The sequence below is a fragment of the Melanerpes formicivorus genome, unplaced genomic scaffold (assembly GCF_026170545.1).
Source record: "Melanerpes formicivorus ecotype bairdi unplaced genomic scaffold, bMelFor1.0.p_v2 SCAF_53, whole genome shotgun sequence".
NCBI classification, from domain to species: Eukaryota; Metazoa; Chordata; class Aves; order Piciformes; family Picidae; genus Melanerpes; species Melanerpes formicivorus.
The window spans coordinates 2,696,625-2,984,982 of NW_027142405.1; the positions used below are offsets into that span (position 1 = coordinate 2,696,625).

General features: G+C 42.8%; 5 protein-coding genes across 10 annotated transcripts; 2 read left to right on the forward strand and 3 right to left on the reverse strand.

Moving 5' to 3' along the window:
- Window positions 1–4,427: 4,427 nt before the first annotated feature.
- NHLRC1 (NHL repeat containing E3 ubiquitin protein ligase 1) lies at window positions 4,428–7,588 on the reverse strand. The gene has a single exon (XM_068160781.1). The coding sequence runs from the start codon at window positions 7,544–7,546 to the stop codon at window positions 6,386–6,388; it is 1,161 nt and encodes a 386-aa protein (XP_068016882.1). The 5' UTR covers window positions 7,547–7,588; the 3' UTR covers window positions 4,428–6,385.
- A 2,547-nt stretch (window positions 7,589–10,135) lies between these two features.
- TPMT (thiopurine S-methyltransferase) lies at window positions 10,136–22,263 on the reverse strand. 2 transcript variants are annotated; one of them, XM_068160847.1, is made up of 9 exons: window positions 22,189–22,263; window positions 21,549–21,710; window positions 18,732–18,824; window positions 17,514–17,646; window positions 17,032–17,084; window positions 12,958–13,032; window positions 12,161–12,246; window positions 11,113–11,157; window positions 10,136–10,274 (listed from the first exon to the last, which is right to left on the reverse strand). In XM_068160847.1, the coding sequence occupies exons 2-9, from the start codon at window positions 21,689–21,691 to the stop codon at window positions 10,159–10,161; spliced, it is 744 nt and encodes a 247-aa protein (XP_068016948.1). In that variant the 5' UTR covers window positions 21,692–21,710; window positions 22,189–22,263; the 3' UTR covers window positions 10,136–10,158. The 2 variants fall into 2 exon arrangements, with proteins under 2 accessions (XP_068016948.1, XP_068016947.1); XM_068160846.1 differs by having other exon boundaries at window positions 22,146–22,225.
- A 15-nt stretch (window positions 22,264–22,278) lies between these two features.
- On the forward strand, window positions 22,279–51,975 carry KDM1B (lysine demethylase 1B). The gene is made up of 22 exons (XM_068160839.1): window positions 22,279–22,340; window positions 22,530–22,596; window positions 25,045–25,147; window positions 26,250–26,374; window positions 27,960–28,049; window positions 28,866–28,977; window positions 29,719–29,835; window positions 30,824–30,862; window positions 32,548–32,752; window positions 33,013–33,197; window positions 34,084–34,260; window positions 35,871–35,945; window positions 36,917–37,054; window positions 38,676–38,847; window positions 40,537–40,664; window positions 42,482–42,613; window positions 43,035–43,109; window positions 43,880–43,996; window positions 44,757–44,882; window positions 46,318–46,440; window positions 48,007–48,159; window positions 49,162–51,975. The coding sequence occupies exons 3-22, from the start codon at window positions 25,058–25,060 to the stop codon at window positions 49,243–49,245; spliced, it is 2,463 nt and encodes an 820-aa protein (XP_068016940.1). The 5' UTR covers window positions 22,279–22,340; window positions 22,530–22,596; window positions 25,045–25,057; the 3' UTR covers window positions 49,246–51,975.
- Window positions 51,976–56,834: 4,859 nt separating this feature from the next.
- Window positions 56,835–76,544, reverse strand: DEK (DEK proto-oncogene). The gene is made up of 11 exons (XM_068160840.1): window positions 76,267–76,544; window positions 74,302–74,460; window positions 72,513–72,614; window positions 71,924–72,033; window positions 68,826–68,920; window positions 66,304–66,424; window positions 64,498–64,680; window positions 62,440–62,572; window positions 60,296–60,444; window positions 59,131–59,199; window positions 56,835–58,464 (listed from the first exon to the last, which is right to left on the reverse strand). Exons 2-11 carry the CDS (start codon window positions 74,447–74,449, stop codon window positions 58,453–58,455), a joined length of 1,122 nt encoding a protein of 373 aa, XP_068016941.1. The 5' UTR covers window positions 74,450–74,460; window positions 76,267–76,544; the 3' UTR covers window positions 56,835–58,452.
- On the forward strand, window positions 76,405–179,798 carry RNF144B (ring finger protein 144B). Of its 5 annotated transcripts, XM_068160842.1 has the most exons (11): window positions 76,405–76,503; window positions 76,972–77,298; window positions 78,694–78,806; window positions 120,946–121,079; window positions 146,397–146,585; window positions 160,528–160,632; window positions 169,637–169,697; window positions 173,770–173,974; window positions 175,007–175,151; window positions 176,862–176,951; window positions 177,146–179,798. In XM_068160842.1, exons 5-11 carry the CDS (start codon window positions 146,421–146,423, stop codon window positions 177,284–177,286), a joined length of 912 nt encoding a protein of 303 aa, XP_068016943.1. In that variant the 5' UTR covers window positions 76,405–76,503; window positions 76,972–77,298; window positions 78,694–78,806; window positions 120,946–121,079; window positions 146,397–146,420; the 3' UTR covers window positions 177,287–179,798. The 5 variants fall into 5 exon arrangements, with proteins under 5 accessions (XP_068016943.1, XP_068016944.1, XP_068016945.1 ...); XM_068160843.1 differs by lacking the exon at window positions 120,946–121,079; XM_068160844.1 differs by lacking the exons at window positions 76,405–76,503; window positions 76,972–77,298; window positions 78,694–78,806; window positions 120,946–121,079 and adding an exon at window positions 81,157–81,241.
- The last annotated feature ends 108,560 nt before the right edge of the window (window positions 179,799–288,358 follow it).

The following is a 288,358-nucleotide window of genomic DNA, read 5'->3' on the forward strand; positions in this document are numbered from 1 at the left end:
CAATCTGGAGCCAAACCAGCTGACCTAATCTTGTCAAAGGGGTATTCCATGCCACATGACATCAGCTCAGATACAGGAACAAAATGAAAGAAGGAAGTGTGAGGATATTTGTCCATGGCGCCCGTCCTCCAAAGGAACTGCTACGTGTAGAACCTGGAAGTCACTGACCACTGTGTGCTGATGGGAAGTAGACAACAACATCTCTCTTTGCTTTTGCTTTCATGTGTGGTCCATTGCTTGTGCTTACCATTATTATTAAATTTCTTCTATCTTATACAGGCTTTTATTGTATTTTCCCCTGTCCATCTAAGAAGGGGAGTGATAGAGTGGCTTTGGTGAGCACTTGGCCCTCAGCCAGGGCCAAACCACCAGTTTGCCTCAAAGAGGCTAGGGCACCAGGTTAAAAAATATCTGTGTATCTCTTGGAAGGCAATGGTGAGAAAAATCATCTGCTCATCAAGAACCTCTCCAGTGTTAGACAGCTTTGAAGCTATCCAGGAGAATCAGATAGGTTATACTAAGGAAGCACTCTAGAGACAGTCTGTATGCTTATGCTGTGGTATCGAACAGAAGCATGTTATTAGTAGCACATTTAATTGTGATAATGGAAAGTGGAAACTGTGATGTGGAACAGAGGCATGGTCAATGCTGACTTTGATGGAGAAACACAGAACTGGCACTTGCCCCCAGACCAGTGTATCACCCATGGCAGTACATGGGGAAAAGAGAAGTGCTTCATTTGGGCCTTTGGTTTGATACATTTCAAGTTTCAAGATTACATGTTCTGTACATTTGGAATTGTAATGTGTAGGCAATTATAATAATTCCTCGTCACTTTCTGGAACACAAAGGGTTTGCTGAAGAGGAATCAAGCAGACACTACATGTTCTCAGTTCATCTCCAGCAGGGCTGAGCCAACCTTCTGCCCAGTGATGGCTGGGCACTGCATGCCTTATTTCAGGTCTGCCTGGCCTTTGCAGTCTGTGACCACAGGTGTGACATGCCAAATGTTGAATTAATTCAGCAGTTTCTAAGTCTGTACAAACCCATTTCAGACAGTAATCTCTGCTTTGTTTCCAGAGCTGCCTTTGTGCCTTCATGCTGTCTCCACAGCCCTCACATTAAGTTAAAGCAAGGTCAGGAGAAAGCTCCTTTGTTGCTGGGGGCTCTACGCTCCACCTGGAAGATCCTCTGTTCAGATGGATGCACTTTTGGACACAGATGGCCATACCAAGAGAGCCTGCTGCATCAGATGAGCTGGCAACTCAGGCAGTAATTGCTGGGGCTGGAAAGAGCCAATCAAGAAGTTGCATGACAGGCCTTACAAGAAGGTTACAAAAGGCAACCTCTTGTGAGTCATTTCCCACTAGACATTTTTAGAGTAGGACAGTGGATCCTGTACTGAAGCTTTGGGTGTACCTACAGGGGAACTGAGGGCAACGAGGGGAGAAAAGCTTGTTATCAGTAAATTTAAACTGTCTACACAAGGGCTACAGCAGGCACTTGCTGCTTTTTTAATGACCTGTTGCTTTTCCTGACATGCCTCAATGAAGGCTGAGGTTAGAACTCATTTGCAAAATCTGTGTATTTTTGCTTTAGTTCTGTTATCCTCCCGTGGAAGCAAGCTGCGACTCGCAGGTGACTTGTAAACCACAAGGATAGGCTTCTGAGCAGAGTCAGAAAGAAGACCCCAAACACTAAAATCAACGTAGGCAAATTCCTCTTGTTGCACCCCGTGCCCTGTTGCAACAGGCCCTGCTAAAATGGTTGGCCCCATCTTTATTATAGGCAGCCTTTAAGCACTGGAAGGCAGCAGTAAGGTCTACCCTGAGCCTGCACTGCCTGCTTTATTCCTTAACACTGTAAACATAGCCTGGGACATTTATATACAGCGACAGCAACCCGAGATCGATGTTTAAAAATAAACCAACAGGACTTGCAGTGTGTGTGCACAACAGACATACCAATCTCTAGCAGGGGCTGCATAGAGGACACTAGGGGAATACTGTCTGTTGTATTTGTTTGGTTTTAATCCAAATTGTTAGAGCATGAGGTGCAGAGGGTTGTTCAAAGTTTAGCTTAGGTTCTTTAAAACAAAACAAAACAGAAAGAAATGCAAGAGTAACTATCACTGAAGTCTGGAGAAGGCTCCAGGGAGATGCTATTGCAGCTCCTCAGTACTTAAATGGGACCTATAAGAAAGATGGGAACAGACTTTTTTTAGCAGGTTCTGTTGAAACAGGACAGGGGGTGATGGTTTTAAACTAAAAGGGCAAAGATTTAGACTAGATCTAAGGAAGAACATTTTTGCAATGAGGATGGTGAAACACTGGCACAAGTTGCCCAGAGAGGTGGTAGATGCCTCATCACTGGAAAAATTCCAGGTCAGGTTAGACGAGGCTCTGAGCAACCTGATCTAGTTGAAGATGTGTCTGCTGACTGCAGGAGGGGTGGACTAGATGACCTTTAAAGCTCCCTTCCAACCCAAGCCAATCTATGAAGCAATTAGACACAATCCCATGTTACTTTCTGTATGAAATGGCTCTTTTCCAAAGGTAAGCACACATATCGCCGTCACCATTTTGAGCACATCCGGTCACATGCCAACACCATCACCCACCTCTTCAGGTGTGGGCCCCTCACCCTTTGCCATCCCTGTCTCAAAACACAAGTTTTTGTTCTTCTGAAATCTGAGACTAAATTCCAACAGAGCAGCATGCGTTCTCTGAGCCTTTGGAAAGCAGATGGCATAAAGATATTGTCCTGAAGGTAACAGATACCTGCACTAGCTATGGGGAAAATGTGCATATATGTGTAAGAGACAAGAGTGAGCAAAAATGCCAAAGGCTTTTTAGTTTGTTACCTACATGTTGGTGGATCTGTCTCACATCCTCTCTTAAATTTCAGGTTTACTGCTGCATTTTCCACGTTCTCAGTTCCTTAACATGTTTCTCAATTTAGGCCTTGTAATGGATCAAGTTGAAGCAGTGTTCCCATCTGCCACTGAGTCCAGACTGGGACCTCCCCAGTGCCTACCCCCACAGCATTAGTGGTGACAGAGAAGTAATTACCATCACAGTATCACAGTATCACAGTATAACTTAGGTTGGAAAAGACCTCGAGGACCATCTAGTCCAACCTATCAACACAGACCCCATGACTAGACCATGGCACCAAGTGCCACGTCCAATCTCCTCTTGAACACCTCCAGGGACGATGACTCAACCACCTCCCTGGGCAACCCGTTCCAATGACGAATGACTCGCTCGGTGAAGAACTTCCTCCTCACCTCGAGTCTAAACCTCCCCTGGCGCAGCTTGAGACTGTGTCCCCTTGTTCTGGTGCTGGTTGCCTGGGAGAAGAGGCCAACCCCTTCCTGGCTACAACCACCTTTCAGAGGGGTTGGGTTCAATGTTGGATTTGTACATATTTGTATCTACTTCATTCTGTGGTTATTGTTTCATTAATGATATTTTCTTTTCCAATCCCTTATTCCCTTTCTTTTGCCTTCTGGAAGGGAAAGAAATTAACAGAGAGCATCTGTCTCTCATTTAGTGGCCAGCCAGGCCCTATCCTTTGACAGATATGAGTAGAATCAGCAACAATATGAGTTTTTGTAGATTCAAAAAAAGCACGAGTCAAATAGTTAAATTCAGCATTTCAGCTACTGGGAAGTAGCCCACGTGGCAGTAGGTGCTAGGAAACTTGCCCAACTGTGAGCTCAGTAGCAAACCCAAGCTCAGGGAGCTTGATTTGAGAAGATAAAAGCTCACAGCCTACAGTTCCGAGGAAGCACTACCATGATAAACTATTAATGAGTACAGAACCGGTGGTATTGCATGCTTTGTGAAACAGAGCAGCTCCCCAAAGGCACTGTTATCTGATTGGTTTTATATTCCTCAAAGATAAACGTTTCCTTGGAACCTAGAGATGAATATGTAATCCAGGGGAACTGTTTCACTAGTAAATTTCCTTCCTAACCCTTCAAGAGTGCTCCTGCTCAGGGCTGTACACCTATTGCATAATAGCCAAGGATTACTTCTGGTCCCACCAAAGGCTTTGCAGTGTAACCTGCCAGTAGAGAAGGCTAGAAAAGACCAAATATTTTCAATAGCAACAAATGACCCTACAAACACTTTATAGCAGGAACACTTTATAGCAGGATATCTCCAGTTAAAAAAAAAAAACACACCAACCAACAAAAAAAACCCAAACAAAATCACAGTATAACAGTATAACTAAGGTTGGAAGAGACCTCGAGGATCATGGAGTCCAACCTATCAACACAGACCCCATGACTAGACCATGGCACCAAGTGCCACGTCCAATCTCCTCTTGAACGCCTCCAGGGATGGTGACTCCACCACCTCCCTGGGCAGCACATTCCAATGACCAATGACTCTCTCAGTGAAGAACTTTCTCCTCACCTCGAGTCTAAACCTCCCCTGGCGCAGCTTGAGACTGTGTCCCCTTGTTCTGGTGCTGGTTGGCTGGGAGAAGAGACCAACCCCTTCCCAGCTACAACCACTTTTCAGGTAGTTGTAGAGGGCAATGAGGTCACCCCTGAGCCTCCTCTTCTCCAGGCTAAACAATCCCAGCTCCCTCAGCCTCTCCTCACAGGGCTTGTGCTCAAGGCCTCTCCCCAGCCTTGTTGCCCTTCTCTGGACACGTTCAAGTGTTTCGATGTCCTTCTTAAACTGAGGGGCCCAGAACTGGACACAGTATCCAAACCATCTGCAAGGCAACTGCAATGGAGAAACTGGCTTGTAACATCAAAACCCATGATACAAAGATTTGAGGAGCTGTCAGCAAATTATTCAACATAGGTGTAAGCAAATCACACTTTATTGGCAGGGCATTGTTGAATTAACCTTTACAAACACCTGCATTTAATAGATTTGGGGGGTTTATATAAATTTTTGCATAGGCTAGATTAATAAACTGTCTGAATTAGAGGGCTAAACTGCTCCAGTTTAAACTATATGCCCTACAGTCAGCCCAAAAGTGTGATGAAAGATTTACTGTTAGAAAGATTGCCTGAGAATTTAAAATTATGTTAATTCATGTTAATGGTTTCAGTGACTAAATAAATTACCTCAAAAGTCTGATGCCATTTTTACCTATTTGTATCTACTTCAAAGAGCATTTACATCTAACTTCCTCCTAATGCTGAACTGCTTAAGTAATCATTTTAGCAGCAGGTAAGTGCCTAAAAATGCAGCAGTGACTTCTAGTGGGGCTGTTAAAACCTTCTCCAAGTAAGTCAGATATACCTTAATTTCCACAATGCAATAAGGCCACAGAACTTCTGTCCACAGTGAAACTGTTTTCAGGGAAATAGAAACCAATCTAAATCTCCTGTGTGTTCACAATCGAAAGAAATCTCATTTGGAAGCTAGAAAAAGAAAATGAGGCTTACATCTCCCTTTCTCTATTGCTTCGCACCAACATTTCAGTTTTCAGTTGAATCTTGGGCTTCACTGTGAAACAGTACCATATTAACGACAAGATAGAGGCAGGCAGTATCAGAAACTCCCAAACACAGCTGTGTTAGCACCAAGGCCAACTCCATTTTATATATCCAGAAGTATTTGTGGTCTAAACACTATTTCAAGGGGCTTTTAGGGAAAGCTGCCCATGCTGGTGACCACACACCAAATTTATCTCTAGATAAAGGCACAGACTTGTGTATTCTACAGGAAGATCAAGTGCTACAGTACAACCCTAATAAAGCTGGAAATAAACTAGTAGAGAGAAGAGTGCTCCCAGAATTGTGTTTCCTTGGTATAGAGAAAATAGGCTTTGAGCATCAATCCACTTCACGCAACTCATCAGTGGCAGCTCCTCCATTGCAATGATCTTAGCTGGATTCAGGTGGTGTTGAACTGAAGTTTCCATTTCTGCTATCATTTTGTCAACCCAGTCTCCTTCCTCATGCAGGAATCCCAGAAACAGAAACCCTGTCCCTCTCATGAGTGTACCTGTGCTTAACAATAATGAAAACTACCTGCTGGAAACATAAACAAATGATGCATCACTTGCTCTCCCAGGCTCTGATCTTTGATTGTTCCGTTCCAATTGTCACTGTTACTACTTGTCAAAAAGTACCAAAACCATTTGGTTGTCAAGGTATGGAATACTGTTTAAATGCCAGATAATTAGTTTGATTGATTCACTGTTGACTACAGCCTGCAATGGCCAAGTTTTCTCCCCCAGAAAGGCAAGGGATTCCAACATAAGTTCTGCAGGAAGCATGCGTTGGTCAGAGATGACACTTCCACTTCAAGACCAGAAAATGCCTCCTCCCTACACACTTACTAACTTCAGAACTTTGCTTTATGGTCAAAAGCAGCGTGAACATGTAGCAGCATGCATCTAAACCCATTCAGGTGGAGCTATATATTTTTAGTGAATGATCCCCACTGTCTAAAACGATGAGGGAATTGTTTGCCATGTAAGTCAGTCCCATGGGATAAGAAAGCCCATGGCTAATTAGAGGGTTAAAGATGGGAAACTCCTCAGGTTTCCCTAAGCATATTATGGCCTGGCTACAGACATCTGTTACTATAATACGATCCTCCTTGTCAAATGCCACCGCTGTAGCATATATTCTGGAGGGGAAAACAAGGCTCAGACCAAAGTTATCCATTTGGCCAATGAGATCCATCTCTGCATTGAGTATCTTCACTCGGGTGCTGTTGTTGTCCAGTCCTTGAGCTTTCAGGTGCTCTATTACCACCACAACACCTGAGGTGTGGGAGACAGCAACCCCTCTTGGACTGATCAGCTGAGACCGGATCATCTGACACTTCTTTAATTTCCCCTTCTTGAAGTCAGCCGTCAAGCGGTAGAGAGCACCTGCCTCCGAGTCGGTCAGGATTACTTCACTCTCAGGGGTGGCATCCAAACCCCAGGGCAACGAGAAACCTTCCCGAACAGCCAGGACCCCCCTTCCCTCAAAATCAAAGGCCTTCACTGAGTGGTCTCCGCCATCGGTGACCACCACGTGCCCGTCCGACGTGATCGTCACACCGAGCGGGTACTTGATGTCATTGTCCGCACACCCCCGCTCCCCAAACCGCTGCAGACAGGATCCGCTGGTGCTCAAGACGTGGATCCTCTTCTTGCCGTCGTGCGCCACTGCCAGGCGCCCCGATCTCCGGCAGGCCGCCACCCCCGTGGGGTTGACCAGCGACCCCCAGCCCCCCAGGGTCTGCCGCAGCCCGAGGCCCGCGGGAGCCGGCCCGGCCGCCCTTCCGGCGCTCCTCCCCAAGGCGAAGGAGATGCTGCTGCACTCGGGGCCCAGGACCTCCAACAGCTGCAGCAGCGGCAGGCAGTCGCTGGTCTCGGAGGAGCCGCAGGCCCGCCGGCAGAAGGGGCACTCCAACCGCCGGCTCTCGGCGCCTCCCAGAGCCCACACGCAGCCCTGGCACAGGACGTGCCCGCAGGGCAGGTTCCGCGGCCTCCGCTGCCCGCCGGGGCCGTACCGCTCGAAGCACACCCGACATTCCAGCAGGCTCAGCTCCGCCTCGTCCTCCGATGCCATCCCCGCCGTGCTGAGGCGGCTGAGGCGAGGCGGCAGCGTAAGGATGAGCTGCGGCGAGGCGAAGTGAGGCGAGCTGAGGCGGACAGGGCGCCCTCTGTGGGCGAGCTGAGGCGGACTGACGCGGCCCGCGGGGCGGAGCGATGCTGCCGGTGGGCGGCTGCTGGTGGCTGATGCTGCAGCCACCGGCAGCATCGCTCCGCCCCGCGGGCCGCGCCAGTCCGCCCTTCTGAATCGCCCTGCCCCGTCGGCGGGCAACAAACCTTTAAAGTTCATCTAGTCCAACGCCCCCTGTGAAGTCAGCAGATGCACCTTCAACTAGATCAGGCTGCTAGGAGAGCGAAACCACCTGACCTGAAATGTTTCCCAGGGACGGGGCTTCTACAGTCTCTATGGGCAATGAATTGTTAGGGTTGGAAGAGATCTCAAGGATCATCTAGTTCCAACCCCTCCCGGCCATGGGCAGGGGACACCTCACATTAGATCAGGTTGCCCAGAGCCACATCCAGGCTGGCCTTAAAAACTTCCAGGGATGAGGCTTCCATCACCTCCCTCAGCAACCTGTTCCAATGTCTTACCACACTCATTGTAATAAAATTTCTTTCTTATATCTAGTCTGAATCCACCCTCTTTTAGTTTAAAATCATCAGCTGTTGTCCTGTCACTAAATTCCCTGATAAAGAGTCCCTCCTTACCTTTCTTGAAGGCCCCCTTTAAAGCCACAATAAGGTCTCCCCAGAGCCTTCTCTTCTCTGGGCTGAACAACCCCAACTCTCTCAGCCTGTCCTCATAGAGGAGATGCTTCAGCCCCTGGATGATCTTTGTGTCAGAGACACCTTACACATCCTAAAATGGCTCATCTGAGAAGTGCTGTCATTCTTCACAGGTTGTCACATACCTGGGAATCCTGTGCTGGACATCACTGAGCATGCAGCAGCCCCATGACTGGCACCTGGCCTTTTGCAGCTATTGCGTATCTGCAAGCCTCAGATAAACTTCAGCAGCTCTCACACTACAATTGGAAAAAAATTCTGGGTCAAGAGGAGAGAGATTTTTTAACCTGGTATAGCTACAGTATTGTCCAGAAATTAAAAGTATCATAAATTAGCAGCTCCCAGCTTGCACTGGTCCATGGGCCAGTTCTTTTGTCTACCCTGCTTTGAAGTACCAGTAGCTACAGGCAGTATTGAGAGTGCTGTAGCCTGGGGACTGCTGTGCCAAAACCATCAGACTCACTTGCAGCTTCAGGACTACAACATTCTAAAGGCTTTTATTTGCTTTTTTTGTTGTAATTGTACCTTTCCAGCATTTTCAAAAGAAGCTGCCGAGAGGAGTAGGTCAGGGTGAGAAAGGGTTTTGAGAGCCCCAGATTTTATAATACTTAAAAACTGCAGTAGTATCCATATGGGAGTGACAGAAGACCTGCAGTGGAAGATTTGGGTTCAGATAAACATGCAGCAGCTCTGTGGATTTTCTTTGAACACTCTAAGACTAAAAAAACCCTTTGCTGATGTGCCTCATCAAAGTTGCTCCTCGAGTGAGGGAGGGAACAGCACACTCACCACCAACTGCAGGGACATTTTCTCCCTACACTTTCTCCTTTATTACTATTCAATTCACTTCCCTCTTCTCTTTCCTGCTCTATCATAGTTCTCCCTTGGCGGTTGCTGCCAACTGTTTTTTGCCTGCTCACTGGCAGCTCATCTCTTGACTTGTAATCACAACTAATGGGGATAGAGAGAAGCAACTTGCGCCAGCTTCCCGCCTCTCTTGCCCAGCTGCCCAGCCTGGCACAAAACCAGCATGGCAAGAAACAGCATTTTCAGCTGCCATGGCTCCTGGGGCTGCCAGCCAACAAGGCTAGGCTGACCTATGGAACACCAATCAGACATTATCAACTGGCAAGAGCCAAAAAGAAACAGAAACATTGCTTTTTACCAGCTCTGGCAATTTGAATAGATATGGAAGAAAAAGATACACTTTTAAATTGCTTGTTTGTGCAAGGAGCTTAAGAAAATGCACATACATCCCAAGACAGTGAAGGCAGTTATGTAGGAGGGCTGATTTGCTAAGCAAAATAGACAAATGAGGACAGACTGAAAGAGTTGGGGCTGTTCAGTCTGGAGAAGAGAAGGCTCTGAGGTGACCTAATTGTGGCCTTCAAGTATCTGAAGGGGGCCTACAGGAAGGCTGAGGAGGGACTTCTCAGGATCTCAGGTAGTGATAGGACTAGGGGGAATGGAATGAAGCTGGAGGTGGGGAGATTCAGGCTGGATGTGAGGAGGAAGTTCTTCACCATGAGAGTGGTGAAACCCTGGAATGGGTTGTCCAGGGAGGTGGTTGAGGCCCCGTCCCTGGAGGTGTTTAAGCCCAGGCTGGATGAGGCTCTGTCCAGCCTGATCTAGTGTGGGGTGTCCCTGCCCATGGCAGGGGGGTTGGAACTAGATGATCCTTGTGGTCCCTTCCAACCCTGACTGATACTATGATACAAACATTCCACAGGCATTTTTCTGTATGATGAAGCCTGCTTCAGAAGTGCCCTAAAATGTTTCATTGTAGAAGGTGAGCTATAAATAAAAGCAAGATGGAAGGTAAGTTATTTTAATTAATTTTAATCAAGCTGCAAACTTTAGTATATATATCACCTCCAGAAAATAATCTAGTCCCCACTCTCTGTGTTTGTCTGAGAAGTCATCAACTTTTTGAAGACACTTTATTTCACAGTGGTTGCCTGAAAAGGAAGAAAGAATAACAAATGATTATTCACTGAAAAATGCCAACTGTCAGGGGAAAAAACAACCCCAAATCTTATTCACAGCTTTCCTCACAGTGACACAAACGCACTGGAGAAAACTTATCCAGGTCTTTCGCTTTGGGATGCAGCTATCCGTGCCAATAACTCACTGCATGGGTTTCTGGAAGTTGTAAGTTCGAAAGAAGTGGAACATCAGGAGGAAGCCATCAAGAGGAACTTTCAAAATTAAGTTCCTGCCATAATTCTGACTTTCATTATTTTAATGGATTTGAGTTGTACTTTAAGTGTTTTCTTTGCGTGGCATGTTACATGAAGAAATGGTGGTAGTATGCAAAGACCCTGTATTAAAAGCAGGGTAGCTGGTGATAGAGTGCAAAGAAAGATAAAATGGTCAAACAGGACTAAGACAGCAGCTACAAGATCACTGTGTGCAGTATGAATCCTGGGAGAATGAAAAGATGGCCAGGGGGAGAAAGAGACAGCATCTGTCTCTTGGGTTTTCTTCATATCTTTTGAAGAGGTGAATTTTCCTTGACAACAAAATCCCTGTGGCTAAAATGGTATTTATTTTTCCCATTATTTTTCCATGCCTCCACCCCTTAGATAAGAAGCAAATAACTCTCTATCACATGTCACAGGATGGGGTAGAGACATATAAACATGTTGATCTGTTCTGGAAAAAATTCCTAGGGGTTAGTCAAAACCTGATCTAGCTGAGGATGCCCCTGCTTACTGCAGAGGGGGTTGGACTAGATGACCTTCAGAGGTTCCTTCCTACTCAGACCATTTTATGATTCTATGAAATATTACTTACCAAACAAGCTTTTAATTTCAGATTCAGGAACGTAAAATGGTGGGCCTGAAAGAAAATGCATGAAGGTGAAGCTAATCAGAAAGATGACTCAAACACAGTGCAGCAGGAAAGCCAGCTCCATCACTCACAGCACCTGGCCTGCCGTGGGGCTCCACTATGTAGCACCATGTGCAGGAACCAGCAAACATCACATTCAAGAACTCATGGCACTTTGGTGGGCCAACAGACAGCTTCAGGTATCGCTGCTGCTGCATCATCTCCAGAAGCCACGTCAGAAGCCATGAACACACTGTGGATACAGCCACTCAGGGCACAGTGTGAATCCAGCACACAGTATCTTTATGCTCCAATGACATAATTAAAAGCCAAATGCTGAATAATGTCAGAGGGAGAACAATTAATTAAACTATGGTTGCTTATGATAACAAGACCTTTTTTTTCCCCAGGGATAATCATGCTGAAGAACCCAAAAGCAGCAAGAAATTTATTTCTCTTGAGAGTTATAATTAACAACCAAAAAAATTATTCTTTTGAAATACCTCAGACCTCAGTATGTAACAAAAGTTACAAAAGGGAAAAATACATTTTACATTTTTACAGCACTTCTCCTCTTCCAAGCATATTCAGACCACGGTAGAGACTAGGAGGGAGGCACAAGATGGGGAACATGTTGGGTTGCAAGTACTGGGTAAACAGAGCTAAGGCAATACTCTTGGGAGTGACTGAAGCTCCCTGGGTCAGACAGGATGTTACTCTGAACATTCATTCTTCCAGCCTCACTATCATAGCCACACCTCCAGTTTTATTTCCCTGTTAATACAGCATGTCTGTCCTCCACAGACATGTTTGAATGCTAGAGTGAAGGCAAATGTAGTCTCAAGCTTGGAAAACCTCTGAAGTTTTTGACACACAGTTTTGGTGTGATCAGCTGGCAAAAGCTACACTGGTTAAAAAATCCTGGGGAAGATATTAATGCACCTACCACTTCCACATACAATCTGTATTAAAACACACAAAACACTTTGAACAAACAGTGCAATGTTCTCACCTTTGTGTTTGCTTGGATCATAGGAAACTGTAACGAGGAGGTAAGAAGATTTTTTCTCCATTAAGGTAATCATCGAACTGACATAGCTAAAAGGAGAAGGTTATGCTTTGTTATTTTGGCACTGCACAAACATTCACACATAGCGTTCAAAATATTCATCAAAAGTAGTGACGTGCACTTCCACGCAGAGACAACCTGAACTGCACAGAAACTAAGCAAAGCTTAGTTTGAATTTCCTGAGCATGGAATTTAGGTTTCACAGGAAACATCTCAAATAAAGGTTAGTGTTTACTCCTCATAAACAAGCATATTCTTTGCGTATTTTTTGCATATTCCTCTCAAAACTATCAGACAAAGCACAGTGCTCATCTGCCAGTCTCAAATACAGTACACAATACAGTACTGATCTTTCCACAGTAATGTCAGTTCAGGTTTATGTATCTAAAAATCCCTGGGGGTGGGGTCAAACCACATTTGTGTTGGCTATAGGCAAGAAGGAAGAATTGGAATAAAGGGACATGAAGCATAAAGAACAAGGAGAGGAGAAGCAGATAGGGTGAAAAGGAAATAATAAAATTCAGATGAGACTTCCAGCTCTGCTTCTGCTGGGTTGGAACAAACCACGCATTCCCCCACCAAGAGGCAGGGCGGCTTCCTGAAGAAAGCTCACAAATGTAGAATACAGCCCTCTGTAATGCTTGTGGTCACGAAGAACTTGTGTGGGTTAGTCCTTTAAATGAAAGAGGACACATTGACAAGCAGCACATTAAAGACAACAACAAAATACATTTACTAACCGTTGTCTGTCGCACGGATTCACAGCGACCAGAGCTCCTCTGTCCCAAACCCCATCAAACTTGCCAACTATTGAGCTACAGGAAAATGAGGAGAAGGCTTAAAAATAGTAAAAAGGCATCTTCATTCACATACTACTGTGAAGTCATAAAGATTCCCTAGCTAGCTGTGCAGATTCCCCACTATCTTTTTATTAAAGTCCAGCATTTTCATGATCCAAAACAATATAACCTGGAACCCAAGAAAGCCCCCTGCATCATGGCCCTGCCACAACAGCAAAGAGGTGCTGGAATTGCTCAGCATTTCCCCATCATTAAGGAGTGCTGAGACAAGGCAGGGAGGAAGGAAAGTAGCTTAAACACATCTGGGTTACAAGTCTGAGGTTTTGGCAATCATACTGTGCAATGACCCTTGAGGTAGCAGCACTAATATGCATTCAGCACGTCAATATTTCTTGGTCACTTTCTAAAACCCGTGCATGATTTCAAATGCAGTTGCCTCAGTGCTTTGTTGTTACTGAGCTCAGCACACCCATTAATGTTAGACACCTCAGTTCCCAGCTACATGCCCAGGGCTGTTAGCTCCAGCATGTGATTGATTTAGTCTCAGAAAAGCCAAGTTACACTGCTGCTTCTGGATATGCTGGCAGATGGCTTCAGTGACCACACCAAATCTGCAAATAGCCAAGACTATTGGGAAGTGCCTTTATGGATGAATGGTAAGAGCAGTCATGGTGACCCTAGAAATGAAGGTATCTGTGGGGGAAGGAAGAGTTTATTTCTGCTAATTATTGAAACAGAAATTTAGATAATAAGGTAGTAATAATTAAATTGCATGATTTAAAGTAAAATCTGAATTAGGTTTACTTGATGAGAAAAAATATGGTATGGAATTGTACAATACCCTTTTACCTACTGGGAGGGCATCAGAGTTCAATTGCAACACTTCACTGGTTTTGGCTGGGGTAGAGTTACATTTCTTTGCAGTATCGAGTATAGGGCTCTGGTTTGGATTTGTGCTGGAAACAGTGTGGTCAAGGCCTTTTCTTCTCTTCGCTGCACCAACAGGTATGCTGAGGGTGCAGAAGAAGCTGGGAGGACACATAGCTGGGACAACCGACCCCAGCTGACCAAAGGCGTATTCCAGACCATTATGACACCGTGCTCAGCATAAAAAGCTGGGTAGGGAGGGTTTTGTCTTACTAAAAAAGATTTATGTACGTTTAAAAAAATTATTTCACTGTTTTTATCTCAAATCACAAGTTTCTCCCTCACTTTTACCTTTCTGATTGTCCTTGCCATCCCACCGCAAGAGGGAGTGGGCAAGCTGGGGTTAAACCATGACAATTCCTTCTCCCTGTCTGCTGCTCATTTCATTGCAACAGCCCTGTTAAGTCTCTGGCACCTAACCCAGAGGCTGATCCTGTATTTCCCACTCTACTGTGATGAGAGATGGTATCTCTTTGAAGCTGTGACTTCTTTTAAAGTTTGCCAAGACTAAGTATCTAGTTTCAATAACAGCCCCTTAAACAAAAGGAAATTTTCAGAGACAGTTAAACATGCAATGGGCATGAGGGGGACCAAAGCAAAGTCTAATGGATTGACAAACTTGGTCCTCTGAGGCTTGAAGGCTGTTCTCCCTGCACAGCTGAGTCTGCTGCATTTCCCTAGGCAAGCTCCTGAATTTTTTTGCACTTGTTTTTGCTTACCAGTTTCAACCTGGTCTAACTTGAATGGCAGCAGTGGCTCCATATAGGGATTTAATGTAATTTATTCCCCACTAATTTTGTCAGGGCCTACAGACATCACAAGCTGCAGGTAGTGTCATGCTGTGGCCATCCCCCAATCCTGGTCTCCTGGTTACCCAGATCTCAGGGCCCTGTTGAGCATCTAGGTGCTCTCTACCTGTCTGCACATCCAATTTCTTTTTGAGGAGAAACAAGTCATGAGGAAAAAGTCAAAAAAGGCAGACAGCTTTTTCTCATCCCGATTCCAAAGGTGTTAGGAAATGCTCCTCTTGGGTGTCCCTTTCACTGCACCACTAGCCAATCTTTTACGTGATGTGTAGCATCAGAGATCACAGTCTAGTTACAACTAAGAAAAATTAATATGAAGCAGAAATCCAGGTATCTGCAGAAATACCACTGGATTTAAGCAGTTAAAGTTGTGGTTTCTATTTCTGCATACATTTAACAGCTTCAGTTAAAGTGGGTTTTAAATTATTTTCAAACCCCCCCACATATTAGGAAGTACAATGGTTGTGTAATGGAACTGTTTTACATATGTCCCAGATTTCCACAAAGAGTGGTAATTCCTGTTACTCTTTAACTAGTAAGAGTCTTTGAAATGTCTCATCCTGACAAAGGTCAGGAGCACATCTAAGTTCTCGAATAAATGCCAGGCTGATGGAGATCAACATGATTTATTAGCAGACCAGCCTCAGCAAGAGTGAAATAAATTTGATGTTCATAATTACTGGGTAGTTAATCAAATTGCCTGTCCATAGAAACTAGAAGAGTGTGTACATTCTTCTGGTCACAGGTATCTGCTGCCTACTGTAAGGAATGCAGTTCATACTTTCAGCCAGTACAGAACCATGCATACAGAACGTGCATGATTTATTTAGTGGATGACAAATTATGTAATGGACCCAGTAACATGAACCAAAAATATAATTAATTGTCTAATTGTTATTTATTTCATAGTATTATAATACCATGCTACTTGATACAAAACTTAGAACCATATTTTTCAAAAATTACTAACAAGAAATATTAGCAATCCCTGGGCAACTTTTCAGCTCACAACAAGAAGGATGTACAGCAAGTAGCTACACTGCAGGGACAAGACAGGGAAGAAACAAGGCAGTATCTTCAATCACATTCATACACAGTCCATCTGTTCAAAGGTCCTCACTTTACAGGATTAGTTATATATACACTATTCAAACCAGTGGGAGTCAGCAGCACCAGCAGAAGTATTAGTAACAGTCTGCTGTCTAAAAGACTTTGGACTCAAGTAATACAGTATTATTTTCTCCCCCCCCCCCCAAGGTTTACAGAATCATAGAATTGTTTTGGTTGGAAAAGATCTCTAAGACCATCAAGTCCAACTGTTGACCTGACACCACCATGGACATTAAACCATACCCTGAAGTGCCATGTCTACACGTTTTTTGAACCCCTCCAGGGACGGTGACTCCACCATCTCCCTGGGTAGCCTGTTTCAATGCCTGACCACTATTTCAGAAAAGAAATTTTTCCCAATATCCAATCTAAACCACCCCTAGCACAACTTGAGGCCATTTCCTCTTGTTCTCTTGCTTGATAGCAGGGAGCAGAGACCAGCCCCCACCTCACTAAAACCTCCCTTTAGGTAGTTGTGGAACGTGATGAGATCTCTCCTCAGCCTTCTCTCCTCCAGGCTAAACAACCCCAGCTCCTCAACCACTCCTCACAAGACTTGTTCTCCAGCCCCTTAACCAGTTTTGTCGTTCTCTGGGCACACTTCAGCACCTCTTCAGGGAGGTTTTGCCCTGAAGATTGTAAAGAGTGACAATGATGTAAGGTACTTGAAGCCTATTGAGAAAAGTATGTTAAGTAAAGCAAGGGACACATATGATCAACGGGTGCATCTTACATACGCCTATGTTAATCAAGGGTTTGGGGAAAAATATATTTAGTACTTAAAGAAACTGCTTCTAAAAGATACCTCTGTCTATATCCTCTAAGCTACTCTGGGCAAGGCACTGTGTTAGGGTTTTGCTTCCTAGAACCCATCAATAATGTTACAGATAATTTGCTTTTACTGTAAAAGCAAATATGTTTTACTGTAACTTTCACAGGATGGCTCAGAACAAGGAGCCCATTTAAAGACATTTATTTGGCATCTTAATCTAATGGTCAACAAAAGAGGTTTTCTTTGTTGGAGACTGGCATTCACCTTTCTTATACAAGTTAACCAGAGTTTTCTTGTGAAGGCCTGTTCCAAATCTTTATAGCTGATTCAAATAAAATAATATGATGATTAATACATATCTAATTACAGAGAATTGTAAAACTCACTGTGTAGTCTTACCTGGACAAATCATAAATACTGCAGCAGTACAAAGAAATGTTCCCAGAGGTACTCTACAATAAAAAGCAAAGGAAATAATCATTTAGCACCAATATATTTTAAATATGCATTTATAAGTGTGTGTTTGTATCTCAAATACATGCTTAGGGGAACATAAATAGAGAAATATTTTATGTTTAATTTACTGAGGTACCTCCCCTGATTCCTACCAGAAGTTCTGATCTCTTAAGGCACTTAACTATCCAGGTTTAAACTACATTTACTTTACATTCAGGTGCTTTAATGTCGTAAGAAAAAAAGGCCAAAGCAGTAAGTTCAAAAGAACAACTTCTCAGTCCAAAATTACAATTCAGAACTTCCTTTCAGACCTCTTTAGGAGAAGTGAGTGATTACCAGGAAGACAATGGCATAAAAGCAGAATAACTTGTTTGCTCAGTTATGCTTGCACTGCATGATTAACCACACCAGTGTAGGATATGTACCTGCAACACTTTTGCTCCTGAAATTTCTGGAACTGGCTCCTCAAAATAAGGCAGATTGTGTTCTGTAAAAAAATCCTTCAGAGCTTGCTCGCTGACTTCCACACCAACAACACTGTGTCCCATGTCCGCCAGCCTGCAGACAGAAGAAAGAAGTCTCACATTTATGTGATGCCTGCAGGTTAGGCCATTACCAAATGCTCCTCTCCCATGCAGTATTTGCTAGGGATATCCTGGCTTTAGGATGCACTGATATCTTTAACCATGACTTTCTGAAGTGTTCACGTTTTACTGAACATCTGCATTCCACCATCTAAGCTTAAATTGGAACCACTTGACATGCACCTGACAAGGACTTACAGGCTTCATTTAAATTCCATGGATTATTAATTTATTTCTATGAACTCAATAAAACAAAGGTGATTACGCAGAAAAATTGCTCATTTCAGTTTACAGCAGTATGTTCTGAACTGCAGCAGGGTGGGGTAACCTCTACACTGCTGCAGCTCTGTGCAAAATCAACACAAGGCAGAGCTACAGTCAGCCTAGTGATTGGCTACCATGATAAAACCTGGTAACTGGGACTAACTGGGTTCCTTGAGCATGCAGTTCAGTCTTGCAGTTTGCTTTGTGTCCTTTCCCTCCAACAAAAAAATGCTGGTTTGTACTGCCCCTCATTACAAGTACAACCCAACCAAACAACTAAAGTAAAATAATATTAATATTAATATTAGTAGTAATAATAATAATAATAAAAACAACCAACAACAACTAAGTAAAATAATAAATGTTAAAAAAGAAGAAGTTCTATTTAGCCCAAATCACTCACATTCTCAGTGTGACGTGCCACATGGTCCCTTGGCAATACGCTCTGGCACAAGTGGCCTCATTGTGGGCAATTTAAGTTGGCATTGCTACCATGAGAAGCAGCAGTAAGGCCTGACTTCAATTGCTCTATCACAAATTCATCATTCCCTAAGCTGAACTCAGGATAATCAGGAGGACTTTCAGATTAGTGCTTACCCCCATCCCAGTTAGGCTACTACACAAAACACCAGCAAATTAAACCAAACATCCTCTTCCCTTCAGCTTCCAGTGACACCGCTTTCCTACCAGTCGAGATGTGTGACATTTCTGCTGGCCAATACAAGGTTGGGAACTCACCCTCTCCCTCTTTCCCCACACCAAATAAGATTTTTGCTCTTATAATCTGTGCTTTACCATTTCATCTCTACTGCTTTACCACAAAGTGGGAAAAATATCTTCAGTCCACTCCTGCCATTTAAGAGAACATCCAGATACTTCTGGAGGAGCCTGCAGAAGAACAGACACATCTTACTTGACACAGCATTTGTGCTAGCACATTAAAAGCCAAGTGCTACACCCTATGCCACTTGCAGACTTGCCACACAGGTTCTTAGTTCCATTTATTTCACATAATTGGAAAGAAAAACATTTTAAAGAAACAACATTCACCTTCCATTTACTTAGAAATTAATTTTTCACTAGAAACAAACACATTTCTCATTGTTTTCTATTTGTCTTTTCAAGCAAACCAAACAGCTCACTTTTAAGAGGACCATAATAACAACTTAAACAGAATGACTGTTAAACATCTGTCTCAATTAAATCACATCCCCAGGTTTTAAATGTAAGTTGAAAAGTAAGTTGAATAACTCTATAATCAGGTTTGCCCCCTTAGGTCCTTGTCTTCCAGTGCACAACAACTACTCTGATTGTTACAGGGTGCTCCAAACCCCGCTTCCCCCACCTCCATCAGTGGAGGCTTGAATGAGGGAAGACAAAGCTGCGAAATTGCCTTCTCCTCCCCACTGGGGACTTGGAGGACAGGTAAAAAGGCTCCATTCTTCCCACTGGGAGTTGAATCCCCTCACATGTATTCACCTGTGGGGGGGAAGCCCGTGCTGGGATTTGGAACTGTGACTGGCTGGGTTCCTCGCGCCCAGTATATATTGGCACTGGACACATTGTCTAGAAAATCATACCCAGAGTGGCCAGAAAGCGGACTGGGCTCTCATTTTTGGTGCTCATTTTGGACTCTCTCTGCTCTCACTCTGGATTCGTGGCAGAATTGGAGAGATCAGCACTCAGACCTGGCTTCTTCCCAGACCTGCCTACTCTGGGGTCCTGCTCCCTGCCTGCTGCTGAAGTGACCCTGCCTGCCATAACACTGCGGCTGTTGGCTGGGACTGGCTGGCAGTGCAGCTTCCCTCGCACTGCTCAGGCAGTGCTGCTGCATGAGTCTTGCCTCGTGTCAGCTGTGTCTAAGGACACTTTGATTTTGGTGGGTCCCTTTCCCTTTGGATTTGTGCCACATTATACACACATTGGATTATAAACTTGCAGTTCTGGAGCCTGCCACCAAAGAGAGTCCTAAGGACTGTCTCCCAAATCCTGCTCCATCCTGGTGAGTACAAACAGCATTCTCTTTGGCTTTCCCTAAGGTCCTGGCTTGCCTCTGATTTTATAAGTGGGGCAAAGCTATTTTGTGGCTTGGCCTTTTCCATTTTCTCAATTCTCTAAATTGTACATAAACATCCTGGTAGAATTTGTGACTGAACAGAGCCTGTAACTAAATTTAATCAGTTCTGTACCTCATTTTGGGGTGGGGTTTTTGGGGAAATAAATATATTTTTATAATTCCCACCTTGTTAGTTTAATCCCAATCAAAACACTGATGCTCTCTGGTTTAAGCCTCAATTTCATAACTCATGAACAGCAGTGCAGAGCTTATGCATCAGCAAATTTAGTTGATTAGTTGATTAGGTGGTGTTGGATGATAGGTTGGACACGATGATCTTGAAGGCCTCTTCCAACCTGGTCTGGTCTGGTCTGGTCTGGTCTATTCTATTCTATTCTATTCATTCTATTTAACTGTCTTTATATGTGAAATGTAAAACCCACAACCCAATAATTGAACCTGTGAAAGCATTTTGTGAGTAAGTTACGATGGTGTTTGAAGATACTACCACCCAAGATATTGAGTAGTAAAATATATAAAAATATACATTTTTATTACAGGTTACAAAAATAGATTTTAGTTTCAAGCTGTACCTGTGTAAAATCATAGAATAGAATTAGAATAGAATAGAATAGAATAGAATAGAATAGAATAGAATAGACTAGAATAGACTAGACTAGACTAGAATAGACTAGAATAGACTAGAATAGAATAGAATAGAATAGAATAGACCAGGTTGGAAGAGACCTTCAAGATCACCGCGTCCAACCTATCAACCAATCCAACACCACCTAATCAACTAACCCATGGCACTAAGCACCCTATCAAGTTTCCTCCTGAACACCTCCAATGACGGTGACTCCACCACCTCCCCAGGCAGCCCATTCTAATGGGCAATCACTCTCTCTGTACAGAACTTCTTCCTAACATCCAGTCTAAACCTCCCCTGGTGCAGCCTGAGACTGTGTCCTCTTGTTCTGGTGCTGGTTGCCTGGGAGAAGAGACCAACCTCCGCCTGTCTACAACCTCCCTTAAGGTAGTTGCAGAGAACAATAAGGTCACCCCTGAGTCTCCTCTTCTCCAGGCTAAGCAACCCCAGCTCCCTCAGCCTCTCCTCATAGGGCTTGTGTTCCAAACCCCTCACCAACTTCGTACAGGTACAGCTTGAAACTGATTTTCCTTTTGCCAGTGCTCCATTTTCTATTAAGAATTTTTTTTAAACGAATCAGGTTCACAGGAGAAGAGGAAACAGCCTCAAATTGTGCCAGGAGGGGTTTAGGTTGGCTATTATGAAAAAAAAAAAATAACCTTCAGAATGGCTGTGAAGGCCTGGAACAGCCTGCCCTGAGACGTCTTTGAATCACCATCCCTGGAAACATTTAAAAGTCACGTAGGCACGGTGCTGAGGGACATGGTTTAGTGGTGACTTGGCAGTGCTGAGTTAATGGCTGGACTTGATCTTAAAGATCTTCTCCAACCAAAACTATTCTGTAATTCTATGTCACTCATCCCAGCATTTCTTTAAAAACCTTAGGCAGGAGAGTAAAGATACATACGGATGCCCATGCTCCTTGTGAAACCCAATGTTACCCGTTTCCCATTTTTGCAGCCATTCCTCCTCAGTCACCACTCTGTCTTTCTGTGACCCAGTATCAGAGCATTCCAGGACGCTGGACATATCTGCTGAGCCATCCATCATACCCAGGGAGGGCAAGTGGCTGTGAGAGAGAGAAAAAATACCCCCACCCCATGAACAGTTTGCAACCAGCACTTATCTTCCAGAATCAAATACAAATTTAGTACAGTTTAAGAGATTTATAAATTGGAGACTCTTCACATGCAGCTGCATTGGATTCAATGTGCTCGCTACCCATGGCTTCGGCCGGACTTTTTTCCCCAGGGTGAAGACTCTAAAACGCATCCTGTTTAAGGATGACGGGAGCAGAGGTGACCTCCCGTTTTGTACACATCTGGAAGTCACCCGGCGGCTGTACGGCCCCATTGCCCCGGGGGGACGGTAGGTAACAGGGGGCCTAAGCCCGCGACCCTTAATTAAATCGGTAGATTCCGATACTTCTCTCTCCACGTCAAACCCGTGGGCAGACCAAGGGGGCGGGAAGCGGGGCGAAGGGGACCCAGCGGGGCTCACTCACCACCCCCACGGCGACCCCCGGCCCGGGTGGCAGCTGCAGGTACCTGCACAGTGGCGGCGGCGAGGAACGACGGGGATGGGGCGGTGCCTCCCCGCCCTTCCCCTCGCTACGCACCGCAGAGAGCGGAAGCGGTGGCAGTAGGAGGCGGGCTGAGGGTGCACGGCACCGGGGAGGAGGAGGATGGCGGCAGCGGTGGTGAGTGACTCTCTTCCTACGGCTGCAGCGCCCGCCGGGGGCTCGTCATTCGCCCTCCTCGGGCGGCGGGGCAGGTGCGGGCGCTGCCCCTGTCCTCACCTTCCCGCTTCTCCCTTCCTTCCTTTCCCCTTCTCTCTCTCCCTCCCTCCCTTCCTTCCCCCTTCTCCTCCCATCTCTCGCCCGCCGCAGCTCTAGCAGGAGGCGACGCGGACACGCGTGAATGTGGTCTCCGGTCCTCGAGTGACCCTGCCCCGAGGTGAGTACCAGGTGCTTCCCCCTTTCCCCCCCGGGACACTCCTGCGGTGACATCCCCTCCGGGACACCCTGGGAACTCCCCCTCGGGAGCTGCCAGCTGTCACAGTCGCCGACGGGCCGGGGCGGGGCGGCGCGGGGCGGGGGGAGCCGGCTGTCAGCCCCCGGAGGTTTGCCTGGGGCTGAGTTCTAACGTGGTGCCACCTTCCCTGGTTGATCAGATTGCTCTCGGTTCCTTGCTCTCGGTGTCAGTGTGTGAGTGTGGTGTTCTTGGTTGCTTTTTTCTCCTCTCCCATAGACAAACTTGCTACCAGCTGTGTAGGTCAGCCCCACCACGCTTTCCATATAGGCGATGAATTATAGACGGGTGAGATGTTACAGAATGTGACAGCATATTATGCATCCCTCTTACTCCCTTTTGAAAGGGCTGATTTTCACAGCCAATAAGAGAATGTTTGTAGGATGCAGAGTCATGTAAAGCTTAGTAAAGTAAGCGGTGTTTGCTCGTTCTTCAGAAATCTGTGTTTTGGGGAGGAGGGGTAGTGGGGACAAAGTGTCATACAGCTGCAAGCCATGGCCTTGCTTACAGTTACATCCATAAATTGATATTCTTTCTCCCCACCTTCTTCTTCCCCTTCTTGTAGTGTTTACAGCAAAAACATGTTTGTGATCTGTTTGACTGGCCTCTGCCTTTCAAAATGGGAGGCCTCTTCATCTTAAATATTGTTACCCATCTTCTTAGTGAATCCTAACTGCTGCCTTTCCTTTTTTCTAACCCCACATACACAATGAAGTAGCTGCGTGTCCTTTTACCTTCTTGGATGAAGGGCCTCATGTCATCAGCGGACTGTGATCGCCTGGTAGTCACCAAAATGAGTCATCTGGTGCTTTGCTCAGTACCGAGGTAGTTGGTAGCCTCTGACTGTAAAGGTAGCAGTAGGAAGGACTATTCAGAACCTCAGGTAATACAGACAGATACTGTTGTAGTGCTGATCCTGAAGGAAAGCTGCTGAGGCAGAAAGCCACCATTTCCTGGGGCATTACATAGTAGTTTAAGGAAATCTCATGTAAATGAAACTGGTTGGTTTTCCTTTCTCTACTCTGATGTCATCCACCCCCATACAGTGGTAAGTTATGGTGATGTTTTTGGTCTTTTTTAGGTAATAAAGCTTGACTTAATTATTTTTTTTCTCTCTCTAATTAGCTATAATTTCGAGGGGAGGGGAAGCACACAAAAACGAAAGTAATTTTTGTGTTGGGTTGTCTGAACTAATTTTTTTGTTACGTGGTTACCATCATGTGATTTCTCTTCCTCCCCCAAATCAATTTCTTCTATCTTGACAGGCAAATGAAGCAGTAATTTACTTGATTTGCATCAACTTAATATGAGCATTTGCAAAACTGCCCAATCTCTCCTCTTGTTACCTTTACTTTTAGCAGAATTCCTGAACAAAGCTATTGCTACCATGGCCATCACTGTTAGCTTGAACGAGGAGTATGCAGCCTGGAACAGAGAGAATTGAGAAGTCTCAGATACATTTAACTAAAATAAATCACACACTGATCCCTCCTGCAGCTAGATAACACTCATGTTGTGGTGCTGTAGTATTACAGGTTTATTTCCATTTCCTTCATCGTGGAACTGATTTAGACTTAATTCTTCTTCTAGGATGTCTTTATGTGTGTTTTACTCCCTGTGAAAAGAATGCCTTTGAGAACACCATTTTAAATATGCTTTCATATTTCTGTGGCATGCTTTCTCACACTCCATGCTTTCCAGCATGGTAAACTGGGCTTCTCTGTGTTTCCACTGAGGTAGTCAGCTCTAGAGCTGTCTTGTGGCTTAGACCTTTTCCTCCTACAGTGTGCTTAATGTACTGTGTTCTGATCGCTATAGTTGCAATGCAGCTGCAGTTTAGACTTTAAATTTTGATGCACTTTCATAGGAGTGTGTGCAAGTCTTGGAACAGGTCATTGATCTCAAACATCCCTTCAGTACTCTGTTTGGAAAAGTGCTTTACTGTGCAAATCTCTTGCTACCAATAAATCAGTAGTTAGCAGGATGTGTGTTACTCAGAGTGGTATTTCAGTGCTTGCATTATGAGCCAATGTCTGTTCACTTGGCCAACCAAATTCCAGTCCACGTCTCCACATAATGCAAATCAGATTATTGAAATCCAGGGTTTGCTGATCTGGAACAGCCTGTCAAGATGTACTCAAGGATCTAATCTTAACTCCAAATTCAGTTTAAAATAGTAGTATTGTTCCTTTCCCATAATACTTTATTTTCTTTTTCCTCCTGAGTTAATAGTCGAGCAAAAGATATTCTTGCATAGGTAACTCTGACAGAAGTAGTATTATGAGTGGCTGTCCTGCCCAGGTGATTAGACAGCTCTGCAGAGTCAAGCAATGTAAATTTTTTCCTTAACTGCTGCCCACTCTTTTTTTGCAGATCTAATAATACCATGTCAACTGGAAGGCTACGAACCAAAAAAAAGGCATGTTCTTCAGACCAGTCTCCAGACAACCTTCCCCTGAGGAGCTCTGGAAGACAGGTATTTATAATAACTTAAATACATATTAATTTGGCATTTTCTATTTTCTGTTGACATCTGTAAAGAAAGTGGACTTCATTGTGGATAAATTAGGGATTTGGGTTCTCATCCAGAGAGAAGGAGAATTAATTAATTCTGTGAATAAGTAGACAAACTGTCTCATTTGTGACCAATATTCAGAAAAGAAATGCTCAACATAACCTGTAAATACTTGAGGTGTTAAAAACACAACCCTAGGTTTCATAGAATCATAGGGTGGTTTGGGTTGGAAGGGACCTTCAGAGATCATCTTGTCCAACCTCCTCTGCAATTAGCAGGGGCATCCTCCACTAGGTCAGGTTGCCCAGAGCCTTGTTGAGCGTCACCTTAAATATCTGCAGGGATGGAACCTCAACTACCTCCCTGGGCAACCTGTTCCAGTGTTCCACCACCCTCATGGGAAAGAACTTCCTAACATCCAATCTAAATCTGCTCTTCTCTAGCCTGAAACCATTGTCCCTCGTCCTATCACTACAGGCAAAGCTGTCTGCCCATCCAGACTGAGGTCTAAACCAAGAGGATACACTGTACCTTTGAGGCCCAGAACAGACATTTGATATACAGCTTTGTGTCTGGTGTCCAAAAAAAGCCCTCAGCCTACCATAATATTTTATTTGAGGCACAGATAAGATTGCCCCTAATTAATAAGTATGTGAAGAAGAAATTGTCTTCTTCTGAAGGAGAAGCAGAATGAGGCTTGACTCATTAGCATGTGATGAAGCTTAAAATACAATTTAAACTGGAAGCTTTGCTTATAATTTCTTCAATGGCATCATTAGGCTAAAGCAGGACATTTTTAGCTTTAAATGATATTTCCAGCTTCTACTGGGTGTTTTGGGGTTTTTCTGTTGGTGTTTTGGTTTCTTTTTTTTTTTTTTTAGAGAAACTGACCTACTTTGACAGCTGTTTTGTGCTGCACCTATTTCACAATGGGGAGAGAAATGGTCATTAGTACCGTTTTAACCACTTTATACTACCCACATGCTGCAAAACTGTCAGAGTGCCATTTTGTAGGAGATGCTTTTGTGCCACTGCTGGTCAGATTTGGGCTATTTTTTATTAGGTGAAGAAGAAAGCAGCTGAAGCAGCAGATGATGATGATGAAGCATCAGAGAAGAAATACAGAAAGTGTGAAAAAGCTGGATGCACTGCAACATGTCCTGTTTGCTTTGCCAGTGCAGCTGAAAGGTTTGTTTCTTTTCATCTGCATTTTCCATGGGCTTTTGTAAACTTTCAGCTGAAGTTTAGGATCCTAACTCTATTATGAAAAATCAATTCGTAAAAGTAGAGGGAGAATCGGGAGGTACTAATATGAAGCCCAAGATGCCAGGTAAGCGTCACAAGTTACTCCTGTTGTGGTTAACTATCTACTGTGCAATCTGCTAATTCAGAGAGAGAATATCTTTAGAACATGCTTGCTTATATTATTAATGGTGTCTGCTGGAACACGCCTTGCTTCTGTGAATCTGAGAGTGTATTAGTGTAATCTGAGGAAGCTGAACTTGCTTTCAAGATGGAAAATGAAACCATTTACTGCCGAAAGTCTGTATCACTCTCAAGCTGGAAGGCTTTGCAGTCCCAAGGGGAGATTCTGATCCTGAAATTTTAAGTCTTGGGAGACAGTTGTACTTAGGTGAACTCTTTGTTCTTGAGTTGTTTGTGACTTTCTGTGCACTTGCAAGAGTCCTGACCATGGCAGTACTGAATGAGTGGATACTGGCAAGGTGTATCTATAATAAGCAACATGTTAGACCTTATTATGCAGTAATTATGTAGCATTGCTCCTTCTCTGGTTAAGTGAGAAAAACTTTCCTTGTTTTATTTATTTCCCAGTGATATGAAATAACTCAGTGCTCCATTTAGTACTGGGCATTGCTCTTGGGTGGCAGGAAGTCAGTGTACTCTGCAGTTTGTCATAGGAAAGTCAAGCGTTTTCATAGTTGCAGAAGAGACTTGTAGGGGAAATAAGCACCTGAGAGATCAGCATTAGTGAGATTACATTTTTTGTTTAGGAAACAATAGGTACTGCTTAGTCATCTTTTTGAATTGTTATTTTAATGCTTTGATTTCCACTCCTTCCACCCTCCCAAGTACATACTTTCAATATTATTTGAGATGAGACCACTTAATGGCTAGCAATTTCAATAAGTAGCTTAGGTCGTTGCTTTTTACCTCATGCATTTCTCTTGAACCATTTAATTGAGTTTAATGAGAGTTTTGTAAGTGAAGAGTGATTGCTTTGTCTGATGAATATAATCTTTGCTAATGGATGTTTTCCCACCCCTGCACTAATATCAGAGCAAAATGGAACCAAGTAAAGGAACTCTTAAGTTCCTATGGAGAGAGACTGTGGCTTCTTGCACATTTGCAAAAGGCTTAGTGTGTCACAAAATATGCTGTAAGAGCAAATGTATTAGATGTTCAGGAAATGCCTGGTTAAAATGAACTAAAGATAGGCCATTGTTGACCATTGTTAGTGGGACGTTGCTGGAGGCCAGACCTAGTACAAAACTGCACATTGTGTACATTTTGCCTCTTTTGCATCTGGTGTTGCTTAGTTGGGAAACTGGAAATAAAGTTTGACACAATTGAAATGATCTTATTGTTATTTGTATGACTGTAGTGCCTTGTGCAAGTCAGCCTTCATGAATGTAACATAAAGGCCTGGCTTGTCCTGAGTATTTTTTCCACATTCTAGAATGTCCTACTGTCAAGAGAAAGATTTCTTTCCTAAATGTATCATAAAGCTATTTCTATGTCTCCTGCATTACAGATGTGCTAAAAATGGGTATACATCTCGATGGTATCATCTTTCCTGTGGAGAACACTTCTGCAATGAATGTTTCGACCACTATTACCGAAGGTAGATTTGCCAATTACAGTTGTGCCTTTTCAGCACTTACTAAAATTTGGCAGTTACTGTAACTGTTGAAACATTGTGTACTTGAACATATTACAAAGTCTTGTCCTCTGTGCTTGCTTTATTCAAAGTGAAGCTTAGATATTGGTGCTAAAACTGCAGGTGTTGCATGGACTAATCATCAACTTAAATATAGCAGTGACAATAAAACTGGTAACTTCAGGCAGGCTGGTTTGTGTGCACAGTGATTCTGAAGCTTTAGTCTTTGTTAAGGCATCAAAAAATTGTAAGCGATAAGAACATTTTTAGGTAAAACTAATTTCATTTATAAAGCAAATTCACTTTGCAGTGTAAGTTCAGGACACCTTGACTCCCTGTAACATCTGATCAGCGAGCAGATTTAACTCTTATAGTTTGATGACACTGAAGACTCTGGTCAGGCTCACAGAGTGCTTTCAGCTCCAAGTTCCTTCCCATTTGAGTGGAGTTGAATCCAGCCAGCTCTGCTAAGACTTTTGGGCACTTATGTGCTCAGCAGTATTTCTGACTCAGTCCAGGCCTGAGACTGATTCCAGAAAGCACATGATCGAAAGGCCATAGTGGTCAGGATGCAATTTTTTGCTATCATAACAACCATGACTTTCTCCTTTTTTTTTTTCTTTCTTATTTTTGTTTTTTAATAGAAAAAATATAGGCCTCTCTACAGCCTTATTTCTCTGTCCTGATATAAAATACCTGATTTTTAGTTACTGCTGTTGTTTGATTTATACTAGATATTCAATTTTCTGTCTCCTTGCTGTTTTCTTTTCTCCTTCTTAGCCATAAAGATGGTTATGACAAATACACTGCCTGGAAAAGGATTTGGACAAGTAATGGCAAAAGTGAGCCCAGTCCAAAAGCCTTCATGGCTGATCAACAGCTTCCTTACTGGGTAAGTTGGAAGGTGATTTAATGGGGTGTATTTCAGTATGATGTTCTGATGTGGATTTCTGATGTTGTATACTCAAACAACAGGTCAGCTAAGATTTTGTGGGTGTTTTCTAGTATTAGAGGACTGTGAAAAGCATAAAAAATAACAACTCTGATCAGATTCTCCATTGCTGCAGACCTTCTCTACACTCTGCCAAGAACCACCTTCTGTTGCTTTTTAGTGTAGCAGCGGCCAAGATGTGTGATTGTTCAGGTAGAATAAGATGTCAGTGGGGAAAAGGGAGCATGCCAGCTACAGTATGAGCGTGAAAAAGACTTCCCAAACAGATTCTATATTTCCCTGGTAAGGAGAGCAGGAAAGACTGGAATGGATGAAGGTGTGTTGCTGGTGATGGTGGTGGTGTCTTTTTTTGTGGTTGTTATTTTTGAAGTGGTGAACAGTGTGGTTTTGCAGCAATGCTTGCAAAACCCTCTGAAGACCATAGCAACTGGCTGGTGAATTAATTCTGAAGTTAGGTTCTGTGGAGAAATTCATTCTTACAGGAGGTGGATACAAGGTTTCTTTATACCAAATGTCTTTCTTACGACCTGAGGATTACATGAGAACAACTTTAACAACTATATTTGTCAACTTCCTCGCATCTCACTGCTTTCTAACTGCTTAGTTACGCTTCATTAGTTTTATCCGGAGTTGAACAGCAACAACAACAAGTAAAAACATGTTTTGTTTTTTCACTGGTAGGTGCAGTGCACAAAGCCAGACTGTGGTAAATGGCGTCAGCTGACGAAGGAAATCCAGCTGACACCACAAATAGCCAAGATCTACAGATGTGGTATGAAACTGAACAATTGCACCAAGGTAACAGAAGAGTTTTGTTCATAGCGAAACTAACAAGGTTATACTTCTGTTTGCAGACATTAATTTCTTATTCCCTGCTCAGTGCTTCAAAATCATTCCTTTTTTTTCCAAATGGTTCTCTGATGGCCTGCACTGTGAGAGGCCTACCTGCTCTTTGGACTTTTTGTTTCCAGAGTGGAAATGTAAAGAAAGAAGTATCTGGAATATCTTTGTCTGCACAGTCAATTGTAAAATCCTCCCTTCTGAAGCTCTGGAAACACTCTCAGCATGCACAACATAGACACCAAAATGATTATTTTGCTTGTGTTTGGCCATCCTTCATTATTAAGGAAAGCCTTTGGAAAGCTCAATGAGCTTTTGTTAATTCCTAGCAAGTCTGCCATGGGGCTTTACATGAAAACTTGCAGCTTTGGCATGAAGCTTGAAGCTTTGGCATGATCTCAGGTAGTGATAGGACTAGGGGGAATGGAATGAAGCTGGAGGTGGGGAGATTCAGGCTGGATGTGAGGAGGAGGTTCTTCACCATGAGAGTGGTGAAACCCTGGAATGGGTTGTCCAGGGAGGTGGTCGAGGCCCCGTCCCTGGGGGTGTTTAAGAGCAGGCTGGATGAGGCTCTGTCCAGCCTGATCTAGTGTGGGGTGTCCCTGCCCATGGCAGGGGGGTTGGAACTAGATGATCCTTGTGGTCCCTTCCAACCCTGAATGAAACTATGAAACTATGAAACTATAAGATACCTCCTGAAATTTGAAACAGTCCTTGCAGTGTCATAGAATCTATACAGTTTTAAAGACAGAACATGAAAATACTGATCATATGAAAATCAGAAGGATGGGCATTTAATCTTGAAGCTTCATGATAAACATGCTTTTAAACTAAAAGAGAAACTTTGTATATAAGGACTACACCCATAGGTAAACTGTTTCATTTTATATTTACTTTTTGTAGTACAGCTTAAGAATAGCCCTGATACTATTCCCTTTTCTTTCAGAGTGAGGGCTCAGACCAGTGTTCCATGCCTGAGGACTTGGTGAGTAGTGGCTGTTCCTCCTCATTTGTCCTAGAATATGAAAGCAGTTTTAAAGTACAGTGTATTTCTTTCCTTTTCTTGGTCCTTTGGCACTTAAGTCAATATTTATGCATTTTGCTCAGGAAACTGTCAGATACTATTTGCAACAGTATCATAGTATCATTCAGGGTTGGAAGGGACCACAACGATCACCCAGTTCCAACCCCCCCCTGCCATGGGCAGGGACACCCCACACTAGATCAGGCTGGCCAGAGCCTCATCCAGCCTGGGCTTAAACACCTCCAGGGACAGGGCCTCAACCACCTCCCTGGACAACCCATTCCAGGGTTTCACCACTCTCATGGTGAAGAACCTCCTCTTCACATCTAGCCTGAATCTCCCCACCTCCAGCTTCATTCCATTCCCCCTAGTCCTGTCACTACCTGAGATCCTGAGAAGTCCTTCCCCAGCCTTCCTGTAGGCCCTCTTCAGATACTGGAAGGCCACAATTAGGTCACCTCGGAGCCTTCTCTTCTTCAGACTGAACAGCCCCAACTCCTTCAGTCTGTCCTCATAGGAGAGGTGCTCCAGCCCTCTGATCATCCTCGTGGCCCTTCTCTGGACACGTTCCAGCACCTCCACATCCCTCTTGTAATAGTGGCTCCAGAACTGGACACAGTACTCCAGGTGGGATCTCACCAGGGCTGAGTAGAGGGGGAGGATCATCCCCTCGACCTGCTGGCCACACTTCTCCTGATGCAGCCTAAGACAGAGCCTAACAGAGCCTAAGGTCTTTCTCATCTTTTACCGCTTTTCCCTTACTGTACCATAGTTTGCAGGTGGTTTGCAGTCTCTGAGCTGTGGCCTGTGATTCAAGGTTTAATCCTAATTTCTGATCAGGCAAAACTTTCACTCACTAACTTTCAAATAAAATTCCCCATCCTAAGATTTCCCTGTCTTTTAGGTGGTTTCTCTCTTAAGTCAAGCTAGTCTCCTCTTTTTGAAGACTGAGAGAATATCAAAATGTGCTCTCTCTCTCTCCTTCATAACACAAAACTAGATTTGATGTATGTAGGTGTTTCAATGGGTTTATGGTCTTGTAACCCTGCATTTCAGACTTAGTATGATCCGTGTTCAAGAAGCCAATGTTGACAAGTGTACCTGAGGCACCTCTACCCCAGGAAGCATGTTCCAGTTTATTGTTGACTCTTGCAGAAGCTTTGTGGTTTTGTTTCCTTATTGCATATTTGATTTGTAAATTACGGATGAATCATTGGCATTTGTTAGGGTTTTAGAAGGTCTTTGATGGGGATAGCAGACTCTGAATTAATTTTATCAGTTAGACTGTTCCAAGTGCAGATTTCTGGAAGCATAAACAACTGTAAAGACTTTATAAAAGGGCCTGATAAGGCATAGATGTGTTGTCATGGCATGTCTCATCTGTTTGTTTTCCACATGGGTGTGGAGTTTGTGAAGTCCCAGCTCCATTTCTGAGGAAGATAGGAAAGCTACAGGTTTTCTGTGTCAGGCTGAGGAAGGGGAAAGAGGGAGAGAAAATGTCTTTATGACTTGCAATTCTGAGATTGCTACTTCTAGTGCTTTTTGGTCTCAGTTTTGGAGGGAGGGGGGAATTGGTTCATTTTCCATTTTCAAAGTACTGACGTGTTCTCTTCTCCCCTCTTTCCTTCACTTCTCCGCTTGGCCAGAGAGTGGCTGAAGTTTCAGACCATTGGTGGTACTCCATGCTCATACTCCCTCCTTTGCTGAAAGACAGTGTGGCAGCTCCCTTTCTAGCTGCATATTATCCAGACTGCGTGGGCATGAGTCCATCCTGTACCAGCACTAATCGGTTACCTGGGGAATCCAACCTTGTGAAGTTAGAGCACTTAAAGAGCGTGCCTAATTTGACTGGTAAGGGCCATCTGCAGGGCTCTCTTGCTTAAATAGGCGTGACAGATTTTGTCTTATAACTGAGGTTATAAGGCACTTAATACTCCTGATTCAGAAATAGTTGTTTAGTTCTCAGCACTAATACATTCTGAAGATGGCTGTAGGCTGGAGAGCTTCATTATATGTTTATCTCTGTGAGGTCAGTGGGATTGTTTTAGGGGGAAAAGGACATGATGAAGATATGATGGAATATGACTGGTTCTTGGTGTGTCTTTGTTCAGTTGCAGGCATGAACAAGTATTTCCAGCCTTTTTACCAGCCCAATGAATGTGGGAAAGCACTTTGTGTGAGGCCAGATGTCATGGAACTGGATGAGCTCTATGAGTTCCCAGAATATTCACGAGACCCTACCATGTACTTGGCTTTGAGAAACCTGATTTTGGCTCTGTGGTACACGAACTGCAAGGTAAAAGATGCTAATAGTTAGTTTGCTTGTTTACAAATAATAGGTACTTTTTTGGGATGTGGATTCTCTTCTTAGGGATTGGACTCTCTTCTTAGACATCTCTCTGTGGTCCAGAGAAATTTACTTGCATCATTTTGAAATCCAGTTCAAGACTGGCTGTTAGTTTGGGGGTTTTTGGGGGTTTGATTTTGTGTGTTTGTTTGTTTTGTTGCTGAGTTTTTTGACATTTGTTTGTTTCTTAATCCCTGGGAGCTTTTTATGCAGTAAAATACAAAAGCTCTAAAAACCTTAAATCTCTACTGAGTCTTCCCAGCTATTAACTTTTAAAGAGATGCTTGAACATTTCCAAACAGTTTTTGTGGGTGCTTTAGGATTAATATTTTCTTTTTATATGACTGTTGGACAGGGAAGTGATTGTCTTTTTACTTAGGCTAAGTCTACGACACCACCTTTAATGGAATTGCTGGAATTTCACATACTGAAGCTTTTAGATACTGATGCCTATTTACAAGAAGGTTTTAGATATGAATCTTATTTGAAATGCCATTTTGAAATGGATTTTACTGGAATGTCATTGTGAGCACTGCCAACAGGCAGATTTTGCAGTCAGGGATGTGTTTCAATACTATTCCTGTCCTAATGGAGCACACCACAGAGTTTGCAAGAGAATCTTCTAGACTCAGTTGCTTTTGTTCCATGTTAATCTACCATGTTCCTTACTGTGTAAAGCTGGCTAGCAAGAAACTTCCACAAAACTTGTTACTAAAATACTCTAAGAAGCCTGATTCATGATTAATTTTTACTGCCTGGATTATAGTTTAAATCTAATGTAAACCCTTGAGTATTAGAAAGTCAACACTATGTATTCTTTGTTTCTGGTTTGCAGGAGGCTCTTACCCCTCAAAAATGTGTCCATCACATCATTGTTCGGGGGCTTGTGCGTATTCGCTGTGTGCAGGAAATGGAGAGGATACTTTATTTTATGACAAGGAAAGGGCTAATTAATACAGGGATTTTATCAGTCAGTCCTGACCAGTATCTTCTTCCTAAAGAATACCACAATGTAAGTTGGTGTAATAATTCCTGTGTTATTAGTGCTATAAAAATAAATGGCACGTTTATTTGTTTGTTTGTTCTGTATTTTTTGCTCTTTACCTATATTTCCAACCATTCATGTAACAAGTACATGTAAAAGCAAACATATTATGTTTTTCACCTGGTTCTGGAACCCCTATTATCAGTTCTGGAAACCCTATTACAAGAAAGATACAGACAGAATCACAGAATCACCAAGGTTGGAAGAGACCTCAAAGATCATCAAGTCCAACCCGTCACCACAGACCTCATGACTAAACCATGGCACCAAGTGCCACGTCCAATCCCCTCTTCAACACCTCCAGGGACGGTGACTCCACCACTACCCTAGGCAGCCCATTCCAATGGCGAACAACTCTCTTCAGTGAAGAACTTTCTGCTGGAACATGTCCAGAGAAGGGCAACAAGGAGGATCAGAGGGCTGAGTTGGGATTGTTCAGTTTGGATAAGAGGAGGCTCTGAGAAGACCTTGTTTGTGGCCTTCCAATATCTGAAGGAGGCCTACAAGAAAGCTGGTGAGGGACTTTTTAGGGTGTTGGGTAGTGACAGGAATAGGGGAAATGTATCCAAGCTAGAGGAGCGGAGATTTAGATTAAATGTTAGGAAGAAGTTCTTTGCCATAAGGGTGGTGAGACGCTGGAACAGGTTGCCCAAGGAGGTGGTGGAAGCCCCATCCCTAGTTGTTTTTAAGGCTAGGCTGGATGTGGCTCTGGGCAACCTGATCTAGTGCAGGGTGTCCTTGCCCCGACATTGCCCATGGCGGGGGGGTTGGAGCTAGATGATCCTTTGGGTCCCTTCCAACCCTAACAGTTCTGTGGTTCTCCTCTGCCTCCAATGGTTATGTGAACTACAGACACGGGACTCTTCCCACCAAGGTTTTTATAGGAATCTATAAATTCAGTTTTAAGGATTTGCATTTCCTGTGAGCTTTTCAGATGGATGGGAACTGTGTGAAAAATACACAATACACTTAGGTTCTTGTCATGGCTTAACTGTGTATTACAGCTCTTCTTCCATAGGTAAGGCAACTCCTATTTTGGTTTGTAAGAACTATGATTAAAGGGTCCATATTTATGACTAGTAATTTGCTCAACAGCATACAGAATTGCTGTTCTGTATCAAACTACAGTACTCTGTAATGGAATACCTCTCAGATATTGTAAGTTAATTTATGTTTGCAAAGTGTATTTATATATATATGTTTAATATATAAAATAGTTTTTCCTGGTCAATCCAATCTGTGACTGAAATCAGTACAAGGTAAGTGTGTTTCTTGCCAGGTAACTTCAATTAGATTTTGTTACTTGACTGATAACTTCATTTGTTTCTGTTAAAAGATATTGAGACAGTTGTTTTTAAAGCCCTTAAACATTGTAACTATTTTCACAGCCACAACTGATCTTTTCTCTGTATTAAATGCCCTATCATCATTAAGTTATCACTGGTTACTTTAGAGGACAAGAGAGCCTAGAATTCTTTGGGTATCCTCAATATTAGCAAGAACAATAAGTGTGCAGTGATAATTCCTGGATTAGTTCTAACTATTTATATGTATTGCAATGTTTTATTGTTTTTTAGAAATCTGTCATTATTGTTGGGGCAGGTGCAGCAGGATTAGCAGCAGCTCGACAACTGCACAACTTTGGAGTTAAGGTAAGAGGCTTTACAGTACACTAGTTAAAAAAAAAAAACAACCCAGGCTTCCCCTGCTTTGAAATTGTTTTTCATCAGAACAACAGAAAAAACCAAGTTACATTCTTGGTACAAACATTTCTGTATCCAAACTTATTTGCAATATCTGGGGATTTACTGACTAAATCTGCTGCTTAAAACCAGCATTTGCTTCCCATCTAAAATCCAACAAAGTGTGCAGTGGGTATTTTATGTAGACTTGGGTTGGGAGGATAGGAGAGGCATGGATATGCATGGGACTGTTGATGATGATGATGGCTGTTTAAATGGGATTAGATTTTCTTCTGTCTGTGCCCTCAACTGTACTTGTTGCTAATTAAAACCAAGCAAATCACATGTGTTTCCCTTTTCCCTCATGTTTATCATGGACAGTGTGATCTCATAGTATTTATAAGTTGACATAATTTTACATATCTGAATATTCTTAAGAAAATCACTGACTCACACCTGAAGTGTTTGCAGGGCTGATGTTTAAGGAAATGAATGGGCATCTGACTTTCCAGATTGAAATATCTATATGCTTATATATGCAGATATTTATATGGCCCATTACCTCATTCTTTGGTTGCCAAATAGCAAATGTCAGTGCAGCCTTCCCATGCCTCAAGTCTCATGGAAAAGCTATCCTGCAGTAAAACACATAAACACCAACTGGCATGGCATATAAAAATATATATGTTAAAAAAAACCCCAACATAGACATAACACTGTTGCTTTCTACTATTCTGGAGAGATGGAGTTTCTCTAAAAGCAAAAGATAAAATAAGTAATTAAGGGTTAGCATACTCAGACACCCATCTAGTCTAGTATTTTTCTGCCTGTGACAAGTCGTGGATCCTGCAGGAGGGATGTATGAATGGTGGAAATACATGAGAATGGGGTTTCCTTGGAATGTCCCAGAAACCAATTTACCAAGCTGCATTGCATCATAGGTCATTGTCTTAGAAGCTAAAGACAGAATCGGTGGCCGAGTGTGGGATGATAAGACATTCAGTGGAGTCACGGTTGGAAGAGGCGCACAAATTGTCAACGGATGTGTCAACAACCCAGTGGCACTAATGTGTGAGCAAGTGGGTTCCCTGCAGTGGTCATGTATTATCACTAGTGAAAAACTGTTGTTAAAGCCAGGTTTGGGTGGCTGGATAAGGGTGGGAGATCTTTTTCATGACATAACACTGTTCTGCATTGCAAGTAAATTCCGCGTTGCTTTTATATCTGATAATTGTTGGGGACAGAGAAGAGCTGTAGAATGGTTTGGGACACCTTATGTGAATAAAAGCAAAGTGACCTTGGCTTCAGAACAAGAAGAAACTTCTTTTTCCCTCCCTCCTTTTCTGGAGATAGTAATGTAAAAAGTCCCTAGCAGACTTCCTAAGAGCCCAGAAAAGCTTTACTGTGGGAGGAGATGGCTATGTCGTCGTAACACATACTTCTGTGATGGATTTGTCTTTGCTCAGCCTCTGTATTTCTAGTTCAGTTCTGCACAGGTTAAGATGAATGTGTCTAACAACAACTGATGCAAACACACTGCAGTTTGGTTTATTAATTCATTTGTTGGTTTGGTTTGGGTTTTTTTAGGCAGGAAGCTGAATTTCTCCAAGTGGAACGTCAGTCTGGATTTTGTTCAGAGGCATGCAAATCCAGCCCATGCTGCATTAACTGTTTAGTGCTCTATAGTGCCATGAAGACTTTTAATTTTTATTTGTTTTTTTTTTTAGTAATATTTTAGTTATGAGGTGAGGAGCAATGATTTCTGAATACACCTTGGGTGCCCATCCCTTTGTGGTCATTTGATGTCATCTCTCATTCAAAGTGCAGCTGTCTCATGGGAAGAAATCTGCAGTGGTGGCCTAGTGAGATGTGAGGATATGTGAAAAGGCGCTGGAGTGTACCCTGAGTAACAAGGCCCTAGGAAGAAGTCAGCACTGCATTTGTGCTGTTTTCTCTAGAATGACTCTACAGAACTTAAATCTGATTTAGCTTTGTTGTGTGTTCAATACAAGTTGCACAAGCAGAGCAAGATCCTAGGTTTAATTACCAATTATTTATTTGCTTGTTTGGTCATAGAATCAGCAGTAACAGGCAAGCAACATCCTGTCAACTCCTGAATGTAGGGAACTGTTTGGGTATCAGGCACCAGGAAATTGTAGAAAAGAAGTGATGTTAATTCTGATTTAGAGAAAAAAGTGAGGTAGAAATGAAGGAGACTGGTTCAGGAGGAGACTTGGTGGGGTGCTTGGTGCCATGGTTTAGTTGTTTAGGTGGGTTGGATTGGTTGATGGGTTGGACGCGATGATCTTGAAGGTCTCTTCCAACCTGGTCTGGTCTGGTCTGGTGTATTCTCTATTCTATTTCTATTTCTATTTCTATCATGTTCGATTACCAGACCAAACATCTTTGTACTAGCCTCTGGCTTGATAGGAAAGTTGGAGAAGAGGTTTCTGGGAATTCCTGATAAAGGACAGAATAGTGGGAGAAAAATATTAGACAATTAATGAACAATTAATGGTATTCCAGTTTTAGGAGAATGAGAGTCTTAGTTAAGCTAATTGTTTAAAGTCATGGATGTTTTTAAAGTGGCATCACTTAAATCCGAGATTAAGGGCTTCACCTTACTTGAAATAACATTAAGCAGGCTAGGCACTGTAGTTTTACCATACTTAAAAAGCAATAAAATGTTTTTTTCTTAAGCTTGGCATTAAAATGCACAAACTAGGGGAGAAATGTGACTTGATCCAGGAAGGTGGAAGGATAACAGATCCCACTATTGATAAACGTATGGACTTTCATTTCAATGCCATCCTAGATGTCGTCTCTGAGTGGAGAAAAGATAAAACCCAGCATCAGGATGTTCCTCTTGGTGGTAAGTGGGAGATACATAGCCAAGTGAAGATGTTGGCTCTGTTCATATTCTATTAAACTGGCTTTTACATGGGACATTTTTAGAAGTGTATGACTGTAGGCCTGACCTTAAATCTAACAGTGATAGCCTGGTTCCAAGGACAAAAAAAGGGAGATTGACTGGTGTATGCACAGAGGCCAAAATGTCTCTTGTAACTTTTAAGAAAGCCCTGTTTGAAAGCTTTTACAATACTGTGTGCCTTCTTATGTGGTATCTCGTGTTCATGAGGTAGCTTTTCAGTGTAACTAGTGTCACTCACTAGCAATTCAAATGACTTGCATCTTGATAAAGGCAGCCATAGCTAGTCATAACTCTCACACTTTTTGACTAATCTGCCTTAAAAAGAGCCTGATCAAAGCCTTGTGGTGGCAAGAATAGTCCCATCTCCATTGGTAACACCTCCCACCACATTTACAGCATGCAAGCACATTCAAGAACAACAACAAAAAATCTGCTTAGAATGGCTGCTTCCCAGAGCCTTTCAGGGTGGATTCTGAACACAAAATTAGCAACTCCTAAGTTCTGCATTGAATTCTGGATAAAAATCCTCAGCTCTTTTTGTTCTGTAAAGATTAAGCAGGACTTATTTGCAAAGATTCTCCATTATCTTGAAGTGTTTTTCCCTTGAGGTATTTTCAGCTGTATGTTGAGAGCAGCCCTGTGGTGAAGGACTTGGGGGTGCTGGTGAGTGGAAAAAACCCGAACATGAGCCAGCAACGTGAGCTTGCAGCCCAGAATTCCAGTTGCCCTGTGTGACCAGCAGGTCCAGGGAAATGATTTTCCCCACTGTACTCTGCTCTTGTGAGACTCCATCTGTAGACTCTGTCCAGCTCTGGGGCCCCCAGCATAAGACAGATGTAGATCTGCTAGAGCAGGTCCAGAGGAAGGTCACCAAGATTATCAGGGGGCTGGAGCACCTTCCCCATGAGAGAGTTGAGGTTGTTCATCTGGGAGAAAAGAAGGCTGTGGGGAGACCTTACAGACTTACAGTACTTAAAGGGGGCCTGCAGGGAAGATGAGGAGGGATGTCCGGGAGTGCAATGATAGGACAAGGGACAATGGTTTTAAACTGAAAGAGGATAAACTTAGATTGGATATTAGGAAGAAATTCTTCACAGTGAGGGTGGTGAGACACTGGAACAGGTTGCACAGGTAAGTTGTGGATGCCCCTTCCCTGGAAGTGTTCAAAGCCAGGTTGGATGGGTCTTTGAACTAGTGGAAGGTGACTCTGCCCATTGCAGGGTGGGGTTGGATCTTTAAAGTCCCTTCCAACCCAAACAGTTCTATGCTAGCCAAACAATTAATTTCTCTGATGTCTTAGCCAAGCTGTGCTGTTGTACAGTGTGTTTTAATGTTTGTGGGAGGGTTTTTTTGTAGTTTTGTTTTTAATATAAAGATGTGTAGGATTAATTTTTGCAGAAGACTTTATTAGGGAATCCTGTGAGTTGTATTTTATCACTGGAAAGATCTTGCAGGTTTTTTGTTTGGTTGGTTTTGTGGTGTTTTTTTTTTCCTATGAGAAGAAAAATACCGTAGTGCAAATGAACAATATGCTTAAACATCTTGTGACCCAGAGAACAGCATGCTGAAATGCAGAAGGGCTTCGGACGAATTGTGATATATTCTCATTTTAAACATATTCTTTCACAGAAAAAATACAAGAGATCTATAAAGCCTTTATTCAGGAGTCTGGTATCCAGTTCAGTGAACTGGAAGAAAAAGTCCTACAGTTCCATCTGAGTAATTTGGAGTATGCCTGTGGCACCAATCTCTCTCAGGTGAGTTTTGACAGCTGTGTTCTGGAGTGGTTGAGCTTCACAGAACATAGGTTTAGAAGTAACACTGAGAAGCCATCTGATCCAACCCGTGGCCCCAGAGGAAGAATCAGCTGTCCCTAAACTGCTCCTACCTCCCTAAACCACTCTTGAAAGGCAGAGACAGAGTCTGCAGGTGCTGCCTAAGGGAACCTGATGGGAGTTCATGACATGGTTCCAGTGAGATCCTCTTTAAGACGGACAACATTGAGAGTAGATGGTAGAGTAGGGCATTTTGCTGATGTGCTGGGTGGTAGGATTCACAGGAAAGTTACACTTCCTCTGAAGTTGTGTGTGACTTCCTCTTCTCAATTCTGTGTTTAAAACTGGAGATACTTCTGTGTCTTGCTAAGTATCTTGAGAATAATTACATTTAACTTCTGAAGTGTTCCAACAGCCTGTCAAAGGGCCCCAGTTCACCACTCCTAGGTATTCTGTTGACTGTGTGATACTTGGATTTCTTTGTAACTTCAGTTTCTAACCAAGCAGGTTCGGAAAATATCAATTGTGATATTGTTTGCAGTGCACTGTTTACTCAGTCCTGTTGCTTGGGTTAAAGATATTTAGGGTTAATTGTACTACAGTAGTGGGACAGATGGGTTGATGTGTGCAGATGCACAAATCCCACCTGAATTGAGAAGCACACAAGAACATGAAAAAATCTGCATGATGATGCTATACCAGGGTGGTCAATGGAAAGTGTTTTGATATGTCAAGTTTCACACTTCATGGGCACCCAGGAAAAATCAGAAAGATGTTAAAATCTATCTTACCTTCCATTTAAAAATCAAAACATGAAGCAAATGCAACTTCAGTGATAGAAGTTGGCATCTGAAAAGCAGTGTGAGACTGGATTCAGGTTTTTCACTGCTAAGAAGGATTCTTTAGTGCAAAACCACTATTGTACTAAGTACGAGTTTGCAGGGGTGGGTGGAGGTCAGTGAAAGATACCATGAAAGAACCTTCAAAGCAACAGAAAAATTCCTCTCAGATTTTTTTTGTGTCTTCTTTTCCCCTTCATGCAGGGAAATAAAATACTTCCATTTTTATTTGAAGTCTGTAAAATCTGATCTCTTTGCTAGAGTCAGAAAACTAAATAAATACACTGCAGTCCACCTGAATTTTGTGCTGCTTTCCTTCTTTTCTTTACCAAGCAGAACTATACATCGCCTGCTACTGACCAACCTATGTTAGGACATTTCTTAATCCAGCCATTCTTGTGTTGGGGCTGCTCAGCCTGATGAAAAGAAGGCTCTGGGGAGACATTATAGCAGCCTTCTAGTACATGAAAGGGGCCCTAGAAGAAAGCTGGGAAGGGACTTTTTTCAAGGGCTTGCTGTGGTATGACAGGAGGGAATGGATTAAGCTTGAGGAGGACAGATTTAGATTGGATATTAGGAAGGCATTTTTTACAGTAAGGGTGGTGAGAGACAGGTACAGGTTTCCCAGGGAGGTCATGGATGCCTCCTCCCTGGAGGTGTACAAGACCAGGCTGGACAGTGCCTTGAGCAACCAGGTCTAATGGGAGATGTGCCTGCCCATGGCAGGGGGTTTGATCTTTAAGATCCCTTCCAATCCAAACCATTCTATGATTTTATATTACCTAGTGGCCTGGGGTAAATAAGCCATTTACTTTTGTCAGCCCTGCCATATATTCTGGTGATACCCTTTCTTTTTGCAGCTGTGATGAGAATTAGGGTGGCTGCTTCTAAACTGTGGAACTTCAGCTAATACTCGTGTCACCTCACCCGCAGAGACAGCCGATTATGTTCTGTTCACAGGTATCTGCACGCTCATGGGACCACAACGAATTTTTTGCTCAGTTTGCTGGAGATCACACTCTTCTAACTGTGGGATATTCTACTTTGATTGATAAACTGGCAGAAGGGCTGGACATCCGGCTGAATTTCCCAGTGAGTCTGGAAAATGTTGATGCAGGCATCTTAGATTGCTTGGAAGCACCCAATCATATCTTTGTATTCTTTTGGACCAGGCAGATTTGTGCCTGTGATTATTTCCACTTGTCTTAAGAACTTAGAGAAGACAACTTCAGCATTTCTGGAAATCTTTTTTTAGGCCTATCAGTACTTAAATATTATTATGAGCCTATAGTTTAGAATCTTGATGATTTTTCTTTACTAGCTTCCATGTTGTTTTTCTTTCAGTATTTCCCTGGAAATATGTGTTGTTCAATTTCTAGTTTTCAGACTGGTGCTCTGCATATTAGATATTCTTGTCTGAATTTGCATTGCAGTATAGTATATATATAGTATATGTGTAGTGTATATATATATAGTTTATGTGTAGTATAATCTTCAGTTTGTCTTTCAATAGGTACAGAGTATTGACTACTCTGGTGAAGAAGTACAGGTCACGACTACAGATGGAACAGCGTGGACAACACAAAAGGTACAACTACTCTCCAAGGTTAAGGATTTCAGGGAACACACAAACAATGACCACAGTACATTTCCTTTTTGTAGTTTTCATTTTTTTCCCTTCCTTAGAAGACTGTTTAGTCCAGTTTCTCCCCAATCAAAGATGAAAGATTGTCTTGTGACCTGTGTTTGGATGTCCTAGAGCCTACTTTTTGTTGACCATGCTTGAGTTTTGAGTACTAGTTGATTTGAAGAACTAAGCACCATAAATATAGTACAAACATTGTGGAGCAAATAGGCTTTTATCTGGCCTTTGAACTAACAGTTATGCTTTCTGGTTTCATTTCCTGCTTAACTTTACCCCAGTTAGCATGTGAATCTGCCCAGAATTGTTCCCTTTAGTATGCAGGACTCCATAGAATCACAGAATGTTATGGGTTGGAATATCATCTATTTTGAACCCCCCTGGTAGAGCAGGATCACCTAGAGTGAAACATCCAGGTGGGTTCTGAATGCCTCTAGAGGTGGAGGGTCCACAATCTTTTTACAGGAGGTACTACAATTAGTAGCATGGTTAACCATTCTGATACAAGCAATAAACAGACTACAACTTAAAACCAGTGAATGGCAGGATCTGTTCTCGCCTGACTGTAAGGCATGTTTCCCCTTACTTGGAAGTAAACCCAGACACTATTCTAGAGATGTCTGGTGAATATGATGCTGCATAGTGAGAGGATGCTGTGAGGGTTAAGTGCAGTATTCAGCTTTTGCTGCTGTTGTGACTGTAATCATTTCTTTCAGGTTTTAGTGACAGTACCACTGGCTCTTCTTCAGAGAAACACCATTCAGTTCAATCCTCCACTGCCAGAAAAAAAAATCAAAGCCATTAACAGTTTGGGAGCAGGAGTCATTGAGAAGGTAAGTGAATTCAGATTATATTTCATTTTCTCTTCTTAGAAACATTGGCTCCTTGGTTCCTTGCTATGTATTTCTCAGGATTTATTATGTATTACTTGTATACAGCAGCCCAGAAGAGCAAAATGTGATTGAGTATGACATGGACTTATGTCAGCTTCATTGAGGGCCCATCTTAAACACCTCTGTGCAAACCCACAAAGCATGGGGAATAAACAGGAGGAGTTAAGAGATGTGTGAATGCCTGCAGGACGCAAGAGCCACGTCAGGAAGATGTGGTGGGATGGCTCTCATGGCTGGTGCATTGCAGTGGAAGGATATAAGCTCTTTAAGAAGGACAGATGGGAGATGAGGAGAAGGTATTGCCCTCTGTGTCAATGACCAGCTGGAGTGCATGGAGCACCACTTGCAGTCAACTGAGAGCTTATGGGTCAGGGATAAAAGGAGGACTGGGACAGGTGACACTACAGATGGGAGCAGCTTCATGTTCTCAAGACCTGGTACTCATGGGGTACCTGAACTACCCTGATGGAGGGTGGCTGGAGGGACACCACAGCAAGGCATAAACAATCCAGGAGGTTCCTAGAATGTGTTTATGATCAATTCCTTCTCAAAGTGATAGAGCAACCAACGAGGAGAGGTAACATGCTGGACCTTGTTCTCACCAACAAGGAGGGGATGGTGGTTCCCCAGCATGTATCCAATTAAGAGTTTTGTGGTAATGAAGTGCTTTAATTGCATATCTCTCCCTCTCTCTCTCCAGATTGCCTTGCAGTTTCCTTACAGATTTTGGGACAGTAAAATTCAGGGAGCTGATTTTTTTGGTCATGTTCCACTCAACTCCAGCCAACGTGGCCTCTTCAGTGTTTTCTATGACATGGATCCAGAGGTAGTGTATGCTAGCTGTATTCTCTGTTGGCCCTTCAGAAATTCAGTTTGGAATCTAGGTGCAGTAATCAGTGAATAACAAAAGCTTCTTTTTTTCCTCTCCACTTCCACAACTATTAGAAGTGGAAGCAGTGTTAGTTACCAAGAAAAATCTGACTAATAGTCAACTGTGTTAAATGGGAACATTTTCTTACATTTGGATACAAAATAATATCAAAGTCAATGCTTGTTTCCCCTCTCAAACTATCTTGAAAAGAAGCCTGTAATACCTGACTACAGATGTACTAATATGGGAGAAACTCTACCAGTCACGTCCAGTTTAGGACTTCTGTTTAAATCAGCCAAAAATCCCGTTAAAAAGATCATGCTGGTTTATTAACTCTTCATGGCTTGCACTAGCCTGAATAACTGCATGGAATGGCAGAAGAGAAGGTAAAGACTAGGTTTTATATGAAACTAAGGTCTGTAGGGTCAGTCCCAAACTCCTGAATTTTAAAACAAGTTCAAGCCAGTGCACTGACATCATGTTTCTCTCGCTGCCAGTTCCAAGCAGACACTTCACTTATTTTTACCTTACCTTTTCATGCTTTTACAACAACTGCTGTTTATAACTCAGCAATAATTAGGACATTCTGTAGCTTTATGGCTCACTCCAAAAGGAAACCATCCTGGGAAGACTCTGCCTTGTCACTACACTATCTGTATACAACTTTCCTTTAAAAAACATTTCAAGACTTCTACATGAGGGTCACTGTGTGGTGGTGCTTTGCAGAGACACTCAATCTAATTTTTAATTTGCTTGATAGCTATTATCTACTAGCTACCAGAAAAATTGCCTGATATAAACAATACAGGGAGAGTTCTTTAAAGGAATTGAGAACTTGTATGCTATTCTGTAGCCACCACTTCATTGTTTTAACTTCTGCATGGGAGCAGATTTCTTGAAGTGGAAGGAAACATCAGGAGAACTGAGCTTTAATCTTGTGTGCCAAAATCTGCTGGTAAGAACTAGTATTGGCCTAATCCAAAACATAAGTATTTAAACAGATTCTCTTTGCTACCAGCTTTTGAAATTGGAGTACAGTTCAGGAGGAATTTTGGCATGGAATGGGAGCTTAAGAGGTCTGTCACAAAGAATCATCAAATCATTTGGTGCAGCCTTTAAATAAGTAGATAGTAAGTGTTCAGTTAAGTCAGGAAGTTGTAAGAAGAGCTAACAGATCTGTGAGCAAGGCATCAGAGGACATTAGTAATTTAAGCATACTGTAGAATACACATCCTTTATTCTAAGGGATCAAACCTGCTTTCCTCTAGAACAAAAGTTGTTTTGCAGCTGAAATTCTCATTGTCAGTAGCATTTAAAAAGGACTCTTCAGGAAATACTTAACCACCTAGTAATTTCTAAATGATCTCATCTGTTCATGTCTTGGTTTTAGAACAAACAAAGCGTTTTAATGTCAGTGGTCACTGGAGATGCTGTGACAACTATTAAGAATTTAGATGATAAACAAGTACTGCAACAGTGTATGACTGTACTTCGAGAGCTGTTTAAGGAGCAGGTAAGAGAAGCCGCTTTTTACAGAGATGAATTAATCTGTCAACAGAGGTAAAAGCTTTTTTGATTGCATTACTTCATGATTTACAGGAAAACCTTTAGACACTCTCTTTCTTGTGAGTTTGAGGGAATGTGCTTCCTTTGAGATACACAATGTTTGGTCTCATGAAAACTGTAATTGACGTATCTCTAGGTCTGTCTGAAAGAAAATGGTAATGAACTGAATACAGAAATAAACTATCATCCTTTAAAGTGCTTTTAGAAAGGAAAATTAATTTAAACCAGTACTTAAGAAGTGTTTTGGTGTTACCTGCCTATTCCTTCCACTAAAAACTCATAGGAGAAGTCAGAGAATGCTGGGGCAAGCCGAAGATTATGACTTAACAACGTTGTTTGCATTCCACTCTATAGTTGATGCCTTAGTTACTTGGAGCAGGTAGACCCCAAGGAAGGCTCATTGTTCATGGGTGATCCCTCTCCAGTTTCACTGATGGTTCAGATCTTAGGATTAATGATCTTGGGAAAACCTTGGCATCTGAAAGATTGACTTTTCCCAGAAAACATGCTTTTGGGAATGACTTTGCAGGTACCAGAATCATGTGCAATGTAAGTCCACATACCTGTTAGCTTGATCTCATGAAAATGTAGAAGCAAACAACAGGTCTTTTGTTTCCACCCTAGTCCAGAAAAGTGATTTTCATGTCTGTCTTTGTGGTTTAGAGCAGTTGTAAATTTCAGTCACCTGACAACAATGCAGCAGGGTTTTCAAAGGTAAGATAGCTTTCAGCAGTGCACCAGAACTTCTGAGATGTCCATGACACTTGTCATACTTGGCTAGCCATTGTCTTGATTGCTTGAGATTTAGTCTCTCAAAGGCTACCTGAATGGAGTAGGCTCCTTGTAGATAGTAGATGCTGTGTAAGAGGCAATCAGGGGTGCTTCTCTTTACCCCTCATAAGCTCCTCAAGAGTAAGAGAGCTGACTGGGCTTTCATGTAATTGTTATCCTGGCTCTTTTTGGCAAGGTTGTGCCAGGTACTCCAGAAAGTCTTCTCCTATCTGATATATTAGGCTGGGGCTTGGCTTGGATGGTTGGCCTTCAGCTTTATCTGACATTGCAGTCAAGCCTTGTGCTCTCTGCAGCTCACCTGTTTTATACAGCCAGCTAATTTTTGTCAGAATTGTCACCAGCCAAAGGCTAGAACCATGGGCTTAAACATGCCCAAAACATGCCCAGACTGGACCCTGCATGGGGTCTGTGCCTGGCAGGACATGTGGCTTGGGGGAAGGGCCCACGTGAAATCCACAGGCCTGGGAAGGATCTCTTCTCTGGTTCCCTTTATCTCAGCCTCTCTGTTTCCCCCCATCTCATCTTTGCAGGGGTGGGGAAGAGTTTTGGGTGCACTGCCACAGTATAATGAAGAAAATCAGAACTGAATTCTGGAATGTGATGTAATTTGTATCATAGTAATGCTACATACTCTAAAGATTGCAAGAAACTCTTTATGAGACAACGCTATGCAACTATGAGCTTTTCTTTGCAGTGCATAACTTCTACTTTGATTTTGCAGGAGGTTCCTGACCCAGTGAAGTTTTTTGTGACTCGATGGAGCCAAGACCCTTGGCTCCAGATGGCATATAGTTTTGTGAAAACAGGGGGCAGTGGTGAAGCTTATGACATTATAGCTGAAGACATACAAGGAAAAATTTTTTTTGCTGGTGAGGTAAGTATCTTTGTTACTGCTGATGAAGTATGTCGAGGAGCTACTTCTTATGAAAGATTGTCTTTTGCCAACCAGCACCATGCCATGCCCTGGTTTAGTAGTCATGAGGTCTTGGGTGACAGGTTGGACTTGATGATCTTTGAGGTCTTTTCCAACCTTCTTGATTCTATGATTCTATGACATAGAGACCTCTTTATTTGTATTATTATTTGGAATGAAAAGGCTGCCAGAACATAGAATTGTTTTGGCTGGGAAAGACCTTTAAGGTCATTGATTTCAACCATTAACTAACTCTATCAAAACTGGTGCTAAACCATGCATGTCCCTTATCACCACATCTATGCATCTTTTAAACTCTTCCAAGGACACCCCCACTCTTTTAAATGAGCCTCCCTGGCAGTGAGTTCCAGCATTTTCTCAGAACCTTTTTAGTGAAGGAGTATTTTGTAATATCCAACCTAAACCTCCCCTGGTCCAAGTTGAGGCCCTTTTCTCTTATCCTATCATTTGCTACTATGAAAAAGAGACCAATATCCACCTCATTACAACCTCCTTTCAGGTGGTTGTAGAGACTGAGAAGGTCTCCTCTCAGGTATTTCAGGCCAGAAGTGAGTGGCATAACCAAGAAGTGCAGAACATGACAAGGCTATATAATCCACTTCAATTTTTAGTCAAATTATCTTTCTGTTACTCTGTTTGGGGGTAACAACAGCAAATGCACACTGCTGATGCTATAGGGAGGTTCTACACTGGAAGAAAACTCAACTGCCCCACTAATGTGCAGGTGGCAAAACAGAGTCCTCATTTTGTTACTTGTCTTGCTTGCAAATTCCAAAGTTGCTAAAAGTCTCAGATGTTTCCTTCTAAATACTAAGTTTTCCGTGGCTTTTAAAAACACATACCAAACATATGCTTAAGGGAAACACACATGATTTTATGAACTGAAATTCTGTCTAATAGGTTCAGAAACAACCTTTTGTTTTTGTTTTGTTTTAAATACAGGCCACCAATAGGCACTTTCCTCAAACGGTCACAGGAGCTTACCTGAGTGGGGTGCGAGAAGCAAGCAAAATAGCATCCTTTTAAGTACCAAACTTTTGTGTTTATAGATCTGTTTTTACTTGTTTTCTGTGGGTAAAACTATCTTCTAGTTTCCTATTGCTGCCTTTCTCCTAAGTGGTACGTACACAGTATATGGTACCTGAAGATAAAATCTTCATTTTCCTTTTCCTCTTCCTCCCCCACCCCTCTTTTTTGAGCCCTGATGATACATATTGTTGGGAATTTTTTTTTTCAACTAAAGTAATACTAGCAAGAGTGACCTTGGAGTCCCTGGCTGTAGCTTGACTGACTGAACTTTTGAGAGTCCTCTTCTGTATGGCTCAAGTCATGCTATTGTAAACCTTCATTTCAGAAGGTCAGATTAAAACAAGACTAAGTGAACATACAGCATTAAAAATGCTGGCAGTTAGTAATGATGACGATGGGAATTTTCCACTAACTGTGCTTCTCAGGTTGATTATGTTCATAGGAGTTCAAACTTTCTCCCAAAAGCCTGAATAGCCTAGAGAAACTCTAGGATTACTGTAGGAAGGAATTCAAGGATCATTCTTTCCACATGCAATCAATAGCCTTTTCTATAGTCTTTTTCATATTCTTAGTCTCCACCTGATACTGGAGTATCAGGTTTGTTTAAATCAGAGGGCTGGAACAGTTTACAGTGCAATCATAGAAACATTATTGTAGCTAACAAAAACTTGAAATTTTTTTACATTAATTTAAAAACCTTTGAAATATTTTCTCTGCTACCTATTCAGAGAAATTTTTGTTACCGTAATGGGCTAAGTTGAGATTTGCTTAGTGTTTCTGATAATATAGAAACAGAACACCTTAAAAATACTCTATTTCTAAGATTGTTTTGGAAACAAACTTCCAAATTCATTTGGGCTGCATAGAGGAAGTATCTTGCTGGTAGGAGTGCACAGCACTGGGTGAAGGACTCGAGGTTCTTCACGGCTCATTCAGCTTTCATGTTTAAAAAAGTGAAGATGAATGAGGTAAAACACTTGTATGAAGGGCTGAAACAAGGCAGCTTGCACTTTGACTTCAAGTTTCCCTGTTTTCTTTCTTTTGTTATTAAAGTATTATTAAAAAACAACTCGAGGGAATAGTTCAGTAAGGGCTAAGCATCTATCTAATAACTTTTCCATGGAACAGGAAAGAAGAAAAAAACCATTTTTCAGTAGAACTAAGACAGGCACAACCAGGATATGTTGCAGTACTGTTCCACTTAAAATGGCATTAAGAAAGGAAAAAAGAAACCTAACTTTTAGATCTCTCCCCCCACACATTCCCTATAATTTTACTGCAGAATTAATGATTTACTGGAAGGAAAGTAAACATGTAATCTCCTCCCCCCTATTCTCATGGATAGGCTTTTTAAAAGCAAAAATCTCTTCATTTAAGAATGTCACAACAGTTTTTTGTTAGTTACTGTGCTAGCTTCCACACAGCTGTATCCTTGGGGAAAACAAACCAACCAACCAAACCAAACCAAACCAAAAAGCAACCTTAAGAATAATCCTACTGAATAAATGCAGTTCTTCTTTTTAAACACCTAATATTTCGGTTCTCAAGTAGCTATGATATTGTTAAATACCTTTATTTAATCACTAATTCACAAGGGGAAGATGTTTATATAACTAGATTTTTTTCAGATATATATTCTGTTCTGCTTCTTAAAGCTAAATTATATAAATGAATAGGAAAAGTGTAACTGTTCCTAAGTTTCCTCTACATAAATGCTAGTATGTACAGTTTCAAGGTATTTCCAAGCATTGTAATTTAAAGGCTGCAAGAATCAAGACAAAAACCTCTGATAAAAGATGATCAGGCATCAGATTTTGCTTTTGGTAATCTTTTGCACTTTGCTAATTTCATGTGTTATAGGCTAACTTAGATCATAACTAGGAAAGATTGAGAGCTGTGTGTGTTTAAATTCCACATTTCCTTGCCAGTTTATCATATCTGACAAGATTACTAAGAGAGGAGCTTCTGAAGGTGAGAAAAGAGCTTATTGCCACAAGGCTAAAACATTATATTCAATGGCTGTTTCAGCTGACCTTGGTCAAAACTTCAGTCAGCTTAATAACAACAAAGAAACACCTGTGATTTTGGGTAAGAACGGTCTGGGAAGTTGAGCTCAGCATTCATTTCTGAAGTCCAATTTCAGGCATGTGCTTCCATCCTGTTAATTTGTACTTAGGGTTTTAAATCCACCTACAACTTTGCAGGGAGATAAATGCTATATTCTAGAGGATAGAGAGCAAATACAGTCACATTTGGCTTTAGCTTCTGCACACTTCTTATAGCATTAAAAATAAAAAGGATAACCAATGATAAATTTACTAGTGGCCTAGTCTATTATTTGTATATTGTTTTGGTGCCAGGGCACTTTAAAACTGTGTTGTGCTGCACTTAAGTTTGAGGAGTAATTAAAAGAATTACGTTCCATTTTAATTTACATTCATTTGAAATGTGTAAGAACATCAGGCTGGTTCTGAGACTTCACTCTTTAATTGTTCCCCAGAAATATATTTAATACCTATGTTAAAGTTAATTTCAAGCATGTATGTATTTTTTTTTGCTTCTGTGTTTAATTTATTCCCTGCAAACAAAAGAAAGGGGGAATGTTTTGAGTAGATTTGTTTAAATGTTACCAAAAATATTTGAATGCAGAGCATGATCTGTTACACTTCAACTCTTCTGTGTGACTATGTTACGGCAGCAGAATAAACCTGGAAAGTATCCACAGGATGCTCATGTTTTGGATTTTGTGGTAGTGGGGTCTTTTTTTGAGTGTCTGTCACCCACCTGCCCCCCTTTCTCCTTCAAATTTTACTTGTGGCTAAGCCTGCTTTTTTGTCAATTTCATAGTAATATTTTATTTCAGTATATTCCTACAATTAGACAATTCCTCAGAAGGGCTGCTCTATAGCCTTCTCTGAGCTCTAAATACTAACTATGCTCACAAGAGTGACTGCCCACTGGAATGGGCTGCCCGGAGAGGTGGTGGAGTCACCATCATTGGAGGTATAGTATCATAGTATCAGTCAGGGTTGGAAGGGACCACAAGGATCATCTAGTTCCAACCCCCCTGCCATGGGCAGGGACACCCCACACTCGATCAGGCTGGCCACAGCCTCATCCAGCCTGGGCTTAAACACCTCCAGGGACGGGGCCTCGACCACCTCCCTGGACAACCCATTCCAGGGTTTCACCACTCTCATGGTGAAGAACCTCCCCCTCACATCTAGCCTGAATCTCCCCACCTCCAGCTTCATTCCATTCCCCCTAGTCCTATCACTACCTGAGATCCTGAGAAGTCCTTCCCCAGCCCTCCTGTAGGCCCCCTTCAGATACTGGAAGGCCACAATTAGGTCACCTCGGAGCCTTCTCTTCTCCAGACTGTACAGCCCCAACTCCTTCAGTCTGTCCTCATAGGAGAGGTGCTCCAGCCCTCTGATCATCCTTGTGGCCCTTCTCTGGACACCTTCCAGCACGTCCATACCCCTCTTGTAATAGGGGCTCCAGAACTGAATGCAGTACTCCAGATGGGGTCTCACCAGGGCTGAGTAGAGGGGGAGGATCACCTCCCTTGACCTGCTGGCCACACTTCTCCTGATGCAGCCCAGGATGTGATTGGCTTTGCGGGCTGCAAGTGCATACTGAGAGCTCATGTTGAGCTTCTTGTCCACCAGCACCCCCAAGTCTCTCTCCTCAGGGCTGCTTTCCAGCCAGTCACTGCCCAGCCTGTATTTGTGCCGGGGATTGCCTCAACCCAGACGCAGGAGGTGTTCAGGAGGAGACTTGACAGGGTGCTTGGTTGCACAGTTTAGTTGATTAGGTGGTGTTGGATGATAGGTTGGACGTGATGATCTTGAAGGTCTCTTCCAACCTGGTTTATTCTATTCTAATACCATAATAGTATTTTGCCTAAAAGGTTTAAAAAGCAATTCATTAGCTTGTATCAGATTATTTTCTTCAGCCAGAGGAAATTTAAGCTAAAATACTTGTTTAGAAGCACTGCCCATACAGTCAAAACAGCTGTAAAAAGTGCCAGAGAACCACTTGTTCACTTTGTAGGACCCTAGTCCTGAAAGGTTTCTCATAGCACAGATGTATCTATATACAGATCAATGTAAGCATGGGAAAGCCTGACTATAATACCTGAAACTGAAAATACAAAACTGACAAATTCTGATAACCATTTTCTATGTTGTTCTTGAAGGGGAGGTTTGAATTTCATTTAGTGTCAGCCTGACTGCAGGCAATTAAAAAAAAAAAAATGAATACACCATTTGAAAGTAGAAATCAGATGATTTCATCACACTCCCCTAAAGAATTACAGTCCTTCAAGAAAATAGTGGTTTTTCCTTCCTTTTAGCTCAGCTGTTCAAAAGTGAGGTCAGAAATAAAAGCAGCAGTGAATCTGCAACAGAACGTAGTCCATTGAACAAGGTCAGGTGAAAAGGCATGGAAAGTTATGTAACACCACAGTCCTCTTATCCCTGGGACCTCTGGAGATCATCTAGTTTTAAGTTGCTACTTGGAATAGAGCCAGCATGGAGCTGGTTGCTCAGAGCCCTGCCAGGCTGAGTTCTGAACACCTCTAACAACAGGAATTCCACAACTGCTTCAGGTCCAGTTCTATCTGACCACCCTCCTCACAGTGAAGCATTCCCCCCCCTAACAAACAATAGCAATTTCCCTGGTGGCAAATGGTGCCTGCTGCCTCCATCCTCTCTCCGTGTACCTCCAAACACAGCCTAGTTTAGCCTTCCTCATACCCTCCCCTGTAGCAGGTGCAGAATGCAAGATGATCCACCTCTGTCTTTTCCGAAGGCTCAACAAGCCCAGCCCTCTGCCTCCTCTCCGGCATTGTGTGCTCCAGCCCCCTGACCATCTTGGTGGCCCTGCACTGCACTCACTCCAGTATCTCCTCACCTGTTTTGTACTAGAGAACCCAAAACTGGACACAGCACTCCCAAGGCAGGCTCACAAGTGCTAACAGAAGTAATTATCATTTCCCTCAACCTGCTGGCTACACACTTGCTGAAGCAGCCCAGAGTGCTGCCAGTGCTCCTCATATCACAAGGGCACACTGCTGAACCAGGTTTAACTTGTTTGCAAGAACTGCCTACCTCTACCCAGGTCCTTTTCTGCAAAGCTGCTTAAAAAGAAACCAGTGTCTTTACATGCAGCGTTGGAGAGGGTTATTCCATCGCAGAAGCAGGATGCTGCATCTTTTTTTGTTGACTTTTATGATGTTGTCAGCCCACTTTTCCTGCAAGTCAAGGTCCACCTGAATAAACTTTTAGATCTGCAACTTCCAGCTACTTGTATTAATAAACTTTTCCCAACTCAAAGACGTGAGATTTCTCTACAGAATGAAATGATCACACTTCTCAGCATTCAGAATGTTTGTTAACATTTTTCAGCAAATAAGTAGTTCAGTAACAGCAATGGTTTTTTCCCCAAGTTTTCAGACAGGATTCTGGTGCCTCAGTTTTTTGCCTCTGTTCTCCTTAAATAGTAAGAATTATAGTAACAATGATGATCACCAGAAGTCATTTCAAGAATGCTTTCATCTAGCTCAGTCAAAACTACTAGACTGTAGTCAACTTTCTCATTTGGAAAGAGGAATCTACTAAATTGGTTATGAGTCACCCTCTGTGAAACAGCAATAAACCTAACTGAAATCACCACACTGGCTGTCAGGGACATTATTTGTCCACATTAAGCACTGGCTTCCAAGAGTTATTTTTAAATCCATTTTAGTGGTGGCTAATCTAAACTCAGCAGGCATAGGTCTTGCTTTGTCATATGCCTTGCAACAGGAAAATGCATAAAGAACACAGATGCTGTAAGCAGCCTGCTCAGGTCCAAGAAGGCCATTAGTCTAAAGCTTCTGGAATAAAGTGGGATGGCACTTAAACTTGTGCCTTCCTAATTTTGTCTTGGTTAGATGTGCTTGAGCATTATAACATGGGTTACCACATAACTCCAACTCACCTGCTGTCCTAAAGACAGGTAACTTCACCCAAAATTTCCACTCATCTCTTTCCCCACTTAGGCCTTTTCATCTCCCTTCTCTTACAGGATCCATACTTAGTTGCCTCAACTGCCAAGCTTACTCACAAGAGCAGCTGTTTATGTAAGTCATTCAGATTAATCTGAATGGTTTTGCAGGCTATTGACCAATAATCTGAACACTGAAAACTAAACAGAACCAAAACACTGGAGTATAGGAATTATGCTGTATGCAATCCAATCAAGATCTGGAAAGCATATGCCTGAACACTTCATTCACTTATCTTTTACCCAGTCAGCCAGTCTCTGGTTTTTATGAACATCACTCTACAGACTGAGAGCCCCGATCAGCTGTGGTTTTTAATCCTTCAGCATCAGGACAAACAAACATTTTATTTACCTTTCAGTAGTCTTGCAGGCTTTCTGTCAGATGTACAAAGAATTGGAATCTTGTATCAGCTGCAGCCAGGTATGGATAAATAGGGAAACAGCTCAGACATTTCTTCTCTGTTGAGGACTGCACTGTGTTGCAGTTAAGAGATTTAAACAAAGTATTTGAAGGATGCAGAGTTAATTTCCATTCCATCTCTGCAGTTTCAAAGTGGCAAGTAATGTTTATATAAAAGTACACTATCCCTTTATATATGGAAAAATATATTTATACTTGGGAGTCACTCATCTTAAAAATGCTTCCTGATCCACACAATGAAAACAGACTGTTGTATTTACAGAAATACCAGAAGACAGTTCAAGTATTTGTAGTACATCCATCCAAAACCCCAGCAAAACCTGAAGTAACTTTATGCTTTTAAGCATGACATTGAAATTAAAAGCATCAAAAGTGTCCAATTAAAAAGCGTTCTTTATCTTGAGATAGTTGAGGAAATAAAGAGCACACAAAAAAACTACAAACAAAACCCCAAAACCAATCTCACAGAAGATACAAAATCATACAATTGTAACATGGTTTGTGTTGGAAGGCACCTTAAAAATTATCTAGTTCCAGCTCCCCCCTGCCCTGGACAGAGACACCTTTTAGTAGACCAGGTTACTCAAAGCCCATCCAGCCTGGCCTCAAACACTTCAAGAGAGGAGGCCATCCACAACTTCTTAGGCAACCTGTTCCAGCACCTCACCACCCTCACTATGAAAACTTTCTTCCCAATATCTGGTCTAGATCTACCCTCAGTTTAAAACCATCACCCCTCATCCTAGCACAACACTCCCTGATGAAGAGTCCCTCCCCATCTTTTCTGTAGACCCCCTTTAAGAATTGGAAGGCTACAATAAGGTTTGCCTAGAGCCACTTCCTCTTCCAGGCTGAACAGCCCCAACTCTCTCAGCCTGTCCTCACAGAAGTGCTCAGTTCCCTGATCATCTTCATGGCTCTCCTCTGAACCCACTTGAACAAGTGTTCTGTATCTTTATCCTGATACAAGGACATGCCTTTCAGCAACAGTATCATTTAAAGTAAAGAAAGCTGCTAAATCTGGCTTGAATAGACTGATAACCAGATGAGATAAAGACAACCACCTTGTTTCCATATAGATTTTTTTTTTTTAAACTATACATGTAAGCAAGTATTAGATCAAAATTTATTTACATTTTTGTGAAAGACATTTATTGAATAATAATAAAAAAAGAATCCATTACATTCAGCCATATTATAAATGATTACAGGCAAAGAAATTCCCAAAGTGTGTGAAGATTAAGAGTCTACCTGGCTGAACATTTACAGAATTTAGATCATTTATGAATTCTTATTTCTCAACTGTACAATAATAAAATTCAAAAAAATAGGCTTTGTCTTTCCAGCAATACTACAATCAGGGATTCTGTGCTCATGGCATTAATGGCAGCCCATACTTTGGCAACTGCTAGTTTTATGATTTTTAGGGTAGGAACTTCCCCTATTACCAAGAAGGTGTACGCAGAACAGAAACCTAAACAGCAGAAAATTTTGCAAAGAGTTTGATCTGAAAATGTCTGGGCTAAAATTCAAGACTGCAGGCTTCAAAGTACCATTGTTCATCTTGATGCACCGAGGCTCAGGTTCAGAACTCTCTCATACAAAAGAGAGCTTAACCACACGTCAGTGCTCCCCCCATTTGGAAGCCTGACTGTGGACTTCCAAAACTACCCAGCCTCCTGGCCGTACATCTTGGATACCCACTTCTGAGATGCTAGGCCAGCTAGTCAGGACACTGAAGTAAAAGATATTTTGAAAAGCAAACTTCAGAAATTTTCCTGAAGTTTTTGGAGACTTCATTTACTGTATCAAGCCAGTAAAACAAATGCATCTGTAGCCTTTTTTTAGTTTTTCTTTTTTACAAAGTTAAATGCTGAAAAGCTTAAGTATAAAACTACAGTTTCTGTACAGGGTAAGATGGGACAAACACTGTAAATCCTCAGCTCATTTGTGGTTTCGTCAAACTTCTGCATACCACTTTTCATCACAGCCTCACTGCTGAACACTGACATTTCATGTCATAAATTCAAACATAACAAGATTTAAAAAAAATGATTTGCACAAAAGAAATCTGAAGTAACTTTATATACACAACAGAAAGCCTTTCAAAAGTACAAAAATAACATCTATATGCCAATTAGTTACCATGCTTTGACAGTTCTCTCAATGCCTACACATGCAAGACAGTAATCTGGATTTAGAATAATTCTGCAGATGTAAAAGGTATCAGAATATAAAAGACATTAACATATTACTAACTCTTGTTGTTTTCAGAATAGATATGTATTCTAAATACCTTTGTAACCAATACTGCAATATTCCAGTCTCTGCATGTATATGTGCAGATAAGCAGCTTTCATCTTAACTTCATTTTTAAATCTGGAAAATAGCAATCCACACTAAAAAGCTGTGATGGTTCTAAGAAATCTAGTTATACAAAGCAATTCAAAATGTACAAAACCTATAAAAAAAAAAAAAGGAACATTTATTGCCATGCACAAAACCTAAGTATGTTCAACTACAAACTGCATCAAATGCAGTTTTGAAGGAAAAAAAACAAAACAAACCAACCAAAACAATTTACATCAACAATCTTAACATTAGATCAGCAGAATCAGCTCTGACTAAATACCACAAAAGTAAGACACATTCCTTTTGCTGGTGCCTATCAGATCTTCAAATCCATGGGAACACAAAACCCAGGAATCTTCATTTCCCACAGTCAAACCAGATCATGAAATCAACTGAAAAGAGACGTGTATTAGTTTTCTCCTTTCTCTCAATCCCATTACATACAGCCTCTCCTTCTGCAGAGTATCAAGAAAATACACTGCTTCTGCTATGACAAAAGCCTAATAACATCCCTACAACAGACAAATTGCTCCCTCAAGCCATTGCTGATAAGTGACACATATGTACACACACAGATGTAACTATTTCTAGGTAGCCATACACCAACTTCTGCACATGAAACCACAAGAGAAAGAAGTTATTCTACTAACTCCACTAAGTGATCCTTACTTCTATAGTTCCATTTTCAGTATAGGGGCAAGCAAAAATAATTAAAATGGAATTTTTCAAAAACAAATGACAAGCCACAGACTGGACAATAAACCCTTTGTCATGAGCACATTAGTGCAGACCTAACCTTGAGTGCAGCAAACTCAAAGGTAAAACTCAAACTGTCGTTACTGTGCTACCAGGAGTCTGAAGTAGTTATTTTTGAAAGCGAGATACCACATAAAAATAAATTAGAGCCAGAGTTAAGGTTTATATGAGCACTAAGCTTACAATACTACTCTAATTTTTATAGCCTTCTGTGTAACAGGATGCCATGCCACTCTAATAGGCTGAAGGAAAAAAAACCACCCCAATTACCCCAAATGTTTTCTAAATGATAAAGTCTTTACCTCTTTGACTGCTTCTTTAATGAAGTCTTTCCTGTCAGACAAATCATAACTAGGATAGTTTTCATACACCTGAAAAATAAAAACCAAACCAAACCTCAAATTACTTTTTATTCATATAACACATTGAAATAAAGGAGTTTGTATGAATTTCAGACAAAAAGTGGTGTGGTACTTACAGTATTACAACTGCCAAAATGCCCCCATTAATTATGGGAAAAGGCAAGCTTATTCTCCTATCCTTATTTTGTCCACAGAATATTTAAATACATGTATTCATTTCATGGGTTTTCTTTCCCCCCACATCAATAAACTGGAAGTGTCAAACAGAACCTCTCTAATGTTTGTCTTGAGTGCTCTTTAAGTAGTCAGATGCCCCTGAATTTGAGTAGCAAGCCAAACAAGTATCAAATCCTAAGGCTTTTTTTTTGGTAGTTAAGTAAAATTGTGATAGTTTCAACTGACTAATAGATGAGTCAACATGTTTGAGCGGTATTCTATACTCTTTGGTTAACTGAGAGAAGACGAAACAAGAAACATATGCAAACACTGACAACTGATGCAGAGTATTTTATTTCAGTATACTACTAGAATGACTATAAACATGATGAAAAGGCTTGTACAGAATATAAACAGTTTTCTCATAACTTTTAGTTTAATTTTCTCAAGATAACTTCTTGGAAGTACCAGGTGAACAAAAATGAGAATTAACAGACTGGCAAAACCACCAAGGTAACTACTGTCTGTGTTTTGGTCACCTTTCCCCTCCCTTTCCTTTTCTGACCACATGGTCCATTCCTGGCACTTGTCAATTAATGGGACAGTGAGCAGGCAAAATGTACAGAAGGGAGGACACAGCCCTCCCCTTTGACAGGAGCAAGCTGCTGCACTGTCTCGACATCTGTTGTTTTGCGGTAATATTGCTGCTTTCCATGCAGATAATTGTTCTTTGGAGATTTCCCTTCTAGTGTTGGATATCAGTGTTGCATATCTAAGGATTAAAGCTATCCTTGTTATAACTGTTAGCAAGTGAATAGACCAATGCAAAACTATTTTGTTTCTGGAACCACTGTGCAGAATGCAAGCCTCCATTTCCGAAATGATGGCAAAAGTCAGTTCACAGACAACCCACTGCACAAAAAGAGATTGCAAACCCCTATTTGCTTACCTTCTTGCAAATCTGTTTCATTGTGACCTCCTCCAAGTTTGCATTGGCCAACAAGTTCTTGACAGTTTCCTTAATTTCTTCATCTGTAGGTGGTTTCTTCAGCTTTTTAATTAAAGGCTCATCATCTGAACTATCATCAGATTCACTTTCTAAATATAAAGAATAAAAGACTTTCAATGTTTGCTTACAAATCAATATGTACTTCAGAAAGTACAGGACAGATAATGTATTTTTTGCTTGATAGATTAATTACCAAAATCCTAAATGGAAACATTATAGCTCTTAAAAATGCATTTACTTGCTTTAAAAAGGCATTTGAACTCCCCCACCCTGGCAGTGTAGGGCGCTAGGATTTTGTGTTTTTACAGTGCTGTATTACTGAGCACACAATCAAAAACATCATGACAACAAATGAAGATAATCACAAAGGAAGTGAAGAGGCACAGGACACAATCTAAAGAATTAGACTGAACAACTCCAACATCTACTCATTTCCTCTACTGCCAACAAGATAAAATTCAGAGCAGATGCCAAACAATCTAGCTAAGGAGATTACAGAAAGACCTACTTAACATTTTTATTTTTGTACAGTAAATACTCAAAAGAGAAACGCAGAGGGAGAAATTACAAATGCATTACATAACATATGCAAAACACATACTGAACTTTGAAAAAATAAATATACTTCTCTATGTATTAATGACAAAAAACATACACAGAGTCAGCTATGTGAGTACTGCCAGCAGCCAATCTGAAAATACACCGAGTTGAGCAGAGGACTGTTTGCTCTGCTGAGAAATAAACCTGTGAATGAGGTTTAACAAAATTCAGTGCCTAACCATCTTAACTATTCTTTTTCTTAATACCCTGACAAGAAAAGTAATTAATCTGATGTCTGTGTTATATCATACATCCACTAATGCTAACATTAACTAATGTATGCTTGCAGTAGGGATACATGATGCATTAATAAGTCATACTACAACTGTGACAGAGAAATAGCTGTTTTCTCAGAGTGCCAGAGAATTTAAGGTGTGAAAGGATCTCTGGGGATCAGCTGGTGTAAGTTGCTACTTGGACAGGGCCAGCATGGAGCTGTTACTCAGGGCCCTGCCAGGCTGAGTTCTGAACACCTCTAACAACAGGAATTCCACAACTGCTCCAGGCCCTGACCACCCTCCTCACAGTGAAGCTTTCCTTCCCCTAACTAACAATTGCAATTTCCCTGGTGGCAAATGGTGCCTGCTGCCTCCATCCTCTCTCCGTGTACCTCCAAACACAGCCTAGTTTGGCCTTCCTCATACCCTCCCCTGTAGCAGTTGCAGAATGCAAGATGATCCACCTCTGTCTTTTCTGAAGGCTCAACAAGCCCAGCCCTCTGCCTCCTCTCCGGCATTGTGTGCTCCAGCCCCCTGGCCATCTTGGTGGCCCTGCACTGCACTCACTCCAGTATCTCCTCACCTGTTTTGTACTAGAGAACCCAAAACTGGACACAGCACTCCCAAGGCAGGCTCACAAGTGCTAACAGAAGTAATTATCACTTCCCTCAACCTGCTGGCTACACACTTGCTGAAGCAGCCCAGAGTGCTGCCAGTGCTCCTCATATCACAAGGGCACACTGCTGAACCAGGTTCAACTTGTTTGCAAGAACTGCCTACCTCTACCCAGGTCCTTTTCTGCAAAGCTGCTTAAAAAGAAACCAGTCTGTCCTGACCTACACTGCCACTGTCTTTACAGAGGCATCAAGAAATGCATATCCTATGCATATCATGAGATAAAAGGAAACCAATAGCAACAGGATGTATGTAGAAGCTATGTCTATGTCAACAACAACCACATCAAGATGCTGAACGAAAGACAGTGTGCTTCTTCAACTGTAAGACTCTAAGTCACCGACAGAACTTTGTTAACATTGTTCCAGCATACGGAAGAACTAGACTGATACTTACAGTTTATAAGCAAATAAAATATATGCACATGAAGTATACCAAATTTATTCCAAATATTGCAAATAAACATCAAGTAGCAGGCATCAATTGCCCAAATTCTGTTTTCTTTCACAACTAGGTGCCCAAGCCTGCTTTCTAGTAAGCATGCCAGGTAAAGTACAGGCCAATGTATGATGAAAGATTTAAAGCATTTACCTTTTCTAGAACTGTTCTGATTTTTTTTAGTAGTGCTGCTATCTGCCTTCTTCACGTTTGCACCCTTCACAGCCTTCTTGGTTTTGGAAGTCACCTTTTTAGGTTTTTCTCTTTTAGAAGCTTTTCTAGGAGGCTATAAAGAAGAGAAACAGAAGATTAAAATGATGGTTTCTAGCTGAACAATCCACACCTCTGTTCCACAATGGAAATTATTCTGTCAATACCAACTAAATCAAAATTTAATTACTGTATTTTATCAGCATTTTCTACTGCCACACTATAGAGACAGTATGTCCACAAAGACATCGGTTGAAATAGATTCTTAAGCTCAAATGGCTGGAACTTTTTGATGATACCAGTAGTTTGGTTGTTCTACAACTTTCCACTCATAATTACTTATAATTACCTTAGAAAATCACTTCAAAGATGTTACTTTTAAAAAGGACATGCTTTGTATTACTCTCCAAGACTACAAGCAGCTAATTCTTAAGGAGAATTACACTACCTAATCCATAATTTGGCCAATTACTGCAACTAGCAAACTCAAAAAGTACTGCATTAAGTCAACATCAACAGAAGATATTTGGAACATTAATACATCTAGTATACACATATCAGTTCACTGGAGTTTTGATACAAATAAAATGTGTGCTTAACACATCAGCTTTCCTCACCGAAACAAACAGAACATTGGCCAGGAATAAGCCATACTTCAAAGAAAGGAAATGAAACAAACAAATTTACAGTACTTACTAAGTTCACAATTTCAATTTATATTTAAAATGGCAGTGTAGCCAACTGAGCAAACTATTAGGTCTAAGCAATTTGGATTAGTCCATGTAACTTTTAATTGCTTCTACCATTACTACTTGGTGCCACTAATGAAACCAGCATTTAACAAACAAGATTGTATTTATTTGTATCATCTTAGCTCAGTTACAGTTGCACTTACTCCGCAGTGTTACACAAAGGATAAAGACGGAGTGTTGAAATTCAGAAAACACACTCAAGGATCAACTCATGTCCAGATAAATGTTTGCAGCTTGTAAATTTTCAGCTGTCAAATTTCTGCTAAAGCTCCATCACCAGCCACAAAATAGGAAGTTAAACCTGGCACCCACGTTTCAGTTTATAAAATCATGCTCCTGCAGCACACAAATATTTCAGGTATCTTCTGCTTCCAGGTAACTGTAAGATCTTCTGTGGTATTTATTGTTTAAATAGAGTTGAAATCAAGGCAGAAACACCTCTGAGGACTCCAGCCACTCCAAGCCTAAGGCTCCAATGGAGTTGGGGCAGCAAAGCAGATATACTGTCTAGGTGTCCTTCACTTTGCCCTGGGTTAACACAGCCTGTTCACACAAGCTCCTCTTCTACCCACACAGATGGGAGGGAAAGTAACACCAAAAAAAACCCACTGGGTTGAGACAAAGTGTTTTACTGGAAATTATACTATGTGCAATTTCCTTAGCCTATCTACAGAAAAGCACAGCACAACACAGAAGCAGAAGTCAGTGAGAAACAGCTCCCCCACCCAAGCACTCAGAAGCCAGTTCAGTAGAAAAGACCAACACCCAAACCCAGAAACCAGTATCAGCAACCGTAACAGGAAGCCTATCGTGTTACAATCTGAACTTCAAGCCCCATGATACTTTGGTCCAGCCAACACACACTCATTTTGAAGCTGGTTCAACAGCAGTATGGAATTGAGCATCATCAGCAGATTCAACTCAACCCATGACATACCTGTACTATGTAAAAGGGCGTCAGAAACTTTCTTCATAAATGCTGTCTTATCTCCAAGACCTTTGCCTTTTATGTTACTGATTGTGTAACTATAATGCACTAAAAAATTATGAAAATCTCCTGTAAATTGCAGGTATGTAGCCTTTTCCTTCAAAACATTCCTTCAGTTAAACATCACTTACCACTCAACTTGCTGTATTCCAAGAACTACCAATCAATAACAACCACATAAAGACAAAAATTTATTTTTTCTGCAGTGTAGGGCTAAAAAAAGAACAACAACAAAACCAACAAACCGAAACACCTCATTACCTCATCCTCACTTTCTTTCTCTTCTGAAGAGTCATCCTTTTCCTTCTTTTCATCTTCTTCACTACTGGATTCATCTGACAAGATCTCTGGGCACTTGGTGCGTTTTGCTTTTCTTGTTGTTCCAGTGCTACTGCGTTCTTTTTTGCCCCCTTTGCTTGGTGTTTTCCTGGACTTCGGCAAAGGCTGCGAGACAGGCATGTATGTCACCCGAGCAGAAAACCAGAAGTGAATTTTAAAAATGCCTATTCATTCAAATCACGTGAAAAAGTAGTAAACAAATATATAGGTCTCTAAGTCTTGATAACAAAATCCAGGAGTACAGTATGCATTATTACACTAACACCATCACATTCTGCAGTAAGCAGAAAGTCACTACAGAGATGGAGCTGAATAAAATGAAATTTCAGTTCTAAGCTAAGTACCCCTTCTAATCCCCTAATAAAACAAATCTTCCAAGTTTAGGGGTTAGGGAAAGGAAGCAAGAAAGAACAATCTAGAAGAAATCTATTATCTACCTATGCTCCTCCAACCCATAAAAGAAAGGTTTTTCTTCTGGCAGCATATAGGCTGACAATCCTTCTGAAGACTTAAAACCAGGAATTCAGCTGTGTCTTATGCAAAACTGCATTTTGTTGTCACTAAGTAACAGGGGCCCTAACACAGTGGGCAAACTCCTTATTCACAACAGTTACCAATGTTTGCTGGGAATAATTATTTTCCAAACAATAGTCTAACGATTTAAATACTGATTTTTGATTAAAACCTCAACGCCAAGATTAATAGTAGAATTCAGCACTCTTGGTGAATCTCAAGCACTAGCACATACTAATTAAAGGAAGTTTTCCTAGACTTGCAATAAACTCAATTTTGCAGTAACCAAATGTGATTAAATATTTGCCAACTTGTAGCATATACAGGCAACATCTAACAGCTTATCTTCCTGTATTTTCATGTTTTATTTCCTTGCTCTAACACCTTCCTCCCCCCTTTTTTTCTTTTCTGCTCACATATTATGTCTGATTCATTCCTTTCACCCACAAAACAGAAGCTACTTATGGTATCTGAGCATGGATATCTTGAATTAGAATAATACAATAGAATAATAAACCAGGTGGGAAGAGACTTTTAAGATCATCGTGTCCAACCCATCAGCCAATCCAACCCACCTAAACAAGTAAACCATGGCACCGAGCACCCCATCAAGTCTCCTCCTGAACACCTTCAATGACGGCAACTCCACCACCTCCCCGGGCAGCCCATTCCAACAGGCAATCACTCTCTCTGTATAGAACTTCTTCCTAACATCCAACCTAAACCACCCCTGGTGCAGCCTGAGACTGTGTCCTCTTGTTCTGGTGCTGGCTGCCTGGGAGAAGAGACCAACATCCGCCTGTCTACAACTTCCCTTCAGGTAGTTGTAGAGAGTGATAAGGTCACCCCAGAGTCTCCTCCTCTCCACGCTAAGCAACCCCAGCTCCCTCAGTCTCTCCTCAGAGGGCTTGTGTTCCCAACTCCTCACCAGCTTCGTTGCCCTTTTCTGCATCATGTGTTGACCACATACACTTTTGTGTGCTAACAGTCTATAACTGGTACACTTACATAGAAAATATATGCTTAGATAGAAGTCCTCAACCTGCTATGGATGCCTGCAGGAGTAGAGCTCTCTTCAAAAGGCCATTACTACTTCAGTAAGTTAGAACAGTAATTGTGTTGTCACTGTTAGCAAGGAAATACTAAGCAACAGACACAGCTGCATTTTTCAGCAGAACAGTGCTATAAAAGCAAGTATAACAATCTGCATCTCACCTTGCCTGAAGATTTTGGGTGCATCAAGAAGTTTAAGATTCTGGTTACCAGCTCACTATTAACTCCTGATCTTTCCAAGTCAAGAACTTCACAGATACTTTTCAACATTGCATTTCTAAATCTGCATTAAAAAAAAAAAAAAAAAAAAAAGGAGAGAGAAAAAGAAGAAAAAAATATTCAGTATTACATCCTACGTAAATAGTCAACATTTGACTGCTAGAAGCCGCTACCTGGTTTGTGTCTGCAACTGGCAACAGACATTAATGTATACGCTTAACTACACTTCCAGTCCTATCTATAGATAAGCAAAGAATCACTACATAAAGCAAAATAAAACAAGATTCCCAAATCTGTATGTGTAAAGTAGGATATATAAAAAAGTTATAAAATCTTCCCCAGAACCTCTCCTAAATCTATCGCACTGGAAAGAATCAGTCTTGGATACAAGACTTGAACTCTAAGGGGGCAAAGAAGTCTCCATTTTTCCTGTTTTGTTACCCCTTTACACAAGTACCAATGATGAGGGAAGAAGGTTAAGAGAAACTCTGACATTCACTCCCTTTCCTCCAAAAGGATCTTGGATCATTTGGCCCATTTTTTTGCAGGTGTAACTATTTCTCATAATCAAAGTCAAAGGAAACTTATTTTTCACTGTTTATTAAAAAAGCCAGAGTAACTATTTCATGGAGGGCTACAACTTCTCCAAAGTAGCATTTAAATTCAGACTGTCTCATTGAACTCAGAATTTTAAGGGGACAGAACTATGTTCGCTCATGTTTTAGGGGCATAGGAGCATGAAATTTTAACTGGCTTGGCACATCTCCCTGCCCTGGAGAGGAAGAAAGTATAGTCCATCCACCATCCTTCCAGTGATGAAGTAAAATCTTTGAACTGTGTTTCTAGACAAACTTATTAAAAAAAAAAGTAATAAAAATATGTATTAAAAAAATCATGCCATCTTAACATGTAGAAGGGCTTCCTGTTTACTGAATGCTAAATACTCGCAAGGTATTCCCACAGAAAAGTCAGGCTCCTGCATTTTAAAAACACAGCAATATTATACAGTTAAAACCACTTCACTTGTTAACAGATTTAAAAACTGCATAACACTGAAAGTTCTGCTTCACACCTTTGAGACTTTGTATACTGAATTTAGAATTATATGGTTCCATTGCTGCTCTAACTACAATTCTCTCTGACTCATGTTACACATGGCCATTTGTTCTTGTATTTTAACTTAGAACTAACACATACAAAGAATAAGTATCACCTCCCTCCAAAATACTTTCCTATTTTTAATGCTTTTAAGGTCCATCTACAGGGAACAACAAACAATGTACTAAGTATTAGAATGCAGTTGAAGTGTGGAATAAATAAATGCACACAAGTTTTGAGTCAGTAACTTCCATTAGTTTAGACTTAGAAAGTTCAAGAACTCTAATCCACACAAGAACCTCACCTCATTCTTTTTTGTTTATAAGCATGACAGTAATATTCTGCAAAATAAATTTTGTCCTTTGTTCACCTTGTTTAATGTTTTTAGAACATGATGCTGTCCAAGTGCAGAGTGTAGCCAGAAACCAACCACACAGAATAAATTAATAATCTTCAGTGGGGTTTCATACATAGCTATTTACCACAGTAACAGAAGCACACACAGCTCAGTACCTTCATATAGAAGTGACAATACAATCAGCATTCAGAGTATTTGCCAAGGTTTGGAGGGCAACAAAAACTTAAATATTAGTTCTTTCATATGGAAAACATTAAAAAAGTGAAAAAATACTTTATTTTGCAACCTCTTGCAAATAAGGGGAAATATTATCCAAATTTCCTTCCTGAGATCAAGACAGTTTGTCTTGCAGATTCACATGTATTTGACAAACCCTATACCTGGAAAACTGCATATCTGAGGAGTGAAGATTTGTGCATTCCAAATGCTGGAAGCTGTCCTACCATTTAGAATCATTATTACAGAAATATCAAATCTTTCATTTGTTATAACTTGCTGCAGAAATATGTAAGGGCATTTAAAAACCCTTTCAGTGCAGTCAAAAATCAAGAAAGTTTTGTTAGACTAGTTGCTACAGCTCTTCTAGGACTATGACCGAATGTTACACAATAAGCAAAAATGGTTTTGATTCTGAAGGAGCAAGGTTTTGAGTCACAGAAGAATGCAAGTTTGCACCATGAATAGAGCACAACATATTTGCAACATTACACTTGCCCTGGGGAAATAATGCTTTCCTCTCACTTGGCAGAAGAATCTGGTAACAAGCCTGCAGCAGTTAAAGCCATAACTGTAGAACTGTGAATAAAATGTTAACAGTTTAGCTCTTTTTAATACATCTTAAGTTGTCTTAAGAGACCAGTTTGTGTGATTCCTAGAGCACTGAGCTAATTTTAAACAGCCACAGCTGTTTAAATTTGAAGCCTAAATTTAAATGGAAGTAACATTTTGAAAGTAAAGAGAAGGGTATAGTGTAAGTCAAGCTAGGGTATGTAGCAACAGAGATCGTTACCTCTTTAACATTTCTTCCTTCTTTTTGTATTGGTCACTTCCTTTTTCAAATGGGAACCCGCTGAACTGACCCACATTCTTCTTTAGGGAAGCAACCTACAGCAGGACACACAAATTACTTTCATTGCAGGTGGTTAAAAAGTTTTCATCCAATCATCTCTGTTAACTTTTCATTTGCTCGTTAACAAAAATTTATATACTTAAAGTTATAATTTATATGGATTACGCCTTATCTCGTGACAGCCAAACTACAACAGCTAAGTTATTGTGATCTTGGTATTTTCAAATTTCTGTTAAATAACTTAGTAGATAAAATCATCTGCCATTTCAAGCCAGTTTGAAACGTACTGTATGTTTATCTAAAAGTCTGCACAACTATGATCACACGAAGCCTGCTGCATGCTTTGCTCCATGTAATTTGCTACACAATGGTGACATTTATTTTTAGTATGTATCTGCCACAGCAGATTTCCTTTACATGCTTTTCTGAAGTCTTACACAGGACCACTGTTGTACTTTTGAACTGTTACTTTAGCATGACCAATTCTTGCATTTATCTACCACCCAATTAACACCTTTTACCATTATACCTGCAGTTTGAATAAGGTTAAACTTTTAGTTCAGCAGCCTCTATAATGGGAAAATTGCTCCTGTCCAGGTCCCAAACATATTTAAGTTCTTAATTTTCACTCCATCTTCTTATATCAAAAAGTTCAGAAATATCCCCAAATCTTTCATTCTTCAAAGATCTTTTTGACACTAACAACTATAATTTGAACTCACTTTCAATAGCTCTACAATTTTTGTTCCTGGTGTTTCTCCATTAGTTTATAATTCTACCAAAGCTAAGCTCCTTTTCCAAAGAGAATTATCTTTGTCCAGCACCTAGAGAAAATTGGCAGATGGTATTATGTTTTATTAAAAATGTTAATTACAATCCAGAGCACAAATAGACCGTGCATACAAGACAATGTCTGATCTTCACTATATTAAAAAGCACTCTAAGTTCCCTACAATTCTGATTAAGTAGAGTTTTGGATTAAAACATACTCATATATTTCCTAGCAAATAAATATAGCCCCTATCTTTGGGCTCAAGGCACTAGGATGCCGCAACAATCCATATAAACTTTCTAACAAGACTATGTGTGGGAGCAAAAGGGGGAGCAGAATTGCAACCAAAGGGGTGTGGAAGGAAAGGGTGAAAGCTGTAATACAACAGCAGTTGTGTCTAATTAGCATAATTTAAGAGTGTTAAGTATTAATTTACAATTATGTTACTTGCATATAATTATGAAACTGCAAATAGTTGTGTCATTAGTTGACTATTATTACTAACAACTGTATTTGACAATTCAATGAATTGTTAGTTTCTTAGTAGCATGTTGCATAATCAATAAACAACAGCCTCTTAATCAGTTATGTCTCAGATTTGCAAGCTAAAGCAGGAAAGACGGCCTGGAGAAGAGGAGGCTCAGGGGTGACCTTATTGCCCTCTACAACTACCTGAAGGGTGGTTGTAGCCAGGAGGGAGTTGGCCTCTTCTCCCAGGCAACCAGCACCAGAACAAGGGGACACAGTCTCAAGCTGCGCCAGGGGAGGTTCAGACTCGAGGTGAGGAGGAAGTTCTTCACCGAGCGAGTCATTCGGCATTGGAATGGGTTGCCCAGGGAGGTGGCTGAGTCATCAACCCTGGAGGCGTTCAAGGGGAGATTGGACGTGGCACTTGGTGCCATGGTCTAGTCATGGGGTCTGCGGTGTCAGGTTGGACTCGATGATCCTCGAGGTCCTTTCCAACCTAAGTGATACTGTGATACTGTGATACTGTGACTCTGAGGTAATGATATCCAAGCCCTCCCACCCAAAGGCAGGTGAAAAGTGTTACTGGTTTTGTGAAGAGTAAATGGCCACAGTTTGATAACTTCCACAGTAAAGACAGTTAAATAAGAAATTTATATGGTTCTATCATTTCTTATCAAGTAATTTAATTCTCCTGCAGGACAATGCAAAAGTTTGCAAAACTCAGTAGCTATCAAGTCAGAAATTCTCTAGTCTAGTTTACTGATGTTGTGAATAAATACCACAATTCACAAAAGAAGGTGGTTTCCGTGAATTTATACTTTCCTTTTCCTGAATACTTGAGGCCACAGATCTTTCTTTAACATGTAAACAAGCACTGTGTTTGCAGCAGTGGTCTAAGCTGCTAGCATGCATCTGTACCAGTACTATTTAGGTCTTAGTTTCCATGCTGGCTGTTTAAGTTCCCAAAATACATAAAGAGATGAAAATCAAACTCCTAGAAACATGGCAAGTGTAGGGGAATAGTAACATTTCACGTATGTCATTTTGCCCCATATTCATTTTACTTCTCTTAGCAAGGATAATGGCTCATATTTACACTGACATTAATGTAAAATCACTGGCAAAAACTCCAAGAAGGATTTGCCATAATATTTTAAGTTTCATAGTTAAATACAAAAGCAAGCATATCAGTTTTTAACTACCATTTTAATTGGCTTAAATAAATGTGACAAAAACCACGTAACTTTTAACATATGTTTACTTTGCACTGCTTTGTGCAAAATAAAGGAGGAAAAGACTAGGTGAGTAGCCATGTATTATATCCCCACTAAGAGGTTTCAGAAATAAAAGGAACAGATGTACTAAGAAAAAGTTGAACAAAATAGTTACATGGATGATTCTGATCATAGTTGCACATCAGCGACTTTTAGAATGTGAGCGATAAATTATTTCTGACTCATGCTCATAAGGTGAATCATCCCTCCTCTCATTAAAAACGAAACAACAAAACAGAACAAACTACAGAATAATAAAATAAACAAACGAAAAAATCCCACTCTATAGGCAAACAGACTTACAATTCAGTAAGGTTCTTATAAAGAGCAGTTTACAAGAGTTAGAAAAATTATGGGCTTGCTTAACTGGTCCTGCAATATTGATTGTGCAAGTAGGTTGTGATAAATGACACTTAAGAAATAGATCCATGTACAAATGTAAAAAAAACCCACAAACTATCCTACAAATATTTTCACTGTGCATGAGAACTAGCAGATATACAAGATTGATTTTAAGTTCTTACAGTGCCTGGCCTGTTGTAGAGAAGCTTGTGCAGGTTCCTAAGTTCATCCGTCTTCTTTTTACTCAGGAAGAATTGTATCCTTTCAATTTCACAAAGTTTTTGTCCTTTTCCTGAAACAGTTAATAGCAATCAGTCTATGAATTGCATTTATATTTACTATAGCAATAGAAGTTTTTTAAAGAAGCAAATAAGTTATTTCAGAACAGCATCAGACATTCTAATTGGGCAAACATTAAGCAGGCCTTTTCCTGTTAACTAGACATCCTGACAGTCTATATTCCATACTTGATGCTACTTAGATCAGTGTACAAGTATTTGGTATTTCTTTTTGTTCTAGCTGTTCCTGCCTGTGTTAGTGGTTGGTTAGGTACTGATAATCCTATTCCAGGTAAGTGTAAACATTATATAACTTTTACAGTTTAAACTGATGCTTCAGAGTAAGAGTTTTCATATAATAGCATTGCTATTTTAAAACGGATCATGACTCTTAAGTTAGGTCTTGTCTATGAGAAATTATTAAGTTTATCTTTTAAGAGGTTTCAAAATAATTTCCAACATGCACCGTTCTTCTTTGAGAGGACAAACCTACCTGGGGTAATTGTAAAGGGCTCCTTTTGCAACGAGGACACTTGCATGGTCAGTCTGTCCACCTTCTTCTTCTCCCTTTTTCCTTCAACAATGAGACTCTTTTCTGCAAAAGACAGCTTCATTACATGAGCAAATTCATCTATAGCAACAGGCAATACAACACTTAATCTTTCAAATGACAAACCAAAAATTGTCAGTGATGCAAGCAGATACTGTAATAGTTTAAAACCTTTGGCTATTACATAGATGGGATTCCATGGAGCTGTATAATATAATTAGACATGTCTCTAGTTGTTAATACCATCCTGCATCCAACTTAACTTTGAAGACAAGGTTGGGCATTTCCTAAAGGGAATTTCACCCCACAAGGCAGATTGTAACACCACACAGTTTCAGAAACACATCCTTCTCCCCTTTCTCTGCCTTTCTGAGGTTGTTTGCATGGTGTCCTCCTGGGACACCGCAGACTCCACATGCACAGCTCCACTTCACCTCTCATGGGGAGGTTATTAGCACCAGATGGTCATAAGCAGGGTAGAGCGTGCCTGCACACACTTTCTCCTTTCACTACTAAACTGGAGGACCCAGACATCTCAGCATGAGAAGCAGGACAAGCATAGTGGGACTGTACCACACCTCAGAGCTACACAGTGTGACACTCTGCATGGCACAAGGGCAGCATCAAAAATACTATGATAACATTGTTTCAAGTAATTGTGGTACTACTTAGCAATGAATACACTTAGAAAGTTTTATATATACATTGGACATCACTGCTTTAATGATGCTATGTCAGGAGAAAACCGCAGTTTCACCTAAATATTTCATACTAAAATACTTGACCTCAAATCAAACTATCCTTAGCAGTAAACAGATGGGCTATCCTGGCTTTAACATCTGTGCAGCTGAAGCTGTATGAACATGCTCAAAATTGGATATGCACCTGCCAAAACCAGAGGACAAGAAACAGCAGTTTCTAAAAATCCAATTCTTACTACTCTATTGCTTGCCAAAGAGCAAAATCACTTCTCTTTCTACTGTTTCTCCTAAAGGCAAACTTCAGCTCTTTTAAGAAGTGAAGACCATCAGGGACTCCATATTCACACTGAGGCTCTATTTCCATGGATGCTTTCATCTGCAAAACAGCTGCCTAGAGATTTCATGACAGAAATTACTATTTTTGCATAGTAGTTCCCTCATCACATCTTGAAGAGTATCCTCTTACATGCCACATCATACAACCTGCCTCGCTTGCTTGTCCTAGGATATCATCGTGACTTGTATTGACAAAGTCAGTCAAATGGAACATCCCCTTTCCAGTATAATTAAATTTTGGTACCCAGCAAATTAATTTACAGTAGCTGAGCAAAGACATCTGTATTGTTTCCAAAGCCACAGCATGGATTTCCCACTTTATCTCTTCTGGAAACATGAATAACTTCAGAGCGTTACAGGTACAAAAAGGATACTTTTTGGATATGTATTTTTATACAAACTGACCAACAACACTACCTCAAGTAATCATCTATAAGTTTATACAACAACAAACCACCCTATCGTAGGAATCCAGGATCCTGACAGTTCCTTCAATCTTCTATGATGAACATGAGCATTGCTGTTTCTAGTGTTGCCTGTTGTAGTCTTCTGGGAAGGGATTTATGACCCAGGAGATAAATATACCATGGAATATCCTGAACTGTAATTGTACAATTAGCTGAGATCACAGGAGACGGCATTCAGCAAGCCTGGCATCTTTTAAAGGACAGCTTATTTGATGGAAAAGTAAGTACCCTTTTCTTCTTCCTCCTCCTCTTCCTCTTCCTCCTCCTCTTCCTCCTCTTCATCACTTTCTTCAGCTTTGTTTTCAGTTTCAGGTTGTTTCTCATCTGCTTTTTCAGGTGACATCGTGTCTTCTTTTGATGAAACAACAGAAGACATGGTGTATGGTTCTGTAAAAAACAGCGAGGGAAACCATCACCAGTATAGCATTACACAGGAAAAGGACAGAAATGTTGCTTTCTTAGAAAAACCCACTATCTTGTATAGCAGAAGTAACATCACAGTCCTCAGACTGTGTTTAAGACACTCAAGCATTCTACACATGCACAAGACATAACATTTCTCAAAAGGAGCTGTCATCCATTCTGCAACTAGTGTGGCCAAGAACACTTTGAAAGGTTGCAAATTCTTTGCAAGCACAAGTCTTCAAGCTCACTTTGTGAAGCATTCAGAAACACACAAAGAAGTTCCTACTTTTATCTACTAAGAACTGTAATGTTTTAAGAAATCAACATTTTAGTGCACAGTATTATAAATTAGTTATTTTTGATCACAGTTCAACTGTGATCAACTGCAGACAAGTTTCTTAGTAAGCTAAATGAGCTGCATATTCAGATGGGAAATAGGAAAATAAAAACACAAAAGGTACAAGCAATTCAGATAAAACTATTGCTGCTTCCAGAATTCAAATAGCTTTGACATCTTAGGGCTTGCAAATGCTTTTTGGTTTTAATCTGCAGATCTACAAATGCTTTATACTTGTCATAATTATGAGCAGTCTTTTCTTAGCATTGGAAGTGGCTTAAATGTTAACTCTGAAATGAAAATATCTCACTTTGGTGAGCATCATTTCCTCCTGACAGAGAATGTCTATCTAATAAAGGAAGATAACCTAATCTGTTCATTCCAGAAAAATTATAGCCTTCAAACCCCTTCACTCTTTAGACATCTGGAACAAAATACAGCTTCAATTGTATAAGACCTTTTAGAAGAACTATCACATAGCTAACCGGTTTTTTTTTCTCCTCTATTAAAACCACTATTACCTTCAACCCTGAAATCCAAAGTGTATATGCAATACTAGCAGGTGCCAGAGAACAGCAACACTTCAGATGACAGAAAACCTAAATTGTATTACCGACAACTGGGACAAAGTTTACTGCTCTCTGCTAAACCACTGGGGAGCAAAATAAAAACCAACACAACAACCCTTTCAGTGCATTGCCACCAGTATTTCGTTCAACAGGGAAATATAATCCGACTTTTCCACGATACTACTCTCTGAATTTTCACTTGTCTCTACCAGTGAAAAAGCAAGCGCAGTGTAAGTCACTTCTTCCCCTTTCAACAGGAGGAGGAGGGAAATAGAAAAGTTAGAGACTTTTAAACTTTTCGGCAGTCAGATCACTGCAGGCGACCTGGTTAGGGGCGAAAAAAAGGTACTTTTAGGAAGACCTAAGTCAGGGGTATTTTTGGCAGGGAGAAGGTATCGCCCAAGCCACTCCGAGAAGGTGCACAACAGCACCTCCCACCCTAGTCCTGGACTTTTCAGATACAGACTCGCCACCTGTCCCCTTCTGGGAAAGCGACAACGATGGGTAGTGCCCCGAGGAGGCGCGGGCCAAGGATAAGTGCGTCGAGGGCAGCGGCGAGCTCCACCCTCCTCCCGAATCAGGAGGCAAAGAGAACGCTGCGGTCCCGCCGCCGGGCTGTAAGGCAAGAGAGCGCGCCCGAGAAACCCTTCGAGTGAAAAACAGCCCCCTGCCCCATGGAGGCCTGCGAAGGAGGCAGACCCATCAGTGGCTCAGCAACGAGCGCTCCCAGCTACACGATGTTCCCCGGCCCTGTTCCATTTCCCCTTGTCACCAGCCTCACTGGGATGCCCGGCCCGGCCCAGTCCGCCCGCGAAGGGGTAGGAGGAAAAGAGGCGGGAGCGCGCTCTCGGGCGCCGTTATGGCCATGGCGGCAGGACTCACCTCAGCTCGAGCCCCGGCTTCTGGCTCCTTCCTCAGGCACAGCTGCGGCAAGCAACGGCAGCTGGAGACGACAGTTACCGGAGACGGGGAAGGCGGGGGGGGAGGTGGGGGAAGGGGGGCGGAGCCGGGCGCCGGCCTACGCTCCGGCGCACAACTAACACACACAGACTCCGCAAGGCGGGTGCTCTGCGTCCCGTGGTCGGTCAGCCGGTCACTCTCTCTCCCGGAATCAACAAGGTTTTCAAAATGGCGGGTTCTCGGACGGGGAGAAGGAAGCGGGAAGGCGGTGGCCAATCAGCGCCCGCAGCCCAGCCCGGCGCGAGGAGGTGGCCGCAGAGGAGGGGAGGGAAGGGAAGGGTAGGGAACGGTGCGCGCGCGCAGAGAGGGCCACTGTGATGGGGAGGGAAGGGGCGAAATTTGCGTAACGTGCGCCCAGTGCCGCCTGCGCTGACGTCAGGCCTCGGCTAGGGCCGCCCTCGCTGAGGAAAGGAGCGGAGTGTGCGGCTGTGTGAGGGGCTGGTTCGCTCCCGGGGCCACTGTTTGCCAGCGGCGCTTTGTCGGCTCGCAGCTTTCTGCGGGTTCTTGTTCAAAGCGCCTGGTCTTTTCCCGGGTAACCCTCGATGTCTTGCCACCTTCGTCCCGTGCAGGCGGGACGTGCTGGGCGGTCCCGCTGTACTCTTAACGGCCGCGCCTCCCCGCTTATAGGCTGAGCGGTTGCAGCCAACGGAAGAAAACAGACGTTGAAGTTGGAGCTGGGGCTGAAGGGTGAGGTCTGCTCCTCACTTCTGTAAAATCAGAGTCGCAGGCTGCCCAAGAGAGAATAGAGGCCCGGTCCCGCTCCACCTGCTGTCGCCTTCCAGAGTTTAAGATCGTCTTCAAACCGGAGAGAAGGCCTGGCTGGGTTTAACGTGCCTTCAGCAGGAGTCAGCAGTACTCAAAATATATGTTGGAGAAAGGAAGTCGCCCGAACTAGCCAGTCTTGACACCGCATTGTGCTGACAGCGGCTTTTTGGCTAGTGTGAGTAGCTGTAGGTACGTGTCTCGCTCTTTTCAAGGGACCAGTTGAAGAGAGAGATCGGAAAGAAGAAAAAATGTCACGCTGGTGTGAATTGTTAATCTTAGGTCTGTGTAAAGTATAGCCATGTAGCATTAATAATAGAAATACATGTAAAATAAATACTACAAAATAATAGCGTCTGGAGTAGGAAAACGGGAAATGCTGGAATTCGTGTGCTGTGTACAAAAGGGAAATCTCCCAGTTTGGGCATCAGAGATGCAGATTCTTTTTAAAAGTGCAATCACAGATGGTGGTGGCCTTAAAAATAAAAAATGTAAATTATTTACCAACGATACATAATTAGACAAGCCTGAAGTTAGCACACACAAAGAGACAAAAGTATCTCCTCATTAAGCCATGGGCTACACAAATGGCACAAGACAGATGTTTGAAAACAATAGACAATCCTGTAACATGAATAGATTTGGATTAGAATAGAATCTTGACAGAAGACATCCAAAGGCTGTGCTTTCAAGTTGGCATGATAAATTAGGCCATTGTTTTGTAGGGAGGAGAATGTTTACCCAATGGAGATTTACATAATTAAACTACCTATGTTAATGTCCTACAAGTACCACATTAAAGCTGCACCTTGAGGAGTAATAGCCGCTAATGGCTTCATCAATCCTTTCAGTGAAGGCATCACTTCAGTAACTTAATGTTAGTTAAGTAATGTAAGTTAACTTTAGTTTATGGTAGTTTACGCAGAGAGTTGAAAGTCCTATGTGAGATAATTACACTGGTATAAAATGTTACTATTATCTAAGGTGTTTACACAGCATGGTGAGAGGTACTAAATGGAAGAAAGCTAAATTGGAAAGGGATAAGTGATTTTAAGAGGTTTTAAGAGTAAATGCAACAGCCGCTTACTACGGCCTTCTCTTACACTGTCACTCAGAGGCTGCGCTCCTGCTGTCATAGTCCCAATGTTAAGGATAATGTTAATTTCGACTTCCAGCTCCATCTGCCACACCAGTACCATAAAACATGGTTATGCTGGTGGTACCTTGGGCTCACTTTTAGATATCAAAGATTATGCCTCTTAGATAATGTAGTAGAATTAAATGGTGAAAAATGGTTTGAAGGTGCTGTGAAGAGAAGCTAGCATGTTTGCAGATATATTACATGCTTGTAATGTATGCTGGAGTGTGACAGGCAGCATGATGTTAAACATGGTTACTAGCGTCCGTTAATATAAGCAGCTCTTTTCAGTTAGTTTAGAGCAGCTTGTATGAGCAAGCAATGTTGGTTGGCTTTCAGTATAAAGAATATAGCAACTCTGGAGAAGATTTTGGAAGTAGAAGTGTAGGCTTCACAGAGCACACAGTAACACAGTAAACACAACAGGGTTGGGTTTATTTTCATTCCAGTGTGACTGGTTACTGGAGTGTCCTGCCATCAATGCAGAAAACAGCAGATCTCCCCTGGGCAAAATGACAGAAAAAGTCATCTGTAGATTGTAGAGAAAGTACCCAGTGTCAAAGTAAGTAAGTGTTCAGTAACTCTCATTAGAAGTTTTATCCATACACTGAAATGCTACAGCAACAAACTGTGGGGTCTGTATACGCCCACACTTCAGTCTTTCTATAACAGTCATGTAACTACATACTGCCTAGAAGTGTCAAAATGGCTTATCTTGGAAATGCTGAGAGAAGTTCTGTGTAGGTGCCAAGTCTGTCTTTATTAATAAACATCAGAAGCATCAGGCCTTGGAATTTAAGAATTATACAATTACAACTGAAATTGGGAGCCTAGACATGAACTAATGATAGACATAATAAGCACAATTTACAAGAGAAACTCAAAAACTATTTGAGCAGTATGTAGTTACGGTGCAATTAATAACATGCTAAGTATCTCAAATTGTTCACTGCATATTTGTGCAAGACATTTGACATTTGTGACAGGTAAGAAACCCCAATGTGCAGAGTGTTTCCTAAAGCGATCCCGCTTACTTCTGACAGCCTGCATCCCCCATTTCATTCCTCATCTGAGTCTTTCAGGATTAGTAGACTATTGCATCATTGGCATCTGTTTCTTACCCTTAAAAAGCTTGAAGAGTTGTCCTTGTAAATACAAATTCTCACAAACATGAAATGATTAATTGATAGGAATCAATCTGAGTAGTTTCACTGTCTGTTAGAAATCTCTATATGGGACATGTTTCAGGGTAAATATATGCAAAGATTTGACAAAATTGTAATAAAAACCACCTGAGATAGACAATGATTCAAAATGGTACATATAGTCACATTTTCCGTTGCTGTGTCAATGACAACACTGTACGTCATAAGGCTGAGCTTGGTGTTGGGATTTCCGTTAACCTGCCAGTTACCATGAAGGTAAATCTTACTCTGCGGGATTGGAAAATTACTGCTTTGTGTGTGTTTAATAACATCTACAAATGTATGTTCAATCAATGCACATGCAGCTAATGTACTGTCTATGAAGTATTTAGATACAGTAATAGATCTTGTATTAGATCTCCAGCAACAGTCTGGGAGCTTGGCACCAGCTGACAGGTAGCTCTTGCAGGTGATAGCACCACTGTGAGCTCTCCTGCATCCTCTGCTGATGCAGCGGCAAAAGGGCTTTCATCTCCCTGTCCCACGTTGCTCACTGGTCAAGAACCGTCAGCAGAATGGTTTCCCTCCTGAAGTACTGCAAAGGACAGTACCTCACCTCTGGTGAATGCTTACACAGTTATTGGCCTCCTGTGACTTCTGAGAGAGTTTTGCTGTGAATAGTGCGTGTATGTGCCAGTTACCTATGTAAATGTTGTGTAACTCACACATTAGAAAGGAAACACTGTCAATTCATTTGCACGTTGTGGTTTGCATTTACATTTTTATGTGACAGGTTTATAGGTTTGGGTGCAGTTGGCAGTTTACAGTTACACATATTTCAGCGCATTGTAAATGGAAAACACATCACGGGTGTTACTACTTTGCACTAGGACAAGTTTGCGCCTGGCTCATTATCAAGTTGTGTGACAAAGTAGAACTCGTGGTTTTCCATGTTCATGGCAAGCCTGCGTTTGAAAAAAAACCTGAACACCCAAACAACCGAAAACGAAAAGGGGAGAACGTTGTAGCTTTCTAATAATTTGGAGGGATCTTGGTAATGATTTGTCGACGTGACATGATACAATTTTACAAAGAAAGCGATCCACCCGCTCTCCAGCGCTCCACTAGCTGTGGCGCTTGCCGGCACCGAGCCCCTATGACATGAATTTGCCCTTTGTGGCAGAGGCAGCGGCAGCGCCGCCTGCTGTGACCCTGCTGGGCCTGGGCAGCGGGGACGCGGGTTGCTCCGCTCTCCGCCCGCAGCGGCGGGGCGTGCGTGCGGGGGCCGGCAGACTCCTGGGCTGGGAGGCAGAACGGCAGCGGCAGGAGGACGCGAGCGCGGACCGGCGGTTCACAGCTGCTCCCCCGGTCGCCTTCCCGCCAGTTACCGGCCACGCTGCCCCATCCAGGAGACCAGCGCCGCCGGGCTTAACCCATCGCGGCCCTGGCTGTGGGCAGCAAGGGGCGAAAGTACGGAACGGCGTGCGGCGCCTGAACTCGGCGTGCGGCTACCCTGCGCTCCACTACCTTCCGCGACCCGTCCGGGCGGCCCCGGCAGTGGGAGGCGCTGTGCTCCTAGCTCTGCCCCGTGGTTTTTTCTGTGCGAGCCGTGGTTCCCTTCGGCACCGACGGGCACCTGCGAAAGCGAGGGAGCTGGGAGCTGAGCCTGCTTCCCTGTTTGTCCAGGTCTGGCAGGCGGGGTTTTCCACCCTCGCCTTTCAGGTGAACAGGCGGTGATTGCTGGCTCGGGGCATGTGTGCTATTTGCGGGTTTCTCTGCGAAAGAGATGGAGTTTCCTCACCTTTAGGATTTTCGTGCCTTGCCTCTCGACTCCAGGAGCTTGTGAATACAGGTTTGACAGTTTGCTGGCGGTTTTATTGAGTGGGGAGTTTCATCTTGCATACTTGCAAATAATATTCTGAAGCCTAATTACGATTTAAGATTTCTTTAGATATTAAGCATGTAGTTTCTGTAATCTCAGGGTTTAAAAGGTATTTTTAAGGCATGCTTTGCCACAAATGAGGTGCAAGTGCAACCCTACAAAAGCATCTAAGCTTTGAAAAGACTTCTGCCTTCTCACATTGCTAATATGGCCCCTTAGTATTTATTGCAAAAGATATAAACTCCAAGTCTCCAGCTAGTTAGTCTGTAGTTGAAACAATTACCTTTAGCATCTAGGGGGAAAAAAGTGCCAGCTAAAGTTGCTGAAAAGTTTATACATCAGCCAGTAAGATTCAAGCAGCTTTAAAATTCCAGGGCTTGCCATGTGAATTCTGTGTGAATCATGCCTTATTTTTAAATTAATGGAATTTTACACTAAAAATATTCATGGCATATGGAAGCAGTATCCATGTCCTGGTTTGGACTACCAAAATCTGGAAAGTCCAGCATGGAGGCAAAGCATTTATCCTCATTTCACCTTTGTGTCTTCACATTTCATCTCGCAATTTACTTAGTTATTCATTGTTCAGCCCTTCTAGGGCTTTAGGTTTAGTGAAGTGAGTAAATGCCAGGTGGCCAAGTTCTGCTCCAAATTACTTCAGACTTTACACCATGGTAACTCTGTTTGTTTCAGAGCTGTTACTCTAGATTTACCTGACTGTAACTGGGTATTGAGCTTGCTCAATAGCTTCTGTCATATTTTTTTGACTTTTGTCAGCTCAAGCCAGGCTTTTAATACAGGATTTGTATGTAAATTGGATAATGCACAATGTAACTGATTCTGTTTAATAGGACTTGCAGAATTGGAATGTAACACATGTTTTTAGTAGAGGCAAGAAACCACAATGCTGTGTTGTATGGCTAAAAGCTATAAGCATTCAGTTCTGTTGACCTTTTTAGTGGAAATTTTGGTATGACAGAACTGAAAGCTTTAGAGAAAATGCTTTGTGTATGCACATAAATAGCCTTGCAAAATCAAGATGAGAAATACTTCTAAAGGTTTTTTTTTTAAAGTCTGAAAGAATTCCAGGAATGACATTTAGAAATAGAGACAAATATAGGAAACTCATATTTTTCCTCTCTGGTGGCTGGACCTCAGAGCCTTCACACATTCCTACGTCCCACTGCTTTGTGGTGTGAGGTGGGCTCCACCATGGTCTAGGACCCCAAGAAATATTAGGGGAGGCCTGTAGAGAGCTGCAAGAGTTTAGCACAGCATGGAAGAGTTACTGTTTGGTTAGTCAGGTGCTTGTTTTGGTCCTGTTCTATGTTAATGCATCTTTAGGGGGCATTTAAGTAAAGATTGATTTCAGTGTAGGAACCTGGAAAGACATATTTTGAATTATTAAAGTCTATAAGGGAAAATGTCCCATCTTTTATATACAGAAAGTGGATATCTGAGTGAATAGAAATGGATTGTCAAAAACTTAAATACTAACACAATACTTTTAAGTGGAAACAAAATTGATAATGATTATTTGAAGTAGTAGTATGATATTGCTTATTTTGGTTCTTGGGAGAGACCATATCGTTTTAGGCCTAATTTTGAATGCAAGACTCTGGGAAGGCATCCGTGTAATTCTGCAGAATTTGAATTCTCCCTAATTTTACTTCTAGGACTACCTTAGACACAAGGAAGAAGTTCTTTACAATGAAAGTGAAACAGGCTGCCCAGGGATGTGGTTGAGGCCCCATCCCTGAAGACTTTCAAGATCTGACTCGATGTGGCCCTAGGCAGTCTGATCTAGTTGGAGAGGTCCCTGCTCACTGCAGGGGGGTTGGACAAAATGACTTTTGAGCGTCCTTTCCAGCCCTTTGTTTTAGACACTCATCTTAAACTTGTGGATATTGAACAGCTGCTGAACATTTATTGGTTTTAGTTTTCTGTATAGAAGAAAACCTTGTAGTTGCACATTTTATTTCTGCTTTAAAGAGAAGGACTTTTCCATATTTCTGTCTTCTTCTTGTGAGCATAACAGAAATAAAGTCTGAAATCTTTCTAGTACGAAGTAGTTTTTACATTGTGTTGATGGATTTTAGAAAGCATTTGCTAAAGATTTAAGTGTCTTACCAAATAGTATTTAAATGTTCATTTTGGAAGAAGTGGGAAGACATTTGAGTATGGAACAAGACAAGTTTCCAGTTCTATGTGCATGAATCTAATAGTCACCCCTTGAGTCACCCAAGACAAGTTAGTGAAGGTTTACGGTACCTGAGTTTTGTAGTATAGCATGAGGGAAATAATTACAGACATATTCTGAAGTTTGCTCAAAAAATGCAATATTGTGTGATGCTCAGTGAATGGAACCTATATCCATTCTCAAAAGTGTTCAGTGGAATTGTATATAGTTTTAAAATTAGTTCTTACAATGTTTGGCTAAGCCTTTGTGGTAAAACTACCCAAACATGATAGTATCCACTTATATGGTAGTCAGTACTTCAGTGATCCTGTCTATTTTGGAGGCATTATCAAGACACTATTTTATTTGATGTAATTCTAAAAGCTAGAGTGCTCTGTAAAATACTTTGGTAACAGCAGTCTCAGCACAACTCAACATTACTGCAAGCGTGTCAAAGAAGGCAGAATTAGAGTACTTGGTTGCCTGGGATGAGATGTGGACATTCCAGTCAGACTTCGTAGGAGTAGCATCACATCACTGCCCACATAGATCTGTGGGGAGTTGGTTGAGCTCATTCAGAAAATTCCCAGGCTAGATAGTTGATATTCATCCCTAAATCGACAGCCACCTGAATATGAGCCAGCAGTGTGCCCAGGTGGCCAAGAGGGCCAACGGCATCCTGGCCTGCATTAGTAATAGTGTGGCCAGCAGGAGCAGGGAAGTCATTGTGCCCCTGTACTCTGCATTGGTTAGGCTGCACCTTGAGTACTGTGTCCAGTTCTGGGCCCCTCAGTTTAAGAAGGACATCGAAACACTTGAACGTGTCCAGAGAAGGGCAACAAGGCTGGTGAGAGGCCTTGAGCACAAGCCCTATGAGGAGAGGCTGAGGGAGCTGGGATTGTTTAGCCTGGAGAAGAGGAGGCTCAGGGGTGACCTCATTGCCCTCTACAACTACCTGAGGAGTGGTTGTGGCCGGGAAGGGGTTGGTCTCTTCTCCCAGGCAACCAGCACCAGAACAAGGGGACACAGTCTCAAGCTGCGCCAGGGGAGGTTTAGGCTCAAGGTGAGGTGGTTGAGTCACTGTCCCTGGAGGCGTTCAAGGGGAGATTGGACGTGGCACTTGGTGCCATGGTCTAGTCATGGGGTCTGTGTTGATAGGTTGGACTTGATGATCCTCTAGGTCCTTTCCAACCTAAGTTATACTGTGATATACATATATACTATATGTATACATATATAATACCTGGTGACAGAAGAGCTCATAAGCCAGTTGGAAACTTTTTTTTTGGGGGGGGGTCTCACTTTTTCCTCTCTTTCATCCTCTTCTGTCCCATATACATGCATTATAAATAGATAAATACATGTCTGTTAATGGAATACCAGGTTTTAACAATTAGTCTCTCCAAGTGAAACAACCTCCAAGATGCCAAGTTTGAGCTAGGTAACCCAAAACTCAGGTGAAGTAATTAATTGGGTGTTTTGTTGTTTTGGTTAGTTTTGTTGTGTCTGTCCCCCCTCCCCCCCCCCCCCCCCCCCTTTAATAACTTAGTAAGATGAAGAATAGCATAGGAAGAACATAATTTAATAGCAGAATTGGAAATACAGTACAAGCTTGCTGGTTGCCATCCATGCTGCCTGGACAGAGGAAAAAAAAAACAGGACGTTTTCAAAATGTTTCTTGAAAGTCAGCAGAAAAGAGCAAAGCAAACCGATCAGACTGTACAGTCCCACAGGACCTTTAATCACTACCAGGGAAAGCTTAGCTGGAAGCAGTTCTGATACCCATTCTTTCTCCCTTGGTGATTTTGCTGTCTGTAGAGCAGCAGCTTCTCTGTGCTTTGTAGCTAGAATTGTTTGGATGATACACCAGGTTGTGATCTGTGGCAGACATCTGTAGGACAGAAAATCAAACAAATGTTGTACAAATATATCCAGTATAAGCTGTCTCACTGATGACTTTTCACTTCCAAATATTCCCTCTGTGTTTGCAAATATGCATGTGTTTTATTATGCATGTTTTGCTGGCATGAAAAATGTGAGAAAATTGTTTGCTCTGGTTTCTGAAAGTGACTTTTAGAACTTGCACTGTTTGTGCTTTCCAGGATTTCAGCAATAAGCATCCAAACAATTGTTACTGTAGATGTGCCAATGTCAGGGCAAAAAGAATCAAGTATCCACAGGTCTGGTGTCTCCTGTATCCTCACTCCATGCTTTTAGGTCTATTTAGGCTCATTTTAAGGAAGACTTTGGAATGCAAAATTGACTTTAAAACTGTTAGTTTTTTCAGTGTGTTTGTTAAGGTGATGCTTTTTTCAGGCCTGTGTTGAACAGCCATCTTGCTGAAATCTTGTTAGTGATCCAGAATACACACAGAGGTGTATGACTCCTTTAAAGGATTTAAGCATTAGTGATACAGATCTTGGATTTGTTCATATTTTACAGGAGTTTCTGGGGTGTTTCAGAGATTACTCTTCTAAGCTTCTAATAATAATAATAGTAATAATAATAATAATAGTAATAATACAGGTTGGAAGAGACCTTCAAGATCATCACGTCCAACCTATCAACCAATCCAACCCACCTAAACAACTAATCCATGGCACCAAGCACCCCATCAAGTCTCCTCCTGAACACCTCCAATGATGGTGACTCTACCACCTCCCTGGGCAGCACATTCCAATGGGCAATCACTCTCTCTGTATAGAACTTCTTCCTAACATCCAACCTAAACCTCCCCTGGCGCAGCCTGAGACTGTGTCCTCTTATTCTGGTACTGGCTGCCTGGGAGAAGAGACCAACATCTGCCTGTCTACAACTTCCCTTCAGGTAGTTGTAGAGAGCAATAAGGTCACCCCTGAGTCTCATCCTCTCCAGGATAAGCAACCCCAGCTCCCTCAGTCTCTCCTCATAGGGCTTGTGTTCCAAACCCCTCGCCAACTTTGTTGCCCTTCTCTGGACTCATTCCAGCAAGTCAACATCCTTCCTAAACTGAGGGGCCCAGAACTGGACACAGTACTTGAGGTGTGGCCTAACCAGTGCAGTATACAGGGGCAGAATGACTTCCCTGCTGCTGCTGGCCACACTGTTCTTGATGCAGGCCAGGATGCCATTGGCGCTCTTGGCTGCCTGGGCACACTGCAGGCTCATGTTCAGTCTACCATCGACCAGTACCCCCAGGTCCCTCTCTACCTGGCCGCTCTCCAGCCACTCTGACCCCAAAAAGACAATCACAAGGTACTTCAAACTCTTTTTCTGGTTACTGAAATGTTGCTGTTGCAATTATTTGTTGTACTTCATCAGCCTGCAAGAAGGTGGTGCAGCACATGACATTTCAAAATAAATACTCTACCTCCTCTAAGTTAATAATTCCATAGATAAACTGAAAGTCCTTAATGTTGGCAAAACTGTTAACTGTCAAACGTGGTAAAATCCTGTGATTCTGTGAAATTATCTAGTGCTTTTGGGGAAAAAATATCCACATGCATAATCATGTGGACAACAGTGTCTTTGTGGAATAGAACACATTCTCATGCTTTTTGAGCATTTCACAGTATCACAGTATAACTTAGGTTGGAAAGGACCTCGAGGATCATCGAGTCCAACCTATCAACACAGACCCCATGACTAGACCATGGCACCAAGTGCCACGTCCAGTCCCCTCTTGAACGCCTCCAGGGACGGTGACTCAACCACCTCCCTGGGCAGCCCGTTCTTTCTCCTCACCTCGAGTCTAAACCTCCCCTGGTGCAGCTTGAGACTGTGTCCCCTTGTTCTGGCGCTGTTTGTTCCTAATACTGAAGAATAATATATGAAATGTAGAAACAAGTAGAGGGCACATGAGATAATGCTTGTGCCTGGTGTTCAGGCACAAGTTTTGACAAATAAATTGCTATGTTATATTCTTGTTATAGCAGGGGGTAGTCTGTAGTAGCCTGCTAAGTTGAAAGTGACAGAAGAATTTTCACTGCTGTCTTGTGTCTGAATGTTGTCTTTGCATACTCCTAACACTGAAATAGTCTCCTTTCCTGATGAAATTTTTGTGTTTGGTTTTAGTCCAGAGGTTGACTTTCCTGGAAAGCTTATGGGAAAATCCTTTGCCTGGTTTTGATTAATAATAATAAAAAAAATTACATACTTTTCCCTTTTGAAATGTAGCTGGGGAAAGAGGCTGCTGTTATATAAACACAACTGCGTAATGTGACAGTCTTAGCCTCACTATTTCTCATTGCTTATATACTTTGGGGGAAAAAAATCAGCAAATATTTTTAAAATCTGGTGTCTGTTTCTAGTTTATTCTTAGTCACTTCATCCTGTTGCTTTTTTGAAAGACTCATACCCTGTTTGCTACCATGTGGTGAGGCTTGTACTGCTGTGCTCTTAAACGGCTGTAGATAAGCATGATTTAACACTGATTACACCGGCCACTACCATTAGTGGGATGAAGCTTCTTTGGATGCCTACTTAGGCCTTAAGGGAACTGCTTAGACCCACAATGTGAAGCAGTTTGTATTACTGATGAGAATTAGACTTTTTGGTAGTGGATTGCATCACTCATTAAAAGATCCTTTATCACACATGAGCACTGTAACGTGAACATTTGGGTAAGCTGGAAGAAGTAGTTGCTTCTCACCTCTCAGAAATAAGTCCTGAAGCCCCAGTGCTATAATAACTTTAAAAAGTGGTTACCTTATTTGCCTGCCCAAATTAAGATCACAGTATCACTAAGGTTGGAAGAGACCTCAAAGATCATCGAGTCCAACCTGTCATCACAGACCTCATGACTAGACCATGGCACCAAGTGCCACGTCCAATCCCCTCTTGAACACCTCCAGGGATGGTGACTCCACCACCTCCCTGGGCAGCACATTCCAATGACCAATGACTCTCTGTGAAGAACTTTCTCCTCACCTCCAGCCTACACTTCCCCTGGCACAGCTTGAGACTGTGTCCTCTTGTTCTGGTGCTGGTTGCTAGAGAGAAGAGACCAACCCCTTCCTGGCTACAACCACCTTTCAGGTAGTTGTAGACAGCAATGAGGTCACCCCTGAGCCTCCTCTTCTCCAGGCTAAACAATCCCAGCTCCCTCGGCCTCTCCTCATAGGGCTTGTGCTCAAGGCCTCTCCCCAGCCTTGTTGCCCTTCTCTGGACACGTTCAAGTGTCTCAATGTCCTTCTTAAACTGAGGGGCCCAGAACTGGACACAGTACTCAAGGTGTGGCCTAACCAAAGCAGAGTACAGGGGCACAATGACTTCCCTGCTCCTGCTGGCCACACTATTCCTAATGCAGGCCAGGATGCTGTTGGCCTTCTTGGCCACCTGGGCACACTGCTGGCTCATGTTTATGCAGATATTAAAGATGGACTATTCACACACCTAATGGCTTTTACAGTCGTGTGCAGGGTTGTAGATTTTAATAATGTAGAATAGCTGGTATCTCTCTAAGAGATTTTTGAAGTTTTATAGACAAATATAATATGTAGTATTATTAATTAGATCTGCTGGTTCATGATCTGTTTTGGTCTTGAAAAGTAAACATGTCCTAAACATAAAATATTTACTTTGATTTCAATTAAAATTTGGTCTAAGTTCTGTCATGTCTTAAAGCCTACTAAAGTCTTTCCACTGTTTTAATTGAATCCTGGATGAAGCTTACTCTGGTAAAAGTCTTTTTGCCCACAATACATTGTGACCTGAGGTGTCTCATTATTGAAACCAGCTGGGGGAGTACGCAGATTGAGCGATGCAATTGCAGGGAGTTTCTTGTGTCACTTCTAACATCTAAATGCCAGTTCAGTTTGTAAATGTAAGCCTCTGGCTAATCCGCTCTGGGCTTTGCTGTGAGGGAATTCAGATACTGGAAAGTAAAGCAGGATCAAGCATTAGCTACAGAAGTGAAGACTTGCTAAAAACAAATGCTATGGTTCTCATCAGAGTGGGAATTGAATCATGTCATGGCTATTTCTCCTTCAAAATGTGTTAGTATGTAAATTTCTTTGTGTTTGTTGTGCTTAGGAGGTAACTTAGCAAGGAAGATTTGGCCTGCAGTATGCATCAGGATGGTCAGTTAAGCAGGGGTGATAGAATGCATGGCTTTTTTCTCAGAAATCTGAGTGCTATTAGGTTACATCTGGTTTGTGTGTCTAATTGGCTGTGCATTTATCCTTCAAAAATGCATTCATCTTGAGTTTTCACAGAAATGTTACTTGTCTTTTCAGACTAATTTCTACTTTTAAACTCTATTAAAAAAAAAAAAAAAGAGAAAGGAAAAAAAAAGTGACCTTATTTCCCAGCTTGGCACAGAAGGTCACATATCTTGGCTTTCCATCTGGTTAAGTAATTCAGTTGAAAAATGAGCTAAGCAACAGAGCAATTTTTGTTGTTTTTTTCTGAATGCCTTACAAAAATAGTTGTTTGAAATGCTTTCATTTCACACTTACTCACAGCTACCTTCTTTTCCGGCCCTGTCTTCACTGCATGTTGTGCCTCAGAAAAAATGAGTGTCTTTCTCTGGTCTTGCATACATGGGAACATTCAGAAAAAAATATTCCAAATTAACTGCATGGACATTCTGGAATATTAATTTGAGCTAGCTTCAAAAGTTTATTAATGAAGTCACATTGAAATCTGTTATGGATACTTTTATTTGCAAGTGACTTTTGTTTATCTGATTTCTAAAGTAAATTAAACAGGAACAGTTTTCAGTCACTTTTAAACTCTACTTTAACTAATAAATTTAAAAAGCTTATGCAAATTATTCCTGAAGATTCTGGCAAATAAACCCTGCTGTTTTGGTAGGGTGAATGATGAGGTTGCAATGTCTGAATCTGCATTCTGCTCCTCTTTTTAGGTGGCCGGACAAAGAACAGCAGAACACCATGTATGCTTGCTGTGCACCTGGGGTAGTTCCCAAATGGCATGTAGCATGAAATCCTGTTCAGAGAAAGCAGATATAGTGGGCTGTGAACTGGGGAGTCATGAGGTGCAGCTTGCTGTGGGCAGCAATGGCCATCTTTGGCAGAAGGTGAGGCAGGCAGCGGTAAGGTCCTTAGTGTTTCCTAATTAATATCTTCAGCTGCAAGATTTGGCAGGACTTGCTTCTCTGTGTAAATGAGCTTTCTGTCTACAAACTGTGAAGTGGGAGTGTGCTCTCTCCTGGAAATATGCAAAAAGTGAAGGCAATTAGCTGAAACTCTTCAGGCTTTTAAAAAAGTTTGTATTTTCCTGGTACTGAAGGTGTGTCTTCCAAGAGAAGGTGCTGTTGAATAGGACAGGATGTACACAACACCTCCTCCTCCATGCTAGCTCCTGTTTTGGGTATTGTCAAATATTCTTGTTGAATGTGAAGTAGTTCAATAACCTGGAGTGTTCAAGTCATTGCACGTGGAAAGAGATACTGAGTGATTGAAATTGTGCTGTATATTCATACACTCAATGAATACAGAGTAGCTTTTATATGTAGATAAGCTGTAAAGAGTCCTTTTTTCATTACACAAGGGCCATGTATACTCGACTATCTTTCCACACTTTTCCAGTAATACAAAAATCTGCTTCTTCTGTTGTGGACATCCCTGAGGCCAAAGATACTCATGCAGTGAGACCATGCTGCAGAAACTGCCTGCAAGAGGAAATTTTGAATGCAGTTAGTGGTGGGATAAGGCACTCTTCCTTCTCTGGAATTATGATGAAATTCTGTACAGATGGATTTGGATGAACATTTGGAATCTTTCTCATTTATGTTCATTCTGGCTAGGAGCACTGTCCACACTTTTCAAACTTAGTGTGGAGGTGTAGCAGTGCATATTAAACTCACATCACTTTCTTCTCCTGTGGTTTAGTCCCAATAATCTGGAATTTTCCTGGTGGTAACCTGCTGAAAGCCCCAGAATATGTCCCTTAAACAAACCTGATGCTTCCCAAACTAGATACTCCTCTTTGACTAATGAAAGAGATCAAATTCTTTGGCATGGGCTCTGCTCCTGAACTCAGTAAAACAGTCTTGAAAACTAATTCAAACAGTTCAGAACTATTGGAAGCAGGATTTTTTGGGATGTGTACTAGGTGCTGGTTTCTACTTTTTGAGGATACCTGCTTTTGTGCCTGAGGTTCTTCTGTCAAGGCTGATGTAAGTATTGTTCGTAGACTTGTAGTCATTTATGTATTTTGCTCATGTGAATAAAATATTTCATCCTCATATAATATGTTAGGACTTTTAAAACTTTTTTTTTTTTGTTTATAAATGCATTTTTTTCACTCTTTGATTTCTGTCTCTGCTTTTGCAGAGCTGAGAACTGGTCCATTTGTCCTTTCTGTGTTGCATTTTGTTCTGGGAATTATTGCACGATATACAAACTTATATCTATTTGTTCATGCAGACTGGCATTTTCATATATACTTCCTCAAGAAAACTCAAGTGTTTAGGGATACTTTAAAATGCAAGTTTTCTGTTAGATGAGCTTGCTGCACTGTCTTACTTTGTGGCTACCCAGTTAATGGATCTGGTGGAGAGGAAACTAAGGGATTGGGGCAGTGACAGCAAAAAGACAAACAAGAGCTCTTCATTCAGGGAAAGCCCACAGCTGCACCAGGCTGGAAGATGCTGGAGACATTATTACATCACATCTAACTATTTAAAATAGTATATTATTTAAAATAGTATATTACAGTATGAGTAAAATCTCACTTCACTGGCTCCTTACTTTCATTCCTCATGAATCTAATTACTTGCTTTTGAATGAGCAAATTTGCTTTGACACAAAGGGAAAATGTAATAAAAATCAGCAATATTTTGTCATTAGCACAACAAAACACAGATCTTTAAATTATTTTCAATACCTCTGGGTTTGGTTTTTTTGGCTCTGTTGTGAAATGGGGTTTTGTGTGTCTTACTATAAAGTCAATCTTAATCACAGGATTTTGCAGTATCCACAGAGATTAGCTGACTTTGTGGGGGCTTAAAACCAGACATAAAGTTGTATGTGTAATAGTTCTACTATTTATTGAATAAACACCAGATTTTGGCGTGGCAAAAGTGGGCATATTAGAAATGTTGTTTAGTTTATTTTGTTATTGAAAGTATCTCCTAAAAATCAGAACTTGTACTTAGTTGTCTTGACATGTGAATACATTTATGTTGCAGATGACTCAAATTCCCACCAGCCTGCAGCATGTGTTAATTTGCAAAAGCTGTAAGAGGCAAGCGGTTTAAAAAAGTCACCAACTGTGCAGTGTGCCCTTGGGCACTGATTACATGCTCATTACCTCCTAGGCCCCTCCTTTGCTTTGTGTGTTGGTTCCTTGTCCTCAGAAGACACATGCATGTGCTACTTTGTCCTGAGTTACTGCCTGGGATTAAGGGAGCTCTGAAGGTCCTCTTGTCTTCCATCAGCTCAGGAGATCCCACTAGCATATAAGGATGCACAGGAATAAATTAAACAGCAGGTAGAAGTGGGGTTAGTACAATATACAGAATGACTGGGAGCGTGTGTGTCATGATACCCTTGGGATGGCAGGAGGGAATGTCTGTCCCCTGAGTGCCCCCTTCATTCAGTATATTGGCTTCTGTAGATTTACTGAGCTTCTGCCTCTCTGTGTCCTTCTCCTGAATGAGTGCCACCGAACACTGATACATTGTTTGCCAATTCAGTATCTGTTCTTGCTCTTTGGTTTCTGACAGAAGAGTTTGGGGATGTGAAGCTATTAGTTCAATCTCAACTCAGAGAGCCTGATGACATTAACAACTAGGAGACAGAAGAGTGTTCTGAGAAAGCCAAGTAGTTTGTTCACTAGTGTTATTTCAGGTTTAGGAACACTGCTTATACTTGAGTACGTGCTTGTCAGGTTTGCCAATGACATCAGGCTATGTGGTGTGGTTGACCCACTGGAGGGAAGGGATGCCATGCAGAGGGATCTAGACAGTCTTGAGAGGTGACCCTGTGCAAACCTCATGAAATTCACCATGTCCAACTGCAAGGTCCTGCATCTGAGTGGAACAATCTCAAACACTGATACAGACTGGGTGATGAGTTGATTGAGAGCAGCCCTATGGAGAAGGTCTTGGGGATGCTGGTGGATGAAAAACTAATTAGAAGCCAGCAATGCATTCCCACAGCCCAGAAAACCAACCACATCCTGCATCATAAAAAGTGTGACCAGGTCAAGGAAGGTGATTTGCCCTCTCTGCTGTACTCTTATGAGACACCACCTGCAGTATTGTGTCCAACTGTGGTGCTCCCAGCACCTGCTTGAGCAGGTCCAGAGGAAAGCCATGAAGATGATCAGGGGACTGAAGCATCCTCTTTGAGGACAGTTTGACAGAGTTGATGGTGTTCAACCTGGAGAAAAGAAGGCTCTGGGGACACCTTACAGTAGCCTTGTGATACCTAAAAAAGGGCTTATAGAAAAGCTGGGGAGGGACTCTTATCAGGGAGTGTAGTAATAGGACAAGGGATAATGGCTGTAAGATGAAAGAAAACAGATTGAGATTAGATATTAGGAAGAAATTCTTTGAAGTGAGGATGGAGGGACAGTGGAACAGGCTACCCAGAGAAGTGGATCTCCCCTTTCTGGGAGTGTTGAAGGCTAGACTGGATGGGACTCTGAGCAACCTTGACTAGTGGAAGGTGTTCCTGCCCATGGCAGGGAGGTTGGAAGTAGATGATTTCTAAGATCCCTTCTAACCCAAAACATTCTGTATTTCTGTATCCTAGTATCAGTATAGAAAGAGCCAATATCCTTTTGTACCTCCTTTTAAATGGAATTTCTGTAATACTGAAAGAGAAACAAGCGCTAGTTTGTGCTTGCTGTGTGAAGCTGAGGGATCTCAGCCAGGGTACAGTGAAGAGGGAACTGCTGCAAGGAAATAAAGCTCTGCACCACATTAGCCAGAGGTATTAAAGTATGCAGTGAAGCACTACAAAACTGCTCAGCTTTCCAGAGCAGTTGTTTTTTCCCCCCTGCTTTTTAATTCAACTTTGAGCAGATAGTTATGTATATATCATGAACGCTATGAAGATGACATTTAACAAATGCAAGTGCCAGGTGCTGCACTTTGGCCACAACCACCTCATGCAGAGCTACAGGCTGGGGTCAGAGTGGCTGGAGAGTTGCCAAACAGAAAGGGACCTGGGGGGTGCTGACTGACAGCTGGCTGAACACGAGCCAGCAGTGTGCCCAAGTGGCTAAGAAGGCCAATGGCATCCTGGCCTGCATCAAGAATAGTGTGGCCAGCAGGAGCAGGGAAGTCATTGTGCCCCTGTACTCTGCATTGGTTAGGCCACACTTTGAGTGCTGTGTCCAGTTCTGGGCCCCTCAGTTTAAGAAGGACATTGAGACTCTTGAACGTATTCAGAGAAGGGCAACAAGGCTGGGGAGAGGCCTTGAGCACAAGCCCTATGAGGAGAGGCTGAGGGAGCTGGGATTGTTTAGCCTGGAGAAGAGGCAGCTCAGGGGTGACCTTACTGCTGCTTACAACTGCCTGAAGGTTGGTTGTAGCCAGGAGGGGGTGTTGGTCTCTTCTCCCAGGCAACGAGCACCAGAACAAGGGGACACAGTCTCAAGCTGTGCCAGGGGAGGTTTAGGCTCAATGTGAGGAGAAAGTTCTTCACTGAGAGAGTTGTTAGCCATTGGAATGTGCTGCCCAGGGAGGTGGTGGAGTCACCATCCCTGGAGGTGTTCAAGAGGGGATTGGACGTGGCACTTGGTGCCATGGTTCAGTCATGAGGTCTGTGGTGACAGGTTGGACTTGACGATCTTTGAGGTCTCTTCCAACCTTGGTGATACTGTGATTCTGTGAAGAACAGTTTCAAAAGATTCCCCGAAACTATTGCTTTCCTATTTGTTTTAAAAGAGACATCTTGTCGATTTTAATGTATGAAGGTTTGAATCCTACAACTTGTTTTTTTTTTAATTTTTTCTTGTGTTGGTAAGTACGTGCTTTGAAGGCATGAACATAAGTGTCTGAGTGGATTTTTCTAGTAAGAACAAGTATAGATACGAGACCATGATTAATAACCAGGCTTCATAATGGTATTTAAAGATTAGAGATTCCTATGCCAAATGTTCCTTACCATGTCATATGTTGCCATGAGGGACAATGCTTTAAATGCAAGGAATTAAAATTGCATTTGTCTGTGAACTGCTGCAGGCAGCCCCTCGATGTGTGCTTGGAAGAGTACTGCTGGACCAGGGGAGCAGCAGTAGAAGCTTGGGTGGGCACACTGTCTGCCTCCAATAACTTGGCTGCCAGTTTTCTGGTTGTTTATTATTAGAATAGAATAGAATAGAATAAACCAGGTTGGAAGAGACCTTCAAGATCATCGTGTCCAACCTATCACCCAACACCACCTAATCAACTAACCCATGCAACCAAGCACCCTGTCAAGTCTCCTCCTGAACACCTCCAGTGACGGCGACTCCACCACCTCCCCGGGCAGTCCATTCCAATGGGCAATCACTCTCTCTGTGTAAAACTTCCTCCTGACCTCCAGCCTGAACTTCCCCTGGTGCAGCCTGAGACTGTGTCCTCTTGTTCTGGTGCTGGCTGCCTGGGAGAAGAGACCAACCTCTGCCTGTCTACAACCTCCCTTCATGTAGTTGTAGAGAGTGATAAGGTCACCCCTGAGCCTTCTCTTCTCCAGGCTGAGCAATCCCAGTTCCCTCAGCCTCTCCTCATAGGGCTTGTGTTCCAAGCCCCTCACCAACTTTGTTGCCCTTCTCTGGACTCGTTCCAGCAAGTCAACATCCTTCCTAAACTGAGGGGCCCAGAACTGGACACAGTACTCGAGGTGTGGCCTAACCAGTGCAGTGTACAGGGGCAGAATGACCTCCCTGCTCCTGCTGGCCACACTGTTCTTGATGCAGGCCAGGATGCCATTGGTCCTCCTGGCCACCTGGGCACACTGCAGGGTCATGTTCATCCTACCATCAACCAGCACCCCCAGGTCTTTGTCTTTGTGAAGACCAGAATTTTAATGTCACAAATAGAGTAGAGTAGAGTAGAGTAGAATAGAATAGAGTAGAGTAGAATAGAATAGAATAGAATAGAACCGGACCAGACCAGGTTGGAAGAGACCTTCCAGATCATCGTGTCCAACCCATCAACCAATCCAATCCACCTAAACAACTAACCCATGGCACCAAGCACCCCATCAAGTCTCCTCCTGAACACCTCCAATGATGGTGACTCCACCACCACCCTGGGCAGCCCATTCCAACGGGCAATCATTCTTAATTCTGTGTCATCCTGATAGTTTCCTGTGTGAAGGACTAGTGGTCACTGTCTTTAAAGCCACCATAAGTAGAAGTGAACATTGTGTATCGGGACTACAAACAAGTTTGCTAGTTAGGATGATGGCAGTAACATGCCCTATGAGGAGAGACTGAGGGAGCTGGGGGTGCTTAGCCTGGAGAGGATGAGACTCAGAGGTGACCTTATTGCTCTCTACAACTACCTGAAGGGAGGTTGTAGACAGGCGGAGGTTGGTCTGTTCTCCCAGGCAGCCAGTACCAGAACAAGAGGACACAGTCTCAGGCTGCACCAGGGGAGGTTTAGGTTGGATGTCAGGAAGAAGTTCTATACAGAGAGAGTGATTGCCCATTGGAATGGGCTGCCCAAGGAGGTGGTGGAGTCACCATCATTGGAGGTGTTCAGGAGGAGACTTGATGGGGTGCTTGGTGCCATGGGTTAGTTGTTTGGGTGGGTTGGATTGGTTGAAGGGTTGGACACGATGATCTTGAAGGTCTCTTCCAACCTGGTCTGGTCCGGTTCTATTCTATTCCGTTCCGTTCCATTCCATTCCATTCCATTCCATTCCATTCCATTCCATTCCATTCCATTCCATATACTGCCATTGTGCAGCAGCTCTCTGCTTTGGTCTGGTTTGCACAGAATTTGAAGTAGTTTTGATTTAATCTGAGAGATCAATTTACATCTGCTTTCATCTGAAAGACTCTATATAGTCATAGAATTTTCAATGTCTGACTTGTTTCACCTGAAATGATTTTAAAGAATCTTGGACAAGGGTTTGAATCTCCTCTTTTGGCATGGAAGGTTTAGGGACCTTTGAAGAGATCAGTGAAATCTGTAAACCTTTTTGATTGCAGAAGGAACATATTTTGATTTCTGAAACCTCTCATGAGAAGTGGAAAAGAAAAACAGGCTATTTATCAAAGATTGGTGTGTGAAATGAAAAGTATGAAGTTATGTTTTGCAAATTGTTGCTGTTCAATGTGCTTTTAAAAGATAAAGACAGAAGTTTAGGCGCAAGGTGAGGAGAAAGTTCTTCACTGAGAGAGTCATTCGCCATTGGAATGTGCTGCCCAGGGAGGTGGTGGAGTCACTGTCCCTGGAGGGGTTCAAGAGGGGATTGGATGTGGCACTTGGTGCCATGGTCTAGTCATGAGGTCTGTGGTGACAGGTTGGACTTGATGATCTTAGAGGTCTCTTCCAACCTTGGTGATACTGTGATACTGTAATACTGTGAAAATTACAGTTCTTGTTAAAGCATTTGCAGAAGATGCATAGTTATATTAGGGTTTTCAGTTTTCAGATGAAGAGAAACGCTTACTTAAGTTGCCATCTGCAACCTTGGTGATACTGTGATACTGTGATCTGCATAGTCACCTCTCAACAGGGATCTGTAGTGCATATGTTTTTCCTTACCTTGACCTTTTTTTCTGAAGAGGAGAGGAAAGCATATAGAATAAATTTGGCATATGATGTTGTGTCTTTCTCAGGGAATACACTAGTTGATAGTATTGGGCCATCTCAGGGTGAAAATGAAACTTTGTATTTGTGACAATTGACTTGATGGCAGCTGTCAGACAAGATTTCAAGTCATGGGAAGTATTTGAAAAGGTTCCTGTCAAATAATTGCATGCTCATTGCATGTTCATCCCTGACCTTGGAAATTATTGCTCGTTTTAGCAAAACATTCTTCTGGCATCTATAGTCTCTGTGAAATGGGGCTGGTAGGATTCTTTAAAATGAATCTATATTATTATTGATGTACTAAACCAATCCATTCCCCTGTGTCAGAGCATCATAATTAATTTGTGGTAGTGTCAGTCTACTTTCTTTCATGCTGCTTTTTCATTTTCTAGTAGCGGTTACAGGATAAGGGAAATCATAACAAGACACTGAGAATGTAACTCTTAATTTACAGGGAAAAATGTAATAATAGTAAAGTGGCAGTGAATTTCCTTTGGGAAAATGAGGTTTTCTTCTTTGGCACTCTTGTTCTTCATAAATTGTATTTGCCTTGACCTTGTGGTTAATGACCTCAATAGAGTAATTTCCTAGACTTAAATTGCTGCAAGATATTATCTGTTTTCCTTTTGCTTATTATCACTTGCTAATTTTATTGATACTGATAGGAAACATAAATTTCATTTACATTTAGATAGCCAACTTGTGCTAATGCTAGGAAGTTAAAAACAGTTCTAAAGCTTTTGTACAAACACTCTGTAACTCCAATCAGTGAATTGAATTAACTCAGGTCGGTCAATTTTCATATTTAATTAATGCTTTTTTCCTTACAGTTACTTCAACACAAAAATATCCTTTCTAATCCTTGAAGTAAGAATCCTGTAAATAAACACGTGGGAGTAAAGACTGCATCACATATTTCATATTCTTGCTAATGGAAGAGTGAGCAAGTAGTTACCAAATGGCTTTTCATATGTCTAACCTGCTTGATAGAGCTCAGACAAAGGCTGATATTATGATTCATAATCCCATTATTGTAGCAGTGTTTCTGATAATATATCTTTGCATAATACATCATTAGGCTGCAGCAAATCTAAAGGGAGTCTGGAATGACAATCTGGCACATCTTGAGGATGAGTGTCAGTCTTGTCACAGGGATATCTTTACTATCAAACTTCATTCTCAAAACTTTTGCACAGGCTTTCTAAAAATCTACAAGTTACAGAGATCTAATAATATTTATACAAGTATTCAATATATTTGCTTTTACTTCACTGCAGGGTTACATTTCTTGTTCCTTTTCAGTTGCAACCATGCAGTGGGTAGAAAAAGCTACTATGAATTATGAAAGAATAATAAAATGTCAGAATATCAGTATCACTAAGGTTGGAAGAGACCTCAAAGATCATCGAGTCCAACCTGTCACCGCAGACCGCATGACTAGAGTAGGGAGGACACTACTGCCCACTCCAGGCTTGAACTCATGACCTTCCCATTAAGGGTCTTATGCACTACCAACAACAAATATATACCAATACTTTGGTATATATTGTGTTTATTTATTTCCCTGAAGAAAACACTGCCATGTAGGTGAAGAGTTGACTCTCTTGCTAAGAACAAATACCCTGCAGGAAAAAAATGAGAATCTTGGTTCTATTCACCTCAAAGAGCTACATCACAGCTAACTAAACTGTTGTGAAACTACCAGTGTAACCCCTTGGTCCATACAAGTTATGCCTTTATAACTTAAAACCCAGAAGTTTTGTCTTTGCTGTTGCATTGTCTTCTAAACACATACATTCTGTACTCCTGGCACAGGTGTTAGAGCTACCAGGTCCTGAATAATTTTGAATGCATAGTGAGGTCTAGGAGAATTGTAAGAGTTGAAGTTAGGTGGATGTTAGGAAACAAGTTCTTTACCATGAGGGTAGTGGAACACTGGAACAGGTTGACCAGGGAGATAGTTGAGGCCCCATCCCTGGAGATACTCGAAATGAGGCTTGAAAGGGCTCTGGGCAATGTGATCTAGTTGAGGATGGCCCTGCTTATTGCAGAGGAGATTGGACTAAATGACCTTCGGAGGTCCCTTCCACCCAGGCCATTCTGTGATTCAGTGGTTCTATGAAGTGAACTCAATCTCCTGAGAAAGTTTTATGTCTCTAATAGCGATGGTGTTATATCTAAGCCTTTGCCTTTGCCAAGGCTAAAGGCTCAGTCTGTGCTTCTGTAAAAACAAGACAAAGAGATCTTCAGATAGACTAAGGGTGGAGGGTGGTTTTGTAGGGAGGTTTGGGTTTATTTTGTTGTTAATTTTTATTATTTTAAAGGTGCTTTAAGAGTCTGGGTATGGCATTTCACATGATGCTGGTTGGATGATGTAAAGAATACTTCGCTGGCATGTGTACACAACTAATTCCTTAAATGCTAGGTGCAGAGAATATATTTTTCTTTCAGGTCTGGATCCTAACTACAGTTGATCAAATAGAGTTTCTATGGTGCAACCAAAAGACCTCTCTCTGAGGTCTTTTCCAACTTTGTTGATTCTGTGATTCTGTAGCCATGGTTTAGTTAGTCATGAGGTGTTAAGTATTAGGTAATAGGTTGGACTTGATCTCTGAGGTCTTTTCTAACCTTGTTGATTCTATGATTCTGTGATTCTATAGGAGTGTGCTGACATTGGGATGAGACAAGTTAGTTACAGTTTTGTATTAACTTCATGGTGATATTACAGCAGCTTGAATAAGAACCAATTTCCCCACAAAAAAAGGGGAATGATGATAATTCAGCAGTAGCTGGCAAACACTCTTCACTGGAAGATCTGTAGTGCTTGTTATTGATGTGGGCTGGAAGATTCAATAAGTACTGTACTGATAAACATTTTTAGGAACTTGAACTGAGGGTGTTAGAGTGTACAGACTGGATCAAACTAGACTGCATTATCAGTGGACCTATACTCACCCTGCATTTTCAATTCTTGGGAGCCCATTTACAGGAAGGACTGTTAATGGTTTAGTTGATTAGTTGGTGTTGGATGATAGGTTGGACACGATGATCTCGAAGGTCTCTTCCAACCTGGTCTGGTCTATTCTATTCTGTTCTATGCAGAAGCAATTGTCTTACATTTACATAATCGTGACTATGTCACTGTAGAGTTCTGTTCCTCCTCATGTCTAACCTAAATACACCCTGCTCCCCAATAAAACCACTGGCCCTTGTCCTATCACTACAAGCCTTTCTAAACAGTCCCTCCCCAGCCTTCCTGTAGGTCCCTGTCAGATCTTGAAATGTAGCTATAAGCTCTCCCCTGAGCCGTCTCTTCGCCAAGCTGAACAGCCCAAATTCTTTCAGCCTGTCTTCATAGGAGAGGTGCTCCAGTGCTCTAATCCTCGTGGGCTCTCCTCTGGACTCACTGCATCAGGTCCATGTCTCTCTTGTGTTGGGGGCCCCAGAGCTGGAGACAGTACTCCAGGAGAGGTCTCACCAGAGCAGAACAGAGTGGCAGAATCACCTCTCTCAACCTTCTGGCCATGCTTCTTTTGATGCAGCCCAGGATGCACTTTGCCTTCTGGGCTGCAAGTGCACGCTGTTGGCTTTTGTTCAGCTTCTCATCTACCAGTACCCCCATGTCCTTTTCTGCAGGGCTGATCTTAATTTTGTCATCCACCAGCCTGTATTGATATTGAGGGTTGCCTCAACCCAGGTGCAGGACCTTGCCTTTTGTCTTATTGAACCTCATCAGGTTCTCCTCAGCTCACTTACAGCCTGTCCAGGTCCCTCTGGATAGCATTCTGTCCTTCAGTCTTGTCAACCACACTACTCAGTTTGGTATTAGCTGCAAACCTGCTGAGGGTGCACTCAATCCTGATGTCTGTATCATTGATGAAGATATTGAACAGTGCTGGTCCCAGTACAGATCCTTGAGGTTTACCACTCGTCACCCGTCTCCATTTGGACATTGAGCTGTTGACCACTACCCTTTGTATGTGATCATCCAGCCAGTTCCTTATCCTCTAGACAGTCCACCCATCCGCTGAGCACTGCTGCAGGGCCAGTTCTACTCTGGATACTGATCTTGGAGTCTGATCTCTGTGATTTGACCTTACAATCAGTTTAGAGGGCATTTAAATCACTGGCAGAGGCTGTGGCTACACCCATGCCCTGCCTTCCTCTTTCACAAGAGTGGCTGGCTTGGTGATGGGGGGTTGCTCCACACACACCTGTAACTGTTGGGGAAAAAAACCCCATCCCTTGCACCAAGCACTGCTGCTCTGTAAAACTGCTGTGGGGATGGTTTGGCTCTCTTTAGAAAAATCCCTCTTTGAGATAATTGCAGCATGACCCATTAGTTACTGACCTTTGGTGGTGACTGAATGAGAGAGCTTGTTCATTTTGAAGACTCTTTTACTATATATGTATGTAAATGTATATCAATGAATATTTTTAACACTTGGATGAAATGACATTTAAAACTTTGAGTCCTTTCAAATTCTACAGAAAGCAATATAGAAATATTCCCCTGATAAATAGTTTTAACTATGGCATTTAAATTATTTTCCTAATGCAGATTTATCACCTGGTGCCTAAAATTTACTGGCTTTCTGCTAGCTAGGGTTATTTGCTAGAGCTCATAGGCAGAGATATGCATGGAATTATTATGCCTGTGCTAGGTGAACACTAGAGGGCTCTTTAGACTAACACAAAATAATAGCCTCATGTTTATAACTGAGGAGTTTGAGGAATTTTGTTGTAGAATTATTAAAGTTATTATTAAAGTTATTATTAATCCTGTTATTAAAGTTATTAATTAAGTTATTATTCAAGTTATTATTCATCCTGGCCTGCATCAGGAACAGTGTGGCCAGCAGGAGCAGGGAGGTCATTCTGCCCCTGTACACTGCACTGGTTACGCCACACCTCGAGTACTGTGTCCAGTTCTGGGCCCCTCAGTTTAGGAAGAATGTTGACTTGCTGGAACAAGTTCAGAGAAGGGCAACGAAGTTGGTGAGGAGTTTGGAACACAAGCCCTATGAGGAAAGACTGAGGGAACTGGGATTGCTCAGCCTGGAGAAGAGGAGACTCAGGGGTGACCTTATCACTCTCTACAACTACATGAAGGGAGGTTGTAGACAGGCAGATGTTGGTCTCTTCTCCCAGGCAGCCAGCACCAGAATAAGAGGACACAGTCACAGGCTGTGCCAGGGAAGGTTCAGGTTGGATGTTAGGAAGAAGTTCTATACAGAGAGAGTGATTGCCCATTGGAATGGGCTGCCTGGGGAGGTGGTAGAGTCACCATCATTGGAGGTGTTCAGGAGGAGTCTTGATGGGGTGCTCGGTGCCATGGGTTAGTTGTTTAGGTGGTGTTGGATTGGTTGATGGGTTGGACGCAATTATCTTGAAGGTCTCTTCCAACCTGGTTTGGTTTATTCTAAATAAAGGTTTATTCTAAAATTAAAAGACCTCCAAGATCATCAAATCCAACCATTAACTCAATACTACCATGTCCAAGATGCTACCAAGATAACTATGTGATTTGTATTTCTTTATGCTAATTCCTTACATAGAATCTTTTAGGCTGGAAAAGATCTGTAAGATTGTCAGGTTCAACCAGTAACCTTACACTGCCATGTCCACTGCTAAACCTTGTCCCTCAGCACCACTTCTACACATCTTTTAAATACCTTCAGGGCATGGTGATTCAACTGCTTCCCTGGGCAGCCTATTTCAAGGCTTGACAACCCTTTCAGTGAAGAAATTTTTCCTAATGTCCATGGTAGTTAATTTATAGTAGTGTTTGTATTATAAAGCCCAAATCTGCATTGCAGTGTGCTATATGTGATCCAGGTACACAGAGATGAATGTAAGATGTAGCTGTGCTTGTTTGGAAATGTTTTTCAATTATTTTATAGTTGCTTCTCAAAAAAGGGTCAAACATAGATTTCATGCATGTCAAGGATGATTCTTAGCTGGTGTGAATTTCTAGGGCAGCCTGTAAAGGCTTTGTCATCTTATACTGTGTGTTTATTCCAGTGTTAACTGATAGCATTTTGGGGAGGGAGCTGCAAAATCTGTTCTGTGTTCATGGGGGAAAAAGTATGAAACAGGTCCACTCTATAAGCTTAGGAAAAGAGTGATCTCACTGTCTCAGTTTACACAGTCTTTGTAATCAGATATGTTCTTTTCATACATCTTCTTGATTTCTCCTTGCAAAGTGATTCTTGTGCATAATTTGTTCTAGTTTTTTCAATGACACTTTGGTGTTGTAGAAGATAATTGATATTAGAGAAAGGGAGAGACATTACAAATTGAATTAGTTATTATGGTGCCCAATTTACATCACTCTAGTCAACATAATTACATATTGTCAGGGGGAAGCCTGAAATTTTGCACCTAAATTAATACAACTGTGCTTTGAAATATGCCATATACATACATGTACACACTTGTTTCAAGAAGAGTTTATGGACAAAAAAATGTGTATGCTGCTTGTTTAGAAAAATGAAGGACATCTTTTCCCTGGGGCAAATCAATCATCAAAGAAGCAAATTGGACTTGAAAGATAGGTTGAGAGATAGTTGGTTCATAGGACCAATATCCTAGAAACCAGTGGAGATTTGTCTGTGTCAAATAATGTTTACAGCAGCAGTAGACTAATTTTTACTTGAGAGACTTTCTTTGTCTGTCAAACACTCCTTTTTTTTTTTTAATTGTCCTGGCCATAGTGTTTTGTTTCCATTCAAAGGTATATGCAGCTTATTTTTAGCCTGTGGTATGGTTATCCTGTATGAAGCATGTAGCCTCCAAGTGGAATTTTTGGAAGCAAAGAAATGTAATGGTGTAGTGGGCCCAAGAGTAAGACAAGATCAGAGGGCTGGAGCACCTCTCCTATGAGGACAGACTGAAGGAGTTGGGGCTGTTCAGTCTGGAGAAGAGAAGGCTCTGAGGTGACCTAATTGTGGCCTTCCAGTATCTGAAGGGGACCTACAAGAAGGCTGGGGAGGGACTTCTCAGGATCTCAGGTAGTGATAGGACTAGGGGGAATGGAATGAAGCTGGAGGTGGGGAGATTCAGACTGGATGTGAGGAGGAAGTTCTTCACCGTGAGAATGGTGAAACCCTGGAATGGGTTGTCCAGGGAGGTGGTTGAGGCCCCGTCCCTGGAAGTGTTTAAGGCCAGGCTGGATGAGGCTCTGGCCAGCCTGATCTAGTGTGAGGTGTCCCTGCCCATGGCAGGGGGATTGGAACTAGATGATCCTTGTGGTTCCTTCCAACCCTGACTGATACTATGATATCTGTCTGAACTGTTTCAGGGTTGGAGTGAGATTTCCATTTGGCTTTTCTTTCAGTCAGATTCCCCATTAACTCAAAATATCCATTATCCAAAAAGAGGCTTTGCATTTACAAGGAAGAATAAAACTGGTAAGGGAAAATTCTGGCTGATGGTGAGTGAAGTGTTAACTGACCAGAACAGCATACAAACAGAGTAGGGAAAGAATATTGTTGGTCCAGTCTATAATTCTCTCTCCTCCAAGTCTCATCAAGCTCATGTTATCGTTCTTATATTTCATAGCTGCCAACGGAGGTGGCAGAAAATAAATGTATGGAGCAATGTATCTAAGGGTGATGGGAGGGAAATTAGCATGCCTTGCCTGCCAGGAGCGAGAGAAGGAAAGAGGATACAGTGTTGAAAAGCAATAGGCAGAGGGGTTCACTGTACCAAAGTCAGGGTGGGAGGCTAGGGGGAAAGGAGAAAAAGAAAATCTCCTATGGGTCCAAATGCTCCTCAACCTTCTCCTTCACTCAAAACCCTGTGACTCTGTGCTGGTACCCATTTCCTAGGGATATTTATGAATTCCGTAGACTTCTTTCAAGTCCTTACCCTGCAGTCCATTAACTTTACCACCTACCATAACCCTCCTCATAGCACTTCTACCTCACTTATACCCCTGCTCTGCTGCTATTCCCAAATTCCATATTGCTGGTCCAGGGATGAGGAGAAAATCACTTAATTTCTTCTCATCCTCAGCACAGTAACATTTATCTTGGTCAGGAGCCTTGAAGTGATTTCATGGAGGGTAGCATGGCTCTTTCCCTAAACACTGCTGTTATAACTGACAATTACCAGAATCAAAGTAATTTCAGTTTTCTTTGAGGATGAATGCATGCTCTGAATGTAGTGTGTATGTGCAGTTCAGGTTGCTGCACAGAAAATGAATTTGAGCTATGGACATTAGATTTCATTAAAATATCTTCTGGACACTATATGGCCTAAGATACTCTTCAGCCTAAGACATGTCCAGCTGCTCTATTTCTACTTTTCATCACTGATGAAGCACGATGCATGTGGTGACTTAGATTAGAAAATGACGGTCCTCGATCTGCCTCAGCTGCTGCTTCTAGGCATCATAGAACCAAAATAGCATCAGCTGCAGCACAATTCATAAAGCTAGCAAAACACCCTTGGCTAGTGAAATTGCCAGTCAGGTATCAAATATTGTTGTCAAGGAGAAGGTTCCTTTGATTTAATCAGCAGTTTATCCCATGAATGGAGTTTAAGATTTAAGGAAAGCCGATGTTGGCACCAGGCTGAACAGACTGTGCAGTGAAGAGAATATAATACATTTTAAATTATTTCAGTCTTCTGTGTCTTGGTTAGTTCTGTTTGACTAGGCTTTGAATACAAAATAGAATACAAAATATGTGATTTGGGAAGCTTGAGCTCATTTGTGAACTCAGTTCTTGCTAATATGAATTAATATATACACTTCCTACTTCTAATATTTTTAGCTTTTGCAGGTCTAGGTCTTAAATTGCCAAGAACTGCAGCATTTCAGGAGGAAGCTAAGTTGTGCCAAATAGAGTTGGGAAGGATTAATCTGTTTCACATTATTAGAGAATAAAGGCTTATGTTTAGAAGAGGGAAGTAATTGTAGTTGCTGTCTTGTCTTGTGGATAAATGATAAAGTAGTACAGTTAGTTTCCATGAAGATTGATGCAGACTCATGGAAGGAGATTATTTTTGTTCTGCATTACATAAATTCTGAAAGAAAAACTGGTTGTAGACAAGGAACACAAGGAACATTCAACAGCATTTCTGATAAAAACATTTGGAAAAAATAATTAAAATGCATAATTTTGACATTTTGTTTTAAAAAAATAATAAAAAAAAAAGAAGCCAAGCTTCATTACCAATAAGAAACCAAAATTAAGAGCTCTGGCTTTCTGGTGAAAGTAATCCAACTGGAGATCTTAACAAATGTGGGGAATCCACTTTCATGTGTAGTTTTATTTCTCTTGATCCCTTTTTGCATTTAGTACAAGTTATCAGGGAATCACAGAATGGTGGTGGTTGGAAGGGACTTGTGGAGGTCATCTAATCTCTGCTAAATGAAGATCAGTTAGAGTGGATTGTATAGGAACACATCCAGGTGGGTTTTGGAAGTCTTCATAGAAGGGGACTCCTTGCCTTCTTGGGCAGCCTGTTCCAGTGCTCTGGGACCCTCACAGGAAAGGTTTTCCTTATGTTGAGGTGGAATTTCCTGTGTTCTACTTTATGCTTGTTGTCCTTTGTTCTGTCACTGGACACCACTGAGAGGAGTCTGGCTTCATCCTCTTGATCCCCTTGCTGCTTTTAGATGTTGATAAGAATTGATAAGATCCTCTCTTAATCATCTCTTCTCAAATTAAAAGAGACCCAGATCTCTCAGCCTTTCCTTGTCAGAGTCCCCTCTTCATCTTTGTAGCCCCCCACTGGACTCTTTCCAATAGTTCCTTGTTTCAAACTCAGGAGCCCAGAATTAGACAAGGTACTCTAGATGTGGCCTTACTTGGGCAGAGCCAAGAGAGAAGAGCGCCTCCCTCCATTTGCTGGCCATACTGTTTGTAATGCACCCCAGGATACCATTTGCCTTCATAGCTAAAAGGGCATATTGTTGGCTTATGGTGATCTTGTCATCCACCTGGACTCCCAGGTTCTTCTCTGCAGAGATGCTTTTTTTTTTCCAGCAGGTTGCCCCCTAACCTGTACTGGTATGTGGGATTATTCCTCCCAAGGTGCAGGACTCTACACTTGCCCTTCTTGAACTTCCTCAGGTTCCCCTCCACCCAACTCTCCAGCCTGTCCAGATCTCACTGGATGGCAGCACAGCCTTTTGCTGCATTGGCCACTCCTCCCAGTTTGATATTGCCAGCAAACTTGCTGACAGTACACTCCATGCCAGGTTGCTGATGAAGATGCTGAACAAGGCTGGACCCAGTACTGGCCCCCTGGGGAACACCTAGAGATCATACTATATTAATATTGTCCTTCAAAGGCATGTCTTTTTCTGGAGGAAAAGGTAATGCAATCCTGGGTTGTAGAGACTGGATGAAAGAAAAGGAAGTGGAGAAAGTGCTGTGCAGGCAGCATGTTTGTGTTAGGCCCTGGCTTCTGCCAGTAGAAACTAGTAGTGACAGTCCAAAACCAATTCCCATTACTTTGTATAGCAGTAGGGGCAGAAATATTGAAGAGGTCTGTGGTTCTGTGGTTTTGATTAAATTTATGAAATCCACAGATGGCTACTAAGCCATATAAACCACAGTAATTAGTGCTAATCCCTCTTCATAGAAATGCAGTTTATTGATAATCTAAGAAAGTGGATGTTGGCCACAGCTAAATACTTTCCAATGATAGATACATAAATACATGTCTGTCCATTATCTAAAGCTGATGGCTCCCAGTTTTCAGACGAGTAGCTCAGCTGTAAGTGGGAAATTTTATGTCAGTGGTGGTAAAAAATAACCAATGCAAAGCATTCAGACACACTCTGTAAACTCAGCATATCCATGACTGTGTCCCCATTTTTCCACCTCTGCCTCTTACTTAATTTTTAAGGGACAGCCTGTCCAAAGATTCCCAAAGGCAGGTTGGATCCCGTAGGTTTGCCACCAGCTGTTGATTTTGCTGAGTCTGTGCTTTTTTGGATTGTCTATGTCCTTCACAGACCAAATTTTGCTCTAGGCACCATCACACAGTTTAAAAATACAAATGCAAACCCTCTTTGACTGCTACTGAGATTTCTCTTATAACACAGCAGCCAAAACCATGTTAAATCTCTTGCCATTATCACCCCAATCTCTCATAGCTAGAGGAAACCAAAAAATTTGCCATAAGCCTATCTTTCTTTTGAGGATCTACATAATGCATCCTGTTCTGCAATACCAAGGCCTTTCTGTAGGTTGAAAATAGGGCCAAGGACCTTGATCTGAGGCAGCAGAACTAGTATGTTTAGATGACTTCTTGAAGACTTGAATAAAATGCATAAAACTCAGCCACAGACTTAGTGGGGTATTTTCTGTGAGTTAACTATGTAAACAAGATGCCAAAAGTGGAAGTTGCAGAATGAAAACTATACCAGGACATTTCTGAAAGAGGAATTTTCTGGTAAGTCATGCTGATGTGTTTTCTGAAAAGGAGTGCCAAGCAATACCCTTTGGAAGAGACTAGATTTTTAGCTTCTGAAGAAAACACAATGTGTACAACCACTCTATTTCTTTGTCTGCCCATCTTCCCTCTAGTGATGTTGCTACTCGCTGACTAACACTGTGATTTCTGCCAGACTGGAAAAGACAGAGCTCAGGTCTAATTCATCCTGTTCATCTGCTACTAGATTGGCAGGAGCTGAGTGGAAGAGGGAGTATGAGAGTGGTGACTCTAGGAAGGGGAAAGATGTGGAGGGAGGATGGTGAAGGAAAGCTGTAGGAGAACTCTAGGCAGGAGAAAGCTGTGTATGAGATGGAGAAGTTCAGGTATTGTGTGGCTAACAATAGCTGTGAGGGAACTTTGGGAATACAGCTGTGTTGTACCAGAGGACTCAGGGACTACATTATACATTACACTGTGGGTGCTAAATGTAGAACATAATCCATAGGAAGCCAGGCTTCATTGTTCCTGCTGCTCCCAGGGTGCCTTCCAGAATGGTAGGCATGCTTCGATGTATGCTGTATTCTTAAGATACTAACGAAACTTTCAGTGAATAGCTCAATGACAGAGTGCTTTCTTTTGTTCCAAAGATACATTTTAATTTCCACAGAAAATGGAATTACTGAGGGCCTGCTGTGGATGGAAAGCCTGTAATTTATTGGGGAGCTGCACTGGTAGGCATATCTAATCTGCCTAATCCATTGGCATTAGCATTGAAGAGAAAGAATCTGGAAAGCATACTTAAGCCCACTGCAGATATAAAAGCGCCTAGAGCTAAATAAATTCTTTTGTTTCTTGAGATTTATAGTTCACATATGTTTGCTATACAATGCACTAAATTCAACTGAACAATATTACTGTAACTTAGTTAAAGCTTTCCATTGACAGTATAAATCATGGGGGCAGAGCTAAATTCCCTTTTATATGCTTCTAGAATATTGATATGAAAATATGGCATTCTGTGTTGATATTCACAATAGTTTAAAGAGAGCAAAGGCAGTAATTTTACTAAAAGGAGTGTTAGAATCAAGACTGGTGTATAGTTTCATCAAAAGGGAATTTCAAAATCAAGCCTGGTATGCACCTGTGAAGAGCCAGTTTCAGAGGGAATGGAGTGAATCATCTTTGGTCTGTGTATACAAGTCCTCTGCTGCTTCCCATCGATGAGTCGAAAAGGATACTTGTTTCTAACATTCACAAATGTAATTGTTTAATGGCATTATAAAGGGGAAGAGAGGAAGCAAACTAAAAAGAAGGGGTGAATAAGGCTTAGTGTGCAAATTACAATCAGTCTGGCATAAAAAAGTGTGAACTGCAGTTTGGTGCTCTATTGCTGAGTGGTGGTATTACAAGTGGAAACGCAGAAAAGATTCTTGGTTGGAATTTTTTAAGAGGTCGAAACCTCTGCTAAACATCAAGAGGCTCCTCTGGGAAAAAAGCATCAAGAGCTCTGAAAAATCATCAAGAGAATCCAAACCTTCACACAATACATTTATCCTTTAAATCCTGTTTGTGATGCCAATTTATGTATTGTTGATTGATCAGGTTAGTATAAGGGACACAGACACCAAGTTAAAGAAATAAACTTATCTTTTCTTTATGTATAAAGCAGTAAGTGAACAAGTAAAATAATAATAAATACAGCAAAGGTAAAATACATCAAGGTAATGCACCTAATCATTACTCTATAAGGTTAGCTATAGTCATTATGAAAGATACATCACCAGTTGCCCCAATACTTCACTGTCATTCAGATCTGCAATTGCTGGGGAACCCTGGTTACAGCAAGGATTTGGAGAACCTTTCCCAGCAATTGGGTAGTCGTACGCAGTGTGTCCACTTGTAGGCTTCAAAAGTCACTGCAAGAGGGTCCAGCTTTTTATATTGTTGAATAAGCAAGTTTATATAACTTCAAATGCGGGATTATCTGCTTTGTTCTCCTGTTAGATTTCTTCCATCACCTGGCCATGGTCTGGGGAGGAACTAAGGGAGTGTGCCTGTCTATTTGGTTTTGCATTAGGAATAGTGTGGCCAGCAGGAGCAGGGAAGTCATTGTGCCCCTGTACTCTGCTTTGGTTAGGCTGCACCTTGAGTACTGTGTCCTCTTCTGGGCCCCTCAGTTTAAGAAGGACATCGAAACACTTGAATGTGTCCAGAGAAGGGCAACAAGGCTGGTGAGAGGCCTTGAACACAAGCCCTATGAGGAGAGGCTGAGGGAGCTGGGATTGTTTAGCCTGGAGAAGAGGAGGCTCAGGGGTGACCTCATTGCCCTCTACAACTACCTGAAAGGTGGTTGTAGCCAGGAAGGGGTTGGTCTCTTCTCCCAGGCAACCAGCACCAGAACAAGGGGACACAGTCTCAAGCTGCGCCAGGGGAGGTTTAGACTCGAGGTGAGGAGAAAGTTCTTCACCGAGCGAGTTGTTTGTCATTGGAATGTGCTGCCCAGGAAGGTGGTTGAGTCACCATCCCTGGAGGCGTTCAAGAGGAGATTGGATGTGGCACTTGGTGCCATGGTCTAGTCATGAGGTCTGTGTTGATAGGTTGGACTCGATGATTTTTGAGGTCTCTTCCAACCTAAGTTATACTGTGATACTGTGACCACATCCTTCTCAACAGGGCCAAACACCTTTGGAACAGCAGTAGCTTCCTCCTTCAGCAGTGTCCGTCTGATTGGAGTTAACAAAGATGAACCTGTTTGGTGGAATCTGGAAAGATAATGTATTAAACCCTTTGATAGCTAGTCCTAATTACACATCTTTTCAGACATTATACTCCCTTTACACAGCACTGTGGTTTTTTTTTATTCAGCCTCCTGATGGCAGACCCTATCTATTTATCACAGCAGCTCTTATTTTGCACTCTCTATGTTTTGTAGTTATGTGGTAGCTTTGACTTGGTAGTCCTCTATTTTATTGACCTTTTGAAGTTAGGGTAAATATTAAATATGAAAAGTGTTTTAAAGTATTCAATATTTATTTAATTCTTGAACAGCCACTAAATAACTGGCCAGGGCTGGTTTTCAGGTGACCTTAGTGTGTTCATTTAGCACTGTGCTCAGCAGTTCTTTGAAGGAGAAGGGGCACTGGAGCAGAGGACTCTATCGCTTTCTTTTTTTTTCCCTTTGGAAAGGCTATTGGAAATTCCCACCCAGTGCTAGTGTGCATTAGTGATTTTGCCTTTTCAGAAGTTGAAAACCTTGTTAGCAACTGTAAGATTTGTTTTGCACATGATATTAAGACAAATAATGCAATCATACAGTCACAGTAGATAGCATGCATACTCAACTAAAGGCTGGCTAATGCTCCACAAGTTGATAACATGCTGTGTGCCTTTTGACTTTCAGGCTAGATGTTGCTGTCTGTTGTTGTTGGGTTTACTGTAGTTTCATCCAACATGGCTCAGTTTTCCTGAGGAAGTCTACAACTGTAGCACAGCCCAGAAAAAGCTGAAGAGCTACAAGAAGCACAACTAGACCGATCTTGTGTTAGATGTCAGTATGGTGGGAAGGGGCTGAAATAAAAAATGAAAAAGGGAGAGCTTCTTCAATTTGGGCTGGCTGGATAAAAGATAAATTATACTCACTTGGAAAAAAAAAAGCAGAAATACAAGAGGAGCTCTGGAGCTTGTGACACCTCTCAAAAGAAAAGTGCTTTCCCAGAGTTTAAAAACCATGACAAGGCAACGCTCAAGAGATTTGAGCTCGGGGGGAGCAGAGTATCTGTCTGCACGTTTCAGCTGCTCTGCCAGGTAGTGTTGAGCATCTGCCACTTAACTGAAGGAAGGCTTGATAAAGGCAGTGTCCATTATGATTAAATGACTCAAATGGACTTTGAAAAGGAGAAATGTGTTTAAGCCAAAGACTTGGGGTAGTTGATCCCCTGATTGTGTAAGCATGTTTTGGGACTTTGTATCCGAAGAAAGATAGAGTTATGTGTGACTCTGCAAGGGGACTAGGTCAGGGGATCAGTAACCGGTCTGCGTGGCTGCTGCCAACCCCAGCAACAGAGAGACAGAAGCTTTGTAGTTTCTAGTCTAGAAACCTTCTCTTCATCCCTCTATACCTGTGTTTCAGGAAGCTGATCCACACAGAGATGTTCTTCCGGCACAGTCTGTGGAGCATTGCCTAATTTCCTGGCATTTAGACACTATGTTTTGTTTCTGTCTCCTAATCAAGAGCTAATCCTTCCTAGAATAGTTTCTTCATACCATTTTTTCAGGACAGACTAGTTACTGAATCTTCAATTGCAAATGCCAGGGAAAATTTCTCTCAGTTGTGTCAGCAAAATGACTTCTTTTATTAAGGTGGCTCATGTTGTGGAGGAAGGCTACATGTCAAAATACAAACCCTGCCAGAAACACCTCCACAGTGAGGTGTTGGCAGTATCGGTGTCATGATTAAGCAGTTGGAGCACCCTACTGATTACTAAACCAGGTTCTTCACAGACCTGTCTGAAACAGGATTTTTGAGGGGGAGAGGGTAAGTGAGAAAGGGATTGGTGGCTGAACTGAGAAGAGGTGAAATGGGAGAAAAAAAGTTCTAATAACAATTATATTTCAGTTCATGTCATGAAGGAGCTGTCACTTTTGTGATGAAATAATGTAACTGAAAAATGTTTGAGACCAAGTAGTCTTGGAGTGTTTCATGGGGCTCTCACGTCCAGAAAAACATTCTGCCCAATTCATAAAATCTGCTTGGAAAAGCTCATGCCTTTCCCCCACCTCCCCCTTTTTTCTTTTATATATATTTTTTTTTTCTTTTTTGGGAAACAGTGAAAGGAAATGTGCTTTTAGTTGTTAGTGTGCCTCAGGCATTAGGTGTTGCCATCAGCCACCCCGTGGTGGTGGCGGCTGTGGCTGTTCAGTTCCTCTGCTGGCCAGTAGCTCATGTCAAGTGCCCTTTGTCCCAGCAAGGAGGATTACTGCTTCTTCTCTCTACTTTTCAGGTCCTTCACAACTCATTGCTCTCTGCTGTCTTCTGCCAATGATGTCAGCCTTGCTCATGTTGTCACGGTCTCTTATGTGCCCCCTTCTGTAAGAAAAGCACCTTGCCCTATTATTCATAGGAGAAATATCTTTTTCTCCTACAGCTCTTTCACTTCCTCTGTGACTTCTACCTGTGGCTAGCCAGCAGTGATGACTAGTTAATATTGGTCAAGAACCATGGTTATTTATTTTCTTGGTGAGGAGGAAAGGAGGCTGAAGAAGAAAAGTCAGATGTTGTGAATCACTTCATTGTATACAAAGGTAGTTTGTGCCTTCTTCCAGTCACACTTTTCCTACCTTACTTTGCTTCTTTTATTTTCATACAACCCTTCCTTGTTCTCTCATTGCAACTCCAGCTATAAGCTCTTCTTGACAGTGCAGCTTCCTGCGTGTTTGGGTGATGCTTTGCAGGGGGACCACAGTTTGAAGTAGGGTACAGAAAATTCATAAAATAAATTGTAATGATACCACAGTGCTTAATTTATCTATCTCATAGTCTCAGAAAATTCAGCCTCTTACTATGCATTTTAATAGTAGAAATACCTGCAGTGAGGAATTGTCAAATAGGTGTTACCTAAAGGAGTTGCCTTCTGATAATCCTGTGCACCCAGTAATGACAAGCATAAAAATAGTGTTGTCATGCCTATTACATTTCCAGTCAAACAGGAACTCAGGAAAACGGTTGGTTCAACACATTGCACAAAGAAAGCCTTCAAGGCAAAACCAAGATCAAACACACTGGAGCATGCTACATATTTCTACAGTGTATATATTCACAGCGGGATGTTTGGGATTTTGCTGACTGAGTGAAATAACTATTCTAAAGAGAAGGTGAAAAGATTTAGATATTTTTGAGTAGATTTAGCCAAGTGTCAGACAGGTAGCAGAGGAGTGACCAGTCAGGAGGTTTTAGGAACTGCCTGCCAAATCTTTGGTTGAAATACCAAGATATACATGACATGCATTGAAAAGTCAAAAGGAGGACAGCAGGAGGCTGGAGAGAAGAATTCAGAGAAAGATGCAAGAATGAGAGATATCAACGGCCATTTGTGATCCCTTGGCTCCTCTGAAGGCATTTAGTATTCATTTTCTATTAGAATCTAGTACTGAAGCACTTATGAGTGTGTATGGCATTTATGTATTCTAGCTTAGCTAAGGCAAGATAGAAATACAGCACGTGTAAACACTTTGTATTGTTTGAATGATCATCCAAACAAATATAATCCAGTTCATTAGATCAGTGATGTTCACTAGAAAACATTTTTTTGGGTAGTGATTAGATTTTCATTCTGTTAATTCACTTCAGATTTCCTTGTTCAACATTTATGTTCCTCTCCTTCGTGCTTGAATCCATCTAGCATGGAAATACAATACTTCATAGTGTATAACAAAGTATACAAGACATCTGGGGCACAAGTAAGGCTGTTACAGATGATAAAATTAGTTTACTTTTCCATGGTCAGAGGATGTTTGTGGTAAAGCCTAGGAAAAAAATATTTAAATTATATCTCTCCTGCAGGTATTTTTTGTTAAGGAGGTAGAAAGCCTATGGCAGAAGTCCTGAAACTCACTTCCCTTGATCAAACCCAGAATAGAAAATGAAATCTTTTCCTCTTTGCTTCTTGCTGCAAAGAATGAAACAGAAAGGTAACCACAAAGCATAAATATGGTATTTAGTCACAACTCTGAAGAGTACCCAGTAGAGTGCACTGACATTTGCTATGATTTTGGGAAATGTTTAGTCTAATCCTTAAAGGTTTCAGCTGAGTTAAGTCTTCTGCTTAACCGAATTTCTTAGGGAAACAGAGCTCACGTGGATTACGTTATTTGTCTGCTGGCACACTTGACAACTTTTTGAGCCATTAATGTACAAAGGCAGGTAGTACTTCACTGTGGCACATTTTCTGGTAGCAGTCAGAAAACCATCATCTTCTTTGTGGTTTACTAATCAGTATGTGTTGCCTCTGGACTGGGGGTACATTGTAAGCGACATCAGGGAGCTAGGGTTATTGTTTTAGTAGTGTTAAGGCACACAATTCCTTAGAAACCAGACTTCATTAGCTTTGTGTGCAAGTTTGGAATCTACCTAATTAAAAAAAAATCTTCATTCCTTAGAAAAGCCAGAGTTTACAGTACCTTCTGAATGAGGAAAGGAGTTTTCTCATTGACTTTTTTCCAGCAACCTACCTGGAAACACTTTGACAATAGGTAGACCCTTCAGCATTTTAAAGTCCTCAGCATTTTGTAAGCTTCTCATAGAATTTTCAATTGAAAAATAAAATAATTTGGCAGTTGAAGGTATAGAGACAGCAGGGGTCTTGATCTTTTTTTGGGACACTCTAACATGGAGGAATTTTTAAATCTTGAGACAATACCAGTAACACACACAGTGTTGTTTGGGCTTCTTGGGCCATGATAGTATCCAAACTCAAAATGTCACAGCATGTAGAGTGTTGCACATTTGGGTTGTCAACAAATGACAAAAGATTTGTTGTACACTTTTTGCTAGTGGAAGGAAGCTAAAGTAACTTCTCTGTTCCTTGGACAGACAATCAAAGACCTGAAGCTGACTCTTAGAATTTTTCCTTTGCCATCACTACCTCCATTCATGCCATACATTCCTGTGTTTAGTGAAAATTAACTTCAGCAGAACATCCGATTTCCTGTAAAACATTAATTGTATTTCTTCTTCCTACATAATGTTCAGTTCCTTCTTTTTCCTCATAATCCCATGAACAACAGAAGAAATTACACAGATCAAGTATTGGCTTTATGTAAAGTACTGCATCAAAATAGTGAGTCACTGGAAAAAGATTTCCCACAGTCACAAATACCCACTCAGGTCAGAAAACCAAGAATGTTATCAATAAGGACAAAGGAAGTTGTTATTTTAGTTTTTAAACAGTCTTTATTCATGCTTCCTGTCATTTTGCTTGAGGGGGAGAGAAATGACTGTTCCTAGAAAAATAATTGCACATAAATGTCAGAAACTCTTCAAATCCTTAAACCAGAATAAGGAATAAAATCAGAGTTAAAATAAATTATCTTTTGCTGCTGTCCAAATTGTTTCTGTAGCTAATGTTTGGGTGCTACATACCACATCATGATAGTTTTGTTTGTTTTGTTTTGTTTTATCCAAAACCAAGAAGCTGTAAGCCCTGTAAAAGATTATAAACCCTGTGACATATTCTGATGATCATATTTCAGAAGGATCTTAGGTGCAACTTCTTGGTTCTTACCAAGAGGTGTTCAGTAGGAAGCAGTGTATTTGTTCTATTTTCACAGCAAGCCTGTGGCAGCTTGCTCACTGGGACACTCAGGAGGCTGGTGAGACATTTGTGAACATCAATAGGGATGCTGGAGATGCTTCATATCTGGATCCTGCTGAGTTTGCTCTCTGTAAGGCTACTGGGGAATGCTATTTGTTGTCTTTTTGGTTATGCTGTTTGAAAAGCCATGAAGTTAAACAAAGCTAAAAGGTTATTTTAAGAGCTGGTTTTAGAAAGGAAAAAAAATATTGGCACCATTGGAAGAGCTTTGCCTTTTATTATATGTTAGAAATGTTATAATTGTTAGCAATGTTAGAAATATGCTCTAAGTGTGTATGATTTTTCTTCCCTTTCACTTGCCTTTTTTTCATTAGGGCCAATGTACATTATGCAAGAAACAAAAGCAGGGAGAGGGACAGGACAGAGTTATGCTCAGTCTCTTCATGCCACTATTAATGTCATATTCAAGAGAGACAAATGTTTTTCTTGCCTTTGGCCCTTGCTCTCCTTAAACTTCATGTTCTTTCAGACTTCCTTTTCAAACTGGAAGTTTCTATCCATCAGCCTCCTGCATGTGGAAACTGACCTAACTTTGGTCATGTGAAAAAGGAGATGTCAGGACTTTGTCCATGTAAGTAGGTCAGTTGTTTATACTCTTGTCCCAACCCTCTTTTTCTTCTTCCACAATGACCCCCTGTGACTTAGGAAATAGCTTTTCCTCAGATTTGCAAGTTGCAATCATGTAGACAGTTATCCTAAGGATAGTGTAAAGAGAAAATTAGTTATTTACTTGTAGGAAGAATTCACCGAGCACCTTGAATTCATATACCCTGGTCACAGAAAACCAGAACTCATAAAATCTGCATGGATTCAGAGTTCACAGCTTCAAAGCTTTGTTTGTATCATACATGCAAAGTGGTTTTGCAAAGTGAATGATAATTTTTGTCCCTGACTAGTTTGTTTTGTCATATCCCAGAAACTACATACGTATGTATAAAATTAGAAGTTGGAAGATATACCTAAATCCGTTTAAATTTCCTTCTGACAAGTATAAAGGAGTGAAGTAGAATCAGTGGATTTTCACAGATGAAGTCATGCTTAACAAAAAGACAAGTTCACTTGTAATTTCTTCAATGACCTCAGATAGTATTGAAGCAGAAAATACTGTTTGCTTGGATTTTAGCAGTGTTTGGAAAAGCAAAGGTTTTGGTGTGCCTTTTGCCCTTCTGCCCTTGCTCAGTCTCATTAACTGATGGAAGTCCTGTTGTAGGCTTTTATAGCCATAACATTAGGTACCTCAGGTCCATCTCATCTCTGACCTGCCTGTCCCTGACTCCAGTAGGTATAGTTGTATTATTAAGCCACTTCATTTTAGCTGTCTTTGAAGCCTGTAGTAGGGCTTCATCATGATAAGGCAAAGCAGTCAGACAAGAAACTGTCTTGGGCTGGAAGGAATAAAGGTGTCTCTTAATATTTCCAAAGAAGGATAGTTATGAGCTGGAGGCAGGACATAAGAAGCAGTAGAAATGAAGAAGTGAAAACAGTGTGGACATTTTTTTCTTATGACAAGCACAGGTTGATGACCTCCTGTGTTACAGAGGAAGCTTCTTCTCTTGGCTGCTGGGGTGGTTCTGCCCTCTCAGAGTTTTAACTGATGGTGATTCAGATGTCTGGAATCACTGCAATTCTAGGTACGTTACCAAAACACTGATTAAAAGTCAACGGATTGTGTCACTTTGGGCACACAGTCAAAAAGGAAAAAAACCCAAAAGCCTGTGCATAATTGAAAGTCTGTGCCAGCTCTGAAGCTTAGCTTTAAGCACAGTTAATAGAGAATCAATTCATTTAACCAAGCCTTAAGTTTTTCCCATACAATCTTCATATACTTTTGTGGTGGTTTGGGGTCTCAGGTACCTTTAAGATGACCACAAAGAAAAAGTCCTCCAAAAAGACAGAGGTTCCTAAGGGATGGACTGGTTGTCCCAGGATATCTCAATGTGTTACTCTCTTCTGATTTTCTCTATCAGACTATTTAAAGCAGCATCTAGTTGATATTGTTCTCCTCTTGCTTTTCCTCTCCTCTCTTCCTGAGAAGAGCTTGTGCCTGTTTATGTCAGGGTTTGTGTGTGGGGAGCTGGCACTGGCTCTCAGGGGAATGTTGAGCTGTGTCATAACGCCTGGTGAAGCCTGGTAGGCCTGAGGAGGTGGGGGGTGCAGTTGTGGCTTACTCTTGGGCCTGCTGAAGCTGGTAGGGGTGGAGGATTCTGGAAGGTTGTGGCCTGGTATGCTCATCCTAATTTGTGAATGTACTCATTCTACCTGAATGTCTTTTGTATATGTACTTGTAAATAGAATTTCCATTAAACTTCCAATCAGTGTGCAGTATTTTTATTTTTACTCCCCAAAAAGGATTAAAATATCTTTGTGTCCTCTGGTCCTGAGTAGCTCATGGCTCAAAACCAGGACAACTTTTATTACAACTGTATGCTTACCTTAAAAAGAGAAAAAAAGAGAAAAGAGAAAAATATAGGTGCCGCCTCTTCAATGTGTATGCGATATGGTCACCTCAGTTACTTTATAAATCACTCTTTTTGCAGCTAGAAATTCTCACTTGTTACTTGATCCTCCAAAGAACCGAGCATCTCCACATCTGTTTGCATTACACATAAATATGGGAGCAAGGCAAGCTCTTTGTTTTACTCCAGCAGTTCATGGGGGAGCTGGTTTGGGGGAAGCTATGTGTGCTTTCAGGAGGAGACTTGACAGGGTGCTTGGTTGCATAGTTTTGTTGGTTGGGTGGTGTTGGATGATAGGTTGGACACGATGACCTTGAAGGTCTCTTCCAACCTGGTCTATTCCATTCCATTCCATTCCATTCCATTCCATTCCATTCCATTCCATTCCATTCCATTCCATTCCATTCCATTCCATTCCATTCCATTCCATTCCATTCTTTCCACCTGGGAAAGCAGACCCACTTTCTGCTGGGTGGCCTCAGAGCCTGAGAGGTGTCCTGTGTCTTCAGCTGCTCTGTCACTAGGAATAGTGCCATCACATCACTGATGTGTCACATCATCTTTAGGTATTACTGGATGAAAGGCTGGACATGAACCAACAATGTGCACTCACAGCCCAGAAAGCCAATCGTGTCCTAGGCTATTTCCAAAGCAGCATGGCCAGCAGGGTCAATGGAGGTGATTCTGCCACTCAGCTCTGGTGAGTCCTTACCTTGAGTACTGTGTTAAGCTCTGGGATCGTCAGTACAGGAAAGACATGGACCTGTTTGAGCTGGTCCAGAGGAGACCACAAAAGTTATCAGTGGGCTGGAACACCTCTGATCTAAAGAGAGGATAAGAGTTGGGGCTGTTCAGTCTGGAGAAGAGAAGGCACCAGGTAGACCTTATAAGCACCCTTGCAGTACTTAATAGGAGCCTACAGAAAAAGTGGAGAGGGACTTTTTGTCTGGGAGTGTAGTGATATGATGAGGGGTAACTGAAAGAGGCTATATTTAGATTAGAGGAAATTATTTTTAATAGGGTGATGAGGCACTGGGACAGGTTTCCTATAGAGGTAGTAGATGCCCCATCCCTGGAAACATTCAAAGTTAAGTTGGACAGGGAGTTCAAGGCCAGGTTGTGCTGAGCAACCTGATCTACTTAAAGATGTCTTTGCTGACTGCAGGGTGGTTGACTAGATGGCTTTTAAAGGTCCCTTGCAATTGAAACCATTCTTGCCATCTGGAGGGTTTGTATCTGCACTTACTGTGGATGTAGGTAGGGACTCAGTGGCTTTGTGAACCAATGACTGCCGTATCTCATGTCACAGGAGAAGGTCAAGGGGAAGGGTGACAGTAACCTGTCTTTTTCTTGTATATGAGTGCAAAAAGGTGGCCCAGGATAGATCCTAGGCTGAGGGTGTTGTGCTGGGTGGCCCTGAGCTGGATGTTTGTAGCTCAGAGGCAATTCATCAACATTTTATTTATGGCAGATAATATCAGCTCAGCTTGTTTTCACAGCCTGGTTCATGATTTAGTAAACAGGCAGGAGCTAGTGGAAGCTGAAGATTTATGTAGAGCTGTTGCTGGTGGCAAAACAGGCTGCTTCTGGTGGTGATGCCAGTAGAGCTCTGCCACCAGCAAGGTTTCCTGTAGGGGCAAATGTAATTTGAATGGTTCCAGACCCCAAGGAGACAAGTTGCACTCAAACTCTTAATGTCAAAGCCATTGGCCTTGATCTTTAAGCTTTCTAATCACCCCAAACCAGGCTGTCTCCTCACTGTTTTCTGGTGAGACCATATGGTTCTTTCCTCTAGCACTGTTATATATGGATCAAATACCAAAAGCTAGTTCCCAGTATGACAGGAAGTACTTCAGAGTATAAACACAGGAAAAATATCTATAAAGAAGAAATACTGAACTTGATGAAAGCCATATGATCATGTTTAATTAATATTACATTTTACCTTGTTCATCCAGCAGGATGAGTATAAGTCACCTATCACTTCCCTTTGTGTCTGAGACAAATCCACGTGTTTTGAGATAATGATTATAAATGTTAAGTAGAGAGTGTTCCATCCCACTCACATTTTTACTGTCAGATAAAAACCTCTTTAGATTTCTACCTGCTATTCTTTCAAAATAATTTAACTTGATTTATTTCAATCCAATGCAAGCCACCAATAAAGCTTTGCTATATTTTAGCTAAAGGGAATGGTGAAGATTTCAAGCCTGGTTTGTGGGTGCCTAGCTCGAATACTGAGTCAGATGTTTGTAGAACAATAGGGTTACTTAAGCAGGAGAAGATGAGATCCTGATTTTCTTCTGGGTATTCTGAGTAAAGCTTGTCTGCATGCAAAATATTACATAGCTCTGTATTCCTTGCACTAACATCTGATTTCTAGCATTGTGTGACTACATAAATACATATCTTGAAAAGAGATACTTTTTAAAAAACATTAGGTTTATGAAGGCAGTACAAATTATTTTTTAATGGTGTAGTTCCCCCTTTAAAACATTTTCCATTGAAGAGAACTATTCTTACCCCATGACATCAGGGATATCACACTTGCAGCTTCAGTTAATATACGTATACGCACTGTGCAAAGCCCCTTTTTGTTTTGTTGTCAGTGTTGGTTATGTTACATATTAATACCTTTTTGTCTTGTGAAACTCTCTCCCATATAAAAATATTTTTCTTTTTTTTTCTTCATAGGAATATGGGTAATTTGCACATAGGGAGGTTCAACAAGACCAAGTGCAGGGTCCTGCATCTGGGTCGAGGCAATCCCAGGCACAAATCCAGGATGGGCAGTGACTGGCTGGAAAGCAGCCCTGAGGAGAGAGACTTGGGGGTGCTGGTGGACAAAAAGCTCAACATGAGCTCTCAGTGTGCACTTGCAGCCCGCAAAGCCAATCAGATCCTGGGCTGCATCAGGAGAAGTGTGGCCAGCAGGTCAAGGGAGGTGATCCTCCCCCTCTACTCAGCCCTGGTGAGACCCCACCTGGAGTACTGCGTCCATTTCTGGAGCCCCTATTACAAGAGGGATATGGACGTGCTGGAACAATGTCCAGAGAAGGGCCACGAGGATGATCAGAGGGCTGGAGCACCTCTCCTATGAGGACAGACTGAAGGAGTTGGGACTGTTCAGTCTGGAGAAGAGAAGGCTCCGAGGTGACCTTATTGTGGCCTTCCAGTATCTGAAGGGGGCCTACAAGAAGGCTGGGGAAGGACTTCTCAGGATCTCAGGTAGTGATAGGACTAGGGGGAATGGAATGAAGCTGAAGGTGGGGAGGTCAGGCTGGATGTGAGGAGGAAGTTCTTCACCATGAGAGTGGTGAAACCCTGGAATGGGTTGTCCAGGGAGGTGGTTGAGGTCCCATCCCTGGCGGTGTTTAAGCCCAGGATGGATGAGGCTCTGTCCAGCCTGATCTAGTGTGGGGTGTCCCTGCCCATGGGGGGTTGGAACTAGATGATCCTTGTGGTCCCTTCCAACCCTGACTGATACTATGATAGGGTGGCTAAAGATGTATTTTGCTTAGGCTCTGGTTTTAGACAACTTTTTTTCAAAACCTATGTGTATTTTACACCTATGGATAGCAATTCTTTTTCAGGGTATTTGTATTTTATTAGTTGAAAACTCTACTGGGTTAGTGAAAATGTCTTCTTTTTCCTCACAAGCTGATCCTAGTTCTTTACGTAGAGTTATGTGGTGGTTTGGCCCTGACTAGGGGCCAAATGCCCACCAAAACCGCTCCATCACTCCCTGTCTTAGATGGACAGGGCAGAGGGGAAAATATAACAAAAGCCAGTAATAAGGTAGAAGCAATTTTATAATAATGATAAGCAAAGCAATAGACTGTGGGGAAGCAAAAGCAGAGAGAGATGTTAATCTCTGCTTCCCATCAGCAGGACGGTGGTCAGTCTCAGAAAGCAGGGCTCTCTACACTTAATGGTTCCTCTGGAGGACAGACACCATGGATGAATCCCCCCAACGTCCTTCTTATATCTGAACTGATGTCATATGGCATGGAATACCCCTTAGGCCAGTTTGTGTCAGCTGGCCTGGCTGTGTCCCCTCAGCATACTCTTGGGGCAGGGAAACATTGGAAAAGCACAGCCTGGGTGCGCGGCTCAGCAGTAGCCAAAACCCTGGCATATTACCAATCAACACTCAGTTACAGCACTGCAAAACACAGCACTGGAAAGATGCTTAGGAGAATTAACTCCAGCTCAGCCCAAACCCAATACAGTTATAGTGAAAAACTGTTAGATTTACACTAACTCAGTGTTTTAACTTGCTGTTAATAGTATTCTGTTTGCGGGACGTGAGAGATCTTCTTAGTGCTATTACTTTTTTACCTTCCTATGTCTAAATTAATTAGTAATTTTTAGTTAATGCCAAAGTGGCTTACTCATTTTATAAGTATTTCAAGTAGCTGCAAGGATGACACAGCAATGTTAGTAATTAACTATGCCAACCTCTATTTTTATTTTGGATAGTAGTAACTCAACTAAAAATTCATGGTGATGTTACATTTTGGCATGTTGGCTCAGTCATTCATTCCCCCAGCCCTGGAGTTATAAAAGCATCAGTTAAGAGGGCCCAAAAAAATAATTAGACCCTCTCAGTTTTGTGCTTTATATCACAGTTAGCAAAGAAGAAAGCAAACAGGGAGGGTTTAGCTTGTGCTTTGACTGGCATTGTGTGACATTCTGAACTTGTATTTTATATGTATTTGTTGGCTCAGAGAGGAAATCAATCAGTCTGGCTTCAGAGATTCAGAGATTTGAGCTGGGTAGCAATTTTAGCATGACTCATAACGCTTCACAAAATTAGCTTGCCAAGAAGATATTCTTCTGTGAAACTATGAAGTACCTGGGGTCGAGGTATATAGCTGGAAGAGAAATAATTTTGACAGAATAGCTCTAAACAGTCCAGCTCTCACCTTTTGGTGATACCAATAGAAAGAATCATTAGTATTGATTATCTCAAGTCCTTATAGCCTGAGGTCTTGCACAGAGCCACATCACCTTCAGCTCATCATTGTTGCAGAGATCCTCTGTAAGCACAGAAGTGAAGACAGAAGCAGGGGAACAGCCAGCTGTCCACAGAGCATCAGTAAGTGATTGCCCTGCATGTAGATCTGGACTCCACAGTTTTGGCTTTGATACTGCCATCCTGCCTCATGCCAGCTTCAAAATTAAAGTGCTGGCTGGAGCAAAGTATAATGGGGCTTGAAGTTCAACTTGTAACATGGGAGGTGTCATGTTCTGGTTCCTGATTTTGGGTTCTGAGTTGTGGGTGTTGGTTCTCTTCCACTGACATGGCAGTGGGACTGGGAGGGATGGGGGTGTAGCTCACTAGCTTCTGCTTGCTGCTGCTTTCTGCTATACTTTTCCTGCAAAAAGGCTAAGGTGACTGTGCATTTGTATTGTGATTACCTGATTTGTTCAGTAAAATCTTATCTCACTTTTTTTTGGTCTCAACCTGGATTCTTTTTGTGTATTGATTCTCCCACACTTCTCGTTGGGAGAGGCAGACAGGTTAACCTGCTGGTTCAGTTTTAACCTATTACAATACTCTAGATGTGGAGAACTGTCTTGAGAAACATTCAGGATGTGTCTCACCAGCTTTATGATGTCTAAGGAAAAATTAATTTTCCTGTAAGCAGTTTTGCATGCTTGTAACTTTCTTGTGTAGAGATACATGGTTGGGAAATGGATAAAAATATCACGTGGTATTTGCAGCTGAAGTTTCCAGAATTTATCTGCATTTTAATAGACTAATCTAGTTGTCTTAATTCAGAAGAACAGCCCCCTAGATACAAGCTGGCCTCATCATTTATCTGAAGGAAAGATGATTAGGGGGTTTTGCAGTTGTTTCTTTTGACTGGTAGAAGCCACTGCAGTGAAGATTGTTTTTGTTTTAGTGTGCCGTCAAGGAGTAAGTACCAAACCAGATGCTACTTTTGCCACTTTGCTACTGGCAGCTGCTCTGCTCTACTTCTGGATTTACTGACTGGCCATTTTCCCTACATTAGTGACTTAATTTCTTTCATCTTCATTGAGATAATTGTCCTTTTGCTGGTGTTTAGCACAAGAGCTCAGAGCAGGATGACTTTTCTTGCTGTGCTTCATATGTGGCCTCACAATTACCTGTGTGATGGAGGCAGAACAGCGAAGGTAGCAGCTGCAGAAGAAAATGTAGGACCTGGATCAGAAGAAGGGAGAAGAGAGGGGAGATAGGGAAAGGCAGTGATAGAGGAGGATAAAAATCTCGCCACTGAAGGAGACTCCTTTTTTAGTTGTGAAATTTGAAACAGATTTCCAAGTTTTCACTACACCTTTGCAGCCAAACAACAGCTCTAAGCTCCGGGTCTTTCTTGAGCACGGTCTTGGGTTGGTCACCGCTGAGGGGAAAAGTCTGGTGCTGGTGGGAAATGCTCCACTAGCTCAACTGGCAAATGTCTGTGACATGGCCATCCAGAGGGACCTGGACAGGCTGTGGAGGTGGGCACAAGCCACCCTCATGAAGTTCAATAAGAGCAAGTGCAGGGTCCTGCATCTGGGTCGAGGCAATCCCAGACACAAATCTAGGCTGGGCAGTGACTGGCTGGAAAGCAGCCCTGAGGAGAGAGACTTAGGGGTGCTGGTGGACAAAAAGCTCAGCATGAGCTCTCAATGTGCACTTGCAGCCCGCAAAGCCAATCAGATCCTGGGCTGCATCAGGAGAAGTGTGGCTAGCAGGTCGAGGGAGGTGATCCTCCCCCTCTACTCAGCCCTGGTGAGACCCCACCTGGAGTACTGTGTCCAGTTCTGGAGCCCCTATTACAAGAGGGATGTGGAGGTGCTGGAACGTGTCCAGAGAACGGCCACAAGGATGATCAGAGGGCTGGAGCACCTCTCCTATGAGGACAGACTGAAGGAGTTGGGGCTGTTCAGTCTGCAGAAGAGAAGGCTCCGAGGTGACCTCATTGTGGCCTTCCAGTATCTGAAGGGGGCCTACAGGAAGGCTGGGGAAGGACTTCTCAGGATCTCAGGTAGTGATAGGACTAGGGGGAATGGAATGAAGCTGGAGGTGGGGAGATTCAGGCTAGATGTGAGGAGGAGGTTCTTCACCATGAGAGTGGTGAAACCCTGGAATGGGTTGTCCAGGGAGGTGGTTGAGGCCCCGTCCCTGGAGGTGTTTAAGCCCAGGCTGGATGAGGCTCTGTCCAGGCTGATCTAGTGTGGGGTGTCCCTGCCCATGGCAGGGGGGTTGGAACTAGATGATCCTTGTGATCCCTTCCAACCCTGAATGATACTATGATGGTTGCCTAATCCTATTGTAATCCTACCGATGAATATTGTAGGGATTAACATGATACCACAGATTGGAACGGCTGTATTTTTTCTGGTGATTATTCTCTCTCTTTCCAGATAGAAACTTACATAATGTCAAATAGATTCATAACATTTGTAGTTATGTGCAGGAGGAAGGAGTATGTTGTAATTCAAGCAAAGCTGTAATGCATAGGTGCAAGGGGGCTGAAGTAAAGTTGCCCAAGCTTTATGCCTTTTCATGAATTAATCTGATGAAGTGTAATTGCCTGAAAATAACTGAAGGCTCAGCTGTGAGCTTCTGTACACCCTGGAAGAAATGCCTATGCATCAGTCTTCACAGAAAATTACTGAAGGCAAAATGCCAGCAATAATCACATGAAGTACACAGTAAACTTACTTACTTACTTCATCATCAAGAGAAAATTATAGATTAGCATCTATACTTATTTCTCCCTCTGTTTTTAGGCACCCCCTGCACTCAGATATGTCTGTACTTGTTATCTGTGGGTGTGGTACATTTCCTACAGCAGGAAAGGTTCTTGAGGGGTCGGTGTCATGTGGCACAATAACACCTTCTCCTACTGCATGACTGGTGTGATTCACACCTGTAGGTTTGGAGTACAGAACTGCAGAATTTCCAGTCCCTATTGTGGCAAGCCCAGCTTAAAGAGCCAAAATTTTATCATTGGCAGACTAAGCAGAGCACCAGCATTATTAAGCAGGCAGATTTGAAATCACACTGCTATTTGTGAGTTTAGAGTTTTTGCTCCTTTTCTCTGCAATACAAAGGAATCACTTTTCTTTTAGATGACATTTTTTCACAGCTAAACAGAAGCCGGCAATGTTTCAGACATCATCTGCTGGCAGGGCAGCTGCTATGCAAACTGCTATCCTAACATAGGTTAAAAGGCAATTGGGAGGGTGCTTGTGAGTGTCGTATCTAGTGCCTTGCCTCTTTCGGTTTTATCTTGTCAGGGCTCAGATGAGATTTATGATTGCAAGCAGCACAGATATCCAAATAAGAATGTAGGGTATGCATTGGCTGGAAGCTTACAGGGTTTAAGTAATCACCTGCAGTTGTATTGAGACTCGGATGGGAAGTAGGAAGTGCTGTAGTCAAGCTTCCTGTATAAATAAATGCAGCTTTCCCACAGCTACTGCATACAAGCTGTGACGTGCTTTTAAGATATAATGGCAGCATGATCTTAATAGCAGGGAGGGAATGATTTATCAGAGTAGCAGGGAGGCTGGGAGACAAGTCCTGCTGCAGTCCTAAAAAGTGTACAGCTGTCAGATACCCAGAGAAGAGGAAGGGCGTGCAAGAGCAATTTGCCTCGGCTCCTGGTTGCAAGCTTCAGGGGTTTGTGACATCGTGGTTCTTGTGAACGCTGGAATCCTGGAATCCGAGGGCAGCTACTGAAAAGTCACACAGCTGGTAGTGAATGCTACTCTCCTTTCAAGGTATGTTGGAACAGCTTGCTGGTTTTTTTTCCTTTTTCTGGTTTTCTTTAAAAGCAAAGGATACCCTGAAAGCAACAGAAACCCAGCATTTGCTTCTAATAGGAGAAAGTAAAACAAGCTTAGTTATAACAGATAAGAACTGGAATGATTAAAGAGCTAAAGTAAATGTTATTTGTGGTTTGGCTAAAATCAAACTGTGTGGTGCTTACAGCCGAGGCAAAAAGAAATACTGGAGTCTTGACTATTAAAGGCGCAGAAAATTAAATAGGCATCAAGTACTTCACCAAAAGGATGAAATTACTTTAGCTAAGTGTAACTTTTAAAGAAATATCTATGTAAAGTGAAAATGCTGCAGCATTGGGACATACCTGTGTGGAAAGAAGTTGCTGAGATGGCATACTGTCAGTTATATATCTGTTACAGTTTAAATACAAGAACTCTGTTCATTCCGATTAGGCTGGAGAGAGCCCAAGTTTAAAATGCAGAGATTCCCTCCTGGTTTAAAGGCATTTATTCTACCACAGCCCCATACAGCTGGTATTGGGAAGGAAAAACATGCTGATCTGTGTGATAGGTGTTAATGTAATACTTCTAATCTGTTCAAGGTTTAGGGTTATGTGGTTTATGTAAGCACATACTAAATATACAATACGTTTGTTTTCTAGTTAGAATTTGTCAATTTTCTTACAGTAAGAACAAAACTACATTTACTGGTATGTTTGCACTGCTTTCTCAGTGTAAGGCTTTATCAGTACAAAGCTGCTTGGTGAATGAAGGTACTTCAGTCTGGCTTATTATAAAGCTCTCTCTTTTCTGTAGTGCAAAGGCACTGTGCTTCCTGACTGTATATGTATCTCAAACACCTTCCTTCAGAGAGCACTGTAAGTAGTAAAATGTTTAGGATGACTGTAGTCAAGGAAGTGTTGCAGGGTGACTTCCCTTCTTCTTGGTAAATAGACACTGAATGCTTCTAAGAAGTAAATTTTAGCAGAGATACAGGCCATGACTGAAATACCCCCATTCACCTTTCCAACTAACTGTGAGCAGACACAGCAACATGATATGTTTGGCTAACCCTCAGCCTGAAGGGCAAATGGTCTTGGTTAAGGGCAAGCACAGTGTTTAGGATATCAATATTTCTGGAAACAGAAGTTTCAAAATTATGTCCTTAAATTTTTCTGCAACATCTACACTGACCTGATTCTTGTCCTGTTTAGGATTTGTCTATGCCTGAGTGGTGAGTGGGTGTATGGGCTGTTGTCATAGCATGAAAGTGGTTGAAACCCTTCCCTCAGTGAATCTAACTACAGCACATTGATAAGGGGATGGCTGCAGTTATGCTCCCAAAAGTAATGCTTTAGATTATGGGTTGAGAGGAATGTGTTCACAGAGGTCTAAAGCTGTGGTAAAGTGGGAGCTGTTCCTTCAAAATAAACGAGCTATTCCAGAGCCAAGCCAGTGTGATGAGAATTGAACTCTTTTTTTTTCTCCCATGCATTTTACTGTCCAATAAGGTATATAACACAAAGTGCTAGCTGTTCATACTAGAACATGAAAACTTCCCACACTTTATGGAGGAATAGCATTTGGCAACCAGGTCTAGTTTCTGTTCCACATGCTGAACTATATTCTGTGTGCTCCTTCTTGCTAGACACTGTCTTCTTTCCCACAGGTTGTGACATTTTGGTGACTTTGTGTGGTGGTATTCTTTGGAGCAAAAGTTAATAATAGAAAGAGCAAACACTAAGGAATTGTTTCTCTCTAGCTAGATTCTTGATTTACACTAGATCCTCTAAATGCTTCATAAGCTTTGTAGAAATAAATCAACAGCATGGAAGTGGTTATCTGACCTTTCCTTTCTGCTGGAGGAGGAATGTATGTACTTGTCCTTTTTATCCTCTTAAGTTTAAAATGCAACTGTGAGAAGCAGTAAGTCACTTTACAGGAAAACAAGCAGTGCTAATATTCAGCTGTGTTCTTAGTTCATTAGTATGCCTCTGATTATATCTATGTACAAGTCCGAGCCCTGTGCAAATCCACCCTGTCCAGACCTTTCAGTGTCACTATTTGCAGTGGTGGGACCCAGTGGGGTGTACTACTTTGATGTGTAGCTCAGAGCACTTCTGTAGACATGCTATCACTCTTCTTTCGTGGGGAGTTTTCTTGAGTGTGTCTGAAACTACACGGTGCCTATAGATTGTACATGCCAGATCCATAAATATCTCCTGGGTTAGTAGTGCTGTGACATCTGAGATCATAATTACAGCTCTGAACCCATGATGTCACAAGCACACATGAATAAAATACTGTAGCAGGCTGCCAGTGTTGCCACGAACTGTGTCCTCTGAACATCCTCGCACATACCAAAGCAGACGTTGCCTTCAGCTTCGTAAGGTAAAGATGGTTCTGGATCTGTCCTCCGTGTGCTCATTGAGACATGGGTCCAGTTCCCTTCTGTCCCCTTGTTTTCCCCATGCCAAAGCTCAGCCTGGTACAATGCACTTGAGAAATGCTCTTCATTACCCAACAGCCATGCATAACCTTACATTCACCGAATCTCAAAATGAATCTTCTTTTTGTTAGTAAAGAACATGGAACAAGCCAAAACTGAACAGATCTAGAGGGAAGGATAACAGTGATACTAACCTCAGCCTTTAGCATTTTCTGTTTCTGAAGCACAGCTGAGGTTTCATGCTAGGCTATGAGCTTTCTCACATGATAGAGAGAAGTACAGGTCTGAGGGCCATCGTACACTGCAAATTTACCCAGTCTTGGACAAATATTTACAGAGATGCTTGTGCCAAATAACTTTTGTGCTGATCAGTAAGAAAATAGTGTGCAGTAATCTTTCTCTGTGTCTCTTGTAAATGCTTTCAGCTCAGTAGGAACTGAGTGGGCATTGTGTTCATAAAGTCTATCATTGCTAGCAAATACTAAAACACTGATTAAAAAAAAAAAACAAAGAAAATATCTCAAATTACAAAGGACCTCATCTTTCACTTCCTGCTGAAGCAGGACTGCCAACTCCTAGTCTTCCTGGGGGGAGCAGAGGTGCTGAGTGGAAGTTTATGCATTGGAGAGCATGAGTAGGTTAACTGCACTGCAAACACTTAAAAAAAAAGTAGCTATAGAAACCACATTTTGTTGTTGCAATTTCTAGGTCTCTTTGTATGTACACAATGATGTAACTGTTCCCCATTTCTGTTTCCTCTTATTCTATTTTAAGAAAGCAAAAATATTGTGGGTTTCCCAGTACCTGGGTGTTATCTTACTGTATTTCTTGGGGAATCTGCTTAGCCCCCAAGGGAAAATCCACAATCCATACTCAGAAATGCCATCAGCATACCTGATTCTTTGAATGTCCTTGGTGCTTGCAAGTGCAATTTTGAACTGGACAGAGTCTGAACTACTATTTTCTGGGACCTACAATCATCCTTGTGCCTCGTGCTTCTAAGTGACTCAGTATCTTTGGACTCCCAAAGTCAGCCAGCACCAGGCACAGTGATTTGGGCCATGTGAGTCTAGCTCCTGCTACAGAACAGTTAACCTCCCTAAAGTAAGGCAGATGTCAGTGGTACTGTATTCAAGGAACTGTTTGTATAAGTTATGTTTATAGAAAACCTAATGGGAATTTCTATACAGATTATAAATAAGGGCACTTGGGTGAGTGTGAGTGGGACTACTGTATGGCTCCAGGATTTGGGCTTGATGTGTGTGTTTTGGTGTTGGTCTGTAGGTGTTAAAATGAGGATGAAGTCAAGACATGATGTTCCTGAAAACTCTAGCCAGCATATTACTGTGGAAAAGTCCAGCTTTGTGTGTGTTCATGCACACTAGAATACATCCATCCCCTCTATGGGGTTTCTTCCTGTGTACTAGAGCTTGTTGTGGACACAACCATTGTGGGGACTTGCTTTTTGTCTGAAGGAGAGACAAGAGATGCTGATGAGCAGACAAGCAGAGTGCAAAATTACTATTTACCAGAAGGAACAAAATACCATTTTACTGTCATGATCACACAGCTCCCTTTTAATTGAGAATTTCAGTAGCTGAGTTTGTTACAAGCTTTTCTGCTTTTCACTCTGCTGTAGTAACAAGGAGAGGAGGGAAAGATATGAGTCATAACTGAAAGAGTGGCCACTCTGTGGGTGCCTGACAGAAGCTTTGATATTCTTGTTTGGTTATGCAAACCGTTGTATCTTCAGACTGCCAGAGAGTAAGTGTGCAGAAATGAGCACATTTGTCTGCTCTATGTATTTGCAAAAAGGAAGACCCACTCCAACAGAATAGCTGTAGCTGCTGTAGCTCTGTGCTCAGGGACTGAAACAGGTCCTTCAAGGCTATCTCAACTTAGGCTTTTATGTACTATATGCTGCTGTAGTTTAGAGGCAAATTCTTTGCTCATGTCTATATAGCTGCTAATAATTCAAAATTATGTGCTTTAAACCCCTGTGGAGGTTTAAGGAAAAACACATTTCATGACAGTGGTATTTAGGCTAATCACTTGCATGCAAAGAAAATTCCAGGATTAGAAGTCATGTCATGCAGGTTGGCACTGGTTATTTCTGAGCAGAATAGAATAGAATAAACCAGATTGGAAGAGACCTTCAAGATCGTCGTGTCCAACCCATCAACCAGTCCAACCCACCTAATCAACTAAACCATGGCACCAAGCACCCCATGTGTTCTGCATGTGCTTAATTTTGGGAGCATTCTGGTGGGTGGAGGTGGGGACCTGATGAAGGAAAACAAGCTGGTCTTCTCTCCAGGAAAAAAACAGAAAATAAGAGAAGGTTACAAAGATGCAGTCATTGAGGCAAAAGAACTGATCCTGTGGTCTATTTTCCATTGCACTCCTTGAAGCTTTTTCACAACAATGAAAACCACTAGTCTTGGAAACCTTTCCAGTGGGGTTTCCCCATTACAGGGCTAAGATAACATCTACAGGGCCAGCAATAACCTGTTTGCTGAAGTTTTGCACAATGGAGAGGATGCAATCTTTCACCCTCTTAACCTCTTCAAAGTTTCCCTGTGGGATTCAGTGGTGGGGAATCTTCATTACAGTCTCGGGGGAGGATTTGTGGGAAAAGCAGGCACGGCCTTTGTCTGGAGTGGGGTAAAAACCACATATATGTATATATGATTTATCCAATACTAATTTAAGGATATGTGGGGTCTAGATTGGTCAAAGTTTTTATTGCAAATACACAAGCAGCATACATGGCTTCACCAGTTTCAACCCCCTTGTTGACCTAGCTTTGCACATTTTGAGAGGAGAGGCCAACAAGTGAAGAAAACATGCAGTTTCTCTACTCCTCCCCTTAAAACAGGGGAGAGGAGTAAAGAAGTAAAGAATTCTTGCTGTAGCAACTTTCTCTAATTCCTTAATAATGAGGATAAAATGCCTATTCAAGTGGCATTAGGAGTTGTGGTCATAATTAAAGGACCAGTTAGCAGAGAGATGTCTTCAGAAAGGTTTCTGTAAAATCAACACCCTATAGTATAGTAAGTCGATGAATTCCTTCAGTGCTGTGTTCTCAATTCTCATCTTCCTGAGTATTTAGGAGGTGGGGCAACTTCTTTCAACTTCTCCGAGCTGCTTATCTTTGCACACATAAGCAGGTCTAGTGGAGCCATTGGAAACACTCCCATTGGCAGTGCTTTGACTTCATTGCTAAGATCATGTAGAGACTAGCCAGTTATTAACACATAGTAGGGCTGTCAAGGCTGAAATCTTGTACATTTACAGGTTGGTGTTCTCCTTTAAAATTATTTCTGTAATGAATGTTGAAATTTGAAACTGAAGTGGGGGAATGATGAATGCAAACCTCTAACTGCATGTGATGTGCACTTATACTTTATTATGTGTGTCGTACTACCATCTGGATTTCTAAGCAGTTGCATAGAGTTCCTGAGAAACTGTGTTCTCTGTACTTGACATTGCACAGTTTAGAACCTGAAATACAGAGGCGGAAGGCAGATGGGAGAGGGCAAGGCAGCAATGAGACAATATTGTGTCACATGATAGCATCATCTGACCTGATGCAATGCTTTTTGACTCAAGTCTAAGAAAATGTCCTATTAGTCTTATATAGTTAGTAAGATACAGCTCAAAATAGAGCATATGTTGGCAACAATATTTATTTATGTAAGTGGCATTATTTAGGTAATTTAAAAATATGTGGCTGTAAAAGTTAGTCAACAGCTTTAAGACTAATTGTAGTTGAAGCTATTATTGTTTTTCTAGGATAGTTTGCATCTTCTGTTCAGTACCATGTACATGAAGCCTGTCAGAGATTAGAGATGCTCCATATTCACATCCTGATTAATGGGGCCAGCACCATGGAGCTCCTCTGCACTGGGGCAGCAGGCAGTGTGGAAGAAATCTCCTCCCAGGAGGAGACCCCCTCTCAGGAGTTGTCTCTGGGTAGGTTGGGCTGACTGCTCTCCCATGCGTGGGCTGGAAATGAGGGAGAGCAAACGTGGATGTATCATAGAATCATAGAATTGTTAGGGTTGGAAGGGACCTCAAGGATCAGCCAGTTCCAAACCCCCTGCCATGGGCAGGGACACCTCACACTAGATCAGTGTTGCCCTGAGCCACATCCAGCCTGGCCTTAAAAACCTCCAGGGATGAGGCTTCCATCACCTCCCTGGGCAACCTGTTCCAGTGCATCATGATGAAGAACTTCTTCCTAATATCCAATCTGAATCTACCCATTTCTATTTTTTTTCCATTCCCCCTAGTCCTATCACTGCCTGACACTCTAAAAAGTCCCTCACCAGCTTTCTTGTAGGCCCCCTTCAGACACTGGAAGGCCACAATTAGGTCTCCTCGGAGCCTTCTCTTCTCCATACTGAACAGCCCACAGGAGAGGTGCTCCAGCCTTCTAATCGTTCTCTTGGTCCTCCTCTGGACACATTTCAGCACCTCCAGATCCTTCCTGTAATAAGGGCTCCAGAACTGGACACAGGTCTCCAGGTGGAGTCTCACCAGAGCGGAGTAGAGGGGAAGAATCTCCTCCCTCAACCTACTGGCTGTGCTTCTCTTGATGCAGCCCAGGATGTGATTTGCTTTCTGGGCTGCAAGTGCACACTGGTGGCTCATGTGAGCTTCTCATTCACCAGCACCCCCAGGTCCTTTTCTTCAGGGTTGCTCTCAAGCCAGTCGCTACCCAGCCTATATCAATGCTTGGGATTGCCCCAACCCAGATGCAGGACCTTTCACTTGGTCTTGTTGAACCTCATGAGGTTGTTATGGGCCCAGCTCTGCAGCCTGTCGAGGACTCTCTGAATGGCCTCCCTTCCTTCCAGCATGTCTGCTGCACCAGACAACTTGGGGTTGTCAGCAAACCTGCTGAGGGTGCACTCAGTGCCACTGTCCATGTCGCCAACAAAGATGTTAAACAAGACTGATCCCAGTACTGATCCCTGAGGGACTCCACTTGAACATGGACCCATTGACAGCCACCCTTTGGGTACAGCCATCAAGCCAGTTTTTTAATCCACTGAATGCTCTATCCATTAAACCCCCTCAGCACCTGTGGGTGTATCCCATTGGGTACCATGGACTTGAACACTTTCAGGTTCTTCAGAGAGAACAAGCAGAGAAGCTCTGGGGATTTTTACTGTGGTTTACTTCTCTTTTTCACTAATGCAGATCTGACCAGGACTTTATCTACAGTTGCAGCTGACTTTGGTCATTCTGGATCTACCAGAGGAGTGGTTTAGGGATACACTGATTAATTTAATAACCAGTTGTGAGAAGCAGTATGGTTACTTGAGTAAATGCATATGCTTAGTTTCAAAATAACCTGCTCATGTCTGGGTGCAAACCTATGCTATTGCTTCTTAATAAGTCTATTGTTTCCTGTCAAACTCCAGTGTAGTTGGTAGCTATTTATGATGCTTTCTTAATGGAAAATGCTTACATGAGTGGTGGTGACTTCCCCATAATCTAATCTTAAGATTTGACTCCCAGTCTTTGATTTACTGAATGTCATTGTAGCTAAGACTTGAATGTTACCACTGGGTACTGTGTGTCCCCCAGCTAAGTCATTGAGACATTTTTGGACCAAGGACAGCCTTTACGTTCTATATCCTAGTTACCTTGAACCGTATGTTTCTTCTGTAATAATGGGCAGCGTCTTTGAGAGTAAGATTAGATAGGGGCAGCGTAAAACATTATACATTTCAGTTTTATTCCCTGAGCAGTCACACAGAAACGGTTATAAAAGGAAAATTAAATATTCTTTGATTCCTGTTGATGTAAATCTGAAGGTCTGTGAAGGTGCTTTTCCCTGCTTGCAGTGAACAAAGACTGTAGCCCTGCCCTTACAAAATCAAGTGACAGAGATATTAAAGCTGTTATCTTACTGCAAACAATGAAAAAAAACTTTTCTCAGATTGTCCCTTCTAAAAATAAATACCTAAAGGTGTGTAGTTTTTTTGTCAAAAGATGGTGTTCAGTACATTTTTGTAGTATATGATGGTTTTGCTGGATTCAGTGGAGAATCAGTTCCATTGTTGCTGTCAGTCGAGTCTTTCTGCAGCTTCTCGTAAACTCAGCATGCTTCCTTTGGCCCTAAGAAGTTTCTTGCTGTCACTTTTGAGGCCTGGCTTTGTGTCACGTCTCCACTTGCCTTGACCTGCTTGCCTTGTAGTAAGGACTTGCTCCAAATATAGCATAGGCTGCTCTGAAAAAGGAGTCATCTCCAGCCAGAGGAGCCTGACAGCCTGGTTAGTTGCTTCTCAAAAGAGGGGTGCATACTATGAATAAATAGATGAGGATAGTCCCACTGTCAGATAATATTCCATCGCTTTCACTTTAACAATGCATATTTACAAATATCTGCTGAAAATCCTTGATGTTAGACCATGCCAGTGTCACAAATACCTTCTGAGCACACCCTATCTAAACTGTAAACATTCCAGCTCAAGGAGTTAATGCATCCCAAGGTCTTGTTATCCAAGTAACAAAAATAGACATATTTTTTTCTGTGTCAAAGGCAAATTGTTACATCTGACTTCCTATTCCTGTTTCAGCGGAGCCAAGTTGTCCACCCATTTGACATCCTAAACTCTCAATTATTTTTTGACTTAATAAATGATGCAGTTGCCAAAAGCCTTCATGTGGTCATAAAGGAAGTTGTATCATTTGTTTTTGTCATTAATGTCACGAAGGTGGAAATTCCTCGTAGTTTAGCAGTGTCAGATGTTGCACAGTGTCATTAAGAGTAGGGGATGCTAATTTAGATAAACTTTAGTCTAATCTTAGACCTGCTAACCAATACGTAGCATTCCAGTTGGTATGATTTTGTTCTTTCAGTGTTTTGTGGAAATATTTGGAAATGGTTGGAAGAGACCTCAAAGATCATCAGGTCCAACCTGTCACCACAGACCTCATGATTAAACCATGGCACCAAGTGCCATGTCCAATCCCCTCTTGAACACCTCCAGGGATGGTGACTCCATCACCTCCCTGGGCAGCACATTCCAATGGCTAACGACTCTCTCTGTGAAGAACTTTCTCCTCACCTCGAGCCTAATATCCATGGTCTTCCTGCAGAGAAAACTTCCCCAAGGACATACTGATGTTGGGTTGCTAGAAGTTACAGTGTGTTCTAAAATTCATTGCTAGAAGTTACTGGTGTAAAATTTCTGTTATTCATACCTCACGATATTACAGTACAGTTGAAATGCTACCTGACAAGTGTGCTCTCAAAGACTTGTGGAAGCTGATTTACATATACCCTAGTGACATTTTGGTTTATAAGAATGCATTGAAATTCTTAGGGGTGTGTGAGATTTGGAAAGCTGTTCAATGTGTGTTTTAGGCCTCCCATAGTGCTGGTATAAAAATGCCTGGCAGGAAGCTGGATGATATTTGTAATTAGTGCAGTCTGTCCCTTAGGTTTTTTTTCCTGTAAGAGGCTTCCCACTCAGTACATTCCTTTCAGAGTATTTGACTTTTTCTTTTTTGGTTGCTAGCATGACAGGGAAATGCTCCATACAGCCAGTGCTGCTTGAACAGCAGCTTAAGGGCTCTTCTTTTTTTTTCCCCTCCTCTTTTTTTCAGCCATTCCAATGAAAACAAGTGAGAGAAATTGCCTTTGGTGTGTTCCCATGTACCAGGCAGCACATTTACTTAGGCTGCTTGTTCTTTAAACAAGTTTTCTTAAAATAAACATCTTACAGTGCAGAAAGCTGTCATGAAATATTATACATCTGACTTTTCTTAATCTCTGCTCAAAGAGAACAGATATTGAAATGTTTTTATTCTCTCCAATGCTTTGGCTTGGTAGCGTATTATGGTAATCCAGAAATGGGTTTTCCTTGTATATGAATGTAATCAAGTGCTTGCTGTATTAAGGCACAGATGTAATACAGTAATTCTGAATATATTAAAATCAGACCCGCTGTTTGCTGAGCTGGTTGCTTCTTTCTGACACCACTATTTCAGAAAGCGTAAGTACTTGTTTAACTTGTTAATAGTCTCATTGCATTAAAGCAAAATATTCAGGCTTTGATATGAAGGAGCACTTAAATGTATGACTAAATGTCCTTCTTGAAGATGAAGCCTTTCCTGAATTGGGGCTTTAATCCTGTGTTTTTCAGCCTTACTGCTTGGTAAGTAACACTGTGTGGAGTAGATAGGTAGCTCTGTGCAGGCAGTGCATAGCAGAAGAAGAAATTACTGCATTGTGGTTTAGTGGTCAGACCACAGAAGTACTAGTATGCTTGATTCAGACTAATTCTTTGTGCAAAGAGGTTGCATTTTAAAATGAAGTGAATTTTAAAGCACATTGTCTTGAGAGAGCTGAGACAGCTAAAGGCTTATAATCAAAAGTGGTAATGACAGTTTTGATGAAGCTGATGGAAATGTGGGTTTCTGACAGCTGTCTTTGCGTGCCCTTATTTCATAGCTCAGCTTATCTCCTATGATCTGACCCCATTACCTTAATACCACTGTGTGCTTTTGTTTTTAATCTTTCTATAATTGCTCTTTTTCTCCAAGGGCATGATTTTTAGTGTTGATTTTGAACATTTGCATTTTCCAGGTACTTTTCTTTCTCTCTCTCTCTCTTTCTCTTGTTGTTTTGTTTTGTTTTGTTTTGTTTTAACCAGGGGAACCTCAGGTACAGGAAACAACAAAATCCTGAGCTAAGCAATATCAAAACAGGGGCATTGAAGTAATTTTGCAATGGGTGGAGTACTTGAAAAAAAATTCTAGGGCATGAGAAACAGTTACAGTGCTTGCAAATGTCTCTTCAAGAAAGGTCAGTGAATACCTGAGGAGCTTAGCGCAGATGCTGTGAGTTTGGTTTGACACTAAAAGGGCTTTTGTAAAATGCCGAAGTGATGTGTTACGTGTTAGATTCACATGTGCTCTTAAACCTAACCCCAACCTCTTTATGATCACCATGTGTGTGGAAAGCTGTGCTGGGGTGCTGGTTTATGGCAAGCCAGAGAGGTACTGGGTACTGCGACTGCCTGCGATCACCCTGTCCCAGGCATGTGCTAGCCCACAGGGAAAGACACATAAAGGACCTTTTTTATTTCATTAGTGTTTTCTAGAGCAATGTTTGTACATTTCTTGACTTCCTTTGAACTAAAGTATACAGCTCTACTAACTTCAGCGCAGTTGTTTGTAAACAACAAGGCTTAAAGTAGCTTCTCCAAGAACTCTCTTGTTGCTCTGGATGCAGCATGTGAAAAATGAAAGGATGACTTATGATGCTGAATATAACCCATTCATTCTCCTCCAGCTTCAGTGCAGGCGGCTTTCATGATTTTATGTGATGTTTCTAAGTGGTGAAAGTCACATTCAGACACATTTTTCCAGCTAAGTACAGTGACTTGATTGCAGGCACACAGACAATGTCCTTCTGATGTTGCAGCTCTGGAGACTGCCTGGCTTGTTTGCTCTATCACATATACAGGGTAACTTTTGTTCTTTGAGCCTGGCAGCCTTGGTTTGAGGGAGCTGGGCAGACTCAAGTGAGCCTTTGTGTGATTGTAATAAGGATGTTACCTTACAATTCATGCTCACAGGGAAAGTTTCAGCCCTAGATTGCATCAATTTTTAACATCTTTATGGAGCTGTGGTGGCTTGACTTTGGCTGGCTGCCAGACACCCACCCGGCTGCTCTTGCTCCCACTGCAGGGAGTTAATTGTTTCTACCTCAGCAGCTAATACCAAGATTTGCAAAGGGTACCTGTGTAGAAGTAGGCACAGCAGATATTTGTTGTTAGGGAGCCATTTTCAAAGCCACTTACCACACACTGGTGTGTCAGTGGGCCCCAAAGGCAAGCAAGTTCTGTACTCCTTCTGTTGTGTTTTTCTTATTTCTCTCATCATTTCCACTGCTCTCACGTTACAATTTCTCCTTGTACTTATCCTTCCCACCTCCCTGAGCTCTTTCGTTTTCTGTCTTGAGCGAGCTCTAATGTTTCCTTGCTTAGCCATAGTGTTAAGACATTATGTGCTATGTGAAGCACAAAGCTTTGTTACTTCCCAGAGACAAATCAAAATTGTTTGCAGGCAGATGAATGAAACGGAAATGTTGACAGCTCAGCAAACTGTGGTCCTGGTGACTGGGCAGTTTATGCTCTCCTAGGAGTGACCCTGCATAGCTTGCTTAGGTTCATTTGGACTTTCTGGTCATGCCTTATCCTATGACATCAACAATGTTAGTGTCAGAGCCAGGAAAGATGAGTTTTCCCAAAAGCTATTCCTTGTAAGCTGAGTGGCATGCAATATGAGGAAATAAATCTCATTTCCTGGAAATTCTGTGCAATGTAAAAGGAATATGATCTATGTGTGTGTGTGTACATGTACGCAGCTGCTAGGAGTATGCAAAAAACACTCAAATCTTTATGGTGCATAGGTGTTTACGCACACTGGGGCTACTTTCTCAATTTACACTGGTGCAGAATTTAGTTTAGTGTGTTCCTCCAGGTTAGTATCCCTGAGATGTGTTTATCCTTATTCCACAACATCTCATGAAGCCTTTTTAACTGTTCAGTGGAGAGTTTCCTTGTGCTGTATTCCAGTTTCAGTGATTCTATCCTAAAGGGGTCATTTGTGTTTGTGTGCATGAAAGAGAAGATCTTGGTGATTGGAAATGTATTTTGTTTGTATAGGGGTCCATTTTTTCCAGGGACTTTCCATTTACTTTTATTTCAGGTCACATGTATTAATAAAACCAAATATGGAGTGGTCTTTTCCTCTTTGTCCTCTACTCATTCTTCAGTGACATCTGCACAACATGTGCATCCTGGGTGTTTTGTTTTCAACCTAAGCTGTTGGCAACTCACTTGTAATTACAGTAGGAATTTTAAGCCACTGTAAAGACATCTAATGGATGTGTAATTAACTAATGACAGTTTTTGGGACTAAGCCTAGCAAAGTGAAAGCCATAAAAATTTGGAGCATCTGAGGTGGAACTTCACAGCTTCTCAATAGTGTATGGAAAAGTCAGTTCTGCTAAGGTGGTAAAGCTGGGGAGATTTGAGAGCTTGTGAGGGGACAATGCATCTTGAAATGTTGAAAGAATAGGAAAAAGAGTAGAGAGTGAAGGCAGGAGGAAAACCCATGTCTTCCCTCATCATTTCTACCATCTGATCTGATCATGGGAACAAACCTCCTCCACAGGCCTGATTTATCTTTAATGCCCAGTTGCCATTGTATGGGGCTGCCCTTTTCTGTAACCATTAAATCTTCTCAGTGTGTGCTTCTCTTGACAGTGGTAGCAGAAATCTCAATTCTGGTGAGCAGAAGTAGAGACCAGCTGGTTGGGCTGCTCTGGGAAAAGGAGCAGGACATGAATCCACTTTCTCTTTGACAGGCGGGTTCTCAGGCATGCCAACCTAATATGAAGGACCAGTCATGGACAAGCTGGCCCCTTAGGGAACTTGGAGAGTCTGTTGCTGCTGGTAGCCATGGTGCCTGCTCCAGTGTCTGTGCAGACAGGCTGTGCAGCTGACTTGGTGGCTCTGATCCTGCTCCCTTCGTTTGTGTAATCCTGCTGGGATAATGAGGCTGCAGGGAGATGAGCCAGCTTGGGCTGTGTGTGGGCTGGATTCTCTGGTCCACCAGGTTTGCTCAGTGTTGTCTGCTGGAGATTTCCACAGGGTGTTATGCTTATTTTAGGGAGAATTTCAGCCTCACTCTGGCATCCTGGTGGAGGGAAGGGACAAGGAGCAAAACTGAATTTAAACCCCATGAAATGGTCAGGGCCAAGAAGGCTTGGGATGTTATAACATGTCCTTGCAGCCATCATGCTGTGGCACTGGATCACTGGTAGGGCAGAGCGGTGTTTTAGGAGCCTACTCTTCACTGTGGCAAACTCATGTTGGTGTCACACTGAGTGCCAGATTTAGGCAATTTAAAATTACCCCCCATCCCTAAACCTCAGTCATACACCTGAATCTTTCTACTGCCACCTTAACAAAAGGATGCAGGGTTAGAACCGTTTTGGTTGTAAAGGAGCACTGACACTGGAAACAGCTGTATCCATTTTATATCCATTCCCACATCCTGAAATATTCCTACTTGTTCTTTAGTACATCCCTTCTTTCAGCATTGCTACCTTTTAAATGAAGAAATGTCAAGACCCATGCAGCATGGGGATGAGTAGCTTACCTGTACAGATGCAGCTGCTATTGAAAAACATACCTGAATAAATGTGTTGCAGTTCTTCCAAATACTGAGATAATATCTAGCACATCATTTTAAATAACAGGTATTCTTCATCTGCTGTAGCATTTCCAGTGACTCACTGTTCCCCCCCCATTGCAGTAATTACAGAAGAGTATTGCAGTCCCTGACTCAGAGGGAGGCTTCCTTCCAAGGCTTCTGGCCATGCTGGAGCTTCAGCTCTGCAGCCGTATGGAGCAAATTGTGTGTGGAGCATCATGGTAGCAGGAGAGAACTGCGCCAAGAATAATGTGGCATGGCATATATATTGAAATAGTGTTAGCAAGCTATTAAAGAGCAAGTTTGTTTTGGATTCATGTCCGGGAATTTGGTTGCCAGAATTTTGGCTGTGACTCTTTGTCTGTAAAACTCGGTGCTTACAGGAAAGAAGTCCCAAGGGACACGTCTGATGGCTCCTCTGTCAGGTTAGTCTAGGAAACTGCAATATGTAAAAATTAAAAGGAATTGGTGTGCTCCCACCCGGATTTGTTGTGGTTTCATGGCTTTTGAATAGAAAGGGTCTTCCTGCAGACCCATGGGAATACAGGGCAGGCCTAGGTGTGGGGTACGGTTGTGTGTCAGGTTGTGAGGTGGGACCTGTGCGGCAGGGTTCCATGTACCCCTCGAGCTCTGTGAGCACCATTGTTTCTTCCTCTAGGGAGGAGTTCAGCAGCTACTGCAAGCCGGCGTGTTGCATACGCATGGACTGGCTGCAGCTGGCCTGGCCACTCTGGGAGCAGCAGAACAGCAGCAGTGACATGCTGCCAAATGCAGCCTGACGGCTCTGCCATGAGGATGCCTAGGACTGCAGGGGAGGCAAGCGGAAGTGGACCAAAGGGCTCGGGTCTCCTGTTGTCTCATGAGATACCAGCTCTGACAGGCACATGGGGAGATCTTGAGCCTCTGTTGTTTTCACGTTCGTGCAGCCTCCCTTTGGATGCAGCTTTTCAGATCCAGTAGAGCTGCATTCTTAGTTGGTGCTGGTGCCAGCGGCTATGTGCAACTGGCCACCAGGTCTCTGCTTAAGAAAGGTGTGAAGGTCTTACTATCAGCTAAATGTATTCAGAAGCAGATTTGTGGAAGTTGAGCCAAGTTCCTTGGAGATGGCAATGGATTTTATAGTGCCTTAAATGCTGCACCAAGCCCCGCTGTGTATTTTGAGGTGAATAAAATCTGCAAATTTGCTTTCCATTGTTTTCATTTAAACATGAGGACATTCGCTTTAATTTCTCTTTCAGTGTTACTGTGCAGGAAAAAGGGTCCTGGATTTTATTTATGGTTATGGTGCAGTATTTTCAAATGCTTAGGTTAGAAAACCTTAGATGTCAGTATGATATTTCCATTTGTTCCTTCTCAAAGGATAGAAGTTTATTCCCCAAACACTGCTGTAACATAATGTGTGGTGGAGACATGTCTATTCTGAGCATCTCCCTGTCAAGGTTCTAGTTTACTTAGTTCATGGTTCTCAGAACTCACTTGGGTACCTCAGAGCCCTGTGAAATAGATAGGAAAGCTAGATGCCAGGGAGTGGAGTGCACAAAAGCTACAGACCTGAGCAGGAAGCTTCCTTGCATCAACAACACAATGCAGAAAAACAGACTGCACATGAAATACTATTACTTCTTTGAATTTAAGCTCCAACTCTGTGTGAAGTAGGACATACAATGTGAAATCCTTTCCTGGGTTTAAGATTCCTCCACCACACCTCTTGCAATGGACTGCCAGCTCACTGTCTTAGTTGATAGCTCCTTGAGAAGGTGGAGATCATGGTACCCACCACTTACATTACAGGTTAAATATTTGAAGTGCTTTTCTAGGAAGTGGGAATCTGTGCTTGCTGTCACCTTGCACTGCCCAGGAGAGTTCTCAGGCCACCAGCCAGAATGGAAAGTGGGACTGTAGGCACTCATTGAAGTGGTGTGGGTGCAATGAAGGCTGGAAGGATCACATAGGGATGGGAGTAGTATGATTCTGAAGCTCATTCAAAAAGGCAGAGGGGTGTATATATATCTTTCTGTATCTATATCTATGTGGGTCTGTGTTGATAGATTGGACTCGATGATCCTCGAGGTCTCTTCCAACCTTGGTTATACTGTGATACTGTGATATATATAAGTGCATATGAACACAGTTTATTTCTTTTAATGAACAATTTATTGTCCCAAGTCAGATAACTGATCCTAGGTCTGGTGAGGGTTCTGACCACTGTAGTGTTGTGTATGACAGGTAATGTCTCATCTGTGTGGGTTTTGGTTTCTTACGGTTTTTTTCTTTTTTCAATTTGATGGTAAGTGGCCTGAGGTGCTTTGTGCCAGCAAGGTGAATGTTCTCCAAGAGCCCAGCCCAGTTCAGGCCTCTTTAGGAGCTGGGCTCTCAGACAGCTACTTCATAAATTTTGAATGGCCATAAATACGAGACTGGCACCAAGATGCCAAAGTAGTACATTTAAGTGTGCAGGTGTTTTTATAGAGCTGATCTGGAAATGCTCAGGTCAACGAGAATTGAGTATATGGCTTGTGGGATGTTTCAGCTGTTGATTTCTCTTTTCAGGCTGAGTGGACCATTGATGAATGAATGGACTCTGCTGGGAAGGCTTGTCCTCACACCATGACAACTGATGAGTCAGAATCTGGAGAATTAGCTCTGGAGCCACTGCTCACTTGCAAGCTATGTCTCTGTGAATATTCCCTGGATAAGATGACCACTCTTCAGGAATGCAGCTGCATCTTTTGTACATCGGTAAGATCTAGCAGCACCTTTACGCTGCACAGCAGGGTGGTGGGAGATGAACAGAACCGTGGGATGGGGTGGTTTGTCTCATACAGGAGGCATGCATTATCTATGCTGACAGGGGATGCTTTCCTGAAGAGCATTTGGTGTTAGTCTGTCTTGCCTTATTTAAAAGAGTTCTCTGTCATTCTGCTTTTGATAATTAGTCACTAACAGACATCCTCCCTGAGCAGTCCATTCCAATTGCCAATCACTCTTTCTGTGAAGAGTTTCTTCCTAACATCTAGCCTAAACCTCCCCTGGCACAGCTTGAGACATTGTTTAAACCAAGAGCCAGCCATCTATGAGTGAGTGCTGATGCAACTGGGAGAAGCCTTTAGACATGCTCTGTTTATTTCAGTGGGCATAACATGTCTCAATTGTGCTTATGCTCCATGCCTACCCTTTGTCTGGCTGTTGTTGCCTGTGTCTGAACGTCCTCCCAGTGGACATGTCTGGACTGATGCAACAGAGACATGTATATCTTGCATCCTACAACAAAGAGGACGCTGGAAACTTTTAACTTGCCTATAAGGCTTTCAGTCTTAAATTCAGAGAAGTTTCTGGAAGGCATGTCTGGGTTGCATGTTTGGGCAACCTCTGGAGAGTAGTGTCAGAAGGACGTTGCCCCATCAGTGCTTAGGTGCCAGGGCTTGCGTGTAGGATCGCTTGGGCCACAGTTGGTGTACAGTGCTATAAATTTCCTCCCACTGATGCCAGGGCTTCTAGATACCATCATGCCACCCTTGAGACAGATATTGGGATAAGAATGTCAGCTGTGGTCTGTGGGATTGTGCCCCTCTCAGTTTCTCAGCTAGCAATGCTTTCAGCTTGTATGGTTTATTCCTATTTTCTATGACTGATGAAAATTATGTAGATCTAATAGTAGCTTGACTTGGACATAATAGGTTCTGCTCTACTAAGTTTCATTAATTTTTTTGTTCTATTATATGTGAGGTCTTTTTTCTTTCTCTTTCTCCCCCCTAACTATAGTGATGATTCTGTATCTGTGATTGCTTTTGCACTACAGCATTTTTGGCTGTGGAAATAATTGGGGATTGCTATTATTTAGGCATCTGCAAGGACAAGCTCATACATCCTTTTTGCTTGTAGCCTGTAAACCTAAGGAATTTCAATGAATTAGAACTGTGTACAGCTATTTTTTTTTAGCTTAGAAACTTGTTGTACACATTATACCTCATAAAAGCTGTCTTCTAGCTAAAGTAAGTAAACTGTGTTGAAGAAGGTGTATGTTTGCATTTTCCTGGAATGTTGCTACTAAGACCGACTTCTTCAAATAGCTGTAAACATTCCTACTCTCTCAAAGCTGGTGAGGGGTTTGGAGCACAAGCCTAATGAGGAGAGGCTGAGGGAGCTGGGATTGCTTAGACTGGAGAAGAGGAGGCTCAGGGGAGACCTTATTGCTGTCTACAACTACCTTAAGGGAGGTTGTTGCCAGGTGGGGGTTGGTCTCTTCTCCCAGGCAACCAGTATCACAGTATCACTAAGGTTGGAAGAGACCTCAAAGATCAAGTCCAACCTGTCACCACAGACCTCATGACTAAACCATGGCACCAAGTGCCACGTCCAATCCCCTTTTGAACACCTCCAGGGATGGTGACTCCACCACCTCCCTGGGCAGCACATTCCAATGGCGAATGACTCTCTCAGTGAAGAACGTTCTCCTCACCTCCAGCCTAAACTTCCCCTGGCACAGCTTGAGACTGTGTCCTCTTGTTCTGGTCCCATTGGAATGTGCTGCCCAGGGAGGTAGTGGAGTCACCATCACTGGAGGTGTTTAGGAAGAGACTTGATGGGGTGCTTGGTGCCATAACTTAGTTGATTAGATAGTGTTGCATGATAGGTTGGACTCAATGATCTCAAAGGTGTCTTCCAACCTGGTCTGGTCTGGTCTGGTCTGGTCTGGTCTATTCTATTCTATTCTATTCTATTCTATTCTATTCTATTCTATTCTATTCTATTCTATTCTATTCTATTCTATTGTATTCTATAGCAGATGGCATGGTAAACACACTTGCCATCTTACTCAGTAGCCCAGTCAGGTCTGAAGAGACATTAGCCCTATATTTCTCAATGTTTGTTGCACTTGGCACAAGACTGCCAAAATGTAAAATAAAACACACATTTATACATCCCAAGAATTTGGAAACAGCTACACACTACCAGATGGCTTGATTTCATTATGTTTGGACTATATCATCTTCAAATGAAAGACTGATCTCCACAGAGGACTGGACAGAGATGTGAGGTGTAGTTTATCTGCAAAAATTTTGGAGGACTGCATTTTATATAACCCAGCTCATTTCATATACCTATACCAATAAAACCTTTGTGGAGTGCCATACAGGTGTGCATACTCATATATATGCACTATATTCAGCAAGATATATATTGATTTAGCTGCACAGTTTTGTGCTGCTTGCCCCATTCATAGAATCAAAGATTTGTTTAGGCTGGAAAAGACCTTTAAGTGCAACCATTCCCCCAAAGGGGAAGGGAATCTCATCTCTTCCTAATACTGCTTATCTTGGGTTTTATCTTTTCAATAATCTTTTTTGTGTATTTGGTGGGATGTCCTTCCAATCTGCACTGCCTTGTTTCTTCCTTGGATGGGCCCATGTGCAACTAACCGCACAGGGTTTTGCTCCTGCAGTGGTCACAACACTCACATATGTACATAAAATAGTTTCACACTGTGTGTGGCTACACCATCACAGCATTACAAAATACCATATTTTAGTGCACTTCCATTTGGGTCCAAAGCAAACTAACCTTAATTACATCCTGAGTGAAACAATTACATTATATTGTATTTTGAATATTATTAATTTAGTATGTTTGGAATATTACTTAGAATTTGATTCTCTTGGATTTTCCTACATGTGCGTTGGAATAGGTTGACCATGGAGGTGGTGGAGTCACTGTCCCTGGAGGTGTTCAAAAACCATGTAAACATGGCACTTCAGAACATGGTTTAATGGTCATGGTGGCATTAGGTCAATGCAACCATTGATCTGGATGGTCTTTGAGATCTTTTCCAACTAAAACAATTCTGTGATACTGTGTTTGTATCCTTTACTGTTCTCCTTTCTGTCCCACACAGTTCCAGTGGTGACTCACTCAGGCAAAACTTAGGAGTCCTATAGAAGGGTAGTGCTAGAAATGGACAGGCTGAGCTCCCTGTTTTGCTTTCATATGGGGCACTGGGCATATAGAATAGAATAGAATAGACCAGACCAGACCAGACCAGGTTGGAAGAGACCTTCAAGATCATCGCGTCCAACCCATCAACCAATCCAACCCACCCAAACAACTAACCCATGGCACCAAGCACCCCATCAAGTCTCCTCCTGAACACCTCCAATGACAGCGACTCCACCACCTCCTTGGGCAGCCCATTCCAATGGGCAATCACTCTCTCTGTATAGAACTTCTCCCTAACATCCAACCTAAACCTCCCCTGGCGCAGCCTGAGACTGTGTCCTCTTGTTCTGGTACTGGCTGCCTGGGAGAAGAGACCATCATCCACCTCTCTACAACTTCCCTTCAGGTAGTTGTAGAGAGCAATAAGGTCACCCCTGAGTCTCCTCTTCTCCAGGCTAAGCAACCCCAGCTCCCTCAGTCTTTCCTCGTAGGGCTTGTGTTCCAAACCCCTCACCAACTTCATTGCCCTTCTCTGGACTCGTTCCAGGCTTTGGCACTCATTAGGCTGGCTGGAAAGTGTACATATTGGAGACTCCTGCCTTTTAAAAACCTGGCTGAAACTGGAACAGCAGTGAGGAGAGATGCTAAGTGGCGTGATTACAGGGACCTTGCTGCTTCTTGCTAGAAACGCCCTGGTAACTGGCACAGCATAAATTACCCTTGAGAAGCAGTTGTGAGGAGTGCAGGACTAGCAGTAGTACTGGGAATACTAAGTGCCCTGTGAAAGACTTGTTGTAAATCTGTGGCCTTCAAGTAGTTCATGGAGGTGAAGTTTTACCTGGTCTGGTAAGGTAAGGGGTACATTTGTGTTCACCACTGCCCTGGTGGCACTGATGGCAGGGGGAACCAGTGTAGTTATGGGAAGACATGTTCTTTTGCGTCTGCTTCTTCCCTGCATGCCAATTCTGATTGGTTTGGTTCTTTTATGTTTTTCCCCCTTCATAAGCATTTCAGAGTCCTAGTGAGAGCCAGGTGAGCAATAAATGTCACTGCTGCTCTTTACATCAAGCAGCAGCTTATATCCATCTTGTGTGTTATTTACTGGAGCAGATGCTGCCTAAGACAACATGTACCAAACTTCCATGTGTGTGCCTTTGTGTTGTCAGCACAGGTTTATGCAGAACTGACATGACTCACCCTTCTTTCTTCCAAGCAAGTTCTTTGTTGGGTCTTGTACTTCTGAGAAGTGTGTGAGGTAACTGAGTTACAAAACATGCAAAACAAATATCACAGTCATCCACCTGTTTTTTGTTTTGGTGAACACAACAAGGTGTAATTGAGATTAAGCTTCATGAAGCCTTAAAAGAAGTCAGTGTGCAATGTTGAATAGAAGCCCAGGTAGCTTCTGTGCTGTCTTGACTATTCTTATAAGTAGAAAGTGATCTAAAGGTGTTTGTTAGAAGATTTTCCATTGTAACTATGTGTAACAGCAAGGCCAGAGCTAGGCATGGATGAGCTAGGCATTTGCTGCTGTTGACAACCTGGGCCCTGGGCAGCTGCCTGCCTGGAGAGTCAGGGCTTTGGGAGACTTCAACCCATGAGAGAGGGGTTTGTACACTGCTGCCAGCTGATCTTGCTAGAGGGGAAGGGGAAAGCTTTCTAGAAATAGTTGATTTTCTCTTGTACTTCACTATCAGGACACTCAGTGAGGCTCTGCTGCTTTCTCTAATCATTTTAAGAGCAGTTGTATGTTGCTCTACCTCCTTTGGGTGGCTAAATACTGACATTTTATCCTTAGTTCAGTCAAGGCTTGGGTTGCTTGTGCAAAGGGAGCATTGGAGAAATGGAGACAAATTGATGTGAAGGATTAGCATCATCAGCAAAAACCATCAGAAAAGCCTGAGAGCAGGGACCAAGTAGATCTAAGATGTAGAGGAGGCAGATGACAAAGAATGTGGGATCCCTGCAAAATGGAGCAAATGTGTATGAATACTGCAATAAAAGACTACTTAGGAAAACTTAGTGTCTAGCCAACACTGAATTTTATTAGCTCTCCTCTTTCTTGGTGATAATTTTCAAGAAGGAATTTGGTCCTTTATTCTTCCTCTTCTTTCTGCTGTCCTAGGAGACACCTGCATGTGTTCATGGCTGCATGAGAACACTACCTTCACCTCTTCCTAAATAGACCTTGTGCTGCAGTGCTTCACTTAACTTTACATACAGCTCACCTCAGGTTGTTTTCCACTTCCACCCACAGGTAGCAAGCTGCTCAAGTTTTGACATTTTGGATTCTTTTTTTCCCAGCTTGACTTTTGCTATATTTCATACTAGCTTTGTTTTAAATTTACAAAGAGGAAAGTTCCCACCCCTGCTGCTACTGGCACTGAACACATAGCACTTTTACAGTAATTTGGATAGTTTAAGAACTCCTTGAATGTGTTTCTATGCAGAGTCACACCAAAGGCAGTGTAAATGGGGGTGCCAAAAGAGCACAAATGTACCCATTGCCTTCTGATGGATGCTACTATTCAGGAAGAGTAGCTACATATTTCTTAAGTCAACAGAGATGACCATCTGGGTGGTAGCCAAGGGAAGAGAGGTGAGGAAAAGAGAACTAACATATTTAATGACAGCACTGTGTGAGTGAAGTTGGTGTTATTTCCTTTTAACAAATGTGAAGTAAGTTGTCAGTGCCTCAGTGTGCCATGGTAACTGAGCCAGCCTGTGACATAAGCCTCATGGTCATGTCTGTTTTGTAAGCCATTTTGAGAGATGGTATTTGCAGTTGGTTTGGTTTTGGGAAGGGTGAGTTTTTCTGGTTCTGTTCTCTTGTCCTTTCCTGTTTGGTGGTACCACTTCATGGCAATGATTACAAGAAACCTATCCTGACTTTTATGAAAGGCTGCCAGGATGTTGGAGGCTGTGTATAAATTGATTTTAGACTCTGTACCTGAGCAGAATCTGGCACTGTTAGTGGTATATCTTTTGAGACAAAGCTGATGACTCTATTTCTCAGATATACTTGATCCCCTAAAATATAGGCTTGTGGGGCAGCAGGAGGCCATTGTATTCTGGAGCACTGTTGCATTTGCTTGGAGTTTTCACTTGGTCATAACAAAATGAAATGCTTTTCAGTGATGTTACTCTTCCCCTTCTACTGAGCCACAAGATGACTATGTCATTTGAGGCTAAAGGGGCGTTTTTTCACTTTCAAACATTTTTCTTGACAGGGCACTTACATGGTCTGATCTTCTGTCCTTTTGAAAACAACTTCATTTACCACTGCACCTGGTCCTTAGCAGTTACATTATAGATTGGGCACTACAGATACATGTTTCATTGGATTTTTGCTTTTCACTTTAAACTATGCCTATCATAAGTTTATCTCTAACAAATTAATAAATCACTATTTCTGTGGTGTACTTTAAAAAATATCCTTTCAATTGGAAAAGCTTCACATATTTTTTCAAGTGAAGTGCAAATGCCTCCAACCTCATTGCCAATAGACTTGATTCATCTAGTTTTAAGACCTGTTGAGAAACACTTGTGAGATTCCAAGCGTTTGATTACCACACATTGAAAGCTACTGGCCTATTTTAGTGACTGTCATGGCAATGATGAATGTGTTAGTAAATGTTACATAGATACATCCTAAACACTATGAGTACTGTTTTAGGGAGTGTATGTTTATGTGACCACACAGTTAACTAGCTATCGAGTGGATGAGGTGGTTACATTTAGAGTTCTGCCACGAACTGTCTCACTGAAGGTCATATACTACATATTCCATGTAAAACTACATAACTGCTACATTGTTTTGTGTATTCACTGAAGAACAGATAACATTACTAAATGCTAAGAAATAAATAAAAGTTATGTTTTACTGAATGAAAAGTACATAAACACTGTCCAGAATGGAAAAAACCCCTAAATGCCTATCTGCTGATCTGTTCTGAATCATAAGACACTGTGGAATGCAAACTGAAAAGTTATGTTTTCTCTCCATATACAGTCTTTCTTTTTAACTCTCTCACAAGTTTTGAGTTTGTAAAAAGACTAAGGCTGAAATACCCCTAAGACCACACCAATACAGTTTTGAGTACAAATCTAGAAGAAAGATTTAGTAGTTTAGGTACTGGAACAGATTGCCTGGGGAAGTTGTGGAGGCTTCATCCCTGGAAGTGTTGAAGGCTAGGCTAGATGGGGCCTCGAGCAACCTGGTCTTTTGTAGGAGGTGTCCCTGCCCATAACAGAGGAGTTAGAACTAGATGATCATTAAGGTCCCTTCCAACCTGAACCATTCTATGATTCTTTGAAGTCAGTCTTGCATGTTTTAAGGTGGAAACCTGAACTTTTCTTAATTTTTCTGAAACTGAAATTGTCTTCGAGTTATACATTAATAGGAAAGACTGTTTTGGCACAATTACCTCAATCATTTCTTGCATTTTCTTATTTAATGTAGATCATGTCCTAATACTGGTTAAGAAAGACTGTAGATCCCTCTTTTTTTGTTCCTTTTGCAATTTAATTCAAGAGAAATACCCTTACTTACCCTGTATCAACTGCTGCACAGTGCCTGGCAGCAGTATCTGTAATATTTGAGAGGAAAACAGGCCAGAGCTTTCCATTTCTTTCTTCTTCTTGTCCGTCCCTCCATGTTTCTTAGTAGAACTACCTGTTCAATTTTCTCACATCATGTGTGGTTTGCATTTAGGGAGCTGAACAGCTGCATGTAGATGGGAGACCAGCAAGGTAATGGAACATGTCAAGGTACTTGAAAAAGCAATATGTAGGCATGATTGAGGCCCATCTTTTGTCTCTGATACAGAGATTACCTGGAAATGGCTTCAAATAGAAACAAGATTTCACGGGGAGAGGGATATAGTGCCTTTGTCACGTCATTAGCTGGAACATAATGCTGAAATTATATTTTGAACTCATTAAAGTGCAGAACTCTTATGGTCCCTTTGCAGATTAAAGAATAGAATAGAATAGAATAGAATAGAATAGAATAGAATAGAATAGAATAGAATAGAATAGAATAGAATAGAATAGAATAGAATAGAATAGAATAGACCAGGTTGGAAGAGACCTTCAAGATCATCATGTCCAACCTGTCATCCAACACTACCTAATCAACTAAACCATGGCACCAAGCACCCTATCAAGTCTCCTCCTGAACTCCTCCAGTGATGGTGACTCCACCACCTCCCCGGGCAGCCCATTCCAATGGGCAATCACTCTCTCTGTGTAAAACTTCCTCCTAACCTCCAGCCTAAACATACTGCTAAATAGATTTTCCTTTTTTTTTTTTCTTTTTAAATTTTTTTTAATCAGAATCCATTGTGTGCAAACAACAAACAGCAGCTTGTAGAAGTGTTGAAATGATGAAGCCATGAATAACCTAAACAAAATTCCTGAGGCCTGCAAGCCGACCTTAGAAAACACTTTCGAAGATCAGAGGAAGTGTTTATTACTGAAGAAGGATTTTTTTTAATGTTATTAGTTTATGCATTCCTGGATTAGACTTTTCAGTGCTTTTTTAAAGATTCTTCCCTCATGTTTCAACACAGACTTTCAACAGAGCCTTAGCTTCAGGAGAGGAATGTGTACTTGAGGCATATGTAAATATTTGCCTGAATCATAATCTTTCTTGCAAGACCTGCAAGATAAAAAAGAAATGCATGTATATTGCATGATGATTTTATCCAAGTGCTTTGCAGGCCATAGCTTACTAGATATTCATGAGCAGCGTTTTGTGAAGTTGGCTATTGACCTTACTCCTTATTTTATTAAATAGAGAAATGTGATGTATTAAAAGACAGATGAGGTGTAAGAGGAAAAATAATTCTTGTTCCAAAATGCTCAGACAGCAAATTATTTGAAAAAGGTGTCATAACACATCATGAATCTCAGGGAGAGAAAAAGTACTTGTCCAGCAGGAGTGAAATGTGCTTGGCAAAGTTAGATCAGTACCAAAACCTTCCAGAGAGTGTGGCAAGTTTTACTGGTGGAATTACATTATCATGTTTGAGTATATCCCTCTTTCTTGATTGCATCAGGATTTTGTTATGTATCCCAGAACACAGATATGTGTCACAGAATGGTAGGGTTGGAAAGGACCTCTGGAGATGATGTAGTCTAACCTTTTCTCCTAAAGCAGGTTTGCCTAGAAGGTGAGCAACATGATATAGTTCTTCAGGGGGGAAAATCTGAGTAAACTGAATGTAACTAATCAAGGCACATGGTATTTAAGTTAAAATTCCTGTGTTGGTGTCTGCCATTCATTTGAGAGGTAAACATAGTGGAGTCAAACCTCCAATTTCATCTATAATCAGCTGTATTCAAACCTGTTCAATAAGACCTCAGTAATTTTTAGTCTCTTGCCTCAAGATGAGGAATATCTTCAGCCAAGCCTGTTGTGTCATGACAGGGGGTGATGATTTTAAACTAGAGGAGGTTTAGACTAGATGGAAGCAACAATATTTTTTTTTTTCACAGTGGAGGTGGCAAAACACTAGTACAGGTTGCCCAGAGAACCGCTAGATGCCCGAACCCTGGAAACATTCAAGATTAGGTTAGACGAGGCTCTGAGCAACCTCTCGTTAAGGAGGTTCCTGGTCTAGTTAAAGATGTTCCTTCTCACTGTAGAGGAGTTGGACTAGATGACCTTTAAAGGTCATCCAGTAACCCAAACCATTGCATGATTCTATGATTTTAATCATTCTGCCTTGACTATGTGCTGGTAAGAAAGTCACTGCTGATGACTTGCTCTGGCTATGGAGAGTAAGACAATCATACGACTGTCGTAATTCACAGCTCTTGTGGTGCAGCCACTGACTACTCTCCATGCATGAAAGTCACTGCATTAAGGGAAATTGGTGGGGGAGTGTAGCTCAAGCTCTGTTGAGATCTGATTATTTCTTGGATGTCATGATTAAGATCCTCTCAAGGAACTCTTAATCTTGATCTTACCTTCACTTTGTAGAGCAATTAAGTGACATATGTAGCGTGTGCAGTTTTCCCAACAGAGGTACTGCTGAGTTTTGTAGGAAAAAAATGCACAAAGTCATACCCTTTTCTGTCTGTACAATGTATTCTCCACAGTGTGGGAGGACATACTGCTGAGAAGGTCATGATTCATTATATAGACATTGAGGCCTCTGTTCATCACATTTTGAGCATGTACATCTTTTCAGGTGCTTTTATTTGCCACTTTGCAAGTAAGTAGCTAAATTAGTGGCTGAGCTGTAAATAATAGTAAAACCTCCCTAAAACCAGCTTTACTGTTAAACTGAAGGTATATTTTAAAATGTAGTGATTTCCCACTGTCTCTTTGCTTCTGACTTGTAATAGAAGGAACAAGAATTTCACATCTTCATTCCTGCACACACTTAGGCAAAAAGCATAATCCTCCAGTGGTAAATGTTAAACTCTTCCTTTGAGTTTCACATAATCTTTAAGTCCTCCATCAGCTTCTTTAATTGCACACACAGCATCTTCTCCAGGCACAAAAAAATGAAGGCAAATGATTTAATAGCTGTAAGAACTATCTAACAGGGAGGTTTTTTGTGAAACCTTTGAAGATCCATTGCACTGCGCAGACCTAATATACAATCTCTCCAAGTAGCCCTCTGAAAGCACAGTACCCTCTAAAAATATCACAGAAGGCTCTAGTTGCTCACCTATCCTCACCTACAATCAAGCAGTGAGCTAGAAGAGAAAGAGAATCCAGATGCATTAGCAGTCCTCAGAAACCTCTGTGCTTCTGGCTTGGTACTCCTAATGATTTAGATACTGCATATTGAAACTGACTGCAAAATCCATACTGTGGATCGAAGCTCCTTAAGAGCTTCATGCCTGTCCTTGCACAGAAGGGCTCTGAGATTCTGTCTTGGAAGTCTAAATTAAGAACAAGCCTCTGGGCTGCTACTAGGCCTGCAGTAACTTCTCAGGCTTTGTCCTCCCACTGTAACTGGCTGACCTGAGCTGCCCCTAGAATACAAATCCACTGTACCATGCTGTCAAAACAAATTACTAAATATCAGGCAGCGCCACAGAGTAGATAGAAGCCAAGATCTTAGCTGAAGTAAAAGGTTGCTCTTCCATGCTTGTGGAGGAATTAAGGCAAACTAAATGCCTTAGCTGGTGGGAAGTGTTCCCTCCTTCTCCAAATGCTGCCCTGAGACTTGATCCAAAAAGTAATCAGGTCTCCCATGAGGAGATGGAGTGGTTGTAAGGAGGCCCTGCTGGAGCATCACCCACATAGCCAAGAAGTTCACCCAACCCACTGCAACATGTGCAGGCTTTGTGGAAGGGACTCAGAGAACAGAATTTTCTGCTTGCATCATTCATAGTGGAGTTTAGACACAGGCACAAACAAGCCAGGAAATTTGTAGAGGGAGGGAGAACTGGATACCCTGTTTCTCCTGCCATTATGGTTTGAAGCATTTGAGCAACGACAGATACTTAATGGATGTGGGCCTGCAGGAGTAAGTTACTCACAGTCTTTGTCCACATCAGTATGACCCTGGGAGCCACCCTGGGCTCTGGGGACATGTTTTTTATGGCATTTCCCTGTGTCACCTCCTGCCACTTCCCAGACTGTGGTGGCAGCAGATGTGGGCAGGGCCCCACCAGCTCCAGTGTCTGTAGGGGACAGGCTTCCAAACACCATCGTGGTTATGTACCTGCTGCTGCTTAAAGCTCTGTGGAGGAGCTGTGTGTGCTAGTGGAGTCATTGAATCTGGTGGTTAAACTGACTTTGTATAAGCACTGCACCTAGATGCCTTTGGGTGAGCTGGACAAAAAGGTGGCACAGGACACTGAGACTGCTGTTTGAATAATAAAAGAATAGCTCCTGGTTAAATCTGGGCCGATATTCCCTAGGGTGTTAATAGTGCCTTCAGTTACTGACATGATGTCGGTTTTGCTATTTGCCTGTGAGTATCTCCCTCACCTCCCACATAATAGTTTCACCATCAATTCCTTACAGCCTGCTCTGCTGCTTTCTTATAGGGGTGTGTACTGGATCTGAATCCATTACTGCTTAATGAGCTAGATATTTAAAGTTTACCATTTAGTTTATACCTCGACATTCTGCTAAATTAATGCACTTCAAATATTTACCAATAAAAAATAAGCTAATTTGAAATGCTGTTAAGCTGATTCTACTTGCTTGAACTAATTATCTCTGTATAGTTTATCAAATTAACCAAAACATATGAATGTGGATGTTTCACTAGAGAGACAGGCAGAATAATAAGGAAACTTCATTTCCATTTGTAAAAGTCCTAATTGTCCTGACATTTAAGAGGGTATCAGTTTTCCAATACAAATACAATGGATACTTTTCTTTAACCAGAGCACAATATGCAAGGCCTTCTCAGAACAGTTCAAACTAATGCAGACTTGAATGTCAAATATCTGTAAGTACTGGAAAGATAGTTTGTGAAGTGTCCTGGGGTTTCACCAGAGCTGATAATCTGAAAGGCTGCGATTTCCTCACAACCCTCCTTGTAGCTTTTCAAACTCAGTGCCTGTGGTTAAAGTTGATAGAAAGGCAAAGGTCTCCAAGACCTTATGTTTTGACATAGGTCTTGAAAACTGATGGGGCAATAAGGAAAGAAGCCAGGAGTACTAAGAGGGGAGAGACTTATCAGGTGGGCATGAAACACAAATCTGTAGGGGAAAAAAGCTGCATTAATCCTGGTTCTTCTAAAACATGTTGTCATTTGCAATAAACTATGCAAGCTTCTACCAAAATCTGCCAGAAATCCATGTTTCGTTATTTGGTTAACAGTGGTTTGCAATTTGCTGTATGCTTTGTCATTATTTTGAAGAGACTTTTTTGTTTGACTACAGCCTCACCTACTTAGCTGTGCAATTTGGAGATACAATTCAAGCACTGTTCTTCTGTCCATTGTGCCAGTTTTATGCCATGATGCCAGTTTTATGCCATGATGCCAAGACTCTTATGATATGTATTAATAAAACTGGCATGCCAAATAAAATATGGAGAGAACAGAGGGGTTTTTCCCCCCTTTCCTCAGAGAAGGGAGCCTTGCCATTTTTGTGTAGTGAGCATTTTGAAACATTCATGAGGCAGCCTTCAGGCTGGAAATGGACTCTGGACTCCTGCTCAACAGACTTTGTGGTTTACAAATCATGGTAAACCACAGAATTTACCTGCTCTATGTGAAGGGGGTGGGGTGGGGCAGGAACTGATAGCTGCACATCTGCTAGGACAGATTGTAACCTCCTAACCAGGTTATAAACAATCCCCCTTCCCTTTTATGCAGCTAAGAACAGTAGTCACATGTAAATGAGGTCTCCTACAATGGAGACTGCTGGGTGAGAGTCTGAATTAAGAACACAGGAGTAAAGACAAAAGAATAAAGCCTGTTTAATTAGGATGAAAGATGCTCTCCCCCCTCCTTAAATCCTCCAATCCCATTTTAGCAGAGCATAGGGCTTGTTAGCTCTGAAAGGTCTGACTTGCTGACTTGAGTAAACGCAATGCTTGGCAGATGAAGTCATGCATAATTAATTGTTCTTTGTTACATTCTTTCCAATGTAATGACTTGTAGCATTTATGCTTGTAATAATTGATGTTTTCTGTGTGCTGGAGCTTCAGGACAACCAATTAAGGCAGTGGAGGTGGTAGCTGTGCAGCATCTCTAGCACCTGTGTATCACTGACATGCCCACATATAACCTTTTTTTTTCTTTTCTTTACTTGTTTCTAGTGCCTAAAACAGTATATGCAGGTGGCAATTCAAGAAGGCTGTGGTTCTCCTATCACATGTCCAGACATGGTATGCTTGAACCATGGGACCCTACAAGAAGCAGAGGTATCAACACTATTTTATTTCTCTTGTTTTAAACATACTGCCCTCCCCCCCCGCCCCCCGAACTTCTTTATCTACCTGATGAACATGGTCATACACTTTTCCCTCCTTTTATTACCTTTAATGAGCTTTTGTCAAGAAGCCTGACTGACAAGAGTAACTAGAAACAGAGAGATGCTTTTCAAGAGCATCAAGAGTCTGTCCTATGAGGACAGACTGAGGGAGTTGGGGCTGTTCAGTCTGTGGAAGAGAAGGCTCCGAGGTGACCTAATTGTGGCCTTCCAGTATCTGAAGGGGGCCTACAAGAAGTCTGGGGAAGGACTTCTCAGGATCTCAGGTAGTGATAGGACTAGGGGGAATGGAATGAAGCTGAAGGTGGGGAGATTCATATTGGACATGAGGAGGAGGTTCTTCACCATGAGAGTGGTGAAACCCTGGAATGGGTTGTCCAGGAAGGTGGTCGAGGCCCCGTCCCTGGAGGTGTTTAAGGCCAGGCTGGATGAGGCTCTGTCCAGGCTGATCTAGTGTGAGGTGTCCCTGCCCATGGCAGGGGGGTTGGAACTAGATCATCCTTGTGGTCCCTTCCAACCCTGAATGAACTAAGAGTCTTGCTCCTTTTTCACTCCCTTTGTACCCTTAAAGAAAGGCTTACTTGGTGTGGTGGTTTGGACCTCAAACGGTCATACTTGGCATCCAGACAACCTCTGAATTACCCATGCAGGTGACTTAATCAGAATACCCTGTATCGCAGAAATGCTGAACCTCAGTTAACACTGTCAGATTTAATGTGGCTGCCTCTCTTAACTCAAGAGCAAGAACACAAGACTGATGGTTTTCAAGGCCAGAATTTCTTCATGTATGTTCATATTGGGCTACAACTGCCAGTTTGCAGTCCAATAAAAACATACAAGACGCTGTATAGTTATATGAAAAGAGAGGCATCAGCACAACACTGGGTGGAAGAAGGTCTTAAGAGATATATAAAGTGTCTTCATCCCAAGGCAGATATGGGAGTGGTCAAGAACTCAGAAGCTAAATGAGGTTTAGGCAGAGCTGTTTGCTCATCTGGCATGTGCACCATCTCCCAGACTAACTGGAAAGTTCACTTTGAAAGTTGGAGGCAGAGAAGCTGGAAGAAAAAAGTGCTTCTCAGACCTTCTTGCACTACTTGGGACAACAGGGTACAAGGGGTCTATAGATGGTCCTTACCTGACTGCCTAATTGTCTCCCAGAAATGCTCAAGTAGCCTTCTGCCTGACTTAGGGCTGGTGTAGAGGATGTTTTGAATTGGGCTCAGCGCCAAGCACATGTCATGGGGAAGAGCTGCTGGCAGTGTGGCTGGAACCTTCATATGTGCCAGCTGTTCTGTGCATCTAGAAGGCCAAAGAAAACTCTGGGCAAATCTGATGTTGCCCTGTGGCTATTCTTGCTTGCTTTGTGAACCAGGTTGGCCCCTGCTGCGCCTGAGAATACAAGAAGGGAAAAAAAACACCACAAAACAAAACAGGCAAAAAGGGTGGCTAGGGGATTTTGGCTGGTTTTCTGCATTCTCTCTGCATTTGTTTGCAGGGACAAAATCAAGGAGAATCAGATCTCTATCTCTGAGCTAATGAAAAGTAGTTTATCTTCCGGGTTTTCTTAAGCCCTGTGTATATGACCTGACTGTGATAGAAATATATAATTCTATTCAACTGCCATCAGTGGCAATGCAATGCCCAATACCAAAAATGCCTTTTTCTCCAGAAAAATTCAGGATCTCCCCCATACATTTGAAACACTGTGCTTGGCTGAATCAGGGCCTTGAAGTTGCAGCTGTTGCAGAGTGCAGGCATATTGTGGAGTGTTTCTTTGGCTGAATCCAGCTATTATTGAAAGCAGACAGCTGTTTCCCCTTCTTCTGCATAGATATAGAGAGGGCATAGAAATGTCCCTCTCACCCACTGCACCAAGTTGGAGGCAGCTAACCTTTATTGAAAATGCATCATTCAGGGAAAATTAACAAATGGTAGGAAGAATTCAGCTGTGTTAAGCCAAGGTTATGATGCTGTGGGAGTCAGAGAGATATATTTCCCCCTTAGTAAAGCAGAAAGATACTCTAGGGCATGTATTAATGGACCATTAGCTTAATCCTTAGGTGGTTTTTGGGCTGAAGGCAAAATGACTAAAGAGCTCAAATGTGCATTAGTGTCCCATGGATGAATGAATGTTCTGACACTCCCTTTCGGCGATGCACTTGAAACATACACCTTCTGCTTGAGAAGCAAGCAGGCCTTCAACCTGGTCAAAATGAACTGATTATGTATTGTACCAAGTACCTATTTCTTTAAATAAACCAACCCAGGAACAATAGAAAGGATGGATTGGCTTTGTTAATAATCTGCAAGATTAGTATGTAAACTACCAATTATGTATGATCACTATTCTAGTCTATATTCTATTTTGTTCTATAAAAGCTATTCCATGTGAAAATGCAGCCTCTAAAAGCTATTATTTAAAAATCAGAACCTTATTCAGATGGTAGACAATGTGCTTAAATATGACTAGTGTTTGGCATGAAAGTACTATTTGAAAGTACAGTTTGTTTAATACATGCCCTGAACCCCTACCCATGTAATAATACAAGCCTTCTTACCTCTGAAGGCTCTGGATGTTTCGTCTCTGGCTTCTGCAATTAAAAGGTTCTTAGTATCATAGTGTCAGTCAGGGTTGGAAGGGACCACAAGGATGATCTAGTTCCAACCCCCCTGCCATGGGCAGGGACACCTCGCACTAGATCAGGCTGGACAGAACCTCATCCAGCCTGGTCATAAACACCTCCAGGGATGGGGCCCCAACCACCTCCCTGGACAATGCATTTCAGGGCTTCACCACTCTCATGGTTCTTCATCAGGATGGTGCTATGAGGACTAACATGTTGCCTGTATGGGGGGCACAATAGAAAATTAGTCTTTTACTAATTCCCTGTGTTAGCATCAAGGTTTGGAAAAAATGCTTTTTTGATGACATGTCCATTTCATACTCTGCTGTGACTGATGGTTACCCAGGTACTGTTACAGTTTGGAGAGAAAATAGTAGTTGAAATTGTCTTTGTTGTGGACATGATATTAAGTTGTTTCCTATACTTTGAGCTAAATTGCGTCTAATTATCTTGGCTAACATGGTTATTTTGTTTGCTGTTTAAATGCCTTTTGCTGTAGCCTGCACAAGGGAGATAAGATGAATTTAGGCATAACTTGAAGTGAAGAAAGGCCTTTTCGTTGACTTCAGTGCATTTTGCATCAGGCTCTCTTCAATAAGGAAACTCAACAATTAGTAACAAAGCTTATAAGCAATTTATAATACATTATAGCTGTGAAAGTTCCTCTGCTTTCCTCCTTCAAGCTTCAACGCTTTCCAGCGACCTGTTTGTCTTCATTGTGAGCTATGTTTTATCTTCTCAGTAAAATTCTTCAGTGTTTATCTACTTTGGTACTAAATTTTGAGAGCCTTTTCACAGCTCCTGTCTTGATTCTGAGACACATGCTTCTTGTGTTGCTTTTGGGGAGTGAAGTGGGGGTAAAATATCTAGTTAATATTTTAATCAGGGAATAGAGTGTTGTCTTGTGTATCTCACAAAGAAATGAGCAAGTGTGAGTAGTAGGAATGTGTGTCTGAAAGAGTTGAGTGTTTCATCAGTGTTTGGGGACTCAACTAGAAAATTGCACTTTTCAGTACTTTGAAGGTATGATTCCTAAAACCACTCTTGTTTTTTGTTACCATTGTTTTGTGGTTTTGTGTGTGTGTGTTTTTGTTTGTTTTACTTTAACAGAATCTAGTTGAAACTGGTACATTCCCCAGCAGTTTTCTCTTTCCACAAATAATGCATTCAAACAGAGGGAATTGTTCCACTGGAGCGCTTGAAATCAAGTGTAAACCTAGGTCATAGTGTGACCTGTTGCATCAAGATAGCAGCTGCTTCTAGCATAGCTTGTTTTAAGTAGAAATGAGTGAATGTTGGTTGTGAGAAGGCAATGGGTTTGGCTATAGAGTCTGTTTCGACTAACTGGTTGTTACACACACAAGGACATTTAAAAGCAATCTCATTAAACAAGATGTTTGTCGTTTAAACTCTAATAGTACAATAAACAAAGTTTTGGATTCCTTCCTGGAAGTAGAAGATAGAAGGAACAACTTATGTAAATGCAGTTTTCTTCAACTGTGCAGGCTTCTGTCTAGAATAGTCCTGCCTCTCTCGGGAGTTTGCTCCATAGAATTAATTGGACCAGTTAATATCTCCAATTTAAATAAGGGGCAATTTGTCACGCTTTGAAATGGTTTTACTTGGTGCAAATCCAATCACCAGTGTAAGCCTTAACTAACATACAGGGATTTCTAAGGCAGTAGTCATTTGAATGTCTAGAGGATTGTGCTTTGCTATTTCTGATTCCTGTATAATTTTGAAGATTGTAACATTGATGCCAAGGTGAACATGATATGATCTGGATTAAAATCATGCAGCAGGCAGTAAAGGTGATACTGATTTGGGTTCTCCTTTTGCCTCTTAAGTTTCATAGGGAGAATTACCCCTTTGCAGTGCCAATTCTGCTTTTTGTCCCTCCATCTGTGTGAAGCCGTGATCTACACCAGTTATAACCTGACAGAGGGTTGTCAGCTATAAAAAAATGCTGAAATGGGACAGTGACCCAGATCTTAGAATTCTTAATTGCATTTTATTCCATACATAGCTGAACAAAAATCCCTTTGGGAGCCGGATTAAAATACCCATTTTATTTTTAATTTGAAAATTGGTTTACATTTTGCTAGGGGTGATTGAGATGGTAAGATGAGGAAGAAAATAAGAAAATGTTTCAGGCTGGCCTATCTTTTTTAGGGTCAAAATTGAGACTTTTGTTCCTCTTGCTTTTAAATAAATCCAAGGGGAGCAAATGAGGGAGTCTTAATTTCGGTTCTATTTGCCACTAAGAAAGAGAAGAGCTCCTTAATGGAGAAAATGAATAATGTAATATTTCATGATGACTCTATTGAGCATGGTAGGTGATGAACAAAGTGTGCCTGTAATTTCTGACAATAAAGAGATTGAACTCCCGTGCCCCTTTCAAAAGAAAACCAGAGTCCAAGATAAAAACTATTTTGCAAAACTCTTTGCAAAACTAAAGTGTACTTCTGTGAGAAGAACTTTTGCAGAGATGGGCAATGTAACCTTTTGCAAGTGGCCATTGCTGCTGCCAGTGCAGGATCTGCTCATACTGTGCATCTGCTGAAGTGAGAAAGGGAGAACCACTTGTCCTGGTGACCTTCCCTCCCTTGGCATTACTAAGGTTTGATTCATATGGGTGTGAAAGGAAGTAAGATGTATTCAGTTTTCTTGATTGCCTCCTTGTATCTCCCTTGAAAGCCTGAGAATAGGTGGAGTAGTGATTTTCCCTTTTCACTGTGGTATGCAGTGTTTAAAAAACAGGGGAGTTGTTCTTTCTTGGCTCCTGGTTGCTGCACTGCCCAGGTTGCAGGGAACAGCCTGCCCCTGTGCAAACTGAACCCAAATATTTCAAACCCTTTCATTTTCCTTCCTTTGCTCTTTTGTTTTGTGTAGTAACAGCACCCCTGGTTATCGTTCTGGTTTAGGCAATCTTTTGGGGCACTTGGCAAGGGGCTGGCAGGAGCCTTTTGTGTAGGGAGCCTTCACTATTTTTATTTTTTGTCATGGATATTTTTACTTCAGGTGAAAGTTGCTGTTCTTGGTGAGAGCTCTTACATGTTCTTGTGCTCTGTAACAGGCATATTTTAACTTCAGGCATTGCTTACAAAGCATAGCAAATGAGAAAACTTACTTAACTCCCAACAGTCTGATAAGTCTCAAATGAACTTCAGGTCAGGAGGGGAGACTCCTTGCCTCTCATTTTCTTCACAGATTTTTATTGCAACCTTAACCCAGTATTTAAAAAACCCAAACAAAGCCCAGACTTGTCCTATAGCATTTCATTCTACATTGTGTAATTTCATAGCCTAGAATAAAAAACTGCTTTCTGACATCCTTTCATTCTCTTTTGGTCCTTTGCCATCTGCCAGGTTGCTGGTTTGCTTCCTTTCCATATCTCCATGCTAGGGGTGTGTGTTTGGTAGTGTAAGAAAGGAGGTGTTTGGGATGGGCTCCCATGTGGGGCTGGAGAAGCTGCGTGAGGATGAACAGAAAGAGATAAACACCTAATCCCTTTACTGCGCTTACGGTTGTCCTCGATTAAACATAAATGAGATTAAAAGTTCACTGAGGAAAAGGATTTGCAGGGTTGTTGGGAGGACCTGATAGGGTTGGTCTATCTTGCTTGCTTGCTTGCTTGCTTGCCTGCTTGCTTTCCTGCTTTCTTTCCTGCTTTCTTTCCTGCTTTCTTTCTTGCTTTCTTTCTTGCTTTCTTTCTTGCTTTCTGTCTTGCTTTTTTTTTTCTTTCTTTTCTTTCCCCCCTAAGTCGAGTTTGCACATGCAGCTTTGATGTGGCACTGAATTCAGGCAACAGCAGATTGTGCATTCCTTCTTTCTTGCCTAAAGATACTAAAACTGTGTGAGGATTCTGCTCAGCACCTTTCAAATTGAACTCCATCGGAATTCTGTTAGGAGCTGGTCTTTCAAAGCCTGGGGGAGCTGGTGGCAGAGGTGACTGATTGCATGTGTTCCATGCCCAGAAGGGCATGCAGGGTTGGGGAAGAAGCTAAGGATATGAAGGAAGAGGAGTGGGGCTGAGTGAAACCTGTGGGGAAGATTGGCATGGTAAGATGAAGGCTTCAATAGAAGAAAGGGAAGCTTTCAGCATTGACTCTACTGAAATAAAACTCCTAACACTGCTTCCACTGTAATTAAAAGGGGAGATTTTTAATACATGGGAAATTCTGGCCTCAATGGAACTGCCCTTGAAAAACTGTTTGTTAAAAGCAAAAGCAGGGACACAAAGACCCCAGACAGCTAAACAATTCACTCAAGTGGCTCTTACAGCATTGAGACTTGCTGTTTCAATTCATTCATAATGGAGGAAAATTTGAGGTAGTTGCCAATGCTCACCCAGCTAGAGAAAAGCAGATGACTCTTTTTGATTTCCAAACCCTATTTAGATCTGAAGCTGCCTTGTGAGCAATACTGAAATAATGTGCCTTGTGGGTTTTACATACCTTTGTCGGTTGGCTTAATTCTTTGCTGAAGCTACTGAACTTCACTCTTTTTTTTCTTGTTTAAGTTATTATTTGTTTGGTTTTGGTTTTTTTCAAGAGTACTTCAGCTGACTTCTGATGAACAGTGAAGGGTTTCCCAGGAAGCTGTATCTTACAGTCACATTTACACAATATTGTTTACTCATGCAAATAGTGTCATATTTAAAATAGTTTATACCCTGATTTCAGAAGCTGAGTGAGGACAGCACTTTTACCAAGGGCTGTCTTACTTGACTGAGAATATGTTTGGCAAAGATTTGTTCATGTTTCCCATTTTGATATTAAATTCTTTGATTTCTTCAACTCTGTCTATTAAGCAGCTTTGAACACTTAATTTTTGACATCACTTGGATTACGTTTTGCATGACATTGATTTAAGTCGAACAAATGATCCAAACATGTGCTTCTAAATGCAATTTTAATTTCATTGCTTCATAAAGCAATGTCATATTTTATAATGTACAAATGTATATATTAGTTTATTTACCTCTGAAAGCAAATGTATTCACTGTATCATATTTTAGACTCAAGGTGAGGAGAAAGTTCTTCACCGAGAGAGTCATTAGTCATTGGAATGGGCTGCCCAGGGAGGTGGTGGAGTCACCGTCCCTGGAGGTGTTCAAGAGGGGATTGGACGTGGCACTTGGTGCCATGGTCTAGTCATGAGGTCTGTGGTGACAGGTTGGACTCGGTGATCTTTGAGGTCTCTTCCAACCTTAGTGATACTGTGACATTAAATATATATTGAATTTTCTGTCTTTGTATTTCTTCTCACAAGTGTTATGTTGCACAGCCTAGAAGGATAGCAAAAGGCCAGTGTCTACAGAGGACACAATTTTGCCTTTTAAAGTAATCTGAGTGACTGTGGTGGGATGCTGAATGGGCAGGCTGAGAGCCCTTCACTTTAAAGCCGTCAGCTCTACACTGTCTCACAGCGCTTCAAATGATCAGGTCTTGTATTAGTATTAGTCTAGGTTTATTTTCAGTCAACAAGAAAGAAATTTTCTGTGCTGATACAGACCAAATAAAGAGAATAATCTCAGATTCTGAGTCCAACAGATGTGTCTCCTGAAGTGTTTGTGAAGTTGTTTTTTTTAACTCCTCCTTACTCCGTAGGCAGCTTTGCTTATTGGTTTTAAATAGGATACTTGGTTTTCTTACATAGGCTGGTAATTGGAGATTAGCGCATTTAGGCTTTCAGGTTGCCAGTTTAGTTACGGTAGTAAATAAAATGTATCAGCAAAGCATGTTTGTCTTTGCCAACCAAGTTTGTTAACTTCAGTCCAGTTCCCAGGGGGCTGATGTGTTTCTACAGCAAATTCCACCAGCAATGACATTGACTGTCTCAGCCCCAAACCCATAAAGTGAATAAAACATGGAAAGCAGGCTAGCTTTTAAGTTCTTGAGAGCCAAGTGACCTCTACTATTAAGACTGGGAGACATGAATGAAGAACTGTTCGTTTGAGCTATATTTCTATGCATGAACAGCATACTGCATTCAGCAAGGCTAACAGGCTGTGACCCTTTGTTACATTAAAGCAACATGAAATAAAACTGGGAAGCCTGAAGTAAATACAGAATCCACGGAGAAGGCTTTCCCACGCATGGTAAAAAAGACATGGGCTAAACTGCTGGGCTGAAATAATAGAGGTCCACAAACCACTTTCATCTTTTGGAGAAGGAAGTCAAGGTACAGAGGAGCATGGTGGTGAAAGAAAGAAAAGTAAGAAACTGAGAAAAGATGAATTTTGCTTATTAATTTTTGTCAAGTCTATGGTTCTAATGCTTTTTATGTGTTTGTTTCTCGTTTCAGATTGCCTGTCTGGTGCCTGTTGACCAGTTCCAGTTATACAAGAGGCTGAAGTTTGAACGAGGTGTGAACCTTTTGGTTTCTTTTACCTTTTCACGGTGTCAGTAGTGGTAGCAGTATTTCATATTGCAAAGACAAAGCCTACTCCTACTGTCTTTCTTTTGAAATGGTTTCAGAACAATTACTAGGTCTCACTGTGCTCCACAGACAAATGTAAAACTATTTCAGTGAAGCAGAATCAACAGAGTGGCATCTCACTGAAACACCATGCTTTCACTCAAGCTTGTAGGCAACACTCTCAGATTGTGGGCCTGAGGCTCCATTGCTCTTTCTGCAGCATGCTCATCCTGGGTCCCTGAGGTGGTAATTGTACTGATAGGACTAGATGTGATTCTGGAGGCTAGTGTAGGGTGCACCTTTAAAGACTCATTGCCCTCTACAACTACCTGAAGGGTGTGTGTAGCCAGGAAGGGGTTGGTCTCTTCTCCCAGGCAACCAGCACCAGAACAAGTGGACACAGTCTCAAGCTGCGCCAGGGGAAGTTTAGGCTCAAGGTGAGGAGAAAGTTCTTCACTGAGAGAGTAATTCCCCATTGGAATGGGCTGCCCAGGGAGGTGGTGGAGTCACCATCCCTGGAGGTGTTCAAGAGGAGATTGGATGTAGCACTTGGTGCCATGGTCTAGTCATGGGTCTGTGGTGTCAGGTTGGACTTGATGATCCTTGAGGTCTCTTCCAACCTTGGCTATACTGTGATACTGTGTGATACTCTATTTGTGGTTTTGCTTTGCATACATACTTAGATACAGATGGTTTGGGAACGTATATGAAAAGACAGATGACTCTCAAAGTTAGGTACAGTAATGCACTTGAGAAGAGGTTCAGATAGAGTACTGTATGGATTTTTACAGAATCTCACCTGACCTGAGTCATGGTGAATGACCACAAAATAGAAAAACTGCAAGATGAGTAGATTCAAGGATACCCCAGAATCTGTGGGCAGATACAGATTATAGCTATAATTTGCAAGCACTCAGGCAGAAAGAGAAAGAAAATAATCCCAAACCCTGCTTTGATATATTTTTTAATTTTTTTTTAATTTCTCTCTCCTATTTTACCTTCTTCTTGTTTATTTTTAACTCCTTAGGAAGTTCTTCAAGTTCAGAAGCCAAGCAGTGGCTTGTCTACAGACTAGACAGTGGAAATTAGAGTTTGTTAGATCACCATATTAAGGGGTGAAGAAAGAGAAACATTCTTGCATTACATTAATGTGTTTCATGTAATACCTTATTTTACCAGAATACTGTAGAACTAGTAATTGCCTGGTAACTCCTCCTTTATAACAAACCAAAGCTGAACTCATGATCTTTTGTCCAACTCCTGTTAAATCCTTTTTTTTTTTTTTGCTGCCTCCCACACACACAGAAGCCTGAAACTGTCTGTTTTTTAAATCCTCTTTTTCTTTCTTGCCCAAGTCTTACAAATCCTCCTATGTCTCTTCATTAGGCTTCTAAGATCTGTCTTCCTTCATGATGAGTAAAGCTGGCATCCAAGTGGCAGGCTTAAACATAGCCTTTTTGTCTTGCCTGTTGGCCCCAGCAATAAATGCAACTTACTGATGCCTAGGAACAATGATTCCTGCTAAGTAAAGCTGCTCTGGCCTGGTCACCAGCACTAATCCCAGCCCTGGCCAAGACCTTTTGTCTGTCCTGGATTTAGTGCTGCTCCCAAAGCTGACCTTCTTGGATTCTTCAATTGGACTTGGCTTATTAGCTTCTGCTGACCTGAAACTCTATTCTCAGACATGACCCTAACCTGGCCTGGGAAATGTTTTGTACTGCCCATCCAGGTCACTCTCTTCTCCTGCAAACAAATTTTGCAGCAGTGAAGCTGCAAACTATTTTGGTGTGGTTTTCATTCAGTAGAAAGCGAAATGTTTGTATGTTTGGGGTGGCAAAGAAAGTATATATATATATAATAAGAATATAAGCAATATATAAAGTATAATAAGAGTAAGTAATAATAAGTAATATATAAAGTATAATAAGAGTATAAGTATATAAAATAAGAGGAGAAACTGCAGCTAGATTCTTGAGGTGGCTGGAGGTAGATGATACAGGTGTTTTGCTGGCACTGCCTAAATTGTAGATGACAGCCATTGCCATGGATGTAGAAATTCTCCATAGATGTCAGAGCATTCTGACACAGACTTAAAAATTACCTGAAGTCGTCAGAGCCTTGTGTACTTGTGTGTCCTGCAGCCAGCAGAGGTGATCATCCTGATGCAGTTCCTCACTCTAAATGTTCTGGACAAGTGGGAGGAATGGATGGCTTTAGACAAACTGGAGTTTGTCAAGGTGAACAGACAGGTATAGCATAGTGGAAAAGAATTGAGGTTTTAGTGCACTTTAGGTGATGAGTTCTGTGGGGTGTCCGTCTCCCTGGATGTTCATGCATATATATGTAAATGCTAGAGAGCCTGGGAGAGAATTTTACTACTTTGAACACATTTTTAGTTGTACACTTCCTAATTTCTGAGTATCTGGATGCTGAATTGATACCACTGCTTTTCATGCTGACTGAAGCATCTGCTAGATACAGATCCACCAGCCCCCTTCACTGTGGGCTACTGGCAACCTCCAGTAAAGAAGTAGTGCAGGCAGGGGGTGTGTGCATTGGAGGAAGTGTCTTCAACTATTTCAGTGAACTTTGCCACAGAATATGTCTTGGGGCCCTTCTGCAGCCTTTTATTTCAAGTGGAACAATGTATAATCTGCTGGAGGTACAGAGAACATTACAATGCCTGTTGACATCTCACAGTCAGGGTTTTCCACCTGTTTCTGAGATATCCCCTCCATCTATTTATTTTCAGTATTGGTACCAGAGAAGGAAAGGCAGATAGCTATTACAGGAACAACAGTCTTTTCCTAAGGAGGCTCTGCAAAGTAGGAGTGTTTGGCTGCACCTGAGGGAATTGGACATGGGGTTGGAGCACCTCTGCTATGAAGAGAGGCTGAGGGAGCTGGGGTTGTTCAGCCTGGAGAAGGGGAGGCTCTGGGAAGACCTAATAGCGGCCTTCCAGTACCTGAAGGAGGCCTACAAGAAGGATGAAGAGAGACTGTTTACAAAGGCCTGAAGTGCTAGGACAAGAGTCATTAGCTTCAAACTAGAGAAGAGCAGATTTAGATTGGATGTTAGGAACAGGTTCTTTACTATGAGGCTGGTGGAACACTGGAACAGGTTGCCTGGGGAGGTGGTTGGGGCCCCATCCCTGGAGATATTCAGAGTGGGGCTCGACAGGGCTCTGGACAGCCTGATCTAGTTGAGAATGCCTCTGCTTACTGCAGAGGGGGTTGGACTAGATGGCCTTTGGAGGTCCTTTGCAACCCAGATCATAGAATCATAGAATCAATAAGGTTGGAAAAGCCCTTAAGGATCACCAAGTCCAACCGTCACCCATTCTGTGACTTGTGCCAGCAGAAAGCACACACACCTTGGACAGCCCTAACAATTAAGTGTTTCAGCTGGATTTCTGTTGCAAGCCCAAATTCCTTGAATAAAGGCTGGAATGTGAGAGGAAGAATCAACATTTATCATTCTCTGCCATGTGGTGATATCTGCAAATCAATGTCTCCACCCTGAATCTTGCTTCCACTGTTGTAATCTCATACCTGCCAAAGAACAATCATATTATAAAGTGAAAATCAGTTTGTAGGTAGAGGACAGATAATAAGGCATGGGAATTGCCTTGGTATTAATTTAATGGCAGTTCTGCCATTTACACGAAAGCTAATGCGTGGTGTGCACATGTGTGAAAGACATGTCACAAGATGTGTGCTTCTCAGCAAGCAGCCCTTATGTTCATCTTTTATATCTCCCTATAAAGGCAAAATATACGTTTCATGTTGTCTATTGCCGTTCTTGCCATGCTTCCAGTGCAGCTGTCTTAGCAGAGCACAACTAGAGAGCTGCCTAAAGAGGAGGAGTAGGCCCAAATGCTTGTGGGTATCATGGGCACAGAGGGCTTCAGCTTTCACACCCACCTGCAGAACTGGGGCTTGCTCACCTAGTCACATGCTGCTGGAATGAGAAGAGGATTGTGCAACCAGTTTTATTTCTCTCTCTCTGTTACATTTCAGAAGTTCACTTGGATCCCCAGAGAATGTGGTGCCCTGCAGCTGACTGCCAAACGGTGTGCCATATTGCACTGAGTGAGTCAGGAGCACCAGTGCCAGTGGAGTGCCCAGCTTGCCGCCTGACATTCTGTTCTTCTTGCAAGGAGGCCTGGCACCCACAGCGTCTATGCCAGGAAAACCTAACTACTCCAGTACTAACTGAGCAGGGGTAAGAGGAGAACTCCCAGAGGCAACATGGTCTTTCTCTTCTTTTTGGCATGGAGTGCTAGCTTTGTGCCTCATGCTAGTTTCATTGAATGGCTTCCTTATAACATCTCAGAGACTTTCCATTTCTCTTGACAGTTCCTAAGCATAATTCCAGTCTAAATATTAGTTAAATTATTAGTTGAAATTGGGTGCTTACCAAATCTGTGATGCCACTGACACTTCTGGTAGGTGAAACCCTTTGGGGCTTTGAATCTGCCTCCAGGCTTTGCTTGCAGGATTTGCATGCTAGAACTTTGACTTGTGCCCATAAGAAAAATCCAATACACTAATTTTCTGACATCCAAAATTCACTTATACTGTGACTAAGAAATCACCCCTGCTTAGTATTTATAGAATCTCATCATAGCTGACTCTTAACTCTTACACAGAGTGTAAGATGTCCCATTTGGTGTGAGACTTCTGATTTATTCTCATTTTGCTTAGGTATAACTAACTTACACATAAGGTTGCATAAGACATTAATCTACAGGAAAAAAAACAACCACCCTTTTGTGTTTAAATTATATAATATCTGTGGCCATCCATCTTTGTTTTCAGAATCAGATTTGGTTCAGTCAAATGCGTTCAAAGTTTTCTATAATCTTTTGCAAGAAATGAAAGACTTACTGAAAAATCTAAACATTGTGCTTGCTAGAGACTTCACCGAATAGGAATTACCCAGGAGCCATGATTTGTCTTCTTTAGGTTTGATCTTTGGCTTTGGTGGAGCTGAGGGCTATTTTCTTAGGCAGGGACAGTACTGTAAATGTTATGTAGCATAAAAGATCAAGGGAATGGAGTTTCACTTTTACATGCTCTTACAACTCGTAGTGAGCATACTTCAGTGTATTGTACTGAACATAACAAGCTTCATGCATTAAGACAACAACATTAGATGCTCTCTAAAATAATCACAGTATACTTTAGGCAGTGGAGGTGAATATCAACAGTAACTACATTCCCATTTCCCTTTAATATTTCCTTTTTCTTCTAGATCCCTTATTGGAACAGAGACAGAGGCACCAATTAAGCAGTGCCCAGTTTGCCGGATATATATTGAGCGAAATGAGGGATGTGCTCAGATGATGTGCAAGAACTGCAAGCACACATTTTGCTGGTACTGTCTACAGAACTTGGATGTAAGTGTTGCAACAAAAAGCAGCTAGTTAAAGGATAATGTGGTTGAGGCTATTATGAGGCCCTGTACAAGCTCTCCACCAATTTGCTGATATCCTAGTGTAGGTTTTAGCTCAGTTCTGCTTCTTACTTAATTTTTTGCCTCTCATTCATTGAGTGCTTTTTATTTATATCAACATTCTACTCCTATAAAGGATTATACCCATTGTGTGTAGGTCCTGTGCTAGGTCTTTGAGTGAAACGGGACAGACTGGTTCTTTCTGGAGGTCCCTTCCAGCACTTTGTCTCATTCCCTCTTCCAGTGCAGTGAAATTAGTTTGTTTGAGAGCTGGAAGTGTACTTGACCTGCTCCAACTGCAGCAGTCACAGCCTGTCCAAAAACTGGTTTGATGCTGGGTGAAGGGGATTGTTTCATGGACAAGTGTGTTAAGAGCTCATGTGGATTAGGTCACCTATACTACTCAATCTCTAGTGCCATGTTGGCTGAAGAGAGGAATTAGTTAGTAGGCTTGAGGATAAAAATGTTGGATTATGAACATGAACTATGAAGCACAGGTTGCTATTTATTTATCAGGTGACACCAACTAATCTCAACTAGTATCAACTTCAGGCGTCCATGCAGGATTATGAGTAGAGAATGTAATGTGCTTGTGTATATGACAGCTTCACTTTTTGGCATAGTCATCAGTAACAACTGTGGGAGTGTGAAAATTACTCGACATAAAATGTTAGATGCTGCTTGGCTTTTGTTTTCTTCCTTATTGTATTTCACAGCCAGAAACTGATGAAACTTCCTCATTCTTCGTCCTTCCTTTTCTCAGCATGCTAAGCAGGTTTCACTTAGTGTTATGTCCTCATTTATGTGTGTGAACGTGCTTCCTCAACACAAGTCTTACGCCCTGCCTCAGAGTGCATACAGTACACAGTGATTGCTTAACACCGCGCTGAACTGGAAGACTGTCAGATTCTCACAGACTCCACAGACACACTCATACCAAGTAATTATCCATTCAAAAGAGGAAGAAAAAACAAACTGTTGTTGTGTGATTCCAGTGTAGTTTTTCTAAATGTAGAGGGTTACAAGAGGTCCAGGTGTAGACGAAGGTAGTACCTGCCAAAGCCAAGAGCATGACTGAGGAACAAAAGAGGAAGCAGCCTCAGATTACAGCACAGCTAGCTGGGTGAGGGTAATGCAGGGTATTAGTCACCTTCTGAAGAAGAAATGGATTCTTTAATAAGTATTACTGGAAAAAGGGAAAGGAAACAGGGATCTTGCTTTTTTAATCTTCCTATTGAGCCTAGGAAGAATATTACTATAAAATGAGAGATAGCAGGAGAACATAGGGTAGAAGTACCTCGGGAATATGATCCCTCAAATTGCTAATTTTCAGAAATACCTGTTGTTTACAGGCCCCTTAATCATCACCAAATTACAGACTAGGGACTTGTGCAATAGGTGCAGTGCATATGCTCCTGCTTTTCAAAAGCAGGGGAGGGAGAGATGCTATACAATGGCTGAGGTCCCAAACACACCACACTTTTTGAAACTGCAAGAAGTTTCTCTAAATAATTATTTGAAAGACAGGTGAACTTGTCTGCTGACAGCTGGTAATTTTCAAGCAGCGTTAGGAAAGTTGTATTTCCAGTCCTGCCTTGAACCTTTGCCTGCAGTACTGTAACCTGCTCTCACAGCTTCTCCTTCTGTTTTCCAGAATGATATCTTCTTAAGGCACTATGACAGAGGCCCTTGCAGAAACAAGCTGGGCCACTCGCGGGCTTCGGTGATGTGGAACCGAACGCAGGTGTGTTCCCTGTCGGCTTAGCAGAGCTCTCGTGCTTTTGTGAATCAAAGAGATTTTACTCTTCAGTGAAGGACTGAGATGATTATTTACATGTTTTTATCTATTTTCTGTCACCTATGCTGTGCTTATGTATGATAACTTGTATTTTGTTTTCCGCATTAGCTAAACACGTTTTTCACCACCATGTTTTTCAGGTTGTGGGGATCCTTGTTGGACTAGGTATCATAGCATTGGTGACCTCTCCCTTGCTGCTTGTGGCATCTCCCTGCATCATCTGCTGCATTTGCAAGTCTTGCCGAAGCAAAAAGAAAAAACATAGCCCACCAACAACCTAAAGCTCTGTCTGTTTGAGCCTCTGTCTGTACAGCATATGTATGTGGGAAAGCACAATGGTTGTATTTTGGTGCCATACCTACCAAATAATACTCCTTTTTCTGCCAATTCTGAGGTTAAGTGCCTATTCTTTACAGGCTCCTCTATCACTAACCAGTCCCAGTGAAAAGTCTAGATAATTGTGCAGTACATATAGTATAAGCTTTTGCTTCATTAAAGTAAAATGGGACACTATTCAGTAGTCCATACTCTTAAATATGAGACCTCTAAAATGTTACCATCGTCATCAGCTGCACATGACTTGATCCTGCAGTATTACTTTGCCCTTGCAGCCCCAGTTGTTACTGTCATGTTTTCTGTGGGTTCTTCTTGATGCTCAGATTTCTCAGAAAGTTGTGGGTATTTTAGAAAAAGAGGATAGGGAGAAGCCTGATGAAGTTCTGTCCGCTAGCTTGTGTCCAGTTAAAGGTAACAAGATGTTAAGAAATGTATTTGACAGTTTCCTGTCAACTGGCTGCCATGGCATTTCTTTCAGAATTGAAATCAATTTGATTTATACTATTGATCTCAATTAAAGAAGTAAAATCCAACAAAACTATTTCCATCTAAGTTAGGGCTGTCCTTTGAGCAACTGGACTATCTTAAGAAAACTGTTATTTTCTCAGATCAAACCTGACAGATCTACCTTGAAATATTAGGAGTGTGCATATCCCCTGCCATTGGACATGCCTTTTGTCAGTAACATGTAGTGAACTTGCCATGAAGCTCATATTTTAAGAAAGGCCATGATGGAGTTCTCCTCTATAGATTTTTCAGATCCCACCTGGACACATTCCTGTGTCACCTGACCTGGGTGACAGGAAGGTTGAACTGGATCTCCAGAGATCCCTTCCAATTCCTACCATTCTATGATTCTGTGATACAGCTCCTAATTTTTGTGTGGTATTGGGATCTTGATTATGTGTTATGTAGGGTGGCTGCATGTGCATGGATATACCAAGTACATCGTGCACAGTTTCTTTTCTAGGTGATGATCAGTGTATTTTTTCAACAGCGTACATCAGGTGGCAGCAAGTACCCTGTTAAAAACTGATTCGGACCAGGCTAAGCCAAACTCTCCTTTAAACCTTATGAACATGCTGAAGTGAAGTGGGTATTTTTTTCTGTCCCACTCAAGGTTAACAAACTCAGTTATCAACAATTTTTAGTTACTCTAAATCTGGAAGGATGTCATTTATTGAACCCTTCATTTTAATTTGGCGCCTCACCACTGAACTGATTCTCTCTCTCTGTTATACCTGTTCACTGAAACCTCACTCAAGAGCTGGAGTTACCCCAGGCTTAGCTCCCTGGTGTTTATTTCCTTAAAGGCTGGTGCTCCTGACAACAGTGGCCAGTGATGGCTTTAGTTCTGGACTTCCGTCTGTGCATTTATCTATGGGAATTGATACGAGTTTGCACTATAGAATCCATTGTAATTCCAACCCCCTTTTGATAAGGGCTGCAAGGTTTTGAATGAGGTGCTCAGCCTGAGTGTTGTGTCACGCTCACCCTCCACTGGTCTGCCTTGCTCCACGCAAGGCACCTGAGGAGTGTTGTCAAGAGCGTCTTTGCTATTGCATTTGGCTGAGCCTCGGGAACTTTGCCTTCTTGGCAGCCGTAAATGTGACCTTTTTTGTGTTTAACTTCGATCTCTGGTTACTGTAACAGAAGTGGTAAATGTTCTTGTTTTGAGAAAGTGTAGTCTGTTGAGCAGACTAGCAGGGACAAAAGCCTTAAATTATATTGTCTGTTTTACTTTTTAACTGATTTCTTTTATAAATACTGTCTGACTTTGCTACCAGTCGTGACTGGAGGGCAGGCATTACTGCCAATGTTGAAAGGCTATATTTATTCTCCATCCACAGCTTCAAAGGGAAGCAGAAAGGTAGGCAGTACATTCTAAATACAGAGTGCAATGCAGGCAAATGCAATTTATAATAAACAGAATGCTTTCTTTATATGTTTTCTTTAAGAGTGATAACGATAAAGCTAGGGGGCACTTGTGACAGATTAGAGTGTCCAGCCCTTGGCTTTCTGCTGTTTTTCTACCTATGTTTTTATGGCACTACTGTCATTTCTGTTTTATTTATGAACTTGCAGTTGAGAGTCTTACTTTAAGGAAGCCTCAAGGACAAAGACACAGGAGCTGTACAGACGAGCATTGCAGTGTACCAATATCCCTTGCACGTTAAAATTTGTGGGGTTTTCACGTCTTGTGGTTTTACCAATGCACCCTGTGCTAGCCTGGTTTATTTCCTTGTCCTCTTCCTCTTTGCCTTATCCTTGTTTTGCTAAACTGCCTAATGGAATGAAGGTGTCTCATGTTTCCTTTTTTCATTAATATTGCTCTGTTAATGAAGCTGCCAAGTTCTTTCCTCTGTTAAAGAAACACAACTGATGGCAATTGTCTTGCCCAGAATGCACCAATGGACACAAAGTCACCATTTGTATTGTAATACAAATTCAACCTTTTTTGGTTTCTTAAATATTTTTTCACAGTTAATGCAGATCTCTCCACAGAGTGGGAATTTGATTAAACTATATGAAGGATAATATTTTATAAAAGCACTGCACACAGATGTATCTGTAAAGTCTGGGAAAACAACATTATTCCATTTATGTTTAATTCCTCAGTTTGAATTCAGATTAACTCCTTTCAGAGGCTAATTCCTACAGAGCAGAAGGGATATATGTCTTCTCCATGTGCACTTTCTATTGCTGGTGCCAGTCTAAGTGCCTGGTGGAGGCACCAAAAGCAGTAGAAATTCAGTAGGCAGGTGTTAGCACAGACACAATGTCCACCCAAGCATCTAAAGAGCTCATATGTGGATTGGTAGCAGTGGCCCAGGCTTTAGTTGGAGGTCTTTCCATAACAGCATGATGACCCATCCCTGGAGGTGTTTAAGACCAGGCTGGATGAGGCTCTGGCCAGCCTGATCTAGTGTGGGGTGTCCCTGCCCATGGCAGGGGGGTTGGAACTAGATGATCCTTGTGGTCCCTTCCAACCCTGAATGATACTATGATACTATGATGATAAGGAGAGCAGGAGCTACAGGCACACCTTCCACTGGTCATGTAGATGAAACAAATTGACCAAGACTGAAATACTTTAGAGCTTGAAAGAGAAGTCTTATGAAGATGAGTTTCTTAAAAAGGCTGTGTCCAGTGCACCATGGGTTTTCATTGCCTGAGAACACTTGAGAGCTTAACCCATTTGAACATGTTAACTCTGTTGACTGGAGCTGTACCTGTGCTGAAGTGGTGGGAGGAGTAGTGCCTGTTGCTTTCTTCTCCAGAAGGCAGCTATTTTGCACCACTGGTCCGGAGAACCAGTTTAGTGAGAACCTTTATACAGTGTTGGGTTTTGTTGTTTTTCTTTCAGTTTGGTATTTAACTTCATAAGAAAATTTCACTTTGTAAGAGATTCATTGCAAGCATGAGAAATAATGCTAACACAAATTGGAGAAAAAAACGGAATTCCAACTAGTTGTGACTTCTAAATGAATGTAGCTGTAAATCCACCCATGAACTCCATTGGTGTGATGTGGTGCATGTTAGTACCAGACTTCACCCCTTTTACCATCTTGCTTCTTTCCTCTGTGGCAGGTGGCTGATGTGGAGGTAGCACCCAGGGAAGAGCTCAGGGCCGTACAGCACACCACCCACCTTGCCTTCATCACCAGTTTGCCCTGGGGCCTTTAACTGAGGGACACATTGGGGTTTTTAGGCTGGTTGCATTACATTGACAATGATCCACAGACATCTCTCTCCCTTGGGAAACAAAAGTGACAGCTACAGTATTCCCTCTGAAGCAAGGGCATTCAGCCCTTCTGAAAATGGGGCTCTAAACGTTTAAAGGTCAGATTCTAAAATTGGAGACCACTGCTGGAAATCTGGATTTTTATTGCAGTTGGTTGCACTTCTCCATGGCCACATACTTCACTGTAATTTCCCAGCTGTCTCTGAAGCTGTATAAAATATAGCTGAGGATCCAGGTCAGCATGTCATGTCCATGTGTTAAAATGAGGATAATTCCTGCTTACAGAATCACCTGTCAATAAAAAGAAAATACCTGTCATGCTATAGCATAGATGCTTCCCTGCAGTATTTATTCTAGAACTATTGGATATAGTTACTGCTTCTGTTCAATAATAGATAGTTTATTAAAGATGGGGTTACATACCCCAAAGACAGGCGTGAGGGGTAGCAGTAATTAATGTTTCTGCAGTGCTTTAATGATGCTAAATGCTATTTACTGTTGTCTGTCCAATAATATAAAGTCCAAAGATAAGTTAAAAACTTTTACTCAAATGGGCTAAGGGTAGCTGGATCTTACCTTTATATTTGCTTGAAGATATACAAGTAGGCAGAAATCCTCTGCAGTTCCACAATGGGACAGTGAAATCAGCTTTAGGCTGCTCTGTTTTCTGTTACCACAGAGGGTGGCTGTGTTACAGTGCCTGCCACTTTAAAAAATTGAAGTCTGTTTTGCACTGTAATCTCCTTCTCCCAGTCACTCTCATCTTTTTCTCAAACAAATTCCTTTTGAGGTCGTATTTTTCATCCACTCTCTCAGACCAAAGATTCTTGAAGTGAAATTAGTAGATTTCTTTGTATGAGGATAAAACCCTTCCAACAATTTTCTCACAGGTTTTAATAAGAAATTTGATGCTGAGGTAAATGACCAAAGATAGAAATCCCAAATGTGACTTGTTTAGAAAAACTGATTCAGGGTGAAGCAGTTGTCCTGAAAGACCTGAATAAGGACTGCTTTGTTAGAGCTCATAGGTAAAGGAAGCCTACAGCTTTTCAGCTTCACAGGAGAAATGCTTCTATTGTTGAGCAGACCTTTTTGGAAATGTGCTGGGAAAAGAAAAATTGACATTAGGGCCACAAGGATGATCAGAGGGCTGGAGCACCTCTCCTATGAGGACAGACTGAAGGAGTTGGGGCTGTTCAGTCTGCAGAAGAGAAGGCTCCGAGGTGACCTAATTGTGGCCTTCCAGTATCTGAAGGGGGCCTACAAGAAGTCTGGGGAAGGACTTCTCAGGATCTCAGGTAGTGATAGGACCAGGGGGAATGGAATGAAGCTGGAGGTGGGGAGATTCAGGCTGGACGTGAGGAGGAAGTTCTTCACCATGAGAGTGGTGAAACCCTGGAATGGGTTGTCCAGGGAGGTGGCTGAGGCCCCGTCCCTGGAGGTGTTTAAGACCAGGCTGGATGAGGCTCTGGCCAGCCTGATCTAGTGTGGGGTGTCCCTGCCCATGGCAGAGGGGTTGGAACTGGATGATCCTTGTGGTCTCTTCCACCCTGACAGATACTATGATACTATGACATCCTATATACATATTTTTATTGCCTAAATCAAAACCCCCATCTTCTGTGTTGATGGGTTGGATGTGATGATCTTGAAGGTCTCTTCCAACCTGGTCTGGTCTGGTCTGGTCTATTCTATCCTATCCTATCCTATCCTATCCTATCCTATCCTATCCTATCCTATCCTATCCTATCCTATCCTCTATTTGGGATACAAGCCCCCCCGCAATCCTTCTAAGGCATCCTTATATAAGAAGATCGTTTAAAAAAGCATCAATATGAAAGATCGACAGAGTGTACAGGTTGTAAAGACATCTCACACCTGAGCATGCAGGATCAGACCCTAATTCCCTGATTCATGTGGTGGGCAATAAAGATGGGAAAATTTGCCTCTTCTGAAATAATGAGAATTGATTCTACTGTGGTCTACCTTACTGCTAAGATTATGGAAAACTTCAGCCTAACTTATTTGTTGTCTAGTTAGTAGAGTAACAGAGACTGAGATGAACAGTTGTGCTGAACAGAAAGCCCAAAGGTCTATTTTGTGTTACTACACTCAAGGTACCCAGAACCAATGTGTTTTTATAATTTAGAGCTACATTTTATGCTACTCACATATATTTTATAATTAGTAATTATAAAGTACCCATTTTTAAACAGCATTTCATAGATTTGTTTTAGTTCCATTCATACTGGAGTAATTTTCTTTGCTTCCCATGGAGAAGGTCATGGTGTTCCTGAAAGAGTAAACTCCTATGATTTGGTGCAGCCCACAGCAAAAGTTTACTCTCATTTTTCACTTGTATCAGAGGTTTTGTTATGATGCCTCAAGTTAATTAGTTCTTTGAATCAAGCAAATTTCTGTTGTTAGGAGAGTCATTTGCCTACCAGGAATTTTACTGAGTGTCATAATTTGGGCTATACAAGATGATATTGGTTGACAAGGTCCACCAGCTTTTGTGAGGACACAAACCCACTCTTTCCCATTCTGCCCAAGTGGCTTTGTCTTTTCTTGGCTGAAAATTATGGACTTCAGTCACTTGCTTGTGCCTTCTGGATGCCCAAGCAGAAGCAGCAGCTTCTGGTGGCCTCATGCCAGGTGATCCCAGACAGGTTGAATGTGTGATGCTGCAGTATGTTTGCAGTGAGTTGCTTGAATTTTAGGAAGGTGCCTAAGCTTTGTGGTTTGCTGGGGCCCATGCAGTGGATGTGATGTACAGAGAACTGATCTGGATGGCTTCAGGAGTGCTGCCAGCTGTACAGCACCGCAGCCCTGGTGCTGGGCTGTCTCACTGTGCGTGTGCATATCCCAGAGTTTCTTGAAGGTCTCTAGCTGGCCCTTTCCGAAGCTATCTACCCAAACACAAAACTCCCCAGACTGCCCAGCAAATCTCTATTCCTTTCATTTCCTGGTTTGTGCGACTGGCCTTTTTTTCAGTTTCAAAGAAACCTCACTTCTGGTCAGTTATTTGGAGCTTGGCTCGTGCAAGCATTTGCTTTGCCCCGTGAGCAAGTCTTGTGAATGAAGAAAAGCAGAACTGTTGCATACTACTTTGATGTTGGCATCATGGGCACCAAGGGTCACCTTGTGAGAGCTGACTGGTGCAACACTGCTTATTTCTGAAACAAATGTGTATTTTAAATATGTGTGATTCAAAGTGTCCAAGTCTGACACTGAGGCGAACTGGCAGCAGTCATGGACCTCTGTCCTGCCCCATCTGAGGCAGTGCTTAGCTCTGTGTGTTGCAGATGGGAGCATTGAGTTTAGCCAGGCTGTTTGAAGCGCTCCCACCTCTTCCCAGTTTGAGGTCTCCTGGCTGGACTGATGCTGCCCTCAGATGCCTGTGTTTGAAATAAAGGGTACTTTGTTGGTGTATGTGGTGAGTGATACAGCAGAAAGCAGCTTTGTGTCAGCAGGAGGAATCATGCTCCTCTCTGCAGGGCCAGCCCTTCTTTCCTTGGGGGCTCATGTCCTGTGCTGTGGTGTGCAGGGCTGAAATCCTTACCATCTAGATGCTGTTTCCCTGGTACTTGTTTAGGCTTACACTTTGTTTATCTGGGTGGTTTTTTCTTCTCCTCCAGGTAATACACTTTCTTCACCACTTTTCTTCTGGTGAAGGGCAAAAGGGTTTGATCTTTGTAAGATTTGTTAAAATATTTTTGTGTTTATAAGAGGAAAGCTGACATGTATAAAGAAGTTAAGTGCTCTTGTAAATTTTCTGTTGTATGATTCAGCATTTAAACATTTTACAGATGCAATTTTTTGCACCCTCTCTGCATATATTCATGAAAAAAAATGTATTTATTTTCCATCTTCAAGGTTTACTTTGGGGTTTTGTTTCTTAAAATGTTACAAAATGCCATATGTCCAACATTATAAAATCAGTGTGAAGACATTGTCTCACTTTGTTGTAATTCTTAACTGCCTTTAAAAAGATGAACATAGAACATTTATGGGAAGACATTGAACACATGTGGGGTGCTTAATGGGAATTTTGAGGATAAAAGGGGGAAGAAGAGGTGGGATCAGAATCTCGAGTGTTACTTGCTCAAAAGTAAATGACATTAAAATCATCTTAAAGAGAGTGGGGCAGCCTCTGAGTTAGCTCTGGGCTAGCTGAATGCAGGCACCACAGCGCCAGAGGGGTTTGCTCTCTGTAGGTGGGGTGCAGGGTTACTATAAACCTACTCCCTTGCACAGACATGGAGACTGCAACCTAGAGCTTACCAGGAGCAATATGGAGGACCTTAGGCTGAAGGCTGCACCAAGAGAAGTCTGCTGCTTCAGACTACCTTTTTGCTTCCCTTTCTCCCTCAACCCTCCCTGTCTTTGTAGTAGTTTGGTCTCCTGCTCTGCATTTCTGAAGGACATAATCAAACTATGCCCTGCCATGGAATTTCAGACAGATGTGCTCCTTAGTTTTCTCACACACCCACATCCTGCAGTGCTTAACAAGACACAACCACAGCTGTGTTTTTAAGCATCACATATTAAGTTGATGTTTACTATTAAATATTGGAATGGGCTGCCCAGGGAGGTGGTGGAATCACCATCCCTGGAGGTGTTCAAGAGGGGGTTGGACGTGGCACTTGGTGCCATGGTTTAGTCACGAGGTCTGTGGTGACAGGTTGGACTCGATGATCTTGGAGGTCTCTTCCAACCTTGGTGATACTGTGATAACTGTGATTTTCACCTCAGCTACAATTACTCAGCATCCAAAGGTAGAAGTTTCTACCTGGGTGACATCCTTGAAAACCCAACGTACCATCTATGAGGCTTTTCATCTCAAAAAATTATCTGAAAGGTCTCAAGAGTTTTGCTCCTGAGGACACATTTTTAGGATGAGGGTTGAGGAGAGTGTCACCATTGTCACCTACAGCTCAAAATTTTGGTCATGTGTGTACATTTTTTTCCCTCACCAGTTTGCTCAGAGTAAATTCAGCACTGATGTTGCTCCATTTAAACATAGTCATCTCATTGATTGTATTTTATTTCCTGCCAAGGCTCTGCTCGTGCTCTGTGAATGCTCAACAAAGCAGGGGGACATGGGCACATAGGTGACATATTGCAGCTGACTGAAGGTTTCCGGCATGGCACTGCTTTTCCTTCAGAGGATCTTGCTGATTACCAAGGAACCAGTTTTGCAGTGGGAACGTGTCAGTTCTGTCAAACTCGTGATGGACACCAGCTGCTGGCAGCTAACATACCTGGTGCCCTGCCAGCCTACCAGCTGCCAGTGGTGGGCAAACTGCCCAGCTCCCCACCTGCTAGATGAGTGACTGCCAGTTCCTCACCCGGCAACTTTCAAGAAAAACCTCAGCAATTCTTTCCCAAGGAAAAAAAAACCAAAAAGGCAAAAAGAGACATTTCTGAGTTTCTCTCACATTTAAAAACTTCCAGCTCAGATGAATCTGTGCAGTTGTCATGAGAGCTGAATGTCCAGAGACCCCACAACTTACGTGTGCTGATATCTTTTTCCGTGCATGCTTGTTCTTCAGCAAAAAATGAGAGTACCTCGAGTACTGTGTCCAGTTCTGGGCCCCTCAGTTTAGGAAGGATGTTGACTTGCTGGAACGAGTCCAGAGAAGGGCAACGAAGTTGGTGAGGGGCTTGGAACACAAGCTCTATGAGGAAAGACTGGGGGAGCTGGGGTTGCTCAGCCTGGAAAAGAGGAGACTCAGGGGTGACCTTATCACTCTCTACAACTACCTGAAGGGAGGTTGTAGACAGGCGGATGATGGTCTCTTCTCCCAGGCAGCCAGCACCAGAACAAGAGGACACAGTCTCAGGCTGCACCAGGGGAGGTTCAGGTTGGATGTTAGGAAGAAGTTCTATACAGAGAGAGTGATTGCCCATTGGAATGGGCTGCCCAAGGAGGTGGTGGAGTCGCTGTCATTGGAGGTGTTTAGGAGGAGACTTGATGGGGTGCTTGGTGCCATGGGTTACCTGTTTAGGTGGGTTGGATTGGTTGATGGGTTGGACACGAAGATCTTGAAGGTCTCTTCCAACCTGGTTTGGTTTATTCTAAATAAAGGTTTATTCTAAATAAAGAAGTAATTACCACATTCAATTCACTCTCTTAATGCATCTGGAGAGCTGTCACTTGCCACTACTCCTGCTGACCTAAACATTTTCTAACCAGTTTTGAAAAGAAGAAAGAAAAATAAAAATTAAATGGCTTCAGCTTTGAGGTCAGCTTCAATGTACAATTTCCCCCAGAGTTCCTAGCCATGAAGGCCACTTTTCTTCAACAGCCTCTTATTCCAAGGTTATATCTAACCAAATGCCTGGGTTTTAAACTCCTCGTGTTTTGAGGTTACAAAAGATGTCATTTACCTTCTTAACCTCTGTGTGTTTAACAGCCATTCTCTCACCCACACCCCCTTCTTTACAGGGGTGAGTGTTGCCTTAAACACCACCCTCAGCCTGATCCACTTTCCAGTTTGACAAACACCAACTACACCACCCTCATAAAACACCTCCTCTGACCTGCCAGTAAGCAAGTTGACATGTTTGCTCTGGGGTGACCCTGCAGGTGCTGCTGCCCACCCTATCATCATTCTGCCATGCTTCTCCATGGGGCCTGTGACTCCTCCTAGGGATGGTTACTCCTCTGAATGTGTTGATGAACCCAGAAGGGTTGCCCTTGCAAGAGCATTTCCCAGCAGTCTTTAAGCCTGCTGCCTGCATAGCAGCTCCTTTCTCTTTCAAGCTCTATAACATTTCCAGTCTGAAAATGCATCACTGAAAATTGTAACAAACTCCCTTTTATTTCTACAGAGCTTTCCAGGAATGTCTCAGAATTAAACAACAGCCAACCAACCAAATCAAACAAACCAAACCAAACCAAAAACAAACACAAAACCAACCAAACAAATGAAAAGCCAAACCCACCCACAAACCCCTAGTTTTTCAGAGCAAACACTTTCCATTTGGTACCATGGTTAGCTCTCACAGGGGCCCTCTCAGGCTGGGCTTCTCAACCCAAAGCCTGCCTTGTTAACACCTATATAGAGAGCAATGTCTCCAGCTACTGTCATGCTGAGCCTCACAGACATCTGACAGGAAAACTCAAGGCTTCAAATCTCTACTGATAATCAACATAAAAGTCAAATCTTTTCTTGTCACTCCTTAACCTGAGCTAAAGCAGGTCTAGTAAGTGGGGCACCTAGCAATAGGTACACTTTAAAATTCAGCAGGGATGTTGGAATATGTGCTTGGTTGTAGAGCTCATGAGCAACAGCCCAGTGCTCACAGCTCTCTGAAGATAAACCCATGTTTTAGCTAAAAAGGGAAAACTGCAGGATATCTGACTTCTCAAACTGAGGCTGCAGAAAGTTTCCACAGAAGGGTTAGAGTGCAGCTTCTGAGCAAGAGGCTCCCTGGTCTTTTTCCTTAGTAGTACCATGTAGCAAAGAAATGAAAAATCCTTCCTGATGCTGTTCTCTTATTAGCACAGTCCATTAGCAGGCCCAGTGGGTAATTTCATAGTCTTGCCTTCTTGAGATCCATGCCAGTGTCAAAATGTCAGACTTTGAGAAAGCCTGCAGGACTGGCCAGTTAGGGAGTAATTGAATTTTCCTGTGTCTTGGCTAATGAATTGAATTTAATCCCAGGTGAGGGCAGGTGCCTAGGGTAGTTTGTGTTGTGGCTCGTTGTGGGAAGCAAGAGGCTGTGCTCCATTCTAACAGCTGCTTCTCACCCTGGGCATCACAACTAGTGGAGAAGCTGCCTCGGGAGCTGTTGGATTTCCCCTGGTGAGTGTGCCTGAGTACTTCTTTGTCTGGTTGAGTCTGAGATGGGGGTCGGCAGGTCAGGCCTCAGAAGGCACTGGGCATGTCCTGTGAAGGTGCTCAGAAGCACCACTCTAGATGTGAGAGGAGGTAGTTCAGGGCCTTGAGACTAGCTCAGCTGAATGTTTCTGGAGAAGGCTTTGAGGGTTTTTAGCTATATCTGTTCCCATTTACTTGGTTTTTTTCTTCTTTCTGGTCTCTCTGGGACCCCCAGGCAGAATAGATGGTGGAATATGTAATGGGGAAGATGAAGGGAAGACTTGCACTTCCAAGAGAGGGAAATTTATCTAGGTTTGGATATATTTTATTCAATTTTGCTGCCCTAAAACTTCATGTGTTTAGCTGTTGCCTGGGAGGGATGTTGTTCCTGATGGTCTTCCAGCTGGAGAAGCCTTGTAGGGACAGCTAAGTATGTGCTACTGTAGTGCCAGTGATGCTACAGGGGGATAATGCCATTTAAACAACATAATTGGAATGGAAAGGAAACTTCCAGCTTTGCTCAGGCTATGAATTCAAACAAGTAAAATGTGACAGGCCCTGGGGCTGCCAGTCTGTGTCACCCACGAGTGTGGGTACAATAAGGGAGGCAGCTGTCTGTGGCTCCTCAGGGGCAATGATTTAAAAATAGTAACAGGGATGCTCTGGGCTGCACCTGGATTCAAGTCCCTCTCAGCTGGGTGAGGAAGTGCAGCAGGGATCAGTATAGCTATGGTGGCTCAGAAACCACTGGAGCACTTCTGCTAGTCATGGATGGGGTGGGTTTTCCGTTGGTCTCTTCTTCTGAGTTGTGTTATCTTCATATCACCTGATGCCCCCTGGTGTACAGTCTTGGGTACTCAGCTGCAGGAGGACTCTGGTAGGCAGGGTGGAGGCTTGGGGTGGCTGGAGAAAAACTTTCCTCTCTCAGCAACTGTGTAATATTCCTTTTGGTAATAGGTGAGTGTCCCCCACTCTGAGGCTTCAGCCTGTATTGCCTGTAGCTTAGGAAAAGACACTAGTTAGATGCAGGTGTTCTGATTGAAGTTGACCTGATAAATGTGACCATCTTATTTGTATATTTATGAAGATGAGTGATCTCTGATATCCTATAAATCATCCTTTCAGGGGGCACTGCAGTGAGTCAGTAACTTCTCTGATGTCAGGTCCCTCATACAGATCTTGATGCATGTAGGTTTTCTTTCTGCCTCTCCTCTCCAGGTGTGTGCTGTAAAGTTCATACTGTCATAGACTGCAGTGACTGATGTGGTTGGGATGTGTGGGTATGAAGTAATAGCTGTACTGAGCTGGCCTGATAGCAACAACCCAGGTGGTGGGGACTCTGGTCCAAAATGCTTCGAAATACAGGTTGCCTAACTGGCATCTAAGAGCTAGTGACTGCAACACTAACTCTTACCTAGGATGTTCTCTTACTGTTTAACTTTGTCTAATTGATTTTATTTTCAATGCTTTTTTGTGTGTGTGTTAATGTTTCTTTTTCCTTCCTTCTGTGCCTGCAGATCTGCTCAAAACCTAATCTTTTTGCTTTGGGGAGCAGGTTTTCTGTGGTGTACCCTTGGCAGGAGTGACTGGGGTACACTCATTTGTGCTTGCCAGTTACAACCTGTTTAGTTTGCAGGTCAGGAGCAGCTATGCTAGCCACAGAAATTATGTCTGATGTTATGGTTCAGCATGTGGATCCTGTGGAGACAGAGAAGTGACCTGCCTCTGTCTGCCTCCCAGGCAGTCCCTGAGCTCTCTGTGTGTGTCTGTGTCCTCTGACATGGTGGAGAGGCTGGTCAAGGGCAGGGGAGCTTTGTCAAGATGGGGACTGGCAAAGTGCCGGCTTGGAGAAGAGATTCATGTTTGCAGCACTTCAGGACTATTTGAATCTGGCAACTGGCCTAGCTGGTACAGCTGCTCTAGAGGACTGCTCTGCCTGAGCACTGTGAGAGGTGGTGAATATGTCTCCTTTGCAGGGCTGTGCTGCTGCGCCAGAGCTTGGCTGGGATCACCTCATTGCTAGTATGGAGCTTGGACAGGGGCTTCCTACAGTGAGGTGAACCGAGAGTTTTGCTATGTATGTGCTTGTTTTACTACTTCCCTCCATCTAAGAGGCAGCTTCTTTCAACAAAGACAATCATATCTAGACAAGCCAGTAAAACCATCAGTGTGCTTAAAATGAGACCAGTTTAGAGAGAAACCGAGAACTACCTTACCCACTAGAGTGGAGGCTTAGCAGGTGACAGCCCAGCCCAGCATGTGCTGATGCTTCTGCACCGTTGGTTTTCCAGGATGCTGTGCCCAGCCTCCAAGGTGCCATGGCATGTGCAAGAAGCAATTACTGGACAGCCAGTTTCTTGCTGCTGGCACCTGCTTTCCTTTGACACTGCATTTGGTGCCAGCCACATTTTGTTCTGCGTATGTGGGGACCTCTCAGAGGGGTGACCTCTCAGAGGGGTGCTGAAGGCAGAGAGGAAGGGAAGGATCTGAGGCTGCAGAGATGCTTGGGAAGATATTTGAACATAAGGGGCATGAGCGTGGTTGTGGCAACCTTTCCCAGTGTTCTGGGCTCCACAGGGCGTGTGGAAGATGATTCACAAGTAATATGTCTGTGAAGGGGTTGGAAGTGGAAAGAGAGCTGGGAGAGCCCTGACTGCTGCTGCCCTGATACCTCTGTTGCCTTCCAGGGCTCTGTTCAGAGCTGCTCTGTTCACCAGCAGCTTCTGGTGGGCAAGGCCCTTTCCCCCCAGCTTCTTCAAAGCCCCCTGGAAGCGCTAGAGGGAAGAATATGTTGCAGAGAAAACACAAACCTGATTGCAAAACCGGGAAGAAAGAAAAACACATTCAAAACAGGGAAAGGTAAATGCATGTCTCAAGCTGCACCAGAGGAAGTTTAGGCTCAAGGTGAGGAGAAAGTTCTTCACAGAGAGTAATTTGCCACTGGAATGTGCTGCCCAGGGAGGTAGTGGAGTCATTGTCCCTGGAGGTGTTCAAAAAAGGATTGGACATGGCACTTGAAGCCATGGTTTAGTTAGTCATGAGGTGTTGGGTGACAGGTTGGACTTGATGAGCTCTGACATCTTTCCCAACCTTATTGATTCTATATGTAGGTATAAAATTCCTGGGAGTGATATGCTAGGCTACAATATTTTAATGCTAATTTTGCAGAACAACTTAGTTCAGCTGCCAGAGCAGAAGCATGTGGAATTGATAAAAAGCATTAAAAGAAGGGAGCATGCATGCATGCAAACAATGGGGCATAAGTCAGCAAGAATTGAGCATGTGTTTTAGTTATTTAGAAGCAAAATCCTGATTCTAAGCTTCCAGTGGTTTATAAACCCTCTGAGGAACTTAGTCCCTCTTCTTTGGGATTGGATGGCCTCAGGCCTGGGTCTGTGGTTGTGCTTAGTGTTAAATGTTCATGTGTGTCCCACTGCAGGCAGTCTGGACTGTGCCAGGTTTGTGCCCATAGGTAAACTTTTGTGGTACAGCAATGCTGCAGGAGAAAAACACTGCAGTGATGGGCATGGGGAGTGATGAGGTTGCACACCTGCCTGCCTCCAGCAGCCTCATCTGTTGCTAATGCCATGCAAGGGAATGGAGGGTGGTGCCTTCCTCCCCTCCAGCCCTCTGTCTCCTCCTGGTCCTGAGCCCATGTATTTTGGATGTTACCAATGTATATCTGAACCCAGCTTTCCAGCTAAAATCCAGGAAAGGCTAATGGTGGCTTTGCTGTGTAAACAAACACCTTAATTCCTGAGTAACTCCATGAGACCCTGGAGGCTGTGCAGGCTAGGAGAATACAGCAGTTAAATGTCTGTGAGGTTTTCTTCAGTACAAAGAGTAATGGTGCCCTGTGGGGAAGTGTGTGACCTTACCATACATACCCTGGTTGTGAGTTATATCTGCAGCTCACCTCTTTTTCCAGCCCTGACTGATTTTTACAGGAGCAGCAACACATTCTGATCACCATTCCACTACTCTGGGAAGGCAAGTCCCTCTCTGACACAGGTGCATGTAACACTAAATAAATTTGATATCAACAGGGAACTGTAACTTCAGCTTTGGCTGTCCATCAGATCTCATTCCTCATCATATAAGAGATGTTCATCATCTCTCCTACTGCCAGCAAGGGTTTTGCAAGTTTGGTATTATGGATATGAGACTGAGGGAATAATGAATTTGTGTTTCTGTTTACTTTCTGTGGCCAAGTGTGGGGGGAAGGTTTCCAGGCTGGTCCTAGCGGGTTAAGGGCCCCTGAGGAAAAGACAGAGAGCTTGCAGAAGCTGATTGCAGTGTTTAATATTGTATGGTATGAACATAAGCACTGTGCTGCTGTAGAACAAGAGCTCATCTCAGTCCTGTCATCATTACCTAAAGGATGAGTTTTAAAATGGTGCATGATAGATGATGCTGTACCCCAGTGCAACCTCCTCAGTTTCTCTTGGGTAATGCTTGATGGCCCTTCAAATAATTTCTCAGGGTAGCCAGTGGTTGTCATTGCTTCAAGAGGCTCACAAAGGGTGTGTGGTTTGAGAGGCTATACAGCTGAGTACCTGCTTGTATATGGAAAATAAAGCTGGAGAAATCAAACCTGTGAGCAACCTTATTGCTCCTAGTTGTTGTGGGTGCAGGAGAATTGGAGTCCAATGTAAGTTTCTTGTATTTCTACCCTCGGATAGGAGACCCCCAGTGTGTTGGTGAAAGTGGGATGTGGAGGAGGGCTTGCTGTGCTGCAGTGACCCTCCTGGCTTCTGAGAAGGCTTGTCATGGGATATTATGTGGGTAAGTGATGCATAATGCATGTCCTGGCAGGTGACAGCAGGTGCATGTGACTTGTAAGTGAACAGTGAAACAAACCCAATGGCTCATCCCAGTTACATTCTCTCCTTTGGTGAGGAGGGTGCTGCTTTAGGTGTCAGGACCAAGGGATGACTGGAGAAGCAGGAGACAATTCTATCATGCAAGTCAGTAGATGTATATAAAGTGAAATACAGGCTGCTGGAAGAAGAGCCCTTTGAACTGAAGAAATGAGTGTGTGAGGGAACACCCTTAAAAGGCTGCCCAAAGAAAACAGCCTCCTCAGAGGGGAAAAGATGGGGAAACTAGATCATAGCTGGGGCTGATAGTGGGCTGAAGGGCCTTGAAAAGGGCCTGGCTTGGGAAGGCAATGCCAAGATGAGATGGACAGTAACTGAGGAAGGTTTACAGCATAGAGCACCAGCATGCTGCTGTCCTAAACTGTGTGCATATGACCCCTGCTGTTTCTATATACAGCTTGAGAGACCATCTTCTGAGCAAACCAGGGGCTGGTAGTGGAAAGATTGTCTGAGATGGTATTTCCTGCTGGAGGTCTTGATTTGGGGTGGGCTGGAGATGCAGGTGAAAGCTGATCCAACAGGTCTCTTTCCACCTTCTGGATTTACAACATTCAGTACTGAGAAGGCAAGAAGTGATGTGGAGCAGAGTGAATAAAAAGGGCAGAAAGAGTAATTTGGAAATGGAGACAACTCTTCAACTAGTTGGAGAGGCAATACTTGCCTGTGTTGTGAAACTTGTGGTTTTGTGTGGCCAGCAGGTTGAGAGACATGGTGTTTTGGAATTATAACGACCCCGGAATTATGTACAAAATGGTTTAAATTTATTTACAGCTTCTATTCAGTCATGAATTCTACCAGAAAGCTTATGGGCAACTTCAGTACAATTTAGAGAATTCAGAAAATGGAAAAGGCCAAGCCACAAAATAACTTTACCCCACTTACAAAAGCAGAGGCAAGCCAGGACCTTAGGGAAAGCCAAAGAGAATGCTGGTTGTACTCACTAGGACGAAGCAGGATTTGGGAGACAGTCCTTAGGACTCTCTTTGGTGGCAGGCTCCAGAACTGCAAGTTTATAATCCAATGTGTGGATAATGCAGCACAAATCCAAAGGAAAAGGGACCCGCCAAAATCAGTGTCCCTAGACACAGATGCCACGAGGCAGCAGCACTGTCTGAGCAGTGCAAGGGAAGCCGCACTGCCGGCGTGTGCCAGCCAACAGCCACAGTGTTACGGCAGGCAGGGTCATGCCAGCAGCAGCAGGCAGGGAGCAGGACCCCAGGGTAGGCAGGTCTGTGGAAAAGCTAGGTCCAGGTGCTGATCTCTCTGCTCTGAATCCAGAGCGAGAGCAGAGAGAGTCCAAAACGAGCACCAAAATGAGAGCCCAGGCTGCTTTCTGGCCACTCTGTGTATGATTTTCCTAGACAATGTGTCCAGTGCTAATATACACTGGGTGTGAAGAACCCAGCCAGTCACAGCTCCAAATCCCAGTGTGGGCTTCCCCCCTCCCCCCCCCCCAGGTAAGCAACTGTGAGGGGCTTCAGCTTCCAGGGGGAAGAATGTGCTCCTTTTTACCTGTCCCCCAGTGGGAGGGGAAGGCAATTTTGCACCTTTGTCTTCCCTTATTCAAGCCTCCACTGATGGAGGTGGAGGAAGAGGGGGTTGGAGCACCCTGCAACACATGGTTCTACTACTCTGCTACAGTGAGACCCCACCTGGAGTACTGTGTCCAGCTCTGGTGCCCTGAACACAAAGAGGACATTGATCTGATGGAGAGAGTGCAGAAGGAGGCTACAAAACTGATCAGAGGGCTGGAGTGACTCTCCTACAAAGGCAGGCTGAGACAGCTGGGGTTGTTCAGGTGGTAGAGGAGAAGACTCTGGGGAGAATCACAGAATAGTAGGGGTTGGAATGGACCTCCAGAGATCATGTCTAACCTTCCTGCCAAGGCAATTTCACCTGGAGAAGGTCACATGGGAACATGTCCAGGTGGGTTTTGAATGTCTTCAGAGTTGGAGACTTTACCACCTCTCTGGGCAGCTTGTTTGAGTGCTCTGTCACCCTTAAATTAAGGAAGACCCTCCTCATGTTTAAAAGGAACTTGTGTTCAAGTTTGCACCTGTTACTCCTTGTCCTGTCACTGGACACCACTGAGAAAGAACCAGTCCCATCCTCCTGACACTCACCCTGTAAGTATTTATAAGCATTTATGAGACCTCTCCTCAGTCTTTTCTGGATGAAAAAGACCCATTTCTCTCAGTCTTTCCTCATAAGAGAGATGTTCTAGTCCCCTAATCATCTTTGTAGCCCTTTTCTGTATGCTCTTCAGCCGGTCCCTGTCCTTTTTGAACTGGGGAGATGTTATAGCAGCCTCCCTCAGCAGTACCTGAAGGTTGCCTTCAAAGAAAGTTGGGAAGGGGCTTTTTAAAAGACATGTAGCAATAGGCCAAGACACAATGGTTTTGAACTAGAGAAGGGTAGATTTAGATTGGAATCTTGGAAGAAGCTCTTTGAGAGTGGTGGAACACTGGAACAGGTTACCAAGTGAGGCAGTGAAGGCCTTGTCCCTGGAGATATTCAAGGTTAAGCTTGATGGGGCTCTGAGCAATCTGATCTAGTTGAGGATGTCCCTCCTTTACTTCAGGAGGGTGGACTAGATGACCTTTAAAAAGTCCCTTCCAACTTAATGCAATCTGTGATTCTGTTTGAACTTAGTGAGCACGAAGGATGCTCTTGAGGTTTGTAAGGCTCTGCTGGGGTTAGCAAGCTGTACCCAAGGGGATGGGTCTCCCGGGCTGAAAGGGATTAGTATGCCTGGACAGTGGTGGCTGTCAGCCCCAAGGGCTGACGCTGCCCTCAAGCAGGGGGTAGCTGAGGAGTGCAGGTGGGAGGTGGCCTACCAGGCTGCCAAGTACAGGTTCTTACTGCCATCTAGTGACTGTCAGGACTAACTAAAACTGTCCCAAAATGCCTCTGTGTGTTGCCAGGCTGCAAACCGAGCCTCTAAACGTGCAGAATCAAACAGCAGGAAAATAATTCTGAGATATGGTCGTCTTTGTTCGCTGTATCTCCTGCAAAGCAACTGTGGGAAACTCTGGCACTTTTAAGAGAGATTTTGGTGGGTAATTAGTCACGAGGCATGGTTGCCATTGAGTAATTTTCTAGAGACAAAATTAAAGCTACCTTTTTTACTCCTGTAGCATTGCTGCCCCAGGAGCCGGTTTGCTTCGCCTGTATTTGCTGGCTTCCTCCTAATGATGTTCTTTCAATGTCTGCACAGTCTCAGGGAGAAACCCCAGATAAAAAATGTTGCTGAAAAACTAGAGTGATCTCAATAAAAAAGTGGAGAGGCATCTGTATTTTGGAACTTCCAAGTGCTTCAAGCTCACCCAATAATGATGTACCATGACCCATAAGCTTATTTTCTTTTTCTGTGGGGAGGGACAAGGAAAACCTAACAAGGCAGACAAATAAGGCACCAATTGGTTGTTTGAGATGGGTTATTGACATTGGAGAATGCTTTGCCTTCCTATGTCAGGAGGTTAATAGGTTTTTTGGTGCTCCTTAAGTGGACTCTTCTCAAGCTTCAAAGTGAAAATATGAGGATTTTCTACAGAAACCAAAGGGAGAAGCTTCTGTGTATTTTGCTTACTCCATGATTTCACAGAATCATAAAATGGTTTGTGTTGGAAGGGACCTTAAGGATCCACCTAATTCCAATGCCTCTACTGTGGACCCCTAAACCAGGTAGCTCAAGGCCCTGTCCAACCTGGCTGTGAGCACTGCCAAGAAGGGGGCATCCACAACTTCTCAGGGTAACTTGTTCCAGTGTCTTACCACACTTACTGTAAAGAATTACTTCCTAATATCCAGTCTAAATGTCCCCTGTTCCAGCTTAAAGACATTCCCCCTCATCCTATCACTACAAGCTCTTGTAAAAAGTCCCTTTCTGGTAGACCCCCTTCAGCTATTGGAAGACCACTATAAGGTCATTTTAGGGCCTTCTCTTCTCTAGGCTGCATAGCTCCCAGACTCACAGCCTGTGAGGTGCTCCAGCCCTCTGATCATCTTCATGGTCCCTGTTAAGCTGGGGTCCCAGAACAGCTGGGATCTCAAGGCAGCAGAGTACAGAGGAGAATCACCTCACTCTTCATGCTGGTCACACTTCATTTGATGCAACCCAAGCTGAAAGCACATGTTGACTCATGTTGAGTTTTATGTCAACCAACACCCCCAAGTCCATCTCTTTAAGATTTCTCTCAAGCTACTTCTTGCCCATCCTGTATTTGTGATTGGAAATCCCCAAGTGCAGGACCTTGCACTTGACCTTGTTGAACTTCATGAGGTTGGCATGGGCCCACCTCTCAGGCCTGTCCAAGTCCCTCTGGATGGCATCCCTCCCCTCCAGTGTGTCAACTGGACCACACAGCTTGAACTCCTCCACAGGCTTGCTGACTGTGCACTAAATTCCACCATCTGTATGACTGACTGACAAAGATGCACTGGTCCCAGTACCAGCCTCTGAAGTTGTCACTTGTTGCTGGTCTCCATCTGGACACTGAACCATTGATGGCAACTCTCAGTGCAGTGATCCAGCTAATTGCTTATCTAGTGAATGTCCATCCCTCAAGTCCATGTTTTTCCAGTTTGGTGACCAGCCTGTCATGTGTGGTGACAGTGTCATGCATTTTACAGAGGTCCAGGTAGATAAGTTACTCTTCACTCTGTTTTCACCTTAAAACTTGAGAAATCCATTTACTAGCAGTCTTCACTGTGTTATTGGTTTAGAATACTTTGGAGACATTTTGGTAAAGTTTACTGAAGTTTCTTCACATGTGCTGCTGCTGTGGCCTGTTCATCCCAGTACAAATATGTCATGGGTATGTAAACCCTTCTCCTGTGTCACAAATTACTCTCAGCAAGAGATAATACCTTTGCATCCTGTAATTACCTCACAGGCTTCTCCCTTCTATCTCCAAACAAGAGTAGCGATGGTAACAATATTATGAGAAGTCTTTTCCTTGTGCCCCTTTTCTCCATGGCCTGATGCTTTGTGGTGAGTCCCATGATGAGGGCTGTAGCTGCTGAAAGCAGGATGTGCAGAAATACTGCAGGTATCCCCCTTACCATTGCTTCAGTCTTTTTTTGTTCCCTGGCACCTCAGGGAGCTGCGGTGCCAATGGTGATAAATCATTTCTGCTGCCTGTGTCTTTGGGGGCAGCTGCAGTAATTACTTGGAGTGACCCTTGCTTTCAGCCATCATGAAAACCTTGCTGTAATCCCAGAAGAGCTTAAATCCTTGATAGGATATAAACTGCTGGCACCAAGGGCAGTGCATGTAGCCAAACAGGAATATAATACTCAAACTACTGCCCTCCAACCTGTGTATTTTTAAAACAAGGTTAATGATCTCTTGTTCAAAAGAGAGCAAATGTGCAATACTCTTAAAGAGGTGGTGACTGTTTATCCATCCATAATATATTAAAGACTATTACCAGGTAATTGGAGATAACTGTCCCTTTCATTGGAGTCTGGAGGTTTGTTTGGACACATGATGATGATGTGTGTGTGACCTAGGGGAGCTGACAGTGCATTTGGGTGGGATTAGAGTGATGAGTTTGAGGCTGCTCATGGGTCACACAGCCTCATGAGGAGATGGTGATGTAATAGTTTCCCTCTCTGAAGATGAATCTCTTTACCATGATAGGCTTGCTACATGCTTTGAACACTGGGGATGTACAAAAGCGGACAGAGGTAAAGTCAAAAATTTCCTGCCAGATGTGCAGATGACTCTCAGAGGGTGAAAGGCACACAAAAGCAAAGCTCTTTCCAAAGAACAGTGCATTTCCGCAAGGTGAATGACTTCCCTACCATGCTGCATGGTGAGATGTGGCATTTCCATTCCTGCTACATGCATATAGGCTGCCCTTTTCCTTATCTGGCACATACCATGGCACTACATAGCTAATAAGGCCTACCTGGGTTTTATGAGCCCCTGTTTTGCAGGTGTTTGGTTCCTCCCTCCCAGTAGGAAGCATGAGAGACATTCCTGCAAGTCTTTGGGGTTTATGTCTGGCTGTATGTTGGTTTGCTGTGGAGGATGCAGCATGGGGGCAACAGAGCTGCTACTGCACCCAGCCAGCTCCTGATGGACTGTGCATTGTTTCTTTGCTGTTCTCTTTAGAAGCACAGCTTTGTAAAACATCCAAGCACACCACACCTGGGATTGAATTCTGGAGCAGTGTACAACTTCGTGTACTGCAGGGCAGCTAAGAGTATCATCTGCATCAATGGAGCTGTTGCTGGTCACAATTGAAGACTGAGAGCCACTGTGCAGGGATGGATTTTACACTTCAACTCATGCCAGTAAGATAGTGGAGGAATGGAGGAACTTAGCCCACAAACACAATACCCTGGGCATGCACTACCTGACAGATTTAATAATGACAAGTTATAAGTGGAAAAGCCTTTCTCATGGGGTATTATCCAAACCTCACGCTGTTGCACACCCATGCTGCATGTCCAGACTTCATTCTTGTACATCTGAGCTGACATCATATGGCATAGAATACCCCTTTGGCCAGTTTGGGTCAGCTGGCCTGGCTGTGTCCCCTCCCAAGATCTTGGCCACCCCTCAGTGTACTCCTGGGGTGGGGAAATGTTGGAAAAGCACAGCCTGGGTGCTTGTTCAGCAGTAGCAAAAATACTGGTGTGTTATCAACACCCAGCTACAGCACTAGAAAGGTGTTAGATGATGGTTTACAAGTCTCAGATGTTGGTGGTATCGAACACCAATACTTGCAATATCTTCCTGTCTGATAGCAAAGGATTCTGGTGCTTTATATTTCCAGAGCTGTTCTGTGTTAGTTTTTACCTTTTGCTACAAGTAAGGGCTGTGAAGCAAACCCTAGCAGAAATCACACTCAAGTTCTTGTTCTCTATCCTCCCTTGATATGTCTGAGGACATAAAAATGACTAACTGACTTCAGTGATCCCAAAACACATCAGAAGCTGACTCTAGTGAAGTCACAGTTGAGGCAGAGGAAAACAGAGAGTTGTTGTGTACAAACTCCCCTTCACAGCCTTTCCTCATGTTAGGAGCCATGTACATGGCAAACATGCAGATTAATTTCACATCCAGCTGCATCGTGACCAAAATCAGGAGTTCAAAACTCCATGTAAAACTAACTAAAACCATCTGAGAAAATGCTTTGCTGTATTTGCATGTCCAGCAGAAAAACATGCCTGTCCTCGGGAGTTTGGGTGTGCAGTTGTAAGCACACACAGGTAAACCATGATCCTCTGACATTGCTCCAATTAAATGGATGGATTAAAAAAAAGGGGGGGGGGGGGGGGGGGGAAGTAGCATGGCTTTGTTTTGGAAGGATGCCAGGAGATATAAATTGGACAAGAAACTTTAGATTAAGTTTGTGTATCAAACCTAAAGCCCCCAGGCTGAGGGTTGGATGCTAAGAAATAAAATGTCGTAGGCTTGAAGTTTCTGCCAGTCGTCTCTAATCAGCCCTTCGTGCTGGAACTCCTCAAGGAGAGAGGTTGGGGTTGTTTTTTTGGCGTGTTTAGCCGCCGGGGTTTAGCGAAGGGCAAACTTCTCCCGCGGAGGAGATACGCGATGACCTCTAGTGGTGGATATATGCCGAGAAAACAAACCCGACCGCGTCGGTTTTTATCGTCGTGATCAATTTATTTCCCAGCTGGAACATTCCCGGAGTGAGAAGAGCAGCCAGAGGCATCGGCAGCCACATCCACACGGAGTGGCATTTCTCTTTGACTTAGTGTCAAGGGACTGGCTTTCTTCTCCTTGCTGGATTGTGATGCCTTGCAAGTACTTAAAAAAATATGAGTGCTTTTATATGGACACAAACGTTTTGTCGATTTCCCTGTGATTTATGGGTATGGTCACTTTCACACAAACAAGAATGGTTGTGCCCTTGAAAATGCCCCTTTCCATCTTAAGGTCACTGGAAGAAAAGTAATGGTGATTTGCCATGGGAGGGGGTTGGTCTCTTCTCCCAAGCAACCAGCACCAGAACAAGAGGACACACTCAAGCTGTGCCAGGGAATGTTTAGGCTCGAGGTAAGGAGAAAGTTCTTCACAGAAAGAGTAATTTCCTATTGGAATGTGCTGCCCAGGGCGGTGGTGGAGTCACCATCCCTGGAGGTGTTTAAGAGGGGATTGAATGTGGCACTTGGTGCCATGGTCTAGTCATGAGGTCTGTGGTGACAGGCTGGACTTGATGATCTTTGAGGTCTCTTCCAACCTTGGTGATTCTGTGATTCTTGTGGCAGATAGCGAGAGACAAATTCCTGACACTGAAATCCTAACCAGTCTGAACCACCTTGGTAGCATTAGCTGGAGTTCCTGCTTTCTGCCCTAAGGGAGCTCTGCCTCTGGGCATTGTCTGGCAACTGCTCACTGAGAAAGGAAATGGCCCTGCCCGGGGGAATTGTTTGACAAACCCAGATTTTAACTGTGGGTGAATTAAAAATGTTACTGAATTAAACTTTTGTTTAGATAACCCATAAAATTGGAGATCAGCAAATAGCTGATCTTGAACCTTCTCCAAATTGTAGATGCTTGCAGAAGGGGCTGGAACGCTGGTGTAAGTGGCCAGTGTGCCAACGGTCATGGTCTCAGCTTTTCTGCATCGGTGGTGGCAGAGGAGCTCTGTAGTGGTGGCTTGGCAGCACACAGCACCTGGGTGTGTGGATGTGCCAGATCTGTAGAGTGATAATTCTTCTTCTGGCCTTGGTGCCATTCAGCTGTTTCTTGTGGGAGCAAGCATGGCAAAGGCAGGGCTAATCCTAAATGTCATGGAATTTGGCTCAAATTCACCAGAGACTTGGAGTATCAGTTTAGTGTTATCTCTATCCTTCTCAGAATAGCTTTCTTGGGGGTTGATTTTGTCTGTGGGATCTACCTGAGCATCCAGTTCAGGGCTGGTTGGTAAAATGTCTGTATTTCAAGGGTCCCTGTATTCTCACTGAAGCCTTCTTTTACTTATAGCTAATTATTTCATGTATTCTTATTAAATACATAAAATCAGAATTGAGTTTCTTCTTACTAAGATGCTTGATAGACGCTGCCTTGAATTGCACCTTGACACACTCAGGGAATATTTTTGGGGTAGAAGTATTTTCAATTCAGTTAAACATTTGCTTGATGGACAGTTTAATAAGAGTCCCAAGAAGTCCCAGTTTCTCTGTGCCTGTGCACTGGACATCATCAAAATGCTGGTCTCTGGCTGGAATGAAACCACCTCTGTGAAACCAGCCTTCCCTCATGAGATTCCCTCTTTTGGGCATCTTTGCTGCTGTATTCTTAGAAGCACGTTTTGGTGTGTGCTAGGGCTGATGTCAGCAAATGTCATGGCATTTGCATGGCTGCCTTCGGCAGCAGTTGGAGGTGTAGAGATGTAGCTGTGGCTTTCTCTTATGTCAGAGTCTTCTCCCAGGTAATAGGACAAGAGGAAACAGCCTCAAGATGCACCAGAGGAGGTTTAGGTTGAACATTAGGCAAAACTGCTTCACTGAAAGGACTGTCAAACATTGTAACAGGCTGCCTGGGGAAGTGGTGAAATCACTATCCCTGGATGCATTCAAAAGATATGGTAGGTGCGGTGCTGAGGGACGTGGTGTCATGATCCCGTGGTGGCTAATTTGGCGGAAGTTAAACTCCCTTGCTTTCCAGCTTGTCCTCAGATGTCAGAGGGGCTGGAGGGGGGGACGGGGGGCTGAGCTTAACTCCCGAGTGATGCCCAGTTGGATCTCTAGCGTGACTAACAACATTCTCGGGAACAGACCTGAGACTCAAATGGAGCCAAGTGCCAAACCACTTTATTTAACAGGCAAAGAAACCACAGTGATCCGATCTGTAGGGAGCATGTGTTGCAACCACACGAATGGGGGCAGTAGGAAGGATGACAGTTCTCTGGAGTGGCAGCAGCTCTCTGGGGTGGTGATGGCTCTCAGGGATGAGAGTTATCAGGGATCCCCAGCATCAAGCATTTCTCAGCAGCTCTAGCAGGTTCTAAGAACATCTCTTCTTAGCAGTCCTCAACAGATTCTTCTCAGCAGATCTTCAGCAGTTCCACAGCAGATTCTAACAGTAATTCTTAAAAGTCCCCTCCCCCAAACTGATATTTAGCAGCCTGTAGCAGATTCTTCTAGACAAGTCACTTCTACTAGAGTTCTTCTAGAAGCCATGGCAGCAGCCCTAGCCCAGCATATCACTGACAGATTCTTCCTTATCTGATTCTCTTCAAGCAGAGTTCTAGTAGCCAGTTCTCAGAGCCCAGCAGATCACTTAATAGCCCTTTCCTTGCAGCACATTCTAGCAGCCTCCAGCACATCTCTTCTAGCAGCTGATTCTATTCTTACTCTCACTTAGTTCTCCTAGTCCATTCTCCTCCTCCCCACCATACTGTGACACCTTTTATAGCTTCACACTGTTGCTAAAAATAGCCATGTCCCTGTTCAGCAGTGGAGTGCTTGGTGCTCTTGCTAGGGAGTCTCTGCCACCAAGAAACTTGGAACTGCTCCTGTGACAATGCCATGGTTTTCAAGCCAGGGAAATGGTGATATCCTTTCTCTTTGATATGTATTTTCCCCCACTGCTTTTCTATCCCATTTCCCCTCTGCTCTGGTTCAATCTAAGAAACCCTTTTCCTTAGCCATTTGGTCTCGTTTTGCCTTCATTTACTCCAAGGGAGTTACTTGAACCTTAGTATGGCCGCCTTCCACCCATGGTGACCAGGGGTGGTAAGGGCAGGACTGGGTTATGACACCTTTCTCCAAAGGAGGATCTGGCTTTTCTGAAGCCTTTGCTGAGGGCTTGTTTAAGTGACCTTAGAAGGCGTGAAGCTTCTACTGCTTTGGTTGGCTGTCTCCTCTTGTGCCAGCTGCCCTCTTCAGAAAGCTTTGAGTAATTCCTGCTAACTTATTACTTGTTCTTCTGATCTAGAAGTCTTGGCTGCTGTGATGTTCAATGGACATCTAGTGTCCATTTTCAGTGGAGCTGAATTTGTCTGTAGTTGTCTGTTGAGGACCAAATGAACCTTACCCTAACCTTCACTGATATTGACTTCAGCAGAAGATGCTTAGTGTAGACACCTGTGTTTAATCACAGTAATCCCATTCCTGTTGTTTCACTTTATTTTTTCCCTCACTAATGTAGTGCTGCAGGACATCTGTTCCTTGTCTTCAGTATGAAAAATAGATTTTCTTGGATAAAAATATTTAAACTCTTAAACTCTTTCCAGTGCTTGTCTCAATTTTTTCTAAATAAATTGGCATTGTTTAACCTTTTTTTTCTCATAAGCAATCCCTTCAGGACTTGTTTCTGATTCTTCCTGTGGCTCTCTGCTATCTCTTAGTCCTTAACTTCATCAAACTGTGATACCTAAAATCGGTGACCACACTCTAGCTGAGGCCTTACTCAGATTGCTTTGTACAGAATTGACAAATTTTCTTTGTTTCCTCTGCCTTCTAAGATTGGTTGTTTCAGTGTTTCTGGAATATGATCAGAGCTCTGTCATGCATTCCTGCCTTAAAAATCACCCTGAAGCTTCAGTGTATCTAGGTTCTGTGTACATCAAATCATTGTCCATCCCTCTCTTCTACCTGTTCCTGTGGGTGCAGAGTTCCACACACCCCAGGAGTAATGCTGATTTTGTGTAATGACCATATGTGCTGGAGGAATGGGCTTGGGGTAGCATGGCACTTTCACTGCCCGTCCCCTCACAGCCAGATCATGCCTTGGCTTTCTGGCATCTCATCCCATACAAAATCTGATGGATGTAAAGCTTGATGTAGCCTGGATCTGGGCCCCTCTTAGAAAGTACGTGTCTGTACTCTTGTGATCCTTTGTGGAGATTCCTGAACTAAGAGGGCAGTTACTAACAGGGTGGTTTTGGAGGCTTTGAGTTCTTCTTAGCTGCACTTTACTTCTATGTCACCTCAGACAATGATTCCTTGGGAAAAAAAGTATTTTCCTAACTTAGCAAAGGCTTTGAAGTTAGACTTTTGATATGGGCTAGAACAAATTTTGTAAGACAACCGTAGGATTTTTGATTGACAGATATTGATCTATAAAATATCTATTTTCTGATATTAACTAAATACTGCTAGAGAATTTCTAAGGGTGTCCAAATTTTGGCTGTACTATATAACCCGATGTGTTCCTTCCATTGGATGGAGGCTAAGAGATGCATTGTGGTGGAAACACTTTGTTGACTGTACACCACATTATTGCTTCCATGCATGTCTATTAACCTTCCTTGTTAATCTGAGCTCAGGGTTTGTAGTACTGAAAGTCTCAGAGCAGTGTCTGGTTTAAGATTTGGCTCTGCAGGGAGGAATGGAGGGAGATAAATCAGAGGTAGAAAGCAATTGGAGTGAAAACAACCATGAAACAACAGAATCACTGTTCTGAGGAAAGAAAGGAGAGAAAGGAGCAGAAAAAGGTTAATGAACTTCTAAAAGCAGACGTCAACAAGCCTGGGAAACAGGTAAATGTGTGTCTTCTGGGAAGATAATCCTGTAGATAAATGAACTGTCAGTTACTGAAACTACTGTTAACAAAGCCAGAATGGTAAGCTATCCTGATGTGAAAGAAAGAGGAAACCAAGCAGGAGACAAGCATCCAACTGCACCAGGAGCCAAGTCCTAGAAATCAAAGGCATGTATGTGACAGGTAGGAGCAGGGACTCGTAGCTGACAGTGACTGCAACAAAGCAGGATAAACAAGTTGAGGTGCAACCAGAAAACCACATACAAAACCAATTAGGCAAAAATGTAGAATGCTACATTTCTACAAATGGACAGAGGAAAATATACATCTTCAGCTGAATGGAAAGAAATACAAATAGCAGATCAGGCATGAGGGCTGGAAAAATTCAACATTTTCTTCAGCTGTGTGAAGAAAGTACCTGGTCAAAAGCACCTAAAACATAGACAAGCTGCATGTATTTAGATCAGCAGAATATGGTGAAAAAGAAATTAACTTCAGAGATCTTAGAGGTTTAGAGAGAGGAATCACCCTGGGTTGTCTTGAAAAACATTGGGAAAGGAGAGCCTGGAAATATTTAACAAGGTCATCTAACACAGAGGCCTGGAAAGATACCTGAGCAAATTATTTAATGCTCTTTCTTGAAAGTGCCAAGATAATTTAAACTATTAAAACCCTAACATGGGTTTGTCATGAGCAAATCTTGTTGAACCAGTACAATTCTTTCCTCTCATGGCATGATCATCCATATGGGTAAGGGGAAAGCGGTGAATGTAGCATATCTTGCTTCGAGTAAGACTCTGGTGACTGTCATAAATGTGTAGCAAAGCACTGTGAAGGAGAAATGAATGGTTGTCAGGTCTGTAAGTGTCTATATTCAGAGAGGAGTAACCTCTGCTACACTGTTGAAGTCTTAGTGGACCCCTTCAGATGTTTCTTGTCAACCTCTATATCCAGTTATGTCACTAGTTCACCAGTATATGAATATATTGTGTGCCTAAAAATAATGATAAGACCTCAGGTAGCATAGGACTTGCTTTAGTTTGGCCTCAGCCTGTTGGTGGCATGTTTGCTGTCAATAGAAAAAAGGGGGCAATCCTCACTCTGAGGGGATGTAGGTGAGGAGTAATCCCTTCAGCTCTGCAGTGCCAACTCCTTGGTTGAGAAGAGTACAACTGTAAAAACATTTTAAGTAAGACAGAGGCAAATGGTGGAAGTAAAACAGGGTTCAGAAGGCAAAGTAGGCACAGAAAACACTGTCCAAGAGGTGAAATTCTGTTCTGTCCAAACAGGAGGAGCAAACAGAGTACTGATGAATAGTGAGTGTGAAAAATTTCACAAATGTGTGACCTGAGCCAGAGCAAGAAGAAACCAAAACTGCTAGTGGCAGACAAGACCCACGAGAGAGAGTCTGATGTGCCTGTGTGTTCACGGTCCCTACTCACCACAAAGCATTCACAACTCCTGTCCTTGGGAAAGGTTTTGCAGCCTGGGTGTGCTTGCCCATCAGACATGACAATGTCAGGAGCATGCAGAGCAGTGTGGCGTTGTTGCACAGCAAAATCAGGAAAGCACATGCACACTGGATCTAAAAATCAGAAGACTCTTACATATGAAACGACTCCTGCTGTGTTTGTGGTCAGCTTTATGGCTCTGATCACTGGGCTTTTTCAAGGAGTGAGAGCACATTTCATCCACCTCATGCAGGAAGGAGCTCATTATTCCTTATTAATTAGATCTTCAGTCACTAATCTGCTATGTACCTTTCCAGCAAGTGTTTACAGATAAGTGTTGTAGGATCTAATTGATAGAGGATAATTAGCTCCTCCCTAATTAGAGTGAAGTGTGCTTCTTTTCACTCTGTAGATGATCGCTTATGAATGAAAGGCCACAAATGGAAAGCTTAAGATGTGTAATGTGTCAGGAACTAATTTGCCTAAACTATTTTTTGAAAGCTTATTCAATTAATTCCCAAATAGTAGGCTTGTGCATGAGTATGTGCAACTGACTTCAGTTGTAGACAGGCGTGTGGTTGCCACAGACTTGAGGCTTAACACCACGTTCTGTTACCATAAGCGGTGCAAGTCCACAAACATCAGCAAGTGTGCTATAGGATTTGATGACAAGGCAAAACCTCTTGCATGACTGTCTGGACTGAAAAGAGAGAGTTTATGGCAGCCTGCAGCTGAGTGGTTGGTAACATTTGGGGTGCCTTTTTGGATCATTGGGTTTGTTTGGGGTTTTTTGGTTGTGTTTGTATTTTTATTATTTTTTGGATGCCTAGCCTCTGCAACACATCTTACTGCCAGTGAAGAGAAGGAATAGCCAGCATCTTTTGGAACCTGGGTACTTGTATCCAACTGGGCACCAAAACAACTTAGCTGCTGTCCAAAAAGCTTCTCTACCAAGTTATTCTTTCTGTGACACAGCCATGGGTTATTGGCATAATTGGTCTTGGTTACAACACTTCTTCTCAAAATGGGATCACTTTTGCCTGTGGCTCCCAGCTGCAAAAAAACCCCTGGAGATTAGCTGAGCCATTTTCAATGGGTGGATATTCACTGTGAAGCACAGGTGTTGAGGCTCGGAAGACGTGGTGATGTATGTGAAAACTTGTAAGAGAAGATGTGGAGTTTTTATGTAATTAAAAATGATGTGGATTCACAGCAGGGCCTGAACACAGCTATAGCCTTGTAGGCAGATATGCTTTTATATGGATTAAACTGCAGTCAGATGTTTGACCAGAAGCCTACTGCTCAAGAGCTCATTCAAGTTAACAGAAAGCCTTTCATTGACTTTCCATGTACTTTGGATGACATGACACAGCTGGAAATATGAAGGGAGAATAAGTAGGCCTCTTCTCTTGCTTCTGAAGAAAATCTCAAAATTGTGTCCCTCAAGGATTTGAAAGCCCAGCAAACAAGAACACAAATCCCACAAACTCCCCCCCTTGAGGGGTTTAAACCAGTCTAGTGATTTGGGAATTTATATTCTGCTGCGGTGCTGCTAAACTAACATTGAATGAGGCAGAAGCTGTGGAAGCAGAGGGGACACGACGAGGTTAGGATTACCTGCAAATATCTAATGTTCCCTGAGACTGGAGAATTGCTTCAGTTCCCTAGAATCCTAATACTGTTAATCAGCAAAGAAAGATTTCACTGTTTCATTACTTACTGCAGCTGAAAGTCAAGGAAATTACTTGAGTCTCATTATCAGATAAAGTTAAGATGCCAGTATGAAAGAAAACTCTTTTACACACTTGGGTCGAGAGTAATTTATTTCTCCTAGCTTAGATTTTAAAAATAGAGAGCTAGCACAGGAGAATACAATAGAACTGCACAAAATCTGGATGCCACAGATCTCCTTTGATACAATAAGAGTTTCCAGCTTCTCTTTTATCTTTATAACCGTTCCTAGGTATGGTGGAAAGAGATTAGAGTGGCAAGCTGAGCAGTGGATCTGTACACTGCTAGGCAACTTGTCCCATTCGGTTGTTTTGTGGCGCCTGCAGCCTTGAAAAGGGGTCTTACCGTCACCAGGACCTGAATGCTCCCCAAAAGCAGGGACAGACTTTTTGTCTTAGTCTGATCCACGCTTTAGTTTTGTGAGGAGGTACCCTGCACATCTTTCCCAAGATATGGACAGGCTGGAAAGCATCCAGGGAATGCTGAGAGGACTGGTGAGAGAATGATGAGAGGACTGGATGACCTGCCATATGAGGAAAGTCTGAGAAAACTGGGTTTGCTTAGCCTTGAGAAAAGGAGGCTGAGGGGACACCTTATTAGCACATAGCAGTACATAAAGGGTGGCTACCAAAATTACAGTGACTCCCTTTTTAAAAGGAGTCACATGGAAGAGACAAGGGGTAATAAGTACAATCTGCCTGGGGAGAGGCTGGGAACAGAAGGGTGCTCCCAGCAAAGGCGGTGTTGGGCTGTGAATATCTTTCAAGCAGGATGGGTGGGGAGTATGCGTTTCAGTGCTGCAAAATCCAGGTCTCCAAGAATATAAATTCAAAGAAAACTCCTTGCTGTCAATATTCTGAACATTTTCTCCTGGGAAATCTTACTGTAGTGAAATCTGAGCTGAAGGGCTCAGTTACGTTCTAGGCAGCAGCCGGTTTCCAAAGGGGTTTTGATGCCAAAGTTCAGATGTTTTTCTTCTCCTTGAGAACCACATTGCTGACTAGCTTAGGCTAGTTACAAGATGCAAGCTTACAGAAACAGGATATGCCAACAGGGATGACAGTGTGAATGTCCTTTCTCCCTCGTGCCATTAGAGAGATGCAGCTGCCAGCTCAGGTGCCTGAGCCCAGAGCAGGATTGAAACAAAAGAGAAGCCCTACTGGGTTCTTGTTTTCCTTCTAAATAATACTTGGCAAAACCTCTGGGAGTCTGTGGTGAAATGCAAAACCTTCCTGCCCCTTTGAGTCCCCAGCCACATCATGACAAGGATAGGTGACTTTCAAAAGTGAGTTGAAACATGCTAATTGGGAAGTGCCAAGAACTGCGCTGTGCCCTCTTTGCTACTGTGTATCTTTTCCTCTCCAAGCTAGGAGTGTGCCCTGCTCTACAGCTCAGAAGAAGGCTGAAGTGGCAGTGTTGATTAAAAGGGAAGGAGCATGAGGTCTTCCTTGGCTGAAGTCTCAAGGACTGGGGTTGCCCCAAGCACAAAGTCACCAAGTCTTTAAGCTAAACAAAACTCATAGTTATTAGCAGACTTTTTGCTTTCTCTTGTTCACTGACAATTACCAAAACAGATCTTTCTTTTTCCTTCATTAGCTAACTATGACACAAAGGCCAAAGCCAAAAGCTGAGGTCTTTCAGGTTATTCCCCTTAGGAGAAAAAGCTGATACAGAACTCAGCTGTCTCTGAAGTCAGTTTGTACCTCCCATCTAGAAGGTTGTGTTATCCTGCACTCCATAGCAATCAGGCAGGAGGTTGTACCTTTATTCAAAATCCCTGTCTCCTGTAGCCTGCTCCTTAGCTCAAAACACCGTTCTCCACATCCCCAAAGGGCTGTGTACTATGGCATGCGTGCAAAGGGCATTTCTCCTTCTGCACTTGGATCAGCTTGTCTCTGATTCCCTCTGTTGTCCTGACTCTTTGAAAAAGAGGGATCAGCCCTATCACTTTGTACTGATTGCCCTTTGATTTCTCAGGCATCTCATTTACCTTGTTTTAGGATGATAGGCATGTCTAGCTTTCTTCTTCCAACGATCTCTATGGAGTTAGATCTGCTTTCCACAAAAATGATAATATCAGATATAATAATGATTTGTATCAGATGATTTCATTTTGGTAGCTAAGGTGAACTGCTCAAGTTATAGCAATTGTGCATGGCTACTTGGATATGTTATTTACATTTTCAGGCTTCTTTTCCGAATGGGGAGGAGGTCTGAAAATTCAGCATATAGCTACAGCTCTGCTTCAGAGAATGTAACTGGACATGTTCTTGTGCAACCTGATCTAGGTGAACCTGCTTTACCAGGGGGTTGGTCGAGATGGTCTTTATGATTACATACCCTCTGGCTTTTCAGGTGCAACATTGGCCTCTCCTAAGATGAACACTCCTTTCTGATAGAGGAGTAGAACAAGCGTAAACCTAAACACTTCACCTACAGCAAATTTGGATATCTGGGGCTCTCCTTCAGCACTGTGGTGAGGAAAGGGCTTATGTCCTTTGCTGTGCTTCATGGGTTCCCCATTGTCCTGATGTAACTTGGCACAAAAGTAAATAGCACCCCCCTCCCAAGAAAAGAACTACAAAAGCAGCTTTCTGAGAGAGCAGGTTGTGCCTTTCTCTAGCACTGCCATATAACTGGTGCCTCTCTGAGGCTTTCCTTTATTTATTTTCTGCACATGAGGTGCAAATGAAAGGCAAACAATATGGGTCAGGTGTGATGGTCTTGGATAATTAACAGCTGGAAATAATTACCTGCTCCCAGGAAGAAGGATGATGAATGGGAGTGAGAAACAGCTGTGTGGCATCTTCAGCTGGCTGCTGTGATGGGGAGAATGAGACATGCCCAGAGAAATTGCTTGAAGGGGATCTAGGGCTAAGGCAAAATGCAAGCACAGGTCCCGCTACAGCAGCCTGCTGGGGAAACTCTTCCAGGGACATTTCTTATTGTGATATCCTTGTGCTTCCTTCTGGAAAATCTAATATTAGCCTTGGCTGCCAGCAAGACAGATATTTTCCTAATGGGCTGTGGGAAGCTGCTGCTCTTTTTACTCTGGGACTGCGAGCAAAAGTGCCCTGCTGCCTTTCAGTGTGGCACAAAGCAGCAGAGTGTGAGGAGGAGAAAGTAGCAGCAATCTGTGGCCATCTCAAGTCCTCCTGTGGGTGCCCAGGTCCTTGTGTGGCTCTGGGATGCTGTGCCTGGGGGATGATGAGCTGCATCAGAGAACCCTCATCCTCTGGGATAGCAGAGCCAAACTCGCATGTCCTGGGCTGTTACATGGCTGGGATGGTTCCTGCAACCACCAGTTTCTCCCTGTGGCTATTTCCTACAGCTGGGGCTGGGAGAGGGAGTTGGGGGTTGCCGTCACCAAAATATATGAGAATCTCCTCCATAGCCAGGAGGCCAGCAAAGAGCCCAGGAAACTGTTCCCCTTAAATAGTTAAACGGCTGCCTCTCGACAAGCACAATGTCACATTGAATTTGAAACAGGGAACTTTTTATATTTTCCCCCTGATTGTGCTGGCACCTGGCAGATGCCTATTTACCACAGGCATCAATACACATAGTAATCAAAGGAAATCAGAGGCACAGATTAGCAACAGCTGCAAGTCATTAGTGGCAGCCATGGGAAAGCACAGCTCCGCACCCAACTTCGGAATAGCCAATATGAGGATTTCAGAGCACGAAGGTTACCGCAGGGCACTCTGTGAGCACCACAGAAAGCAAACAATTGCCTCGCTTGTCTTTCGAGATGGTTTCTTCCCCCTCCCAAAGGCAGTGCCGCATTATCAATGAATCAATCGCACTTTATTAGCCCATTGATCATTAACTCTCTGGGAGGCTGAATTTTGCCCCCAGAGCTGGAGAAGGGGGTCTCTACCTGTACAGATTTCCTAGTAATTCTTTATTTCCTCTGGGCTGTTCAGTACCCTGACTTCTTTATCTTCAGCAGTATCTTGACGTGAGTTAGGGTTTGGGATTGCTGAGCGTTAACACTCATTTTACAGGAAGTTTTACTTGAGCTGGTGTAGAGCAAAAGCCGACCAAAAGACTTATTTGTGTATCTGATTTCTTTAATCAATTCATTTGGAACCAGAATAGATTCTGAATTTTATTTTAAAACTCGAGTGTTGATTGAAATTTCCATTGCAGATTTAGGCAGCTTGGATTTCTATTTTGATCAGTCTCCGGAAAAGCCGATTTTACTTCAAAGCATCTCTGACTCTTGCTGGAGCAGGAAGCTGGTGCCCTATTAATAGAGAGCAGAATCCAGCATCATCGAGGTGTGGCTACTCCCTGGCGGTTCTGACATGCCTGGCTGTCCTGGTCCTCTTGCATCCTCTGCTCAGCAGGGCTTTTGCCATCACAGGTGAAGCACTCAGGGTGCATGCGTGGTTGCCATGGTCCACAAGAAATGCTTACTAGTGCTGCCTGCCTTGCCTATGCCAGATGGGAAGTCCATCCCTGCTTTATGCTTGACTGGCTCTTGGCCACTGCCATGGGAAGGTGGGAGCATTTGAGAGGGTCAACAGCAGGAAGATGTACAAATGCTGATCTCTAGTACTTCAAAGTATCACTTCAGCTTCTCCTGCCTTTTCTTGAGGAGGGTGATAAGATGAAAAGAGATGGAAGCAAGGAGTGTAGTTTCAGAAGATGGAGAAATGGCAAGCTGTGAAGAGAGAAAAAGAACTTTCCCAGAAAGGCTGTCTTCCATCTTCAGAAAGGCTGATGCAGCCCCAGAACCGCCACTCTTTCATTCCCAGAACCTTTATTTACTCTCAGCTCCTCACCTACATCTCCTGCCACACACACCTTATTTCTCTGGTCAGACACAGCTTCCTTCAGATATCCTCCTGTACTCTCTGATGTTATTGCAAAAGTTGAATTTGGTTTCTACAGGGACAATTGACAACATTTGTGTGGGTAAAAGTTCTCTGCCAAGGCCTTTTAAGCTGTCTCTTTAAGCAGCATGGAATATGTAAACAGGGCATTGAAAGTAACAAAAGAAACTATGGTTTTAAAGTAAAAGTGCTGAAGGACATGGTTTAGCACCAGACTTGGTTGAGTTAGATGATGGTTGGACTTGATGATCTTAAATGTCTTTTCTAACCAAAACATTTCCATGAATAGCCTCAAAAAGACATAGCACGTTGCATTTGCATGCATCTCCTGGTGCTAAGATGAAAGCAAGGGAATAATAGAGTTCAAGGAATGTGCTGCTGCTCCCTCAGTCCTGCAGCTGTTTCCATTTGTAAACTAATAATTTTGTGATCACAAAAGTGTGTAGTGAGCATGACAGGTATTTGTGAGCGCACTTTCTCTGCTGCCAGCTCCATAAGGAAGGGTGGCTTCTGTGTGGCAGCTATGGGAAGCAGTATAGTTTGGGGAAAAGTTTTAGGTAAGAGCTTGTTTCCAAGAGTTTTTGATTTGTTCTTAGGTTTGAGGAGTAGTGGAGTGTCATCATTCTTCTGTAAAGTCCTAAGCAAAGGAAGCTGTAATCTTCTGAAGAACTACATTTATTTTTTCAGCAGGAGACTTTGTGTTCTGTGTATCTTTCCTTTCTGTCTCCCACTTGGATGTTTAAGGGCTTTACTTGCTGAGGTACAAGCCACACTGATTTTTGTTTTATCATTTTCAAGCAAGCCTTTCTTCCTGCTTTTCAACTCAACATAGTCTCGCTGGCTGGTGTACAAAATATGCTGTGCTGTGCTCACTTGTGCCACTCAGGTGATTGATTTAGTCTCTCCGTTCTCTTTGCAACTCCTTCTGCATCCCGTTCCAGTTAGATGTGTTAATCCAGACACGTGCTAACTAACAATCTGAGAGCAGTAGATGACAATTTGTACCTACACTGTGAGAGGGACCCTGTTGGCCAAACTGGTAAACAGCCTTATAAATGTTACACCTTTAGAGAAAATAACTTCTTGTCATCTTGATATTCCTTTTTAAAATGCATTATTTCTTCTACTCATAGCTGTCAAGCTCACATTGAAAGGACCATAGTCCATCTCTGAGCTATCAGTAGAATCCATGCTGGAGTGAAGGACAGCAAAGTTATGAGAGTGCCAGAAAATTTGCTTATGAGGAGAGAGCTCAAAAAGAGAATGCATTCAGAAACAGATTGGAGGGATACCTTGATCACTGCATATAAGTATCTGGAAGAGTAGACAAGTTTCCCAGAGAAATTTTTCTGTGTATGAGCTGGTGGCATATCCCTGCTAGTTACATGAGTTTAATCTTGCTAAGAGAGATGATATTCCAGGTATTCAAACAGTGCAAACAGAGGAGGAGCTCAGCAGAGGAGAGCTTTAACCAGAAGGTAAAAAAAAAAACCACAATAAGGCTGTGTGTGGACACAGTGACCACTTCTTGGAACAAGGATCCCTTCATTCACTGGCATCCTTGTGGATCTTCAGCAAAGAAGGGTTTCTTTTGATGGCTTGGCAGTGCTGTGATTTCTATTGGGCTACCAGCTCCAGAACAATCCTCAAGCTTCACTTCGGCTTATTAGGAAGGGGTTTTCTGCTCCTTCAGGAACTTAGAGGATATGTTCTTCTGTTTCTCTAGACCTTTTTCTGAATTTTCTGTGAAATGGCCTGGTTGGCAGAGCTCTGGATGAGGGATCTGTACCATGGAGATGGGACTGATTACCATAGAATCATTCAGGCTGGAGAAAACATTTAAGCATTGAGTCTAACCATTATCTAACTATACCAAGCCTGGTGCTAAACCCTATCTCTCAGCACCACATCTCTGTGTCATGTAAACACCTCCAGGGATGGGGATCCAACCACCTCCCTAGGAGTGTTTGGGAACCCTCTCAGTGAAGAATTTTCTTCAACTATCCAATCTGAAACTCCCCTGGTTAAACTTGAGTTCATTTCCTCTTCTATCATTTGTTACTTGAGAGAAGAGACCAATAACCACCTTGCTGCAACTTTCTTTCAGGGAGCTGTGGAGAGTGATAAGATCTCCCCTCAGACTCCTTCTCTCCAGAACATACTATTCAGGGTCAAAACAATGTGCAGGTTTAAGTGGTAAAGACTGTAAGGCTTTGCTTGCCCTCCTTTGCATTATACATTATGAATTGCCTTTTCTGTTTGTGTCTCAACTATTGAATTTCCAGTCATCAAGGGGCCATGGGCTTTCATAATGTCACCACTCCTTCCAAATTCTGTTTGTAATGCATCATTATCAGCATGAGCTCTTGGATAAACCTTCCAGAATTTCAAAACCAGTCTTTTGTGGGTGATGTGCAACCCCTTGCCATAGGTAGGTTGAGGTGGTCAATCAGACCAATATTTCTGTCAGTACTCAAGCCAGTGTCACACATGAATTATCAGTCCTACATAAAAGCCCTTTATTTCAACATACCAGATTCTGTGCAAAATACAGTTGGCTACAAGCCTTCATAACAAGGGGCTACAAGTACTGCTGGTAGTTTGGCTGTACTTGTAAAAGCATGTGGCTCCTGTGTATTGAGTATCAGATAACGTGTATCATATGTATCATGTTGTGTAGACATTGGGCTGTGAAAATGGGAAGGTGATGCTTAGCCTCCCTTCTGTAATTAATGATTTTTATACTGGATTTTTTTGTTTGTTTTCAGCTTTTTATTTCGGATTCTGCACAAATGAGTAGGTGAAAAGAGCAGTGCATAGTCAGGTTTGATAAGCCTTAGACAGAGGCTGGAACCTGGATTTGTGCTGACTGATGTACCCAACATGAGTAGTCAGCGTACACTTGCAGCCCAGAAAGAAAAATCACATCCTGGGCTGCATCAAGAGAAGCATAGCCAGCAGGTTGAGAGAGATGATTCTCCCCCTCTACTCCACTTTAGTGAGACCCCACCTGGAATACAGCATCCAGTTCTGGAGCCTCTATTACAGGAAGGATATGGACATACTGAAATGTGTCTGGAGAAGGGCCATGAGAATGATCAGAGGACTGGAGCACCTCTCTTGTGGAGACAGGCTGAGAGTTTGGGCTATTTAGTCTGGAGAAGAGAAAGCTCTGAGAGGACTTTATTATGGCCTTCCAGTATCTTAAGGGGGCCTAAATGAAAGCTGATGAGGGACTTTTTAGGGTGTCAGGTAATGATAGGGCTAGGAAGAATGGAATAAAACTGGAAGTGGATAGGCTCAGATTGGATGTTAGGAAGAAGTTCCTCACTATGAGAACGGGTTGCCCAGGAAGGTCGTAGAAGTCCCATCCCTTGAGGTTTTTAAAGCCAGGCTGGAGGTGGCTCTGAGCAACCTGATCTAGATGAGGTGTCCAGGCCTATGGCAGGGGGATTGGAGCTAGATGATCTCTGAGGTCCCTTCCAACCTTGACAGTTCTGTGATTCTGTGAATTTGGTCTATTTCTCTTTAGAAATTAAAAGCTGAAGTTTATCATTGCAATGCCAATACTTTCTTCCCCTCAGGAGCCAAGTAAATAGGTACATGAGGTTTTGATCATTTTATTCTTTATTGTGCTTTCAGAGCTACCTGAAGCACCTGATCATACCCCTGCTAGGTGGGGAAATGAAACCTGTTGTAAAGCATTTAACTGGATTACTTGTATGGGGTCTGTCTAACTTGTGTCTTAAAAAGTGCTTGGCAGGGAGCAGTGGCCCTCACCCAGTGCAACCCAGCCTAGCACATGTAGTCAGCGCTATGTTTGATCAATCTTCTCACTCCAGGGACTGCAGAGGAAACTTGGGTTTCTGAGTTTAGCTGCTGTGAATAATGTCCAAGTTGGATGGCCCAAATTGCTCAGAGATGATGCTATGAATACCCGTCTTTATGTAGCACTGGCATCTCTGTTCAGGAGGGCCTTGAATGGAGCATCTATACTGACTTAACAGCTTTTCACATCTGTTAAAGGCTGTATGTGTGTATCCATTCAGGTTAAGAAAAATGATTTTGTGGAAACCTTGCTGTAAAATTGACTAGCTGCTCAGGATTGAAAACCAGAATGATTTCATTTTCCCCTTCCGACAAGGATCTTTAAGTCTCCACTAGCAGAAATACTCAGGAAAAATTCTCATTCCTTCCAGAGAGCTGTAGTGTCTTTGACAAATCACAAGATTTTTTCCTTTAAACAAAACCCTGGGGTACTTTGCAAGATGCTCTTGGTTCTGATTCACTGTGTGAGTGTATTTGTATGTGCAGGGGGAATGAGACTGTTGTACATAGCCCTAGAGGCCTCATTAAATTCTGATGTGTGGTGTCACATTTCAAATCTGCAGTTCTTGCTGTCTCTAGTTTAAAACTTGATGCAAATGATGAGTAAAGATGGTCCAGAAGCTGTCTTGACAAATAACATGTGCAAAACAATGGCTGAAATGATCTGAAACACCCACTTGTTTTATATCCTTGTTTTTTCTCTCTCCTGCTCAACTCCAAGACCATTGTATCTGAATTGTCAGAGGTGTGATGTGTCCTTCACCCACCTCCAAAACACAAAGCATCAGAACCTAGTAAGCACTTTGGAAAATGTTCTTAATGACTTGTGTACAACTGGCTGGGAGGTGTTTGGTCCTGTTCTTACATTCTTATTTATGTTTCCTCAGGAAATATATCAGTGCTGCTCTGATGAAGGTCAGCATCTGTTTGTATTCATTTAACTAAAAGAAATGCATTGAGAAGGTCAGCAGCTCTCATAGACCTGAGAGGATAATTAGCAGTGAATTATTCTACTGCACAATTGTATTTTTTCCCCCCTATTTGTTAATTATCTGCAGCCAATTTATAAAATGTGTCAGCATGAAAAGAAGTATTCACAAATTTACTACTCAACAATTAGTTTGAAAAGGGTGTTGGCAGGTCGTATGGAGGTGGCATGTTCCCTGCCTGGAGGAAGGCCAACAGGGTTGTGCTGTGGTGTGGTAGGGAATGGGCAGGACATGTGTTAGTGGGCTAACCTTGGTGCAGCGCAAAGGCTCTTAGCCACACACAGTTACTGTTCCTTGCAGCTCCAAGGTGTGCTCTTGATACCACCAAAAATCCCCAGGCTGGTAGCAGCAGACTGGTGCTGAGGTTTTAGAGAATGCAAGGTGCTGTTTGTTTAGTCACAAGAAATACTTTTAAGTGAGGTGCATTAATATCAAGCTATCAAGACAAAATGGCCAGCAAACCATCCCCATGGCAGGAAGAAGTTGTCTGATGGCTGATGGTGCTACGACATGGTTTCAGATGGGGACTCAATTTAAATTGGTTTTTTTTTTGGTTGAAAGTGTTCTGTACTTACTTCTGCTTCTGCCCCTTTGATGCTGAGCCAAAGAACGCACACAGAGAAAGATGGCAGAATGACATGCTGGTGGTGTTTTAGTGAATGGTTAGCTTGTGAAAGTCTGTTAAGATGTAGGATTTCCACCATGAAGTGATAAATTGTCTCCTTCAGTTTGAACATGTTGGCAGTCCTCCTGAAAGGGAACTATCTGAAGTATCTGTGCCATCAAGTTCAGATTGAACTCTGTCCTCGCATGAAACACTAATATGAACCAGGGATGTTAATATTTGCTGATCTCAGTATACCACTCTTAAATTATGACAAGCAAGCTGTTTCTACACTGACCTAATAGATTTAACTGATGCAATTCCTGACTTGGCAGTATCTCAGAGGAGAAAATAAAGCTGTATCAAAATGAAGTGTTGGGGTTTTTTTTTGGGTGTGTGTGGGGTTTGTTTGTTTGTTTGTTTTGTTTTCCCTTTGTTGTTGTTACCAATGAATGAAACACTTCTTTGTGTCAGAATTGTGATTGTTACTGTGCAAGAGCAGCAATCTTCTTATAGGACTTAAAGGCAACATCTCTGTGGAATCTACCTTATTGTTTCTAAGCTCCTGATTTTGTGTGACACCGCAGCTTCTTAGCTTTGGCTGTTCCTGTGTGTGTCCTTCATGTGAGCATAGTGAGAGTAGCTAGAAGTGTTGATGTGAAGGGCACTTCCTATCAAGGTGAAAGGGAAGCCTGGCCCTGTCTAGATTAGACTTGAAACTTCAGGGGCATAACTTGTGGAGGACAAGGGTGTAAAGTTAATGAAATGAACTCAGGTGCTGGCAATCAAGTTAATTCCTCAGGATAGGTTGGATCAGGTATTACACTGACTAGTAAATAACCTTCCACCTGCACTGGCTTATTTTAATTTTTGTTTGCATAGTTTATGCTTAAGTGGGTTTAAGATATTTTCAGAATAATCTTGATGTGAAGAGGCTGCCAGAGGACAAGGACAGCCTTTCCTTATTGCTTTACTCTTTCCACAGTGCAGAGAATCACAGCTAATTGATACTGTTTCCATTTTAATTACACATAATTTTTCTGTTTAGCTACCCAGGCAGCCAGGAGAAGAAAACAATACTCTCTCTACATGCAAATCTTCCAATCAACAATTTAAAAACCTTTATGTTCTCAATTTTCTTCTTTTGATTTCAAAATGAAAATGTACATGCTTGGGCAGGTCCTTACAGGTTTTTATTGAGTGTGGGGACAGAGTCACTGAAGTTCGAACCTGTAATTTAGTGCAAGAAGTTTCTCCTTCCCTTTCCTGATGCACTGGGGCTCAGGGTCGACATTCAGGGTTGATGTCAGTGCTCCCAATTCTCATGGGTTTTGGGAAGAGATTTCTAAAAAGCAGTAGATGTTGTCATCCACTTGCCTCTTGTGCTCCCCAGGCTATGCCAGGGGAGGTTTAGGCTGGAGGTTAGGAGGAAGTTCTACACAGAGAGAGTGATTTCCCATTGGAATGGGCTGCCTGGGGAGGTGGTGGAGTCTCCGTCATTGGAGGTGTTTTGGAGAAGACTTGATAGGGTGCTTGGTTGCATGGTTTAGTTAATTAGGTGGGTTGGATTGGTTGATGGGTTGGACGTGATGATCTTGAAGGTCTCTTCCAACCTAGTGTGGTCTATTCTATTCTACTCTACTCTACTCTATTCTATCCTATTCACTGAGTCCTCTCCTGTGCTGTCATGCCTCACCTTTAACCTTGTACAGGAAAGGCTGTATCCAGTCACTAGTGGGGTGCCCCAAGGATCAGTGCTGGGCCCCATGCTCTTTAACATCTTTATTGATGATCTGGATGAGGGCATTGAGTCCATCATCAGTAAATTTGCTGATGACACCAAGCTGGGGACAGGAGTTGATCTGCTGGAGGGTAGAGAGGCTTTGCAGAGGGACCTGGACAGGCTGGACAGATGGGCAGAGGCCAAGGGCATGAGATTTAACACATCCAAGTGCCGGGTTCTGCACATTGGCCACAACAACCCCATGCAGTGCTACAGGCTGGGGTCAGAGTGGCTGGAGAGCAGCCAGGCAGAGAGGGACCTGGGGGTGCTGGTCGATTGTAGGCTGAACATGAGCCTGCAGTGTGCCCAGGCAGCCAAGAGGGCCAATGGCATCCTGGCCTGCATCAAGAACAGTGTGGCCAGCAGGAACAGGGAGGTCATTCTGCCCCTGTGCACTGCACTGGTTAGGCCACACCTCAAGTACTGTGTCCAGTTCTGGGTCCCTCAGTTTAGGAAGGATGTTGACTTGCTGGAACGAGTCCAGAGAAGGGCAACAAAGTTGGCGAGGGGTTTGGAACACAAGCCCTATGAGGAGAGGCTGAGGGAGCTGGGGCTGCTTAGCCTGGAGAAGAGGAGACTCAGGGGTGACCTTATCACTCTCTACAACTACCTGAAGGGAGGTTGTAGACAGGTGGATGTTGGTCTCTTCTCTCAGGCAGCCAGTACCAGAAGAAGAGGACACAGTCTCAGGCTGCGCCAGGGGAGGTTTAGGTTGGATGTTAGGAAGAAGTTCTATACAGAGAGAGTGATTGCCCATTGGAATGGGCTGCCCAAGGAGGTGGTGGAGTCGCCGTCATTGGAGGTTTTCAGGAGGAGACTTGATGGGGTGCTTGGTGCCATGGGTTAGCTGTTTGGGTGGGTTGGATTGGTTGATGGGTTGGACGCGATGATCTTGAAGGTCTCTTCCAACCTGGTTTGGTTTATTCTAAAAAATAAAGGTTTATTCTAAAATTTTTTGGTAAATGCTGTGGTGCAGGTACATGAGATACTACATTCCTTGCACTACTTGCATGAAAAACAATGAAGGAAAGAGTGAATATGGACTTGGAAGGACAGAGTGGAGAAAGATAGTACCTGCAGAGAAGGAATGGAAGAATCAATACTCCAAGGTGGAATCCAGTGAGAGTTTTCCTGTGGACTTGGATGGAACTTGGATAGGTGGAGAAGGCTTTTCTTTTCCTTTGGGTTGTTTGTTTGTTGGGGTTGGGGGAAGGGTTGTTGCTGGGGCCAGGCTTGTGCACAGGAGGGGTGTTCTTTCTCCCCCACTGTCAGTGGGATCAGCAGAGATCTATGCAAGAAAGGCAGCTTTTGGAGGGAAAGTGGGACTTGCTGTAGGGAGGAGGAAAGGGGGAAGGCTAAGAAATATTTTTAGTATAGAACTGTCCATATTTCTATGCATGATGGCAAATCCTGCTTGCTCTGGTTTGGAAAAGTAAATATTGGCTGTTGGAACAGCATTCCTAATGCACTGAATCCCCTTACCTGATGTTGGTGGGCTCAACTCTGTGGACCTGAGGCTCATGTTTGGTTAATTTAGAGGCTTCAGAGGGTAGGAAAGCAATGCTACTTTGATGCCTTGCCATGCCTTTGCTGATCAGCCAGGCACCAAGCATACTCCCTCAGCAAAACCAGTGAGCCCCAAGCAAGCCTTACTGACTTGCTCTGTAGCCTTACGATGAAGAAATTGAAGATGTGATGCTATATTGTGTCAAAACCACTGAGTTTTCTAAAGGAGCTGCTGTATAATGTCAGATGTGCTCTTTCTTTTGTATGAGAGACTTCTATAGCACAAGTGCAGCAGTTTGGAAGAAGGACAGGGTCTCTTGGTGCCCTAGTGCACTGAGGTTGAAAGCCACTTCTCAAAATGAGCCTAGGGTGCTGCAGGATTGCTGCTCACAACGGATCTGTGGAACCTCCCCACCTCTCATGGCTGGAATGCCCTTTTGCCCTGAGGTTTGTGCCATCTCTAATCTCTCTTCTTTCCTTCCTCTTCTGTTTTAAATTCTTGCAAACCCATCTGTTTGTACCAAGACTTCTGACTAATGCAGTAGCTCTTATTAGGTCAAAATAGCTGAAATCCTACAGCAATTACACAGCCGTGCTCACATACGCCAGGAAGGGTTCTGTCCCCCTCCGCACACCCCCCTTTCCCCATCTCTGGAACAAAACATGCCCTCACTCCTCGGAGGGCTGGAGCAGCTGCCCCGCTGGCAGGAGCAGAGATGTTAATGATATCAGTGAAAGGATGAGTCACATTGCAGAAGTTATTTAGGAGGGTCACCCTTCTCATCACCCTTCCCCTCCAGCCACCGATCTTTTTGAGTTCATCAGATGCTGGAGCTCTGCATTGGCTGCTGCCCACAGAGAGTACAATGAAGGCTTTTCAGGGCAAGAAGTCTCCTGTTGGGATGCACATAAATGACTGTGTTTGACCGATCTGTCGGTCTCCTGAAAAAGCTTCTGCCTGTCTTGGAAGTATGTGATACCAGCTCTAAGGCCGGTGGGTGTGGTGTTTGTTTGCGGGGAAATAGAAGTAAAAGATGTAAGGATGAAGGAAATGCTGACACAACTTACTTTTGGTTCTTATTTTTTTAGAAATAGGTCAGAAAAAAGCCGTCTTTGTCCTATGAAAATCTTGCTTTTCTAAGATCTCTGGAGGCTGCAGAGCTCTTAGAAGACCCCTGTCTAGAGAAGACCCCTTACATGCCCTGAACCTTCTATTCAGCCCATCAGATTGTGGTTGATATTTGCTGCCTTTCCAAACTCCTGTGAGATCAGAGTGCTCCATGAGCCAAATCTGGAACAAACAGCACTTGACCCCTCGGGGAGAGTTTGGCAATGTGCTCCCAAGTCATCACCAGGTTTATCACAGGGCAGACTTGGCTTGTTCACACTCTCAACTGGAAAGAGCTTTGACCTTTTGGGAATGTAGCATTTGAGAGAAAGCTAGAGGTTAACTGCTGTGAAGGCTGGTGTTGGTGTAGGCGTAGTAGTTTTGTTTATGGAATACCTTCTGATATATAGATAGGAAAGGCCTGCCTATCCAGACCATTAATTAGGCTTTTAAGTAATGTCTTTTAGCCTAGAATTGCTGAATGGTTGCCATGTCTGCTCCAGTGAAAACTCATGTGCGTGGTGTGACAGACCATGAACTCTATGGTTTCCCGTCCACAGACCATGGCCCAGCAGGCTCAGAGTCATGCTGAGCAGGCATGATTTTCCCATTATGGCCTGAACAAACTTAGGGTAAGGATGTTCTCTCCAGAGTTAGAATCACAGAATCATAGAATGGTCTGGGTTGGAAAGGACCTCCAAAGGTCATCTAGTCCAACCCCCCCCAGCAGGAACATCCTCAACAAGACCAGGTTGCCCAGAGTCCTGCTGAGCCCCATTTTGAATATCTCCAGGGATGGGGCCCCACCTCCCTGGAAAACCTGTTCCAGTGTTCCACCACCCTGTTCCTAACAGCCATTCTAATTCTAGTTTGAAGCCATTGCCCCTTGTCCTGTCACCACAAGCCTTTGTAAACACTCTCCATCATTCTCATAGTCCCTCTTCAGGTATAGGAGGGCTGCTATTAGGTCTCCTGGAATCTCCTCTTCTCTAGGCTGAGCAACCCCAGCTCCCTCAGCCTGTCCTTGTAGCAGAGGGGCTCCAAATCCCTGATCATTCTCGTGGCCCTCCTCTGGTCCTGCTTAATGTTCTTAGTGTTAAAACTAAGCAGTGTCTGGGGATGTACTGTTGAGGTGGACCTGGAGGTTGTTCTAGTTTCTGTGATTTGCAATGTGTGAAGTGGGCCTGTGCTGTTAAGAGGGCTTTGCTTCCTTGATTGAACTTGCCATAGGCCTAGAATTTATAGGATCATTTTTCAAATATGAAGGATTATTTTAAAATTCAGTAGAAGGGGAAAAAAAAAACCCAACAGTCTTCTGAGAAGATTCTGGCATCCTCAATGACAATAGTTCTGGCTGCAGGAAAGCTCAGAATCAAATCTTTTATTGCTTTTGTTGCTTTTAACGCTTAAAATGTTTTGACACATTTCATCATTCCTTTAGAAATGTTTCTTATCACTTTTTAAGTGATCTGCTCATGACAGACAGGAATGCAGTCCGTTCCAGACTGTGCCACAAGCAGAGAAGCGCTGGCTCACAGCACTGCTGTGGCAGAGACTTCCACTGATACCCAGTTGCCTGCTCCTTTCTGAGCACTCGATGCCCTTGCTGAACAGCTAAAAGGAGCTGGTTAATCCCAGAATTAGCTTGTTAATTTTTATATTTTCCTCTTTCTAGATGATCTCATGTTGATATAACAAAAAAAGTCCCTGTTTCTAGTAGCTGTTTCCCTTCTTTTCCTCCCTCCTCCCCTCTGTTTCCCTAGTGTGCAAAGGTAACTGTTTCATTTTGGTAGATAGCCTGAAATTTTGGTATTTGGAAATGGCAAGTGACCTAGCTAAATGAGTTTGGGTACATCAGTGGAGAAGGATGCTCTCTTAATGATGTTTTACTTAATATCTCTTCTAGATAATATGTTCCCTTCCTTGCTCTCCCCCTAGAATGATACCTGTAAGCTGACCACGAAATAGCAAATGACTAAGTGTACTGACAGAAGGATTACAAACACAGAACGCTCAGCAGCAGCAAACCAGCCTTGTCATTTTGTGGGTGTCTATTTGGCCCAGTGTGAAATATCAAATTAAGCCTGGGTATTCAGTTTAGAAGACTAAAATAGCCTCTCCCAGAAGTTTATTCTGTTCTCTGATATTTTTGTCCTATTTTCAACCTTTATAGAGGTGACACATCCCCGCTCAGCGTTACTGGCTGCGTATTGTCAGTCTGGAGTACTGGTGCTCCATCTGTGAGCTCCAGCTAGCAGCAGGTACTGTAAATCATAGAGATTCATGACAAGGCTGTGAAGTTTTCTGAAGGGCAAATCACAGTATCTGTGTAAAAAATTACTGTATCTGGTAACCAGGAGTGGCTTTTGGTCTGTCAGCTGCTGCTGTAATAACATTGTTGGGTAATGCTTAAACCATCATATATCAAATATGTAGAAACCACACTTCTATTCATGTACATTTTTGCAGCTCCTATCTTCCTCATGCATTCACTTTCACACTCATGCATACACTTGTTGCCTCCGGATAAAGCTGAGCTGAAATGGAGCATGAGGGCTGCTCGTGCGCTCTTCCAAGGTTTTCTTTTAGATTTGGAAATGGAGGCGGCTGAGTCACCCCCAAAGCACATGGCCATGCACTGCTACAGGCTGTCAACAATTCAGATGAGAAGGACCAATGTGTAGCAGGTCAAGTGCCTGAATAGCTATGGTCTGGAGGGCTTCCAGCCTGCCATGCCATAAACAGATTTACTTTGTGGGGATGTCCTTGGAGAGCCAATGTGGCTAATTTAGAGGGGGATGAATCAGAATTCAGATGTGCAACTTTTCCACAGTTTTTGGGTTTTGTTCCTGTTGATACTGCAGGTATTGGGGGACCCGTGGAATGTCAGCAGATGAGTGCTCCCAGCCAGTGGAGGCTGCCAGTAGAAGATTTTGTGAGCCTAGGATCTAGGTTAAGACTAAGGGTGGCCAGCTGGATGAAAAAGCAAAGGAACCTGTCTGTCAGGATGAGCCACCACCAGCCTGAAATAAGTAGTAGTCGCTGTAGGATGTAGTGGAGCAGGGCTTGCAGCAGATCATTGCTTGTGAATCAAATCCAGCAAAGTCCAGCTCAATCAGCATGAATGCCACATTGCTGATGGTCAGAGCTAACCCTGTGTACTGCCAGTGCTGGCTTAGATGAGAAGAGCTGGGGGTAGGGGGGCTGGGGTGAACCTTGGGGCCTCCCTGTACACCCTCTTCTCCTACAACACTGAATTTGGATAATGTGCAGAGATGTCTTGGGCCTAATGTGAGTGTACTCAAGACTAATCTGCATTGAAGTGTGCCTGGAAAAACTGCCCTGCCATGTGCCCCAGTGAGTCCTTGGGACATCTGCATGTGCCAAGGAGCTCTGTGTTTCTAGCTCACACGAAGCTATTCCTAAAAATCCCACAATAGTTACATGTCTCTTCCCTTAAGTGGTGGACACCTTACTTCTTTTGATGCAAATGTTCACATGTCTTTTAGCTGTTAAAGAGAGTTTTCAGACTCGACTAGAAGAATCTCCTTCCTCTTCCCTCTGTGTTACTTGCTGTACACCGGGGAAGGGTGCAAACCCACAACTATGGAGTATTTCACTTCAGAGGCTTTTCAGTTGATGTGTTTGTGTCCCACAGAGAGCCTGGGCTCAGCCCAGGGCAGCACCACAGTGCAGGGCACAACAAAAGCGTTGCAAAGGGTTTGTCTTTGTGCAGTTCCCGTAGTCTGTGCTGTGAGAGGCGCTCTATCTAGTGAAGCATCATTTTGGGGTGGTTTTTTTTTGGTTACCAGTTTACAGCCTGGTATGAAGATCATGACTAAAGCCATGAAAGAAGAGCATGTATGTGCATCTGCTTGATTGAATCTCCTTTCTTGGGCTGTGTTGCCATCCTATGCAAGATGTCAATGAAAAATGTGTTTGTGTCCTTGATCCGCCTGCAGTGGTGCTCTTGAAAACAAAAGAGAGGCGTGACTCCTTTAGGGCTGGCCCAACTCCAGATTTCCTGGAGCTCCAGATGTGCCCCACAGAACGCCCTCACCACTACCAAGCACTGCTGTTATTGCTTCTGGCACCAAAATTGAGCTGGTGACTCTTGCTTCTTCCTTTCCCCTCCACCATGAAGGGGAAGGAGTGGGGCAGGAAAAGGCAAAAATCCCCAAAGCACATGCAATGAAGGACAAACTTCCTCTTATGAACACAATCTGGGACCAACTTTCTTGCCAGCCTGCTGGCCTAGAGAGTTTTTCTTTGGTGGTGGTGCCTTTGGCATCGTGCCTGACAGCAGCCATTCTCTTTGGTCTGCTGCTTCTAAAACATACTTTGGGAAAACTGTGTTTCTGAGCCCAGTTCACAGGAGTGTTTCCACTTATGGATAGTATTTAATCACATGTTGAAGTCAAACTGAGATTGAGTGGGACCTGAGTGATGCTTAGTGAGAAGGAATATACAACTGAAACCTGGATCTCATTTGCAGTCTGTAACTGCTCTGATGCACTAAGCAAGACCTGCCCCTGAGGCAGGCCTGATCCTGCTCTATAGTTAGCAGATGGGCACAAGAAGTGAAAATTCAGCTTATCACCCCTCCTGGGGAAGGAGTTGGGATTTTGTTGATTCTGTATATCCTGCACTCCAAGGCCCTAAGTGTGGTGCAGGCAGGAGTGACCATTGCCATGGAGCTGCATAGGTTTGTCTCTGGACCTCATCTTATCTGAGATGCTGGCTCTGGACTCCCAGAGATGATGCTGGGTGGTCCCTGGAGAGAGGCCAGAGCTGTGGCTTTTCATGGGAAGGATGTAGAAAGGTACAGGAGCCATGCACAGGGATTGTTTGAGCTGTTATGGTAAATGTTCAGTACAAAGTAACCCTTCTGCTTTGTCCCTGTTCCCATAGAGATTTCATAGAGGGTTTATGCTGCTGGTTTCCTTTTCCTAGCACAGTGGGAACCTCAGGCCCCTGGGGACCATGCATGTGTGACAGAGACCAAAGGAAGAGTGTGGGAAACATGGTTTCTCCTATAGTTCTTTGCTGAGAAGCACTCCCAACAAGGTCTGTTTGTCTCTCCTGTCAGCCCAGAGCATAAGACAGAAACGTGGCTTTGCCTTCCTCCACTTTGAGTAGCTCCAGTTGTTTAAGATTCACGCTATAGCAAAAAGCAAGGCTCTGGCTTTGCCCATTGTTATAGGTGAGCTTTAGACATGTAGGGAGTTTTCAAATTATGGTGTGGTTTTGTTTGTGGTGTGGTTGCTTTATTTCCCCCCCCCAGCCTCCAGTATCAGAAATGTTCTGTGATAAAACCCTGTGATTTTTCTCTACAGAGGGGCAAGCCCAAGAAAACTTTCCAGACAGCTTGTTTGCTTCTAAGAGGTTTTATTCTCAGTTTCAACAAATAAGTTAAATAAGTAAGTAAGGACCAGAGACCTCACACAACTGTGGTTGGAGAAGTCATGCAATTCCACCACTGAAGCAGTGTTTCCTAAAATAACAGCCTCAGGAACCTCTGCAATCTGTTTCCCTGTCTCTTTAGCCTGCTACCAGAACTGAGAAGTCTTTCAGCATTGTGAAGCAAGGCTGTGAAATAGCAACCGGAACAAGAGTGCCTCAGTCTCTCGCACTCTGTCTGGGGACCTATTGGGCTATTATTAGCAGGGGATGCCAAATACATTTTGTAAATATTTGAAAAGGCTTGCCAAGCTGTGTTGGGAAGACACATGCCCTTTTATGAGCCTCACAATTATTAAACCCAGGCAAAAGGCAATGAAAGAGATTGAGCAGTTTGCCCCATGCTTATCACCCCATTTTGTTCTTGTCTGTGTAAGGAAATGTGCTCAGATGTTTCTTGGGTCAGCGCTGAATGTCCTGCCTTTAATTCTTGGCAGAGAGGATTTCTTTGCAAGTGAGGGTAGGACAATGGGGCTCCCAAGCCCCCGGCCTGGGATGTGGTGGTGTCCTGGCACACGTGTCCTGCGGCGGGGTCTGGGAGCCGGTCTGAGGGGTCATCCCGCTCCCCCAGTGTAACGAGAGGTGCCGGAGTGGTTTGGTGTGGTTTATTTCATTTTATTTTTTAATTTTATTTTCGTATGGCCTCCTCTTGTCCTTTTTCAGCACAGGAGGAGTGACCCGCAATCTCGGTTTCTATCGCTAGAGGGAGAGAAACTACACGGAATTCTCGCGCCCTGTGCTCTCTGGTCTCCCCCTCCATCCATCTAGCCATCCATCTGTCCGTCCGTCCGTCCGCCCGCTCCAGGCGGGGCAGCAAGCGCTCCTCTAGCATGTTTTTTTTTTAATGAGAAACAAGTCATACTGTGCTAAGCGGGCTGTTTTCCTTCAGCGGTACCCAACCAGGATTTGTGCACGTCCTTGCAGGTTGATGGAAGCAGGGTCTGGGAGCTGTGCCCTGGGAAGCTCAGCATAGCCTGAGGTACCTGCCGAAGGGAGGGTCCTCCCTTGAAAGAGCAAGGCAGGCTGCGGGTATCTCCAGGGCTGCTAGCAAGTTTTGGCCCTGCTCCCTGCGGTAATTTTTGTGGGAAATGAAATTGCAATGCATTGGCAAAGAAGTCACGTCCCACCCCTGTGGTAACTAAACTGGTGAGCAAAGGCACACCGTGGAGTAAAGGTAGATGGGGAATGCCATACGATGGTGTGCTTAAACCCCTCTGAACTGAGGGTGAATATGTGTGTTATCTCCCCAGGTATCTTCTGCAAAATACCTGTCAGCTCCTGTATACCTTCTTGTTTCATAACCTGTGATTTAGTGTGGCTAACCAAATCAGACCATTACAAACGTGCAGCTTAAGGAAAGACTCTTCTCACTCTCTGGCACATACATGCATTTAAAAAAGCTCATTTAACAAAAGAAGCCCTTTAACAAAAGAAAATGATGATAGAAGCTTGTGGGTTTTCTTGAAGTGGTGCACCACAGACACTTTGGTGTGGTTTCTTTTTTTTCTGTTTCAAAGCATAGTAATTCTGAAATTCATTTAAGAAAATGATGATGACAATTCCAACCTAGGAATAGGAACACAGTTGTAAACCATTAGAATAAACCAAACCAGGTTGGAAGAGACCTTCAAGATCATCGTGTCCAACCCATCAACCAATCCAACCCACACAAACAGCTAACCCATGGCATTGTAAAGTCAATCTGCTCCCACAGGAAGTATTAGAGAACAACTTTCCTGCTTTCAGAACCTATTTCATGAAGCTGGGTATCTCTTTACTGATCCTCCCTAGACTTAGAATTATGAAAATTAGTTAAGGTCAGTTTTCCTCACCAAAGCAGCACAATGTGTTTGGCTTCATCTACTGAGACCATCCATTTTTCCTTCAAGATGTGGAAGGATGAAAGTAGACATGTCAGAACAAGCCCCTGGCTCTATATGAAAACCAAAGATACATCTCTGTTGAAGTTTTTTATGTGATGGCTCTGGTCACAGAACTGTGCTATACAGCACTGCAAGAAAGGGTGTTGTCATTGCTTGGAAGACTTTGAGGCTTTGAGCAACCTGGTCTAGTTGGTGGTATCACTGCCCATGGCAGGGGGGTTGGAAATAGATGCTCTTTGAGGTCTCTTGCAACTCAAGCCATTCTATGATTCTCTGGTTCCACAAAGAGCAGAGGAACATGAGTAACAAATGATGAGACTAGTAAGAGGGCTGGAAGGAAAGTCTGATGAGGAAAGGCTGAGGGAGCTGGGGGTGTTCAGCACAGGAAACTATGTTTCCACAGTCTTTTGGTTTTGTTCCTGTTGATACTTCAGGTATTGGGGGTCCTGTGGAATGTCAGCAGATGAGTGCTCCCAGCTAGTGGAGGCAGCAAGGTCCCTGTGATCACGCCACTTAGCATCTCTCCTCACTGTTGTTCCAGTTTCAGCCAGGTTTTTAAAAGGCAGGAGTCTCCAATATGTACACTTTCCAGCCAGCCTAATGAGTGCCAAAGCCTGGAATGAGTCCAGAGAAGGGCAATGAAGTTGGTGAGGGTTTGGAACACAAGCCCTATGAGGAAAGACTGAGGGAGCTGGGGTTGCTTAGCCTGGAGAAGAGGAGACTCAGGGGTGACCTTATTACTCTCTACAACTACCTGAAGGGAGGTTGTAGACAGGCAGATGTTGGTCTCTTCTCCGAGGCAGCCAGTACCAGAACAAGAGGACACAGTCTCAGGCTGCACCAGGGGAGGTTCAGGTTGGATGTTAGGGAGAAGTTCTATACAGAGAGAGTGATTGCCCATTGGAATGGGCTGCCTGGGGAGGTGGTGGAGTTGCCGTCATTGGAGGTGTTCAGGAGGAGACTTGATGGGGTGCTTGGTTGCATGGGTTAGTTGTTTAGGTGGGTTGGATTGGTTGATGGGTTGGACACGATGATCTTGAAGGTCTCTTCCAACCTGGTTTGGTTTATTCTAAATAAAGGTTTTATTCTAAATAAAGATGGGACCTTATCACTCTCTACAACTACTTAAAAGGAAGTTGCAGTCAGGTGGGGGTCGGGCTCTTCTCCCAGGCAACTTGTGACAGGACAAGAGAGCATGGGATGGAGCTGCACCAGGGGAGGTTTAGATTGGATGTGAGGAAGCATTTCCTCATGGAAAAGGAAATTAGACACTGGAATGGACTGCCCAGGGAGGTGGTAGAGTCGCCATCACTGGAGTCCTTTAAGAAAAGATTGGATGTGGCACTTGGTGGCATCGTTTAGTTGATGTCATGGTGTTAGGTCATAGGCTGGACTTGATGATCTTGGAGGTCTTTTTTCAGCCTCAATTGTTCTGTGATTCTATGAGATTCTGTTGCTCCTTGGGGGCTGCTGTTGAGGGATGTCAGTAAACTGATTTTAATTTAGTAGTTTTTAAAAGTGATGTTTAAAATGAAACAAAAAAGATAAGACAAATAATTAATTGCAATGTGAAAATTAATTTACAATAATAGTAACAGTAATTTTTCTAAAGTAAATAAAACTGACTGGGAATGAATATGACCTTTGCTTTTCTGTTGCTCAGGCCTGTAGAGAGGAAAAGTAGACAGTAAGAAATCAAAATTGAAAAGGGACATGCATGCATTTGAGTTTGGCTATTGATTTACTTGTACATACAAGGTACTATGTATTTTGGTAGCAGTAGGAAACAACAGAAAATCCAGAGGGTTTTTTTAATGTATATTTTTTTGCAGGACTAAGGGAAAAAACTGAAGGGTGAAACCATAATAATAGCTTCTTAATGTGTGACTCAAAGGTGGTCACACTGGTAACTGTCTGTGTCATTACCAGGAGGTGAAAAGGACAGGGTAGAGCAATATTGAACATGCTCCTCCTTTATCTTTTGATACTAAAAGAAATGTGCACACCCACTGTGTGCAAAACATGGCTTCTGTCACTGAAAGCAACATGGAAGGCCTGAAGCAGCATCAGGTCCCTGTGGGATAGGATGCAGGGGTGTTGGGTTGTGCATCAGGCTCAGCCTTCCTTGGGGAAAGCCTCATCTGGCTGCAGTGCTGGACGGGGACGGCAGTGGTGGAAAGGAGGCAATTTTCTTCATTGAAAGCCTGCATGAGTGTTGCCGGTAGTTGGGTTCCAGGAGGGGATGAGTGCCTGAGAGGAGGGTGTGCCAAAAAGATCTGGCTGGCAATGGAGCAGCTGGCCTCTGCTGCTAATTCAGATTGGCTGGCCCAGGAGGATCCTAATTACAGCACAACTGCTGTCTCCATAATCGCTGCGGCAGGAGCTGTGTGGGCCATAAGGCATTGAAAGGGACCTGGATGCGGCAGTGGAAGATTATTAGAGGTACTGTGCTCTGCCCTGGCCACTGAGTTGCAGAAAACCTACCAGATGTCAGGGAGGAAGAAATGGGTCATGCTTGGTGTAGGCTTGTGCAAATAATGTCATTGACTTGCTTATATGAGCAACATGATTGCATAGTAAGGCTGGGTTATACCCTATTGACAGTGCTCATGGGGAAAGCATTGGAAACACAGCGAACCCACTCGGGCATTGGGGTCTGGTTTACAAAGCAGCAGCTACTTGTGTGGCTGATAGCTGATGTGAATAACAAAAGCTGTTCAGACAACTCCCAGTGAAGGACTGTAGCTGTGTTGGATGTTCCCTGTGTACCAGTAACCGGTAACGATGGCCACTTGCCCACCCGCACCAGCCGCTGACAGATGAAATCATCCTCAGCTAAACTTGGGCCCAGAATTATCAAGAAAAGATGTGATGTGCAATTGGAAAACTGTGTTTTAGGATGTGAATGTTTGTGTTTTTGTGATTCCTGGTATGTTCCCAAGGTCAGCTCCTTCAGATATATTTTGAAATCAGAATAGTAAGCTCAGGCGACAGAGGGGATGCATCAAAGAGGTGATCTTTGTAGCACGGGCAGTTTCTTGGCAATCTGAAGCTACTGTTGATGGCTTCTGCATTTAGGATCTAGGATAGGATATGCTCCCACCATTTAATTTGCAAGATAGAAGCATGAAAGATGTTGGAATTCTTTTTGGAAGTGCCTCCTCAGAGAAGGACTAGGAACTGTTAAACAGCATCTTTGACTTGCAGACCAAGCATTTCCCAAGTGGAAAGTCTGGTGCTTAGTCCCCAGACACTAATCAGGGAAGGAGGATGCAGGTAAAATGTTATGACCTGCATCTGCCCACTTGCTTCACAGCAGGGGAGAAGAGCCCCCGATCTGAGTCCTGCAGACATGCCTCTGCAGCACGTGTTTCTCTTTTGCACCAGACTTGAATCACATGCAATTGCCTTATGGATAGCCAGGGCAATAATGGTGTTCTTAAACATTGCTGGATGACTCACATGTGCTTTATCTATGTCTGTTCACACTGTTGCAGCTTTTCTTGCTGGTGATGATGTGGCGGAGAAGGGCAGAGTGAGAGTGAGATAGCATGGAAGCGGGAGGCCACCCCAAGGTGACGAGCTATTTTGCATTGACATCTGATGGGGCTAATCACTAATGATGTACTTTAGAAGGTGTCTTTGATAACACACTTTAATAATTTAGCCCTCCTCATATTTTTGGATATATAATTTGCATAGGGATTACAACCTGAATCTGCTTAGGTGCCTCTGGTTTCTGACACAGCAGCAGCCTTTGAATCTGTGAGCGTCTGCTCTTGCTGCTTAATCTCTGAGGCAGCCAATTTGGGGACAGAAGGAGTTTTTACTTTATCTGCTCCAAACACACTTGTACTTTATTCCTTTGCATTGGGAAAACAGGAGGGGGAAAAAAAAATTCAGAGGGGGAAAAAAAAAAGCTGTATGTGAGAGCACGTGTGTGTGTGTGTTTATATAGCATGGGAGACAGAGACAAAACTGAACAAGAGTGGGAGGGTGAGAACCTTTATTGTGCAACAAACTGATGGCACCAAATATGCTGCGTTTGTTGTGAGTTAAAAGGTTTATACAAAGATTTTCTTAGTAGTGCCTAAGATCTTAATAGGGTAATTAATCTTTCTAAGTGTTAGTGCCAGATTATGGGATCAGCTATTACCCCTGGCTACAGAGTTCTCCTTTGTGTGTTGCTATGAACAGGACTAAGTGATGAGACTTCTCCATTTGCCAAACAAAGATATGGTTGCTGCTAGCTTGTTTATGTCTGAAATGAGTTTTCTGGTGCAGTAAGAGAAGGCAGCACCATTTCCTTGGGAATATTGGTGCTCTTGAAAATGAGTCTTAAGAGAAGAAGGGAATGAAGCTCTGTAGAATTTGCAGAGCTTTATAGAAAAGTGCACATACACTTGAAGAGGAATAATGGTGAGTTGCTTGGTTTGACTGCTTTTTTTCCAAGCAGGAAAATAAATAGATAGCTAATGTAATTGTAAGAAAGCAGCTGTAGGAGTAGATAACAAGAGGTCTCTACTTAAAATCTTCTGTGTGGAATGTAGAAGCCAAACACTTTAGCTGAATTAAAATCCAACTGGTACTGCTGCAGGATAGGACACGGAGGACATGGGAGACTTCTTCTAAGAAAAAGACTTTGTCTAAGCCTGTTTATTCAAAAGAGTGAATCAAATCTATTGGTGGTTTTATTTAATATCTTTTTTACCAGTCACATTGGAGATGAGGTGGGGAGGGAGGAAAGGGAGAGAGAGGAAATAGTAGTATGTTGCCCAGCGGTTGTCATGTTTGAAACAATTAGGTCATCATGGAGAAATGGCTGCTTGGCTGAATTTTGACATCTCCTGTGCTGCTGAATGGGCAACCTCTGATCAAGGTCAGTATAAACTACCCTGCCCACATAATTTAGTTTGATTTTGTGAGGGCTGTCATGCTTTTAAATGATGAGAAAGGAAAACTCCAAGCTTTAGTATATACTTGAGCTGGCTTGATCCTAGGATTACCTCACCTTTGAGTGACTGTGTGTGAGTGAGTGTGCTTCACGTGTAATAGTGCTGGTAAGGATGCCATGTGATGAGGTCAAATGCTCTCGTGTTGCTACCATGCCAGGTTAGACTTTCTTCTAGGCATCAGGTGGGAAGTCACTCACACAAGGTATGTGGGATGAAACCTTTGCTACGTGGCTGGAGAGCTGGTGAATTTGCAAAAAAGCCAGGGAAAGAGCAGTCAGGGAGGATGGGAGAGGAGAATGAGAGCATGGGGGGGTCTTGGTATCTCTTGCTTTGTTGATGATACGTTGCAAGACCTCTCACAGGGCCATTCCCTTTACATGGGCAGGAGGCTGTTGCACAGGGGCTGCTGGTGGATCTGGCACCGCCACTTGTATCGGTAGCAAACATAGGGCTGTATGCTCTGTTGCATTGCCTGCCAATCATGATTTACAGCCAATCAGCAAAGGAAATCTGGTTTTTAGTCTCAGTGGGAAATTTACATTTATACAAGGCTTGGGAGATCAAGGGAGACTCCTGAAAATGTGCCAAACCACCAGAATAAAGTAATAATGTTCTGCTTTAGCATAACCTTGAAGAAGCCTCCCTGTGGGCACACCAGGCAGATGTAGGATTGCAGAGGATGGTCAACCAGGCCTTGTAGATATTTATTCCAGATGGCAACATGTGCTTGCCTGGCTTGTCCCTAGTCTGAGAGGATGAAGTGCCAGCACTGTTGGTGTGCTAGTGCTTCACTTGGCTTCCATGGTGGTAGCTTCCGATGGCTGGCCATGTGTCGGGGCCCAGGGAGGTATGTAGCACCAGGATACCCATTCTGCCCAGGGGAGGGTTGTAGAGTTTCCCTCTCTGGAGATATTGAAAACCCCCCTGGGGCATTCCTGCGTGATCTGGTATAGGTGATCCTACTCTAGCAGAGGGGTTGGACTGGATGATCTATCGAGGTCCCTTCCAGCCCCTAAAACTCCATGATTCTCTGGGAGAAGGTGCTTCTTAGCTGATGGAGGGAAGGTCGCTGAATCTTTCTACTGGTCTGTGTCAGTGGGGCTGCCCATGCGGATAGAAAAGGGATGATGCTCATCCCAAATACCGGGAAGTGGTGGCAGTTGAAAACTTGCCAGGGCTTTCAAACCTGTTGCACTGTCATCCCTCTTTAAGTGACTGGAGTATGTGTTCCTAGACACTGAGCATTTACTTGAAACCAACAGTAAGCTGCTGACTGTCCTGTTGTCCCAGCACCTGCAGAGCCTCTTCTCTACATCTAGTACAGGGTCTTTTCACTCCATGATGCTGCAGAGATGTGCTCTTTTGTAAACAGATGTCTTCACTGGTCAAATGACTTCTATAGCTCTCTGAACTTGCTATTTGGGATTTGTAATTTGCTCTACAAATCTGTTTGATTCTAGAGAAGATATGCAACAAGAGATGTTAAAAACTATGACAGGAAGTCTTTGAAGATAATTCCAGCTATCTTACCACAAAGAAGCTCTGAAGGATACAAGGGAGAAACCCCAAATCCCCATTCATGCTGAGTTAAGATGACCTGGCTGTAGCAGAGACCTTTCCAAGTGGAAAATTCAAAACCAGGAAATACAGAATCAAGGTCTTCTCTTATCCATTGATGCTGTGACTCTATCACAAAAAGCCACCAATTTGTCAGGCAGCATTTGCCCTTGGTGAAGCCATGTTGGTTGTCACCAACCTGTTCCTTGTTTTCCATGTGCCCTAGCTGAATCTTTATGAGGATCTGCTCCATCACCTTGTCAGGCACTGAGGTGAGACTGACTGGCCTGTAGTTCCTTGGGTCTTCCTTATGTCCCTTTTTGAAAATGGGGAATGTATTTCCTCTTTTCCAGTAGGTGGTTGAATATCTAGAAACAGGGATTTGATGGCAGCAAGACTTAAAATAATATTGACTTACTAGTGTAGTGCTGGAATGGAGTACTGCTGCAGCCTTTGTAGCTGGCTGCAGAGTAGATGTGCACAGCTTCCATTTGGTACTGCACACTTATGGTGAAGTTACTGTTGGTGGAAGATGGTATCAGATATTGTCATCGATGGTCATCACTCTTTCCTTGCAGCTACAAAGTGTTTTGTAGGTCAGGGGAGAATTATACAGCTGAATTTTCTTATTTCCAAAGGAGTGCTTATCCAGACTGATACACATTGCTGGGCAGCCTAGTGTAGATATTTGTCAGTTAATTGCAGTGTGCCCAGGCAGCCAAGAGGGCCAATGGCATCCTGGCCTGCATCAAGAACAGTGTGGCCAGCAGGAGCAGGGAGGTCATTCTGCCCCTGTACACTGCACTGGTTAGGCCACACCTCGAGTACTGTGTCCAGTTCTGGGCCCCTCAGTTTAGGAATGATGTTGACTTGCTGGAACGAGTCCAGAGAAGAGCAACAAAGTTGGTGAGGGGTTTGGAACACAAGCCCTATGAGGAAAGACTGAGGGAGCTGGGGCTGCTTAGCCTGGAGAAGAGGAGACTCAGGGGTGACCTTATCACTCTCTACAACTACCTGAAGGGAGGTTGTAGACAGGTTGATGATGGTCTCTTCTCCGAGGCACCCAGTACCAGAACAAGAGGACACAGTCTCAGGCTGTGCCAGGGGAGGTTCAGGTTGGATGTTAGGAAGAAGTTCTATACAGAAAGAGTGATTGCACTATGGAATGGGTTGCCCGGGGAGGTGGTGGAGTCGCCGTTATTGAAGGTGTTCAGAAGGAGACTTGATGGGGTGCTTGGTGCCATGGGTTAGCTGTTTGGGTGGGTTGGATTGGTTGATGGGTTGGACACGATCTTGAAGGTCTCTTCCAACCTGGTTTGGTTTATTCTAATAAAGGTTTAAAGGTTTATTCTAATTACTTAGTTTTAGTCAATAGTACTAGAAATGTTTGGGGCTCCTTGGTGGTTGGTTTGGTTTTGGGGGTTGATTTGTTTGTTTTTAATATAGTGGTGACTTAAGCAGTTGCAGTTAGCATAAAGGTTTCTACTCTCTCTCTTTACATATATATGCTAAAGAGGAAATACTGCCTCATGATAAAGAGGTAGTGCTCTTTGTTGTGTAATAAAATCAATTTTGTTACCATGGAATGGAAGTTACAGTCATGTTTTGAAAGATCTGTAGTAGAAGGGGAAGCGAATTCTAACCTGTGGGCTGTATCTTCAGGTCTTTTGTATTTTCTACTGTGGTGAGTGTAAGAGCTTGAAGCTTGCCACAGCAGGTTGATGCATTGCCATTTCCACCCCTGCTTTGCATTTCAGGCAAGATGTAAAACTTGTGTGTGTCTTTTGCCTGGTCTCTTTCCCATGCCCTTAAAACATTAATACCTCAGAAACTGTTTATTAAGCTCCCCTGTGATTGTTTTCCTCCAAGCTATGTTTCTGGAGCTGACCCAGGGCTGAGTCCTGGCCCTCATAATGCTCTAGCACATGTTGAAAGGCTGGAGATCCAGCTCCAAAACTGTATCCCCAGTCCAGCTGGATTTCAAGCCTGGAGAGAGCTAGAAGCACTTGCAGATGGGTGCCACACATGTCAAACACATTTTTGGCAGGCAAGAGCAGTCTGGACTGTCCTGGGTGCACTGGGGTCCACAATGCCTTTGCTTGGAGATTTGGAGGCAGATGAGGGTTGCAGGGAGCTCCTTGAGTCACCTTTTTCTCAAAAGCCCCTGATTTAGGATTACTAACAGGCTCCTTTGAAACACAGCAAATCTGTGGGTAGTTCGTGTCAGCAGAGATTTCAGGCATATTTGAAGTCTCAACCTTTTATCAGGAGGAGAGGCTTCTCAGCCTGAGTGAGAGCTAAGCTGGCCCTCCACTATGACAGATGCACCCAAACGTTTCCCCTTATCCTTGGGTTTTGGCGTACTCACAATATTAGGGAAATGTCACAATGAAGTGCTAATATTATTTCAAGAAGTAGCTTAAAAAAGAGCCCTTGGGAGAGAAGTGACTTATTAACAAGTCATGGGACTTTGGTATGCCTCAGGCAACATTTTCAAGCTCAGCTCTCCAAATCAGTCTCTATAATTATACCACTTCCCAAACAGAAAAGAACAACGTGAGAAATTCATCTAATGTAATATCATAGGTCTGAGCCTTGGAGCAGAAGAAAATGGGTTATTGAAACATAATAGTAAAATAGGTGTGACTGCAGAAGAGCAGGTCAAAGCAAACCCTCAGATGACTAATTAATTCTTACTATCCTACTTGTTCTATTTTATCCTTAGGTATTTAATTACACAGTTTTTCTTTCCTCCTGTCCTAACATGCACCACAAGGCTTTTTCTTTCCTTTTTTTTTTCTCCAAGCCTTGGAAACAGTAGAACTTGAGTGCTTTATTTGAGCTGCTCTCCTAAAAATAAAACTTTGAAAGGTCTGAGCAGTGGTAGGACCAGACTTTGTAATTACGGCTCTGTCTGGCGGGTATAAGATGGGCGACAATGTCCTTTTGCTGGGTGCTGTACCCTGTGTGTCAAGGCAGGAACTCAAAAGCGGATGAGCACTGAAGAAAACCACTAACTTCTGTGCAGTTTGCAGCCCTTGTTGGAAACTAATCCCATCCTTTGAAATGGGTCAGGTAGAGGTTGCAACTGGGTGCTGCCTCAACACAGTCCCTATCTCGGGATGAGAGACTTAATTCTTTTGCAAGGAAAGTAGCTAAATGTAGTAAGCACTGCCCCTTGTTACTAGCCCGGAAAAATAAGAGTCAAGTGTTTTCTTCAGAAAAGCCTCCATCCCCTGCCCATTTAGGTGCTTACAATGTTCCTGTCACTTTAGTCTTCAAACGCCTACTGTTCTAGCAGCTCAGCTGATAGCACTGTGAAAAGTAAATCTCTCTCAAGCATTTTCTTCCCTCTGGTTAATAGCTAATCTAATAATAGTTTGACTCCTACCACCACAATAATTCTCTTCATAAGATGTGTGGTGGGAGGAGGCTAGAGATTTCCTCTCCTCTGTGGTGATCCAAAACTCATTGAAAGTAGTGTAATGGTAGTGAATTGGAGACCTGTGTTGCTTCTTTATCACCCTACAGACCTTTGCAAGCGTAAACATTTCTCAGATTTGACTTCAAAACAATCCAGCCAAACCAACCCTCAGCAGCAATGCACACCCCTTTGTTTTCATTTTTCCATGTGCCCCCTTTGTGTTCGTATTTTCCATGTTAATGTTTATGCATAAGATATTTTTATTTATTTATTTTGTGGGGTTTTTTCACATCAGCCCTAAATGATCTTCCTATTAGAACAGGAAGCTGGCAGCAGCCAGGCTGCAGCCTTTGGATAGCCGACTAATTAAGGGAAAAGCAGGTGTGGATGGATCTATTGAATCTATAAATAAGTGCCAAAAAAATTTAAGTTATTGGTCTGTGAGTGTTAGCAGGTGGAACACTGCATTTATATCTTCATTGGGGAGAGAAAAGAAGGGTTAGAGGAAATGTTTGGGTTTAGTTTTTTTGTTTTCTTTCTTCTTTTTCCTTCCTCCCCTCCCCTATGATTTAAAAGCTCTTCAGAATTACAATACATCTGTTCTAAAAAAAGGTCATTGTCCTGTATAGGAAGTTAGGCTGAAAGACAAATAAAGGTAATGCAGGAGCTCTTACTTTCATTGACCTGGGCTGGGAGATGAACTGGGTGGTCTGCAAAGAAATAATTCATATTATCAGGCTGACACTCAGAAACATAACTCACAAGTGACTACAGATGTTAGCCCCCATTGTTCCTTTGCAATTCTGTTTCTTTATAAACTTTCCCTACCTTCCACCAGGTGCTCAAAATGTTCTAATCTGAAAAAGGCCTCTTCCCTCCATGTTAAAGTAAAATAAGATCTGCTGAACAAAGTATTATGCAAGAGAGAAGAGAGTTTGTATCTAAGAACATATTCTCTGCTCACACTGATTTCCCTTTCTTCCCTTGTGCTGGGTTTAGTAATTTATTCAAACACTCCTAAGTGGGGAGGGCATCTTTCACCAGGGTGCAGTGGTAAGAGACCACAAAGGCATTTCACAACATATACAAAATACACTAAGTCACTTTTGGGGTAGTGTAATGTTTGACAGGATAATGTTGGAACAAAAACACGTAGAGCAGCCACCTACTAACTTGACTGGTTTCATTAATTTCGATCTGACTGATATAAAAGTCTTCTCCAAGGATATGTGTTAATCTTTTATGAGCTGTGTGTAAATTCAAATACAAGCAATAAACGATTGCTTGCCAATCTGGAAAAGGCATGGTGGAGGGAAAACCCAGCAAACCCACTCAAAACATGCACATTGTTTATATTTTAGAACTCTGAGGATATCTGATCAAGCTAACAGGTGTTGATCTGGCGTAGTGAGGAAGGGGACTGGTGTTCTGAGGCTTTTGGGAGGCACTGCTGGGTTTAGGGACTTTAATTTCTTATATGCATCTTGAAATCAGACTAGGACTCTCTCTGGCTTTCCCATTCTTCCCTCACACGGCCATAAATACTCAAAGATGGGGAAGGGAAGGGATTTCAGGTTAGATTGATCACTAAGGATCATCTTTAGTGATTAATCTGATTCTCAGGGTGCTCCACCGTGGTGTGGCTGCGTACATGAGACCTGTTCTCTGCCTGTCAAGTTATAGGATACTGTGTCTTGTAAAGGGGAGTGTTTATAACCTATTTTTTCTCCCCCCCACCCAGTTCCTCTTTGTACAGATAATGAGATACTCGCTAGAGCAGGGACTGGGATTGGGTAACCATCTTTCCCAGCTAAGTGTGTGGATTAGTCCTCTGTCTCACAATGAATCCACATATTCACTGAGAAACAGAATAGCTCCAATAGGAAAGACTCAAGGAAAAACTTTTTCTTGGAATACCCTGCAACCTACCTGGTGGTCATTGCTGTCTCCTGATAGTTAATTTCTCCTGTGGTTTAATTTCTTTGAATCAGGTAAAGGGAAGAAAAACTTTTCTTTTGCCTCTAGCCAGACCAGTCCATCCACTAAACTGTTGAGGCAAGGAGAATGGTTTGCTTTTGCAAAGAGGGTGTGGTGATTCTTCTTATTTTTTTTTCCATTACAAGTGCCTTAAATGCAAACTTTTTCAGATTGCAGTTGAGGAGTCTTGCAGTTTTTTTACTAGGCAAAGCAAATCTAAATTTTAAAAGCTGGTTTATGTCAACTTAAATGTTTTCTCTCCTTATACCACACTAGCAATATTTCTTTGACTTGAGAGAGGAGCAAGGAATTGACTATTGATGCAGTTTTATTGAGGTGCTTTTTAAAGCACTCAGACCCTACATACTTTTCTAGTTAATCCTCAGGAACACTTATGTTTTGCCATATAAGAAAAAAACGTCCCTAGGATAAAAAACAATAATGCTTTTAATAATAAAAAAGCTTGAAGATAGGTGGCTAAGCTCTGGCTGAGAGTACTGACAGAATCCATCCTGCTGATGAAAGCTGGCTGTGAAATGGATGCTAAAAATAAACCTTAACTCTAAAAGTCAATTCTGACAGACCTGGGTCCTGCTTCTGTGTGTAACATAATTTGCCACAATCTGTGGGCTGATGTTGCAGTAAATTAGGTTCCTGATACTTACTGTTAATGAGTCACTGAATAAATACATCTGTATAAATTAGCCCACAATTTGCCTGTTGCAAAAATAAAGTGTTTTGATTTCCTGTGTGAACAGCATGGCAAGCATTGTACACGTGTAGCTGTGCTAAATACTGAAGACATTAATCTGTGGGAAGAGAAAGTAGTCATGAACATGTGTGCTAGCTGTGCATGGTGGGAGGGAGAGGTTCAGCCCTTGCACCCACTAAGTGGGAATGGGGCCATGCAAAGCAGCACAGGGAGAGTTGGTCTATAGATCTGGAGAATCAAGAGCTTCAAGTCTGGAATGCTATCATCTTGTTTTAGACAGAGTGTCTTCTATGTCAGTCTGAAACAAGAATAAACCTTTATTTAGAATAAACCAAACTAGGTTGGAAGAGACCTTCAAGATCATCGCGTCCAACCCATCAACCAATCCAACCCACCCAAACAGCTAACCCATGGCACCAAGTAACCCATCAAGTTTCCTCCTGAACACCTCCAATGATGGTGACTCCACCACCTCCCTGGGCAGCCCATTCCAATAAGAACAACAAGAACAACAGCTCTAAACCATGGACCAAACAGCAGCGTTCAAGACCTTATTTGTGTTTTGGTAATGTGAAGTCTTGGGCCTCATGACACTAGATGCTATGTAAGACCAAAGCAGGAAATGTTCCACTCAGAGTATTTTACAATTCAAGTCTGAGAAGCTGTAGTAACACTTGGAAGGAAGACAATGAAACAAGCAATGAGGACTTGGGTTTATATAGGCCAGATATTTGCAGTCACAGCGGATGACTCGTATGTTTCCCTTGTGTACTTTTAATATCCAAGCGTTGTAGCCCAAGTGCTTTACAAGTTACTGAGTCTGAATGAGACTTGGCTACCTTTTTTTTTTTTTTCTAGTGAGAACATCTCCATTTCTATGCAGTGACTTCAGCTGAAGATACATGGAAACAGAAATTAGTTCAATTTCCAGTCCTCATGAGCTGGTGTTATGATCACATGGAGGTTATTAATATCTAATAGGTGGGCTGATTAATCAAAATATTAATAACTTTATATAAAAAAAATCCCATGGAAAAGATGAATAAAACCTATTTACTGGTTCGAAATATTTGGTTGTGGAACAGATACCTCACCAGCAGGAGCAATATATGAGCAAAAATCCAGAAACAACAGACAGCGATTTAAACTGTAAAGAAAAAAGAGAAGAACATCGGCAACAGGCCGGAAATTGCCCACAACGGAGCGGGGGGGAGAAGGGGAGAACTCTAGAATTCTCTAGGACAACAGACCTTTAACAGATACTTATAAAACATCAGATTTCATAATTACTCCCTGATCATGGTACCCTGCAGCACAGGTGGGGGTTTAAACAAAACCAAAAGGGTGTCGACCATGTCAAAGCTGCAGGAACACAGTTTCACTTTCTGTTGGCTTCTGTAGCTTGTTGCTGCGGCACATACAGGGTTTATTTCTGAAGGCTTTGTAGCTTTGCCTGTTTGGAGAGGTTCTTCAGCTGCAATCTTCACAGTGGTGCTCATTGCTTCTTCCAATAAAATGAAACTCTCCCAGGGACTCTCAGCTTCTCCTGGGGTTCATCTCTGGGCCCAAGCAAGACACATCTGTCTTCTCTTGGGCTTTACAGCACTTACAGTGAGGGGTCTTGCAGTCTTTCTGGGTAAACTGAAGTTTACCTTGGATTCCGAATTGCAAAACAGGCAAGACTTGTGATTTCTGCCAGAGTTTGGACAATTGCAAGGCAAGGCAGGGGCTCTTTGGGCTGGTATTTGTAGATTTCCCAAGACAATGATGACCAGTGACAACAAAGATTAAGAGAGAAAAACCTGACACTTGAACCTGTAGAATGAGTTTTCTCCAAATGTGGCCAAAGGCACACACACCTGGCCCACTTGGACCCCAGGGCACATTCAGGAAAGCCTGGGCAACTGGGGCAATTTCCTGAAAACCAGACCTGCTGGCTCCTGCCCCATTGTCTGATTCAGAGCATTTCTGAGGCTTTTTGTCCCTTCAGGACAGCTGGGAAATGCATTTAGCTGTGGAGGGCATAATCAATACAGGGCATAATCATACTGTGTCAGACTCCCTGGAATGGCTATCTTCATCAAGTACTGGGCCATTTCCAAAGGTTGCAAGGAGTTGTCTGTCTGCTGGCACTAGACATGTGACCTCATCTTAGAGGCTGTGAGGTGTGGTGCTGACATGCTTTTTAACCTTAGTGCTCACTGCACATCAGCTCTCTGATGCAGCAGTGCTTTTCTAATGCACAGACACCCAAGGAAATGGATGTTATGTGTAATGTTCCTCTTATTTGCTTAGGTCTGGTAAAACGAATGTTCTCACACTAAGTCACTCCACGAGTGAGTTATGATGAAATGCAGGATTATCAACTTCGGTGCTTATTACAGGATCACAGGATGTTAGGGGTTGGAAGGGACCTCTGCAGATCATTGAGTCAAATCCCCCTGCCAGAGCAGGACCATAGAAGCTAGCGCAGGCCACCCAGGAACGCATCCAGATGGGTCTTGAATATCTCTAGAGAAGGAGTCTCCACTACCTCTCTGGGGATTCTGCTCTAATGTGACCCTTACAGTAAAGAAGTTCTTCCTTGTGTTGAGGTGGAACTTCCTGTGATGTAGTTTACATTCATTGCCCCTTGTCCCGTCACAGGGCACAAGTGAGAAGAGGCTGTCCCTTCCTTCCTGACACCCAGCCCTCATATATTTAAAAACATTTATTAGACCCCCTCTCAGTCTTCTCCTCTCCAGACTAGATAGCCCCAGGTCTCTCAGCCTTTCCTCATCAGGCGCATGCTCCAGTCCTTTAATCATCCTTATAGCCCTCTGTTGGACTCTCTCAAGTAGATCCCTGTCCCTCTTGAACTGGGGAGCCCAGAACTGGATGCAGTATTCCAGGTGGTGCCTCACTAGGGCAGAGTAGAGGGGCAGGACCACCCCCCTCAATCTTTTTAAGCTTGACTTAAAAAAAAAAAACCCAAACAGGCATCTCAGAAAGTCTATTTCATAATAACTAAACAGTAATTACAAATGATGTTCTTAGTGCATATGTGGGTGCAAACATACATGCATGTGCAACATATATCTACACAGGTTACATATGTACCTGACCCAAGTCAGCATGGTTCTGCAGAATGATGGCCAAGCTTGTACTGGCTGGAGAATTTGTGAACTCCATGCTTGGAGTTTCATATTGCACAAAAGGTATTTGCAGTAAGGTTAATGTCTCTAAGTTTCTGCTCTGGTCAAGTGGAAGAGAGGAGCTCCTCCTGTGTGCAGCTGAGAGAAGCCAAGGTAGATTTTTTTTTCTGGTAATTTCCCTGTGGGACAGCTTTTCTTGTGACAGTGAGGGTCAAGGCTGCTGTGAGCCTGAGTGAATGTCCTTCACAGGGCCATGTGAATTAGGAGAAGAGAAATTATTTCTTGTCTAAAAAGGGAAGTGTCTTTATAGCTAAGCTCCTGAACTCCTGCCTCAGTACTGAAAACAGACACCTGGCTTTTAACAAGAGCAGAGGGCTCCCAACTCTTCCCCCAGCCACCAGCAGCAGGACCCAGAGGGGCTGTCCTGCTGGCTGTAAGGTGAACCAGGGGCTGAACCCTGCTTGTTTCCTCCTCTGTTTATTCAGTGCTTTGGCATTCACAGCTCTTCATGGAAATAATTCCCCATTCTGAGAGGGACTCAGTCTCTTTCTTAAATGATAATGCAATCCAGACATGAATTGGCAGAAATGTCATGAGACTTCTTACTCTTGCGTAGTTCCAGCATGAATGTGCTCAAAATATCCTGAGAAAGGCAGCCTTGGCATTTTTTCTAATGAACTGACACTGACCTAATAGTTTATTGTGGTTTTTTACCCAAAAGACAGTTACATAGGAAAGAAACTGAAGGATCACTTTCCCATCCCTAGCTTATTTCCCAGCCATACTAATATTAAAAGCTTTTGGTTTTCCACATTGTATTTTTATTAAAAAATACAACTGAAAGCCACCTTCAAGTATATGCTAATGTTAACTTAGAATTTGTCTACCTCTGAACCATGTGTAATATGCATTTCAGGAGGCCTAGCGCACCAGGTAGGAGAGGACAAACAGAAGTTTGATATGGTTCTCTGAGCACAAATTCTTCCCTCAATATATGGGCAGCTTACATAATTTCCTTCAGTGTCTGCACCTACATTTACTGCCTAGAGCTGGGCAGAGTGAACAGCCACTGTTACTATGTTTGTTTCTTGAGACAACTTCTTGTTTCCCTGAGCCACAGATAGAGATGCCTGATATATCCTGAATGATGGAGGGAGAAAAGGTTTTTCCAATTTTATTTTCCCTATGCTAAGAATGGCATAAGAAGAGCCACTGGGGAAAAGACTCTGAGGATGGGCTGAGGTTAAGTATTGTGTTTTCAGAATCCTCAGCTGAACAACATGAGTGCCTGACTTAGTGAGCACGGTTGTTGTGGCTGCACAGTGATAGAGGGGGACCTTAACACAGATTCTGAGCCTCACTGTGTGTAGTCTGCCTATTTTGTGGATAGAGGAGTGTTAACCTTGACTTTGCCTAATCTAGACAAACTTCCCTAAGAAAGAGATCCTCTCTCATAAAAACCACCAAGGAAATTCAGGAAACTCAGATATTTTCATTTGTGCCCAGCAACAGAATGAGGGGCAATGGACACAAATAGGAACACAGGAGGCTCCATCTTACCATAAGAAAAAAATTCTTCACTGTGAGGGTGACAGAGCACTGCAACAGACTGCCCAGAGAGGTTGTGGAGTCTCCTTATCTGCAGACTTTCACAACCCACTTGGATGCAATCCTGTGCAACCTGCTCTAGTTGAACCTGTTTTAGCAGGGGAATTGGGCCAGATTGTCACCAGAAGTCCCTTCTATATCCCACCATTCTGTGATCCTGTGAAAGGAGATGACATAATTTCTTCATATGTCTTTGCAATGTGGAGATGAATGCATACAGCAAGGTAAGTGCAAGTGATTTATCTGAGATGTCACAGGAGAGCTATAGCTGAGCTAGAAAGAAACCTCACTCTTCAGCTGCACAGCTTTCCTGTGGGCTCCTTGTTTTTGATACCTGAACCAGAACGGCAGCGTTTCACATCACATATATGCCAAATTTTAAGATGTAAGGTATGAGGCACTGGAGAGCCAGATCTGGGTTTTTTTCCAGCTTGTTGTTGGGCAGTCACATTTGCTGACTCTACTTTGCTCTTGGCCTGGCTTCTCTCCACCAGGACCAGGCACATCTGCTGTTCCAGGCCACTGGTCCTCAGTACCTGATTGTGGAGACACCAGGGCCGATGGGATTGTGTGTGCTGCTCAGAGGAGAGCTTGGAAAAAAGCTTTCTTTGAATTTCTACCTCTTCCAAACACTCCTCAATGGAAGTGGCATGTATGTCACCTATCAAAGGCTAGGCTGCTTCTTCCATAGAGGAATGCATGAGAAAGGAACAGGTGAGACTCATCATACTGTTTTTAGACTAGTGCCTGGGTTGATCTAACAGTTCATATATTCCTGATATAAAGTCAGATACATCATTCATAGTTTCATAGTTTCATAGTTTCATTCAGGGTTGGAAGGGACCACAAGGATCATCTAGTTCCAACCCCCCTGCCATGGGCAGGGACACCCCACACTAGATCAGGCTGCCCAGAGCCTCATCCAGCCTGCTCTTAAACACCCCCAGGGACGAGGCCTCGACCACCTCCCTGGACAACCCATTCCAGGGTTTCACCATTCTCATGGTGAAGAACCTCCTCCTCACATTCAGTCAAGCACTTCACTTAATTTTTTAAGATAGCCTCAGTTTGGTTATTTTGGTGTTATCTGACCATGAGATGACCATGAACTGCTGCACATCTGTAAGCAAGGCATAAAACACAGTCAGTTCCTTAGCTGCAGAAGCACTGTACTGGTAAAATATCATACCATGATGGGTACATTGCAAATCAATACTACAGAAGAGTTTGAAATACAGTGTGTAGAAATATTTACAGACCATGGAGATTCAGAGATATTTCTGGCATGGTTGGGGAAATCAATACATGAAGGTAATTACGAAATGCAGCTGCCTTCTGAGGCAAAAAATATAGCTCCCCATCCTCTCTTAATAGTGGCTAATGTGGGCATTTAGAAAGTTTCACTCCAGCCAGTGCAAAGTTCAAGGGGTTTCTGTTACTCAACTGACTTATCTAACTGGAACCAGAATCAGGTTGTAGAAATGGGTCCCTTACTTCTATCTATTTTTAAGGAAAAGAAATAAACCCGCAAGACAACCCCAAAACCCCTGGAGAGCAGGAAAACTCTGAGATGATTGGAGAAATAAATGTTTTAATGCAGAAAAGGCAAGATAAAAAGTCTAAAACCAGTTTCCTAAGTTTTCTTCCAGCTCCAGGTTTGTCTCTGGAAACAGAGATCAAAATGAAGCGTGTAAATTAGGATATATTTTTTCCTCTGGACTCCTCTAGGTGTCATTTAGTTTTCCTTGTGCTAAAGCAGATGTAGGGAGGATAATGCTTCTGATGGTGTTTCATATAGCCTCTGCTCATATTTGCTGAGTGGATTTTTTTTTCTTCTGTCTTATTACTGAGGTGTGAGTTAACATGTGGCCTGTCAAATACGTTGGAAAGACCCTATTTAGCTCTTAGGAGGAAGAAGGCACCTCATTCCTGCAGTAAACTGAGGAGCAGGGTGGAGACAGAGGCAGATTTGCTTTGGCTCCTTAATTGCTACAGCTCTCCCAGACGCTGCAGTGGTCTGTAGTTGCTTCCTCGTCAGGTGCAGCTTGCAGAGGTCAGGATCCATGGGAGCATCTTTGATCCCACAGACACATGAGAACACAACAAAGGTCAGATTTGTGCAGCTTCCATTGGTCTGACTCTTCTGGAACAGGGAGAAGCTGCCCTTGACATCTCTGCTGAGATAAGCAAAGACCAGTATACATCAGAAAGTGACATTTACTGAGAAGATTAACCAGAGTTTAATGAAGGTTTCCTGACATCTCCAGCTTCTATGGCAGAGAGTGCTTTTGTAATGAAGCTGTGCCATTAAGCCAAGAGGCAAGTCAGATACCCATCTCTGCAGGTGCTACTCATCCCACAGAGGTGCTGGGGGAATGAAACAGTGTGTGTGCTGTAGGCCCATGCTATCAGACAAAAGGAGAGCTCTCTGGGTACTACCAGACACTTCCCATGGTGGTGGGATGCTCAAAGAAACTTCTCTCAGCACAGCTGTCACTCTGGCACTTGATCCATCTGGCAGCCTATCAGAGGCTGCAGTGAGGTCACCTATCAGCCAGTGCTCTGATGCCACCCAGCCAAAATGGCCCTGCTAGGCTGACTCAAATGGTGAAGAGCATTTTGAAGAAAACCATCACCAAAGGGTGGAAAACACAAAGGTGGTCAGCCTTAGAAGAGAGGGAATGAGTTGTGGGCATCTGTAGCACCAGGTCTCATTGGATATGAGTTGAATGAAGACAAGTTACAGCAGAACCTGTGGGTTTGGAAGCAGCTAATGAGGAAGAGCCAAAAAATCTGGAGGCAGCAGAAGCTGAGCTTCTGCTAGCACGAGAGACCCGTCGACCCAGCCCAAGCATATTGTAACTGTTTTATTAAAAGGGTTGATATGGAGAATGTTGTGCTTGCAATTCAGCATCATGCCTTGGAGCCTTGATTTCAAGCCTTTATTTATATGCTTAATTGTTGCTATGGAAATTCAATATTTAAAGAGGTAATTATTGCTGATCTTGTTGCATGTGTCCATTTCTGATGTCCAGCTGTTAGCTCTTTAGCTCCAGTCTAGCAGATTAATTACTACTATTGATTACTTTGAGCTTCTCTCTTCACACCTGCAGTCTGTGTAATTAGCCGGTGGCCTCCTCTGAAAATTAGTAGCAGTTTCATTTTGGCACCTTGCCACTTCTCAGCCATGTGCATTATACTGATGAACAAAAGCAAATCTATTTTAAATAGAGATATCTGGGCAATGAACTCTTTTTGTGTTTTTGAACTATCTGTGGATAACTCAAATTACTCTGTTAGCAAATATTGTACCCCATTGGAAGACCACTGACAGTGGGGAAAAAAAAATTAATTCCAAAACACTGATATTTGTTCTGACTGCCCACCAGTCAGGAAATTGTGTCCTGGCTTTTTGAAGTTTATTGTTCACAGTGACATTTGCACTAAACAGGAGCCTGCCATCTGAGCGCAATCATGTCTCCTACCAGCCTGCTTCCCTGAAGTAGAGTTGTGCTTTCCCTGTTGCATGTGTGAGAGATGTCCTGCCATCCTTACTGGATGCTACCATGGCACATTGGAGAAATCTTAAGTAGGAGCACAGGAGGATAGACCTGTACCCAGGAGACCTTATCCATCCTCTCCCTTTCCCAGCACTGTGCTTGTTTCTGACCACTGTTTTCCGGTGGCCACCCAAGTGCCATGGCCCACCTCAGAAAGACAAGGGTGTGCTGGATTTTCCTCCCTTTGCACATTGAGGTGTAAAGACCAAGGGTCTGAAGGCTTTGTTTAGAGGAATAAATATGTCTTTTGCTACTGGGGTCATGCCTTCCTCCTCTTGCTAAGAGGGGATTGTTTAGCCTGGAGTGGAGGAGGCTCAGGGGTGACCTCATTGCTCTCTACAACTACCTGAAAGGTGGTTGTAGCCAGGAAGGGGTTGGTCTCTTCTCCCAGGCAACCAGCACCAGAACAAGGGGACACAGTCTCAAGCTGTGCCAGGGGAAGTTTAGGCTCAAGGTGAGGAGAAAGTTCTTCACCAAGAGTCATTCGTCATTGGAATGGGCTGCCCAGGGAGGTGGTGGAGTCACCATCCCTGGAGGTGTTCAAGAGGGGATTGGACATGGCACTTGGTGCTATGGTTTAGTCATGAGGTCTGTGGTGACAGGTTGGACTCGATGATCTTTGAGGTATCTTCCAACATTAGTGATACTGTGTTACTGTAATAGGTCATGCTAACATGTACTGGGAAGAGGAGAAAGCAAGAGGTTAACTCTATGTTGTCTGTGGGTGAGCATTCAGTCTGGATTTATAGTAGACCAAGGACAGTCCAAAAGTACAATATGAGTGGCCTGTGACCCTAAGTGTGCTCAAATTCAGTGTTCAGGAACTAACTTCCATATTAATGCTGCATGACTGGACAGTCTCCACAGCAGCTGAAAGTGCTGTGGTTCAATGTGGTGAGTCTCCAGAGTCATGGTGGCAATAAAGGTGCTCTCTGCTTCATGGGTTAAACACCCTGAAAGTTGTTGTGAAGTTCCGGGTGAGAGAAGGGATTCGTCTCCTTTCTGGTTGAGTAAAGTAGTTGCTTTAGACTATTTGGTACAGCACTGGCCTTCAGACCAGAAGGTCCCCAGCTGGAATCTCATCACTGCCACTTTTTCTAGATTAAATTCTAAATTGTGTACTGTCATTTGGAGGCCTTCTGTGCAGGGTCTCACTGAGTCACCAGTTATTAGGAATGCCTCCTATTATCACAGCCCTAAAAGCTATTTGAACAGAAGCCTAATGTGACTGTGATTTCCAAGGACCATTTGCTGTTATTGCAGCTCTGCTTTGCTGTGAGTGAGAGAAACAAACCAAAGTTGCTTTCAGTTCACATGAAAGGGAGGGACAGGGAAGCAGTGGAGCTGGAGTGACATTCAAGCTGCCAGCAAATGTAAATCCACCAAAAATAAACAGTCTTTTTATTAACTAGAACGAGGTCGTTTCTACTGCAAGAAAACATAGGTGAATTTTCTTCAAGCTGATACTTTTCTAGGATTTTGGAGGAAGACTTCTAGTTGTCCAAAAAGTAGCTGCTGAAGAAGCACGCAGGGCCTGTGCACTGTCATATCTCATGGGTCAGAGGCACCTTTGCCTCTGCAGAAGAAAAGGACATAGTAGAAAAACAAATGTCTGCTCTCTGGGAGAGGAGGGCAGTTAACTTGTGGGCACAGAATGGGAAGCTAAGAGTATAAATGTTATTCTGAAAGCATGTGGACACTTGTGAGAAGTCTACTTTATGTGGGAGAGTTTAGAGTCTGAATGATACAGTTTATGGGATGGGTTTCAGAGCATTTATTGCTGACTGCTTTTAAGACTTAGTCCTTGTCTCTCACCATAAAATCATAGAAACATAGAATCCTAGAATCAATAAGGTTGGAAAAGACCTCAAAGATTATCAAGTCCAGCCTGTCACCCAAGACCTCATGACTACTAGACCATGGCACTAAGTGCCACGTCTGATCCCCTCTTGCACACCTCCAGGGACGGTGACTCCACCACCTCCCTGGGCAGCTCGTTCCAATGGCCAACAACTCTCTCTGTGAAGAACTTTCTCCTCACCTTGAGCATAAACTTCCCCTGGTGCAGCTTGAGACTGTGTCCTCTTGTTCTGGTGCTGGTTGCCTGGGAGAAGAGACCAACCCCCTCCTGGCCACAACCACCCTTCAGGTAGTTGTAGACAGCAATAAGGTCTCCCCTGAGCCTCCTCTTCTCCAGGCTAAACAACCCCAGCTCCCTCAGCCTCTCCTATAGGGCTTGTGCTCGAGGCCTCTCACCAGCCTCGTTGCCCTTCTCTGGACACATTCAAAAGTCTTAATGTCCTTCTTAAATTAGGGGGCCCAGAACTGGACACAGTACTCAAGGTGTAGCCTAACCAGTGCTGAGTACAGGGGCAGAATGACTTCCCTGCTCCTGCTGGCCACAATATTCTTGATGCATGCCAGGATGCCATTGGCCTTCTTGGCCACCTGGGCACACTGCTGCCTCATGTTCAGCCATGAAAGTGGAATTTTGCCTGAAGATGGACCAATTAAGGTGCCAGGAAAATAGGTCTTTCATAAAGAATTTTAGGAGTTTTCTTGTATCTACAGCTAAACTTGCTGTGAACAGCTCACTCCAGTTTAGGAGGACTGATATGAGATGGCATTGGTCCATTACAGCTAGCAGTGCTAGGTTCAACGCTGAGTGAATGTATGGCCAAATATTTGTACTAGCCCTGGGTAATACAGTTGTATACACAATTCAGCCCTGGCTCTTCCTTATCTAGCTTAGTGCTAGGGTGTTTGGCAAGGATGAGGGGCTACATCAGAGAGTCTATTTAGAGCATGAGGCGCCAGACATCTTCATATCAGATGGTCTGCAGCTAGCCACGCTCACAGAAGAAGGACAGACGGCTGGCGAGGGAGAAGACAACTGAAAGCTGGGACTATTAGAGGAAGGTAGTGGTGCTGCCAGCTATTTGCCTTCCCTGTTCCCAGATGGATATATCCCATTTAAGATGCTGCTGTATTGTCTCTATTGAACAGATTAATAAATTGGGAAGGGAGTGCAGCTAGCTCTGGGGTAATGAATAGGTGGCTAGGCAGAAGAGATAGGAAACATGTTTATGCATCCATGTTATATGTCCGAGTGCTCACAGCACTGCAGTGTGGCACAGGCTGAAGCTTTCAGGGCTGGCTTGCTGTCATTGGAAATTTCCAAAACTTAGGGCTGAAGTTTCAAAGATTTCAAAGTGGCTAAAATCCCATCTACTGCAGCAGAGGTCATGATTTCTGATCTGTCCGAGGTGTGGAAAGGCCATTCCTACCATGACAGTGCTCTGAGACTTAAGAGTCATAACTGATCCAGTTCTATCGAGACTCATAGAACAGTAAGGGTTGGAAGGGACCTCTGGAAATCAGTGAGTCCAACAAGCCTGCTAAAGCAGGATCATCTAGGGCAGGAGAAACAGGAATGCATGCAGCTGGGATTTGAAAGTCTCTAGAGAAGGAGACTCCATCTAGTTACAGAGTAGTAGTATAGCCAGCTATACAGTCAGGCTTGCATGCCCAGTGGAGCCACCTGAGCACCAACTGTCTTTGTTACATGTTTCGAACCATCTACAGGCATTGCTTTTATCTGACTGAGATCAAGCCTGGGATGACTTACTCCCACCCACACAAGGAGCTAGATTTCATGGCTTAGGGGCACAAGCAAGGTGGTTGCCCTCCATATTCAGGCTGGAGGTCAGGAGGAAGTTTTACACAGAGAGAGTGATTGCCCATTGGAATGGACTGCCCGGGGAGGTGGTGGAGTCGCCATCACTGGAGGTGTTCAGGAGGAGACTTGACAGGGTGCTTGGTGCCATGGGTTAGTTGATTGGGTGGTGTTGGGTGATAGGTTGGACGTGATGATCTTGAAGGTCTCTTCCAACCTGGTCTATTCTATTCTATTCTATTCTATTCTATTCTATTCTATTCTATTCTATTCTATTCTATTCTATTCTATTCTATTCTATTCTATTCTATTCTATTCTATTCTATTCTATTCTATATTAATGATGTGGTAGACCCACCAGACTTATGGTCTGTATCCATGGTCAAGGCCAACATACTGAATGAAAATGTTGGTGAGATGGAATACTTCTAGAGCAACTGCTTTCCTCCTGGAGAAAGGTAGGGCTACTGGTCACACCTCTCAGGGGTTGCTGGTAACTGAAGTGCTCTGTCAACAGGCTGTGATTGCAATTAAGCTGTAATTGAAGGTGAATAGTGTCTCCCTCATCTTGAAGTTCTTAAAATAAGTTTGCTCAGTAAACTATTCAAAGTTGCCTACTGGTGTTATCAAAAACTTTGGAATGCCCAGTTCAGGAGGATCTGAACATGAGTACTTTTGGAGATTGCTGCCTGCATCATTCTTCTGTCTGTATCTTCAGGCTGTGTTTAGAGAGTGTTAAAGATATGACATGAATAGCCTTTTACTCTTTCTGAGATGTGTCTTAATTTGATTTATCATCATTGCTGCACCTCCTTTCTCCTTTTATTAGACTATGAAGTACTTCCTCTTGCCACCATACACTTACATGGCTCTCAGCATAGCTGGCTGAGACTGAAGTCCTCCTGAAATGCAAGTAGCAAACAAAAATAGCAGTGTGAGGTACATATGCAGTGATGAATGTGAGATGCTCACAGCTGGCAAGGTGTGTGTCACAGGCTTGCAGATTTTAAATGTTGTTTGTTTCTTGACTGCTTTTCTCAGCATATTGACTTTGTTGTATGCCAGATGTTGTGTTTGGCCTTTGGCATCAACCTATGCAACCATCTCTGACTTCAGCTGAAGCTATGGTGAAGTGCTCCACTGTGTTGTCTTTTTCTTCTCCAGGACTGAAGTTGTCTGAACTGCTATGTATGTAATCCTTCTTCCATTCAATACACATGGTGGTTTCACTTTGCCTTTTGTCAGCTTGGAGTTTTACTTTAGCCAGGTACTGCCAGCAACATAACAAGAGGACACAGTCTCGATCTGTGCAGGGGGAAGTTAAGGCTTGATCTTAGATGATTTTCACAAAAAGAGTGATTTCCATTGGAATGGGCTGCCCAGGGAGGTGGTGTGGTCAACATCCCTGGAGGGGTTTAAGAAAAGGGTGGATGAGGCACTTAGTGCCATGGTCTAGTTGATTAGTTAGGGTTGGGTGATTGACTGGACTTGATGATCTTGGAGGTCTCTTCCAACCTGGTTGATTCTGTGATCTGGGAGCTGCCTTGGAGCCCTGGTGTTGGTTGGGTGGTTTGGTTTTTTTTCTGTTTGTTTGTTTTGTTTTTGTTTCTTCACCAACCCCCCCTAAATCTGTTCCCATTGCTGGAGAATATATCTGGGAGCAAAGAGCAGTCAGAACAGACTTCAAGCTTTGATCTGTATATGAGGTCCTTGTTATGTCCTGCTTCTCTGTGATGCCAGCTCAGGAACCCTGCCTACAGGAACAGGCTGAAGGAACTGACAGCATGCTCCACATCAGGCTGTCCCTGCCACACTCTGTCTACCTTCCATAACTGGAGCATTTATTGTCAAAAGCTGGCTGTAATGAAGTATCCACAGAGATTAATAGTGTGTTTGTTACCAAAAGGTCTCCCACAGTACTGACTTCAGTGTTCTAATTGTCCTGCATCTGTTCCCAGCCTCAGAGTATTACCTCTTAGGTAGAGGGGCTAACCAAACTGTCTCTTGGTGTGCATTGCTTACTAATGTGATTTCTGCATTGTTCACAAGCTAAGGAAACAACATGGTGCTATAAGGATACTAGGAAATGTGGAACAATCTGGCTTTATTAATAAGGCTAGATGTCTTCAGAAGGCTTTTGAAATCCTTGTACTATCCCTTTGATATAAAAATCCCTTTCTTGAGAACACTTATTTTATGGCACGTGCATTTTCCTTTCTGAATGTAAATGAGTGTACCTCTGTATTAATGTGTCTGTGCATGACATATAGGAGAGGTTTTTGTCCCTAAATAGGGAAAACATGGATTGTGCTGTGCTTTCATGAGCCTGTGCATCCCATCCACAGCATCAGCTCTCACCCTAATGAGCTGAAGCTACATTAGCAAAATCCCAGGCAGATAAATTGACTTTAAACCTTGGTTTGATGATCCTACTAAGACATTCAATTAATTCTGTTTTGCTACAAGCTAATTTATGACTTTGTGCTTATTCCAAAAAAATGTTGAATGTACAAATCAGTAGGAGACAAGGTAATGAATTATTCTACCTTCCTTCATGCTCTTGTCTTCACACTTCACTACTATAAGAATGGAAGAGGAAATATGAAAGAAATGTCTTTTGATGTATGAAATGTGGGTATTTGCTCATACTGAGCTGTATCTAACTGGTGTAAACACATAATCAAGCCCTCTAGGAGATGCTAATTAGTGCAGTAAATGTTAGTTTATTAATTGCCATTACGTTTCTTTTTGTTTCACCAGTGAATGTGTCTTTTCAGGAGAACAGATTTGATATGGTGTGTCTGTAGAATTTGTTTGTGTTTATGGCAGATGAAGACAAGTAGCCTAGCAAAGCTGTGATGAATTAACAGCAGTCTATGCTATCAACGATTCTGTAACGGAGTTCAGGAGGTGCATGGGCTTCTGTGTGATCTGAGAAGAAAAACAGCACAAAACAAAAAGCCCCAGAGGATTTGATAATAATTTTCTGCTCCATCTTTCTACTTGGTGTGTTTTTAATGAGCCCTCCAAAAGGCACAGGTAGTAAAACTTTCCCTTTTTGATGTGGCAGAATACACTGCCAAGACATCCTGCAGGAGAGGTACTTCAAAGGCAAACAGCCAACGAATACAATTACATTAGGTGAGGCTGCTGGGTATAATTGAGTTCCTTCCATCCTTGGAAAGTGATAGAAGACAGTCCCCTAACGATTCCCTCTTCCTGCTCCTCCAGCTTGTTATTATAAATCAATACTTTCCCTGTGATGTTCACATTTGTAAACTATACCATTATCACATGCTACGTTGCCTGTGTCAGGCACCATGAGCCAAGATTATGCCTACTGGTGAAAAACAAAGGATCAAGTGCATGGTCCCCCAGTAAGCAGCAGCAACATGAACTGTGGAAAGGGCAGAAGCAGCATCTGGTGGTGATCTGCCAGCCTAGAAGCCATCCTTTCCCCTCTCTGGAGGCTGCCAACAATTACTGGAAATGCTCCTGCATGGAAATGCTGGTGCTTCTAGCAAGCAGTGGAGTGTGTATGTCAAAGCAGCTGGTTGTCACAGGAGGACCAAGGTGGGAAGAGACTTTGCTGAGCATGGTTCTAGGTCATGGTTTGGCCAAGCTCTTATGACCTTTTAGATTTGGTGTGGAGAGAAAATGCTTTTTGCTTGTTTTCAGTCACTTTGGCTGTGAAGCCAAAGCACAGGAGGAGATTTTTTTCCTTCTGTGCTGCATATGTGAGCTCGCATGTTTTCATGGACACTGGTTAAAACATCAAATCCCAGATATTTCTTCACACTCCTACTGTAGAATCAACTCTACAAAGCCTTATGATATGAAAAATTGAGTATATTTCACCCAGACATTTGAAAATGCTTGTTCATCATTTTCTTCAGTTATTTGCCTGAATAAGTTTTAGTAGGTCACTGAAAATCTGAGGCTAGAGTGCTCATTTGGTCTTTATCCTGGAAAGCAAGGTTATTCAGCAATGTCTTTGCATAGCTTGAGTCCCTGATTTTGTTTAGGGTAGCTTCTAGTTTATATTAATATACAAATAACAGCAGTCCCATGTCAGAAAGTTCCAGCTTGGTCTTCCCTGGATGTCTGTTCAAGGAGCAAGATCCTTCCTGGCACTTTCCAGCAAGGGTATGTGTCTTGCCTCTGTTCTTCATTTACTCCAGACGTCAAGGGCAGGCATGGCTGACTCTCTTCTGGAGCTCTGCATGGCAATAGTTGGTGTTGCTGCTGCAGATCTTAATTAGCATTAACTCATGGATATATTTCCTGGTAATAAATAATCATAACTAGCATGTAAACACGTAGTTCTGCTCTGATTGGAGCACGGAATTAGAAGATTCTGTCTTCCAAGTGTTTGCAGGATGAATGAGAAGAAAAAGAAATATTGGAGTACCTTTCACCTTCCAGCCTGGGAAGATATTTTTAACTCATTGTGAATATTGTGCTCAGTGTGTGGCTTGAAGCAAAATTTCACCTTTTTTAGTATGGGGGCTTTTTTTTCCCCCCCCTGGACTCTGGTAGCAGGAGTATGATGGAGAAGAAACTTAGTTTAGAATTTTGCTAAAAATCTGGAGACAGACAGAGGCTTGTCCTCTGAGACACGCTCCATATATGCAGAGTCTATCTGAATAAATGAGCCCCTTACTTAACTGGGAACGTACTGTATATTCCATCTGCAGACTGAATGATTGCTCCATTTCAAGCCTCCTGACTCCCATGGAGCCATCTGGTACACGCTAGTTTATACGAATAGGTGAGGATTCCTGCTAACACAACAGCCTTCAACTAAGGAGAGTGCTGATATTTAGCACTCTGCTTCACATCTGTGTGCAAAGCCATAACAAAACCCCCCAACACTTTCTGTGTTTAGTATTTAAATGAACCTTCCTTTTTTCTCCTGGAGAGCCAGTTGGGACAAGAACAATTAATGCAATTACATCAGAAAATGGGTTGAACTGTTAATACATCCAACTAAACAGAGATTTCATGTTATGTGACATGGTGAATGTATTTCAGCCTTTGCTTGCTTAGGGCTGAGTGAGGAGGAGGGCTGTAGCTAGGGAGAAGGTATGTGTTGTCTAGATACTTTTATATCACTTTGAGAAATTGTCAGAAAATTAAGCTAATGGGATATAATTCATGTCTGTAAGCAGCAATGGGCCAGCCACAGGACCTATGTATGTATGTATGAAAACTTTACATAATTTTTGGCTGCCCTCTTATGTCTGAGAAGTACACCTGGGAGTGGCAGTCTGTGGCACAGCACCACAAAGAAGGTATCTTGGTGGCAGCTGAATCACTCCAAAGGTTTTCTGTGAAAGTGGAGAGAACAAGGTGAATAGGGAAGAAAGGGAAATGGAGGAAAACACAAAAGCTGCCCATGTACTCACATTGGTTTATTCCCTGGCATCCAGATCCACAGATATATTTAAGACACCTACCACATAGCTGGAGCAAACTGTGTGCTCTTTGGCAATTTAGAAAGAATGACATCACATTAGATCTTGCTTTCCTTCCAGGCACTGCTCAGGAGTCCAGTGGGAAAGGAGGTCAGGAGGACTTTCTACCTGCTGTGTGGGGCCTGCTGCTACCCTGGAATTGACAGTGGTGGCCCTCTGGATCTCACGGGGAGGTCTTAGTTCTGAAAAGTCACACCAGGTATTGCTCTTCCCTTCCCCCCCTGCCCTGAATATATATTATTTAGTACTTTGTCTGGCATGAGGCTTCAATCTATGACAGATACCTGTCTGTTTTTTTTCTGACACATGCATTTATTCTTCCATTGGAGATAATAGTGGATCTTTTCCATAAAAGTATCTCCTTCGCTCTAGCTTCTGATGCATCCTGACTCAGCAGGAGTTAGTGTGAATGGCCCAAAGACTTGTGTTTGCTTGTAACATGGTATGTGCGTGGCTTACACCCACAAATTGAGTCTGTGCAGGTTCTTGAATTTCACATCCATGTAATTTCACTTTGTTTTAGTAAATGTCTCCTCTCAGACACAGGATTGCTTACAAACTGGGATCTGTGCTCACAAAATACAGCCTGCTAAATACAGCTGTAAGGAGCTCCCTTTGTCTGGTTGGAGTTCTTCACTTAAGTGCTTGTGGTGCCTGATTAAATTAGTAATCAGAGATATAGTCATGCTATTTTGTGACTCTGAGAGCCTTGATTGTGGATTATATTTACACACTGCAATTTCTTTCTAAATGGAGCTCTTTGTATTCGGGGACTTAAAGAGTCTTCCAGCCTGCGATATAATCCATTTTGCTGCCTAGCCTAGTTCTTGCAGTGGTGCCAAGCTCTTGGTCAGGCATGCTGTGTAATGGTTTTGCATTTGCACAATAAATACATCTGTGTAAAAGGTCATGTGTGGTGTAGTGATTTTGCTGACCCTTTACACTGAGAAAACGGCATGATGGCAGACTGGCAGATCCATTGAATGCCTTCATCTTGTATTCTCTCAAAACAGCAGCTTTCTTTCTTGTCAAAACAGAGGATAGCCTAAACCAGAGCCACACAAATAGTAACTACAAGCCTTGTGGTGTTTAAAACACCTGCATTGATGCAAACCCTATGGCCTGTCTTTGGTAAAACCAATAGGGCTGGAAAGTCAAGCAGCCCTTGTGGCATATTTTTGTCATGTTTAAAACCCATGATGTATGATAAGATAGTGTCTCTGTCCCATGCATGTAGGTAGCAGAGATAAGCAGGACACCTGACTGCTGATTTTAAGTGTCCAGAGCCCAGTCCCATGAAGGAACTCTTTGGTTGGAGGTCTCCATTTAAATTTTATTCTTGTCCTGTCCAGAATAGGGACAGGAAACATCACCTCCTGCATCAGCCCAGTGGGGTTTGCTTGCAAAAAAGGTGCAGTGACAACGAGAAGGACTTGACCCACCATGATGAGGTGCTCCAAAGCAAGGGAAACCTTGCACCAGGCTGTGCTCTGAATCGTTTCAGAGTGGGCTCTAGCCCCTTAGGGCTTTCTCTAGGCATGGCCAGAAGTTTCACTCTAGGTTGGCCAAAACTTTCCCAGGAAAGGTTTTGTTTCCTTTTCTTTGTTTTACTTTGGTTTTGTTTCTTTGGGAAACTGATGGGTTCATATGAAAAAAAAAAAAAATCTTACTTCTGTGGTGATGTTTTATTCAAACTCTGAAAAGTTCCTGACGAGCTTTGGTGGGCACTGATGTATTTGTGGTTTTTGGATAACTTTTACTAGCAGAACAATTTATTTGAATACCTTACATGGATGTTAACATGAAGGTCCTGTGTATAACTGGATCAGTGGGACTTACAAAAATGTAACTCTATTCCTTGCTTTGCTACCCTCCTGCTACCCAATTCAAATCTCAGTGCCTCAATTTCCCTTCCCTCATTACTTGTCTTCTCCATGAAATTTCCTTGGAACTACATTTTTATTACTTACTTGTGCTAGAAAATGAAATCTGATCTCACTTGTGTCTCTGTATTGCTGTAATGTAAATAGTATTCAATTTAATGGAGTACCTCTAATGATTGTTTTGAGGTATCCTACCAGCTAGAGTAGCCATTGAGCCTATTAGAATGGCAAAGTCTTTGGATGAATTAACAGACCAGATGAACAGACACAACTCAGGCACTTATAACAAAATACATTCTTTCCAGAAAATTAGAGTACCATCTTGCAGATTGTTGGAATGATGCAGCCTACTGGCATCTTCCTTCTGCCACAGAATAGCTGCAAATCACCCCCCAGTGAACTGAAGAGTCCTACAGGATAGTGAATGGATCAGGAATGCCCCCCTGGAGTGAAACCTCTTAGTTCAGAGGACTTCTGTTCAAACAGCTGGAACTGCATTTGCCTCTTGTATTTTCTCTTCCAGCTTAGATGCAGTTACAAAGCTTGTTGAAGCAACCTGCCAGGAATAGAACAGTTTGAACGGCTGGAAAAAAACCAAACATACCACCCTTACGTGTTAGCAGCTATACTCCCTGTAACATCATGCCTCTAACGAGGCTCCTATCCCCATCCCTGGCCAACAGCAGGTAGTTGGTGAAGAGAGTAAGAAGAGTCATATAAGTATGGTTATACATGTCCAAACACCCTCCTTTGCATGGCTCTTGTCCATGGCTGGTCATGGCTTGAGCTGGTGCAAGATCCTGTCAACATGAAGGCAGCAATCAGTGGGATGTGTACCTCCAGTGCTAAGCCTGAGGGGCTGGAGGGGAGAACAAGGAAAGGTACAGAAAAATGGATAATAAGGGTGCCCCTGGGCAGACTGGAGCTTCCCTGGGACATTAACAGCCATGTCCATCTGTCTGCAGCACATTGTCCCGAGTACAGTCCTGCCTAATCACACTCTCACCAATCTTTTTTCTGCAATAGCTGTCTAAATACACCGGTTATCAGGTCTAGTTTTGCTACTGGTTGTTTTTGGTAAGTGGTGTTTAGTGATCTCACCCTTTATAGGAAAACTGTGACTGGTTTAGGATTTGGTCTCCATTAGTTGTTTCATTTGGGTTCTCCCTGAGCTTGGCTCAATGTCACCTGAATTGCAGGAGCTATAGGCTACCCTCCAGTCTAATTTAGCTACAGAAAAGTATGGCATATATATGCGATCCCACCCAGCCCCTTTTGTTCCACACAGCCCAGCCTAGTTGTGATCCTGAAGAAAATAGTTCCCAGGGGCTCCATGTGTTGTTCAGTGTTAATGGTAAGTCATAAAATCTTAGCCTAGGCTTCCTCCTGAGCCTGAGTGCCTCCGCTTGCCAGCCTGCTGCTCTTGCTCCAGGCTCCTCTGCTTTGCACATTCAAATGCTTTTATTTTCTGTGTCTGGATGTAATGGGACTCACCTGGTTCAACTGCCAAGCTAAGTCAGCAAAATAATCTTGAATTCTCCTACTCTACTGCAATGACTGAATTAGTTTCCCCCTCCCCAGACTGTTAATACCTCCTCCTCCACAGCCAAAGCAAGCCCAAAGCCCAAACCATCAGCACAGGAACGAAAACAGTTGTGATTGCTGTAGTTTCCATAGGTAGCATCTTTTGTGTTGGTAAATTAGCTTTTTGAGGGCTTTGCTACTACCGTAGTAGAACGGCTCAGTGGCACAAATAAAGTGGAACTAAAATTGTGACTGCGAAAGTTGAAAGCAATACAGTTAGTCGGTGTTTGTTAATTCCATCTTTGCAAGAGTATAGCAGCTGCTTTTCTTTTATTTTTTAACAGATGGAGTGATTTCTCATGTAGTGTTACAGTAATGACCAACGTGACACAGAAGGAAAATTCTGTGACAATATGGTGAGCAAGATCTTATTGACAGCTCCACTTGGTTGTAATTTGTAAGCTCTATATTGTTGCTCTATTCTTTTTCTCCCCCCACCTCCCAAATGCTGCCTGTCTTTTCTGCCATATAGAATTAGATTTCAAGTTGAAAGAAACAGTTTAATTTTAAGGACTCTTAGATAAAAGCTGTTCAAAATCTTTAGTAGAATTTACACTCCATCAAAAGTTTAAAACAAATATCATGGCTTTAATAAAAAAACAAATCACTGCATTATCAAGCTATGGTGCAAAACTCCTCCTGATTAATTTCTCTGTTCAAACAACTGCCTTGATTTCTTCTGTAGCAGCTGATGCCCACTCAAGGACGGGATTTACCCACTTCGCACAAGGCAGCCTTGCCCTAGCGTGAAGGCAAACACAGCTAGCCCAATGCAAGGGCACAGCCCAAGTGTGTGGACCACGAATGACCAGGGAGTGCTTGCACCCGGCTCTATGACTAAACAGTGTGCAGGGGCTGTAAATAAGCCCAGAGGCATGCTTATCAACCAAAATCGGCAGCTTCTGCTTTCATAGAGGTGCACAGAACAAACACCACCATCTGTTTCTAAAGGAGCTGAAAATCCAGCTGGAGACACCCTCCCACAGTCCCTCTTTTGCGAGGTGTGATTATCTCTGTGTCACTGTGTGCCTTTAGCTGTCTGCTTAATGTAAACGACTCTGGATGTTCTCATAAGCTTCTTAAGTCACCTGTATGGGGAACAAGCCACAAGACAATAGTCTGTGGGCTAGCTGGGAAGTTGTTCTACTCTTCCTTTGAATCTATTAAGTTGGAGAATTGAAAACAAAAGAGAACAAAAAGTGAACGTTTGTTAGCTTGATGCTACCAAAGTAAGAAGTACACTAGAAATGTTTTTTAAAGGGAGCATTACAAACTAAGGAATACGCTGTCTGTGGATGGCGAGGAAGATAGACAGAACGATCCAGTGAAAGCAAAAAGCACAACTGCAGAAAATATCATGCCAGTTGGAGGACAAGTGGAGCTGCTCTGCGCTGCAACCTTCTTCATGTCTGTCAAAGGGTCTATTGTCATCCTTGCTTGGACTGGCAAATTCTGCTCTTGGAAACAGTTCCCTGAAAACCAGAAGATTTGGTTTTCATGCTTGCTACCAAATGCCAGTGGCCCTCAGTTCTCTTATAGGCTGTGTATAGCGCAAACACAGCCATTTCTTGATAATGGGGTGAATACCCCTAAGAGAGACATTTTCCTTTACAGTCCATAAACGAGGGGGGAAAAAAAAAGGAAAAAAAAATATTAAAAAAAAAAGGGGGAAAAAAGAAAAGAAAAAAAAAAGGCACAAAAGAATAAAAAAGGAAAACACCCTCTTTTAATCTCTGTGACAAATTTGTCTTTAATTTCTGGAATTGGTGGAAACTTGTAATACTGGTTTTCAGAAGGTTAGTTAGAATGAGGAAGGGATTAGGCTGATTCTGTATTTCACATTAACTGCCTTTTAAAATTTCTCCGAGTGAAGGGCTACCAGCCTGCTGCTCAGTGACTAATAAATTTGATTCATCCTCACTCCCCACAGGGTTATCCTCCTTCTTACTAATGTTTGACATTTTACATTTTAATTAAAATCACCCTCCAAGCAGCAAACCACTAAGAGAGTGACAGATACTCTTACTACAAGATGTAAGCAAAAGGGCAATTCACTGACTATGTCTTTGATAATGTTTCTCACTTATTCTCTACTCAACCACCTCATGTTTGTGTGCCTTGTTTTTGTGTGAGAAACGAGGCAACACCTACCTTCACATCCATCCAGGGTATTTCCAGTGTCCCATAGATGTCATCTTGTCTGCATTTCAGTAGGAGCAACTGGGACTCAGGAGTAGTAGTCCTTGCTTGGTGCTATACAAACACATATATAAAGTTGTGTAGCATAAGAGAAGGGAAAGAGGACGAAGAGAGCAAAGTAATTTGAAGCTGTGAGAGCAATTGCAATGAAAATGTTGTAAATGGAATGGCAGCTGGCTGCCAGCTGTCCCAGCCATCTCTAAGGGACTGGTTATATAGGACCTTCTCAAGGAGAGTAACAGTAAGAGAACTATTGGTGGATAAACATGGTGGACAGTCAGAGGGCATCTGTGTAAGGGGCTGTACTAATGAACATGTTATAATATCATCAGAAGAATCTGGAGAGCAGGCTGCAAAGCTGATGTTGGTGATAACATTTTTTTTGGGGGTGGGGGAGGAGATGGTTCATGGCAGATAAGGCAAGAGGCAAAGGTGCATAGGTGGAGATGTAAGGCACATGGACCTGGAGAACAGCATTACAATGTGTGAAGAGGAGGTGATGCTGCCAGAAAGGACTGTTACGCTTTGTGGAGGTGAATCTGCAGGCCTTGGGAAGAGAGGAGTAGCAAAGACCTGGGAAAGTACTTTGTCTGAGCAGAAAGTAGGAAAACCTGAAAATATAGCGATGGAAATACTTCTGACTGGTCTGTACATAAGGCAGAGAAAAGATAACCCATGGAAGATGCTCTCTGGGTTACAGAGCTTCATAATAACAAGATAGTGAAGCCAAAGGGACAAGGCTGGATGCAGGCAAAGGGACAGAGCAGTGCTGTAAATGCATTTTGGAATTGATAGCTGATTGTATAGAGAGGTTGGAATGAAAGGCATCAATTTAATGACTGAAGAATGGCATCAAACCCAGAAGGAGCCCTTCCTTCTGCTTATGAATCTTATTTACTACTGATAGAGAGCTCTGGTGACACTTGTAAAGGTACTCACGATAAACCATTTTTTTCCAGATGACAGTGACTGGATGTAAAGGACACCATCTTTCCACTCCTTGTGCACAGACCATGCAGCTGCTGCAAGAAAGGAGTTACACAGCCTATTCCTCACTTGCTTCCAACCTAACGCAGCATCTTCTTGACTCTCACTGGCCTCTTTTCCTCCACCTCAAACTCTGCAACAAAAAATACTTTTCTCATACAGTTTGTGTCTGCTGGTATTGAGAATTTTATTTCCAATGTCTTTAAAAACAACAGCAGCAGGGAGAACTTGCAAAATCCTGCAAGTTATAGGTTTGTCTGGGCCTTTCTGAATTATGATATGAACCCCAAAGGAATAGCAGAGAAATGACAACTCCCTTTCATGTGGTATTGGGGCTGCCCTTAGGAAATGAACAGTGAAACATGAAATTTCTGATGAGAAACATACTTAATAGAGAGGTAGAAGGCTTAGATAGATCAGTATGAATACACAGGGAAAGAGAGAAAAATGAAGAAAGTAAGGTTTTGTATTCACAGCTAATTTCTCCTTCTTTCTGGCACAGAAAAGCCAGAGACACATGGTAGTTCCTTTAAGGAATGGTCTGCATTTCAGTATCAATAAAATGAGGCAATCAAATGGAAGTAACTGTTCTTCTGTAACTCCAGGGAGAGAACTGTTTTTGGTATGCTGGAGTAGCTGGAAGATAGCAACAGCCTTGTGCCACATCCTCTTGGTAATGACAGCTCAGACACTATGAACTATTGATGCTATAAGAAACAGTGCTTGTGTCTCCTCATGACTTGATCCCCTAGGAGGTATTTTAAAAACCTTCTTCCACTGGGATGTCTGAATTTGGAGAAGGTGCTTTTGGCCAGCAGGAGCAGGGAAGTCATTGTGCCCCTGTACTCAGCACTGGTTAGGCCACACCTTGAGTCCTGTGTCCAGTTCTGGGCCCCTCAATTTAAGAAGGACATTAAGACTTTTGAATGTGTCCAGAGAAGGGCAAGAAGGCTGGTGAGAGGCCTCGAGCACAAGCTCTATAGGAGAGGCTGAGGGAGCTGGGATTGTTTAGCCTGGAGAAGAGGAGACCTTATTGCTGTCTACAACCACCTGAAGAGTGATTGTAGCCAGCAGGGGGTTGGTCTCTTCTCCCAGGCAACCAGCACTAGAATGAGAGGACACAGTCTCAAGCTGCGCCAGGGGAAGTTCAGGCTCAAAGTGAGGAGAAAGTTCTTCACTGAGAGAGTTGTTAGGCATTGGAATGTTCTGCCCAGGGAGGTGGTGGAGTCACCAACCCTGGAGGTGTTCAAGAGGGGATTGGACGTGGCACTTGGTGCCATGGTTTAGTCATGAGTTCTGTGGTGACAGGTTGGACTTGATGATCTTTGAGGTCTCTTTCAACCTTGGTGATTCTGTGACTTCCTGAGGGCCATCACTGGGCATCTTTGTGTGGTAATGACAGAAAGCATCCTGGCTGTTTTCAGAAGCAAGTTTCCTTTGAGAAGATTTCTGTGTCAAACTTGTAAGGGACATGTGGATGCTTTGCCATGCTCTCTGAGTGCACATATGTGCATGAAAACAGGAGGCAGAGACCGTCTCTCTGGAAAACAGGTACAATGCTGTGCTGATTCCTACCCTTCACCAGCCATCCCTTGAGTGTAGTGTAATCATGGGCTGGTCTGCACAGGCATGTGGAAGGAATGCAACCCAAACTATCTAAACGGTCTGAATGTAAAGTGGATTGATTAAATTGCATTAAATCCCTGTGTAGGTATTCTTGTTGAGAATTAAAGCAAGATAAGTCTTATAAAGGCCAAGTTAATTCTGAGTAAGATAAGTCTTAAAAGGCCAAGTTAATTCTGTAGGAGAATGCATACATAGAGATTTAAAACATTTTTAAGTAATCCATTTTAGCAGTTAATTCAGATTAACTTTACTGACTGTTCCTCTCCACTGTTCCTCTCTGGAAAAGCCCTTCAAGAGAACAAGACCTGGAAAAACACCAGGCTCAGAAGTGCAATGTTTTTAAACATCCATCATTGTTGATTACAAAGTGGATAATTACCACCACAGAACTCCTGAAGTGACTGACTGCTCACAGACCTTCATGTTGGTGCTGTCAGAGGGCAGCTGTGGTCCTGTGAAGGACTTGCCAAGAGCATCCTTGCTTCCAGGAATATGCTTGGGGACACAATGTAGAGTGCTGTTAAAGCCTTGGCTAACCTGCCAGTGCAAGGAATTTTGATCACTCATGAGATATCTGTGCTAGCAAAATACATCCTCCTCACAATAAGCATGGTGGTGGCTGATACCTGTGCCTGCTCATTGTTGGCATGCAAGAGAGGCAGGACATGGTATGAATCTTAATAGTTTCCCTCCTACCTGGAGTGGTGAGGTCTTGGGCCAAATCCTGTTTTCACTCCTATGTGTAAATCAAACACTGTTTATAGCACCTTTCAGCAGCCTCCTCTCTAGTTAAAAAAGGTAAAAATCTGAAGTTTAAGCTTTATTATTGAGTTTAAAAATATACTGCAAACAATAACTTCAAGAGAAATGGGAGATTCTGAATAAATAATAAAGTGCATAGGTGTACAGGGAAAATGCAGCAGTCCATAAATACAGTTAAGAACTCAGCTGTACTGTAAAAATAAAAGGTATGAAAATGTAGATGACTAAAGCAATATGTGTGCAGTGGAATAATAATGCACTATGAATTAAAATGTGAAAGTATTGGGGTCTAAATTGCTTTTACTACTCTATACATTTTTTTAAAGTACCTAGAGGCTTTCAGGTATGAGTGCTAAAATAAAAATATTATTATTATGGACTTTGGGGGGCAGATGAGCTGGAACTCAAGGATGTCCCCTGTGCCTTAGCTCTATTTCATGTGTTTAAATGCATTGGGCCAAATTTATCCCTGGTCTACTATATTTACTGTTGAAAGTGCTTTAGAAAAGTGCATATTAAAGCTATATCTAAAGAAGCCTTGAATTCTGAACAGGCATTCAAAGCAGGGCAATAAAATCAAAGATGTTCTCTCAGGTCAGTTTAGTTTTGGGTGAGGGGACCAATTGCTCAGTTACCTTGGTCCAGTGAATCTGAAACAACAGCGCGTGAAAAATACGGTGGCAAAATAATGTCTCCATGTGGGAGAAATGCTAATGCTAATCAGTAGCTGGGCTGCTTCTCAGTTTTCACTCCTGGATTTCATTGTAATTTTTCCACTGATTATTATTGTCCCCCAGTGGCTGCCAAGGTAACTTTTTTACTGTGTTCTGCAGGGCACTTTGAGGCCAAATTTTTGTCTGCGTTATGAAGTTTGTGTGCACTAAGAAGGTTTTTCTTACATGTGCAGCAGCCTGCAAATCAGCCATGGTTTTCATGCTGATTATGATGGGACTGAGCCTAGGAAGATGACACCAGGGCTGCAGTACCCTTGATGGGTTTGCAGTCCAAGAGGCTCTCTGAGAACACTTACAGTAGCAAGAGTGTTTTACCACTGCTGCTGCCACAGCTGGTTTGTGTAGTACTTTGGAAATGGGGACAGTGCTGCTGCTGGGGCACAGCTGTTAGCAGTGAAAAGTGCCAAACAGGCCAGGCCTGTGATTTATTCATCTATCTTAGATTCATCTCCCATTTCCTTCAGAGGATTGAGCCCTTCAGGAGGAACCTGTGTGACTTTAAGGAGATGCAACAAACATTCTGGAAAGGGGAAAGGAAATGAGAGACAGAATCTGGGTTTCCATTTATTTTATCCAAGTTCAAGCTGTTTTTACAGGGTTTGGTAACTCCTGTGTCTAAAACAGCTAGTCAAAGCTTGTGCAATGTAGTTGAGGTTCTCTGAGAAGGCTTACTTGAACAGTCATTTCATGCAACCTCCCGGTTCAGTTATGTTTCCCTCCTTCTTTGGGTCATACCCAGAGCCTCATATGGTAGAGCTGCATCCACAGGTCATGATGCCTACCAAGCAGGATTACATTTGGAAGACAAAAGAGAGGTGTAAAGTGCCTCCCCAAAGGAGGGGAAATCTACAGGCAATGGGATGTGGAGAACTGGAGAGCTGCCAAACAGAAAGGGACCTGGGGGTACTGATTGACAACTGGCTTAACTTTAGCTGGCAGTGTGCCCAGGTGGCCAAGAAGGTCAGCGGCATCCTGGCCTGCATCGAGAATAATGTGGCCAGCAGGAGCAGAAAAGTGACTTCTCCTCAGCACTTGTACAAGCAGCCTCTTCAGTGTGCAGGGGGTGCACAGTGCAGGTTAAACCTTTGTTCCTGAGAGGAAGGGTTGGGCTACAGGAGTGAGTTCATGGTGCTGAAATCATCACTTCTGAGTACCCAGAGAGAGAAACGGTCAGGGACAGAGCTGGAACAGGGTCACCATAATGAAGTTATGCTATAAAAACCCTAATATGAGACCGAATTAGTCCATGGAAGTGAGCAGAGTTGGAAGAGGTGTTCCTCCCAGCCTTTTTCACTCCCTGGAGGAGCAGGGAGCCTCACACACTTTGCTTCTTCTTCCTGGTTTTATCCCCTTTATTTAAGTGCTGTACACTGCAAAGAAGGAGGCAGGATTCGTTCTTGGCTGACGCCAGTTTGCATCTGTGCCATAGAAAGGCTTGTGTTTGTGGGGCTTTACAAGCTGTGTAGGCAGTTAGTAGGGATGCACATATGCAAAGGTGTCTGTCTTTCCTGGATGCTCCTGGTTGCTTTGACAGATAGTACTTGTCTTTTGCCTTTAATTTCTGTTTCTGTTAGTTAAAAATAGTTGCAGTGCCATCAGCTTGTATCTTATATCTTGTATCTTGGGCTTGGTATCCTGCACTTTTCTGTGGAGAGAAGCTCTTGACTTTGGTACAGAGGTTGCATTTTTCTTGGCAAAATCCATTCAATGTACAAAGCACATGAGGGAAAGCTTAATTTTCTGTTTCCTTTAAAGCACAGGAATCACCTGTGCTAAAAGGATCGCAGCACACAGATATTTTCAGGACGGCTGCTGTGCCTTCTGAGAGATGAGTCCCATGGATGATGCCCCGCAGTGCTGCTTCAACATCATGAGATGCTTGCCCAGTAGCTAGTTCTCTCCTAGTGAGATCAAGGCAGACCTGCCACTGATTTTTAAAGCTGTGTGGCTGCCAACTAGAGCCAGAGTGCAGATCATTCCTAGGGATCATTCTTTTCTTTAGTTACAGGTGTGACAATAAGGCTATCCTCACAGAAAGCAAATGTTAAACCCTCTCATTCTTCAAGTCAAGAAAAGTGTTTTCTTATTATGTCCTTTTTTTTTTCTTTAATCATAAAAGCATGCTGTTTCCTGAACAGAGGTTGCTGGGAGCAGGAGAGTGGGGCTGTTTGTACTTTCCCTGTGTAGCAATGTGATTTTGTTAAAAAAATGAATCAAAGAGTTGGAACAAGGGAAGAAAAATATACCAAAGTTTTGAGGCAAAACTCAGTGACACTGTAAGAGCAATTCTCCATCACCTCGGGCATGTTGTCTCTCTACTGATGCAAACAATATCAACATCCCCTGGTGAAAGTACTCCTAAAAGCAAGTGAAGGCAGACTGAGAACTGACTGCCTTGATGACTCAGTTTGACACCTGGACTCATCTACATGATGGTGTGACACTGACTGGTGTGAGGGAGGAGTGAAATGGGCCCTTCATCAAGGGTCTCTTCCAACCCTCACCATTCTAAGCAAGAAATGCAACATTGGCATGTATGCTGAGGGGTCTTAAGTGCCTTTGTTCTGTCCCTGCTCTTCCAGAGCCAGGACTGACCTCCTTCAACATGGAAGGGCAGAGGCAGCTCAGGCCAGAAAAGCCCAGGCACACCATGCTCTGAGGTGGCTTGAGAGAAGATTCTTGAAATACTTCAAATGTTATTTGGGGAACCCATTGCCTATTCAGAGGGACTCCTGGCCTCTGCAAGACATTCCCTGCCATCCTCATGGGCATGTCCTCCAGCAACATGGGCATTTTGAGTTCATGTCTGGGCTCTATAGCTCTTTCCCTTTGCTCCTGGCAGTAATGCCTATATCTCTGCTCCTGTTTCTCTTCCACAAAAGGACAAGGGTCATTGCACAGGTGGGCTGTGAAGATGGGAAAGTAAAGGACTTTGGAGGAGATGAATCCTGCAGGCATCTTATTTTGCAGAGCCTTGTGCCTCACACTGGGTTCGAAGCCCTGAGAGCTGCCAGCCACTTTCACAGGTGAGGACCTCAAGTCGTGCCATGGAGATCTGCTGTGCTGGACTGACAGGGCACAGGCACAGTGCTAGGAGATGTGTGAAAAAGAAAGAAGAAAAATCAACACCACCTCACTTTTGCCCGTTTCCTTTGTTTCAGGTGTTAAGTTTTGATACTTGCCCTCTTGCAGAGCTGACAGAGGGCAGCAGCAGTGTCCCTGCGCTGCCCTTGTGGGTCACACAGCTGCTGAGGCTGGAGGGGAGCATGGTGCACTGGCTGGATCAGGGAGCATGCTTACAGAAGAGAGCAATCGTTTGTGTTTGTCAGGGCAGAGTGAAGAAACATGGGATTGAAGAACACTGGGTGCTGCCATGTAAGTACCATAGCCCCAAGTCTAATGGGTAATAGAGTCATTAATTCTGCTGATTAACTTGGCCTAGGGGTTCATGGAAATGACATCCACCTCCTTTCTTTTTTCTCTTTTTTTCTTTCTTTCTTTTTCTTTTTTCTTTTTTTTTTTTTAGCTCAAACTGTGGAACGAGGGAGCATAAAAAAACCCCAAGCTAATTAGAGAGAAATCAGGAGAAAAGAAGCAGGGAGAAAAGAGAGACAGTCTGAGCATTAATGAGACTGATTTGGGAAGAGGATGTGACAAGCTCTTCAAAAGCATTATTGTCAAATGTGTCACTGTTTCAGAGATGGCTAGCACTACCTTTGAGCTTCACGCTGATAGTTAATGATTTGAAACTATAAAAAGATTGAAAAGGTAAAAGGGAAAATGGCAGACTCGACTGGATTTTAATGAGATTCCCCTCCTCCTCTCACACTTTTCCCTTTTTCCATGTGAAGCAGCCTTGGAAAGTATAAAAAAAGTTCACTTTCCCCTTGCCCACTTGCTCTCTCAAGGCAAAAATTGTTTTCAAAGGAGAGGGGAGAGTGCAGAGGTCCATCTGTCTTGCTCTGACTGCCATCCATCTCTCGTTCTCCAAACCATCAAGCTCCCCCATCCACTGTTAGGCAGTGGTAGGGCTGCGGCTGTACAGGCAGAGGGCTGACAAAAATAAGCTGAGATTGATGGAAGAGACAGCTATAGCTCTTGTTTGTTTTTTTGTGACGTGCTGAGCAGAAGCAGTCTTCACACTGTGAAATGTAACAAAGAAATCTAAAGTGATTACGCAGGTTCATTTGTCAGTATCACTGCTCCAGCTATTGCTGTGTGCGACAATGAGATGACAAGGCATTTATTGCTGATGGTTGGTTATTAGCTGCATTATAGGAAACATTAGCACAGTCTAGGATACATAGACCAGGGAGACAATAGCTATCTGGGCTCCAAACTCAGCAGGGTGGCCTTATCATTAGATTTGGTACTACCAATTTAATTTTTTAAGAATAAATTGAAAGGAAACTTTGAAAACTAAATCTGTAACCCTGCATTTACCTTAGGACTGATCAGTGTGTTTTCTTTGGATGCTATATTTGGCATCAGAAAGGCATCCCATCAGGCCAACAAATCCACAAAGGAAGCTGCATCAGAAAAGCTGAATGATACATCGGCTTCTGGCTAGTCCCATCCCTGCCTTCCAGCCCTGACCTCCACAATGCCCTGCTGCCACTGGACTGTCCAATGTTCTCCTCAACCAGGTCACTTGCAAATGTTCAAGGACAAAAGGTGAGAGGCATCTATAAGCTTTCTCAGACCCATCTATTTTTCGTTTGTCCTGCTTCAGGGTGGTATCTCGGTAGCTCCTCATCATTGCAAATGGCCACCTGGAACTATTTGACAGTAAGGGCGAAGCAGGGAAAGTAAAGGTTTGGCATCTCAGCGACATGACTGGATGATTGCCATATTTATTAAGCTGTAAAAGAACAACCCTGTCCTATGGCAAAAGCTGTATTTGCACAGTGGTGCAAGGCCAGCCCTCAGTTCTGGGGTGAAGTGCCTACTTTGTGCATCCTTTCAGTACTGAATTTTGCAGTAAACCCAGAAATGCTGGTGGAGGCTCCTTCTTTTCAAAGAAGGTTTTTATTATCTAATTCATTTTTGTATTAACTCAGTCAGTGAGCAATGTATTCCTTGTTGCTTTTTTTCTGACACCCGGCTTCAGTTTATTTTGTGCTAGCCTCAGATTTCCAGAATGCTCCAGATTTTGGCACTGGCAGCACTTAAATAAACTGTAACAGTTGTCCTGGGAAAGTTAGAGGTTTTGACAGCTGCATGAGGGATCATGGGACTTCAGCCCACAAAATACCAGTGCAAGGAGAATTTAAATGTTTTAAAAAAGGCTGTCACTTGATGACATTGTCATCAATCCAGCAGGAACTGGATTTGGCCTGATTTAGGCCAAACAGGGTATCTTTGAATACAAAAGTGAGATTTCGTTGCAATCTCTTTATCACCAGGTTTGGGTGAATCAGATGGGGAAATTGTTGTGTGGGTTTTTTTTCTTCTGTATTATGAAATTGATCATATTTGCTCCCCTGTATGCTGTCTGCCTAGCAGTGCATTTAATCCTGACTGTTTGTTTTGGCTCCATGGATAACGGTGGTAGCCTCAAAAGATTCAGGCAGGCTCAGGCCGTTAAGAATCAGGCTGTAAATTTTGCAGCATTTTGGAGATTAAACCCAAATAACAGTAATTTTCTTTTTTAAACTACATTTACCAGATGTATATGAAGATGTAAGTACTGTCAGCTCATTTACTGAGCAAGGTGATTTTGCCCTCCACTAAATGTACTCTAGGCCATATCATCTGCCTTTGCCCAGCAATTAATTTTGCCCTGAACTACCCAACTGTTTCTCCTAGTTTCTACATCACCCTGTCCTTCTCTCATTATTTCTGCCCTTGTGTTCATTTTGTCTTCTCTTAGTTTCCAAGTTAGTGGTGAAATCCTGTGATTTCAGTGACATTAAGAAAACAAGGGAGCTGACAGCATTGTGAAATCACTTCAGTTTCAGTTAAAGAATGTGTGCCTGCTGAGCTAGGGTCATTTGAAAACGAATGTCCCCCATAAGATGGACAGATAGCAACACCTGTGATCCAGCTTCCAAACGAGGATATTTTGTTTAAAAAAAATAATCAAACAACAGAACAAAGAATTATTTCAATATTAATGATATTAATAAAATAATAGTTAATACAAAAAATCATGTCCCTCCTCCCATGAGAGGTTTTGAAAGGGTCTGAATCAATAGGTCTAAATCAGTGGTGGCAATCCAGAACCAAATAAGGATGAGGTATCTCTAGGGGCCATAAAAGCTTGAAACTTGTCACAGAAGAGGCATCTAAATGCTCAGAAAAGAAAGCAATCTCTATTTGAGAGCACACAGGCGTTTCTGACAAGTAGGGTCTGATGAATCAGCATTTCAGCTTGTGAGTTAATACAGCATTTGGCAGCTAAGCTAAAAAAAAAAAGAGAGAGAGAAAAAAGCCCTTTGGCATGAACTTTGCTTCTGAGATATATGCAATGTATCTTTGAGAAGTGGGAAGGTTTTTGAAGTTATAGAGAGGCTGTTTTAATTTGGGGCAAGCTCATTAGGAACTCAGCTTAAAAACACAGACTTTGTTCCCTCAGGCTGTATGCTGTGCTTCACACTAAACTTGGCAAAACCAAAATACAATCCAAGAGAAGGTATCTGTATTGTGAGATAAAATGCAGCAAAGACTGCTTGCTCTGTGGCTGGGTCCTATCAGATAAAGGCTGCATGTAGCACACCCACCCTGCAGTGTAAACTAGAGCTAAAGGTATTAAGGGGTATGCTAAGATGATGTGTCCAAATTTAAATCCTCCTGCAATGAGAAAAACCCAAACATTTCAAATCATTAGGTGTTAAATATCAATTGGTGCTGATGGAGTTTTGCTGCCTAAAATGGAAACAGTGGAAAATAACATCAAGAATCAGCTGGCATTCCTGCCTGTTGGTCCCACCTTTTGTCAACATCTGTTTCCCTCAGCCAGAGGAGCATCTTGGACTTTGTGAAGACTTAACTCTGCTTCTGCTCATTTTTCTCTTTGTTTTTTATTTTAATGAAGAATGTTAAATCTGGCTTTAATATACAACTTCTGTAGGAAGGGCAATGCCTGCATTTCAACTGAGACTGAAATGTTAGATTAAAACAGACTTCAGATCTACCAGAATCTGTACACAAGAGAGCAGCAAGCAACTGAAGATGGACTGGTAGAAATTGGATTTTAAAAGAAAATATTGTTCTTTCCCCTGTATGATGCTAAATTGTCAAAGCATAAAGTGCTGACTGACTATCCATTAGAAACACAGGCATTTCACACAAAGGTTTTTATTGTTACTATTCATCATTGCTTGCGTGGCAATGGACCCTCTGAAGGCCTAGTAAAACCAGGTCACTGATGAACCAGGTACAATAAATATTAAGAACTAGTAGTTTAAATTCACAAAAGCGCCACCAGAAAGTCATCTCTTAAAGCCACGCAGTGAGCTGCTGCAGAGAACATCCAGCCTGAGAACTGCAGCAGAGTCCCAGTGGCAGCCCCTGCCCAAGAATCATGGGCACTCCCCCAAGCTAAGCTGTGGTGGGGCTGCAGGGCTCAGCTTCTCTTGCCAGCACTGAGCTGGAAAACATGGTTGCAGGGCTTAGAGGTGGCACTGCAGCTGTTAGCATCCTACCGTGTGTTTGTGCACCCATGGCACATCCAGAGGTGGACTCTGAAGCATCTGCAGCCAACCAGGCACACAAGATCTGTCTCCTTCCCCTGGCTGTGTTTGCTTTCATGCATGCATGTACAAAAAACACTGATGGAGGAAATCAAAGTAACAAACAAACATTTAAAGCTGGCCCTCGAATGTTTGTGGCCAGTGGATGAAAACAGAAGTCCTTGCAGCAATGTTGCTGAGGATGAACCCTGGAATTTCACTTTCAAAGGTTAGATTGTAAAAACCACTGCTGCTTGTAGGAAGGAGAGTTTAGCTGTAAGGTCACTTTGTTTTCACACTCTTGGAAATGTTACCTCCACCCTTCACAGGGAATGTAAATCAAGTCAAAAACCACCCAGCAGGGTTATCAGGGTAGCACTAAATCAACACCAGCTGCAACTGCTAGGGGTGAATGTGAAATGTACAGTGAGGCATATGTCTATTGCTGCTGAGCCATTAATAGTCCTTTCAATTAAAACATGCAAAGACCAAGATGATTTTTTTTTGTTTTTTGTCTAAAGAAAAGCAAATGGGGATGCCAAACTCATCCAGGTTTTCTATTCTGTGCTCATTGTGTCTCTAAATCAAGTCTATATTGCAAGAGAGGAGGATAAGGAGGAGGGCAAACTTTCCTTTCAGCAGTCTGAAAAAACTGATGACTAAAATATGCATCTATCATCTTGTTATTGAAAAGTATAAGTAAAAGGTGAGAGAAAATTGTGTCTGATATGGGATGTTTAGTTGACAGACAGCTCATTGTAACAGATGTGACTCCTTTTAAATAGCACCATAAATGAGATCCCAGAAAGACAAGGACAAAGGCTAGGAGAGAGCACTTAGACTAATTAGACACAGAAATCCATTTCCTTTTTAGCTGAATGCTCCTCTAAATGTGCAGAGATTTCCAAGTTATGAAGCTCAAGCAAAGGATGGAGACTGCAGCTATCAGTCCAAAATCTGCAAGGAATGGAATAACAATGGTCCTCATTTTTCAAGCACTGATGTTCAGCAGTTTGTTAAACCTGCACATCATCTCACTAAAGTACCTGCAGATTAATGGCACAGCTAGAAAGCTTTTCATCTGATGTGTGCATGTGGGCAAAATTGTAAAGAAAAGCAAACAATGGCCTCAAAATGTATTCTATTTAAAAAAAATCCCTAAGTAAATGGCTGGTAGTCCAGATTTTTACTTCTTCCAAATTTACCAGGGCCCTAAGAATCATGGTAAAAGCCATGGAAATAGTACTATAGTTTCTACATCAATCAGCACTTCAGGCTCAGTGTGTCTATGTGTGATTTATGTTGGTCACAAGATATTGAAGGCAGCTTCAGCTCTTTCACTGCCAGTCACTCATGTAGTATTACCCTTATAAATTCACATAAACTGACATTTTCCAAGATTCTCCTACAGTTAACTTTGAGAGAGAGAGGCATCTCCAAAGTACATGAGATGAGAAGGTCTGAGAATGGCATCTCTAGAGGGTGAATTTTTCAATTTATTGCCTACCACTGTCTGCAGAGGACACTGACAACAGGTTCAGGTTCACAGATGTTCTTCTGGACACAGGCATCTATATAGAGTCAGGTAGCTATTTTACAAGAAGTGATTCTGCACTCATCACCAGGCATCTCAGAAATTGTTTCACTGGAGATCTGTGCACTTGCTTAGATTTGACCTCTTTCTCTATTCTACCCAAGACAAAAGAAAAGAAGTCAAGAAAGGGAAACCCCAGGAAATGGAGAACATGACTAATTATTTTTCTGCTCCTTTTTGAGCTGAGCAGGCACTCAAAAATTACTGCCTCAGACATTATGTGGAGAGTCACCAGTAATTAAGTGGGGCATCTTTGGTGCACCTTCTGCACACACTTTTGTAAATAAGTAGTTTCATTTTCTTGGTAGCTCAGGGATTCAAATGAATGAAAAATGTTTCTCAGCTCTATGCTTTCTCTGCCATCGTTTCCCTAAACTCCTTGAGAGGTCTCATTTGCAGTCATGTTACAATGCTTATGTCTTTGCCAGTGGTCTCTGGCATGTTAACAGGGCAGTAGTAGTGAAGACAGGGCAATGTGGTTTTCGGAGAGCCACAGGAGCCACAGTTCTGTGGGTCATGTTTAGTATGGTTGCTGTCACACATTATAGCCAATGCTGCCACGCGTTTTCACTGCTGTTGCCCATGCCAGCTGTGTTGACCAGAATGGATATAATAATGTTAGTGAAAGATCAACTAAAAAGTCTGGCAAGAGTGTGAAGTGAGGAGAAATAGAAAGCAATTGTTCCCTTCAAGGGAAAAAGCCTGAACTGTTCCCCATCTCCCTTTTCAGAGCCAGCTCCTCTACAGAGGAGTAGGAGTGGGAGCAAGGAAAGATGAGCCCTGCTCCTTCCTACGTCTCCAAATATAGGAAGAATGTGTAGGATAGGAATATAATTTTAGGAAGGATTTGGTACTTCTGGGATGTGCTACTTAGGAGTAAAGGAGCATTTAATCCATTTGAGGGGAAAGCAAAACCTTTTGCCAGTATGGCAACAGGCAGCTTTCTAGATAGTCTGAAGAATAATGCAGTGTCTTAGTAACATATGAGCCAAACAAATGTGGGTTTTTTTTGAGCTTAAGGTCTGCCAGAATCTTGCCAGTGATGCTTAACAGGCAAATTGCTTAACAATTACAGTAGAGGTTCTGCAACTGGGATCTGTGCAGGTGCAGGCTCCTGGTTATAGGCCAGGCTGATTTTGCAATGCCACTGGCTAAAATTATTTTTAAAGGAAAACATGATGGAACTGTACTGGAGTTGTTTCTCTGTGTGTGTACCCATATATCTATATACACATTGGTGTAAGTATGTGTGGGCATGAGTGAACATAGATAGAAGTGTGTTTGAATTGTACACTGGCAGTATTTGGAGCAGCATAAAGCATCGTCAGGGTGGTTGGTGATGAATTAATCCCAATAGACTGAGCTTAGTTCAATGACGCTGAAACAAAACAAAGCCACCCTCAGCACTGAAGATTAACAACACATGGCATGGTGAAACAATGGATGTTAGAAACTTAACAAAGTTGTTTTGTCTTCTCAAATAATGTGGGATAACATGAGCACAAAAGCATACTGCAAGTATAAGCTGGGCATGGGTGAAGATAACCATCTCAGCTGGATTTCTGCCTGCATCTGGACAAGACATTGAGCACACAGAGTGGTATTTTCTGGACTTAGCAGCTTGTGGGCTTCGATTGCTTACACAGACACAGGATAGGAAACATACAGAGACGCTTATCCATGATTTTTATCAGAGACTGTCTTAAATGAGATACTAAGAGAATTAGCTGAGGAATAGATTTGGTGACAGATGTCCTGTTCTTTGCTGCTGTGTAAAAAAATCACCTTACCTCCTTTGTTGGTTCTAGTATCTGGCTATAATTAGAAGAAATAATATCTGTCAAACCATTGATTATGCACGATTTGATTAATTGCCTGAGACAATTTTGCTCTTGTGCCACTTCTCAATCTCCCTGCTATGTCTTCAGTTTCTCATTTTGGGAGAACTTCTGATTAATTAAGACTCAAAAATCTTGCAAACAGCTTTGTAAGTATATTCAATACGGTTTATTTCCTTACACTTATGAGATACCAGTATAAGCAACACATGGTATTCTCAAAATATGTCCCATCAGTTGTATAGCACCATTGCTACTGAAAAGCGAAAAAAATATGGTAGAGCATCTTTCCTGAAAGTTGAGCTATGGTACGAAGAAGGACTGTACTAGTTTATTAGTGTGGTGCAGCAGACATGCTGGAGGGAAGGGAGGCCATCCAGAGGGACCTGGACAGGCTGGAGAGGTGGGCACAAGCCAACCTCATGAGGTTCAACAAGACCAAGTGCAGGGTCCTGCATCTGGGTCGAGGCAATCCCAGGCACAAATCCAGGCTGGGCAGTGACTGGCTGGAAAGCAGCCCTGAGGAGAGAGCATTGGGTGTGCTGGTGGATGAGAAGCTCAACATGAGCTCTCAGTGTGCACTTGCAGCCCGCAAAGCCAATCAGATCCTGGGCTGCATCGAGAAGTGTGGCTAGCAGGTCAAGGGAGGTGATCCTCCCCCTCTACTCAGCTCTGGTGAGACCCCACCTGGAGTACTGCATCCAGTTCTGGAGCCCCTATTACAAGAGGGATATGGACGTGCTGGAACGTGTCCAGAGAAGGGCCACAAGGATGATCAGAGGGCTGGAGCACCTCTCCTATGAGGACAGACTGAAGGAGTTGGGGCTGTTCAGTCTGCAGAAGAGAAAGCTCCGAAATTACCTAATTGTGGCCTTCCAGTATCTGAAGGTGGCCTACAGGAAGGCTGGGGAGGGACTTCTCAGGATCTCAGGTAGTGATAGGACTAGGGGGAATGGAATGAAGCTGGAGATGGAGAGATTCAGGCTGGACATGAGGAGGAAGTTCTTCTCCATGATAGTGGTGAAACCCTGAAATGGGCTGTCCAGGGAGGTGGTTGAGGCCCCATGCCTGGAGGTGTTTAAGCCCAGGCTGGATGAGGCTCTGGCCAGGCTGATCTAGTGTGTAGTGTCCCTGCCCATGGCAGGGGGACTGGAACTAGCTGATCCTTGTGGTCCCTTCCAACCCTGACTGATACTATGATACTATGATACAAGCTCTGTAAGCCTGTTTTGCTGCTTGGTCATGCTTCAGTCAGGTTAAGATTGTGAAATATATTCCTGTGAGATGAAGCGTTTCGAAACACAAGGTTTTGTTCATTTTGTTGTAGATCTGTCCAGTGAGTTGAATATTACGTTTTAGGATCTAGCTTAGTATTTCTATCAGACTGATGATTATCTGCTCCAAACTCTAAAATCCAAACATGAGAAAAAACGAACCCACACTTTCAAAACCATTTTATTCCCAGGCATGATACCAGCTGAAAGACAAGAAAAAGGTGTGGCAAAAACCAAGGAGATCAGTTCCCACTCCTTCCTAGGGCTACTGCTTTGATAGCATCTGCGTGTTGTGTTGGCAGGCATGATGCCCGAGGGGCTGCAGTCCTCTCCAGCAGATCCACAGGTGTGTGAGTACAAGACTCACTCCAAATCCATGCCAGGCACCCCTGTGCCCTGCCTGCCTGTGCCGTGGGCACCGCTTGCGCAGGGGAGCAGGCAGTGGGGGTGGCTGGCAGGCACCAGCATGCTGTGACAGCAGTAGGCTAAAGAACCTCCAGGATGAAGAGGTGATATTCTGTGTCTTTGTGCAGATAAGAAAACATTAAACATCCTTCTCTAGAACAACAAAAACTGAAGAAAGAGCAGATTTGGGTTTTTTTCACGTTTTCTTTCAGCCAACACTTTTAGGGCCACAGTAGTGACTGCAGCCTCTATCGAATATCCTGTCATATTTGAGCACTAACGCAGCATTTTCCTGGAGCCTCTATACTGCTGGTTATCTTTCCTTGTAAAAATCTGAATGAGATGCACTAGCATTTTGGGAAAGAGACTGTAGGTTATGACTCAGGCCAAACATAATAAACATTAGATCAAAACTTAAGATGAAGTCTCAGGCTTTGTGAAACCCTTTGGAGATTTTTATTGATTTGTAAAGGGCCAAGAATTTCTCATAATATGTTATGAAAACTATGAAGTCTTGACTTTGATCTTACCATTTGATATTGAGCCTGGACTCTCCTCAATGCAATCTATGTGTTTGTTTTTTTTTTTTTTTTTTCCTTTTTTTAATGGGATTTTGCCCTCCTCTATGAAGAAGGCAGAGTTTTTACTTCCAAGAAGACTTGGGAATGGTTGTACTGTGACTGAAGTGTGCTGCGCAGTGGGAATTCCTTGCCCTCACGCATGTTGGTCAGGAGTTGGGGTCTGCATGGGAACCCTGAGATCAACCCAGAGGACAGTAAGGTGTAAGACTAATCCCCCTCTGCTGTTCTTGGGATAATCACGTGTCAGCAACGTGCCCTTGTGGCCAGGAAGCCCAATGGCATCCTGGGGTGCATTAAAAAGAGTGTGGCTAGCTGGTTGAGGGAGGTTCTCCACTCCTTCCACTCTGCCTTAGTAAGGCCAGCTCTGTGAATGGTTCTGGACTCCTCAGTTCAAGAGAGACAACAAACTACTGGAGAGAGTCAAGTGGAGGGCTACAAAGATGAGGAGGGGACTGGAACATTTATCTTACTAGGAAAGGCTATGTGGAGCTATTTAGCCTGGAGGAGACTGAGGAGGGATCTTACCAGTGCTTGACTGTATCTAAAGGGTAGATGTCAAGAGGGTGAGCCCAGACTTTTTTCAGTGGTACCCATCAAGAGGGTAAGGGGCAATGGGCACAACTTGGAACACAGAAGTTTCCATTTGAACACAAGGAAATACTTTTTTCCTGTGGGGCTGACAGAGCACTGGAACAGGCTGCCCAGAGAAGTTGTGGAGTTGTCTTCTATGGAGAGAGTCAAAACCCACCTGGGGTTGGACTAGATGATCTCTAGAGGTTTATTCCAGCCCTCAAAATTCTGTGGTGATTCTGTGGTCTCTGGGGTGTATACCTATGGACAGCAGGAAACTGCACCAGGGCACTGTCTTTCATGCAGACTCTCATGCAGGGAGCAGGCTGCTCATAATGTCGAAGGTGTGGCAGGCATTGCACTCAGCAGCACCTTTGCTATCTTGATCTTGCTTTGGGAAGTGTACATCTATGGTGTTGCATTTCTTAGTCACTTTTCAGTTGCTGGAAACCGAGCACCAAGTGCAAAATACATCCTATCTTGCTCCTCCAGACCACTTGCCACCCCTTTGTAATGTGCTTGCAGCTCCTTGCTAGTGTAGGTTCCTCCACTCTTTGTATACCTTTTCTCTCTCTGCTTTTCCTCCATCAATTGCACGTTGGTCTGTGTGTTGCTTTCTGTGCATTCTGTGATGAACTACTTCTCATTTAGCCCAAATCCCACTGGCTACATACTCAGTTTACGACCTTCCTGCCTATCTCCCACCCCAGATTTGCTCTCCCATCCATTTGGCAGGCTCAGCTGAGGCACGGTGTTGCCCACCATGGAGAGGTCTTGCTGCTTTAACGACAGCATCAAACAACACCATGAGCCCCGAGACAGGCCAGTCCATTTGAGTGTGCAGAATGTTGAACTGCCTCTGCCTCCTGCTGTTGCTGTGACAGATAGTACCATGAAATGGATGTGATGTGATTATTAGGCTGTGATTTGGTTCATACTGAGCAGTATTGATTGGTGTTGGTTCACTGCTTGCTACATATTTTATCAATTGACCTTCTAGATTGTATTCTTGCTCTGCTTCTTTAACTTTTAATTCTACTTTATCTCCATTTTTTTTTGGTAGCTCCTAATCTTACTGCTTGGTTTTTCATAGTATTTCTTTAGTATTCTGTTACAGAAAGGCTCTTTCTAGCACAACTCTGCTTTCTTTCCCTTCCCTTTGTTTGCCTTTTGCATTTTATTATAGTTTTTTCCAAAAGAAATCCACCTGCTCTTCCTTGATACATCAATTCCACTAAGAGACTCTGCTTCTGAAATATTTTTGCCCTCAGCAGAAGAAAGAAATCTAAATGCAGGTGTTTTGCAGCAAGGCTCAGGGGTGCAGAAACTGGTTTTATAGCAGATCTTGTCAAATAGGATTTACAGAACCTGATAACATAATACAGTTCGATAACATAATGCCTCCATGAACTGTTTTCCTGGCCATCTGTGGAGCCTCACAGTTGCACCAGCTGAAGATCTGGTAGCCTATTTCCAAGATGCTGTTTGTAAATATACACTGAAAACATGAAAGAATAATTGTAGTTAAGTGCATTTAGCCGGGTGCAATTCACTGTGGGTATTAATTTTGGACTTTTACTGAAACCGAGGGAGACAACGTTGTCTGCTGTGTTTTGTGGGTTTTTAGCACTGCCTGGTAGTAAAATAAGGTAGGGAACTAAAATACCTGCCTAGACCTACGCAGCTGTCTGTGTGTTGAAATTAGGGTTGAAACTAAAGTTTCTGACTTGCAGCTCTCTCCTCAGCCCAAGAGCGTGCTGCCTGTGTGTCGCAGACCTCTAGTAGCATACAGATATGCTGCATCAACTTGAGTGACTCAGTTAGCAAGTAATTCAGCACAGGAGAAAAAGCAAGTTTGTGCCAGCCAAACAAGTTAAAGATAAATAATACACTGTTAATTCACAATGTGTGCTGAACTTGCCTTCAGCAAGGTCATGCAGAACATCAGAAAGAAGGCCACAGGATTATCAAACCTTTTTGATAGCTAGAAAAGACATACAATATCTACTAGTAAACATGAATCCACACAGATATGAATCAGGATAATCTAAAGCTTTCATATGGCTGGCTGAAATTCAAAGTTATCAATTAGAAAATGCTTTCCAGGAGCTTATTACAGCCTTTGTGTAGGAGTGAATTTGAAACTCACAGCCCAGCAGAGTGGTGGTTAATACTAAAAGAAGGACAGGGATTTCAAAATATATATCATGGAAATCTTCTATTTTGAATAGTACACAAGTGCCTGTTCTCCATACAGTTTCATCCAGTGCTCTCTAGTGACCTGGATCCTGGGAGGCTGAAGATGTAAAACAAGTCTGAGAAACTGTGCAAGCACAATGGAGGAAAGAGAATTAAAAGCATTTCTGACAAATTGAAGACTACTGCTAAAAATAGGGTGAAATTCCACAGTGCCTCCCTCATGCAATGTAGTGGGCAAAAAAATATAATCATTCACTAAATATGGGATGAGAAAGTCTTAGTTGCCTTCAAATCTTGTGTTGGCTCACAAGTGGAGGAGATGTGAAAAATGGCAGCCTGTAGTGAAATGGAGAAAGTCCATTTTAAGATGTGTGAACAACAAAGACATGAAATAATCCTTCTGCTGGTAAAGCTATTTCATGTCCAGTATCAGGCGCTGTGCGTCAAGAAAGCCATCGATCACTTGCAGAGGATGGAGTAAAGCAAGATAAAGATATCTACCAAATGTGACCTAAAGAAAGGAGAAAATAGGCAAAGATTTGAGTTATTTGTTCTGAAGGAGGATAGACCAGTGGGTGTAAATGGGACAGGATAACAGTTTTCAAGTGGAAAGAGGAGAGAATGATCTGTTCACTACATCTGTGGTGAGCAAAGCAAGAAGTAGTGGTTATAAGCTGCAGAGAAGGAACTGGGTGAGAAAGCAAGAAAAAAACATGAGAATAGGGAGGAAGAGGGCAAGAATGTCTGTGAAGCTGAGGAGCTGTTTTTCGGAACAGTGATGACAAGCATCCACAGGCAATGGCATTGAGCTGCATCTTGTCCTACCATGTCCTTTTTTCCTATGATTCTACGATATCTGTGGCTATGAAACCTGCAGGAATGATGCCATACTTGCAGAAAGCCTGCAACAGTTAGATGATAAAC

Excerpts from the sequence above, each read along its gene's own strand:
- KDM1B (XM_068160839.1), top strand. The coding sequence starts at position 25,058 with ATGTCAACTGGAAGGCTACGAACCAAAAAAAAGGCATGTTCTTCAGAC. Across the intron at positions 38,848-40,536 it reads TCAGGATGTTCCTCTTGGTG|AAAAAATACAAGAGATCTAT; the intron begins GTAAGTGGGAGA and ends ATTCTTTCACAG. Across the intron at positions 48,160-49,161 it reads AAATTTTTTTTGCTGGTGAG|GCCACCAATAGGCACTTTCC; the intron begins GTAAGTATCTTT and ends TTTTAAATACAG.
- TPMT (XM_068160847.1), bottom strand. The coding sequence starts at position 21,691 with ATGATGGATGGCTCAGCAGATATGTCCAGCGTCCTGGAATGCTCTGAT. Across the intron at positions 17,647-18,731 it reads AAAGCAGTAGAGATGAAATG|GCTGGCGGACATGGGACACA; the intron begins GTAAAGCACAGA and ends TTCTGTCTGCAG. Across the intron at positions 12,247-12,957 it reads AATCCGTGCGACAGACAACG|CTATGTCAGTTCGATGATTA; the intron begins GTTAGTAAATGT and ends TTCTCCTTTTAG.
- RNF144B (XM_068160842.1), top strand. The coding sequence starts at position 146,421 with ATGGACTCTGCTGGGAAGGCTTGTCCTCACACCATGACAACTGATGAG. Across the intron at positions 169,698-173,769 it reads GAGGCTGAAGTTTGAACGAG|AAGTTCACTTGGATCCCCAG; the intron begins GTGTGAACCTTT and ends GTTACATTTCAG. Across the intron at positions 176,952-177,145 it reads TGATGTGGAACCGAACGCAG|GTTGTGGGGATCCTTGTTGG; the intron begins GTGTGTTCCCTG and ends CATGTTTTTCAG.
- NHLRC1 (XM_068160781.1), bottom strand. The coding sequence starts at position 7,546 with ATGGCATCGGAGGACGAGGCGGAGCTGAGCCTGCTGGAATGTCGGGTG.
- DEK (XM_068160840.1), bottom strand. The coding sequence starts at position 74,449 with ATGTCTTCTGTTGTTTCATCAAAAGAAGACACGATGTCACCTGAAAAA. Across the intron at positions 72,615-74,301 it reads GGAGGAGGAAGAAGAAAAGG|AAAAGAGTCTCATTGTTGAA; the intron begins GTACTTACTTTT and ends TGTCTTTTGCAG. Across the intron at positions 64,681-66,303 it reads ACCCAAAATCTTCAGGCAAG|CCTTTGCCGAAGTCCAGGAA; the intron begins GTGAGATGCAGA and ends CCTGTCTCGCAG.